The following is a 204097-nucleotide window of genomic DNA, read 5'->3' as shown; positions in this document are numbered from 1 at the left end:
CAATGCCCAGGCGTATCAAGGCCGTTATTACGGCCAGAGGTGGTACTGATTTCTCAGGATCTATGCACCCAAATTGTGTGAAAATATAATCACATGTCAGTTCTAGTATAATATATTTGTCCAATGAATACCCGTTTATCATCTGCATTTCTTCTTGGTGTAGCAATTTTAATGGCCAGTAGTGTATTTAATACATGTCGATTTCATATAACACAGTACTTAGCAAAAAATGTGATACTTACAATATTTTCCGATAAGTTCGTGTACTGTGAAGTAGTGCGAGAACGAATGGTGCCCGGCTCCGCGTAAAGCGCACAGCGCAAGAGGCCCAGACAGGAATCTAGTTCGCATGCTTTGCACGCAAAACCGGTCACGGCCGCGGCTTGCATGTTTTTCTCCTACACCTGCGAACAAGCACCGAGGCCGCATCGCTTCACTTGTCAGCGCAGGCGGCTCCGGCGGGGAGGAACCACGCCAAAGCGTTTTGGCCAGTGCTCCCTGTGTGACAACTGGACACGATACAGGAGGCGGCATCACCCGAAAACTGGTGGGGACTATAACACATCCGCGAACATTTGCTCATGTACGGCGAGAGGCATATTCACTGGGAAGACTCAGGGGTACTCAGGGGTCCTGCTCAAATGGAGGTCTCTGTTGGTAGTGTGACACACTCGTTCACCAGTTGGGGTACTCAAAGGTGTGTTCCTGGGTCTCACACCCTTTAGACTTCCATCTGTCTGGCCCCTTCAAGATGCACTTCGCGGGAAGCAGTACGTGGATGATGCGGAGGTCATCGATACAGCAAGACGTTGGCTCCGACGTCGGATAGTAGAGTAGTACCATGTGGGTATACAAGACTTCCCAGGAAGCTGGGGTAAGGCCGTCGCACTGAACATAGATTATGCTGAAAAATAGGGTTTTATAGTCAAAGATTAGGAAACGATGCGGCGTATTGAAATCCTCAATAAAGGCTACCTGCTTTCACAAAAAAAAAAAAAAAAAATGTTGCCTTACTTATGGAACGCTCCGCGTAGTTTCTCATCTGTTGAAATTCATGTTGCTCTCACGCGAGGTACGCCCAAAGGTCCTGTTCACTCTTTTCTTCATTTGCTAATATGAATTTGTCACCATGCCACACAACCTACCAGATGGTTCAGATGGCTCTGAGTACTATGCGACTTAACATCTTAGGTCATCAGTCCCCTAGAACTTAGAACTACTTAAACCTAAATAACCTAAGGAGATCACACACATCCATGCCCGAGGCAGGATTCGAACCTGCGACCGTAGCGGTCGCGCGGTTCCAGACTGAAGCGCCTAGAACCGCTCGGCCACACCGACCGGAACACAATCTACCAACACAGAGGTATTTGGTCATCGATAGCTTCAATGTTTGTGTAGAGTTCATCGTCAGTTATATTTTGTTCGTTATTGTCACTATATGGCCTTCAAAACAAAGATGAACTATAACAACAACACTCGGTGAAAGAAACTTGGTAAATTGCCACCGAACTGAAACTTCCTGACAGATTAAAACTGTGTGCCGGACCGAGACTCGAACTCGGAACCCATGCCCTTCGCTGGCGAGCAAAGCTGTGAGGAATGACCGTGAGTCGCGCTTGGGTAGCTCAAACGGCGCTGGCATGGTAGCTCAGCATGTTCGGTCAGAGAGCTGGCTGGCCTCCGTAATTAAAAAACAGAGTGAAGGGGTCAGCAACGAACTTCAACGGATGTCATCTGACGTCCGCTCCGGCCAAATACAACGAACAATTACGAAAAAAATTCAAAAAAGAGAGAGAGATTGTAGAGCACTTGCCCGCGAAAGGCAAAGCTCCCGAATTCGAGTCCCGGTCCGGCACACAGTTTTAATCCGCCAGCCAGTTTCACATCAGCACACACTCCGCTGCAGGGTGAATATATTATTCTGTCACAGAATTCATCAAGTGAGACTTCGTCACATATCTCGTTAGTCTGGCAGAGTTTAGATTCAAGCAACAGGCATTACGAAAATACTTGTTTCTCTAAACGGAGACAGAAAATAAAGGAGACATACGTACTCATTTTGTGAAAAGCGTATTCCACTGCGTGTTCCGATGTATTTGATAGTGACCCTTTGATCACCTTGAATGAGAGTGTCCTCACGTTCCAACATTGTAGGAATCACAGCTATGTGTGGCCCGCCGGCAAGCGAGAGATCAGACAGGTTTGCAAGACTTCCGCGGTAATGACCGACTCTTCGTCCAACGACTCACAGTGCACTTGTTCGCTACCAGGTCTCCATAGACATTCTGCAAGCGCATATGAATATCTGTGATGCACTACTTTCCCACCAAAAGAAACTTAATGACAGCTATCTGCTTGGAACGCGCCTCCGTAACAGACGCAGTTTTGAAGGCTATTCAAAGAAATAGTATCGGCAGCAACTGAGAGATCTATATCAAATAAATTAAAAAACGACGGAGCTGATCCTCGGTGGTACACAAAACAGGTTACAACACTGTTGCAGAAACAACAAAACAAACATGCCAAATTTAAACAGACGCAAAATCCCCAAAATTGACTATCTTTTACAAAAGATCGAACTTTAGCGCGGAATTGAATGCGAGATGCTTTAACAGTTTCCACAGCGAAATCTTGTCTCGAAAACTGGCAGAAAATCCAAAGAGATTCTGGTTGTACATGAAGTATGTTACCGGCAAGAAACAATCAATGTCTTCTCTGCTCGATAGCAATGGAGATACTATCGAAGACAGTGCTGCCAAAGCAAAGTTACTAAACACAGCCTTCCGAAATGCCTTCACAAAAGAAGACGAAGTAAATATCCCAGAATTCGAATCGAGAACAGCTGCCAACTTGAGTAACGTAGAAGTAAATATCCTCGGAGCAGTGAAGCAACTTAAATCACTTAATAAAAGCAAGTCTTCTAGTCCAGGTTCACCAATTAGGTTCCTATCGGAGTATGCTGATGCATTAGCTCCATACTTGGCAATCATATACAACCGTTCGCTCGACGAAAGATCCGTATCCAATGACTGGAAAGTTACACAGGTCACACCAATATTCAAGAAAGTTAGTAGGAATAACCCACTAAATTACAGGCCCATATCGTTAACGTCGATATGCAGCAGGATTTTGGAACATATACAGGGTGAGTCACCTAACATTACCGCTGGATATATTTCGTAAACCACATCAAATACTGACGAATCGATTCCACAGACCGAACGTGAGGAGAGGGGCTAGTGTAATTGGTTAATACAAACCATAAAAAATTCACGGAAGTATGTTTTTAACACAAACCTACGTACTTTTAAATGGAACCCCGTTAGTTTTGTTAGCACATCTGAACATATAAACAAATACGTAATCAGTGCCGTTTGTTGCACTGTAAAATGTTAATTACATCCGGAGATATTGTAACCTAAAGTTGGCGCTTGAGTAACACTCCTCCGCTGTTCGATCGTGTGTATCGGTGAGCACCGAATTACGTAGGGATCCAAAGGGAACGGTGATGGACCTTAGGTACAGAAGAGACTGGAACAACACATTACGTCCACATGCTAACACCTTTTTATTGGTCTTTTTCACTGACGCACATGTACATTACCATGAGGGGTGAGGTACACGTACACACGTGGTTTCTGTTTTGAATTACGGAGTGGAATAGAGTGTGTCACGACATGTCAGGCCAATAAATGTTCAATGTGGTGGCCATCATTTGCTGCACACAATTGCAATCTCTGGCGTAATGAATGTCGTACACGCCGCAGCACATCTGCTGTAATGTCACCGCAGGCTGCCACAATACGTTGTTTCATATCCTCTGGGGTTGTAGGCACATCACGGTACACATTCTCCTTTAACGTACCCCACAGAAAGAAGTCCAGAGGTGTAAGATCAGGAGAACGGGCTGGCCAATTTATGCGTCCTCCACGTCCTATGAAACGCCCGTCGAACATCCTGTCAAGGGTCAGCCTAGTGTTAATTGAGGAATGTGCAGGTGCACCATCATGCTGATACCACATACGTCGACGCGTTTCCAGTGGGACATTTTCGAGCAACGTTGGCAGATCATTCTGTAGAAACGCGATGTATGTTGCAACTGTTAGGGTCCCTGCAAAGAAGTGAGGACCAATGAGGTGGTCGTCAATGATTCCGCACCATACATTTACAGTCCACGGTCGCTGTCGCTCTACCTGTCTGAGCCAGCGAGGATTGTCCACGGACCAGTAATGCATGTTCCGTAGATTCACTGCCACGTGGTTTGTGAAACCCACTTCATCGGTAAACAGGTAGAACTGCAACACATTCTCTGTTAATGCCCATTGACAGAATTGCACTCGATGATTAAAGTCATCACCATGTAATTGCTGATATAGCGACACATGAAACGGGTAAAAGCGGTGACGATGCAGTATGCGCATGACACTACTTTGACTCAGTCCACCTGCTCTCGCAATGTCCCGTATACTCATGTATGGGTTCATGGCAACAGCAGCTAACACACCAACTGCACCCGCTTCTCCTGTGACGGGCCTGTTACGGACCCGTTTGCGTGCTACGACCATACCTGTTGCATACTGTTGGCGGTAGATGTTTTGCAATATGCGGCACGTTGGATGCTCTCTGTCCGGGTACCGTTCTGCATACACCCTGCAGGCTTCAGCTGCATTTCGTCGACACTCGCCATAGATGACTATCATCTCCGCCTTTTCAGAGTTCGAATACACCATGGTCACAGTTCCTACAACACTACACTATCACAGACGTCTGGTAACACGGTGTACCACAGTTGGTCTGCGTTCGGAGACGAATGCAGAATAACAATAGCAGCAAGCGCTACATGCGGACACTGCGACAGCTAGACCAAACCACAACAGTGCACTACAGCCACACTCGTAAACACGCTCGTCATCGTAAACATGTCCCTGCAGATGCTGCTCGCCGACCGTGGCCCGTGTTTGTTACAACACGCAACTGAACGTCGGAGGTTTCAAGCGTCAACTTTAGGTTACAATATCTCCGGATGTAATTAACATTTTACAATGCAACAAACGGCACTGATTACGTATTTGTTTATATGTTCAGATGTGCTAACAAAACTAACGTGGTTCCATTTAAAAAAACGTAGGTTTGTGTTAAAAACATACTTCCGTGCATTTTTGTATGGTTTGTATTAAAAAATTACACTAGCCCCTCTCCTCATGTTCGGTCTGTGGAATCGGTTCGTCAGTATTTGATGTGGTTTACGAAATATATCCAGCGGTAACGTTAGGTGACTCACCCTGTATATTGTGTCAAACATTATGAATTAACCTCGAAGAAACCTGTATAGTGACACACTGTCAACATGGGTTTAGAAAACATCGTTCATGTGAAACACAACTAACTCTTTATTCACGCGAAGTGTTGAGTGCTATTGAGAAGGGTTTTCAGATCGATTCCGTATTTCTAGATTTCCGGAAGGCTTTTGACACTGTACCACACAAGCGGGCCCCAGTGAAATTGCGTCCTTATGGAATATCGTCTCAGTTATGTGACTGGATTTGTGATTTCCTGTCAGAGAGGTCACAGTTCGTAGTAAAAGGTAGTGTTATAGGCCCTTTGCTGTTCTTTATCTATATAAACGATTTGGGAGACAATCTGAGCAGCCGTCTTCGGTTGTTTGCAGATGACGCTGTCGTTTATCGACTCATAAAGTCATCAGACGATCAAAACAAACTGCAAAACAATTTAGAAAAAATATCTGAATGGTGCGAAAAGTGGCAGTTGACCCTAAGTAACGAAACGTGTGAGGTCATCCACATAAGTACTAAAAGGAACTCGTTAAACTTCGGTTACACGATAAATCAGTCTAATCTAACAGCCGTAAATTCAACTAAATACCTTGGTATTACAATTACGAACAATTTAAATTGGAAGGAACTCATAGAAAATTTTAACCAAAGACTGCGTTTTATTGGCAGGACACTTGGAAAATATAACAGACCTACTAAGGAGACTGCCTACACTACGGTTGCCCATCCTCTTTTAGAATACTGCTGCGCGGTGTGGGATCCTTACCAGATAGCATTGTCGGAGAACACTGAAAAAGTTCAAAGAAGGGTAGCACGTTTTGTATTATCGGGAAATATGGGAGAGAGTCTCACAGAAATGATACAGGATTTGGGCTGGACATCATTAAAAGAAAGGCGTTTTTCGTTGCGACGGAATCTTCTCACGGAATCCCAATCACCAACATTCTCCTCCGAATGCGAAAATATTTTGTTGACAGCGACCTACATAGGCAGGAACGATCACCACGATAATATAAGGGAAATCAGAGTTTGTACGGAAAAATATAGGTGTTCATTCTTTCCGTGCGCTATACAAGATTGGAATAAAAGAGTATTGTGAAGGTGGTTCGATGAACCCTCTGCCAGGCACTTAAATATGATTTGCAGAGTATCCATTTAGATGCACATGTAGATGTAGATGCTACGTGTAGAGCCGCCACCTATCGGAGTTTCATTAAACTATAACGATTGACGCAGGAATATTCACGATTTCCCCTAACAAATTCGGCATTTTTTGGCCAAAATTATCGGCGAAAGATGTTGCAATACTTTTTGAACGCCCCTCGTATAAAGAAGGATTTGCCGATTTTCTACCCCTTATCTTAAGAAAATTTTTATTTAACAACAATGGTAATGTCAAATATCCTTTATGTTAGATAGTACTTATGTAAGTTATGCGGAATATATAAGAATTAAGTAAGCTATACGAATATCCAAGCCAAGGCACGTTCCCGACTCCGTCTCCTCAAGCTCCTTTCCGGCCGAACGTGGGGTCTGGACCCCTCCACCATCCTCCACACCTATAAGTCCCTCATCCGCCCTATCCTCTGTTACGCCCATCCAGCCTGGATCTCCGCCCCCCCTTCCTTTTATAAATCCCTCCAAATCCTTGAACGCCATGCTCTCCGCCTTGCCTATCGCATCCGGCTCCCTTCCCCCACGCGGATCCTGTATGACCTTATCCCCTTCCCCCACCTCCTCCTCTTCCTCGAAAGGATACGAATCCTATACACCTCCCGTAAACTCGATCCTCCTCACCCGCTCGTCTCCCCGATCCTCTCCCACCCCCGCCCGCTGCCGCGCCTGTACTCCCATGTCCCACCCGGTCTCCATCTCTCCACCCTCCTTACCCTCTCCCAAGGTGGCTTCCGCCAGCTCCCCCTCCCTGATGATGTCCTCGTCCCCTCCATCTATCCCTCCTATCAACTTTGACCCTGCCCCGCCCCCCCACTTCCCGTGTCCTTTCCTTTCGGCACCCTCCCTCCCTTCTCTTCTCTTCCCTTCTTTTTCCATCTCCCTGTCCCCTCCCTTCCCCCTCTTCCCCCGGGCTTCCTCTCCCCCTTCCTCCCTCCCCCCTATCTCCCCTGCCCGTGGCTTCTCTGCTCTCCCCTCTCGCTCTCCCACTCCCCTTCCTCCTCCTCCTCTCTTGGCAGGTCCCCGGACTCGCACACGTCTAGTGAACTTTCGCGCGCCGGAGATCGTCGCCTTTTGTGTCTCGTGTGTGTGACGTCGTATAGTGTTTTTGGTGTCCGCCGTCCCACTCCTACGTTCACTTGTGTCGTCGGACTCATCAGTGTTTTGTGCGCCGTGCTAACGTGTTTTCAGTGTTGTTATCGTCACATGTGAACGACTCCGTGTTTTTATGTCTCTGTGACCTCTCTCTTTTGCCCGTCACTTTGTTCATTGTCATTCACCATGTTTTATACTCTTGTAAAACGCTATGGCTGAAGAGCGGCGTAGTGTGCCGCTGCCAGCCTACCTGAGTTGTACAGGTTTTAAAATAACAATAAAGTAAAAAAAAAAAAAAAGCTATACGAATAATAAATAAAACTAATTTAAAGAAACAATGGTGAAGTACCGGACTACAAATCCAAAGGTCTTGGTTTCGTTCCCCACTCAACGACGCGATATTTTTCTGCCACTTACCACGTCTTTCATCTCTGTCAGTGTCTGTTGCCGAGTTGCGCCGCGGTACTGAATCCACGTAAAACTGTAGGTCCTTTCTGTAACTGGCCGGGTAAGTCAGTTCAAAGGCCGGAGGAAGGTAACGGCATACCACATCCGACAGGACCATGCCTAGTAAAACACTGTCGTGTTCAAAACAATCTTCGGATTGACGACTACTTTACTTACTTTTAACACAAATGGCAACGCTTCATGTCCGACGTCCTCCAGGGCGAAAGACACTTGTAGCAGCTACTGTAGCCTCCCCTTCTTCAGTGCATAGAATCGGTATTTGGGTCCGGGGAGTTGCAGGATTTGGCTAAAATGTCCGACCATGGCTTTATTACGTTTCGATCTGTAATGACAACGCCATTATGCAGAATGATAATTTCTTATCGACTGACGAAACTGACCCAGTGCATTAAGATTTTATTTCTTGTCCTCCAAAAATGGTTTCGTTAGATTATTTAGATGTACCTCATAAGGACGTGGAATGTAAGTAGGATATGTTAACAATACATCAAAATGCTCCAAGAACCGGTGACAGAGTAAAAAGCGAGTAGTTTTGAAATGGCTATTTTTGTTGCTGTTGTGAGTCTGGTGACTGGTTATACGGGCGTCTCTCCACTAATCTACGTATATTGCGCAAAAATTTCCATTTGTGCCTATCTACTGTGCCCAGCATCCATTTGTACCTAATTGTTCCAATCAATCCTTGGTCCCACTCTGCATTTCTGTCCGTGTCATATTTGTGATATAAAGAATATCGAACCATATTAAAAATTTTTGCCAAAGGAAAGTCGCCAAATAGCCGTACGTTTCCAAAAGTTGTTGTTTTACTTAGATGACCAACTTTGGCATCTCACAAATGTCATATTCAGGGCTCTGCATGTTAAAAACAACGAATATACATGCAGTGCATATCCAGGCACACCACTATCTGACAGTACAGAGAAGGAAGCGTAATAGTAAAAGTCCTTAAAAAACTACAAAATCCAACGTGCAGTAGTAGGGGGGGGGGGGGGGGACCTGTGCACACAAACCACAACAAAGCAGAATATCTACACATACTAGTTACCATCGAAACTAAATAGTTCTACATAATAGAGTTATAATAGAACATTCCTGACATTGCAAATAAATAAATAAATAAATAGACAATATGCGAATTTGGACGCACAAACGAATGAAGCTGGATATTGCATTTTATAGGTTTTAAGAACTGTTATTATTAGGCTTCATTTTCTGTAATGTCAACTTATGGTATACCTTGGCACACGCTACATGTATACCCGTATACTCGTTGTTTTTGAGATGCAGGGCCCTTGATGAGCTACTGAAACTCACCGTGTAAATAAAGTAAAGCTTCTGAAAACACTCAGTTTGGTGTGACTTCATAGGCTTTCCCAGCGTAATAAGTTCTGAAAGTCTCTTCTGGTTTGCTGCTGGATCCTAAAATCAACTTGATTCGATGTTCAGCGATCCAACTGTTCACCATGTTCAGGAGAATGCTGCTTCTTCTGATGAGTCCCACTGAGAACTGACGCCAGGCTTTTATCCTCAAGACAGGGCTGGCAGCAGCCGAGTGGCTTTGCAAAAAATGTAAAAAAAAGGAACTCATACATAGAAAGGGCTAAAAAAGGGGGGTATAAAACCACAGTAAACGGAGATAATGTAAGTTATAATATACACTAACACAGGGACATTCACTAGGGGTCAGCTACAAAAGTCGACATAAAATTAAAAGAACACAACCGGCAATTTGTGGGGCACTTAAAATACACTGGAGTCACACACCACAAGTTAAGTCAGCCACAAAATAAAAACACACAGAGCGAGAGACACTTAAAAAACCACTGGAAACGACGGTGCACACTCCAGAATGACAACTGCTGGTAGGGACCTGCTGAGGCACGGGAGGCCTGAGAGGAGGGAAAAAGAGTGGAGGGAGGTGCAGACAGTGTGGAGCGGGGCGGGGTGGGGGGGGGGGGGCAAGGAAGAGGAGAAATGGGGGGCACGGGGCGCACCAAGTGGCTGGAGACGTGTGGGGCGGGAGATGAAGAGGGAAGACAAAGCAGCAGGGAGTGCACTGACACAAAAGGAGGGCATGGTTTCGGTGTACTACATGCGGAGTTAAGCTCATGACTATTGTACAAACATAGATAAATATTACTCTTGCAAAAAATGCATTTCCGATAAGAAGTAAATAATACACATTTATAACATTTTTGATCAATGCGTTGTAGCCTACCATTTGTGTAACAACATAGCCCCTTATGTGGTAAATTATTACAATTTGTGTGACTGTAAATAACGTCAAGTCAATGATATTTACAATAGCTGAATATAAAGTTAGAAATCCACATTGAATCTGTAATAGTACTACATTATAAGGCACTAAGTAAGAAACTCAGCATTTCCAACGCATTCAGTTTGCTAGTTTTCTATCAAAAAAGAAAACAATAAATGAACAGTGTTTGTAGTTTAATATCGAATAAATTACACTATTCGTGAAAACAGCTTTGAGGTTGTGAAGTAGTCGTACAAAGAAATATGCATAATGTACAAAAATGTATAAGTTCAGCTGGTTCACGTGTGTACATTGCCATTTTCTAAATGTCTCTATGACAATGCCTACTGTTTTTGCCGGCAGCCATTTGCGCTTTGCATTTCAAAGCCGTCAAAAGCGCTGCCAGCTGAGTCGACTGTAGGAGTTTCCTAATAGTAAAGAATAAATCGATACATCCATGACGCGGCATTTTTTTCACGCTTCTCAGCGTTCATGACGTCATATCTCTTGAACTGTGTCTCATACATTCATACACACCGAGGTGACAAGACTTGGGATAACGATTTGCACTTATACAGGTGGCGATAGTATCGCATTCACAAGTTTAAAAAGGCAGTCCATTGGCGTAAGTGTCATATGTTTTCAGGAAATTCATGTGAAAAGTTTGCCGATGTGATCATGGTAGGACGACGGAAATTAACAGACTTTGAACGCGGAATGGTAGCTGGAGCTGGATGCATGGGACATTTCAGCTCGGAAATCAGAGATCCACAGTGTCGAGAGCATGCTGAGAATACCAGGTATCAGGCATTGCCTCTCACCACGGACGACGCATAGGCCAATGGACTTCGCTTAACGACCAAGAGCAGCGGCGTTTGTTTAGGCATGTCAGGTCTAACAGATAAGCAATACTGCGTGAAATAACCGCAGAAATCAATGTGGAACGTACGACGAACGTATCCATTAAGACGGCACGGGAACTTTGGCGTTATTGGGCTATGGCAGCAGACGACCGACACTAGTGTCTTTGACAATAGCACGAAATCGCCTGCTGCGCCTCTCCTGGGTTCGTGACCGTATCGGTTGGACCCTAAACAACAGGAACACCGTAGCCTGGTCAGATGGTTTCCGATTTCATTTGGTGAGAGCTGATGGTAGGGTTCGATTGTGGCGCAGACCCTACGAAGCCATGGATCAAGTTTGAAGAAGGCACTGTGCAAACTGATGGTAGCTCCAAAATGGTGTGAATCGTATTTATATTGAATGGACGGGGTCCTCTGGTGGAAATGGTGACGTTCCGCTGCTCGTGGACCATATGCAGCCATTCATGGACTTTATGTTCCCAAAAAATGCTGGATTTTTTTTGAATGGCAATGCGCCCTATCACCGGGCCACAATTGTTCGCGACTGGTTTGAAGAACATACTGGACAATTTGAGTGAATGGTTTAGCGACCCAGGTGGCCCGAGATCAATACTATCGAACATTTGTGGGACATAAGCGAGAGGACAGTTCGTGTAGAAAATCCTGCAATGGTAACGCTTAGCTGCATATATGGGTAGTGCCTGCGAAATATGTTGCGAATAGAGTTAGCAGCAAGGAAGGAATAAATTTACAAGTCATGTACAATGCGGCAGTTTTTCAACCGTCTCACTGTTTATGACGTCACATCTCCTAAAATATGTGTGGTACTATGATGTAATTTCGTAGGTGCGTTTAGTGGCATATGTGGATACTGTCTGCAGTACGTGTTGCGAAGATAGTATCAACGGAGTAATAAATTTAAGCGTTATGCAGTATGCGACAATTTTCACGCACCTCATGGTTTATGGCTGCATATCTCCTGAACTATGATAGGTAGGTAGTTCTTACCCTCACAAGTATTGTTGTCTGACAGTTAGGGATATGTGTACCAAGTTTGTTTGAAATAGGTCTAGTGGTTTAGGAGGAGATGTGGAACATCGCACTATACACTCGCACACATTGACCCATTTTTATAATATATATAGATTTTGCATAAAATACCCCTAAAACCTAACTGTACAGAAAATGTTGACAAAATTCTAACAATTATCTCCTGTCTCCCCTACCTTATCAGGAAATGGGATGTTTAAGAAAGACGTGTATCCACAAGCACAGTGCGACAATCGTTGATTGATCTTGGGGAGGGGACTAAACGGCGAGGTCATTGGTCCCATCGGATGAGGGAAGGAAGGGGAAGGAAGTTACCATGCCCTTCCAAAGGAACCACTCTGGCATTTGCCTGAAGTGATTTACAGAAATCACGAAAAACCTAAATCAAGATGGCCGGACGCAGGTTTAAACCGGCGTCCTCCCGAAAGCGAGTTCAGTGTGCTAACCACTGCGCCACTTCGCTCGGTGAGCGATAATGCTCGGAGCTCCACAGACTATCAGCACACCGACTAGAACTGTTACCACTTGCCTTGTCACGGGGGGAGAGAGAAGCGTGAAGACAATGTTGCGCTCAACGAAAATTCTGGACACAAGAGATGTAATTATGTCATCTTTCCATACGTGTCCTGGTTTGACATTTAACATCGTGATGCACGGTGGAGGCTCTGAGGAAAAGTAAGTTTGCCACGCTGCGTTTGTCGTCGTCATAAGATACCAACATCTGGTGTGATGGCACAGTGTGGCGTTGGGCACGCAAACATGATCACATTTCTCCTTTTAACTATCAATGCCTTGCCCAAGTTTTCTTTTATATCGGGTTAAAACATCGCAATAATATGTTATTAATGACCGATTTCGAATTCGTGTTGAAGTCATCTTCAGAAAACGAGCTCTGTGAGAACAAGAACAGCAGAGTTACAGAAAGTTTGATGAGTATGGCGTCAGGGGAAAGTATCTCGGATGCTCACGCGGCAACTCGATCGTAAACTGCTGACCGATGGCTGAAGAAAATTTGCAGATTTGTGGTAAGGTCTTATGGGACCAAACTGCTGAGGTTATCGGTCCCTAAGCCTATACGCTACTTAATCTAACTTACACTAAATTACGCTATGGACAATACACACACCCGTGCCCGAGGGCGGACTCGAACCTCTGACGGGGGGAGCCGCACGGACCGTGACAAGGCGCCCTTGACCGAGCTGCTACCCCGCTAAGGGTTAAACTGTGAGCAAATTTCGCTCTGAAAATGGATTAAGTCAGCCACATCCAATGGTAAATGCCTCATAAAATGTGAGATATTGACGTTATCTGAAATTTACTAAAGAAGTTACCGTAAACTAAATGTGGATATATAAAGAGATAATAGCTACTTGTCATCAGACACTTAGCCTCTTTTATGTTAAGATAAGTGAGCTTACAGCCTGAGAGAAGATAAAGCAGGATCTAGTGGCACTTTACAAAGACGTCGTTCTTACTGCTTTCAATTCGATAACCAAAAGAACAAAGCAAAAGTTTTTGTTTTTTATGTACGTGCCGGCATAACGTTACAACCAAAAGCAGTTAACTGCCTTAAGTGATGAAAAAACTAAAAAGTATAAGTATTGCCGTGTAACTGCTAAGTAATACGCTCTAGTGTGTACTCGAAGTGATGCCGTTGTCACAGTAATGTAGAAACTAAGATAGCAGCTAAGAAATCACGGAAGTACACATAGTGACGCCGACTGTAGACGTGGTAACGGTACAAGTCGATGCCTTTAAACACCCTTTACGTGGAAGACCCATGAGACAGGCTGCTGAAAAACTGAAAAACATCATTACCACGTGGTGGCGGTCTATAGTCGTAAAATAGTAGATATAAGCAGAATGTCTTTAGGTACTGGCATTTCATTACAATGACAGACCAAGTACTAAAAAAAGCAAAAAGATATTAAAAGATGGATGTGTATGTATTACACAGTACCTTCTAGCTATACTAGTAAATACTAGAGTAGACGCTGTTGCCATCCTGACCAAAATGGTAGCTAGGAAATCAGGGAGATGAATATGAGGTCGCCGACTGTGACCACGGTAACTATGAATAAATAGTTGATATATTTAAAGAACTTTGCTAGTTTCCTAGCAATATGGGTAGCTAGGTTCAAATGGTTCAAATGGCCCTGAGCACTATGGGACTTAACATCTATGGTCATCAGTCCCCTAGAACTTAGAACTACTTAAAAAGCTAACTAACGTAAGGACATCACACAACACCCAGTCATCACGAGGCAGAGGGGTAGCTAGGAAACTAAACCAGCTTGTGTACGATGTTACCATATGACGGCGTATAGCTAGTAAACAATAAATATTGACAGACAGTGTAATGTTAATAAAAATACGCCATCTTGGTCTTAATAGCAGATACATATATCAAAACTACAAAACATTGGTGTTACATCGTGCTAAATGTAAAGCAAACGAAGTTCTAAGGGAAAAGATATTAGAAGATGGATATATAACTGTCATACAATACCCCTAGTGGTACTGATACGTATTAGAGGAGACGCCGCTGGCGTTTGGTAACCCAAATGGCTGCTGTACATCAAAGAAGTATACTAATAAGACGCCCAGAGTTGTCACAGACACGCTATATCGATACCTACAGCAATCCACGAGTGGACGACATGTGAATAAAATTGCAGTAATAATGACAACGTATCATTAGCATACAATAGAGACAGCCTAACAATTACTGAAGATCAAACGTAACAATGAATAAAATAATTTTTATGGTAATTATACACATCAAAATAAAAACTGAGTTAAAGCTAATAAATTAAGGATAATGCTGATACATGGTGAAAAAATGCTCTGGTTGGTGGTTTGCGGGTTTAAATCACCTTGGGGTATGACCAAGCGGTGCATTTGACCTGCGGTCGTCGCACGGTGGCGCTGGCAGCAGTCCACATACGCAGAGGTCTGTTGGTGCATGTCACAGTACGGTGCAGCGGGTAAGCGTGCAGACGCTTTCAGACGTGCTAATGGTGACTGTGGTTTGAAAATGGCTCAAAGAACACATATTGATGACGTTATGAGGGGTAGAATACTAGGGCGACTGGAGGCTGGTCAAACACATCAGGTCGTAGCATGGGCCCTCCGTGTACCACAAAGTGTGTCTCACGATTATGGAAATGATTCCAGCAGACAGGAAACGTGTCCAGGCGCTGCAGTACGGGACGTCCACAGTGTACAACACCACAAGAAGACCGAGATCTCATCATCAGTGCCTGCAGACAGCCACGGAGTACTGCAGGTAGCCTTGCTCGGGACCTTACCGCAGCCACTGGAACAGTTGTCTCCAGACACACAGTCTACAGACAACTTAAAAGACATGGTTTATTGGCCCGGAGACCTGCAAGATGCATTCCACTGAACCCTGGTCAGAGGAGAGCTCGTAAAGCCTGGTGTCAAGAACACAGTACATGATCATTGGAACAGTGGTCCCAGGTTATGTTTCTCTGCCTCGTGATGACTGGGTGTTGTGTGATGTCCTTAGGTTGGTTAGGTTTCAGTAGTTCTAAGTTCTAGGGGACTGATGACCACAGGTGTTAAGTCCCATAGTGCTCAGAGCCATCAGCCATCCCAGGTTATGTTCACGGACGAGTCTAGGTATAGTCTAAACAGTAATTCTCGCCGGGTTTTCATCTGGCGTGAACTAGGAACCAGATACCAACCCCATAATGTCCTTGAAAGGGATCTGTATGGAGGTCGTGGTTTGATGGTGTGGGGTGGGATTATGACTGGTGCACGTACACCCCTGCATGTCTCTGACAGGGGAACTGTAACAGGTCAGGTGTATCGGGACGTCATTTTGCACCAGTATGTCCGCCTTTTCAGGGGTGGAGTGGGTCCCACCTTCCTCCTGACGGATGATAACGCACGGCCCCACCGAGCTACCATCGTTGAGGAGTACCGTAGAACAGAAGATATCAGGCGAATGGAGTGACCTGCCTGTTCTCCAGACCTAAACCCCATCGAGCACGTGTCGGATGCTCTCGGTTGACGTATCGCTGCACGTCTTCAAACCCCTACGACACTTCAGGAGCTCCGACAGGCACTGGCGCAAGAATGGGAGGCTATACCCCAGCAGCTGCTTGATCACCTGATCTAGAGTATGCCAACCCGTTGTGCGGCCTGGGTACGGGTGCAGGGTGATCGTATTCCATATTGAAGTCGGGGTACATGCGCAGGAAACAGAGGCGTTTTGTAGGACGTCTGTTTCGGGACGGATTTCTCAACTTATCACCAATACCGTGCGCTTACAGATCTGTGTCGTGTTAGTGTTCCCTACGTGCCTATGCTATAAGCGCCAGTTTTGTGTAGTGCCACGTTATGTGGCACCACATTCTGCAATTATCCTTAATTTATGAGCATGAGTGTATTATAACGATAAGTGTAAGGACCACTACATATTAACAGATTTATGTAATAGAAAACTCGTTTACAAAGTACCATGGTGCTAAAAATGGCAGTACAATTTGGTTTTCATGCAATAAAATCGAAATATGAGAGAAACGAAGAGTTTTCAGTTTTTTTATACGTATTCAACGATATTTGTAATGGTTACACAGACATCGATAGTTGAGAAGCACTTCTTCCTTCTCTATTTTACTATAGTGCGTCTCATAATTTTGAATACAAAAAAGAAGAAGTCAGGAAAATTAGGGCTTAATGTCCCTCCAACTTGTGTCATCTGAGACAGAACACAAGCTCGGATTATTTCGAGTATAGAGAAGTAAATCGGCCGTACCCTTTCAAAGGGGACCATCCAGCAGTTTCCTGAAACAATTAGAGCAATTACAGTAAATCTAAATCAGGATGGCCGGACGTGGATTTGAACCATTGCCTTGGCGAATGTGAGTCCAGTTTGCTAACCGCTGCACCACCTCACACGGTATGACTCGGAGTACACAAAAATATTGGAAATCCAGCAACCTACTGGTCCGCTATATACATAACTGCTGAACGAACTCAGCAACAGGAATTAAAATTAAAAAAAAAAAATTCCGACAGTATCAAGCTAATGTTTGGAGCCGACACATACGTCAAGTCAAGGTAGACAACTTTTCTCCTGTAGGTCAACACAGGCGCGCTAAATGACTTGAGATCGGCCACATACAGCTATTATGACATGTTTGTAGACTATACTTAAAGTCCGAAAACCGATTTACATTTACATCTCAAACCCTCCCATTGGTTTCAGTTCCAATTATATAAGTGTTACTAACAACTGTTTCTGGGAAGTTTTGAAGTTGCAAGACTGACGGAGTGGGAAATCATTCAAAACAGCCGCCCGCGGTGGCCGAGCGGTTCTAGGTACTTCAGTCCGCGTGACTGCTGGGGTCCCAGGTTCGAATGCTGCCTCGGGCATGGAAGTGTGTGATGTCCTTAGGTTAGTTAGGTTTAAGTAGTTCTAAGTTCTAGGGGATTGATGACCTCAGATGTTAAGTGCCATAGTGCTCAGAGCCATTTGAACCATTTGAACCATTCACAAACAGCCTGGTTCTGATTCACGTCCGACCATCCCAAAACAGCAAATTCCCTCGCCGTCTTTTTGCTCCACTCCTTCTTTAAATAGACTTATGTCTCTAATTAACTTAGCTGAAAACGAGCTTTTGTTCTGCCAGGAAGCTGTTTTCACAATTAAGAAATATCACACGATTCCGATCTCAAACGTACCTGTCTCATCATATAATTTCCCGTACTGAGCCCTCTGCCCCCCCCCCCCCCCCCATCACACACACACTTCCAGCCAAACCCACGCACACAGAGAACAGTAAAAAACAAGTGAGGCGTTACATAAAGAGTTCCAACATTACAGAATAGACGAACGGTCACACAAAGACAAAGAGAACAACTACAATGGGCGAAGGCTTCTTCCAGAGGACAGAGAACAGCTGGTAACTGACGATGTAATTTAGAAACCATTTGAAATAAAAACAGGTATAAGGTGATGACATTGCTCTTCAACTGCATTTTGGAAAATATAATAAGAGAATGGTATCTTAACCTTCAATAAAAAGGAATCTAGGAGATCAAATTCAGTTGTAAAATGTCGAATGTCAAGCAACTGGCTACCCTTTGCAGACGATTTAGCAATATTTTCCGAAAACATCGATACAGCATCTGAACAAACCAACCTTTTGAAAGAGATGGCGGAAGAGACTGGATTACGAGTTTCTTTCGAGAATAATAGAATTTGTAACGAGCAATGATGATACTCTAAAATCCCTAATTAGGAGATATGATACAACCAGTAAAATGGACAGATTTATGTACTTAGGGAAAATAATACATCCGGGCGGTGCAGATAAAGAAGCAATAAATAAATAAATAAATAAAATACAGCCCGTAAAGTGGAAGTGACTTATCAATTAACGAAGGACGTTTCCAATAAAAAATTCAGTCTCACCGAAAACAAAAATTCACTGTTACAACACTGTCATGAAACTCGATCCTAGAAAAGTTGGCAATAAGTAGTAACGAAGAAATATACTCCTAGACTGAAAAACTATGTGATGTTCTCAGGAAAATAGTGCAGTGAACGGAGGGAAATTAGGAGTAAAATTGTATAGTAACAAATTTTTGTACAGTGGTAGGGGAGCTTATCATGAACAACAAACTAAAAAATTCCCACCGATGGGATGCGAGCCTGGTGCTCTCAAAGATCGCTACGTTATGTTTCCCTTGAATGACTGGAAAAGTGAAAATTTTTCCCAGTACAAAATTAAACTACATTATGTTTACTGCAAAAAATGTCCTACTAAATTTTCTCTGGGACTAATAATTTCCTCCTCGCAGGGAATGGGACAACCACAGATTATTAAAAATACTTTTTAAATGGTGTAAAATTGACGTTTACCTTCAAATGAAGTGAGTTACGATCAAATGAAAAATGCGGGTAACACGTTTAAGTGTAGTAGAGCGGTATTAAGGGATAAATTGTGTTCTGGTAGCATATCAGGGTGGAGAGACAGGGGTTGAAGGTAGAAGCGTGTGAGAAGGTAAGTCACCGGATTGTGGGCATGTGATTCCCTCCTTTATAGGTCTGCAAACTGAAGAGGGAATAGATGATTCCCCACTCTACCCCAATACGTCACAAGAAGCAACTATAGGGTGTTTCTTAAAGTTATACCAAACCTTCGCAATGCGTCTTCTGAATCACTGCCAAAAGTGGGCAGAAATGAGGAGAGGTAATTATTTTCCATGAATTGAATTGAGAATGCATGAAATAGAGATACGAGTTTCTAATAATACTAGCCGCAAAACGCTTATGACTTCTTAGTGATTTTTTACGGTAGCTGCAGCGTTATTTCGGGAAAGACAACTTCCCCCACCAGAAGGGCTCCTCGCGTTTCGTTTTGTAGACAGACTACATCTCTCCTGTACTTCCTGACCATTTGTGTGTCGTGAGTAGGCAAAATAAATTCGCTGTTTCTTCCCCCGATTCGACATTTTTTTTATCTTCGTTGGCTGGGCCAAAAGGCGAATTTCGTTGGATTGATCTAATAAACCCAAAAAGTCTTTTAAAAAGGTACTTGGCTGTTACGACAAAAATCTCAAAATGAGAATCAGCTGGTTCATGGAAGTGAAAAAAAGTATTATCAGAAATCGCAGTTACGAAAGCACAAATTCTAAGCGGACTAACTTTTCGAAATAATATTGTGAAGTTCGGTAGTTTTCAGGAAAGGGTCGGAAAACGCATCAGTGTATGGACAGGCGAAGGAAAAGAATAACTCAGTGGAGAATGAAGAAATACGGGGAAGATGGAAAATCAGGAAAGACGACAACATAAGTAGGAAGTTACTTCATGTGGTCCATAGAGGCCGAAATCGAAGAAAAAAGAAGAATAATTCAAGTAGCAACAAACGCTCACGACAAATAAAACTTAAACAACAAAAAAAGACAGTACGCCTAACCTGTTTTCAACTCGTGACTATTAGAAATGAAAATATCCCTGCTCGTAATTTGGAATACACTTCTGTTTACTTTGGTTCAAAAATGGTTCAAATGGCTCTGAGCACTATGGGACTTAACTTCTGAGGTCATCAGTTCCCTAGAACTTAGAACTACTTAAACCTAACTAACCTAAGGACATCACAAACATCCATGCCCGAGGCAGGATTCGAACCTGCGACCGTAACGGTACGCGGTTCCAGACTGTAGCGCCTAGAACCGCTCGGCCACTCCGGCCGGCTGTTTACTTTGGAATCCACCTCAAAGATATGACATGCCTAGGAAAATACGTTTGAGATGTTAATAACCCGCAAAATTAAATTGAAAAGATGGCTATGCATTAGAAAAAAATTCCGTCCGCAGAACAGGAAAACACTAGTGTCGAAACTGAGATGTGCATCCATATCAGTATGGCAGCCATCATTGGTCAGTGGTGCCGCCGCGGAGGTTGACATCTCTTAATGTGTTTGCACGCTGAAGGTTGCGGCCGACCTGCGAGATGTTATCCCACCTGACGAGTGGGAAACTTTCCTCCTGGTGATTACGCGGTCGCCGTGTACCACCGCCGCAGCAAATACACGTGAAAACGTTTTGTATTTCACACATAGATTAAATAACGTTAGAGACAACCACTGTCTGTAGCGACAAGAATCTGTCACTCGGTAAGATTGGATCTACAGCCAATAATGTGCAAGTAACTAATTGAATGCATAACGCATGTCGTATGTTTTGAGAGTGACTCATCCAAATTTTTTGTAACACGTTTTGGTACTACCTACACTTCTCCGTGTCCTACCAGAATCACTGTATAAATACTCGTAGATAGGACGTTGGCTGCATTAGTAATGCAGAGATTAAGACGCTTGCAGAGAATAGACTGACTTGGCGAGTGCATCAAACCAACTTTCGGGCTGAAGATTACAACATCTACAAAGAGTTTTCACACGTTTTAGATCCCAAATTTTAATTATGCATCTGTGACTGATGCTGTCTGGGCGTCCAAACTCCTCACGAAAGACACGTATTTGGTAAACCATCACATCACCGAAGCGAATACTCAAAGGTAATATGCTTGGTGCTGTAACGATTGTCGAAACGTTGTGGATTTTCATCGCTACCGCCTTGCTGGGAAATGGAGAATTAGCTGGGTTCAAGAGCGGGATTAAAATTTGTCGTGAAATGCTGCAAGAATAAATTTCGCTGATGTCGTTGCTGCTCTGAGTGAATGTGAAAAAGAATTATAAGATTTCTTGAATGGAATGAACAGTCTAATAAGCGCAGACAATGTATTGATAGTAAACCGGAAAAAGAGAAAAGTAATGAGAAGCAGCAGAAATGAAAATTGCGAGAAGTTTAACATCAAAATTGATAATGACGAAGCACACGAAGTTAAGGAATAGTGCTAAAACATGTCACTGAGGTCATCAGTCCCCTAGAACTTAGAACTACTTAAACCTAACTAACCTAAGGACATCAGACACATCCATGCCTGAGGCAGGATTCGAACCTGCGACCGTAGCAGCAGCGCGGTTCCGTACTGAAGCGCCTAGCACCGCTTGGCCATAGCGGCCGGCCAATAATGCTACCTTGGAAGCAAAATAACCGTTGAAGGTTAACATAAAAAGACAAGCCGACTAGTATCAAACAAAAGTCTTAATCTGAGGAATAAATTTATGAGAACCCACGTTGAAGAACAGCATTGTGTGGCTGCGAATCATGGACAGTGGGGAAACCGGAACAGAAGAGAATCGAAGCGTTAGCGACGAACCACAGGAGAATCGTGAAAATAAAGTGGACTCATAAGGAATGTGGAGGATCTCCGCAGAATCGGGGAAGAAAGGAGGATATAGAAAACAGTGACGAACAGACAGGATAGAATGATGTGATACATTTTAAGACATCGGGGAATAACTTCCATAGTACTAGAGGAAACAGTAGAGGCTAAAAGCTGAAGGGAAAGACGGACATTGGAATACGTCCAACAAATAAATTAGGATGTAGGATTCAAGTGCTACTCTGGGATGAAGAGGTTAGCGCGGGACGGGAATTTGTGATGGACCGGTTCAAACCAATCAGAAGACAAGTACCTAAAAAAAAAGTGGCGGGTAGATGTACGTACGCACTACCTGTCCTATATTCTAACTTGTTACTTCTTCTCTCAGAGCGAGCCTTGGACTGTCTGAAAGTTACTAGACGGAACGTGTTAAATGTTCGCGAACATTCGACAAAAGTCATGATGTTCTGTAACCATAAGAGATAATAAACTGATTTGTGGAGTTACGCCATGTATTTACAGGATGTTTTTACCAACGGTATTTCGAACACTGCCACTCTTTTTAATATGATTTTTCTACCGCATCAACACTGGGGTAACTGCTGACATTGAAGACTACAACCTGGGGATAAATGGACGGAGCTACAGATTCCCTGATACGCCACAGCTCTCGTTACAGTATCGAGTGTGTTCGAACAATCACTTGGCATTTGACTCGGGCGGTACGAGGGAAAGGGATTTGCGAGAAACTACGAACTAGCCACAATAAGTTAAGGCTTTACATAATCTGACTATATCGGGAAACTCATAAGGAAATAGCATTAAATATTGCCATTGCGCGAACGCACGTTGTTTTGAACAAATTTGCGATGACAGTTCTTATACAGGATTGGTATGTATGGATATACAAACATTTATGCCAGTTTTAAGATAAAGGTAACAGGCAAAGGCGAATAATTACATTGCTGAACCCATTAAAATTTTTTATTTTGTTGTGAGAGAATAATAATTTACAAAGTGGATTGGAAAATAGCATTTCAATCCCTGCTTCAGTATTGGAATAAGTTACTAGATTATAATCAGTTTGGAAACAAGATGTCAACATGCAGATGAAATACAAAAGAAATTTAATCAAAAATTAACTTTCTAACTAACCAAATACATCGTGATAAACTGGATCTAATTGCTATCTCAGGACTAAATTACACCATCAGATGTTACTAGATCGTGGGACAAGTGAAAGCGCGAGAATTAGACTTAATCACGAGTGTAGTACCATCATCATCATCATCGTCTTCAAGGATTAGGACTTTTGGCCTATTCTACTTCAGAATTTTTCACACTAAGCGTATAAGCGACGAATGGACGTCCAACGTTCCTCTTGCCGATTGCGTTGTGTTGTACCGTCGCTTTAGTTGTTCTATGATTAGACATACATTGGACGTGATCTTTCCAGTTCAGTCGGCGTTTTGAATTATATTTATAATATCTTCAGCATTTATTCTTGTCTAACGTCGGTATTCATTTCATAACCCAAAAATGAAAATCCCACAACATAGAGGAGGAATTTCATTTCTGACGATTCGATTGGTCGAAACGGATCAGATGTTGGGCTCCAACATTCGAGACTATGCAGTAGCGAAGGTAACGATATTACTTTGTAGAGTTTAATCAATGTTTCTTTCCTTGCAAGCCGGGCGGTGTGGCCGTGTGGTTCTAGGCGCTTCAGTCTGGAACCGCGTAACCGCTACGGTCGCAGGTTCGAATCCTGCCTCGGGCATGGATGTGTGTGATGTCCTTAGGTTAGTTAGGTTTAAGTAGTTCTAAGTTGTAAGGGACTGATGACCTCAGATGTTAAGTCCCATAGTGCTCACAACCATTTTTTTTCCTTGCAATACCATCTTTATTTAATAGATGCTGTTGTTGCATATGACCTACGCCATAGAAGATATTTTGGTCCTTGTTTCAGTTATTTTTATTATTAAAATCCATATTGAATTAAAAACGCTAAGAGAGGCCGTGGAAAAAGCACCAACAACGGTTGCTAAACTATTGGAAAGGTCGAACAGAACGCGATATTTCCCGAACTGTGATATAAACTGTTCGAACAGTTCGAGTCGTGTTCAAACACAGCCCCAGTTTATCTGCAGTGGTCGAGGGAAAGTACGGATCGTCGACGTGCCACTTGCTGGATCAGTTGTGGAACTTGGTGTGGGTACGGAGAACAGAGCAGGTGAGACCGTACAGGAGGTGGGGCATAGGATGTTGACGGCGGTAGCGAGTTTGGCGAACTTGAGGCAGTGGGGCAGTTCGCGACGGTCCGATCGCAGGTCGAGGACGGCAGCCGCGTCGGCCTTGGCTGGCTGTCGGTGTTACTGCAGCAGCCGCCGCCATCGCCGCCGCCGCAAGTGTTCAGACAGTTCCTCCGGGCGGGTTCCGCGAGACACACGTAAGGTAGGTCGCGTCGCCGGCCACCATGGCTGCCATAGAATAGCGCAAACGATAGGCTGCTGAAAACATTTTCTGTGAACACCTTCAGTGTCTTTACGGTACAGCATCACGGAGCCCCAAAAGGCTGCTGTAATGAATATTTAGTGGCAGACAGTTTCGGTCAAGCCACTCTTCAGGTCACGTATTGATACTACATCTAGTTTAAGGAAGGCTTCTTGGCGTCAAATACGCTATTGTTTCTAATTGTAGAATCTGTCTGTTCAAAGTCGTATCATAAACTGTCAGTCGGTCAGTTTATAGCATCATTCTGGTTTAACACTGTAGTGGACTGTCCATTGTAGCGGTTACTGTCCTCTGGAAAATGCATGAAATAACAGACGCATCTGTCCGTATGTGACTGATGCCCCAATGACATACAACAATATATCTGATGCCAAAGGACATTCTTTAAACGTTATGTGATATTCATGTGTGACCTGAACATGTCGCTTGACCGAAACGCCTATGAGTAAATGTTAATGAAAGCAGCTGCTGCAGGTTTAATGAAGTCATTCTTTAATTTGTGCGTGTATGTAGCGCTGTAAGTGCGGATCGGTTGGAGAGGGCAGTTACTCAGCGCACATGTTGTGGACGATCCACGGTAATGTCCAACGAGTTGAGGCACCGGAAAAACTGCAACGTGTGATGACTTTTATATTACAGTGTCTCATTCATATTCTCTAAACACGTTAGGTGCACAATCGCCGCTGCCCAAAGACAGCAGAAATTATGGAAGCTAGGGGAGAGTTGCCTAAATTGTACCACTTTTGAGGTTTTATTTATTATAGGCTAGAAAGTAAGTCACCGAATTAGTTAATCAATGACATCGTCAACTGCGGTGTGTTGTTCTTGGTGTCAGATCCTAAGAATGGAAATTATAAGAAAAATAAACAAAGCTATAATTACTACATAAACGTCTGAAAGTGATAGAAATTTAGGAATCTGGTTTTATAATATGTATCACTATGTGCATAAATTGTACCACCATTATAAGTTATGTCTCTAAGGTTAAAAGAACGTCCTAAAATACGTTTAAGGTAATGTACCACATTTTCTTTCTTACATAATTGTTTGCAGGTTTTGGGTAGTTTTAATTTCAGTTAGTTTCATGTTCCATGGATCAATTTGTACGATAAATGGTAATGCTGTGGGGCAAGTAATTTTACACTAACATCGCAAATTAATTTGTATGTATGGCTACACGCTAAACACTTATAAGGGGTTTCTATTTTTAATTTTTTTGTGTATCCAAATGTGAGTTAATAATTCCTACCTACCTTCTTTTACACTCTACAATAACAGAAATTCTTCTACAGAATAAGAATTTTCAAGTAGAAACTTTTTCAGGTTTTTTCAAATTTTACTTCGTTGTCTGTAACACATTTTATATCACCAGGTGATCAAAAATTTTTGTTGCAGCTTTATGCATCCCTCTTTGTGCTAATGATGAGCGTAATGTGGAGTAATGAACACCATTTTTCTTTCCGGTATTATTATTACATACATCATTGTTTTTTGTTTGAGCTGTAGTGCTTACTTGCTATAAACGTCATGAGGGATTAAATATACTACGAAGAAGTAGACGGAATGGCCAATTTCTTAAACAGATGTTTGCAAGATGATCGTGTGTGAACATCATATATTATTTTTCTAGCACGTTTCTGAGCAACGAAGACTTTCTTTCTTAAAGATGAATTACCACAGAACATTATTCCATGTAACATTATTGAATGAAAATATGCAGCGTATGTTAGCTTACTGATTTGTCTCTCCCCAAGATTTGCAATGCAAATGTGGTTGAATTAAATTGTTTTAGGAGTTTCAAAACGTTTTATTTTTTCAGTTTAGATTCTCATGAATATGGACACGTAAAAATTATGAGCTTTCCAATCTATTTATTTCCTCACCATTTGTCACGCTTGTCATTGATGTAATACCCCTAGATGTGCAGAACTGAATGTGTTGTCTTTTTAAAATTTAGGGTGAAACCATTCGCAGAAAAACAATCAACGGAATTTTTAAGAACATTATTTGCCATTTCTTCTGTTTCTGTATGTATGTTTAGATTGATTTCAATACTAGTTTCGTCCACAAAAAGAACTAATTCGTCTTGTTATGTGTTAAATGTAAGATCGTTTACGTATATAACAATAGTGGACATAAGATAGAACACTGGAGAACCCCATACGTGATTTCTTCCCAGTCATAATTGCGTCCACAGCCTATATTTCTTTAATTACTAATTACAACTTTCTGTTTTCTTTTGGTTAGGTATGACATTATTCATCGGTTGACTGTATCATCAGTCCCATAAAACTGAATACTGTGATTCACACAGTCAGATGCCTTAGATAGCTCACAGGTAATAGCAACCGGTGCTATTTTACTCGTATTAAAATATGTAGCCTACATTCCCGTACTGTTTGTTAGAATACAATGTAAAATTAGAAGTAAACTGGTCAAGTTACAAATGTAATGTATTGCGAATACATAGAAAGAAGGATCCTTTATTGTATGATTATATGATAGAGGAACAAACACTGGTAGCAGTTACTTCTGTAAAATATCTGGGTATATGCGTACGGAACGATTTGAAGTGGAATGATCATATAAAATTAATTGTTGGTAAGGCGAGTGCCAGGTTGAGATTCATTGGGAGAGTCCTTAGAAAATGTAGTCCATCAACAAAGGAGGTGGCTTACAAAACACTCGTTCGACCTATACTTTAGTATTGCTCATCAGTGTGGGATCAGTACCAGATCGGATTGACGGAGGAGATAGAGAAGATCCAAAGAAGAGCGGCGCGTTTCGTCACAGGGTTATGTGGTAAGCGTGATAGCGTTACGGAGCTGTTTAGCAAACTCAAGTGGCAGACTCTGCAAGAGAGGCGCTCTGCATCGCGGTGTAGCTTGCTCGCCAGGTTTCGAGAGGGTGCGTTTCTGGATGAGGTATCGAATATATTGCTTCCCCCCTACTTATACCTCCCGAGGAGATCACGAATGTAAAATTAGAGAGATTAGAGCGCGCACGGAGGCTTTCAGACAGTCGTTTTTCCCGCGAACCATACGCGACTGGAACAGGAAAGTGAGGTAATGACAGTGGCACATAAAGTGCCCTCCGCCACACACCGTTGGGTGGCTTGCGGAGTTGGTAGTTATTGACGTCTCCCTTACAATCTTGATTAAAAAGGGGGTTTAACAACAGCATATTTCAGTCTCTCTGGAAAAATGTCTTGAGTTAGTGATATATTACATATGTCAGATAGGACAGGGGCTTATTATATGGGAACAAATCTTTAGAAGTGTATTGGAAACATCAAAATCAGGTGAACTTTTATTTTTTCAGAGATTGTATAATTCTCTTAAATTTGGAAGGAGAAGCTGGTGATACAGCCAAATGACTGAATTTTATGAGTTACATTTTCAACCTACTGCTGTGATTTTTCTCTTGATCTGTTTGTCGCCATGTTTTGTACCATATTTAAGAAAGGTTTATTAAATACATTTGCTATCTCTGGCTCATCAATTATAGCCCCTCCATTCAGTTGAATAGTGATGTTAACCTGTTATGTGGCTGGTTGTCCCATCTCTCGTTTCACTACATTCCTTATGGCCTAAAGTCTGTTGTCGGAATTACTGATCTCACGTTATGTGTGTGTTATTGATTTTTTTAAATATCCTTTCTTATTAATTTTGAGTAGTTTTTATAGGGTGTATCTACCGCAAGATCTCTTATTGTTCTTGCCAAAAGATGCATTTCCCTTTTCCTTTCACAAGATATTTTAATCCTTCTAGCGATATATGATTCTTCATATGTCTGTTTAATGTCCTTTCAGATTAGCTTAGATAGAAAGCTATTTTGAAATAAGGGTATGAATTTATTATATTAGCATGTGGTTCATTATATACATCATCCCAGGTCATCTCTTATAAACTATTCTTAAAAATATTTATCCTGGAAACATTAATTATAGTGAGTGAATGCAGCTGTGGGGTATTCATGTTGTAAGGCACTATGTTATTTATTGTAACTAACAGTGCATCATGATCAGATAGAGCATTTATTACTGGGTAAACAGTTATTTTCTTACAGTGAGCTTCACCAAAGGAAACATCAGTTGGTGTCCTACTGTCTTTAGTCACCTGTGTTGGAAAGTTAATTACTAAGATCAAGTTGAAGGATCCAAATAAGGTTTCAAATCATTTTGTCCTACCAGAATCCCTTAGAAAATCTACACGAAGTCACCACAGACTATTGTCTGTTAGCTTCTGTCTGACAGATGGGACAGTAAGGAAACAATATTTCTCACAAAACAGTTCAAAATTTATCAGTGGTGATCTGTAAGCAGAGAATTATTTTTCGGTATTAATTCACAAATAACACCTCTATGTACTAATTAGTACAAAATCTACTTGTCTCAATGTTTTCCAACATGTGTTCTATTTTAATATACGAGGGGCGTCCAGTAAATAATGTAACACACTTTTTTTCCCCTGAAAGTGGGTTGGTTTTATTCAGTACACCATACTGTCCCGCACCCTTTGGTCTTTAAACATGGTTTCCAATTAAATGCGACGGCCTTAAACCATCTTACTGGGAGCACCTGTGTGCCCACATGGCACCACTCTACTTGTGGACGTCGGAGCTGACTCAGTAACATCCCCATCATCCACGTACCGCTTCGTGGACGAGGAAGAACAGTCGGATGAAGTTTTGTGAGCTTCTCTTGAGTGTGCAGACTTGTGCGAGACCTTGCGTTGGAGAAGTTCGTTGTGGCGACGAACACGCTGAAGTCCAACATAAGGGTAGCATGAGTCACAGCCTGTGCGACCGCCAGTACGTGCAAGATGGGACCGGTTTGTGCGACCTTGTTGCGTTAATGATAGACGCTTTGCCCAACGACCCACCGAGTTTTTGATCACTGCCAGGTCTCCGTGGACATTCTGCAGTTGCTTTTTTTATTTTATTTGCCAAATGAAACAACGATAGCTCTGTGCTTGGAACGCCATTTTGATCTGCGTATAGTGCCGTAGTGCCGCCGTCTACAGGAGCTTCACGGAACTACATGGGCTGAAGCGGGAATATTCCACGATGTCCCACAGCAGATTCGGCGTTTTTTCAACCGAAATTGGCCGAGAGATAAGATATATGTTGCATTACTTACTGAACACCCCTCGTATATAAAACCCCCTCCTTTTCAAACATTAGTTCTGCACGAGTAAGCTGCTGAAGTGTAATCTTTTACGAGTAACTTATCTAACCTTGTGGTTACGTGGTTCTCAGATAGGAACAGGATGCCTATCTCTTCAAAGTTCTCTGAATTTTCCAAACGGACAATAAGCTCTTCTGCTTTATTACTCAGTCCTCTAATACTCTGATGCAATAAACTAACCTTACTTTTCCGTCGATTCTTAAGCATTTTATGGTGCTCTTCTGTTATTTTGACTTCTTTCAAAACAGAGTGCCTGAAACTTGATTCTAACCTAACACAGGGATCTTGCTTTGTGTACAGGTGGAGCTCCATATATTACCTGCAAGAAGCTCAGCCAACCTGTCTCTCCCTCTCCTATTCAGGTGTAGGCCACATCTAGTATATCACAATCTGCCAATTGAAGCAACGGTAAGTGCAACGATCTGAGATGTCATTTCAATCGGCAGTAGCCCGATCAACTCAGTGTTCACACGGCTCACAGCACTTTTAAGTCAGGCTTGTCATGGCGCTGCAAGACCTGCAAAATATTACGTTTGTGTATGTAGTTCTTACTCCTACTTCATCCAGGTCACCCCTAATGATGTGATTACAGTCCTTAGCCGGGCAGTTCCCTGGTTCAGCACCTACGGTCACCTGATCCTTCTTTCCAAAACCTTTGTACAAATTCCGTTTGTCCTTGACACCTGGCTAGGGTTAGCACTTGGCTTCATGATACTTGTGACTTGGTACCCCGTTCCTGATTTGTCTTGTACCCACTGAACTACACCCCTCCTATGGCTACTGCCTATCACCAAGACTCTTTCCTTTGCATGGCCCGTCCCGCCGGAGGTTCAAGTCCTCCCTCGGGCATGTGTGTGTGTTGTTGTTGTTAGTTAGTTTAAGGAGTGTGTAAGTCTAGGGACCGATGACCTCAGCTGTTTGGTCCCTTAGGAATTCACACACATTTGAACAAGGCTCTTTCCTTCCTTTGCTGCACCCTGCTATGACCTGCAGCTGGATGAGGCTCTTGTCCTCCAGCTTCAGGTAACACCTCAGATATATTCGCTACTGTAAGCACAAACGTAAATGAAGTTGAAGAGCTCTTCCCCTTTCGCCCATTGCTTGTTACGTTTACCCAGTTCCCAACCCTCCCCCCCCGCTCCCTTGTTGCAGCCTAGCTGTCTGAAATTTGGCTTCTTCTAAATTAGCCTGTAAGACACAAATCTTCCCCTCCTGCTGAGCTGTTCTTTTTATAGAGCCTACAGTTCCAAGGGAAACCTCGATCATTTCCCCATTAGGTTCACCACTACACAGCCTACAAACGCCATTCGATCTTTGACTACCCCGCGGCAATATCCGCACTTATCACGCATTACAACAGAGATTACACGCTTAAAAATAGAATTAAATCTCTTAATACACTTTACGCTACACTAATTTTCGTTATTTACGAGAATGTAACTTTTAATGTAACTTCAATGTACACAAAACTGTACGTAAACAAACTACTAGTGCGAAAGTCTCTAAAGCAAACAACTTCAGGTTTACGTAACTACGTGAAAATATGAGCTTAATAATGAATGGACACGCTCTAGTTAAATTGTTGGAAAGAAAAACAGAACAATTAACTGGATTTTCGAAACTAAAACATAAAGAAAAACGATTGGAACCCTACGACTGGACCTTACCATCTTTTCGAGTTATGTGGACCATTACGCAAACAAAAGCTTAAAGATTCAATAACAAACGTATTTAATGATTAATTACAATCTAAATAAATTATGCTCAAAAACTCAGACGTCTTGTCTGGATCATGGCTGGCAACCTTTCTTTTCCTGTTTTGTAGAAACGAACCACATCGAATACAGATTCATTATTGAAAACCAAGATTATTTCATTTATAGTCACCCATAAATAGAACATTATTTTGCTACCTTTCCCATAGCAGTAATTCTCCTCGCCATTCACGCAAAAAGTTAGATGAAAAGTCCGAAAACGACAGGTCCGAAAGTCCGCCCGAAAGAACGGACACAATTTAGCTCCAGCAGCCATTGTGATTTAAGAAGCAACAGCCAATGTCTGAAATTCCTTTGTTTCTTAATTCGTAATAGCTGCTGGATCAAATTGCTGTTTGTTCTTTCGGTCATCATCCCTTCAGTGTAGATGCGCACCAGTTTCGAACACTTGCGGGAATCGGCGCAATTCCGCGAGTAATAAGGATAATGGGCGAGAGGCCCTACGTTAGTAATGTGTGGATAGGTTGAGGATTTGGGTCTGACGGGAGGCGCCGGCCACTGTGGCCGAGCAGTTCTAGGCGCTTCAGTCCTGAACCGCGCTGCTGCTACGGTTGCAGGTTCGAATCCTGCCTCGAGCATGGACGTGTGTGATGTCCTTAGGTTGGTTAGGTTTAAGTAGTTCTAAGCCTGGGGGTCTGATGACCTCAGATGTTAAGTCCCATAGTGCTCAGTGCAATTTGAATCGTTTGAACGGAGGCCTGCTAGAGTAGTCCGGGTAGTTGTAATGACCACTGTGGCCCTATGGCTTAGTGGTCTGAGCATCTGACTAGTGAGCAGGGGTCCCGGATTCGAATACAGGTCCCCCACAAATGTTCGACTTTTCCCGTTGATTTCAGTCAATGCCTCCTCCCTGCCAGTGTCTAAAATTTCCTTGTTTCTTAGATGAAAATTACAGAAACTCGACGTTGTCTTCAGTCTGTTCCTCGACGCACAGAACTAATAGCAGACAATATGGCTGTAAGAAGCAAGTATTTCACAAAACATGGCATAGTACAAGACGTACGAATTTTATGATAGTGGTACAGATTAAGAGCCAATACAATATAGGAAGAGAGAAAACAAAATTAATATGAAGTTAAGGTGCAAAATGAGACGAAACGCATTCTACACTACTGGTTCAAATGGCTCTGAGCACTATGGGACTTAACTGCTGAGGTCATCAGTCTCCTAGAACTTAGAACTACTTAAACCTAACTAACCTAAGGACATCACAAACATCCATGCCCGAGGCAGGATTCGAACCTGCGACCGTAGCGGTCCCGCGGTTCCAGACTGTTGCGCCTAGAACCGCTCGGCTACTCCGGTCGGCTACACTACTGGCCACTAAAATTGCTACACCACGAAGACGACGTGCTACAGAGGCGAAATTTAACCGACAGGAAGAAGATGCTGTGATATGCAAATGATTAGCTTTTCAGAGCATTCACACAAGGTTGGCGCCGGTGGCGACACCTGCAACGTGCTGACATGAAGAAAGTTTCCAACCGATTTCTCATACACAAACAGCAGTTGACCGGCGATGTCTGGTGAAACGTTGTTGTGATGCCTCGTGTAAGGAGGAGAAATACGTACCATCACGTTTCCGACTTTGATAAAGGTCGGAATGTAGCCTATCGCGATTGCGCTTTATCGTATCGCGACATTGCTGCTCGCGTTGGTCGAGATCCAATGACTGTTAGCGGAATATGGAATCGGTGGGTTCAGGAGGGTAATACGGAACGCCGTGCTGGATCCCAACGGCCTCTTATCACTAGCAGTCGAAATGACAGGCATCTTATCTGCATGGCTGTAACGGATCGTGCAGCCACGTCTCGACCCTGAGTCAACACATGGGGACGTTTGCAAGACAACAACCATCTGCACGAACAGTTCGACGACTTTTGCATCAGCATGGACTATCAGCTCGGAGACCATGGGTGCGGTTACCCTTGACGCTGCATCACAGACAGGAGCGCCTGTGGTGGTGTACTCAACGACGAACCTGGGTTCACGAATGGCAAAACTTCATTTTTTCGGATGAATCCAGGTTCTGTTTACAGCATCATGATGACCGCATCCGTGTTTGGCGACATCGTGGTGAACGCACATTGGAGGCGTGTATTCGTCATCGCCATACTGGCGTATCATCCGGCGTGATGGTATGGGATGACTTCTCGGTCAACTCTTGTTCGCATTGACGGCACTTTGAACAGTGGACGTTACATTTCAGATGTTTTACGACCCGTAGCTCTACCCTTCATTCGATCCCTGCGAAACCCTAAATTTCAGCAGGTTAATGCACGACCGCATTTTGCAGGTCCTGTACGGGCTTTTCTGGATACAGAAAATGTTCGACTGCTGCCCTGGCCAGCACATTCTCCAGATCTCTCACCAATTCAAAACGTCTGGTCAATGGTGGCCGAGCAACTGGATCGTCACAATATGCCAGTCACTACTTTTGATGAACTGTGGTATCGCGTCGAAGCTGCATGGGCAGTTGTACCTGTACACGCCATCCAAGCTCTGTTTAACTCATTGCCCAGGCGTATCAAGGCCGTTATTACGGCCAGAGGTGGTTGTTCTGGGTACTGATTTCTCAGTATCTATGCAGGGTCTATGGAAGCGCTATTAGTTCGTGGGCTGTTCCTGAGAAAATCTGCAAAAAGAGTCCCTCCCTATTTTTTCACCGTCAGCAGCGGATATCTAGACAACTAACCGCAGCAAATTTCTCAAATTTTCACGGTAAATCCTCTAGGCATTTACCTAAAAGTGTCATCCTTCTCAATAATATTTGTCCGTTACTGAAAAACATTCAAAAAGTGTAGCCCCGGATTCAAAGACGGCTATGCAAAGCAAGTATCTTAACGTTACATTCCTAAGATCCCGATCAATAAAGAACTTGAAAATTTTCTTGACGTCTTTATCCATTTCCGAGCTACAATGGTTTTACATTTAAAATACACAAAGTCGACTGTCAGGCGGAAACCTAGTTCATAAAGTGACGTAGCGTGGAGAAAAATGTTGAATATTTTGCAAAGTGACCCTGTTATCATTAGAAGGGTTCTGGAATCCCGACATTGTAGTACTGAAGCACATGCAAAACTTTTGTGTACGTAATATTTGGTCTGAGGCGTAAAATGAATTTAACATTACTTCTGTGAAACTGAAACACTAACATAATCACCTTTTCTGTGCTTTGACGGTAGAAGGTTTCCGCTGGTTTACATATATATATACCGCAAGTCACTGGCGGAGTGTACGTTGTATTGATACTATAAATGTCTTTCCTCGTATTGAGCTAGGATATAATGACCGTATATTTACTTCTGTTCGTGCCTGATTCTCTCGTCTTATTCCCATGATTCCTACGTGATACATGGGGTGTTGGTAGCATAACGGTAGCTCAGTCTTCTTCGAGTGCAGGTTTTCTTCCAAGGATTTCCATTTTTTCCTAAATATTTTTCTTACACGTCCATGTTCTTCACACTTTATGATGCAGTTAATAAGTAAACTTTCTGGATGGTCCATTGTCAAACTGAAGATGATAATTTATTGTACAGGAGGAGAACACATTTCATAACGTTTTTCTGGATGTTTTGAAGATGCTTAAAATTAATGAAAAAAATACACATAGCGTGCAAAACAATTTTAATACCCTTTCACTCTATACCCATACAGTCAACTCATTAAAAAAATCTTAGATGACACGTAATCCAAACCCAGAGTCATTTCTACAGCTAAATATAAAATGGCAACTTGCTATTGCTGTTACTGATACCACTTGACGTATCACAAAGAAAACCAACGCTTAAACCTGAAGGGACACTCAAACCTGCGACCTCGCCTTTATGAGGTAGTTGCGCTGAGCCCAGACAGCAGTTGCCAACTGAATTCTCAGCCAGCGCACATTTTTGCCCTCTAAGCTTCAGTCCATTACCACGAAAGTTGTTCGTTGATGTTTTAAAACATGTCCTATAATCCTGTCCTCCTTTTAATCAGTATTTATCAAATATTCCTGTATCAATGATTCTGCGGTGGACCTCCTTATTTTTTATCAGTCAATTTCCAGCATTCTTCTGTAACACATTCCTACAAATTCCTCGATTCTGTTCTACTGCTCTGCCACAACAATTGCATATATTACTCTTACTTCATCCATGACGCACTGATCTGCTTAGGACGTACGGGAATTCCTTCATGTGCTAGATCGTTCCCAAATTTAAAATTTATCGCTATTCTGATTTCTGCTGCTCCTTATTACTATACCAAATAGTTCGACTCACCCAAGCAGAGCGTGTTCACGTGAGCATGTGGAAATGACGAGTTCCTCTTTGTTCACACCCATGTGGGGCCTCGCAAACCGATTTTTTGTTCGAACCAGTACTATTGGCAGGCTTTTTGTTTCTTTTTTTCCCACTCCCTCGTCTGACGGAGGGCAGGCTTTTCTAGGGCTTGCTGTATGCCCTTTCCAGCCGTAGGATTTTACAGCTTATTTTTATTACATTTATTTATTTTTCAAGCAATTCAGTCCATATTTCATTTTGCTATTACAATAGTGTCTTTCATTTTGATACTGCGATTTGTGTTATACATTCTTTTATGGTTACACTGATATTGTTCCTTCTAATATAAGTTTTCCGTAATCATAATTCCATAATGTTAATTAAACGTATTGTTCCTTTTAACATAATATATATTTATTATGATTCCAGTACAATAATGTTACATTATAAATAATATGTTAAATGGTAGTATAGAGAGAAGAGAGAAAATAGGAGGAGAGTAGGGTGGGGTAAGCTTATGCCTAGTGGATGAGGAGTGACAGAGTCTTAATCACTATTTACAATTACTATTTACAATGTTCAGTTACTTGGGGCTAGTTGGAGCACCATTATCCGTTCTCTCGTCTAGGTGAATTTGGTTGTGGTGTTAGCTATGAGTGGTTCCAAGATGGGGTCAGGTCTGGGTAAGATTTGGCAGTGTTCTGGGCCATTGTGCTGGAAGGGGTGATGTAGTTGAATTTGAGTTTTCGTCGGATCCTGAGGTTGGTGGAGATGAGTTCTTACATATCAGGCCTTTTGTTAAATGTTTGTCTGCAGTGTCGTGCTCGTAGCTTGACCATTCTCGTTTGGAGTGGCTGTACCTTGGCATTGCTTGGTGTGATGTAGGGGAGTTTAGCAATGCTGCGCGGGAGTCTCCTCTCAATACTTTATATTCTGCTAGTTTTTTGGGCACGTATGCCTCCCAGAAGGGGCTGGGGGGGGGGGGGCTGCTGCGTACTCTCCAGTTCCGGTCGTACTAAGGTTTTGTACGTGTGTACTGCAGTTTGTGTGCTGCAGCCATGGATGCGACTTTGTATCGAGCGGATTAGGTTCTGTCATACTCGGGTTTTGTTTAGGAAGTACGTCAGGTAGGTCTTCCATTTAAAGTGTCTGTCCAGAAAGACACCGAGGTACTTGGCTATGTCATCGAGTCTTAAGGGGGTGTCCTATAGTGTAAGTCTGATGTCGTCCTCGTTTTGTTGTCATGTTTGTGTAAGATGTCTATGTCTGAAAAGAACTGTCTGAGTCTTAGTTGGAGGTACGAGTGTGTCTTACGCTGTATGGTTGTTGTTCGTAGCTCAGTGACTCAGTAGACTGTGTCATCTGCTTACAGTCATGCCGTTTCGTTTTGTGTCGTTACGATATGTACGTCAGCTGTTTATAGGATGTACAGGAGGGGGAACTAAATGCCTAAATGCCATCCTGAGGGAGCCAGCTTGTGTGGTGAACGCTTCAGAAGACTGGTTAACTACATGCTCTCTGCAATTACGCTCCATGTTGTAGGCTTTTATCAGTCTGACCATTTTAGCTGGGATATCCTTGTTAACCAATCTAAGCAACAAGCCCTAATGCTAATGTTTGTCGAATGCTCATACGATGTCCAGGAACACTGCAAGTGTGCATTGTCCCTGATTGAATCCTATGGTTATACTATCAGTCAATTTGAAGAGTGGGTCGCTTGTTGAATGGTTGTGTCTGAAGCCTGTCTGCGTTAGGGGGAGTAGTTCTCGGTTTTAGATGTATGTTCTTAAGCGACTGGTTAGTATCCGTTCGTAAGTCTTGCCAATTACGTCGCGCCGGCTAGTCTCAGAGTTTCAGTGGTTCGCTTAAGATGTGACTTTGTAGTTCCCACCAAAGATGAAGCTAATCTGCCAAACGGAAGAGTGACTGCATGTTCTTTGAGACATGTAAGTGCTTATCGGTGCTTGCATACATAGTATAAAAGACGTCTATAGCAGACGACTTTAAACCTTATGTCAGTTACGTTGTTGCTACTTAGCAGAAGGGAAATCACCGATTCTCCGTTTTTTAAATGTAGTCTTGAGCTGGACTTCAATGCCAAAACAGTTGCTCTAGTCTTATAACGGAAGGTGATTCTTATTATCCACTATGACTTTCTAATATTAACTTCCTGTAATAGTGTATGATTTTTTCCCTAAAATGTTTTCGATGTTGCAGAGCCACAGTCATACAGTAGTTTTTGAAATAATACACCGCCATTCGACTGTACATTTCTGCATGTTCCCTGTGTACAATCTAGATTTCAGCTCTCGCGCCATTATCGATTACATTCATCTTAGACTATTAACGTATTTCGCTGTGTACTGTGCAGGAGGACATGTTATTTCACGCCATTATCGAGTACAATATTCTGAGATCAGGCTTTGGACTGGTTTCCCGAGATACGATGCGCTTTTACGGTAATGTGCTGCATTCCTACAAGACGTTAATTTTGTATCACTTACATCACGACCAGAAAATGTGTTGAACTGTGTACAAGTCATCCTGCGAAGTACACAGCAAAATGGTGTTAATGGTCTAAGAACATAGGACTCGATAATGGCATGAAATAGTGTGTCATCCTGCACAGTACACAGGAAAATATATTAATGATCTAAGACCATTGTACTTAATAACGGAGTGAAGGCCGAAATTTAGATCGTGCACAGGAAATGTACAAACAATCAAATGGCAATGTATTCCTTAAAAAAAGCTATTCCCTTGGTTTGATGTTGGTTATTTAACGACCCGTCGGTTTCTGCAGGATATGGTTATTTGTGTAAGGTAGTTAACAGTTCAACATCAACTATGTTACTGCTTCAGTACTTATGTTACATTTATCGATTTTATTTAGGTGAACGAACGATGAATTTTCCGAAATCACATTCCGTTCTTACCTTCAATTTTTGTTGGCTTATTTTGCTTCTTAGGTTTACAAGTGAGCAGACTGCGTAACATTTCAGCATACTGGTAATGTGCTTTGCAGTGACGTAAGTCTTATCCTCGGAAATACTTCAACTGATTAGCACCCTAGTATACACACGCTTGGAGGTCATGAAAAGTCGTCAGGGGCAGTAAAATAGCTGCCAACGGCCTCTGAAACTCACGAGAGGGGAAATGTTTGTGGAAAGTTCACTATGAAACTTAGTCTTTCAAGAGTGAGACTTTCGGTGGTTCGTCAAATCCCAGCCCAACGTGCTCATTATTTGATAAACGTTTATACTTATCGCATTAATTTATCCAACAGCGTAGCTCTGGAAGCAGGGTTGCAAAATCTTACAGTTTCCTTGGTGCCATACACTTGGAAGTAGGTACGATTGTTTGCCCACTTCATAGAAGAGAAGAAAAAAACGTATTTAAATACGTGGAATACACACCTTGTTAATTATGACGTAAGATCGAACGATTATTGATAGGTAATTAAAAAAGTGTGGAATTACAGTTTTCAGTCTTAGAGACAGAATACGATTGCTCCTCTTCTAGCAAAGCCACGGGCAAATGCAGTCGTTTCATAAGAACCTGAAGATATCTCAATTCAGTAGGGGACATACCTGTATGTTGTCCAGGAATCTAACACCTATTGCAAGAAAACTACAACTACACTTGTACCTGTACTACCCAAACTTACTTTAAGTGGGTAGTGAAGGGTACGCTGCCATATTTATTTCCCCCTTCTCCTATTCTATGCACGAAAAGTCCATGTAAAGCTCCGTATAAGCTTCAATTTCTCTCATTTTTCCCATCGTGGTCATTTCACCAGACTTATGTCGGTGTAGTGGTACGTTATCTGACTCTCTTTGGAACGTACGCTTTCGGAATTTCAAAATAAAATTTTCCGTGATACACAACGCCTCTGCTGTATCGGCTGCCACTGGAGTTTGTTGAGAATACACGTACTGCACTTCCTAGATGAAACCCTGACGAAAAGCGCCGTTCTTTTTTCATCTTGTCTGTCTGTTCTGCTAATCTTATCTCTTACGAATCACAGATTGATGCAGAACGTTCCTAAACCAGTCGAACGAGGGTTTTGTAAGCTACATGTTTCATCGGTGAACTGCACTGTCTTAAGCTTCTCACAATGAAATTCAGCCTGACGATTTTTTTCCTCCAACTAATTTTATGTGGTCATTCAACTTTAGGTCGCGTTGGTCGAACACTCCTAGATATTTTACTATTATTTCATCTTCCAGGGATCTTTCACCAATCGTTCATCGATTAAAAAAAATTGGCTTTTCGTCTATTTAAGAGCGACACGTTACACCTATTTAAATTTAGGGTCAACTAAGCAACAACAAAGCAGTGATCCTCTGCAGTTCTTTATGTTTTTTGTTGTGTTTTGGCACTGCGAGTACCATGTATACATTTATAATTCGCGAACTGTCTGTCTGAACTTTGGTTTTAATTTTTTTGTTGTTTTCAGGGGAAACCATTTTCATCAGATACAACAACTTCACCTAATGAAATAAAAAGGACATTTATTTTACTTCATTATAAAATATAGAACACAAAGTCTTAGAAATACACAAGTTTATGCGGTTAGACGAACAATTATATGAGATAATTAGTCTACAAAGTATATTGTCTGACTGAAGCTACAAATTATTAATCCTTTATTCCTTTTCGGTGCCCTGTTTCGAGCCAATATTTTAATGCTTCTGCCAGAATAGTGTAGTGGTAGTGTAAATTTATACTTAGAAATGTCGAAGGTACTTTTCTACATGTGTAATTTTGTCCTACTTTATACTTCTGCCCTACTTTACAGCTGTTAGTCTTCGGCTTATTGCCATATCAAACTTCGTTTCAGTAGCACTAAGAATTGAACATTAGTTAATTTGAATTATGTTTTGGAAGGTGTTGCCAACTGTTGAATTTTATTACATACTGATATGCGTATATATTGTGACATGAGTGATCCTTTTGTGTGTGTGTGTGTGTGTGTGTGTGTTAGAGATAGAGGGGGAGTTGTTACGGTATGAACCGGTACTTGACTGGCAGTCAGAACGCTCTGGTTCGATTTTTTTTTTAAATCATCATTCCATTCCTGTGCTAACCTCTTCTCATACTGACACCCTGCGTCTTCACTTACTCGTATTTGCTGGACGTATTGCAACCTCTGTGTTCCCAACAGTTTTTACACTCTGTATCTCCCTCTAAACATGAAAGTTTTTCCCCATGAGGTCTTAACACATATCCTATCATCCTTTCCCTTCCTCTTATCACTGTTTCGCCATGTCGGGTCAGTGAAAAAAAAAACAGGAAATTTACTTTTTTAAAAAAGTCGCTTATTCTATAGCTCGATTTAGACAGATCTTAGGCATCTGTTCAGAGGCTAAAACTGAAAAGAAAAAGCCAAGTGGCTCCAGAGACATTAGCATTCAGTGTTTTGCTGCAACGCAAAAGAACCAGATAAGTCAATTTCTCTGGCGAAAGAAGCAGACAAGTCAGAGGTCACTCATCCGACTACGAGAGGGCAGAGGAAACGGAATTCTTGAGCAGTCGCTCCCATCAGTAAACGGGAGGCACGGGAAAGCAAAAACTTCGAAAAAAATATCCGTGTCGAATATAATAACTTCAAGCGGCGATTTTCTATGTATTCGTTCAGTGTCTATGTTCTTCAACCAGTGAATCCTTTTGTTTTGTTTTGTTCTGAATGCATTGTGAAAAATGACGAAAATGAAATGAGACCATTCCTTTTTCACACTGAAGAGTTCTATGCAGGGAGTCTCAGGAGGGATGGTCAATATTCACCGATATGATCATTAGAAGCAAAAATGTCCCAAAATTTGGGCTTTAAAATACACACATTCAGAACTATGAGCATTTTTTATTATAAGAAATTTGTTTCACATAACGAAGATGAACAACTGCCCGTAGCTCTTAACAGCCCTTGTTTACTGTTTGTTCTTTTTCTGATCCATACTTCGGCGCTGCCGGCCGCGGTGGTCTAGCGGTTCTGGCGCTGCAGTCCGGAACCGCGGGACTGCTACGGTCGCAGGTTCGAATCCTGCCTCGGGCATGGGCTGTGTGATGTCCTTAGGTTAGTTAGGTTTAAGTAATTCTAAGTTCTAGGGGACTTATGACCTAAGATGTTGAGTCCCATAGTGCTCAGAGCCATTTGAACCATACTTCGCCGCCCAGAATATGGGAAGCAAAAAGCCTGCAATTATGTTTCACAGTATGGATGATGCTCTTGATGTATGTGCTTTAGAGCCCATATTTACTAACTTTTTACTTTGAATGATCGTTCCTGTCATATCCCTGAATATTGATTAATCCTCCTGGGACACCCTATATACTTTGTGATTCTGCTGGTGGTCAAAATAAAAAGTTTCCCATATTCCCCTTTATTCATTATGTAACTGTCAATCAAATTCGTGGCTTGGAAAAGGTAAAAATTAAATTCCCTCTACGTTGCTAAGGTTATTGGAGCGAGATATAAATGCTGGATTATGGAACCGGGAAGATTTCAAGGATGTTATCGAACATCCGGATGTAAGCCATCTCCTTTGACTGTGGTGAGTGTTTATCAAGAAACGAGAAACACTGTTAGACTCAAATTACACTGCAAAATACCATTTCAAAACTCAGTCTATTAAGGTAATGTATCTGAATGCAGCCACTGCTGTATGCTGGAATAGCAAACAACTTATCACGGACGAATGCAAACTGACGTCATAAGGACTCCATTACGTTGTCAACCGATGGATGGTCTGTTTGAAATGCCCACGTCTGTTTATAATGGTGTGATTAACTTCAGAATTTCTTGCTTGTCTAGTGCGCAATAGCTTCACATTTACCTTCTGTTCACTGTAATTTAACTTGTACAATTCCCTTCCTTATTGTAGGTCTCCTACCAGTTTCGCGGCTAGAATATAACAAATTGCAAAGCCAAATTAAGTTTTTCCGTCCTGATAGTGTGAAGGTTTTTATTCAGCTGACCCACGGATAAATACAAGCGACATGAGTGCTATCGCTCTATCATTACAACCAGAAATTCATTTATTCGTGATTATTGTGGAATTATTGCATCTGTTTCGCTTGACTTACTTGCGTCCTTGCTCCTACAAAGTCATGTTTCATGGCATTCTAGTGAATTACTCGTACTTCATTCTGGGAACACTGTCGATGCCAACAGCGCTAGTTTCATGTTCAATGTTCCCAAGACCTTTAATTTATGAAATAGAGTATTTTATATCCTTATATTTTGACGTAATCACAGGTTGAACTTTAAAATTTATTTCTCGTAAGTTTTATAAAAAATGACTTGCCTGGTATTTTCTCCTGACCCTTCATACGTTCCTCCCTTCGCCGATTCTGCTGGGAACTCCTTACCATGTCAGTCCATCAAATTTTCAACGTTCTTATGTAGCAGCACATGCCAAACGCTTTGACTCTCTTGTGTTCAGACTTTCCCACTGTGCATGAATCACTACCTTACAAGGCTGTGCTCCAAACACGCGGTCCTGGAAACTTCCTCATATGAAGGCCTGTTCCTGTTGGTTCGTCCGTCACTGCGTGATCACCGATTCTGATGCTAAGTTACTCGATATTCTCATTTCTTTATCTATTCATTACTTCTGTCTTTCTCCGGTATACTCTCAATCACTGTTCTATACTAATTAGACAGTTCATTCCATCGAACAGATCGTGCAATTCTTTTTCACTTTACTGAGAATAGTAGTCTTAACATTAGCATCTTTCCGCTCTGAATTTCAATCCCGACACTTGTACTTTTCAGAATGAGATTTTCACTCTGCAGCGGAGTGTGCGCTGATATGAAACTTCCCTGGCAGATTAAAACTGTGGGCCCGACCGAGACTCGAACTCGGGACCTTTGCCTTTCGCGGGCAAGTGCTCTACCAACTGAGCTACCGAAGCACGACTCACGGCCGGTACTCACAGACGAGTACCGGCCGTGAGTCGTGCTTCGGTAGGTCAGTTGGTAGAGCACTTGCCCGCGAAAGGCAAAGGTCCCGAGTTCGAGTCTTGGTCGGGCCCACAGTTTTAATCTGCCAGGAAGTTTCACTTGTACTTTTCTTTTATTTCAGCCAGTCCTTCTTCCACGTATAAATTGAACAGTAGAATCAGAGAATTTCGTTCTTGGTTTTCCGGTCTTATTGTTCCTTTTTGGATCTTGTGTATGTTATACATTAGCCGTCTGTCCCTGTAACTTTCTTCTATTTTTCTCAGAATTTCGAGCATCTTGTACCATTTTACACTAACTTTTTTTACGGGTCGAGGTAATTCCACAGGATATATTGCCTGCAACTGAAAACTGTTACGATGATCTCTCCTTTGGCAAAAGATTCCGGATGAGTCCTTCATATCTCCAGGACGGGCTGCCAGCGGGGAGGTGACCTTGAGAAAAAGATGGGAATAACGAACGAAGGTGTAACATTCTACGAACCGGAATGTAAAATGTCAGCAATTTGAACGCAGCAGGGAAGATATGAAATCTGAAAAAGTGAAATTCAGAGGTTGAGTCTAGAAGTAGTGAGGATGAAATGAAAAGAAGATAAGGATTTCTGGTTAGACTAGTATATGGTAGTTAACCAGGGGCAGAAAATGGTATAAAGGGAGTAGAATTCGTTATGAATAGCAAATTAGAATAGACAGTGTTACTGATAGCGTAGTTCGTATCAGAATTATCGTCAAATCAATGCCGATAACAATATTTTAGGTATACAAACTGACGTCGCAAGCAGAAGATGAAAAACTGGAAAAAATGTATGAGGGTTCCGAATGGGTAATTGAGTACGTAAAGTAAGATGAAAATCTAATGATCATAGAGGATGGTACGCGACTTTAGGGGAAAGAACAGGAAAAAGGGCTACGAGAGAAGATGGTCTTGGTAGCCTACTAGAAATGAGAGCGGAGAAAGAGTAATTCAGTTGTGCGATAAATTCTAAGTACTAATAGCGAATACTGTGTTCAAGAATCACAAGAGGTGGAGATATACTTGGAAAAGGCCTGGAGACACGGAGAGATTCCAGCTTGATTACATTATGATCAGACAGAGATTCCAAAATCTGTTTTTGGATCGTAAAGGGAACGCAGGAGCTGATGGAGACTCGGATCACTATTTAGTAATGATGAAGAGTAAATTGAAGTACAGAAGAATATTCCGGAAAGAACCATTTTGGAAGGGAGTACTGCTGAGGAGTGATGAGACGCGTTTGAAGCTTGCTAATGATATGAATACTGCGGTAAGTAATAATACAGTATGCATTTCAGTTAAAGAAAATGGACATCTCCAAAAATTGCATCCATGGATGTTGGACAGATAAACGTATATATAAAGAAGGTAATTGCGAACAAACTTTGGGTAACAGAAGAATTATTTTGTCCACGAAAGAAGTAAGTACAAAAATGTTCAGGGAAAGACAGGAATACGGAAATATGACTCACTTAGGAATGACATAAACAGCAAGTGCAGGAAAGGCAAGGCGAAAAGGCTGTAAGGAAAATTTGAAGAAATCGAAAAAGTAATGATCGTTGGTAATAATGACTTGCACATGGAAAAGTCAAAACAACTTTCGGTGAAATTAAAAGTAAGTGTTGTAATATGAATAGTGCAGTGTGATTTCCACTGTTGAATACAGAGGAGTAAGCGAATAGATGGAAAGGGTAGTTGGAAGGCCTCCATGAGGGGAAGGACATGTCTGATGACGTGATAGAAAAAGAAACAGGAGTCGATATGGAAGAAACAGGGGATCCAGTACACGAGTTAGATATTAAAAGAGCTCTGGGGGACTTGAGATCAAATAAGGCAGAAGGGGTGGATAACATTTCATTCAAATTTCTAAAATCATTATGGGGACTGGCAACTATTCCGCTTGGTATGTAGGATGTTTGCTCCTGGTGGCATACAAACACTTTCCAAACAATATCATCCACGCAATTACGCAAATAGCAAGAAGAGATAAGTGCGAGAACTAACACACAGTCAGCGTAACAGGTCTTGCAGCCTAGTTGCTGATAAGAACAATACACGGAAGAACGGGAAAGGAACTTGAAGATGTGCTAGATGACGATTAGTTCCGCTTTAGTAAAAGAAGAGGCACCAGAGGGGCAGTCTGACGTCTCGCACGACAAAAGTGCAAGACTAAAGGAAAATCAAAATATATTCATAAGATTTGTCGACTTCGATAAAACGTTTATAGTGCAAAATGGCGCAAGGTGATAGAAATTCTCAGAAAAATGGTAGTAATTTATAGGGGAAGACGGGTAATACACAGTAAGTAAAAGAAACAAGAGGGAACAAGAAAATTGCAAGATCAAGCACAAAGTTCTGGAAGCAAAAAAGGACAGACCTGCAGGATTCATGGTGTCAGTTCCCTCCATCACTACTTCAGACATTAGTAGAGTCCAGGCCACGTCATGTTGCGGCACTTCTGTGTGCTGCTCACAGGAGCCCAAGCACGATATTAAGCAAGAGTACTAGATTCTTTGGCTCTTCAATGTATTAATGTGCAGTTCTGGGCCATAGAGGTCGACAGACGAAAGGAATTCGTGCCCGGCTGAATCAAACCAGTGAGAAGACTGATGGAAAAGAAAGTTACGTGCAGATCATGTGTCTGTGTGTGTGTGTGTGTGTGTGTGTGTGTGTGTGTGTGTGTGTGTGTGTGTGCGTGTGGGCGTTCACGCGCGCGCGTGCGTGCGTGTGTGTTTGAAAGTGAGAGAAAGAGTGAGTCATTCATTCTTTCTGTCTCTCTTTCTCTTCTCACTCACTCACTCACAAGCACACACACACACACACACACACACACACACACACACAAGAAGAGGTGACTAATATCAGAAACACACATTCTACACTTGGCAATAATATTCAACAGTTAACAACACTATGCAAAACATAACAGTAAGATAAAGTTTTTGCAATGTGAAAATGAAATTTCGTATGGCAATAAGCAGAAGAAGTGCAGATGTAGACAAGCATTTACACAATTGTAAACAGAAATTTTTATTATCACTTCATCTTAGATAAGTAGAAAGTGTCAGAGATGTTCATAATGTATAGAGTCCAAGAAATAAAATAAAACAGTTTAAGCCCATATATGTAGATATACTAAGCCACTTAAGATTCCATGCGAATAATAAAGGCGAGACGACTATTGGAGGAAAAATTTGTTTTATTCAGTTGTGACTGAACGGATCCAAAGTAAAATTTAGAAACTATATATGTTGTGCTGCTCTAACAGAGGTATGTATCAGTCATGACAAAAGTCAGAAAGGAAATAAGTTCATGCCTTTTAAAGCAAGATATTTAGTTGGAAGAGGTTGGTTGGAGGATTTGATTTATAAAGTGACTTTCTGACTCACATTGCACAGTGTATTTGGAGTGTCAGAAGACTTCAACTTTCAGCATTTGCCTTAAAAAAAAAAAAAAAAAAAAAGCCTGAAACCCTTGTTCGCAGACACGACCACTTCCGACGACCAAGGACATTTTGCAGTTGTTACATGTCTATATGGTCGTCTGTCGTCGTGAGAGTACACAGACTGTTTCCCACGACGATAAACATATAACAACTGGAAAATGAGCTTGGTGGCTGGAACTGGTCGTGATAACCAAAAGTAAAAATATAAGTGCGACAGATGCTATCATTTGATTGCAGACAACGAGGCTTTTTAAGACAAATAGGGCGAAATAAATGCTTATTGCCAGCACGTGCTTTTCTCACATTATGGAATATTCTGTGTTACTCTATTTTCAGTACAGTGTTATAAAGCTATTAGAAAAAGTTCTATCAAAAACAGAAAATTGCAGAATCGTATTGATTCGAATTTCAGTTGCGTTGCCTCAAGAATACAGTGCAATAGCGCAGAATGCCCATTACATAGTATATGAAATGGCACGTACGTACAGCGGCAATTTACCTCACGGAAGAATAATCGGCTAATTTTCCTGTTGCGTCAAGCAGAACAGGTTTCTGGCCGGTTGTGCGGCTAAGTGCAGTAGGTCAAGGTGCCCCGGTTGCGGAGCCTCGCGACGTCAGATTGCCTCGCGGAGAATCCCTGAAACGCTGGAGAACGTTATTCGAAGGAAAGAAAGGAAGGAAAGTTAGAATTTAATGTCCCATCGACAATGATACCATTACGGACGGGGAACAAGCTCTGGTCCTCTGGTTAGGAAAGGATGGGGAAGGATCTCCTTAAGCGATTTAGGGAAATTGCCGAAAACCTAAATGTGGGTGCCAGGTTGGGGATTCCAACTGTCGTCCTCCCGAATGCGAGTGTGTGATGTTCGATGCCATTCAGCTCGCGGGAGCCGTCCGCAAACATCTGCTGTACACCACACAGTTAACAGGTGGCGAGGGGAAGGGGGGGAGGAGGATGGATAAGCCACACAGGGGGGGGGGGGGGATGGATAAGCCACACAATTCAACCAGACATGCTTGGCTGCCACAGGTACCCACTCTTCTGCAAAATAAAAAGAGCCGAAAATGCTGCTTTGGCTCAAAAACACCTCCTTCTTACCAACAAGCCTTCATTGTCTCATCTGGTTTTGTCTTACAGCAACAGGGGGTCCTGTTGTATGCTCAGACTGGGTCAGTCTGGGGATCATTTCGTTGGCGAGTCAAGTGGATTCTCCTATTTCCTAGCCCTATAATTTAAAAGAAATTGGCACCTCATTGGCCTCATGCAGTCCCATCAGGATAACTGGAAACCTATTGGAAGCAGCAACAATTGCTTCGCTGTTGACCTAAATGACATAAAATAAAATATAAATGTACCATACAGTGGGACATTTGTTTCTGTGACTAGTCAATATGGCGCACAATCGGACGCACTGGACTTACTTCAGGTTAAAATCCACCGTAGTAAAGTGGGAGGTTCGGGCCGACTAAATGGAACTCCGTGCAGTTAGGCACCGGCGCTGGTCGGACGACTACCTGGCAGAATCTGAAAAAAAAACACATCTTGCTATATTCTCAAGCTACTGATAAAAATCCGTATACTATACGGCTTTCTTATTATGCTTATATCAATCTTTGAACAATAAATTATTCCATTAACAAAAGCGAGATGCTCTCAAGTTGGAAAACAACATAAATTGTGAGCTAAATGAAACTTTTTTGCAATGAATCTTCCATTTGTTATTTGATTGTTGAGAAGGCGTTCGGCAAGGAACTCCTCCAGGAGAGTTCCATGGCGCTGCGCAAGGCGTTACAAACTCCGAGGAAGCACTGTACATAACCCAACCACGTCGTAGGGAGACCCCCTGTCGCCGCACGATGCTCCACGAGTACCCCATACATAGAAATTCCCACAAAACGAAAAAAAAAACTCACGCTAATATGTCGCCCAACAAACGATAATTATATGTTGACCGAATATAGTTCAAAATATCCGCGCGTTCTCAGTTATAATGCGTGCTGCGGGTACACATGCTATCCAGAAGTTGGTGCATGTTTTTTAAAAAAATCCACCTGTTCCCTCACATATGCCGCCCCCTATGATTACGTATGACTGAGTAACCATGGGTAAGACTAAACTAACGTCTCCTATTGGTCTGTTTTGTATGCATATAGTTCGTTTCAGCTAATCATTTGCGTTAATTGTGGAATTTACATCACAAATACAATGGCTTTTTTTTAAAGCAGTATTGTTAAGCTCGTATGTAGTAATTATGGAAAATCCATCAAATAGTGATTTTTGTAACATTCGAGTTTTAGTAATACATCAGAGTTCAATTGTTAAATATTATGACTTTCCTTTTTTTGTGATTTTAACTTATTGTGTGTAAATTAGCATCTTCATTATCTTTCTTGAAACACTGTTTCACATCCTTTAAGAACCACTACATTACATCAGTTCACTGCAGTGCACAATGTCAACTTCAACTATGTTTGTAAGTGTCTAATTACTCCCTTTTGTTATGGTATCTGACGATAACGAAATACTTACATGTGTTTTCCCATATAGGAAAGTGTCTTGTACTCTACAATTACGCTTCAATTGTCAATACCAGAGAATGGTTTCTTCCCTTTGTAGGAGGGACTATCTCGTTTTACCATGAATTACATCCCAAGATCTAACTTATATTAAACTGATCAGGAGTATCGCAAGGCTCCCACTGCCTCTGACAGTAGCATTATTTGAGTGAAAACCATTCCATCTTACTAGTGTCTTGTAAATATCTATAAATTATTCTTCCTTACTGATCACAATTGAAATCAAGAACCAAATAGTATACTCATAATAATTTCTCCCTAGCAAACAATACAAATCCACACTCAAACATTATACCCGCAAGAAAGATAGGAACTTCTTACCTCATAAAAAGGATTACTTATTACTAAATAAATAACGATCATATATTATTTATCTATGTGTCATTATTACAGTTTTGTTTCAAAGTGCGGCACAGTTTTGAAAGCTGCTTGGTAGTTAGAGGGCAAATATGTCATTCACGGATGTCCCTTACAGTGCAACCGAAGTTAGAAACTCAGAATTGTAACTATTAATAAGCTCAATAATTCCATAGAAGAACACTAAATATGGAAGAGAAAATTTTTATTTTACTGAGTAGTTTTGTACTCATAACGTAAAGTAAAAATAAAATAATTCTCTTATACAACAGTCATTGCACAAATAGTACTTATTATGCACTGTTGTTGTTGTTGTTGTTGTTGTTGTTGTGGTCTTCAGTCCGGAGAGTGGTTTGATGCAGCTATTCATGCAACTCTATCCCTTGCAAGCTTCTTCATCTCCCAGTACCTACTACAACCCACATCCTTCTAAATCTGCTAAGTATATTCATCTCTTGGGCTCCCTCTACGATTTTTACCGTCCAAGCTGCCCTCCAAAACTAAATTGGTGATCCCTTGACGCCTCAGAACATGTCCTACCATCCGATCCCTTCTTCGAGTCAAGTTGTGCCACAAATTTCTCTTCTCCCCAATTCTATTCAATACCTTCTCATTAGTTATGTGATTTACCCATCTAGTCTTCAGCATTCTTCTGTAGCACCACATTTCGAAAGACTCTATTCTCTTCTTGTCCAAACTATTTATCGTCCATGTTTCACTTCCATACATGGCTACACTCCATGCAAATACTTTCAGAAACGACTCCCTGACACTTAAATCTATTCTCGATGTTAACAAATTTCTCTTCTTCAGAAGCGCTTTCCTTGCCATTGCCAGTCTACATTTTATATCCTCTCTAATTAGACCATCATGAGTTATTTTGTTCCCCAAATAGCAAAACTCATTTACTACTTTAAGCGTCTCATTTCCTAATCTAATACCCTCAGCATCACCCGACTTAATTCGACTACGCTCCATTATTCTCGTTTTGCTTTTGTTGATGTTCATCTTATATCCCCCCTTCAAGACACTGTCCATTCCGTTCAGCTGCTCTTCCAGGTCCTTTGCTGTCTCTGACAGAATTACAATCGCATCGGCGAACCTCAAAGTTTTTATTTCTTCTCCGTCGATTTTTATTCCTACTACGATTTTTTCTTTTGTTTCCTTTACTGCTTGTTCAATATACAGATTGAATAACATCGGGGATAGGCTACAACAATGTCTCACTCCCTTCTCAACGTGACTCTTACAACTGCCATCTGGTTTCTGTACAAATCGTAAATAGCCTTCCGTTCCCTGTATTTTACCCCTGCCACCTTTAGAATTTGAAAGAGAGTATTCCAGTCAACACTGTCAAAAGCGTTCTCTAAGTCTATAAATGCTAGAAACGTAGGTTTGCCTTTCTTTAATCTATTTTCTAAGATAAGTCGTAGGGTCAGTATTGCCTCAAGTGTTCGAAAATTTCTACGCAATCCAAACTTATCTTCCCCGAGGTCGGCTTCTACGAGTCTTTCCATTCGTCTGTAAAGAATTCGTGTTAGTATTTTGCAGACGTAGCTTATTAAACTGATAGTTCGATAATTTTCACATCTGTCAACACCTGCTTTTTTGGGATTGGAATTATTATATTCTTCTTGAATTCTGAGGGTATTTAGCCTATCTCACACGTATTGCTCACCAGATGGTAGAGTTCTGTCACGGCTGGTTCTCCTATGAGCATCAGTAGTTCAAATGGAATGTTGTCTACTCTGGGGGCCTTGTTTCGACTTAGGTCTTTCATTGCTCTGTCAGACTCTTCACGCAGTATCACATCTCCCATTTCATCTTCATCTACCTCCTCTTCCATTTCTATAATATTGTCCTCAAGAACATCGCCCTTGTATAGACCCTCTATATACTCCTTCCACCTTTCTGCTTTCCCTTCTTTGCTTAAAACTGTGTTTCCATGTGAGCTCTTGATATTCATACAAGTGGTTCTCTTTTCTCCAAAGGTCTCTTTAATTTTCCTGTAGGCAGTATTTATCTTACCCCTAGTGAGATAAGCCTCTACATCCCTACATATGTCCTCTAGCTATCCCTGCTTTGCCATTTTGCACTTCCTGTCGATCTCATTTTTGAGACGTTTGTATTCCTTTTTGCCTGCTTCATTTACTGCGTTTTTATATTTTCTCCTTTCATCAATTAAATTCAATATTTCTTCTGTTGCCCAAGGATTTCTACTAACCCCAGTCTTTTTACCTACTTGATCCTCTGCTGCCTTCACTACTTTATCCCTCTGAGCTACCCATTCTTCTTCTACTGTATTTCTTTCCCCCATTCTTGTCAATCGTTTCCTAATGCTCTCCCTGAAACTCTCTACAACCTCTGGTTCTGTCAGTTTGTCCAGGTTCCATCTCCTTAAATTCCCACCTTTTTGCAGTTTATTCTGTTTTAATCTACAGTTCATAACCAATCGATTGTGGTCAGAGTCCACACCTTCCGCTGGAAATGTCTTACAATTTAAAACCTGGTCCCGAAATCTCTGTCTTACCATTATATAACTATGTGAAACATTCCAGTACCTACAGGCCTCTTCCATGTATACAACCTTCTTTCATGATTCTTGAACCAAGTGTTAGCTATGATTAAGTTACACTCTGTGCAAAATTCTACCAGGCTGCACTGCTATAACCGTATTCAATTACTTTATCAATTACTTTATCGTGTCCCATGAATTCCTACAGAGACCGCCTCCTGCATCAACCTCACACTTTGTCCTCATGACCTCCTTTCTTACTGGGTCTTATTTTGCCTGCTGTCCTTCAGCTTACGCACCTGAGTCCTCAGACCCTAAAACCCATTATATACTGTCACTACCGTCCAATCACCATTGCTTACCTATAAGATATATGAAAGTTATCAGAATTTTCAATTCATTTGGATGTCTTCGTTTGAGTGTGTTTTTGTGTACATTTGTGTGCATATGTGTCTGCGTGTGTGCATTTGTCAGTGGGAGTGCCTTCCAGTCTCCCAACCACAAGCTGTGGACCAATGTGGTTCACTTTGAGTACTGACAATATAAGTACACAGTAATAATTTGTTATGAAAGGTCATGTGCCTTGAGTATTATACATACCTTTCTCCGGTTTTGTAGCTGAGTCGGTCAATGTTGTTGCTTTAGCGTGTTGCATTTTTGTAATTAAAAAAGTCCTTCATACAATCAGCTTCTCACTCTTAGAACTATGTATTTGGATTACCACAAAAACCAAGTCCCTTCTCCTTTAGAATGTGAGAGTCCCTTTTTCCCTCCTCTTTTTCCTCTTTTCTTTTTCTTTAATTGATAAGGCCTTCATATCATCTCACGTCACACTCTCTGAGGCTTCATTTACTTTGGATCATTCTATATATTTCAACATAGATCCTCTTCGTATTCGTCCCCCACTACTTCTATTGGACCTAGTTAGTTCACATGTAGTTCTATCAGCCATATTTCTTTGTGGGTGATACCTGGAAATTAATATATAATTTACCACCTCCTCAGCCAGACGTTCTTTAGATCGCAGCTTCAACACACTACAGTTGGTTGTCGCTCTTCACAATGGATACTTTGATCAACATTCAACCACAACCAAGATGTACACCGTTCCTACCCACAGTGAAGGTAGTGGACCACGGAAGTCCAAGGCCACTAAATCCCACAATGCTTGTGGTGTTATGGTGTAGAGCAAGGTGTGCATCCTGGAAGTTTGTGTTTTGACTTTCTGACATGTACTGCATGGCTTCAGCATCCTTCTAACATGCCTGTACATATTTTTAAAATAATAACACTTACTCAAGTGCATCACGCACTTCTTCAGTCTGAAATAAACGTACTCTAAATGAATATACCAGGTTCTTAAATCTATTTTATTCGTAGACATACATAGTAACCAATGGTTAATATTTTTATTTTTATGGAAAAGTATTCCTTTGTGGGGCTTCCAGTCCCTACTGTGGTCATTTGGATTTTGTTCTAATTAATGAATGTAGTTACACAACACATCATTTCATTGTTCCATTGCTAAAGCTTTACCTAGTAATTCAATGTCTTGTTTGTATCTGTTTGCTTTTAGGAAATAAATCGTAAAATTACCTTTTTCCTTTACGTTTTTTGTAGGTTTTAATCCTACCATAAATTTTGACAGTGCACCTGGCACAATTTTTTAGTCTGCACCATTTACACAGTGCATCGAAAAATTAAATTCTTGAAGGAATAACGCCCAACATGGTAACTAGTTTCTGCAAAAGCATACTTTTTAGTAGAAAGCTCAATGCGCTATGGTCGGTGTGCACTACTGTCCCACTAATAAGTATTTAAACTTTGTGAATTATCAAACCACTGCCATGGTCTCCTCTTCCGTAATACGATAATTACTCTCATGAGATGTTAACCTCCTATTAGCGAACACAGTTGAGCAATTTTTCGTTCCAGTATTAGTACATATTTATTGATGCAGGTGGGATCCAGTGCCATATTCTATGGCATTGGTAGCCAGATGAAGAGGTTCTTTAAAAATGAAATGTTCCAGTAGAGGTGCTTGTACTAAACTAGTTTTCATTCTGTTAAACTCTGACCTACATTCTTTTGTCCACAGCCAAGGGGTGTTCTGCTTTGTACTAAACTAGTTTTCATTCTGTTAAACTCTGACCTACATTCTTTTGTCCACAGACAAGGGGTGTTCTGCTTTATAACATTACTTAATGAGGTGCACTCAATACCTCCCACGGTAGAAACTTCCTGTAATACAATTTGTTTCTTATTGCATGGTTATGGACATTTTCTTATACACTGACGCACCAAAGAAACTGGTATAGTCACGTGTTTCAAAGACAGAGATATATAAGGAGGCAGAATACGGCGCTGCGGTCGGCAACGCCTGTGTAAGACAAGAAGTGTCTGGCGCACTTGTTAGATCGGTTATTGATTTTACAATGGCAGGTTATCAAGATTTAAGTGAGTCTGAACGTAGTGTTATAGTCGGGGCACGAGCGATAGAACACAGCACTTCCCAGGTAGCGATGTGGCAGTTTTCCCCTTACGACCATTTCACGAGTGTACCATGAATATCAGGAATCCGGTAAAACATCAAATCTCCGACGTCGCTGCGGCTGGAGAAAGATCGTGCAAGAACGGGACCAACGACGACTGAAGAGATCCGTTCAACGTGACAGAATTGCAACCTTTCCGAAAATTGCTTCAGATTTCAGTGATTGGCCATCAATAAGTGTCAGGGTGTGAACCATTCAACGAAACATAATCAATGTGGGTTTTCAGAGTCGAAGTCCCACTTGTGTACCCTTGATGACTGCACGAAACAAAGCTTTACGCCTCGCGTGGGCCCTCCAACGCCAACGCTGGACCGTTGATGACTGGAAACGTGTTGCCTTCTAGGACGAGTTTCGTTTCAAATTCTATCAAGCGGATGGAAGTGTACGGGTATGGAAACAACCTCATGAATCCATGGATCCTGCATGTCACCAGGGGAATGTTCAAGCTTGTAGAGGCTCTATAATGGTGTGGGGCGTGTGCAGTTGTAGTGATATGGGACCCTGACACGTCTAGATACGACTCTGACAGGTGACACGCACTTTGTCATCCTGTCTGATCAACCGCATATATCCATTGTGAACTCCGACGGACTTGGGCAATTTCAGCAGGACAATGCGACACCCTACACGTCCAGAATTGCTGCAGAGTAGCTCTAAGGAACACTCTTCTGTGTTTAAACACTTCTGATGACCACCAAAATTCACAGACATGAACGGTATTGAACATATCTTATGCCTTGCAACGTGCTGTTCAGAAGAGATCTCCACCCCCTTGTACTCTTACTGATTTATGGACCACCCTGCAGGATTCATGATGTCAGTTCTCGCCAGCACTACTTCAGACATTAGGCGAGTCCATGCCATTTCGTGCTATGGCACTTCCGTGTGCTCTGGCGGCCCTACACTATAAAAGGCAGGTGTACCAGTTTCTTTGGCTCTTCAGTGTAGCATCTAATGTATGTTGGTCTGGTTTTATACCTTCAGTATTTACAATATGACCTAAGAATTTAACTTGACTACGACAGAACTGCGATTTTGAAAGATTAATAGTTTTTTCTTGTAAATACAGTTTATAAAATGTAGGTTTAACATTTGAAGGTGTTCAATCCAGTTTCTGAAAGTGACTACAATTTCGTCCACGTAGAACTCTTCACACAATTCCTCACCTGTTGTTTTATCCAAACCTCAATTAAATATGAATAGTGAGATATTGAGCCCTAATGGTAGTATTTTGAAGTGATAGGTTCTATCTCCGAGAAGAAACGCTGAGTATTTTCTGGACTTTGGAGGGTAACTTCATGTACCAGTAGCACAAGTCACATCCAGCTTTCTTACATACTTTTCTGCTGTAAAGCTTCATTGATGGGAGGCGTATCGCATTCTCATTCTATGCTTTTGTTAACTGTCCTTGCATTAGTACTAACCATACCGACTCATCTGGTTTTCGGACAGCAACTAGTGGTCTGTTATAACAATTATTTCAGTTCTCTGTATTACTAAGCATAACTGCAGAGCCATTGCACCAAAATGTAATGTTACTCTTGTCTTATCTGTCCCATAAGGAAACGTTAGTAAACACTCTCAATAAAATATGATATCACTCTTTGTTCCGATAACCAGATTGTTCCTATAAGTATCGATACATTTTATCTCGGTACTAAAAGCACTAGTTATTCACAGGCATTATCTTGGAGAGTAAATTTCATCAGTACATCTGTAGACATTTCTTTACCTGTTGATCCTGTAAGTCTCACTATATATACCCTTTTTTGAGTAGTTTAGAGAACATGTACAACGTACTGTACTGTTCTAGTAAGTACTGATCCTTAACACAACTTATACAACTAAAATTCGCAGTAGTGGTCACTGGAATTGTATCAACCATTCCATCCAATTTCGGTTGTAAATTTCTTCTCGTATCTTGCTCCTTACCTTGTAATAATTCTTCTGATATACCCTTCCTGATATCAAATTAGGATGCAAGAGCTACGGCTCGTTTTCAACAGCTTCTGAGGACTGAGCCCCTCCCCGCAAGCTCCCTAGTTTCCCCCTTCCGTATTATTATAGCTAGTACTGCTGGATGTTGTAAGCCGGAATTCTCTCTGATTGTTGGTGTCATTGTGATTCAAGGCATTACCTCTCCACTACTGTCTGCATCACGTATTTCTCTGTTCGTTATTTCAGCTCTTACATTTGTTGGTCTTCAGTTATTGTTATAATTTTGATTCCCATTACTAGATTTGCGTACATTACTATTAGTATGCCACGGCTCAGATTGAGTTTCTATAGTGTCTAATTGTTCAAGGTGGTCTAAAAGTCTATTAACTTTTCCCCAATATCTGCCAAGGAGCTCCCTTAATCGCCAAGGTAAGCGACTTATAATTACCTACAGCAAATATTCTTCCGTAACAGCGTCGTCTAGATACTTAACTTTATTTAACTGGTGCTCGACAGAGTCTCAGCAGCCTTTACAGTTACTACTCTTATACTGCCTGAACCCTAATAACCCTAAACGTAATTTCTTCTGAGCTCTGTCGCTCCAATACTTCGATTTAAATTCGCTTTGAATGTCGCCCTAGGCTCTCAACTCATCTAATTTGAGCATATGCGATTGTGCCGCGTTTCTTACTAAATGACCGACGATAAATGGTATTTCCTCGTTTCGGGTAATATTCATTTGGACGCTTTTTTAAAAAAAATCACCAGGTATATATCACCAGATGGGGAAAACATCGGAAACTTATGGATTAATCCCCTACTCAACACAGCGAAAAAACCTTCATGTATGTTAAACTGAGACACCTTTATTTAAATCAACAACACTGTTGTTTCTTTACTCTTGATGTACATAATTAGAATTCAGTTTGCCGATACTTGCGTTATTTCTGTGTTGCTATTTGTCTCTTCCGAGTTGGGCGAGATCGCTTAAATTCCCGTAAGTAACATATTAAAAGGTGGATCTGCTGAAGCTTTTGTACTGCCAATAGGATTAGTACGCGTGCTATTAATCGCAAGTTTACTTTTAAATTCTAACTTCTGTATTCTGGGTTGTATTTGTGTGTTAATTTGTTACTTTCTGTAAATTATTTTTTCTATCTTCTTACTCCAAGCTATTTTCCCTCTTAAGCAGATCATCCTGTGTGGCGTTCGTTGCATGTACACTCCTGGAAATGGAAAAAAGAACACATTGACATCGGTGTGTCAGACCCACCATACTTGCTCCGGACACTGCGAGAGGCCTGTACAAGCAATGATCACACGCACGGCACAGCAGACACACCAGGAACCGCGGTGTTGGCCGTCGAATGGCGCTAGCTGCGCAGCATTTGTGCACCGCCGCCGTCAGTGTCAGCCAGTTTGCCGTGGCATACGGAGCTCCATCGCAGTCTTTAACACTGGTAGCATGCCGCGACAGCGTGGACGTGAACCGTATGTGCAGTTGACGGACTTTGAGCGAGGGCGTATAGTGGGCATGCGGGAGGCCGGGTGGACGTACCGCCGAATTGCTCAACACGTGGGGCGTGAGGTCTCCACAGTACATCGACGTTGTCGCCAGTGGTCGGCGGAAGGTGCACGTGCCCGTCGACCTGGGACCGGACCGCAGCGACGCACGGATGCACGTCAAGACCGTAGGATCCTACACAGTGCCGTAGGGGACCGCACCGCCACTTCCCAGCAAATTAGGGACACTGTTGCTCCTGGGGTATCGGCGAGGACCATTCGCAACCGTCTCCATGAAGCTGGGCTACGGTCCCGCACACCGTTAGGTCGTCTTCCGCTCACGCCCCAACATCGTGCAGCCCGCCTCCAGTGGTGTCGCGACAGGCGTGAATGGAGGGACGAATGGAGACGTGTCGTCTTCAGCGATGAGAGTCGCTTCTGCCTTGGTGCCAATGATGGTCGTATGCGTGTTTGGCGCCGTGCAGGTGAGCGCCACAATCAGGACTGCATACGACCGAGGCACACAGGGCCAACACCCGGCATCATGGTGTGGGGAGCGATCTCCTACACTGGCCGTACACCACTGGTGATCGTCGAGGGGACACTGAATAGTGCACGGTACATCGAAACCGTCATCGAACCCATCGTTCTACCATTCCTAGACCGGCAAGGGAACTTGCTGTTCCAACAGGACAATGCACGTCCGCATGTATCCCGTGCCACCCAACGTGCTCTAGAAGGTGTAAGTCAACTACCCTGGCCAGCAAGATCTCCGGATCTGTCCCCCATTGAGCATGTTTGGGACTGGATGAAGCGTCGTCTCACGCGGTCTGCACGTCCAGCACGAACGCTGGTCCAACTGAGGCGCCAGGTGGAAATGGCATGGCAAGCCGTTCCACAGGACTACATCCAGCATCTCTACGATCGTCTCCATGGGAGAATAGCAGCCTGCATTGCTGCGAAAGGTGGATATACACTGCACTAGTGCCGACATTGTGCATGCTCTGTTGCCTATGTCTATGTGCCTGTGGTTCTGTCAGTGTGATCATGTGATGTATCTGACCCCAGGAATGTGTCAATAAAGTTTCCCCTTCCTGGGACAATGAATTCACGGTGTTCTTATTTCAATTTCCAGGAGTGTATATAGCTCAATTTTCTGTCAAACGTACTATCTCCAGCCGTTCATCTACCTCTGGTACGTGATTAAAACCCACATCTTATTTTCGTTTTAAACGATCCTTCCTCCCATTTATTTGCGATATAAATTCGAACATATCCCTTCCATGGTTAAAAATCTATCTTTTATTCGACCTTCATGTTCGTGACTTATCCTTGTGTGTGTGTGTGTGCTTGTTTTCATATAGTATAAAACGTTCATGTATTTTGTGGTCAAGTTGCGTAAACCTGCGTAGTTCTAATACCGCGTGCGTAAATCCATCCATCATCATATCTTTCTCCGGAAGTGACATGATTGTTTCTTTGTTCGCTAGCGCTACGTAACTGCAGACGTTAACACAGATAGTAATATGTACTCAACGTTATGATACACTTGTTTCTCACACTGGTCCTTCCTGTACTTAACCGTTGAATATGTAGTAGACGATGGTCTAAGCTACAAAAATATTTTAAATGGCACGTCGAACTCACTGGATAGTTATTAATTACTGACGGTGGCCCGTGTGCGTACAGGCGAGCACTGCTTCTCGGAGTGCCAACATATTTGTACTGCCGTTGGGCACACCGCCAATTGGCAGCTGCCAACTGCCGTAAGAAAGTGCCACGTTTCACCGTAACGCTTTGTAATTCTTTTTAAGTCACTAACGGTCGACCTTCGTCCTGTACTGCGACCATTTTGAATCATGTGTACCACTTTATTCGGTTGTGCACGCAGACGTCTGGTAGCGCCGCTATGAGCGCGCCATCCGAGAAAATTTCATCGTAACTAGTTCAGATTCTTGACACTGTTTGCACACAGCAAATTCCCATACCCGAATAGCGGTTGCCACTTGCTTGTCTGTCGCCAAACCAGTTCTTATTTTCTTTCAGTTGTAATTTAAGTTGAGTAATCGGGCTTTTATGATATCATAACTTGACTCTTGGTAGGATCTTACGGCTGGATCGCATCTTGCGAGGGTTCGTGGTGACGAACTGCAGCTTCTTGCAGCTAGGCCCCGTCGCTGGTCGGACGACTATCCTACAGGATCTCGAAAACTCTCCTTGCGATGTTTCCAAACTGCTGATAGAAAATATGTCTAAGCTAGTGATAGAAGATCCGTATATTTTATATACATGTACAGTGAAGTGACAAAAGTCAAAGAATACCTCCTAGTATCATTCCAGACCTCCTCTTGTACGGCGTAGTGCAGAAATCTCGACGTGGATTGGACTCAAGTCATTGTAAGTTCCGTGCCGAAATATTAAGCTATCAGGGAACTGAAGAACAACGACGAAATTGTGATATTAACAGCAGACAAAGGCAATGCTACTGTCATCTTAGACACCTTGCAGTACTAAGACAAGATGAAAGTATTATTAAATGATCTCATCTACAAAGAACTAAGGGTGGACCCTACGGCGAAGATATTTCGAAAGACGCAGGCCGCGATTAAGGACTCGAGAATTGACGCTGTCACAGCCAAGGGTCTTATTCTCAGAGTACCAGTCTCTCCTAGAATTTACGGTGTTCCAAACACACATAAGGAAAGTTGTCCTTTGAGGCAAATAGGGAATGGGATCAATCCGTCTACTTACAATTTGACAAAGTACGTAGCCCGCAAACTAAGATGTCTAGTTGGCAAGACGGACTCTTACGTGAAGAGGAACAATTTTACCTACGGACATCATGGTCAGCTTTGACGTGAAATCACTATTTACGAACGTGCCAGTAGATGAAACTCTCCGCATCCTTCAGGAGCATGTCCCGCCAGACATATGGGACCTGGTTGAGTTGTGCCTGACTTCAACGTACTTCAAATGGCAAGGAAAATACTACGAGCAGACAGACGACGTAGCAATGGTGTTTTCCCTATCTCCGCTGGCAGCCTACATATTCATGGAAGCCTTTGAAGCAACGGCTCCTTTACGCCCACGTTGCTGGTTCAGATACGTGGACGACACGTTCGCTATATGGCCTCATGGTGAAACGGAGCTACACAAGTTTCACGAATATTTGAACAATATGCACGGAAAGATACAGTTCACGCTGGAAGTAGAAAAGAATGATGCTATACCATTTATAGACGTCGAAGTGTACACGAGAACGGAGGGCACACTGGGGCACAGAGTATATCGCAAGCCTACACGTACAGACAGGTATGTACATGCCCAGTCCTACCACCACCAAGCGCAGAAGAACTCTGTCATCCGCTCTTTGGCAATCCGTGCGCAGCGCCTAAGTGATGCTCAAAACATCACACCTGAGCTTAAAAGGTTACGCATAACGTTTCTAGCCAATGGCTACAGCCATAAGTCGATAAACACAGCCTTGTCGACGAAAACAAGCAAGAAAGATAAGCAGGAAATAGACAAACTGCAGCCAACAGTGTGCTTACCCTATGTGAAAAACGTCACTGACCGAATAGGCAAACACCTTCTCCGCGCTGGGGTGCAGCCTGTCTTCTATAGTGGTCGTAGGATCCAGGACGTGCTAGGCTCCACTAAGGTCAAGGTGGATGCATTACACACTGCAGGCGTTTACAAGGTGAAATGCTAACGTAGAGAGGCATGCATCGGCGAGACTGGTAGGCCAATAGCAACGCGCATTCGGGAACACGAGCGTTATATTCGTCTAGGGCAACACAACAAATCCGCAGTGGCAGAACATCACCAAGACTGCGGAAAACATAAAATGCAGCGCAGCCTGTGTGTTGGCCAAGCAGCCAATTATGACGAAACGCAAAATCAGACAGGCCATACTGAAACACCCTAACAACATGAACAGGGAGGATGGACTCAGGCTTGCCCCATCTTGGCTGCCAGAAATCAAAGCCCAACAGACCGCACTGTCAACCCCAGGCACAAGCACTATCGGCGGGTAACTGCCGCCGCGCGGTCGACGTCCAGCAGTTGGTAAACAGCAGCAAACTTCTTATTCGACGGTGACCACCAATCGTGGCACATAAGACAAGAGCCAATAGACAACAGAGGTCACGTTCTCCCTCCACCTCAATAACCTATGAAAATAAAGTTCCCTCTCGTTCTTCCTTAAGTGACCAATGATACTAACTACCTTTTCAAAATTCTGACGTAATGGCATGCGCAGTGAACACTAACAACAAAATATAAAGGACACTGCATAGCTAGAACGCACCATTAGACCAAGAAGAAGGCCGCTGCAATCGTGGCCGAAACATTGGTTTTTCTCCAGCAGCAGTAGGTTTTACATTATGACGCGGTACCAAACGCAGAAAACTTTTATGTCGACTGACTCTGGCCGCGGAAGCCTACACAATTATACCTACCATCAGTTCTTACCAACAGAAATCTGGACTCATCTGACCAGGCCACGGTTTTTAAGTCGTCTACGGCGCATTCGATATGGTCACATGTCCAGGAGAGACTCTGCAGGTGGCGTTGTGCTGTTAGCAAAGACTTTCGCGTTGGTTGTCTTCTGCCATATCCTATTAACTCCAAATTTAGGAGCACTGGCCTTAGGGATACGTTTGTCGTACGTACCCCAGTGATTTCTACGGTTATTTCAAGCAGTTTTCTTCTCTGTTAGCACTGACATACCTGCGTAAACGGCGCTGTCCTCGGTCGAGATAAAACCGAATTAGGCAGAAGATAGACGAAAAGTAACCCAGGAAAGAGGGCTTACAACGTTTCAAATGGTTCAAATGGCTCTGAGCACTATGCGACTCAACTTCTGAGGTCATCAATCGCCTAGAACTTAGAACTAATTAAACGTAACTAACCTAAGGACATCACACACATCCATGCCCGAGGCAGGATTCGAACCTGCGACCGTAGCGGTCGCTCGGTTCCAGACTGTAGCGCCTAGAAACGCACGGCCACTCCGGCCGGCTACAACGTTTCAAAAACTAGGTTTAAGTGAGTGTGCTATGAATTTGAAATTTGAGGCGCGTCTTTCTTACTGTCTCGCCCAGAAGACGTCGAAGGTGCTGCTCTGGCTCGAATGCTTAAAGAGGGCGCTTTTGACGGCGCGTGTGCAACAGGTACCACCCCTCAGAGTTGACCTGGGGCGGCGCCGGACGCAAGGAAGTCAGTGGGCTAAACGCTAACCAATAACGGGTGCCCTGACCACAGGACAGCAGTCACGAAACCTCCGGCGCCGCAGATGGTCAACGCAGGGCGTTGTCCGAGTTAGAGGCGACGGCCGAGGTTTCTGAAGTGGTGAAGTGTACTTGGAGGTTCGGACAGCGGACAGCAAAGCACGAGATGCGGCGACAAGAAGGTGGGTCTCCGCCAGTAACAGTAATACCAAGGGCTGAAAAGTCATCGCCAAGTACCGGACCAAATATGGGACATGCCGAAGGCACTGTCGGGGCTGCAGCAGTTGCAAAACTGGCAATTGATTCTGCACTAGACCCCCCATTCGCATCAGTAGCAGGGACTGCCAAGAGGTATGTGACCATGAGAGAAAGATGGAATAATGAACTACGGGATAACACTCTACGAGTCGGAGCATGGAATGTCAGAAGTTTTAACGTAATAGGAGAGATAGAAAATCTAAAAAGGGAAATGAAGAGACTTGTCTGATTACATTGGGCATCAGGAAAGTGAAATGTGAAGAATATAGGGTGATCTTTCTTCTTCAGGGCCAGCAACATTATACATGTCACATAATGATATGATTATTAGAAAGATGCATCAGAATAGCTACTTATAATAACTAATCTTTATTCTTGACGCGCTGTTTCGGCATATATCGCCATTGTCAACTACCTGAGAATGCAATCTTGGTGGGAACGTATACTAATATGAATGTCATCACGTCTAGATTCATGTGACGTCCATATTACGTCGTTAGTGCTATGTCTTATAACTGCCACGGTTTTGATGAGATGGTAAATGACGTAAATGTATTGAAAATACGTTAATTATGGTTTGACAGCAGTCTAACAGTTCAACTCATACGACGTTAGATGTTTACGAAGATTATGCAGATAAACAGCGATATTATTTTATTAATTAAATTACTTCACGTTCGTTTTGGATGTTGCGTATGTTGCTTCTGGTTTATCCTTTATCGTGTTCTAAAAGTCTAAACTCTGTACTGTCGTTTACTGTTCCTTGTGAGTATTTTCTAGTGTTTATATAGATTTCCTGTTCTTCAAGAACGTTCATTGCAAAACCTTTTGATATGCTGTGCAGAATCTGGAGTGTATTTTCGATTTCATTAGCAGTATGGTTTTGAATTTCGAAATGTGAAAAGAAACTCGATTGTATTTTCGAGGCCGGTCGCTGTGGCCGAGCGGTTCTAGACGTTTCAGTCCGGAACCGCGCTGCCGCTACGGTCGCAGGTTCGAATCCTGCCTCGGACATGGTTGTGTGTGATGTCCTTAGGTTAGTTAGGTTTAAGTAGTTCTAAGTTCTAGGGGATTGATGACCTCAGTCTCATAGTGCTTAGAGCCATTTTTGTATTTTCGATTTTACCATCAGTGTGGTTTCGATTTTTCAAATGAAGCTCGACTGATTGTTCTCGCTGTCTCTAAATGTTTTCCTTATATCTGACATAAAAATTTCTGTTTGGCCAATGTAAAAGCTATTATAGTTGCTACGTGTGAATTTATGTATACCTAGGTTACCGTATTCGGACGTTCTGATAAAATTATAAATGCCAATTCCAGTCGTCCAGTATCTCGCATAAACTGGCATTTATACATACAGTGATTAATATATTAAAGAATCTACCACTAGAAAAACCAGAAATTCAAAAAGAACTTAACACAATTCGTTATATAGCCTGTACAAATGACTTTAATCGGAACATAATCAGAAAATTACATAACAAGTGTAGAACAGCAAAGCTCAGCACAGTACACACCGAGATATGCCCAACTCGAAAAACATCATCTAAACAAAAAATAAGATACGTACCAACAAATTCAAAGCACTTTTAAAGCCACAAATATTCAACAAGCTTTTAGAACCAACAACAACCTTTCAATAAAATTATGTTCGCCACTACGAAAACATCCGAATACGATGAACCAGTCATTTGGCATCTTATCAAAAGAGTGACACTCATAAGACATCCATTAAAGACGTAATATGAACATCACATCATTCTAGGCGCGAGTATAATACAGGTACTTTAATATAACTAACATTCACATTTATACACGGTGTCACGAAAATTGTATTCGCAGAACCTGACAATGGGGATAAATGCCGAAACACTCTCCCGCGAATAAAGATTAGTTGTTATAAGCATCTATTCTGGTACATTTTCCTAATAATTATGAATATAGGGTAGTACCAACAGCAGCAGAAAATGGTAAACCGCGATTAACGCGGAAAGTAAGTCAGAGAGTGAAAGAGTTCTGTGATAGGGTTGTTCTCCTCAGACTCGACAGCAAACAAAAGCCGACGACGATAGTCCATGTATAAATGGCAACGTCTCCAGCAGAAGCTAAAGAGATAGAGGAAATGTATAAGGATATTGAAAGAGTAATTCAGGGATATGAAGACCTAATAACCATGGGCGACTGGAACGCCGTTCTGGGAAAACGAATAGAAGAAAGGGTCACCGGGAAATACGGGCTAGGTAGTTGGAAAAAGATAGAAGAAAATCTAATTGAGTTCAGACTAAGTATCTGATGGTAATAGCGAAGGCCGTCTTCAAGAATCGTACGAGGAGGACATATACTAGAAACAGACTGCAGCCGAATTACATCATGACCAGACAGAGATTCCAAAATATGAAAGTGAGTTGAAAGGCGTACCCAGGAGCAGATATACGCTGAGATCACAATTTAGTAATGATGAAGAACAGAACGACAGATTCATCAGTATGGAAGGAATTGGGATACTCAAGAACTGAGGGAATTTGAGACACATTTGAATATCTCTAAGGATTTGGTTCAAATGGCTCTGAGCACGATCGGACTTAACAGCTGAGGTCGTCAGTCCTGTAGAACTTAGAACTACTTAAATCTAACTAACCTAAGGACATCACACACATCCATGCCCTAGGCAGGATTGGAACCTGTGACCGTAGCGGCCGCGCGGTGCCACACTGAAGCGCCTAGAACCGCTCGGCCACTCCTGCCGGCTGCTAAGGATTTTGGTATTGCGATAAGGAATACCACAGTAGGCCGTTTAGTTATATAGTGAGCACCTCCACAAAATGTAAGCACGGATGGTAGACAGAGAAACGTAAGTACAAGGAAAGTGGCTGCGAAGAAACGTTGCGTAACAGAAGAAATATTTCAGTTGATCAACGATAGAAGGAAGTACAAAAGTGTACGGAGAAAGACTGGAATACTGCAATATAAATCACTTACGAATTAAATACATAAGGAGTGCCGGGCAGCCATAGCGAATAGGCTGCAGGAAAGATTTGAGGAATCGAAAAAGAAATGGTGGGAGGAGAACTGACGCAGCATATAGAAAAGTCAAAACAACGTCGGGTGAAGTTAAAAGGCGTACGAATTCCACTGTTAAACACAGAGGATAGACCGTACAGATGGAAGGAGTAGATTGAAGGCCTCTATGAGGGGAGGATTAATCTGATGACGCGAGCGATGAAATTGGAACCGATAAGTAAGATGTAGGGGATCTAGTAAACAGGATTAAAAGAGTTCAGGAAGACTTGTGATGAAATAAGGCAGAAGAGATAGATAACATTCCATCTGAATTTCTAAAATCATTAAGGGGAAGCGGCAACCAAACTACTATTCACATTAGTGAGTAGAATCTATGACACTGGGGAAGCGCAGATAAGAGCGAGAACTAAGGCACAATCAGTTTAACAGCTCGTGCATCTAAGCTGCAGATGAATGGAAAAGAAAATTGAGGGTCTGTCAAATGATGAGCAGTTTCGCTTTAATAGAGGTAAAAGCACCAAGGAGGCCGTTCTTGATAATGGATGAAGACACGTTCATTGGATCTGTCGATCTCGAAATCCAAGACGGAACAGTAACGAAGCGCTAGGATTAAGAAACGTGTAAGGTGGAGATATAGTCTTTCGCCTTTACTGTTCAGTCTAAACATAGGAAGAGCAAAGACGGCAATAAAAGAAATGTTCAAGAGTGGGATTAAAATTCACTCTGAAAGGAAATCAATGATATCATTCGCTCAGGACATTGTTATCATCAGTGGAAGTGAAGAATTGTAGGATCTGTTGGATGGAATGACCAGTGTAATGAGTACGGAATGTGGATCGAATGTAAACTGGAAAAAGACAAAACAAAAAAGATAAAGCAGGTATGAGGATTGCGAGAAACTTAAGATTAAAATTAGTGATCACGAAGTAGAGAAACTGAGGAATTCTGCTACCTTGGAAGCAAAGCAACCCTTGACGGACGGAGCAAGAAGGACATAAAAAACAGACTAACACTGGCAAAAAGGACATTCCTAGTGAAGAGAAATCTACTAGTATCAAACATTGGCTTTAATTTGAGGAAGAAGCTTCTGCGAGTGTGAGTTCGGAGCACAGAATTGTATGGTAGTGAAACAAGGGCAGTGAGGAAACCAGAACAGAAGAGAATCGAAGCATTTGAGATGTGGTGCTACAAAAGAATGTTACAAATTAGGTGGGGTGTTAAGATGAGGAATGATGTTCTCCGCATAATCGGCGAAGAAGGAACACATGGATAGCACTGACAAGAAGAAGTGGCAGGATGATCAGGGAACAACCTCCATGATATTAGACGGTGCTACAGAGGGTAAAAATGCTACAGAGGGTAAAAACTGTAGGAGAAGACAGAGATAGGAATACACAAAACAAATAATTGAGGATGTATGTTACAAGTGGTACTCTGTGATGAAGAGGTACCAGCAGGAGCGGAATTCGTGGCGGGCCGCATCAAACAATTAGAAAATTGACGAAAAAATCAGTAAATAAATATAAATATTGAAAAAAAATGTGTACCAGTGTTTCGTCTAGTGGAGGCAATCCTTTGCAGCTCAAGTAACATTTCGTTTTCTATAACGGACACATCTGTAGTTAGGAGAAGTACACGGCACAACATCGAGACACAAGGTGGCCCCACCCATTCCAGGATTTGCCATGGTAGAGATGCTATGCAGTAGCTTGGTCTCTAATTGTGTCGCTCAGAGTGAAATCTTCGAGAAGAGGCTCCAGGACTCCTAAGTCGCTATGTTGGTCTCTTGTTTGTCCGGGTTGTCATGTCATATTGGCAGTGTCACTGTCTGCTCTATAGAAATAGTCACTGAACGTTCTCTAAAATGGTTCTCTCCTCAAGCGTACCAGCTTGAAAATATAATACGAATATTAGAGACGAAACGTATTAAAATGAGGGGCTCCACACTATACTGCATCCTTAGAGATCATAAGAAGTACCGGGAATCATGGACAGATACAAGCGTCATTTACTACATGATGTGCTTTATTACGCGATCTAGATTTCAGCCTTGGGACATTTTCAATTGTTACGAAGTCAGAAATCATCTGACTTTGATCGTTTATATAAACCTGACATTTCGTAACTAAAAGTGAGTGGCAGCACTTTACAGCCATTTTTATGCTAAAGTCCACCTCAGTATGGAATAATGAACTTTGTTTTTGACCTCTTGGTATTGTAACATTGTGCATATTTTTTTTAGTATATTATCTGTAATATGTCATGAAGGAATACATATATTGTGCAAAGGTGAGCGGAATGTCAAGTCCTTAAATGTCGATTTGCCTACATGACGATTCTGGTGAGCATCACATATTATTCATGCAGCACGTTTTTGAGTAATGAAAACTCTTTCCCTTAAAGATGGATTAAACCTTGAGAATTATTGCATGGGACATTATTGAATGACTATACGAAAAATATGTTAACTTAATGATTTATCTCTCCTCTATATTTATTATTATGCACAAATGATTTACCTCTCCTCAAGATTTGTTATTATCTTACGTACAATGTGGCTCAACTGTGTTGTTTTACGACTTCAAATGTATGTTTTCCAGTTTAAATCCTGCTGTATGTGGATAACTATTTTTTAAGTATAGGCTCTAGTTGTTATTTTCTCACTGTGTGTAACATTTGTCACTGGCGTAGTACGGTTAGATGTACAACACTGAATATGTTGTCTTTTTAAATTTGAAATTGAGATCATTTGCAGAAAACCACTCAATAACACCTTTAAGCCTGCTATTTACCATTTCTTCTGTTACTGTAGGTATGATTTTTTGATTACAACACAATCTTGAAGAAGAACTCATTCTGCCTGCTGTATGTTAGGTGAAATATAGTTACATAATCTTTAACTAGAACTAATTCTGCCTCCCACATGTTAGGTGGAAGATAGTTCAGATATATGAGATATGGTGGGCCTGAGGTTGAACCTTGTGGAACCCTTTGTGTTCTCTCCTCAGTCAGAAGAATCTCCCCTGCTTACATTGGTTGAATTTTTAAGTTCACCTTCCTGCATTCGTTTGGCTAGATACATTTTCCAATGTTTGTTTCCTTACTTTATTTAGGAGGGTAACGTGAATCACACAGTCAAATGTCTCGTGTAGATGACAGAAATACTCAGTTGTTATTTATGGCTTGCAAAATTTGGTGAATGTATGTATGAATGGCGTTCCCCAGTTTTTCAGATATTATTAAATCCTGTGATTTACTTAAGATACTATTGTTGACCAGGTAAGATATTTTCTACACTTATTTGTTTATTTATTTAGCGTATTGTATTTAAGTACATTTCAGTATTGGATCATGTTATTCTACGTTACATAAAATTATATATATTCCCAGACAAACATCAAGTCCTTGTATATATACGATGGATTTTTGGGATGCCACGGGGAATTCTTCAAATTCCCCATTGAACACTCTAGCACTGCATTCTTCTCTGATGTGTTGGATGGTATGCTTACGCGCGCCGCAGTCACATGCTGGCGAAGACAGCAGTCCCCATTTGAAGAGTGAGTCAGCACATCTTCCATGCCCAGTCCTTGCGCGGCTGATCAAACCCAGTAACTGCCTCGGTCATACAAGGCGTTAGGTGGCAAGTTGTTGGGGCATTCTGGAGCCATTCTCTTCTTCAAGAGTTGATGTCAGACCCAGTGAGGTTGTCGAGAGCAAGCGGAGGATGTCTTGAACGAAGCCTTTTGGTACTCAGATCAGGTATATCGATGTGTACCGGTAGTTCAGGGTTTGCTTCGATCTTGTTGTATTCCCTGACCAAGGCTGCTTCTCGTCGTATTTTTGGGGGTGGTATATGACTCAAGACAGGTATCCGTATGTTAGGGGTAGTCCTAACGGTTCCTGAAATAATGCGCATCGTATTGTTCAGTTCGACATCGATTTTGTTCACATGACTACTGTTTAGCCGTACTGGTGCACAGTACTCCGCCGCCGAGTATACGAGGCTCAGTGCAGATGTCCTCAGAGTTGTTGCAGTTGATCCCCAGGTGGTTCCGCAGAGTTTATGGATGAGGTTGTTTCTTGTTATAACCTTGACAGCTGATTTTGTAAGGTGTGATTTAAACGACAAGGTTCTGTCTGACGTGACGCCTAGGTACCTTGACTCCTTGTTGTGGTTGAGGCGCGTGAGGTCAAGGTATACTTCCAGAGCTCTGTCGGCTTCTCTGTTATTGAGGTGGAAGCAAGTTACTTCTGAATTCGTGGCGTTAAGCCTAAGCCTCCATTTACGGAAGTATGCTGCCAGGGCAGACAGATGGGATGACACGGTTTCTTACATTGTACCAAAATCGGTGTGCCTTGTTGCAATAGCCCACTCATCAGCGTAGCCAAATTTCATACAAGCTGTTTCTGGCATGTCAGCAATGTATAGGCTCAAAAGCAGTGGTGCTAGTACCGAGCCTTGAGGTAAGCCATTTTGAAGGAATTTCTGGCTACTGACTGTTTCCCATGAGGACCTGGAATCCTCTGTTACCACTCATGTTACCAATAAGCTTTGTCACTTTTTGACAGGGAATTAGTTTCATCAGTCTATAGAGTAGGCGTTGTCTCCAGGCGGTATCATAGGGTTCTGACAAGTCAATGAAGGCCACAGATGTTTTTAATTTCTTTTGGAATCCTACTTCAATATGTGTTGTAAGGACCAGGACTTGGTCTGCACAGTTTCAGTTGGGCTCGAAAGCCAGCTTGTTCTACTGGGATGGCCGTGAGTACTGTCTAACCGATCCTGTTAGGTAGTACTCGTTCCAGACGTTTGTACACCAGGCTGAGAGCAGTGCAATGGGCCGGTAGTTTTGCGGAAGGTTTCCCGGTTTACCTGGCTTTAGGAGGGCAATTATCTTGGCACGTTTAAGTTCTTGGGGTATGTTTCCTCCCTGCAATAGTGATGTGAAGAACTTTGCTAACCATATTTCGGTATATTTGCCAGACTTGATAAGAAACTCTGGGAGGATTCTACACTATACCACGTTATCAAAAATAGTGGAAAATGTGATAACTGTGAAATGGGTCGGTACGTATGGACGTTTCCCGCATAACTTTTCTTACAGATGACTTGACAAGGGCGTATTTCAGTATCTCTTCAGAATGTTTAAGTTATCCTAAATATTAGTGTGTGTAGTTTCCATGTCGCGACCATGTTTCAGTCGAGAATGTAAACCGGGAAGCCGCGCGGAGTGGCAGAGCGGTCAGAGGCGCCATGCCACGGACTGCGCGGCTGGTCCCACCGGAGGTTCGAGTCCTCCATCGGGCATGAGTGTGTGTGTTGTCGTTAGCATAAGTTAGTTTAAGTAGTGTGTAAGTCTAGGGACCGATGACCTCAGCAGTTTGGTCCCTCAGAAATTCACACACACACACACACACACACACACACACACACACACACACACAAACGGGGCAGGTGGGTGGGTGAGGTGTCGCTACAGCAGGTGAAGCTAGTGTGTCCTCCACAGGATGCGACTGGCAACGCCGCTGGTGGTGCTGCTGTGCTGCACGGCGACCGCCGTAGGACAACAACAGAAGCAACAGCAACAGCAGGGGCAACAGAGCAGCGCGGCGAGGCAGCGCGCCCTGGCGGAAGTCTGGCTGTACGAGCGCTTCCGCGAGATCAGCACTCGGCTGCTGGCGCCTAGCAACCGAGCCAGGAACTTCGAGCGCGTCCGGCGTCTCAACGTAAGCATGGCGCAGCTGCGTGGTCCCTCTGTCTGCACGCTAAATATCGTATTTAATTAAGCCTGCTCACAGGGCTGCTAAGTGTAAGTACTGTTGACAGTTACACACGAATTATTTGTTTTGAGCTGCTAACGGACATATGAATTATTTCGTTTAACTGAATCCGTTTCTGTACTCTTCGACCGTGTTTTGCTCATCATCGGACGTTCTATACAGCCGACAAGTGAAACCACATTCACTAAAACAATCTCACATTAACTATTTGATAATTTTCAATGTGTGTGTAATCTTGACGTTGTCGCATTTTAGCGGAAAACGAGAGGGAGCACGCCCACAGTGGTTTGGTTTTGCAGTTAAACATGCCCGTAACATATCGCAGTCGATTAAATTAAGGCAAAATAAATAATGAGACTGGTACCATTTGAAAACAAGTAATTTACTGTATATTAGTTTGCATTATCTCTTGATAATTCAATGATACCGGGAAAGCAACAAATCGAAAAAAAGAAAGAGATTGCGAAAGCCTAAAGAGGTTCGACGATTGTTACAGGAACTGTCAGTTGACCATTAGGTTCAAAACATGCAATGTATTACAAATAAATATGTGGAGAGGTAATTTTTCCTTTTGTCTGTTTTTCCGCTCACACCTCTGATTGGTTACTGGTTACAAACAGCTCGATAAGAAATGCTCTCCTCTTGTGATGCCGCACCCTCCATAGACGACGAATTATCATCTACATCTACATGGGTACTCTGCAAATCACATTCAAGTGTCTAGCAGAGGGTTCACCGAACCACCTTCACAATCCTCTATTATTCCAATCCCGTATCGCGCGGAAAGAATAAACACCTATATCTTTCCGTACGAGCTCTGATTTCCCTTATTTTATCATGGTGATCGCTCCTCCCTACATAGGTCGGTGTCAACAAAATATTTTTGCATTCGGAGGAGAAAGCTGGTGATTGGAATTTCGTGATAAGATTCCGCTGCAACGAAAACAGCCTTCTTTTAATAATTTCCAGCCTAATTCCTGTATCATTTCTGTGACACTCTCTCCCATATTTCGCGATAATACAAAACGTGCTGCCTTTCTTTGAGCCTTCTCGATGTACTGCGTCAGTCCTATCTGTTAAGGATCCCACACCGAGCAGCAGTATCCTAAAAGAGGACGGACAAGCGTAGTGTAGGCAGTCTGATTAGTAGGTCTGTTACATTTCCTAAGTGTCCTGCCAATAAAACGCAGTCTTTGGTTACCCTTCCCCGCAATATTTTCTATGGGATCTTTCCAATTTAAGTTGTTCGTAATTGTAATACCTAGGTATTTAGTTGATTTTACGGCTTGTAGATTAGACTGATTTATCGTGTAACCGACGTTTAACGAGTTCCTTTTAGCATTCATGTGGATGACCTCACACTTTTCGTTATTTAGGGTCAACTGTCACCTTTCGCAAAATTCAGATATCTTTTCTAAATCGTTTTGCAGTTTGTTTTGATCTTCTGATGACTTTATTAGTCGGAAAACGACAGCGTCATCTGCAAACAACCGAAGACGGCTGCTCAGATTGTCTCGAAAATTGTTTATATAGATAAGGAACAGCAAAGCGCCTATAACACTACCTTGGAGAACGCCAGAAATCATTTCTGTTTTACTCGATGACCTTCCGTCAATTACTACGGACTGCGACCTGTCTGACAGGAAATCACAAATCCAGTCGCATAACTGAGACGATATTCCATAAGCACGCAATTTCACTACGAGCCGCTTGTGTGGTACAGTGTCCAAAGCGTTCCGGAAATCCAGAAATACGGAATCGATCTGAAATCCCTAGTCAATGGAACTCCACACTTCATGTGAATAAAGAGCTAGTTGTGTTTTACAGGAACGATGTTTTCTAAACTCATGTTGACTGTGTGTCCTCAGGCCGTCTTCTTCGAGGTAATCGAAAGGTCAGAATGAGGATAATTATCAAAAAGCCTCTGGTGCTAGAAATGTATTTGTTAAATTTGACTAAGTTGACCAGTCGGCAGCATCGCCGTAGTTGTAACGCCGATTCCCGTTGTATGACCGAAGTTAAGCATTGTCGAACTTGGCTGGCACGTAGATGGCTGACTGTCTGGGTCTGCCGTGCGGTGTTCGCAAGCGGGGTTCACTCAGTCCAGAGCAGTTGAGGAGCTACTTGACTGAGAAGTATATATTCCATTCTCTGTCTTCTCTTAAAATTTTTGTCTTCTACTGCTCTCCGTAACACAGTGGATGACATATTCGATTTTATGCCTCCTCCTAGACGTTTTGCCCTCCAACGTTCCCCTCCTCTGCCATTCCCAAGAGTTTTGCCCTCTACTACTCCCTGTGGCGCAATGGAAGGTATATTCCTTTCTCTACATTCCCCTAGAATTTTTGTCCTCTACTGCTTCCCGTAACACAATTCTATGCCCTATTTGTGTTACTACGGTTCTTACAATCGTCTTGTTTCTTTCTTCATGCATTATTTTGCTCCCTAGATTGTAGTAGGGTTTTACAACATATACTGTATTCGAACATTATGAAGCACCTCGAAGAAAACGATTCATTGACATATAGTCAGCACGGATTCAGAAAATATCGCTCTAGTGAAACACAACTAGCTCTTTATACTCATGAGGTAATAGGTGCTATCGACAGGGGATGTCAAATTGATTCGATATTTTTAGATTTCCAGAAGGCTTTCGACACCGTTCCTCACAAGCGTCTTCTAACCACTCTGCGTGCCTACGGAGTATCGCCTCAGTTGTGCGACTGGATTCGTGATTTCCTGTCAGAAAGGTCACAGTTCGTAGTAATAGACGGAAAGTCATCGAGTAAAACAGAAGTAATATCTGACGTTCCCCAAGGAAGTGTTATAGGCCCTCTATTGTTCCAGATCTATATTAACGGCACAGGGGACAATCTGAGTTGCCGTCATAGATTGTTTGCTGATGATGCTGTCATTTACCGTCTCGTAAAGTCATCAAATGATCAAAACGACTTGCAAAATGATTTAGATAAGATATCTGTATGTTGCGAAAAGTGCCAATTGACCCTGAATAAAGAAAAGTGTGAAGTTATTCACGTGAGTGCCAAAGGAAATCAGCTAAATTTCGATTACGCGATAAGTCACACAAATCTGAGGGCTGTAAATTCAACTAAATACTTAGGGATTACAATTACAAATAACGATTACATAGATAATATTGTGGGTAGAGCAAACCAAAGACTGTGATTCATTGGCAGAACACTTAGTAGGTGCAACAGGTCTACCAAAGAGACTGCTTACACTACGCTTATCCGCCCTATTCTGGAGTATTGCTCTGCGGTGTGGGATCCGCGTCAGTTGGGACTGACGGATGACATCGAAAAAGTACAAAGAAGGGAGGCTCGTTTTGTATCATCGTGAAATAGGGGAGATAGTGCCACAGACATGATACGTGAGTGGCAATCATTAAAACAAAGGCATTTTTTGTTGCGACGGGATCTTCTCATGGAATTTCAATCACCAGTTGTCTCCTCCTATTGCGAAAACATTCTGTTGGTACGCACCTACATAGGGAGAAATGATCATCACGATAAAATAAGAGAAATCAGGGCTCGCACGGAAAAATTCAAATGCTCGTTTTTCCCGCGTGCCGTTCGAGAAAGGAACGGTAGAGAGTCAGCATGAAGGTGGTTCATTGAACCCTCTGCCAGACACTTTATTGTAAATAGCAGAGTAATCACGTAGATGTAGATGTAGAGGTAGAGGTGCTTTCGGCAACGCAAATGGGAATCACTGGAGGGAAGGTGACGTTCTTTTCGAAAACAATGTTGAGAAATTTAGAGAACCGGCATCTACATCTACATCTACATCCATACTCCGCAAGCCACCTGACGGTGTGTGGCGGAGGGTACCTTCAGTACCTCTATCGGTTCTCCCTTCTATTCCAGTCTCGTATTGTTCGTGGAAAGAAGGATTGTCGGTATGCCTCTGTGTGGGCTCTAATCTCTCTGATTTTATCCTCATGGTCTCTTCGCGAGATATACGTAGGTGGGAGCAATATACTGCTTGACTCTTCGGTGAAGGTATGTTCTCGAAACTTTGACAAAAGCCCGTACCGAGCTACTGAGCGTCTCTCCTGCAGAGTCTTCCACTGGAGTTTATCTATCATCTCCGTAACGCTTTCGCGATTACTAAATGATCCTGTAACGAAGCGTGCTGCTCTCCGTTGGATCTTCTCTATGTCTTGTATCAACCCTATCTGGTACGGATCCCACAGTGCTGAGCAGTATTCAAGCAGTGGGCGAACAAGCGTACTGTAACCTACTTCCTTTGTTTTCGGATTGCATTTCCTTAGGATTCTTCCAATGAATCTCAGTCTGGCATCTGCTTTACCGACAATCAACATTATATGATCGTTCCATTTTAAATCATTCCTAATGCGTACTCCCAGATAATTTATGGTATTAACTGCTTCCAGTTGCTGACCTGCTATTTTGTAGCTAAATGATAAAGGATCTATCTTTCTGTGTATTCGCAGCACATTACACTTGTCTACATTGAGATTCAGTTGCCATTCCCTGCACCATGCGTCAATTCGCTGCAGATCCTCCTGCATTTCAGTACAATTTTCCATTGTTACAACCTCTCGATACACCACAGCATCATCTGCAAAAAGCCTCAGTGAACTTCCGATGTCATCCACCAGGTCATTTATGTATATTGTGAATAGCAACGGTCCTATGACACTCCCCTGCGGCACACCTGAAATTACTCTTACTTCGGAAGACTTCTCTCCATTGAGAATAACATGCTGCGTCCTGTTATCTAGGAACTCCTCAATCCAATCACACAATTGGTCTGATAGTCCATATGCTCTTACTTTGTTCAATAAACGACTGTGGGGAACTGTATCGAACGCCTTGCGGAAGTCAAGAAACACGGCATCTACCTGTGAACCCGTAACTGCCAAACAATTCTACTGCCGCCAACGTACATTGTGCTGAAGTACCACGAAGATAACATACGAGAAATCAGGCTCAGACGGAGGCATATAGATGGCCTTTTTCCCTCCCTCTACCTGCGAGTGGAACACGAAGGGAAATGGTTAGTAGCGGTACTGGATACTCACCGCGATGTGGAGTAACTATGTAGGTGTCGATAGCGTGTCGGTATACATTTGGAAGGCAATGCAGCAGCTATTCTGGGTGGAGTGGCTTCGGAAAGTCCATGATAGTTTTCGGAAGGAATGTAGCATCAGATGTCTAAGCACAGGTCACTCAAGATCGTACATTGCTGGCTGGTGGCTTATGAACGTTGACCTGGCGCCTCATAGCGTGCCAGTTGTGCTCAGTCGGGTTCGGATCAGGCGAATCTGGTGATCAAGGCGTCAAGTGCATTCGGTGACATGCTCCTCAAACTGCTGTAGCATGATTCTACCCTTGTGACATGGGCAGTTATTCTGCTGGAAGGTACTATAGCCGTCGGAGAAGGCATCAGGCATGAATAGATGCGATGGTCGGCAATAATGTTCGTGTAGTCGACGGCTGACATGGTGCCTTGTATTATTCCCACAGCTACCATGCAAGCGCACCTGACTGTCCTCCATACCGTAATGACGCTTCCATAGCCCTTCGTTTGCGGTGCAGTGGACGTGTCGAGCAGCCATTCGCGTGGATGACGATGTAGTCGGACACCGCCATCGACTTAATGTTACAATAAAAGTGACTGGTTGGACCATGCGAGAGGTGATCATTGCAGTCGCAACTGACTGAGGTCTATGCAAAGGTCAAGCAATTCCCGCAAATTATGGGATGGTGGTTTAAGGGCACACAGCTCGCGTCCCATATGTGTTCCAGTGGGTACAGATTAGGTACAACTGCTGGCCAAGACATCAATGTGAGTTCTCTATAATGCCTCTCAAACTACTGTAGCACGACTCTGACCTCGCAACACGTACAGTTATTCTGTTGGAAGATGCCGTCGCCAGGGACAGTTCAAACACGAAGGGGTGGAGGTGGTCCGCAGTAATGTTCACGTAGTTCACCGCTGTCATGATTCCTTCGATTACCACCACAGATGCCGTAGGCATCCAACTCAATGTACCCTATAGCATAATTCTGTTCTCACCGGCGGCACCTGCGGCGAGGTGCATATTTTGTGCCGCCATTCGCCGGGATGATGGCGTGTAAGGAACCAACCATCGACCCCGTGTAAACAAGAAACGCGATTCATTCGACGGGCGGCGTTTCTGTCAATACACGGTGAAAACTCGGTGATGCTGTGCCCACTGCAGTCACAACTGATGATGTCGTTGTAGTGATGCGGAGCTCCATGTTTAACAATTGCCTTTGAACGGTGTGTTCCGAAACACTTGTGTCTGTACCAGCAATATACTCTGTCGTCAGATCTGCCACAGATCGCTGCGTATCCTGGATTACACAGTGGGGGACCTCCGACCTCTACGTTTTGTGATGAGGCTTGGTCGTCCAGTACCGTATTGCCTGCTCGTCGTTTCACCATCCCTCATCCACTTTCCATATATGCTCGCTGTAGTAATATGCCAATTGGCGACCAGTTTCCCCGTTCGAGACAATCTCGTTTCCAGCTGTAGCGACACAATAATGTGCCGTTTGTTAATACCGCTTATATCGGTGGATTTCCTCATTTGCGGCCCTCATCCTTGCTATAATGACTGACCATTCGTCTCACTTCCGCTTACGTTCTTTCCTTATTGCGTCACGTTCCCGCAACACTACCAGGAAGGGTTCAATCTCGCGATGGGCAGCGCTCATAATGTTTCGGCCCATCAATATGATTTCGAAAAAATGGCTCTGAGCACTATGGGACTTAACATCTATGGTCATCAGTCCCCTAGAACTTAGAACTACTTAAACCTAACTAACCTAAGGACAGCACACAACACCCAGCCATCACGAGGCAGAGAAAATCCCTGACCCCGCCGGGAATCGAACCCGGGAACCCGGGCGTGGGAAGCGAGAACGCTACCGCACGACCACGAGATGCGGGCAATGTGATTTCGGATTCCCCTTTTTGCGGCCTGTATCGTCGCTAGAATGGTACACCATTTATTTATGCTCCAGTTATATACTATACTTACCGCGTCACGTGGTCACAACGTCACCAGGTGGCATTTAATGTTGCTGTGGGTATACTTTTTTAGCTAATCAGTGTGTTGCAAGGAAGATAACTGGGAAGAAAGCCTGAGTAAAAGACGAAATCATGCAACTGGGCCATGAAAGAAAGTTACGGAACGGTAAAGGATATACAGCAATTATGTCACTTTGGAATGAAATCAACATAAAGTGCAGCGAAGCTAAATCAATGCGAGCGTGGAAAAAATATGAGGGCATCCGCAAACAACATTTTCGTCAGAACGACAGATTCAAGATATATGAAAGTCAAAATGTCTTTCGCTGAAATTAAAGCAAACCCGTCAATAATAAATGATGACGATTTCAGGGGAGAGAAATGATGAGTATATCAAAGCTCTCTAAAAGACGAAGGAACCATCTGTTGATGTTACGGAAAAACGGCATAGGGTATCCAGTATTACAGTCGGGGCACAAAAAGAGTTTGTATTTAAACTAGCCAGGAGGTATAGAAAACATTCCTTCGAAATTTCTAAAACATTCCTTCGATATTTCTAAAACTGAGAGAATGCTCCTCCTCGCAGAACATAATTAGAAAAGGTTAATATGATATCAGTAAACTTGAAAAGCATGATAAGATCCAACAGTTAGCATCATTTATCAAATGTTCTAGTGCCTAGATAATAATAGGAAGAGGAAGTTGGTTGAAACCGGAAATGAACATCAACTGAATCCTAAATTCAGTCTGGAGTACTTACTGTAAAGGTAGGTTAGATGCCAACGGTGAAGGCGTATTTATTGGAGCAAGAAGTTATTATCGTATCTCGTAAGGTTTTACGGATTCTGATTGCTAATTAATGTGAGTGAAGTTAAGCATGACAGCTGGATGAAGGATGATAATCGAATCCTTTTACTGATCGTCCGCATCAGGAGTTGCAGTGCTATGGCACTTCTGAGGGGACTTACCGAATTACCTGTATTAGTTTTCTGATCATTCCCTGCAGGAAGTAGTGCTCGGAATGTCTCTTTCCATTATCTTTTATAGCCGGTTTTTACCCTGGTGCTTTTGGTACGAATTAGACATAGACAACCCTCTCCTCTGTGCTGTAGTATGGGTTGCCGGCCCTCAGGGGCTACCTTATCTCCGGCGTAACAGAATCAGTTGATGTAGAGGAGGTATCAGTGACCATAAAGTTATGATAGCGTTAATGAATATGTGTCTGAATACGAGTCTGAATACGGGTCTGAATATTGGTGCTTAGCGAGAGTGACAGTATACATATTGCTGAGTAATTGTGTAGTCAACATGAAATATTCAGTACTGAGGACGAAACTGTGGAGCACAACTGGAAAAAAAATCAAAAGCAACCATCAATATGCCTTAAAAAAGCATCAGTACAACGAAAAACCAATCCAAAGTTGCAGTTTTCACTTTTTTTATTCATTCGTTGACTAGTTTCGGGCCGAGACCCAGTTTTAGAACATCGTAACATCGTCAAAAACAGTGTTTCCGAAAACGTGAAATCCGGATCAAAAATGTGCAACGAACAGTTACAGCGCATAGAGATAACAGTATATTTTTGACATGTTTTCACATTTTCGGGAATACCGTTTTGACTATGTGTATGGTGATTTGATTTGAAAACGGATCTCGGCCCGAAACTAGTAATCGAGCGAATAAAAAAAGTGAAAATCGCCACTACGGACTGGGTTTTCATTTCACTGACTAACAGAAATTGCCGATCCACAGCTACTCCAGCATGCTGGAAGTTCGTTAGAAAATTATGTTGCGTGCAAGGAATGGGAAAGACCCACAGTGGTTTAACAGTCGTATTAAAAACTGCTCCGTAAACAAAGAGAAATTCATCACACATTTAAAAGAAGTCAAAACGTTGGTGACAAGTAAAAGCTGAACGAAGAGAAAATGAGCGTAAGGAGATTCAATGTGAGACGCGTTCAGTGACTTTGAAAGTAAAATTGTGACAACCGATCTGACTAAAGATCCTGAGAGGTTTTGATCTTACGTAAAATTAGTAAGCGGTTCGAAATTATTTACTCACATAGTGATCATACTTACGCTGAAACAGAAAGCGACAGAGGGAAAGCCGAAATACTGGATTCGGGCTTCCGAAATTGTTTCAGCGCTGAACATCGTGGTACTGTCACTCTTTTCAATCATCGTACGAATGCGGAAATGGCAGATTTGGTCCCGGAATAGAAAAGCAAGTACAGTAGCTTAATAGTGGAGAGGCGTATGTACCAGATTATGTGAAAGAAATTGCTGCCCTTCTAGAAGTAGTCTCTACTACGCCTCTGGAGCAGAGAGGGGAGCTAAGCGACTTGATGTGGAATGACCACATGAAACATATGGTGAGAAAAGTAGATGCCAAACTGAGACTCATAGAAAAATCTTAAGGAAATGTAACTTATCTATGAAAGAAGTAACTTGCAATTGCTCAACCGATTCTTGTATATTGCCTTTTAGTCGGGGACCGTTATCAGGTGGAATTTATAGAAGAGACACAGAGAAGATCCAACTAAGACCTGCGTGTTTAGTCACGGGATCGGTTAGTCAGCACGAGAGTGTTACGGCAATGGTCAACAATTTCCAAAGGCAGACACCACAAGAGAGGTATATTGTATTTGAATGTTTCATGGAAATCGTCTTACGTGGTTAATTATATCATTTCATGCTCATAACATTCTTTTTTCCCTCTTGAATTCCATTATTCCTTTATAAAAACGAAAATGAAATTGACATAATTTGAAAGCCCACTAAAACGCTCCATTCGAGCCATGTGATGCCTGTAACGTCACTGGCTAGCTTGCTGCTCCTGCTGTTATAAAGCTAATTAACAGTGAGGATGTCAAATTAAACACCTTCCATCCGTCAAACTTCCAACCTTATTTTCTTTGGCAACCAGTTTCAGCGTTTTACTACGCCATATTCAGGCCCCTGACCGACGTGTAAGAAGAATCTACCTCGGTTGTGATCAGAACCGGGGCCAGCAATACTGGTATTAGTAGTATTTGGTACAGTGATCACTTCAATCATCACCGGCCGACTGATCACACACGTCGGTCAGGGCCCTGAAGATGCCATAGTAAAATGCTGAAACTGGTTGCCAAATAAAATAAGACTGGAAATTTGATGGTTGAAAGGTGTGACATCCTCTTTGAAAGGTGTGTCATCCTGTATAGAGCAGCCGAGTCCCGCAACCATCACTAGAAAGATGGACTAAAGATATAATTAACAGTGATGTCTTGTTTTGGAGTTAACATTTCGGAAAATGGATTACAAATTTTGTGTAGTACTACATTGTACAATATATATCCACAAAAACTCTTGACAAATTGTTTTTGAATGTTCCAAAGAACGAGAAGGTGCGCTAAAAGAGGTTGACTGTACCGACAAAATACCACCACGTCGATGCCCAAGTTTCCTTACTTGACTAAAAATGTCTTGCACGCTGAAGCTGACATTAATTTACCTCCGAGATACGCCTTCCCACCATTATAAAGAAGGACAGTGTCAATCAACGAACTTAAACTCTTAGTAAAAATTATCGTTGCAGGCGCATCGTTGCGAATCTCCGTTGCTAGAGTGCTGGACAATCGAATATTTTAATATGCTATCCATAGATCGCTGGTTCTAATCCAGTTTGCAACAATATTTTAACTTATTTGTTATACAAATCAACAGTTCTTTCGTATGGAAACCAAATTACAATTACAAAACTTCACTACATTGATTAGAAACAGAGTATTATTGTGTTTTCCTTGGCATTTACATGCGCCTACATTTGCAGTAACTGTACACACACGTCATGTTCAGAAAGATATTTTCTAGTTTTTACGGCCACACACGTTTTACTTTATGAGAAACAATTTTATCTTCGTACTATCCAGTTAGAATCCTTATTGTTGAAGCTTTTGATATTTCATCGTCTTACATAAGATGATGTTAAGTCTGCTTCAGACCCTGACTTTAGTCTACACGCACAAACAGCGGAGGCCTTACGTTTGTGTTACCTGCATGTCGTACATGCCCTGTATCTCTCCGTATACAAACGCTCATCGTTCTACACCTCGTTGTACTGTGGGTGTATGATATCTTCACTACTAGCAATACTTTCCAAGCAAGTAAGCAAAGTAAATGCACTTAAACCCAGGTGTCCATTTCTCAGAGTAAGATAATTTTGAAGCTATGTATAATACATTCCACCACTGAAACTACAGCTAAATGAGTTCTTGCTAACGCTATTTTCGTATTTCGTGTAAAATTTTTACAATATATATATCCCTTCCACGATTGGAACCTGTTTCCTGTTCATCCGAAGTTACATTTCTGTCCGTTGCGCCACGGAGTCCGTGGTACAGGCGGTACATCGGCTAAATACCTTTTATAGCGGACATCAGTTCTAAGATTTGACAAGAATAATTTAATTGCGCTTTCGGCCGTAGTTCATGGCTGATAGTCGACAATCTAGATATAAGATACGATTCTATTTGCAAAAGTTCTACAATTCCTTAGTTTTGAATGAGTTTAATAATGCTGCAGGGAGTAAGGAAAAGAATGTCTGTCCTTGCACATATCGCCGCTCGAAATGAGTGGAGCATAAACGCATGCTTTCGTAAGGTTTCTACTATCAGCGCTCACAAAATTCCTTTCTATTGTTACTTAAAAGTTGTAAATGCGTTTTCCATCACCAAATAGGTAAACTATTTGCAGAAAAAGTACTTAAAAACCTAGTAACTTCGGCTAACATTCCTATAACATACGTATAGCTTCGTCTTACTTCTAGTCTGCGACGTCATGAGAGCTTCAGCCAATAATAGAACGTTTTCTATCACGTGACCAAGTCTTGATATTTAATGATTTTTAAGCTTTAATTATATAAAGTAACATACATTTAGTGAGAATATTGCTCGTAAATGCGATCTGAATGTTATAATCACTCAGGAGACCAACAATCCGAATCCCATTTTTAACACAGGAAAATAGACTATTGTACATCACACCGAGGTTTAGTACTGAAATTTAGAGGGAATACTTTCCGGGAAGAGTCAGACAAGGTATTAATTCTTCCAACATACGTCTCACGAAATGATCGTAACGAGGGAAATGGAGGAACTTGAGCTAATACGTAAGTTTACCAACAATCAGTCTTCCCAGACGCCATGCGCGAATGGAACAGGGAAGGGGGATCAGTTAGTGATACTAAAAGTTACGCTTCGTCACACATCGTCAGGCATCTTGCGGAGCTCTGATGTATATGTATCTTTAAATCTAGCGATTGTTCAAAATTAGCGTACAGAACCTACGAGACAGGAAACATACCGTTTGATTTCGAGAGAAATGTTTCCGTAGCAGCCGACGCGCCTAGTGTTTATGTAACTAAAACGCGCTTGCAGCTGTGCAAGTAGCAGAGAGTGTAGGCGAAGCAAGAAACGCTCATTGTGTCAAGATTTCCTGTACGACTAAATTGAAGCGTAGATGCTTTAATTTTACTTACTACAGACGGCGGTGGCAAAAGAATGTTTTTCAATCAATTTCACTTATCTTTTGTGTTATTAAATCTCTACCTGTACTTTTTAGTTTAGTGACTAACTAAGTCCTTTTCACCAATCTACAGCAGAATTCCGATTGCATACTCAGACAATCTGATGTATGGGTTTCATTCGAGTGGGCCATTATGATAAATTTTATTTTATAGGGACGGATCCAATATTCCGCACAAGTGCATTTTCGTAAACGCATCGTACTTAAACTGACGGCACAGTTCTACCAGAGACAGTTTCTACCATCTGCATCTACATCTACAAGGCTACTCTGCAGATCACACTTGAGTGCCTGGCAGAGGGTTCATCGAACCACCTTCGCAGTAATTCTGTATTATTTCACTCTCGAACAGGGCACAGAGAAAATGAAGACGTATATCTTTCCGTGCGAGCTCTGATTTTCCATATTTTATTATGATGATCGTTTCTTCCTAAGCATGTCGCCGCATCGAGAAACGTCTGTTTTAAGGATGTTTACCCCAAATCCTGTATCATGTCCATGACACTCTCCCCCCTATCTTTCAATAAAGAAAACGTGGTGCCCTTCTTAGAACTTTCTCGAGGTACTCCGTTAATCCTATGTGGTAAGGATTCCATACCGCGCAGCAGTACTCCAAAAGAGAACGGATAAGTGTATTGTAGGCAGTCTAGTAGATCTCTTGCATCTTCTAAGTGTTCTGCCAATAAATTACAGTATTTGGTTCGCCTTTCCCACATCAATTTCTATGTGTTCTTTTCAATTTAAGTTATTCGTAATTGTAATTTCCAGGTATTTAGTTGAATTTACGGCCTTTACATTTGATTTATTTATATTGTAATCGTAGTTTAATAGTTTCCTTTTGGTACTCATGTACATGAATCCACACTTTTCATTATCTGGGGTGAACTGCCAATTTTAGAACCTTGTGGATATCTTTTCTAAATAGTTTTGCTATTTATTTTAATCTTCTGATGACTTTCCTAGTCGATAAACGACAGCATCATAAGCAAACATTCTAAGACGGCGGCTCGGGTTGCTTCCTGAATCGTTTTTATAGTTAAGGAACAGCAGAGGGGAGCGCCAGAAATCACTTCTATTTTGTTTGATGACTTCCCGTCAGCTACTAAGTACTGTGAGCTCTTTTTCAGGAAATCACAAAGCCAGCCGCATAACTGGGACAATATTCCATAAGAACGCAATTTGGTTACAAGCCGCTTGTGAGGTACGGTCTAAAAAGCTTTCTGGAAATCTGTTGCAACTAAATGTAAATTAACAGTCGCCTGTTTTTTAGAAAATTATTCAGCTTGCTCTTTGAGGTCATTATTACTCCTTTTTACTGAGTTTACAGTTGTTAGCTACGGAAGTCAAAGATTATAAGGTAGATACTTAAGAGACGTAACTCTGACTAAATTATATGTTCCTTATGTGAAAATTGCACGTAAAAAAGCGACACGTCAACGCTAATCTCTAAATTACAGCTGCGTTATACCGTCATGCTAACATAGTATGCAGTCTGCGTGCTGTTTTTAGTTAAGACGAGAATGTTAACTCTTGTGCTAGATTTGTGCCGTGATTCCATCACATTCGAGTTGGTCCTAATTCCAGGTACGGTGAATAAATAGATTTCCATTCGTACTTAAATATGTAATGTTTTTAAAAAAGCAACTAGAAAACCAGTTTTATTTTACAGACCATTTGACTTTTGCCTCTAAGAACAATAACTTATCTTTACCAGTCTTTCGTTACTTGAAATTATACTAGTTGGTTTGCATCATGTTATTTCATTTCATACTAGAAACCAGTTGCGAAAATTTCACCAAGATGTGATTGAGATAGTTAGTCACTCTAGAGTTGTCTTTCTTTCACTTTTATTTTTTAAAAACCTATTCATTATTCCTACTTCATGTAAAACATGAAACAAAAACAATGAAGTTTTTGAGATAAAGGGTGTGTAGTTTGGCCATCGACCAGAGTGACGTATAGGATATAGCGATATAATTTGGGCACTACTCACGAATTTTCTGAATTATTCTGATCGGGAAGATAATTTGGTTCTGCATGTGCTTTCCACTAGAGCTACACGTCCACCAAGCGGGGATGTATAAAGGAGTAGCGGAATTCAAATGCATGTCCAACCATTGGTGTTTAGTTTGTCCGCCTTTTGCTCCAATCACTTCAGCTGAATATAGGGATCCGCTGCAGCACCAGGTGTACCTCTCTCCTGTGCCTTTGTGACAGTATAATTTTTGATTGTGACATCTGATGTCCATTTATATTTGTTTTATATTTATTTATCGTTAGTGATGATGTAACACTGATGTACTTCGATTACTGTTTAAAATTATCTGTCTAAGAGTAAATTTGACAGTTTATTTACGGAATGGAATTTATATCTGTTCATATGATGTAATCTGACTGAAATGAAATGTTATTTAATTTTGATGTATGAATATCATAGTTTTCATCTAGAAAGTGTGCTGCGATGCATCTTTTACGTTTAAAGAAGTAGTAAACTTGGTATTAGTATAAAACTCTTTACCAACAAGCCAGTGGTGAGCTCAGGTTGAGTTCGTCGATCTTTCTGGGTACTGAATCGTAGGAAAATAATTTAATCAACGAAGACACCTATTATCTTTTAATTTACAACTTATTTCTTGACCAAATGTAAAAATACATGGTTATCAGCGATTGCACCACATTTTTTGACGGTGTTCAACACTTTGTCACATAAAACTTTTCCGTCGTTATTTCACTTGCTACAGTCACCCTTATCTTGTGCTACCGACGGTCACTTGCGGCGGCTAGCTCTCCCTCCGTTGAACTGAGGCACTGTCCTCGCCTCTCTCACGCAGGTTAACGTCCCTGCCTTAGACTCTATAATTAAGCAAACCTTCCAAAGGGGATGACTCGAAAGAACACACATCCGCGCATGCAGTGTTTTTATGAACAATCTTTTTTTTTTTTACTGGAGCCCGCTGTAAACACTGTAGGTTGTTGTTGGGCATCCCTTTGTGCTTAAGTTCAGTTTACTTATTGAGATCACTGTGTGAATGCAACTTGCATTGCATGCTTTCCAACTCTTCCAGAAAGTTGCCGCCGGCCGGTCTGGCCGAGCGGTTCTAGGCGTTTCAGTCTGGAACCGCGCGACCTCTACGGTGGCAGGTTCGAATCCTGCCTCGGGCATGGATGTGTGTGATGTCCTTAGGTTGGTTAGGTTTAAGTAGTTCTAAGTTCTAGGGGACTGATGACCTCAGCTGTTAAGTCCCATAGTGCTCAGAGCCATTTGAACCAGAAAGTTGCATGAAAAATTTCTACATCTTCTTTAATGTTACACAGGCTGAGTTTGTTGCGTACCAAATATACCGCTAACACTGACTGAGGATTGCGCGTGGCACCATGTTGTCTGAATCTAGGTGGGGAACTTCTCCCTGTCTGCTCAGTATATCTACACTCTCACTCTGAGACTTTAATTGCATAAATACCAGTAACACCTTAAGGACAAAACATACATTCCTCGTGATGAAGCCGTCGTTGCCCTTTATTTTTAGGTATGGAAAGAGCGGGATAATACAAACAGCTCTCCGCCATCTACCTAATTAATTGGATATAGGATCTAAATAAAGGATTCTCAATAATTCTTATTGACTCGCACTTCATAGCCTAGCCTATTGAGGGTACTATATTTTCCCTTAATCCTCCTTTTTTTGGATAATTTTATAAGCAACTACATTAACTGAAGACATTCTGCTTAATGGACTCTAATTCTTTTGAGGAGCACTAGGACTCAACGGGATTTGAAACATCTTCTGCAGCAATGACGTGAAAGCTGCTAATTTATATGACTTCGCGTGAGTAAAACGACCGCTGGGTGCGTGATGCATTACTACGATGCAGCTGCCTCTCTGACCTCCATTAATTAAAACTCACATGTTCCAGTGAATATAAGGAAGCGGATAATGAAGAAACCAGTTAAGAACAGTTATCATTAGCAGATCTCGAACTTTACGGTTTATTACTGAAAACACTAGTCACACCAAACACTTTTAAATATGCAGAGTTTAACAACATTCTGCATGCCACCATTCGACACTGATCCTTCCACACTGAAACCCTAAAGCGGACAAACACGGCGCGGATATCATATTACAAACGAATTATCGATTCCATCCGAAAAGTGCCTGTCTCCGTATCGTCTCAAACCAACCGCTAAACTCGTACTTTATTCTGTGACGCCAACTGCTCGTGCCCAGCAACAACAATGAGACATTACTCAAAAACTGACAGCAGGCAGCGACTACTTTGGAACTGTGCTTCGGCTAACACAGAGCTAGCTGCAACATGGACACTTCGATTAAGCAGATAGATAAATTTACTCAAGAATGTTGCACATAATGACAAATATCTTGACACGTCATGACATAGGATCTTCGATGAATTATGAATTACTGTATCAGCTGGCTCTAGTAAAGTAGGCTTTTAAATACGCGTGTTTGCGGGTAAGCATTATGTGTTGTATCGCTTTTTTCCCTAACGATACTTCGTCATCAAACTCCTACATGAAAGTGGGTCTGCATTCGTAGCAAATTTAAATACTAATTAACATATACAATTTTCAATTAGTTACCGGTTAATAAAAATGCAGGCGGAGAGTAGAAATTTCCAACGATATGGTCACCTTACACTGGTAAGTCAATGAACCGTTTCCTAAATTACATCAGGAAATAAATTTCACAAAACATACTCATTTTACTGTTATTCACTATATTATTCTGTTGGTGCACAAGTCCGTAGCGTTTTTCCATAAGTTTAATTAACACAACAGATACACATAACTGAGAGTTTAGTTATCAATAATGTATTGTCAACGCTGGGGTAATCACATGGTTTTAAGATGAGGACCTCGTTGTCCGAAGCGCATTATCATCTGGAACGGAAGTTACTTGCAGATCGCTCGATAGAGAGCGGAAAAGGTGAAATATCTTAGAACACAAAATCAGGCGAATAAGCTGGATGCGGATTGAGTTCCCTACCCAAATTCTCTTTGATGTTTTTTGTCACTCTAGCAGAATGCCAGTGGTCATTATCGTGGAGTAGCATCATTTCACGCAGTTTTCTTGGACGTTGTTCTTGGATTGCGTCAGCAAGACGTCGCAGTTGTTGACAATAAATGTCAGCAGTGGGGGTTACACCTCGGAGAAGGAATTCGTGGTACACCACATCGTCGCTGTTCCATCAGATGCACATTATTCTTTGTGGATGCGCTCAGATGTTTGTGCGGGGAGTTGCTGCTTTATTTGAGCTCAACAACTCCTCCTTTGCCCTATGTTAGCTTAATAATACCATTTTGCGTCACTTGTATTGATACAGGATGGGAATGGTTGGTGTTGTTCACGATCCAATTGATAATGAGCAAGCAGAGATGGACATACGGCCACCCAGTGATTTTTGTGATTTTGGCTTAGATGGATGGATGGGTGGAAAGGGTAGTGTGGGCGCACGACGGCAAGGTCTTCAGCGCCCGCTCAGATTGAGACGGGTGTCAAGGAAAGACTCAGAACAGTAAGATTAAACAGAAAGTAAAACAACAGGTAACAAGCTTGGAAAATATGGGCCTACCCACACCGAAGCGTGGGACGAAGCAGCATGTCGCCAGCAGTAAAACATGGACAACACAGGAAGAAAGTGGTAGAGGGAGCTAAAACAATATAGCAGATGGAAGTGGCTGGCTGACTGCAAGGAAAAAGGGAGGAGCCAGCCACTGTGCAATACACTAAAACCTCCAGCCTAGAAGTTTAGGCCAGAGTCCAGACACATCACAAAACTTTAAAACCCTAGACACACACGTCTCATCATTAGCTAAAACACAGGGCAGATCCCCATCAACTTGTGGTTCTGCCCTTGCATCACGGTATAAAATGCAGTCTGTTAAAATGTGGCAGACAGAGATGTGCACGCCACAAGCATCACAAAACGGGGGATCCTCCCACCGTAATAGAAAGCTAAGTGTGAGAGGACAGTGCCCAAGCCGAAGACGCGTGAAGGTCACTTCTTCCCGCCTGAGCAACCGGCAGGAGGAACGCCACGGCCGAGTTGTTGACTTCACCAACCGCAGTGTATTGGCCGTCACCGCCAGCCATTCTTCCTCCCACAACTCCATGCACTTCTTGTGGAGTGCAGAAATGACAGATTGCAAGAGAATAGGACCCTGGACCACATCCTGCTCTCTGCAGGCTTCCTTGGCAGCCCGATCGGCCTGTTCATTGCCCCATTCCTACATGACCAGGCACCCAGCAAGAGGACACCTCCTTACCCCGCCGTTTGACTTAGAGCATGCGGCACCCGTAAGCCTGATTTTTTAACCTTTCCCATTGCGTGCAAATGTTGGACGATGCTGGAACGATCAAAGCCCATCACATTTGCCAGTTCTCGAGTACACAGACATGGATCATTGTGGATTAATGTACTTAAACGATCCTCATCAAACTCGGAAGGTGAAGAGACACTAATGTCAAAACAATTCTTCTTAAAAAAAATGACAACCATTTTCTTTCTGTGCTTTGTCCAGTGGCGTTAGCCTCATACACGGCGCAAATATTTATGGTTGCCTCCGCTCCTGTCACCCCTCTATTGAACTCCAAGACAAGAATATGTCACAAATGTTCTGACTTCTCCACTCTGTACTCCATATTCTAGCGTCCAATCAATACACACTCTCTCCAAATGACGAAATGACAATATGTAAACTCAAATAGTAACAGTGAACTAAAAAAAATCGATAAATAAACCCCTAACAACCATAATACCAACATGTGAAACCAAAATGCTACCAACGTATGCACCAACCTATTATCTAGTAGTGAACGTGTTCCCTGACGACTAAGAATCGTTTCGGCAGTGTGCATTACTGTACACTTGTTTATTTCAAGAATTAACCACTACGAGTTACCTACCACTAATTTATAAACATATAAACCTCCACATATCGTGTATTGTTTCATTTCATTGACTAATTTTGATCTTCAGGTATTCATTGTTTAGGTGGCAACACGTCTGATTTTTAAAACACAACTCTGTACCGTCATCTGATGAATGAAATCCGCAAAAAAGTAAAGAAACCAATACGTGACCTATTGGCAGTTTGTCTATACATTAATTTAACGACAGCGGTGATGCCTGGGATCATCCATTAAAACTAACGTCCACCTAAAGTAAAAAAAAATCTAATAACAATGATAAATGGGTATTAATAACAGAAAAAAATGAGGAAGAGGAAAGAATAGAAAAAATAGTGAGAAAAATCATCTTCTTTTGCATCAAGGGGGGACATTCAGGTATTATGGAATAGCCGGGTAATAAGGGCTAACGACGTTTCTTCTCTGTTAGGCACTACAGACTTGTGGTAATATCGTAGACTACTTCTGTGGTCACATACGATGCTCTGTAGTGAATATCGGCCGGTTGTCAGCAGTATTTTCTTCGCTATTCAAGAATTTGTTTCAGTTTTGTGAAGTTTCTAAGGACATGGACAAAACAAATTGCATCAATTATTAGATGTGTACCTTTGACACTGAGATTAAGTGTAATATACATTCAAACATTATTAGTTTATTATACACCGACTGGTTGGCGACTTTTTCTTCAATGAGCAATTGGATACTTTTCCTGCATGACCTGTCGGGTTGTATGGGGTATCTAAGAGTTCTAACGTTATTGCTCTTTGTTGTTCTGAATGTTGTTATGCACCATCTCATTGTTCACCAAAAACTGTGGTTCTTCTCTTGAAGATGTCACCACACCAGAAAGGAAGACGTCCAATATGGACAAAAGCTGAGACATCACCTGTACTGAACTATACACCACACAAACATCTATTAGACATCTAACCAAGAGCTAGGCAACGGCCCAAAGGCAACAAAGTTTCTAAGGGCGAAAACTTGCGTACCGAGAACGAGAACAAGAAACCGACCAACAAAAGCAACAAACTCTTGAATGAAATACAATTTACTTGATTGTTAATCTTTCCACTGAACCGGAAGACAGCTACGCTGAAAGTCTCTTCAGCGACACAAGACTTCGCGACCATGCACCGTTCGCCTCGCTCTGTGTGGGTCCAACTCAGCTGTGCTGGCGCAGAAAAGGAAGATGACGTTTGTAATTTTCCCAAATAAATAAGCTAAGCTGCCTTACTAAACTTCAAAACAGTCCAGTGAGTTGTATTACGTAAGTTAATTACATATTGTTTTTTGCCAAATGCAGTTTGTTGCCTATATTTTCAACCCTCTATTCGGTATTGTCCGAACATTTCATGTGATCATCCATCTGGCACACTTTTTATTTTAGTTCTCTTTAATAATAAGACTGTGTGTAAATTATTTTTTCACATGCCGTAACTTACCAAAATAAGTTCCACTCTATTCGTCTTGATTTTGGGCATCATTCCGGTAGTAAACTACGCTTATAAATGTAAATGGTATTCCATAATACATGAATCTGCTCCATTAGGTTTTGCCCTTCGCATCTAATAACACAAACTATGCCAAGTTCTTCCATCTGCTTTGGGTCTCCCTGTGGTTCTCCGTCCTCAAAATTCGCATTTTTTTAAAGTTTGTGGTAGTTTGTCGTCATCTGTCCTAATGATGATGCAATGTTTCCGTTTTCTTCTATATCCCATTTTTAATTTAGCGACGTTATTTCTCTTTCTATCCTGTGTACTCTGATACAGGCCTGAGATATTTCAGTTTCGCTGTCTAGGTTCTCTGTGTTAACAACGTTTCCGTTCTATACGTTACAGCTGGGAATGACAGGTTTCATTGGTGTTACTTTCCTTACTTTACAAAGTTAGTCTAATGGTACCATTCGCTATGCTAAATTTACGTTGAAAATCAGTTTCGTATGATACATTGCATCCTAAATATTTGAAATTTACATTGAGCCAATTTAATAACACTTGATACAATTCATGTGTTTCAAGAGACAATGTTCTCATCATCAGGATGTTGATACTCAGTTTGTGGAGTTCATCAAATAAAATAACAAAAAAGCGCATTGGAATATGGATCCCCGTCTTAGATAAAATCTTCCACTTCGCACAGCGTCAATGCACAGCACGCAGTGTCCTGTTCTTCAGCTACCCTTTTTAGAGTCCTTTTGTTTTGTTTTATATTCCATTATTTTCTTTCGTTAGATGAACGCCATAAAGGGAGTATCAACAACTTGATGGAGCCATGTCTCTTGAAAGGAGTAGTTGATTTGTACCAAGTGCTACTGAAGTGGTTGAATGTTAATAATTATTTGCGATAAAGTATAACAACGCTACCTCGTATCTAAAAAGTGTCCGCTCCCTTAGCTGAGTGATCAGTGCGTCTAACTACCTTGCAGCGGACTCGGGTTCGGTTCCCAGCCGGATCGTAAATTTCGACACGCAAGTTGCTCATTGTGGCGTCGACTGAAAATATTTGCAACCGGGCGGCCGAATTTCCTCATGTGTGGCCTCTCGGCCATCAATGCCACACGATCATTTAATTTCATCCGAGAAGTGGATAGTATTACATTTACGACTTATTACTACAGAAACCTGGAAATAAGAAAGATATTTGTCGTAATTACAAACATAAGTGAGTGAGACAAGTGCCATATCAGTTTTCGAATGAAGTTATGTTATGCCAGCGCCTGTGGTACTCCGTGTCGGGCTACTACTTCGCAGCAGATTTAAGTGTCTCGTGGACTGTGTACTTGTCTTAGCAATATCTACACTCGAAACTGCTTTGACGACGTGGCTATGTGGACTGGTTGTTACGGCCTAACGGTTCACGTGGGAGTTGAATGTAGATGTACACTTCAGACACAGATCGCAAAAGTTTTGTTAACCCATAATGCGTATTGTAACAGCTGAGTGCCTCTCGCAGAATATTTCGCATTGTCATAGGTCCGTTGGTTACACCAGTAGTGACTGTAATGAGGCTCGAGGATTCTCTACGTCTGCTGAATGTTTTTACGGGAGGACACAATAATTTGATACCCTGGAGAAATGTAGACCACATGATTTCGTCACAGTCGTAATGAAAAGATTAAATATGAATTGAAAGTCCGCTGTTGCACTAGATACTTGTCGCAGCGACAAACTGCCAGGAATCAAGAGACAAACTCAGCTCTAAAGTAACGCCACGAATCTGATGTCCAACTGTCATGGGTATCTTTTCTCCATTCAGCAAACAGAGCCCAGAGAAAGTAACGCTTCTTTTGGAGAAATACCCAATATGTTTTTCCCTTTTTCTAATAATTTCCGGGTATGCAGACGGATCCCGTCGACACTCTGTCACGATATTTCGGCCGGTGCTTGTGTTGACATGCGACTCATTGCTCTACAGTACTAGCATCAAGTACATCAGTACGTAGCATCAACAGGCTAGTGTTCATCACGAACGTGGTTTTGCAGTAAGTGCAATGTTTTCAAATGCTTAGTTGGCAGATGCCCATTTGATGTATGTATTAGCACGGGGAAATAGCCGTGGCGCGGTACGTTTGTATCGAGACAGATTTCCAGAACGAAGGTGTCCCAACAGGACGACGTTCGAAGCAATTGATCGGCGTCTTAGGGAGCACGGAACATTCCAGCCTATGACTCGCGACTGGGGAAGACCTAGAACGACGAGGAGACCTGCAATGGGCGAGGCAATTCTTCGTGCAGTTGACGATAACCCTAACGTCAGCGTCAGAGAAGTTGCTGCTGTACAAGGTAACGTTGACCACGTCACTGTATGGAGAGTGCTACGGGAGAACCAGTAGTTTCCGTACCATGTACAGCATGTGCAGGCACTATCAGCAGCTGATTGGCCTCCACAGGTACACTTCTGCGAATGGTTCATCCAACAACATGTCAATCCTCACGTTCTGTTGCTGTGTGTTTCCATTCTGTGATTAATGTCATTTGAAGAGAAGTAATAAAATGAGCTCTAACATGGAAAGTAAGCGTTTCCGGCCACATGTCCACATAACATATTTTCTTTCGTTGTGTGTGAGGAATGTTTCCTGAAAGTTTGGCCGTACCTTTTTGTAACACCCTGTATAAATGTCGTTTCTGCTGGGTCTTGAAGACCTGTAAGCGACTGCCACATGACAGTATGGTGCTGAATGCGCAGGGGCTGCAGCCGGAGGTGCCCTCGGACCGGCCCTTCCCGTGCGACACCCGCCTCGGCCGCTCGCCCTCCCCACCGGACTCTGTCCACCGCCTGCGGCCCGGAGACATCGACGTCGTCGCCGCACTGGGCGACAGCCTCACCGCTGGCAACGGCAACGCGGCCTCCAACCTGCTGCACGTAGCTGTGGAAAACAAAGGACTCTCCTGGACCATAGGTAACGGACCAGTTCTTGCAAAAAAGAAAAAAAAAAGGTTCAATTGGCTCTGAGCACTATGGGACTCAACATCTGAGGTCATCATTCCCCTAGAATTTAGAACTACCTAAACTTAACTAACCTAAGGACATCACACACATCCACGCCCGAGGCAGGATTCGAAACTGTGACCGTAGCGGTCGCGCGGTTCCAAACTGAAGCGCCTAGAACCACTCGGTCACACCGGCCGGCCCAGTTCTTGCAGTAGAGAGCTGGGTTCACAACTTCGTTGGGTGTGAAAATTGCAAGACCAAGAACGGTAAATGAGAATGCAGTTAGGTGCATGAAAATACACAAGTGGATAGTGTTACACAACTACCGGGCAGGGTAGCCGAGCGGGCGCTAGAGTCTGGAACCGCGCGACCGCTACGGTCGCAGGTTCGAATCTTGCCTCGGGCATGGATGTGTGTGATGTCCTTAGGTTAGTTAGGTTTAGGTAGTTCTAAGTTCTAGGGGACTGATGATCTCAGATGTTAAGTCCCATAGTGCTCAGAGCCATTTGAACCATTTGTTACACAACTATGCATGATATCTGACTTCGAGAATTCAATATGGGCTGAAGCTTCCACGTGCTGCAAGCATCGCAACTGAATTAGGGCTGTTGACAAAATATCCATTTGTCGATGTATCGGTATTTCTTCCAAAATGTATCCATGCATATAGCCGAAAGATTTCTCCACCTACACATCATATATTGGTATCAAAAGGGCAATATCGAGTGCCGATATTTTTATTTCGTATTACATTTTTCACAATATTCAGTAAATATTTGAAGTTTTACTTTTGAAATTCTAGATGAACATAATGCTACTTTCACCGTGTGAAGGAGTCTTACTAAAGTATATGTGCCACAAAAGCAGTCCGTTTGCACTTTTTTTTTTGGGGGGGGGGTTCAACATGGTTCAAATGGCTCTAAGCACTATGCGATTTAACATCTGAGGTCATCAGTCCCCTAGACTTAGAACTACTTAAACCTAACTGATCACACACACCCATGTCCGAGGCAGGATTCGAACCTGCGACCGTAACAGTAGCACGGTTCCGGACTGAAGCGCCTAGAACCGCTCTGCCACAGCGGCCGGCGGAGGGAGGGTGTGAATGGAATAACAAGATTGCCAAAGTGAAGAAATAGGACAGCAGCTGCGTTAAAAACCGACCTTAACGCTACTAGTAAGCTATTTCTTCACATCGGCCGTCTTCAAAAACAGACGATGGAAATGAGGAACAAAAATCTAAATGACTTGCTTGGTCTTTACTGTGGACGGAGACGTGTAGGGGAAATGCTGACGAAATCGGCGTTTCCAATAGAAACGGCAGTTTTTAGTGTCACCTAGCAGTCTCCTAGTTCACTGGCGTTGGCAGAAATGGAATAACAGGGAAGCCGACGCGAAGTGTTCCGAACAAATCCGATCTGTGACGAAACCGAACGACGGACCTATCAGACACCTTTTATTGAGCCACTTACAGGTCTATTACAAATGATTGAAGCGATTTCATAAATTCACTGTAGCTCCATTCATTGACATATGGTCACGACACACTACAGATACGTAGAAAAACTCATAAAGTTTTGTTCGGCTGAAGCCGCACTTCAGGTTTCTGCCGTCAGAGCGCTCGAGAGCGCAGTGAGACAAAATGGTGACAGGAGCCGACAAAGCGTATGTCGTGCTTGAAATGCACTCACATCAGTCAGTCATAACAGTGCACTTCATAACAGTGAACTTCAGGACGAAGTTCAACAAAGATCCACCAACTGCTAACTCCATTCGGCGATGGTATGCGCAGTTTAAAGCTTCTGGATGCCTCCGTAAGGGGAAATCAACGGGTCGGCCTGCAGTGAGCGAAGAAACGGTTGAACGCGTGCTGGCAAGTTTCACGCGTAGCCCGCGGAAAATTGGCTCATGCCACAACTAGAGACCGACAGCGCCGACTTCATCTTTCAACAGGATGGTGCTCCACCGCACTTCCATCATGATGTTCGGCATTTCTTAAACAGGAGATTGGAAAAGCGATGGATCGGTCGTGGTGGCGATCATGATCAGCAATTCATGTCATGGCCTCCACGCTCTCCCGACTTAACCGCATGCGATTTCTTTCTGTGGGATTATGTGAAAGATTCAGTGTTTAAACCTCCTCTACCAAGAAACGTGCCAGAACTGCGAGCTCGCATCAACGATGCTTTCGAACTCATTGATGGGGACATGCTGCGCCGGGTGTGGGAGGAACTTGATTATCGGCTTGATGTCTGCCGAATCACCAAAGGGGCACATATCGAACATTTGTGAATGCCTAAAAAAACGTTTTGAGTTTTTGTATGTGTGTGCAAAGCATTTTGAAAATATCTCAAATAATAAAGTTATTGTAGAGCTGTGAAATCGCTTCAATCATTTGTAATAACCCTGTACATGCAGATCCGTTGTTCGCAAAGTGGTTATCGCCAAGCGTGAACGTACATCGTTTTCCTTTCAGTTCTTGCTCTAAGAGTGGTAGGCAGGCTGCTAGCTTGCTAATGTACGGAATATTTAATAATAAATCAATACTTAAACATGTAACTGTAAAACCTACAGGATGTTTACAATGTGTAGCCGAAATTTATATAGAGAGGTAAACCTACGATTTTTCCGTCGATACATCGACACCTTCTCCTCGCTATATCGTAGCCGACAACGATATTTTTAAAATATCGATATATGAGATTTCGATATTTTTAAAAATTTCAGCAGTCTTAATCTAAACGTTGTGGTATGGATTCAAGGTGTTCTTTGGTAACTGCCCGCACAGCTGTTTGTATGCGAGTCTGCCACGCGTAATAGTGCCTGACAGACTCGTTGCGGACTTGTCCGGTTCGTGACATGTCAGATGAGAAGGCAAGCTTGAGAAGTCGTACTACCGGTCCTCATTAAATAGAGCTTGCAAAATTAGCTACTCGTCAAATACGTTCAGGCATTGCTGCTATAGAAATATGGGAAGTTGATATGACTGAAGCAGAGGCTCTTCTAGGTCAAAAGCATTTCTGAGGAGCACTTGCAGTTCACATTTCTCTTAGCACGACGGAATAGAGTCCCCCTGTTGCATTCAGTGACGTTCAAGTCAGCGCTGACAGAAAGTACTTTCAGAAAATTCCTAGTACTTAACATTTATGTTAGATGTTAACATCACAGACCACTAGACAAAAAATTATTTTTCTAAAATACAAAGCGACCAAATAAGGAGAAGACATGATAGCAGGGCTTACAAGGTTCCTCGACCATATTCAAATAATTAAAATTTACATTAACAAATAAAGACCGTTGACATCTGAAACGCTAGTATAAAGTTTATAGAACTTAAAAGAGCAATAAGGTTGTAGAAAGAGAGCTTCTTTTAATTAACAAACGGAATGACTCAGGGTTGTTTTAAAATTTCAGCTTAACTTTAAATAGAAGCATTATACGCCACGGCTGCGCTTCTAAGAAATAGCACTGCAGAAGACGGACAGCGCAAGCTTTCGCTGCCCAAGATTTGTGCACAAAAAATGGTTCAAATGGCTCTGAGAACTATGGGACTCAACTGCTGTGGTCATAAGTCCCCTAGAACTTAGAACTACTTAAACCTAACTAACCTAAAGACATCACACACATCCATGCCCGAGGCAGGATTCGAACCTGCGACCGTAGCGGTCGCGCGGTTCCAGACTGTTTCGCCCAGAACCGCTCGGCCACTCCGGCCGGCATTTGTGCACAGAATCGCATAAATAGGCGTCTGTGTAAGCCGACTGGACCCAGAATGAGTGAGTCTGGCGAGGATCGGTAAACAGCTACGATGCCAGAGCACATGCCATTTTAAACAAATTCCCTGCAGCACAAATAAATTTCAGTATGTGCAAGGTCAAGTCACAGCCAAGCTTATAATAAATAATGATTACGCTCTCAGTTGTTAATCCAATTTCTTACTCAGCGATACTCGAAATTTAACGGTCTTCTAAGAAGTCAGCGGAAAACTGAAGACACCACTTGCATTTCGCTTAAGGAAATTTCGGAATTCAGTAGTTATACCAAACCCTGCTGGAGAAAAACTGCGAGCCAATTGCCTCAGATTCTATGCCTCCTCTGGATGAACACAGTCCAGACAAGCACATAACGTACAATGTGTCCTAAAACAAACTAAAATTTCCATATAACCCACTTAAATAAAACCAACACTCGATATACACGACCTGAAACAAAATAAATAGTACATTAGATTCAATGAATAAGACACAGTGAAGTCGCCGGCCGAAGTGGCCGTGCGGTTCTAGGCGCTGCAGTCTGGAACCGCGAGACCGCTACGGTCGCAGGTTCGAATCCTGCCTCGGGCATGGATGTGTGTGATGTCCTTAGGTTAGTTAGGTTTAACTAGTTCTAAGTTCTAGGGGACTAATCACCTCAGAAGTTGAGTCCCATAGTGCTCGGAGCCATTTTGTCCAGAAATATGATTAATGTTCCGCCAAACGGCAACTACAAATTGATCACAGCATTTATTCCCAATGTTCAAATTAAACATAAGTCACACTGTTTTTACCACTGTTAACATTCGCGCAGCACGGAAGTCCACTTTCACACCAGGAATACACAACCTGAAGATAGCCAGAAGACACTGCTCCGAAATATCGTGACTGCAAGTTGTAGACATCCGGAAGTTCACCCAAAATTTTGTGAAACAATCTGTGATAATGTTAAGCATCGACATATACCGTACGCCGGTACTAATATGAGCGGATAGATGTTTGTCTCAAGGAAGGCGAGAATTAAAAAGAGGCAGGTAAAAGCACTTACACATAAATGCTACTGCCAACGAATTTCACAAGCTTCCTTGTAGGGTGGGGCATTAATCGAAATTAAAGGCTCCACAGACACTTAAAATTCACAGATCAAATTTCCAATAAGTTGCAATGTACAAAGATCTAATTAAAATATTTAAAAGACCCTTTTAACACACAAATTTTTACTCATACAATTCAGCCTGCAAATTCCGTGGAGATACTGGCTACAGTACCAATAAAGAGAACCGGAGCAGTTCGGCGGGTTTTTAGTAATCAACTCCTGAGGTACCTCGGCACTGCAAGCCAGACACAGCTGAACAGCACCCCCGCATATCCCTCCCAGTAAACCTCAACACAGAGATAGGTGAGTGGCGACAAAAAGGCCTCCTTTCCCCTTTTTTGCTCCTCTGATACTCCCCGCATCATGCTAACTGTCAGACTGCTCTTGCGGGCTCAGCAAGCCGGCACTACAGGCTACGCCAGAGGGAGCTGCTCTCACTGTGAGACATCTTAGACCCAGAGATAAGAGCATATCGATCGATATCGATACGATACGACAAGCCGTCACGGCTCAGCTGCCTCCCTCAGGACACTCGGCGCTTCAGTTTATCGCCTGGGGAATAGTTGCTTCGGTGTACTCCTTGTCTAATTGGATGGGCTAGTGACGCTGGTAGAAAAGTGATATAATGAAGCAACCATTTCTCAGTTAACTGGTGTTTGCCCTGAGGAAGGTGGTTGCAACAAGGGTGAAACGTCGGTTATTTTAGCATTTTATAAAATAACATAGCCGTACACCAAGGAAGAATTCAATGAGACTGACTCCGACCACGTAAGCCTGCGTATTTACTTCATACTTCTGTTTTTTTCGGAAATGATTTTCTTTCTACTGTCAACTTGCATTTTATCCTCTTTATTTCGGTTATTGTATTTAGTTCTGTCGCCGCCCAAACAGAAAAACTCATCTACTGCTCATTTCTAATATACACTCCTGGAAATGGAAAAAAGAACACATTGACACCGGTGTGTCAGACCCACCATACTTGCTCCGGACACTGCGAGAGGGCTGTACAAGCAATGATCACACGCACGGCACAGCGGACACACCAGGAACCGCGGTGTTGGCCGTCGAATGGCGCTAGCTGCGCAGCATTTGTGCACCGCCGCCGTCAGTGTCAGCCAGTTTGCCGTGGCATACGGAGCTCCATCGCAGTCTTTAACACTGGTAGCATGCCGCGACAGCGTGGACGTGAACCGTATGTGCAGTTGACGGACTTTGAGCGAGGGCGTATAGTGGGCATGCGGGAGGCCGGGTGGACGTACCGCCGAATTGCTCAACACGTGGGGCGTGAGGTCTCCACAGTACATCGATGTTGTCGCCAGTGGTCGGCGGAAGGTGCACGTGCCCGTCGACCTGGGACCGGACCGCAGCGACGCACGGATGCACGCCAAGACCGTAGGATCCTACGCAGTGCCGTAGGGGACCGCACCGCCACTTCCCAGCAAATTAGGGACACTGTTGCTCCTGGGGTATCGGCGAGGACCATTCGCAACCGTCTCCATGAAGCTGGGCTACGGTCCCGCACACCGTTAGGCCGTCTTCCGCTCACGCCCCAACATCGTGCAGCCCGCCTCCAGTGGTGTCGCGACAGGCGTGAATGGAGCGACGAATGGAGACGTGTCGTCTTCAGCGATGAGAGTCGCTTCTGCCTTGGTGCCAATGATGGTCGTATGCGTGTTTGGCGCCGTGCAGGTGAGCGCCACAATCAGGACTGCATACGACCGAGGCACACAGGGCCAACACCCGGCATCATGGTGTGGGGAGCGATCTCCTACACTGACCGTACACCACTGGTGATCGTCGAGGGGACACTGAATAGTGCACGGTACATCCAAACCGTCATCGAACCCATCGTTCTACCATTCCTAGACCGGCCAGGGAACTTGCTGTTCCAACAGGACAATGCACGTCCGCATGTATCCCGTGCCACCCAACGTGCTCTAGAAGGTGTAAGTCAACTACCCTGGCCAGCAAGATCTCCGGATCTGTCCCCCATTGAGCATGTTTGGGACTGGATGAAGCGTCGTCTCACGCGGTCTGCACGTCCAGCACGAGCGCTGGTCCAACTGAGGCGCCAGGTGGAAATGGCATGGCAAGCCATTCCACAGGACTACATCCAGCGTCTCTACGATCGTCTCCATGGGAGAATAGCAGCCTGCATTGCTGCGAAAGGTGGATATACACTGTACTAGTGCCGACATTGTGCATGCTCTGTTGCCTGTGTCTATGTGCCTGTGGTTCTGTCAGTGTGATCATGTGATGTATCTGACACCAGGAATGTGTCAATAAAGTTTCCCCTTCCTGGGACAATGAATTCACGGTGTTCTTATTTCAGTTTCCAGGAGTGTAGTTGCCTCAGCACCCCCTGATATGATATGAATAGACTACCGTATCTTAATTATACTTTTGTTGCTGTTCATCATATAATATTTGTTCTAAGGCCTATCGAATCAGTTCAGCTGATCTTCGAAGTAACGAAGTTACAGTGTCATCGCTAAACCTCGTACTTTGTCTTCCTTATCTTAGAATTTTAATTTCTAATCAAATTTTGCCGCAATCTTCCTTACTGATATGTACAGATTGAACAAGAAACCTCAAAGCTGACCATTCATCTCCTCTTGGAATTCTTTCATCTGTTTCCGTCATTACCTAATGTTCCTTTCGAAACACAGAGCCGCGCGGGATTAGCCGAGCGGTCTTAAGCACTGCAGTCATGGACTGTTCGGCTGATCCCGGCGGACGTTAGAGTCCTCCCTCGGGCATCGGTGTGTGTGTTTGTCCTTAGGATAATTTAGGTTAAGTAGTATGTAAGCTTAGGGACTGATGACCTTAGCAGTTAAGTAGTCCCATAAGATTTAACACACATTTGAACATTTCTGAAACTCAGACAGGTCTGCTTCACTTCCAGTCTGTCTGCCATTGCTTCCAGTCTATCTGCCACTGGTGAATGTCATGACTAACAAATTATGATCCAAGTCCTCATCTGCTTCCGGAAGTGGTTTGAAACTTAAATTATGTTTCTGTATCTTTTTCTTACCTTTATAAAACCTATGTGAAGCCTTCTAATTGCTCAGGTCCCTTCCTGGTACACAGCTTTCTTTCACGTTTCTTAAACAAAGTGTGAAAGTGATTATACTGTACTCTGTGCGTAATTCTACCAAGCGATTCTCCCTAACATTTCTTTCTCTCAGTGCTCCCAATATCTTTCCTTCTCCTTATTTTCCTACTATTGAATTCCAGTCCCACACAAGAATTAAATTCTCTTTTCCTTTTAACAGCTTAGTAATTTATTTCGTCTTCTCATATTTTTTCAGTCTGTTCGTCATCTGCAGGGACAGTGGACATACAGCACGTAACTAAATTCCCTTTACAGACTTTCAGGAGTTGTGGTGGGGACCAAGATGGTTATGTACCGGAAATGTACCGGTTTCCCCCTTCACGTAAAATACCACAACACACATTTCTCTCTGTCTCCTGCTACTTCTCGTCTTGGTCCACTTAGAAGCAGGGATCGATGTGACGATCACTGACGTCAGCGCAGCTAAAGTGCCTTCGTACCACGTTCCGGTACTCACCATCACCAATCTCTGGTCCTCCAGCATCCTCCACAGCCATAACTCGTGGCAGTAGGTCTTCCTCGGATGCCACAGGGGTCTCGTAAATCAAGGATTCCGTGTGACCCGTCGGGAGAATGTGGAGGCGAAGCAACCGGACCACCACGACCTACCGACCATTGTCCAATCATTGGTCCAGACGGTCTCGGACCGCACATGAAAAATGAGTTGGTGTGCCATCGTCCTAGACCCACACATTTTGACACATTTGCAGTGAACATTTCCCAGAGGCCATGCAGGACGTCGTCAAGGAATTGTAAGTACGCGCCACTTGTAAGATGCAGTGGAAGAAGGTATTGCCCAATGACACGGTCATCCAGAAACTCTGCCCAGATGTGCAGGCCATACCGTTCCTGAAACCAGAGGGGGGGGAGGGGAAATCAGGAGGGGGCGAAGTTTGCTGCATGTGGGTTTTTTATCAGCCCACACATGACTGTTGTAGAAATCGAGGATACTTTCTTAGGCGAACTTCACGCATAAAAGAGATCCGCCGAGATAAGTCGGTGCAAGAACCACCTGCAGAAGTGGGCTCGTGATGTAAAAACCTACAGCTGCATTGCCAGTGCAGGTGTAGCTGCTACTCTTGCAGAACACGCTATACACATTCAGTCTACCAGCTGTGTTTCTGGTTTTCGTTGATAAGGGTTGGTATCATCCTGTATCCACTTGTACTACTGTCGTGGATCGTTGTTTCGTGTCTACCTTCACATATATATCGGCGTTCATGGACTTCGAAGATCATACGCGACTTTACAATGTTCCTCCATAGATGGCGATCTTATGCACATTGGATCCAGATCCAGTTGTCACGGACACCCAGCTGCTGAAGACCTTCCCACCATCTCTTTGGTCGTCCGGTTGGACGAGTTCCATTAGGTTTTTCCGTAAGCACAGTCTTGGCCTGGAACTTTTCTGGCCCCCTAGCAATGTGCCCAGCCAGGCTTATTCTCTGCGCTTTCATTTTCTGCACAATGTTCGAGTGTTTCATTAGATCGTGCAGTTCCTGATCCTTTCTACGTCACCATCTGTTCTCTTCACGGTTTGGTCCAATGATCTTTCTCATAATTTTCCGTTCAAAAATCAGCAGTTTCTCTTCATGCTTAAGGTTTCTGTTCCTCATAAGTTTGATCTTAACTGACAGATTTTTGGATGCCATTATCTGCTTCAGATCAAGGTAAGTTTTAGACCCATTGACAATACGTTGACAAATTTCTTCCTTTAGGTTGTTTTGCCTTTTTAAACCAGGTTGCAAGGTGAAACTTCCTGGCAGATTAAAACTGTGTGCCCGACCGAGACTCGAACTCGGGACCTTTGCCTTTCGCGGGCAAGTGCTCTACCATCTGAGCTACCGAAGCACGACTCACGCCCGGTACTCACAGCTTTACTTCTGCCAGTATCTGGTCTCCTACCTTCCAAACTTTACAGAAGCTCTCCTGCGAATCATGCAGAACTAGCACTCCTGAAAGAAAGGATACTGCGGAGACATGGCTTAGCCACAGCCTGGGGGATCTTTCCAGAATGAGATTTTCACTCTGCAGCGGAGTGTGCGCTGATATGAAACTTCCTGGCAGATTAAAACTGTGTGCCCGACCGAGACTCGAACGCGGGACCTTTGCCTTTCGCGGGCAAGTGCTCTACCATCTGAGCTACCGAAGCACGACTCACGCCCGGTACTCAGGTTACAAGGTATTTAAAAACTTTCGCTCTCGTTATGTTTCATATTATAGCCTTTAACGTGGCATTATTAGGGGCTTCTCTGGATACATTAACATTTCAGTCATCACCATTTTAATCCTCAGTCCAATCTTACTGGATCTCTGTGCTAAGCCCTCTACGGTTCCTGCAGTCTCTTCCCCTGAATCCGCCATGGCTGCAATGTCCTCATCATATCCCAATAGCTGTGTTCTTCCATTCAGCGTCACCCCTTTGCCTTCACTTTCCATTTCTCGAATTACACTGTCCAGGACCATACTGAAAAGCAATGTTGAAATGGCATCACCTCAGCTCATACCAGTTCCAATGCTGAATTCCGTAGATAGCTTCCTCTAGTATACTACTTTGGCTTTTGTCTCTGCTGTACACACGTTCACCAGAGTAATTAACTTCCTTGGTATGCCAAGCAGCCTTTGGGAAATCTACAGATGTTACTAGGAATCGATGGCTGCATTACCAGCACATCTCCCATATTTGTTTCTTGGTAAAAATTTCTTCTACGGCTGATCATCTTGCCTGATAACGTACCTGGACCTCTCCAACAATACATTTAGCAAATGGCTTCGGCTCTTAAAGAGTTATTAACGAAAACACTTAGTGGTGGAATACCTACATAACTATAATACCGTTCCTTTTGTTGTTCTGTTTGTGAATTGGAAAAATAGTAGCTGTCTTCCACTCTTTCGGGCTCTCTTCCTTCCTCCATTTCTCGCTTACGACATTGTACACTGAGGTGAGAAAATAAATGGGATAGCGATATGAACATACGAGGGCTGTCCAGAAAGTAAGTTACGATTGATCGCGAAATGAAAATCACAGTGAAAATCAGAAATGTTTCATTTTTAACAGTTAGCTACACCTTTCAGCTACTTCTCTACGTAGTCGCCGTTCTGACTCAGATATTCGTCGTAGCGTTGTACCAACTTTCCAATACCCTCATCATAGAAGGCAGCCGCCAGTGCTTTCCGCCAATTCTCTACGCTGGCCTAAAGCTTGTTGTCTGTGCCAAAATGTTGTCTTAATAGCCAGCGGTTCGTTTGAGCAGAGATGAAACTCAGTGGAAGACAATTACGGGCTGTATTGTGGGTAACCAAACATTTCCAATTGAAACGATGCAGGAACATCTTCATTGCCCCTGCATAATGAGGCTGAGAATTATCTTGAAGAAGAAACCGCACGACAGTTATGTAATGTTGGTTGCATAGCTTCAGGGGAAAATTCTCACCAGGCCCTCGTACTTGGCGGGAGACACTATTTTCTATAACATCTTTACGCGCTCACTAAGAGCTCAGGAATGAAAAGAGCGACATAATTCTATCTAGAGTCATACTAGAGACACTGCCCAACACATCTTTGCAAAGCTTTATCGGATTTTCATAGTCGTTTCCATTTCGCGACCGATCGAAACTTACTTTCTGGACAGCCCTCGTATAATGATGGAAGTGTATGGGCGGAGCTGTCATTTGTACTCAGCTGATTCATGTGAAAAGGTTTCCAATGTGATTATTGCTGCACAGCGGGAATTAAAAGACTTTGAAAGCGGAATGGTTGTTGGAGTTAGCTGCATGGGAATTTCCACTTCTAAATCGTCAGAAAGTCAAGATTCCGAGGTAGATCGTGACGAGGATGTGCCAAAAATGTCAAGTTTCAGACAGAACCGCTCGCGTAGTGGCCGACAGTCTTCACTTAACGACCAACAGCAGCGGTGTTTTCGTAGAGTTGTCAGAGCTAATAAACAGGCAACGTTACAGGAAATAACCACAGAAGTCAGTGTGAGAGGTAGTATCCGTTAGGACAGCGGGGAGAAAGTTGGCGTTAGTGGGTTACGGCAGCAGACGACCGACTCGAGTGCCTTCGCTAACAGTACGACATCGCCTGCAGTGCCTCTCCTGGGCTCGTGACCGTATCAGTTGGACCGAAGAGGATGGGAAAATCGTGTCCTGGTCTGCTGAGCTCAGGTATCAGTTTTTAACAGCTGATGGTAGTGTTGCAGTTTGGCGCAGATCTCACGAAGCCATGGACCCAGGTCGTCAACATGGCACTGTGCAAGCTGGTGGTGGCTCTATAATGGTGGGGGCTGTGTTTACGCGGAATGGACCGAGTCCTCTGGTCCAACTGAACCGATAATTGATTGTAAATGGTTACGTTCGGCTGCTTGGAGACCATCTTCAGACGTTCATAGACTTCATGTTACTGAACGACCATGAAAAGAAACTTTAGAGGACTTTTACTCTATGTGAAATAGCGTTTCGTAGTTTTGTTATAAACCATACATGTTTCAGAAATTTATGTGTGATCTTCAACGAGAATTTTGTTTATTCTCTTTCTGAAAAATTTCTGTTATGTGTTAACCACTTGTGTAGAGTATATTAATTTTTGTCTCAAAAGTATTTACATCTGACGAAGAAAGTGGTTAATAGGTGTCAAATTTTACATTAGCTTACATTTGGTATACAGTTGAGAAATATATCACTGGGCTGAGACATTATACAGGATGTAACAGGTACCGCATATGTGCAGGTATTTTTATGTGTGGTACCTTAGCAACCACACACATCAATGCACTGGTTGTTGTTTCTCTATGTCAAACAGTCTTCACACAGATACATCACAAAGTTTACGACTTGATGGCTTCTGCATGGTCGTAATTGCACCAGTAAGTGGACTTCGCGTGTCAGTATAGACTAACCATGTGGCGTTCACATCCAAACTTCAGCATCTGACCTACTGCCCAGGGGGAACTAACCCTTAATGGTTTGCTTTTGCCACATATACTTGGAGGTACCTCTTAACCCATAACTGCAGTGGCTATAATTGCAGTAGCTATAATTATTAGTCTGCAACTGACGTAGATCCTGATCTAATGTTGTTCAGTACACTGTCCTCAGTCACCAGCAGATATCTGCACTTAAACCTCACACGAAGCTTTTAGTTGTAATATGCCAGTAGTTTCGTATCTACCATACATTCTAGAGCTTGTCATCTGCAAACAATGAAACTTTTTCTAGTTTTCTGTTTATTATGTGCTGAAATCTCTCTAATTTATAACAAAGCTATCTAACGTATCTTCCATAATGTGGGGTGCCTCTCGAGGTTTCTATGTTTCTGTTTGATAGTGAGCACACAAGTAGTGTGCGGTGTTCACTCAATCGACCACACAGGAATGGTGGACTTCATACCAACCAAACAGATGGAAGAAAGTGCTGCCCAGCAGCCTGCAAATAGGACGTTGTCCATTAACGCACGGTTTGCTTCACTGGCAGGAGTGTCCATCACTCTGTGAAGATTGTAGGGGTCCACTTTTGCTTCAACATAGTTTAGTTGAAATAGTGGAACTGCTAGCGGTTTGGCTGGATATCACCCCTCCACCCCCACTGACGCTGACGCAAGGGTACCATAGATTTTATAATTCTGTTAACTGCTGTACCACATCCCTAAGCTGCTGCGAAGGCGAGGTGAGCGTACCCTGAATGGATAACTTGCCCTGGCACTTAAGCATTTTTATTAATCGATTTTCAGTGTCATTGTTCAGTGTATCAAGAAGGTGGATTTTTATAATTGATAGGTTGACTTTTGCATTATAAGGAACTCCGCCTTTGGATGAAGCCTTCCTCCTCCTCTCCACGACAATAGCATGCTGACACTTTGTAACAGCGCTGATGCTCGTATTGTTGAGTGTTCATCATCCAACGTCGTCGTCATTATCGTCCTCATAACCATCATGAATAGATGTTCCTACCCTTTGGTTTGTCTCCACGATTCTGTGAACATAGCCTGAATAAATCACAAAGAACAAGAAGAAGAAAACACTGATATTGCTTCTCAGAGTACAAACGTGCTTTGCACTGCGAAGTAGTTAAAGACGAGATGTATAATGTCGATGGTAATAACTGAAAGTGCGGGAGTTATTGCCACACATCTCCCAGTCATGCAAAGAAAGGTGGACGTCAAATTGCGAGAGGTCAGTATGACTATAGAGCCAAAAGTGGTGCTCCCAACAACATGACGCAGTCGAAGGAACGGGAAGAAACAGTGTTTTTCAATCAGCGAGCAGCCACAGTGCTCTGTGGTGGTTGTATTCAAGAACATGTCACAAAGACAACATTTGGATGACTTCGCAATGGGAAGACTAGAAGGTAAAGTGGCAGGTCGAAGTGTGAGGACTGTAGCCCATGAGTGTGGTACTGCTCAGAGCATTGTTTGACGTGCTTGGCGAGCTGCCCAGAGGAGAGGAGGTCGTCGATAATGATCAAGTACAGCTACAGATGGTCGGTACATTGTACAACAGGGACGAAGCGTCCCACGTCAGACACTGGGTGAAGTTGAAACCACATTTTAACAGATCTGCAAGGGATGGAATCTCACGCTCCACAGTGGCACAGCAATTGCAATGGGGTGGTCTCTCGCCTGACGACCAGAGCGCTGTGCTCTATTGTCACATGCAAATCAGTGGCACTGCCATGTTGCCAGAGTATAATCGAGGCCAACGTAGAATGAGGCCAATTGCCCTTCTCGGATTAGAGCATATTCAGTCTCGGTAGTGATTCTGGAAGTATCCTCGACGGCGAATGGTGAGACCATGTAGTGCTCCCAGGAACATGATCGCTTTGGTGGTCCAGGTGTTAAGGTGTGCATAATGCTGCATGGGCGTACTGATCTCCAAATATTAGAACACTGTATAGCCGCTGGTTAATGCTATTGTGACACTGTATTTGTTCCCCTTGTGCGTTTTTTCAGGAATGCATTTCGTTCTGGTTTCATTTCTATTGATAAGCATGGCATTCGGTGCTGTCTTCATTTCTGTTGATAAGTACGTGCGACGTCACCTAACAGTGCAGGAGCTCTCTGGACGGGATGATATTCGGCGAATGGACTGGGCTGCCTGCTGCCCGACTTAAATCCCATCGAGCAGGTGTGGGATGCATTGTTGAAAACGCACTGCAGCACGTCGACATGTACCAACGACCATCCAGCAGCTATCAACCGTGATGGTGGAGGAATGGAAAGCCCTAGCACAAGAACTCATTACCAACTTTGTGACCATCATCAATGCTCATTGGAGATAATGAATGTCCCTCAATGGTGATCACACACCCTATTAATAACGACCTTTCGACTCTTCTAGTGTCAAGGAGGCAATTATAACTCGCGCTGGTTTCGTTGTTATTATTGCTTACGAATAAAAGTGTCATTTCTATTCTTTCAGTTACTATACGTCCGCCCCCAGTAGCTGAGTGGTCAGCTCAACAGAATGTCAATCGTAAGGGCTTGGTTTCTATTCCCGACTGGGTCAGAGATTTTCTTCGCTCAGGGACTGGGTGTTGTGTTGTCCTAATCATCACCATTTGGTCCCCATCGACGCGCAGGTCGCCGAAGTGTCATCAGATCGAAAGACTTGCACTCGGCGAACGGTCTCCCCTACGGGAGGCCCTAGTCACACGTCATTTACATTTAGTTGCTATACAATTGCAGATATTTCTGTGTATAGTCCACGTTTCACTGAGCTATGTTACTTAGCAGTGACACATCATGCGAAAATTACTTTTGTCCTTCAGTTTTGCACACCAGTGTAGTTGTGAAAATAGGGTTCTAGAGCAGAACGGGGATGTTGCAGGAGGCGAGGGCAGCTGGCGCCGCTTCCTGACGCTGCCCAACATCCTGAGGGAGTTCAACCCGCGGCTGGTGGGTTTCTCGCTGCACGACGCGCTCTCGCACCAGCGGGCGTCGCAGTTCAACGTGGCCGAGGCCGGCGCCATGAGCCGCGACGTGCCCTTCCAGGCCAGGCTGCTCGTCCGGCGCATGCGCGCGCACCCTGCCGTCGACTTCGACAGGCACTGGAAGGCGCGTACACTGCCCCACTCCACAAGCGTCTGTGACTACACAAGTCGCGTAGCTTTATTAGTATACATTAAACGTAGTCTGAGTGATGAACGTACCCCCCTTATTTGACTCCACAAATACTTGGCAAGTTACTTGATATCCTTTATCAAAACTAGTTAAAACATCAAGCTTTAGACGATTACGACCGTATTCGTCAGGAGCGGTTACTCCTGACGAAATTGATGGTGGTAATGGTCGAAAGCTTGAGATTTTACCCAGAACTAAATGGAAATAAGTCCAAGAAAATTTTATATGGTAGTGCCGATGCGGAAAACTTAGTTCTTATAGATGACGTAGACCATATGTTCTGCACAGATTTTTATTTTTATTTTCTTTAATCGAAGTATTCTGTTGCTCACAAATCGCAATATCTTTTAAACTTTCACGCTAATTAAGGTCATAGAAGTAAGGTCTTTTCCGAATATATTTCTGACCAAAAAGTGATTCTGGTAACATGAGTCGGAGGTCTTTCTTAATCCTGCGCTTTGAGCTCTTGTAGTGATATTTGTCTAGAAACTTCCAGCCCGTAACACATATTATTTAGAAGTCAAATACCAATTTTACTAGATTTAGTTTTGAAAACGCTTCAACGTAAAGGAATATTTTCGTAAAAATTGCATTCCCTGAATGAGATTTTCACTCGGCACTGAAAGGCAAAAGTCCCGAGTTCGAGTCTCGGTCCTGCACACAGTTTTAATCTGCCAGGAAATTTCATTGCATTCCGTATTTAACTCTATTACAGATTGAATGTCCAAAAAGCAATGAAACACGCACATCTTTTGTTTATAACTGAGAAGCCAAATACAAATTTTCTGAAATTTAGTTTAAAAATGGTTTTGTAATAAAATATTTGCATAAAAACTTCCGTCTTCTATTTAACCCCCTTAATGGTCGAATTTCCAAAACCAATGAAATATGCAGTTTTTGTATTTCTAACCGAGAAGCTGAAAACAAACTTTCTTATACTTACTTAAAAAATGCTTTCTTCTTCTTCTTCTTCTTCTTCTTCTTCTTCTTCTTCTGCTTTTACGGCCTCATTGGACCACTTCAGTCAATCATTTCTGGTCCTCTTCTTTGGTATTTTCCCCTTTCCGAGTGGCCCAGTATCTCTTCATTCGTTCCGATGCTTTTCGTCGTTCCTCATCTGTAAATACCCTTTTCATTGTATGTCGTTTGTCAATTTTTGGTTTAAATCTTATTTCTGTGTCCCTCAACTTCTTTAAATTTGTTGTTTTGTTCTGCAAATCATCCAGAGTTATTTCCAGTTCTTCCATATCCTCTCTTATTTCCTTAAGCCATCCTCCTTGTTGTTTCAAATTCTAGAGTTTCTCAATAATTTTCCTTGATAATCTGGTTTCTGGTGTCCTCAGAATGTGACCACAAAAAGAGATCCTTTTCTTTCGTATAGTATCGGTGATGGGCTCCAGTTCTCTGTATACCACTTCATTTGGAACTATCCGCCATTGCCCAGCTTTTTGATATTTCTTATTTATGCATGTTCTAGCAATTCTTCTCTCTACTTTTAAAATTTTGTCAATTCTGTTTTTCTGGGTGACTTTAAAAAGAGTTTCACTTCCGTATGTAACCTCTGGTTGAACCACCGTCTTGTAATGTTTTAATTTTGTTTTTAATTGATAGACATTTTTTATTGTACGTATACCATGTTAGTTTTTGAGCTTTTATCATTTTATTAGTTCTTGCTCGCCATGCAGGTTTCTCGTCCAATTTATGTGTTATAATTTCACCCAGGTATTTAAATTGTTTCACTATTTTAATTTCCCTATTGTTCACTGTGATGTGATCTATTACAAGTGGATCCGTTACCATTATTTCAGTCTTTTCAAATGATATCTGGAGTCCTAATTTTTGTGCTATATTTTGTAAGCATGTTATTTGTTTCGTGGCTTCCTGAATATTATTAGCTAGTAATGCTAGGTCATCAGCAAATCCCAAGCAATTTAGGTTTATTTTATCTTTCTTAGTTCCAATTTTAATATTCATAGGATTTTCCTTGTACCATTCTCTCATTACATATTCAAGAGCACAATTGAATAGCAATGGTGATAAACAATCTCCCTGTCTCAACCCTGTTTTAATCGTAAATGGTTCAGATATTTCTCCTCTAAATTTTACTTTGGATTTGGTGTTTGTTAAGGTTAACTGTATCATTTTTATTAATTTAGGATGAAGTCCAAAATTCCTTAATATTTTCATCATTGAAGATCTATGGATGCAATCATACGCCTTTTTGAAATCTACAAAGGTTATGACTAGTTGTTTTTGCCTTCTTTTGTAGATATCCATAACTAACTTCAAGGTGATTATCTGTTCTGGGCAGCTTCTCCAGGATCTAAATCCTCCTTGATATTCTCCCAGTTCCAGTTCTAGTTGATGTTTACAGCGGTTGTATAGTATTCTTGCCATGATCTTATACGCGCAGTCCAAAAGGGAAATTCTTCTATAGTTGTCTGGATTTGATTTTTCTCCTTTCTTATGTAATTGATGTATTATAGCAGTAGTCCAGTTTTCTGGTAATTTCTCTTCATTCCAGATTTTTACTATGCATTGGTGTAATGCTATATTTACTGGTTCTGCTGCATATTTCCAAAGTTCAGCAAACGTTTGATCTTCTCCACTTGCTTTGTAGTTTTTGAGTTCTTTCAAGGCTCTGTAGACCTCATTAATTGTAGGTGGATTTATATTTTCTGCTGGTGTTTTAATTGGGGTTTCTGTGTTTATCTGAAGAAGTTCTGGGGGATCTTCACAATTTAGTAACTTGTTAAATGTTTCTGCTAGAATTTCTGTATTTTTACTATTGCTATGGGCTAAAGAAATATTTGTCTAAAAATTTTCGTCATCTAATTCACTAACTTAGAGGTTGAATTTCCGAAAAAAAATGAAACAAGTATTTATTTTAATTTCTAACCGAGAAGTCAAATAAAGATTTTCACCTTTATTAGTACTTTAATAATGATTCATTAAAAATAATTTCATCTACTATTTTAGTCTCTTAGTGTTTCAATTTCCAAAAATGTTGAAGCATAGATTAAAGCAATACATATTCTCAGACAGACTTTCATCCCCTACTTCACTCCCTTAGGATTTTAATTTCGATCATGCCCTTATTAAACGATGCCTACAGTATGAGATTAACAGCCTCTACAAATTCCAGGTTTCTATCCTTAAGGTTTGGGCTTGTCGAGGCATTTCCTTGTATATGTGTCGTCAGTTAGCAGCTGTGCACAACGTATTATGTTTTGGGCTAACTCCGTGTGCTCTAAAACGCCCCTTTTCGTCCACCCTCGGAGTTTCCGTGGCATCGCATGAAGTCACATCCCAACTCGCGGCCAGAATTCATACCCTATTAGCGATGTGCGGCTCGCGCTTCAAACTACGTGATGTACTGCCCAGCTGGTTTGATTGGAAGCAATATGACGGAGCCGGGTTAATTCCTTGCACTATGTACTATCAGTGTAAATAAGACTTGCCAGTCTTTGTCCCTCTGCCGCAAAGTTAAAGTAGTCAGTACTCCTACAGCACTAAACAGCACCTTGTACCAGTCCCACTACTTCGAAAATATTCTGAGATCCGACCACTGGGTTGGAAAACGAGTACCGCAAATATTCAGAATACCGTGTGATTTCTTTTATCCGCCCTACGAGATGTTTAAACAACGGGAATGCATCCGGGTGACGTCTTCGACAACTGACGATACATCGACAGGTGAACATCCTATCATTTTCAGAGAACAAATGAAACTAGTGAACGCTGTGCAAAGAAATTTAAATCCTCGGCAGGAGAATCTATGGCAATCAACAGTGTGGTATTTGCGGAAAGAAAACGCCGCTCAGTAAACAATTAGCGTCACCACACGACCAACCATGAAGAAGGTCAGAAGTTGTAGTGAGTATTAATCACCAAAGAGTGCGCAGTCAGCATTATATTCGACCTTTTTTTTTTTTTTTTTCAACAGGGAGAGAGTAGGATTTCAAACAGAAGTTAATCAAAAATCTCAGTTTCTATTCATAACTCTATCCTAAATATGCCTCAAAAGGCCCAATGGTACCGACCGACCTCTGTGTCATCCTTAGCCGATACGCATACTGAGTATGGATTTACATCTACATCTACATGCATACTCCGCAATCCACCATACGGTACGTGGCGGAGGCTACCTCGTACCACAACTAGCATCTTCTCTCCCTGTTCCACTCCCAAACAGAACGAGGGGAAAATGACTGCCTGTATGCCTCTGTACAAGCCCTAATCTCTCTTATCTTATCTTTGTGGTCTTTCCGTGAAATGTAAGTTGGCGGCAATAAAATTGTACTGCAGTCAGGTTCAAATGCTGGTTCTCTAAATTTCCTCAGTAGCGATTCACGAAAAGAACGCCTCCTTTCCTCTAGAGACTCCCACCCGAGTTCCTGAAGCATTTCCGTAACACTCGCGTGATGATAAAACCTACCAGTAACAATTCTAGCAGCCCGCCTCTGAATTGCTTCTATGTCCTCCCTCAATCCGACCTGATAGGGATCCCAAACGCTCGAGCAGTACTCAAAAATAGGACGTATTAGTGTTTTATAAGCAGTCTCCTTTACAGGTGAACCACATCTTTCCAAAATTCTACCAATGAACCGAAGATGACAATCCGCCTTCCCCACAACTGCCCTTACATGCTTGTCCCACTTCATATCGCTCTACAATGTTACGCCCAAATATTTAATCGACATGACTGTGTCAAGCGCTACACTACTACTGGAGTATTCAAACATTACAGGATTCTTTTCCCTAATCATCTGCATATATTTACATTTATCTATATCCAGAGTTAGCTGCCATTCTTTACACCAATCACAAATCTTGTATCCTCCTACAGTCACTGAACGACGACACCATCCCGTACACCACAGCATCATCGGCAAACAGCATTGCTATCCACCCTATCCAAAAAATCATTTATGTAGATGGAAAACAACAGCGGACCTAACACACTTCCCTGAGGCACTCCAGATGATACCCTCACCTCCGATGAACACTCGCCATCGAGGACAACGTACTGGGTTCTACTACTTAAGGAGTCTTCGAGCCACTCACATACTTGGGAACCAATCACATATGCTCTACCTTAGTTAGGAGTCTGCAGTGGAGCACCGAGTCAAACGCTTTCCGGAAGTCAAGGAATATGGCATCCGTCTGATACCCTTCATCCATGGTTCGCAAGATATAATATGAAAAAAGGGCGAGTTGCGTTTCGCAGGAGCGATGCTTTCTAAAGCCATGCTGATGCATGGACAGCAACTTCTCTGTCTCAAGGAAACTCATTGTATTCGAACTGAGAATATGTTCGAGAATCCTGCAACAAACTGATGTTAAGGATATTGGTCTGTAATTTTGAGGATCCGTCCTTCTACCCTTCATTTAGAGGGGCACACCGCTCTCCCGACTGCTATTTCTCAATCAAGTAGCTCGTCAATTGGCCTCAGAAGGGTTGAGTACATCCCGCTTGCCAAAAGCGCTCGGCAGACCCGTAAGGTCATCCACCCAAGTGGTATCCAAATCCGAAAGAACTTCGATGATCTGACAGGAACATGTGTTATCACCCTGGCAAGCCCAGTGGCCTCTATCTATAACGCCACTTGCTAATTTAATCTCGAATCATTCCTTAATCAGTCCATCTTAATAGATGGAAGTGAACGTCAGAAGCTCATATTACATAGGATGAGCAATTAGGCACTGTTATGCAATAGCAGATTTTATCTGCTGCTGTACATGTGCGTGTCGCTTATGCTCTGACACAGTCCTGATGGTCTAACTAATGAGTGACACGCCACAACCACATAGGCCACGGTAAACACACACCTTACTCAAACCAGCATCTTCCTTTACGGACCATAAAGGGGCCCTGATCTGAGATGGCTGTCGTATTATGCGGCAAAATGGAATATAGTCTGTTTTCTGACCACCAGGCTGCATCACTGTAAGTTGTCTGAACATTCACAATACGTTTCCAGATTACTTTCTAGTCTCTCCCACAAGTAACTGCCTCCATAAAGAAAGTAGAATAACAAACATAAGCCAAACGGAGAAGGACATGAAATGGAGTACCACACTTAAAATTCACATTGGAACAAAAGCGCAATTTATTATTTCCTAATAAATTTCGTCCAGCTGGCGTCGCTAAACTCCATGTTAATCATTTTGTGCCATGATGTGCGATCTCTCATGCAGAGTACTTGTACGTCCGTTAGAGAGCAACACTCGCCTTAAAAACTGTAAATGACTAATTCTAGGTCGGTTCCCACAGTCCTGTCACATTTATGTGACCACCTGTCAAAAGCCAGAATAACCACGTTTTGGAGCCCAGGGGTGCGGAAAGAGAGATAATGACGTTCTGAGCGGTACTGACAGGTATGTGGAGCCTTGCCGACTCAAGCGCCGCGACCAGCTGTTCTAGTTTACTCGGTTGAGGAACGATGTCGCGAGCCTGCCCGATAGAAGAGGTCCCATAGGTTCTCGATTGTGTTTAAATTATGGGAGTTTGGTGTCCAGGGGAGTACGGTAAACTCTTTCTGGTGCTCTTAGAACTGCACACGTACACTGCGGGCTGTGTGACACTTTCAATTGTCCTGCTAGTAAGGGCTATCGTGCCGAGAAGAAAACAAAATATATGTAGGAGTGGAAAAGGTCCTCAAAGCTACGTGCATACTTGTCTTGATCTACTGTGCTTTCAAGTAAGGTGAGATCACCAGGGGAATGCCAATAAAATATTACTGACCAACGCTCCCACCTCTGGCATCGAGCCTTCCGACGATGTTGTTGTGGTCTTAAGTCCTGAGATTGGTTTAATGCAGCTCTCCATGCTACTCTATCCTGTGCAAGCTTCTTCATCTCCCAGTACCTACTGCAACCTACATCCTTCTGAATCTGCTTGGTGTATTTATCTCTTGGTCTCCCTCTACCATTTTTACCCTCCACGCTGCCCTCCAATATTAAATTGGAGGGCAGCGTGGAGGGTAAAAATGGGGCCTTGATGCCTCAGAACATATCCTACCAACCGATCCCTTCTCCTAGTCAAGTTGTGCCACAAACTCCTCTTCTCCCCAATCCTATTCAATGCCTCCTCATTAGTTACGTGATCTACCCATCTAATCTTCAGCATTCTTCGGTAGCACCACATTTCGAAAGCGTCTATTCTCTTCTTGTCTAAACTATTTATCGTCCACGTTTAACTTCTATACATGGCTACACTCCATACAAATAGTTTCAGAAACGACGTCCTGACACTTGAATCTATACTCGATGTTAACAAATTTCTCTTCTTCAGAAACGCTTTCCTTGCCAATGCCAGTCTGCATTTTATGTCCTCTCTACTTGGACCATTATCAGTTATTTTGCTCCCCAAATAGCTAAACTCCTTTACTACTTTAAGTGTCTTATTTCCTAATCTAATTCCTTCAGCATCACCCAACTTAATTCCACTACATTCCATTATTCTCGTTTTGCTTTTGTTGATGTTTATCTTATGTCCTCCTTTCAAGACACTATCCATTCTGTTCAACTGCTCTTCCGAGTCCTTTGCTGTCTCTGACAGAATTACAATGTCATCGGCGAACCTCAAAGTTTTTATTTATTCTCCATGGATTTTAATACCTACTCCGAATTTTTCTTTTGTTTTCTTTACTGCTCGCTCAATATACAGATTGAATAACATCGGGGAGAGGCTACAACCCTGTCTTAAACTTCCCAACCACTGCTTCCATTTCATGTCCCTTGACTCTTATAACTGCCATCTGGTTTCTGTACAAATTGTAAATAGCCTTTCGCTCCCTGTATTTTACCTCTGCCACCTTCGGAATTTGAAAGAGGGTATTCCAGTCAACACTGTCAAAAGCTTTCTCTAAGTCTACAAATGCTAGAAACGTACGTTTGCCTTTCCTTAATCTATTTTCTAAGATAAGTCGTAGGGTCAGTATTGCCTCACGTGTTCCAACATTTCTAGGGAATCCAAACTGATCCTCCCTGTGGTCGACTTCTACTAGCTTCACCATTCGTCTGTAAAGAATTCGCGTTAGTATTTTGCAGCCGTGACTTATTAAACTGATAGTGCGGTAATTTTCATATCTGTTAACACCTGCTTTCTTTGAGATTGGAATTATTATATTTTTCTTGAAGTCTCAGGGTATTCCGCCTGTATCATACATTTTGCTCACGAGATGGTACAGTTTTGTCAAGGCTGCCTTTCCCAAGGCTATTAGTAGTTCTATTCGAACGTTGTCTTCTCCTGGGGCCTTGTTTCGGCTTAGGTCTTTCAGTGCTCTGTCGAACTCTTCACGCAGTATCGTATCTCCCATTTCATTTTCATCTACATTCTGTTCCATTTCCATAATATTGTCCTCAAGTGCATCACCCTCGTACAGACCCTCTAGATACTCCTTTCCAGCTTTCTGCTTCTCTTCTTTGCTTAGAACTGGGTTTCCATCTGAGCTCTTGATATTCATACAAGTGGTTCTCTTTTCTCCAAAAGTCTCTTTAATTTTCCTGTAGGCAGTATCTATCTTACCCCTACATCCTTACACTTGTCCTTTAGCCGTCCCTACTTAGCCATTTTGCACTTCCTGTCGATCTCATTTTTGAGACGTTTGTATTCCTTTTTGCCTGCTTCATTTACTGCATTTTTATGTTTTCTCCTTTCATCAATTAAATTCAATATTTCTTCTGTTACGCAAGGATGTCTACGATGTACATGAAACATACTCACATTTGCGAATATGGACAACCATCAGGTGCATCATGAAAACTTGTGCCAGACTGAGACTCGAACCCGGATTTCCCGCTTACGCGAGCTGTCGCATTACCATTCGGTTCTTCTCACGGCGAGAAGCAAGATGTCGTCAACCATATGTCTACAACCTGAACTCATAAACCCATTATGTGTATTCCCATACAGGGAAAATAGTTAAACTGAATGGCGCTTGTCCGGTGTCGGTGGATAAATACGATATTGCAGTGAAGAAATGGCCCTCTAAATGCAGAAACACACTAGAGCAGCGCCACAAATAGCTAACGCAAAAGTTTGCTCGGTAAATCGATACTGATTACAGGATATTTTTGCTAAATATTACAAAGACCAATTCACGTTTTAAAGAAAATCAAACTGTATATATAAATGAAAGTGCAGTTTAATACACAACTTTCAGCTTTTAGTAGAACTTAAAAAGAATGCGCGGTAAGCGGCAAACATTCAAATCCAAGTTGAAAGGTTTTCTTGTTGGAAACCCTTACTATGTTCATGGGTTCCACATAGTAGTTGAGAATTTTACCTGCTCTGTGTTATTTATCCGTATATCAAATTTTTATTTGTTAATAAATTTTCAAATAATCATTCTGTAACCTATGTACTACTGGCTCGTTCCACGACCTGGCAGCTTTGGCTTACGTGGTCCCAAAGAATCTGAGAAATAAATAAGTAAATAAGAGTAAAATGCGACGTCGTCTTTGTAGTGTTCACGGACCACCATTGGATGGAGCCATTGAGATGTGACATTGCTTTAAAATATCTCACTTGTAAGTTATTCAGTTCGGCAGATTTCAATTTAAACACCGCTTTTCTCCGTGCATAAAACTTATGAAAACAGACACAATGTACTGAAGGTGAAGAATTTCGTGATTCTGTGGAATAATTTAGACGACACCGGTTTTGTGTAATAGTAATGCTGAAATGCGTGATTCAGATTCCTAGACGCTGACAGGCTGTCAGCTATAAGTGACAGCTGCCAACATATTAACACTTACGGCCATTTTTTAAAACTGTTTCACATTAATGATACATATAAGATAGGAAGCCTACCAGCGATAAGGTAATACAGTCACGCTCATAAATTAAGGATAATTGCAGAATGTGGTGCCACACAACGTGGCACTACACAAAACTGGCGCTAATATCATAGGCACATAGGGAACACACACGACACAGATCTGTAAATCCGCGGTATTGGTGATAAGTTGAGAAAAACGTCCCGAAACACATGTGCTACAAAACTCCACTGTTTCCTGCGCCTGTACCCTCACTTCAATATACTCTGGATCAGGTGGTCGAGCAGCTGCTGGGGTATAGCCTCCCATTCTTTTACCAGTGCCTGTTGCAGCTCCTGAAGTGTCGTAGGGGTTTGAAGACGTGCAGCGATGCGTCGATCGAGAACAGTCCAGACGTGCTCTATGGTGTTTAGGTCTGGAGAGCAGGCAGGTCACTTCATTCGTCTCATATCTTCTGTTTCAAGGTATTCCTGCACGTCGGCAGCTCGGTGGGGCCATCCGTTATCATCCATCAGGAGCAAGGTGGGACCCATTGCACCCTGGTGCAAAATGACGTCCCAATACACTTGACCTGTTACATTTCCTCTGTCAAAGACATGTAGGGGTGTACGTGCACCAATCATAATCCCACCCCACACCATCAAATCACGACCTCCATACAGATCCTTTTCAAGGACATTAAGGGGTTGGTATCTGGTTCCTGGTTCACGCCAGATGAAAATCCGGCTAGAATCACTGTTCAGACTATACCTGGACTCATCCGTGAACATAACCTGGGATCACAGTTCCAATGACCATGTACTGTGTTCTTGACACCACGCTTTACGGGCTCTCCTGTGCCTAGGTGGAATTCACCTTGCCGGTCTCCAGGCGCATAAACCATGTCTGTTCAGTCGTCTGTAGACTGTGTGTCTGGAGACAACTGTTCCAGTGGCTGCGGTAAGGTCACGAGCAAGGCTACCTGCAGTACTCCGTGGTCGGCTGTGGGCACTAATGGTGAGATATCGGTCTTCTTGTGGTGTTGTTCACTGTGGACGTCCCGTACTGTAGCGCCCGGACACGTTTCCTATCTGCTGGAATCGTTGCCACAATCCTGAGATCACACTTTGTGGCACATGGAGGGCCCGTGTTACGACTTGCTGTGTTTGACCAGTCTCCAGTCGCCCTAGTATTCTACTCCTCATAACGTCATCAATATGTGTCCTTTGAGCCATTTTCAACGCACAGTTACCATTATCACGTCTGAAAACGTATGTACACTTACTCGCTGCACCGTACTGGATATGCACCAACACACCTCTGCGTATGTGGACTGCTGCCAGCGCCACCGTGTGACGACCGCAGTTCAAATGCAGCGCATGGTCATACCCCGAGGTGATTTAAACCCGCAAACCTGCCACCAGAGCGTTGTTTTACCATGTATCAGCATTATCCCTAATTTATGAGCCGCAGTGTAGTTCTTGTTTCAAAGTAGGTCCAAGGATTTATGTACAAATTCGATTTCTTCATGGCAGAGCCGGCAACTACCGTGATGAATATGAAAAACCGTTTTCCCTTCCAAAATGTGCTCGTTTTTTCATAATTAAAATTATTTTGGTTCACACTGTAATCGAGTAGCAAAACCATTGTTTTTCATCATCTTGTGTGTTAATAATCCGCCTTAGCACTATTTATTCCCTCATTATTAGATTACTGCCGGTTGCCTGGAATTAAAAACCACATATTCAGATGAACATGTAAGTAAAATATGAGTGCCATGTATGTTCACCGAAAATGTACCTTTTAGTGACACGAAACCGGTAGTAATCTAATAGCAAAAGAACTAAATACAGCTGAAGCGGGTTATTAATGCCCAAGATAACTACTCATAGTTGTGGTTGCCCTACCTAGAAGGTTGCCTGCATTTTTTAAAGTGTGGTTTCATGAATATGTCTCAAAATTAATGTGTTCATTAATGTAAACACTAATCATCTTCATCGTTTTTCTGCTGTATTAGCAGGTCCTTCGCAACTCCATTTCCTGCAATCCATCGCTTCCTCCTTAATGCCAGTTTATGTGCTGCGTCGTTGTTGTTATTTGGCACATTAAAATGTTTCATTGTTTTTCCCACTGAATCGTCACAACCAGTAGTTGGTTGTCGTAATCATCATCCTCATCATCTTTTCTTCTTCTTCGTCTTATATTTAGGGCCTGGTCATAACTTTTAGTCTAGACTGCAAGCAGGGGGAAACGTGTCCCGAACGTTCCTTAGCGATTATAGCATTTCACCTCGATTCCATGGATGACTGTGATTGGAGGAATTACCTTGCTGTAAGTTCTTAAATGAAGCGATAGGTATTTAACGAAAGACAAAACGTATTGTAAGCAGAATGACCAGCTGTCACTCACTCCGCTTACTATCAGACACACTGTTTATATATGATCTGGCGTAATGTTAGTGCCCCACATAGCTAGTCCCTGACCCATTGTTAAGTATCACGATGAACATGTTACGACCCGTGATCAATTGCATTTACTTGCACCATGTGACGTCGTCTCGCCCACAAATAATGTTCGTGTTGTCCTTCCCAGCCGCTGTGGCCGTACACTGCAATAAAACGGACACATACAGAGTAGGACTGAGCATACACACGAGGTAAAGTTAGGAACCTCAGATTAAAAGCAAACTGATGAATTGCTTGAATAAACACAGTTATGTACCTATCTGCTCATATTTAAATATATGGTTGCTGTTATTAAAAGTTATTAAGAGCTCTCTGTGCGCAACGTTCGCTGAACTGTCAGCGCTTCGTGTAATTTAGGAAAATGTTTCGAAACACCAGATCTTTACTAAGATTCAGACTTTTACTAAACACTGGTTTTGTCACTTTACAGTAAATTTACTGTCCATTCTAGCATTAATCCCGTTATTTCGGCTCACATAATGACTTGGTTGTCTGCTACAGGTCGTCAGGTTGTGTAGTAGCTGACAAACCCAGCAATGTTCGGGTATTAATTTTGCTACTTTTCTCATAGAAAATAAATAACTATGTTTTCCATCTATTCATAAAAGCACCTTTGAAATTATGAAACAGTCATACAGAGAAATAAGCATAATGTGCATATGTATAAATACAGTATCCAAATTAAGCAACATGTTACCTGACAGTTTCCGTACTCTGGGCGGAGCTGCTTCGCGTGCCTACAACGCGATTTTTTAAATGTCTCTGTGGAAACGCCGCTTCATGGCTCAATGGACAACTATTGTTTCCGCCTACAGCCGTTCGCACTTCACAGTTGGAATCCGTCAGAAGCGCTGCCGGGCTGCAGAGATTTCTTTCAGTTTACTCGACTGTAGGAGTGTCTTAGTAGCAAAGAATAAATCTATTAAAAATTCACGCATGAAGCGTCATTTTCTCACGAATCTCTGTTTATGACGTCATATCTTTTGAACTATGATAAGTAGCCTGTTCCTACTCCCACAGCAATTGTTGCCTTACACAAAGGGACATGAGTACCAACTTTGGTTGAAATCGATCAATTTGGTTTAGGAGATGTGGAACATACAGAGATACATTCATCCTTTTTTATAATATATGCTGATTAAACACCAACTGGTAAACATATAGTTGGATAACACCTCACAGATACAAACAAAAATGAAACTCTAATTCCTGTTTCTATGTTTTTACGTATCACTTGATACAAAACAGACGCAGATAATAACCGTTTAAACGTTATACTTTGACGGTCGATGTACATGGTTACTTCATAAAGGCACCAGCTACTACTTACTTGACTCCATCCACATTCCAAAGCTACTTGCATGGAGGCCTCTCGGCTCACTGTGGAAGGGGTTATCGATACAAAACAACTGCAGTATTTAGTAAATGATGTTTTAACAAATAGTATTTTATAGAGCATCAGTAAAGCAGTTCCTATATAATAATGAAAGCTTGCAGTTAGAAACGTATTTCGATTTACATGTCACTACGTGAGCTATAAGTCACTAGCATAGTGCAAATATTCTATGCACTACTCTCGTACGATAGGTCACATCTTAGGCTGCATAATGAAAACATATCTGCACGGTGTACTTTGAACATGGAGCCGTACTGATTAATAACGCGTAGCGACCACCAACAGTTAACATAGTTCTATTTGTTACTTTCAGACGCTTGTGTCTTGTCTTTTGCCGAGATGTTAACTAAGAAGCACGAACATTCTAGAAATGAATGTTTAGCGCATTGCTTACTAGCTTGCTTTGGCGTAATACAATGTTACACGATTTTTCAGTTCTGAAGATGTGTTACTTTCTGACCAAGGTTGGATTTGTTCTTTGTTCATTGTTCATGGATAAATATTGGTCTTTCATTAAATCATGCTTGGGTATGGTCATGGTTCACGTTATTTGTCCATCCATTTAATAACATCAAGGGGATCTGAGAATATGTGGGACTATTTTGTTATGTTTTTGATAATGCGAGGTATTGTATTCTTAAGTGGTCTCTCCTTAGAGGACATGTGTCACACTCTCATTGAATTTTCATATTTATTCCTTGAAAAAATAACATGAATTCATTTCTATATTCTCCTTAATTATTTCATCCTAAAGTGACTTATAAAATTTTGTGTTTGTCACGCTCAGTTACCACTGTAACGTCCCCTTTGAAAAATTGTGAAAGACTGTGCTGGTAAACTTCTACGTTATTTGATTTTCAAGCAGCTGAGCAGAACTCAATGTAATCAAACAGTTTTATCTTTACTTATTCTGATCATCACTAAACTGACACACAACATTTTTAGCGCAACGCAATCTGACTTTCAAAAATCCCTACAAAAGAATGGCCCTGACTAACAATAACCTATACTTTTCATGAATCACTTACCCCACAAAAATAAAAAAAAAAATCTTCGTTACTCGAACTTCTGCAACACAGCGAGCGCCAATATTGCCAGCTAAATAAAAGATTCTAACTACTGAAGGCACTAACTACAGATAGGCATAGTTAGCAAATGAAAGATTTTGATAGAGAACAAACAATGTATTTACCTTAATAGTGTTGAAAAGTCACTAGCATGGTGCATATATATATATATATCAGTTCATGACTTTCATCTTCACAAATTTCCTTTTTTTTGTCGGACACAAGTCCAGATCGTCCGCTTATAGCAACCTCTCAAAACTCTGGCATCTTTCTTCCATATCCACCACTGCTAGAGGCACACCTCCAACTGCCCAACGCTACGCGCTGTTCACATCCAACCGCCCAACACTACACAAGCGAATATTCCAACAATGAGTCCAACAGCCACAGACTACATACAGCGCAGTCAGTGATTTTCACACACAGCGCTACGTGGCGTTACCAACATAAAAACCTAAACAGCCTACTTACACCACAAGCACAATTATCAGTTGTCTACGTTCGTAGATGACGCGAGCTCAACCACCGAATACGTCTTACCTTGCAAAAAATACTGTCACAATAAACGGCCATTAGCAGACAACAGTTTCCTTTCTTTGCATGCGTATTACAGCTAGCATTAGAAAGGTTTGTAGCGCAAAGGAATTTGAGACACGTGCTGAGAGTAGCAGTTCTGATTCACGTTTCTAGCAAACAGTTGTTAGGGAATAGGAAGTGCGACCTACATCTGTATCGCATGGGTTTCAAATGATTGGTTCAAATGGCTCTGAGCACTATGCGACTTAACTTCTGGAGTCATCAGTCGCCTAGAACTTAGAACTAATTAAACCTAACTAACCTAAGGACATCACACATATCCATGCCCGAGGCAGGATTTGAACCTGCGACCGTAGCAGCAGGGCGGTTCCAGACTGTAGCGCCCAGAACCGCACGGCCACTCGGGCCGGTTCGCATGGGTTTCGTTTATAAGAGAAAACACACATGCTTTGAGATTGTGTTAGAGTGATTGAAGGTCTCGGGCGTAATATTGCATTACTTAAACACATGTTAAAGACCCTTTTATACTTTCCATTGCGCTATCGAAGTTTTAACTACTACCGAATATTACATTAATATCGGTCAGATATCGCCGTAGTTCAATCAAGAGACAAAATCTTGTATAATAAGTGGAATAATTTCGTGAATAAATACTTAGGTTATACTAGCTATGTACCCCAGTTAATTTCAAAGTAAGAAGTGGGTTCCAATATTGTTGTGTTCCGACGGAAATTCCAGTAATTTTACAATGTCAGTCTCAGGAATTAATATCTTTACTGCAAATTTTTAAATGATCTTATGAATATGACGCCTTTTTTACCTTTCACAGCTAGTGACAGTGATGGTGGGGGACAACGACTTCTGCCTGGACATCTGCTATGGAGACACTGCGAAGAAAGCTGCGGAAAACCATCGGAAAGATCTGATAGACACGCTGGACTACTTGCGTCAGAACCTGCCACGCACCCTCGTCAGCGTCGTCGTCACTCCACGCAAGTATAACATACGTCTGCCCTCCTTGTTAGAACTGATAATGAATCCACTTTCCTGGTAGAAACTTGTGACTCCTACCGGGTGAGTAGCATTGGAAGTTAATTTCAAATAATACCGTAACTGTTGAACACTTATTTTTCTGTGCTACAACTACTTTGCTGAAAAAATAAGAAAAAAATTACAACCACCAGTTCCGAATATATTAAAAATACGTGAGGTCTACCAGTTTCGACGAATGTTTCACTTGGGCATAAGACAAATATCAGGACTGGATATCCCAACTGGGTACACCTTTGCTCACCTCCCAGATCTCTGAAGTTTTGCTGAAGCAGCTGATATCTACAAGTGTCTGATTTGCCTCTTTGGGTTACTTATTTATGCAGTGACTTTATGATAACTACATTAAAGACCAGGTCATTCTGCGTGGACCCTCTATCGAACAGCCGTCTTGGTGAAATCAAACGACGAGACCTAACTTCACCTGTGTCTGTTGTACGTCCCGTCTACTGTTTCAGTTTTATTTTTCACCTTTCCAACGGTACAGTGCTGTTTAACCAGCTTTGACGCCTACGCGTGGAGAAAAAGGGGTTATTAAGATCTATTAAGGGCACATAATTCCAGTTACATAAACTGTGGTTGTTTCGGTACCTCGGTAAATGAAAAACTTAAAAACGTTGAGAATACAGCAAAATACCCACAACTCACCACAATAACACTCGTTCCGTAGCACGTTTCGGTATCAGTAACGGTAATGTAAATATTAAATGTTAACAACATCTCCAACTGATTTTACATACTATATCTGACCACGCTGACAGAGCGTACTCTCCCAAATGTCATTTACAGTCTGCGACAAGTTTTTCCTACGTCAGGTGAAAAGAAAAGAAGTGTCAGTATGAATCTAAACTTGCTCGTTCTGCTTTCCTTGTCGTTTTTCAGTGAATGGTCGTTACAATTTAATTTCCGTTATTTCTATTGAACAAAACAGAATGATGTAGTTGGTGATGTGTTCCGTTAGCTATGTTTATTATGAAAATGATGTGAGCTGGATGCCAGTTGCAGCTATTTCTTACAAAAATACCTTTGAATGGTTACAAGGTGGTAATGTCTCAAGTAAATCATTTATGGGCTTGCAATTAACTACTTATTTCTGTTGAAAAATAACTGTACATTGCAGTAGGTACAGTTACGAAGAAACACTTGTATTAGGCATTTCACAGTATTATCTCTTAGACAACATATTTTCGCTCATAGATTATAACAAGTTTTTAAAGACAAGTAGTACATCCATTTTTGTTCAAAAGTTAGATTCGTTAAGGGGAAAGTAAATACGCTAGAGTACTTCGAATCATTTCAACTTTTAGTATTATATTGTGAATATGGCTATCGTTCATAAAAACGAATACATTGTTCAAAACATGTCTGCACGAATTCCATGAAATTTATACCGAAAAAAAAGGAAAAAAGGGAAAAAGGCAGATGTAGGGTCTACATTTGTCTTTCAGCTTCACAGGAACAAATAATCATTACGTAAAAGGGATATTTATTTTCTGTGCAAAAAGAAACTGAGAACTTTTAAGGGGTGATACGAAACTGACGTCCTATCACGAGTGGGTGGGTAGAGCCCTAATGTCTGAAGCTATGCTTAAAATATGAATGTTAATGACTTCATATTCAATTGGAAACCTGACCTGACCGCAAGTAATTAAAGATATCGTCACAGCAACATACAAACTTACGTAAATATGTGAAACGGTAAATAAATTAGCTTAGCCATGTAGCTGAAAACCAATAGTAGGTAAATACTCAAAAAACCTTACCCAAAAATCACACACTATCTTATATTCAAGAATAATGAGTGGCTTAGAGAGAGCAAATAACTAATAGGATTATAGTTACAGCATATAACTAATAGGAATATAGTTACTGCACTGCACTCATGCTGTGCAAACCGATAAAAAAACCATCTACATTCTCAGTACATGTAACATAAGTTCCAGTCAAAAGCATGAAATTACAGGTTCTCTTAATGAGTCTTGCAGAAAGACAATAAGGTTTTTATAATGTACGGGAGAATGATAAGGTCGAACACAGCGGGTTGAATAGATATTACTCGGTGTCGTAAATCAACACCTAGTTTACGAAAACGAGCGAGCCGAATCTTCGTGAAGACACGTGCATGAATACCAGTTTGCATTACAACCCACTACAAGTTCTGCGCTTGGAATAAATAATCGTTGGACTATTTAAATCACATGACCTGCATGTGCCCTATTAACCACCTTGGCGAAGTAACTGGAAAGACCACCCAAAATCTTAAACGTTGCAGACCTCCGAACCGCTTCGCGTCGGCTCCGAACATACAGCACAGTGGACCCGTCCACAACATTGGAATCTGGCTGTCTTATACTATGACATACCGCCTTTTAGCGGTGTTTTGTTGTGACGGACAACGAATGTTGGGTAAAAAGGTTCCGAGCTTCTCCGCTGTAATGTTTTAGTCAAATGGTCACCTGAAAATGTGGCTCTTAGTGCCACGAAACCGGTAGTGATCCAATAATGAAGGACTAAATACAGCTGAAGCGGTTACTAATACCCAAGATGACAGTGGAATGGAAAGCTTAATTCAGATATTCACCATACGAGTGCCAGAGACTCCCATTTCCTGAGGTCCTGTGCAGATCTCAAAGATGCAAAGACGCTCCTGTGGTGTCACAAGGCAACTTTCAGAATCGGTTCTTCTCGACAAAAAATATATCGAAATTTAGACGAAATGCCATTAAAAACAACAGAGGGAAGCTACAGTTTCTTAAATCCTCTCTGAGAGTGATGGAGCGGAGCTTAAGGTATTGGGAGCATTCGGGAGAACGTGTAAATTGCATAAAATAAATACTGGAATGATTCATTTGAGAGTTACTACGTTTATAGTGTAAAACAGTGTTTCATTGCAAATCGTCCATCGATGCTTACGATAAATATGTGAGTACTCATTACGTATTCGATATCACTGCCCTAGTACTGCATTGTAATGTCCTTCGTAAGGGCATTAAACAAGCTGAAATAATACCAAAGTCATTCTGTGACTCCAGTAGTCCAGTCTTACGAAAATTCTTATCATAAATATTTACATGGAGCTGATGTGGAGTTAAGATACTATGATGATATACGACGCTCTACAGCGTTTCATTCTTTTGCAGACATGGACATCATCAGGAACTTCACGACGCGGTCTTTATTGTGTGAGCTGGTTAATGACGCAGAGTGCCCCTGCATGTTCGGTCTGCGCTTCGGTAACAGACGGCAGGAATTAACTCGCGTCATGGACGACTGGCAGAAGGTGGATGAGCAGGTGGTAAGTGAGTTTTGCAAATAGTCACACAGTGGTTCACGTACCCTACCTGTTGCTGTCTGATACACACTGATCAAGGGAAATACACAGATCAACCAAAAAACTATGACCGCCTGTTTAATAACTTGTTTGTCCCTCTCTGGAACGAATACATCACTGATTCTGCGTATCAGGGATCCGACAGTTGTTGGTAGGTTTGTCGAGGTATATGACATTAGACGTCTACGCACAGGTCAGGTAATACGCGTAAGTGATGGGTCGCTGATTCGCGTACGCAGTGATGGTGCCTAATAACGACCCAGATGGATTTCATAGGACGTACATCAGGCGAATTTGCTCGCCGTGACATCAACCGCGAGTTCACTATTCTCAAACCACTGTAACACGGACAATTATATGGCTGAAAGATGACATCACCGTCGGGGAAGACATCAAACGCGAAGAGATGCAAGTGGTTCGCAAGTGTCAGCATGTCTTCGATTACTACCACAGGTCCCACGAAAGCGCAGTAAAACGTCTCTCACAGCATAATACCGCTCCCACGGCCCCGCATCCATGGCGCGCTTCAAGTTCCGAGCCGCCATTCACCTCGATGACGGCGTTTGTGGAGATGGCCATCAACCTAGTGTAGCAACAATGTGAAGCACCCGAAGAGCCACCATTCACCTCGATGATCATCGACCTAGTGTAGCAATAATATGAAGCACGCGAAGAACCGACACGACTCCATTGACCAACGGTCGAATCACGATGGTCCTGTGCCCACTGCAATCGTAACTGATGACTTCTTGTGTCAGCATGTGACACGAAGGGATAGTCTGCGGAGGAGCTCCACGTTCAACAATGTACGATGAATGGTGAGCTCCGAAACACTTGTGCATGCACCAGATCACCATCTATCCGACTTTATAGAGCAGGCAAGCCACTAAACCCCACGTTGCGTGAAGAATCGTTGACTTCCAACCATCTAGCGTCTATGGTACAGTACTGGCCATTAAAAGTGCTACACCAAGAAGAAGTGCAGATGATAACCGGGTATTCATTGGACAAATATATTATACTAGAACTGACATGTGATTACATTTTCGCGCAATTTGGGTGCATAGATCCTGAGAAATTAGTGCCCAGAACAATCACCTCTGGCCGTAATAACGGCCTTGATACGCCTGGGCATTGAGTTAAACAGAGCTTGGATGGCATGTGCAGCCTCAACACCATACCACAGTTCATCAAGAGTAGTGACTGGCGTATTGTGACGAGCCAGTTCCTCGGCTACCATTGTCCAGACGTTTTCAATTGGTGAGAGATCTGGAGAATGTGCTGGCCAGGGCAGCAGTCTAACATTTTCTATATCCAGAAAGGACCGTACAGGATCTGCAACATGCGGTCGTGCGATATCCTGCTGAAATGTAGGATTGCGCAGGGATCGAATGAAGGGTAGCGCCACGGGTCGTAACACATCTGAAATGCAGCGTCCACTGTTCAAAGTGCCGTCAATGCGAACAAGAGGTGACCGAGACGTTTTGCCATTCGTGCACCCAGGTTCGTAGTTGAGTACACCATCGCAGGCGCTGCTGTCTGTGATGCAGCGTCAAGGGTAACCGCAGCCACGGTCTCCGAGCTGATAGTCCATGCTGCTGCAAACGTCGTCACACTGTTCGTGCAGATGGTTGTTGTCTTGCAAACGTCCCCATCTGTTGACTCAGGGATCGAGACGTGGCTGTACGATCCGTTACAGCCATGCGGAGAAGATGCCTGTCATCTCGACTGCTAGTGGTACGAGGCCATTGGGATCTAGCACGGCGTTCCGTATTACCCTCCTGAACCTACCGATTCCACATTCTGCTAACAGTCATTGGATCTCGACCAACGCGAGCAGCAGTGTCGCGATGCGATAAACCGCAATCGCGACAGGCTACAATCCGTAATGGCTGCCAAATAACTGTTCTCTTTCGCACATAGGTGCCGCTAGCGTCGTCAAAGGGCACCAAAGTGGAGTAGCACTGGCTCTTTGCACTGTCACTGATCGGACGAGTATATACAGTGTCATAAGTTCTTTGACGTACACATCCCACAGCTAGCGTGACGTCACTCAATCCAAATTAAGTTAAACAGTTCACACTACAAATTAATTATACGGCACTTCTTATCCGAAAATTGCAAATCCTGAATACACGTCGCCATGTAACACGCCCGGGAGTACGAATGGGTGGGGTGGTACCTTTTAAACTGTTGTCGTTTCGTGACCGTGCGCCCTGTCCACACCACGTACCTGATAATCCCACGGCGGTCGTACTGTTCTGCTCCACACTGCTGCTGGCTTGCCTGAAATTATCTATCGAATTATGCAAGCGGGTTTAGGGGAGCCACTCAACGTTAAGACACAACACTGTTCGACGTCTGGTATGAACAACTATATTCTGAGACGAATAAAGGAAATCACAGGTTGCACTGTTTACATTCTAATTCATAAGTGTTATCCCAATTAATGGATGATTAACAGTCCACAATATCATTCGGACGAGCGTACGCGTAACCGACACGACGCGGGTGATTGTTGATGATGCGGAAGACGAATGATCGCACGAAAGTTCTTACGCTCGTCACGCATGTACAGATATTTGGTACGAGTCCTCCTTGACACTAGTAATGATATGGCACTGTTCGTAAAGTTAAATTTTCAGTTCTCACTTGTACGAGCGCGCGCGTAACCGTCGCGGCGCGGCTGATTGTTGATAATGCGGAAACTCGATGATCGAACGCACGTTCTTACGCTCGCTACAAGACACTGGCACTTGATTGCACTCTTTTATTACGGTACGACACGCAACGAGAGGTAACACAAATACGTTATCAGCGGCATTGATCATTTTTCAATTACTTCCTGACGCACTTTCCCCTGTATCATTTCCATATTTCATCGCTTCACTGTAATAGAACTTGTAGCAACACTCCAACTTCTATACTAACAATGCCTCTCACATGCAGAGGTACACACTACACAACATAACAGTTCCGTTTCCCGCGCTCGACACGAGAGACGCGCTGCCCGCAAAGATACTCCGCAACCAAGCCAGCGATATGGCAGTACGGTTGGTTGGTTTGGGGAAGGAGACCAGACAGCGTGGTCATCGGTCTCATCGGATTAGGGAAGGAAGTCGGCCGTGCCCTTTCAGAGGAACCATCCCGGCATTTGCCTGCAGTGATTTAGGGAAATCACGGAAAACCTAAATCAGGATGGCCGGACGCGGGATTGAACTGTCGTCCTCCCGAATGCGAGTCCAGTGTCTAACCACTGCGCCACCCCGCTCGGTCTATGGCAGTACGCTTACAACATACACTCTAAGACAAAACGACGCACCACGAAGGAATTATCCAAATGGGACGGAAATCAGTGGGCCCGCATCTCGTGGTCGTGCGGTAGCGTTCTCGCTTCCCACGCCCGTGTTCCCGGGTTCGATTCCCGGCGGGGTCAGGGATTTTCTCTGCCTCGTGATGGCTGGGTGTTGTGTGCTGTCCTTAGGTTAGTTAGGTTTAAGTAGTTCTAAGTTCTAGGGGACTTATGGCCACAGCAGTTGAGTCCCATAGTGCTCAGAGCCATTTGGAAATCAGTGGAGGTGATTTACGTCTACAGACAAACAAATGATTACGAGGTTTACTTTCGTGCTGAGTCACAGTCACACAGCACTTTTGAAATAATATACTGCCATCTTACTGTGTATTACTGCATATTTCTTCTGCACAATCTAGACTTCGGCTTTCACGCCATTATCGAGTACAATGTTCTTAGACCTTTAACATAAATTTGCTGTTTACTGTGATCGATGACAAACGCTCAGTTCAACACATTTGATTGATGTCAATGTTAAGCATATGTGTTGAACAGTGTATTTATCACCCTGCACAGTATACAGCAAAATGATGTTAATTGTCTAAGAGCACTTGTAAGTAGGCTGTTTATGTTTTTATGTTGGTAACTCCACGTAGTGCTCTGTATGAAAATCGCTGACTGTGCTGTGTGCAGTCTGTGGTTGGTTGGACTCGCTGGAATATTCGCTGGGCAGTTGGATGGGAACAGCACGTAGTGTTGGGCAGTTGGAGGTGAGCTGCCAGCAGTGGTGGATGTGGGGAGAGAGATGCCAGAGTTTTGAGAGGTTATTATGAGCGGACGATTTGGGCGTGTGTCCGTCAGAAAAAGGAAATTTGTAAGACTGGATGTCATGAACCGATATTTATACATTATGACTTCTGAACACTATTAAGGTAAATACCTTGTTTGTTCTCTGTCAAAATCTTTCATTTGCTAACTATGGCTATCAGTAGTTAGTGCCTTCAGTAGATAGAATCTTTTATTTAGCTGGCAATATTGGCGTTCTCTGTATTGCAGTAGTTCTAGCAACGAACATTTTTGTGAGGTAAGTGATTCATGAAAGGTATAGGTTATTGTTAATCAGGGCCATTCTTTCGTAGGGGTTATTGAAAGTCAGATTACGTTGTGCCATAATATTGTTAGTGTAGTGATGATCAGAATAAGTAAAGAGAAAACTGTCTGACTACGTTGAGTTTTGCTCAGCTGTTTGGAAATCAAATAACGTAAGAGTTTTTCCAGCTCTGTTATTTTTTACACGCAAAGGGGAAGTTTCACTGTACTCGATAATGGCGTGAAAGCCAAAATCTAGAGTTTACAGGAGAAAAATACAGTAATGTACAGTCAAATAGTGGTGCATTCTTTAAAAAAGTGATTACAGCATGAGAAAAATTCGGCTTCAAAAACTGAGCAAATCAGTAACACGTTGGTTCCCCTCTGACCCTTACGTAAGCAGTTATTCGTTTTGGCATTTACCCGTCTGTGGATGTTGAACGGTTAATAATATTGTTTATGGTGACCATTCCCAATGCAATCATGTATGTTTCTGGTTTACCTTCCTTACGCTTTTCTTTCTTTTTTTTTTTTTTAAAAAAAACGCCTTCTTACAATAAGATTCCCCCTGACTTGTGGAGGTTCGCGGGCCGCAGTGGCCGAGCGGTTCTAGGCGCTTCAGTCTGGAACCGCTCGACCGCTGCAGTCGCAGGTTCGAATCCAGCCTCGGGCATGGATGTGTGTGATGTTCTTATGTTAGTTAGTTTTAGATAGTTCTAAGTTCTAGGGGACTGATGACCTCATATGTTAAGTCCCGTAGTGCTCAGAGCCATTTGAACCATTTTTTTTTTGTGAACACAACGGCGTCAGGAGTACAATTCAGTCTAAGACAAACAAAAACAGCGACCGCAAAGAAATTAACCGAATGAGACGGAAATCGGAGATGTGATGTACGTATATAGACAAACAAATGATAACAATATCAGTAATACTGAGCAAGTCAATAATGCGCTGTTTCACATCTGCCATATATGCAAGCAGTTTCTCGGCTTGGCATTGATTGATAGTGTTGCTGTATGTTCTCCTGACGAATATCGTGCCTAATTCTGTCCTATAGGGGTGTTAGATCCTCAAAATCCCAAGCTGATTGGTGTTATGCCCATAATGCTACCAGCGTTCTCAACTGGGGAGAGATCCGGCGACATTCCTGGTAAAGACAGATTTTGGCAAACATAAAGACAAGCGCTAGAAAATCTCTCCGTTGGCAGGCGTGCATGATCTTGTGAAACGTTAGTCCAGGATGGCTTTCCATGATGGGCATCAAAACGAGGCGTATAATATCGAGGTACTACTGTGCTGTAAGGGAGCCGCGGTTGACAACCAAAGGGGCTCCAGATCATCACTCTTGTTTGTCGGACCGTATTGGGGGCCACAGTCAAATTGGTATCCTACCGTATCCAGGACTTCTCCAGGCACGTCCTTGCCTTGAAATCTCCTTGACTGGCGTAGAACTGTCTTCTGTGATGAGTGTCGCTACGAACCGATTCATGATGACGAGCGAAGAAGGATGTGGAGACGCTCCGGACAGCGGTTTGTTGCCCCTCATGGGCAGCTATCCTAAGCTTACATTTCAGCAGGATAATCCGCGCCCACACACGGTGAAAGTTTCTACTGCTTATCTTTATGCTTGCCAAAATCTACCTTTGCCAGCAGTGTCGCCGAATTTCTCCCCAGTTTAGAACATTTGGAGCATTATGGGCATGGCCCCAATCAGCTCATGATTTTGGGGATCTAAGGAACTCAGTAAATCAATGCCAAACCGAGAAACTGCTTACATATGGACCAGAGCTGGAACAACATGTTATTGACATGCTCAATTCGTGTAGTTCTTCCTCTTGAATGAATCATCCAATTTTTCTGATAACGTAATCACATGTTTGTCTGCATAACTACATCACATCTACCAATTTCAGCTCCATTCGGATAATTCCTTCGTGATGAGTTGTTATCGTTAGTCCTAGAATGAATTATGCTGCTGGCGCCATTGTGTTGGATTCTTCTGCAGTGAAGTTAACCTTCACTAAACAGGGGGAATCTTATTGTAAGAAGGCGGTTTCTTTAAATAAGCATATGGAAGGTAAATCAGGAACATAAATGATCTCACTGGAAATGTTCAAGATAGCAAATATTATTATCCGTTCGTCATCAACTGATAGGTAAATTCCTCTTAGATACGCTGTCAGGTATACCCCGCTTGTTTTGCACGTGCTAGTTGTCAAGCCGTGTCTCCAACTGCCAAAATACACTTAAAGAAAGTATGTTCGTTAGCAGGAAGGGTATTTTACAAAAACGCTACTTAGCTGATAGCTACCATCATAATAAAAAGTATCATCTCCCACAGAGGAAACGACGTCACGGGACAAAAAGTAAAATACGCGCAGTTGATACAACATGTAGCGATACTTTTCGGCTACCCGTTGCTAAGGGAATACATCTAAAATCCACCTGAGTATCCAAAGTAGCATTAAGAAACAACATGTTAATTTCAATACAATTATCACCGATGTAACAAAAATATACATGTAAACAACAATTCTTGAACCATTTTTTCCTATTTGGAAACTAAAACGATGTCTGGATGCTACATTCGGCGAATACGGACGCCAAAGACAGTGAATAGAGTGCCGTAAATCCCATTATCACCAATATACTGCGGATTCATGGGATTAGTGAGAACTGTGCTTTGTTTCCGAGTGCTACTATTTTTCAATACGACAGTAACACCAGTCTTATATGGCTACAATTTGTCATTGGATAAGATTTTCTTTATTGTAGTCCTTAATTCGAATAATCTGAACGATTATATTTGACACGTGTAGCGAGATCACACACAATCGTAAAAAAATTTAATCTGAATGGCGACTATGAAATTCTGTCCTCCCAGATAAGACCACTAAACTGCACATGAAATTAGATACCTTTTAAAAAATTATCAACTTTCTCTATTAAATAAGTCAGTCATTGGATAAGTAAATAATTAACACGAATGGTTTATAACAATTACCTATGGCTTTCTTCACAGCCAACTTACGCCATATTAGGATGTATTCCGCATAGCTACGTCGTAAAGATGAATTAAACTATTAACTTCAAACAGATTTACAGAACATGATAAATTTAATGCGATCATTACAATAAGTTCTAATACTGAAGTAGGCCCTAAGTGAAATCTATTGCAGAAGTGAGCTTTAACAGAAGTTTACTCTAAAGCAGAAGTGAGCTTTAACTCTAAAGCAGAAGTGAGATGTAATATTTTCTAACAGCCATTGAGTAGAACGCAAATGGCAACAGCGATGTCTGAATTACACACAGCAGAAACGTCTCTGAAATGTAACTCGACCAACAGACAAAGATACGGAAAATGAGTAAAAATAATTCACAGTAAAATGATATGTTATAGATGGTTTGTGACAACGATGTGAGTCCTATGAGTGCATGCAATAGCTATATAAACCCATACGAAAAATTCTCTTGGATGAAGCAGGTATCATCAATTCCACTAATAATTTTATATTAGCACAATAATTGTAATACTTGTCACCAATGGTAAATACAAACTGCCTGGATTTACGCAGTGACCTTTTAACATTTCTGAATTATATGGTACACAATAGTAGGGACTAAGTTGCACAAGTTGTACACTGAGTAGTATTGAAGAGCGATGTTGGCATCTTAACGGGAGACGCAACCCTATTGGGTATTGAGACTGTTCATCGTTGCTCGGATCACTAAAATGCGAATGTGTTTTTCACTTCAGATACACTCGTACTTCGATTGTAAAATCTGGACGTCTTGCAAAACGCACTTGATGTCAGTCGTCTGGGGCAGTAGTTAAAGTGATTACTTATGTTTTCCGGTACTCATAGGGAAAGTTCCAAAAGTACTCATGGGAAGCAGAACCTTGCAGAAGCGTTATTATCGCGAACAGAAAAAGGCCAGTGAAACTGCCTGTGAGTCTGATTGACTGAAGGGCCTAAATGTTAGATAATTTCGTGGAGCGGTTTGGAGTGGTAATTAGTGGCCCTCTGGGGCGGGATTTGTATTTTAACGTAGTTCTGGAGTTAGTGATCCTGTGCGATTAATGAATTTACGGAAAGCCGGCAAAATATTCGAATGGCGTTCCTGTACCCAGGCATCGAAATGTGCTTTAGCTCTTTCCTGCTTTTTTGAGGGAGATACGTCTTCGGTTAGGGAAGGATCAGAGGTCGGCGTTCGGCTTTCACCTTGAGGAAGGCAGGCTGTATAAAACTGATGAACTTGACTGCGGTTAACTGCTACCCATCTAGGTCCATTTCCGCCTTCCCCCTCTCTGCCTGTTCATCTCCTCCTTCCTTCTTCTCTCTCCGCGTTGTCACCCCCAACCCAATAGCAGGTTGCTGGTTCTTACCCACAGTATTTCTTTCCCGATAGAAAATCGTACGTCTACCAAGTTTGCTTAAGAACGATCCAGGGTTCTAGGAGCTTTTTAATTGTGGCTCATGTCATATATATTGAACATATTTCATACGTATTTGTAACCTGCTTCAACTGCATTCCTAGGAAATTTCACCTTGTAGTTCTGTTTTCACGCAGCTCATTGTTCATGATGTATCTCCTAAAAGATGTGTCGTATAATGATATAATTTTGTAGCTACGTTCACTAGTGACAACAGACTTGACGCTGTGTTCACATCGATCCTCGACCGATCACCGCTGTTGAGCGCTGTCGATCTTGGCTGATACTTGAATGGGTGACCAGCCGGATCTGCCTAGTGCTGTTGGCAAGTGGTGTGCATTTAGCCCTTGTAAGGCCAATTTGGGAGCTACTTGATTGAGACGTAGCGCTCGGAAGAGCGGTGTACTGACCACATTCCCCCCACATCCACTGACGCTTATCGGCTGAGGATGATACGGCGTTTTCGAAGGCCTATTCGGATGGTGCGTTTTACACCAGTAGTATACAGGGTGACTGACTAACTATTGTAACCTGGAATAACTTCGAAAGTATGATAGTAGCTGAAAAGTTTGTGGGGCAAACGTTGCATGGGACAACGGGAGCCATAACATGACGTTGGTTTTTTGTTGCTAGGTGGGGTCGCGTCAGAGATATGAAGGTCAATTTTTTGTTAATGGGATACTATAGTTTGGTACTTATTTTATGATAGCGGCTATCGAGACGAATCCATTGATGTGTAACAGTAAGGTCTTTGATGGTCAACGAAGGTCACAAAGGTGCCATGAACGTCCATTTAGAGGTGTTCCATGTGGTGACCATTGGTATCAATGCAGTGCTGCAATCTTCTTATCATGGATTGAGTGGTATTCCTTATCACTGCAGCACTTATCGAAGCACATGCTCTGACAATTCTCATTTGCCGAATACGGCGTATCCATCTAATGTGCCATTGACATGTAAGCACCATTCGACGGTTTCGCAATACAACACTAATAGGAACGGTAAGAATAGTGTCGTCGAATCAAGCAAATGTGAATGATGTATTCCATCGAAGAACAAGTCGATATGCTTCTCGTTTACGGAGAATTCCAACGAAATACAGTGAGACCTAGAGACTTATACGTTGAAACATATCCTCAACGTACTCACCTTAGACGTTGTACTTTTAAATATGTGTATGATAAATTGAGAACAACTGTATCCTTAACGCATCGGAAACATTTCCGGCAAAGGAAAGTTACTAACGAGGAAACGGAAACTGATACTCATGCCACTGCGGTTCGAGATCCTTGTGTTCGTTCAAGTCAAATCGCAAGGAAATCTGGCATGAGCCAGAGTAGTGTTGTTCCTGTTCTGTATCGCCATAAATATCACCCTTACCATATCAGCCTCCAAAAAAGAATTAACTGGTACGGATTGTAAGGTCGCATAGAATTCTGCCCATGGGCTCAACTTCAGATTCAGAGGGATGACACATTTATTAATTTGATTTCATTTATTGACGAGGCTACATTCACGAAATATAGTTGGCGAATGTATGGTGTAAGATTCTGGAGAACAGAATTATAGCCCCTGTTTCATCGAAGGAAATCTTAATGGTAGGAAGTACACCATATTCCTGCAAGAAACATTAATTCTGTTATTGCAAGAAATACCTTTAGGAACACGGAACAGAATGTGGTATCAATACAGTGGATGTCCTGAACATTTTTCGCTGATTGCTAGAAATGAGTTGCAGAGACAATTCCCAAATCGTTGGGTTGGGCGCGGAGATCTGTCGTGGCCGGCTCGTTCGCCAGACTTGACGCCTCTGGATTTTTTCTTGTGGGGATTCGTAAAAGACATTGTTTATAAAGACGTTCCAACTACACCTGAAGATACGCGAGAGAGAATTGTCAGAGCATGTGCTTCCATAAGTACCGCTGTGATGAGAAATGCCACTCAATCCATGATAAGAAGATTGCAGCACTGCATTGATACCAATGGTCATCACTTGGAACACCTTCTGTAAATGGACGTTCATGCCACCTTTGTGACCTTCGTTGACCTTCAAATACCTTACTGTTACACCTCATTGGGCTCGTCTCGATAGCCGCTGTCAGAAATTAAGTACTAAACTATAACATCCTATTTCAAAAACAACAAAGTTGACCTTCATATCTCTGAAGCGACCCCACCTAGCAACAAAAAGCCAACATTGTATTATGGCCCTCGTTGTCCCATGCAACTTTTGTCCCACAAACTTTTGAACTCCTATCATATTTTCGGAATTATTCTTCGTGGCAATAGTTAGTGACTAACCCTGTATATGGATAGCGTCTGCGAAATGTGTTGCGAATAGAGTTGGTAGAGAGAAATAATAAATTAAAACGTCATCTCTGATTCGGCAGTTTTTCACGTATCTCAGTGTTTATGACGTGATGTCTCCTGAACTCTGCGTCCTACAATGTCTTATATTTACAAGTAGATTCAGTGACCTATCTAAATGCTGTACGCAAAATGTAGATAGTGTTAGCAGTAAGGAAGTAATCAAGTAAAAGTTAATGTTTGATGCGACAGTTTTACGGTATGTACAGTGAAAATGTAGTAAGTGGTACATTTCTTTCCTTTCATCATTTTGTCAGCGACATGTCTCGTAAACGTTTGAAATTATGTATAAAACTGGTTGAAAGTTAGCAAGTGCTCTTATTTTCAAATGCTGGATGAATGATCAAACATGTGACAGCTGATTGCTGAGGGAATTTGTTACAGATTACTTTCTTCTCTCCCCAGTCTTTGCCAATCTTGTAAACAAAAACTATGTTATCAGTTTGACCAACATCAATCATCTAGGAATCAGGAGAAAATGCTATGCCTTTTACAACATAGCTTTTTTTCTCATACTTTGAGTCAACTGGTTTTGTTGACAATCTGTCACGTTTCACACCCTTCTGATCAAATACATGGATGAGGTGATCTGACATACAACAAGCAAATTTGCTGTTGTTTGGTGCCCATGCAATGTCCAGGACCTTTAATGCACAGTTCTCTGCCTCTGTTACTGTTTGTAAGTGCTTCAGCTGCATGATTCCTCAAATAAGCTTGACAGTTTCCAGTAAAATCTCTACATCTCTTACTTCTACAGCGACTTTTGAACCTGCAAAAAATCAAACTTGCAAATCTATGCGACCTTTAAGGTCTATTGAGCGTCTCGCGCTACGCTCCATTTGCATCCCCGCTCCTACTCCTTTGGTCGGTAGGTGGTTCCTACCACCACAGCGAATCTTCCCAGACAGTAAGTGAAATGTACACCAAGTTTTGTTGAAATTTGTCCAGTGGTTTAGAGAGAGATATGGAACATAAATACATACACATATACCGGGTGATCAAAAAGTCAGTATAAATTTGAAAACTGAATAAATCACGGAATAATGTAGATAGAGAGGTACAAATTGACACACATGCTTGGAATGACATGGGGTTTTATTAGAACCAAAAAAAAAATACAAAAGTTCATAAAATGTCTACCAGATGGCGTTTCATCTGATCAGAATGGCAATAATTAGCATAACAAAGTAAGACAAAGCAAAGATGATGTTCTTTACAGGAAATGCTCAATATGTCCACCATCATCCCTCAACAATAGCTGTAGTCGAGGAATAATGTGAACAGCACTGTAAAGCATGTCTTTCAGCATCCCTAGAGATGTCGGTCGATCACGATACACTTGCGATTTCAGGTAACTCCAAAGCCAATAATCGCACGGACTGAGGTCTGGGGACCTGGGAGGCCAAGTATAACGAAAGTGGCGGCTGAGCACACGATCATCACCAAACGACGCGCGCAAGAGATCTTTCACACGTCTAGCAATACTTGGTTGATTTTTTTTTTTTTTGGTTCTAATAAAACCCCATGTCATTCCAAGCATGTGTGTCAATTTTTACCTCTCTATCTACATTATTTCGTGGTTTATTAAGTTTTCAAATTTATACTGACTTTTTGATCACCCGGTATATGCATATCTACATACAGATACTTTTATAATACGTACGGAAATTGGTGATAGAGCAGTGCAAAAAAGTAATCAGAGCTCGCCAGTAAACGTTTCCGATTAAATCCGCTTAGCAGTACGTCGCGTTAATTTGTTTCGTGCACCGCACGTGGCTAAGAGCGCATGGCTTCTGACCTCGGTGCGAATTTGACTTGGTGCGACGTTACGCCAGCTGCGAGGCACGGACGAAAAGAAACGTTGCAACTATCCTAACTGACAACATCAATAGTATTTCGAAGAGACTATCTTTAATTCCACATAATATTTTGTTATTTCATTGGAACAGACACGTATCGGTATAGCATCCTCTGACACTGAAATATTTAGGAAATTGGTTTAAATTAACTACTACAATTCACTAAAAATTGCAGGAAAAGACTGATTGCTTCTTACCATAAAAAGACACGTCAGGTTGCAGACAATATCAATTAAAAGACACTCAAATAAAGCTTTCACCCACTGCCTTCATCAGTAAAAGACGACCGCCAATCGCAACATCTCGGGCCCTAAATGCTGGAGTTGGCGGTCGCGTGTGCGTGAGGTGTGCTAGCTTGTGTGTGTGAATGGTGTGCGCGCGCGCACCTGTTGTGCGTGTGTGTGTGTGTGTGTGTGTGTGTGTGTGTGTGTCTTACTGACGAAGGCTGTGTCCGAAAGCTGTATGTGAGGGTGTTTTATTTGTGCCTATCTGCAACTTGACGTATCTTCTCTACGCGTAAGTAGCAACATGTTGTTTCGTACATTGTTGATATTCATATCTGGAGTTGCCATTGTTTGATTTAAAAATTGTGATTTTTATTTCGTCCACAGTCTGCCGACAGTCGCTATGCGGGTCTGACAGATTTTGCTGTGGTGACGCAGCCGTTCACCAAGTCGCTCATCTTTCCTAACATTACGACGGAAGCCGGCCATCGTACAGATTACTCCTTTCTCTCGCAGGACTGCTTCCACTTCAGTCAGAAGGGTATGGCGAGAGGTAAGGTTAAGATAAACAAACTCATTGATACTAATATATCTGTCTAGATCTCTGTTTCCACTATCCCATGTTGATATCTGCATAGTGACACACACACACACACACACACACACACACACAAACACACAAAAGAGACCATACAATCTTTTTTCTTTTCAACGCTGGCAGAAAGAATGCAACGCCCCCAAGGACATGGCCATTTTATTGATAAGTGATGTTGAAATGTGGGTGAATTCGTAAGGGACCAAACTGCTGAGATCATCGGTCCCTAGAATTACACACTACTTAAACTAACTTACGCTAAGAACAACACACACATCCATGCCCAAGGGAGGGCTCGAGCCTCCCGCGGGAGGGGCAGCGCAGTCTGTGACATAACACAGACCGCGCGGCTACTCCGCCTGGTATTGATAAATGATGTGATAAGTACTTAGTCATTATCGGAGTATACGACAACAAATTCAGGGCAAAAGGAAACAGACATGACATGGTAAAGGGTACCCAAACAGTCACATCAATACACAATGTACCTTCCTCTGGCGGGAACGCAGAAGTGTTATTCTCTCAAGCAAACGATCGTCAAGATGCCGAACTGCATCCTGCAATAGTCTGTCCCAAGCACTTTTGTTGCAGTTACGCTGTGGTTCTTTTAGACTCTGGAGAATGGGTAAGTTTTCGCTTCGCCAGATCCAATAGGTGTTTAATTGGCGATAGGTCTGGTGATCTTAGTGGTCACAGCAGTTGTTGTACAGCACGAAGAGCACTTTTTGTGGCACCAGCTGTATGTGGACGTGCATTGTTTTGCTGCCGAAGAAATGGCAGTAGCACGGGGACAAAAACTTGTACAGTGAAGTTGCTCTGGTTACTTAACCCCTGCACAAACACCAAACATATAGCGCAAGCTGTAATTGATGGCCCCCCACACCATGAAGGCTGGGCTGGTACCTGTGTGTCGTGGACGAACACACCTGTAATAGGCCGCTTACCAGATCCACCCCTACACGTGCACGTCTATCACTCGCATACAGACAGAACTTGCTCTCCTCACTGAAGACAACAGTGTTGTTTCACTCTCCAGTCGACTCTTCCACGACACCAGAGCAGCCACTGTCGTGGCGTCAGTGACAACCTTGCCAGAGGCACACGTGGTCTTAGTCCTGCTTCAGGTTGACTGTTCCCAATGATTGTTGGTGACACATCAGGTGCAACACGTACCAGATATCTTCCTTGGATGATGTTCACGCGGCCACCGCTGCTCTCACAATACGTGGATCTTGATGTGGGCCTGTATTACACGAAAGTCCAGTACCTGATCTGCGAGTGCGGGAATGTTCCGCAGACCATTGCTGAGAGCAGCGAAACGCTACTGATACATTTACCGAAAATGTTCGACAGCATTATGTATTCGGCGGTGGGGCACAGTTGTTACCCTAGAGCGAATGTTGTCCACATTTTTCACCTCTAAACTTAGCACAATTACTGGAGTCGAAACAGAGTGTGCGTAGAGAGGCCAGGCTACCAGAGAGCCATCAGATCGCCTGCGACAGTTCCAAATGAATCACCAACACTAGAACCCCTCAGTATTTTCATATTATTCGCTGGTACCACCAAATACAACCGTTGAAGGCATTGAATTTTTTTTCCTGGCAGTATATCACACTACTGGCCATTAAAATTGCTACACCAAGAAGAAATGTAGATGATAAAACAGTTATTCATCGGACAAATATATTATACTAGAACTGACATGTGATTACATTTTCACGCAATTTGGGTGCATAGATCCTGAGAAATCAGTACCCAGAACAACCACCTCTGGCCATAATAACGGCCTTGATACGCCTGGGCATTGAGTCAAACACAGCTTGGATGGCGTGTACAGGTATAGCCGCCCATGCAGCTTCAACACGATACCACAGTTCATCAAGAATAGTGACTGGCGTATTGTGACGAGCCAGTTGCTCGGCCACCATTGACCAGACGTTTTCAATTGGTGAGAGATGTGGAGAATGTGCTGGCCAGGGCAGCAGTTGAACATTTTCTGTATCCAGAAAGGCCCGTAGAGGACCTGCAATATGCGGTCGTGCATTATCCTGCTGAAATGCAGGGTTTCGCAGGGATCGAATGAAGGGTAGAGCCACGGGTCGTAACACATCTGAGATGTAACGTCCACTGTTCAAAGTGCCGTCACTGCGAACAAGAGGTGACCGAGACGTGTAACCAATGGCACCCCATACCATCACGCCAGGTGATGCGGCAGTATGGCGATGACGAATACACGCTACCAATGTGCGTTTACCGCGATGTCGCCAAACACGGATGCGACCATCGTGATGCTGTAAACAGAACCTGGATTCATCCGAAAAAATGACGTTTTGCCATTCGTGCACCCAGGTTCGTCGTTGAGTATACCATCGAAGGCGCTCCTGTCTGTGATGCAGCGTCATGGGTAACCGCACCCATGGTCTCCGAGCTGATAGTCCATGCTGCTGCAAACGTCGTCGAACTGTTCGTGCAGATGGTTGTTGTCTTGCAAACGTCCCCATCTGTTGACTCAGGGATCGAGACGTGATTGCACGATCCGTTACAGCCATGCGGATAAGATGCCTGTCATTTCGACTGCTAGTGATACGAGGCCGTTGGGATCCAGCACGGCGTTCCGTACTACCCTCCTGAACCCACCGATTCCACATTCTGCTAACAGTCATTGGATCTCGACCAACGCGAGCAGCAGTGTCGTGATACGATAAACAGCAATCGCGATGTGCTACAATCACACATTTATCAAAGTCGGAAACGTGATGGTACGCATTTCTCCTCCTTACACGAGGCAACACAACAACGTTTCACCAGGCAACGCCGGTCAACTTCTCTTTTGTGTGTCAGATATTGGTTGGAGACTTTCCTCATCTCAGCACGTTGTAGGTGTCGCCACCGGCGCCAACCTTGTGTGAATGTTCTGAAAAGCTAATCATTTGCATATCACAGCATCTCTTTCCTGTCGGTTAAATTCCGTGTCTGTAGCACGTAATCTTCGTGGTGTAACAATGTTAATGGCCAGTAGTGCATTAAATGGGTCTGTCCGAAACAATCTTTCCAAACAATTCTCATTTTTTTTTCTACGGGCTCTTCTTTTCTGTGCAGATGTATATTCATCTGGTCATTAAACTGCTCCACAAGGACTGATATCATTTGACGAAGTTTTACTTTTTGTGTGTGTACACTACCACAGAAATAATACGTGACTGAATTTATAGGTGAGTTGTGTAGAGGGTGCGGAATTTAGGCTCAACTCGGATGAGCATCGAATCACACTGAGATTGGGTCACAGATAGTAGTACGCCATTCCATGTTACTTCAAACCTTTGCCAAAGTTCATCAATCGTAGTTGCTGGCGAGTAGTGGCGACAAGCCACGACCGAATTAATAACAGATCTCGAGAAGTTATGGTCCATGGCAGCGGTCGAAGGGCGTCTGTATCAGGACAGGTCAGGACAACAAAGGCTACCTGCGGTTTTATTTCCTTGAACGATAACATCAGGCTTTTAAGATGCGAGACACCTAAGACGGGCACACCCACGCCGTAATTTTAATTGCTCCTGTACAAATTAGCAACAGTGCGAGCCAGAGCTGATTGTATTGCGTACTCATGAGTCCCCATACCATCACGCCGGGTGCTGGTCCTCTATGATGATGAAGAATGCAGTCTGGCAATGTTTGTTGTTCTCGGGTCCTCCATGTATGGATATTTACACTGCGCTAATACAGGTGGAAAAGAGATTCGGTTGAAACGGCGAATGGTGCCATTCCCTAGCTCAGTATTCTACATCTACATCTACATCCATACTCCACAAGCCACCTGACGGTGTGTGGCGGAGGGTACGTTGAGGACCTCTATCGGTTCTCCCTTCTATTCCAGTCTCGTATTGTTTGTGGAAAGAAAGATTGTGTGGGCTCTAAACTCTCTGATTTTATCCTCATGGTCTCTTCGCGAAGATATACGTAGGAGGGAGCAATATACTGCTTGACTCCTCGGTGAAGGTATGTTCTCGAAACTTCAACAAAAGCCCGTATCGAGCTACTGAGTGTTCCACTGGAGTTTACCTATCATCTCCGTAACGCTTTCGCGATTACTAAATGATCCTGTAACGAAGCGCGCTGCTCTCCGTTGGATCTTCTCCATCTTCTCTTCTATCAACCCTATCTGGTACGGATCCCACACTGGTGAGCATTATGCAAGCAGTGGGCGAACAAGTGAACTGTAACCTAGTTCCTTTGTTTACGGATTGCATTTCCTTAGGATTCTTCCAATGAATCTCAGTCTGGCATCTGCTTTATCGACGATTAATTTTATATAGTTATTCCATTTTAAATCACTCCTATTGCCTACTCCCAGATAATTTGTGGAATTAACTGCTTCCAGTTGCTGACCTGCTATATTGCAGCTAAATGATAATGGATCTACCTTTCTATGTATTCGCAGCACATTACACTTGTTTACATTGAGATTCAATTGCCATTCCCTGCACCATGCGTCAATTCGTTGCAGATCCTCCTGCATTTCAGTACAACTTTCCGTTGTTACAACCTCTCGATACACCACAACATCACCTGCAAAAAGCCCTCAGTGAACTTCCGATGTTATCCACAAGGTCATTTATGTATACTGTGAATAGCAACGGTCCTACAACACTCCCCTGCGGCACACCTGAAATCACTCTTACTTCGGAAGACTTCTCTCCATTGAGAATGACACGCTGCGTTCTGTTACCTATGAACTCTTCAATCCAATCACACAATTGGTCTGATAGTCCATATGCTCTTACTTTGATCATTAAACGACTGTGGGGAACTGTAGCGAACACCTTGCGGAAGTCAAGAAACACGGCATCTACCTGGGAACCCGTGTCTATGGCCCTCTGAGTCTCGTGGAAGAGGAGCGCGAGCTGGGTTTCACACGATCGTCTTTTTCGAAACCCATGCTGATTCCTACAGAGTAGATTCATAGTCTCGTTGTTCGCACCACTGTCAACATGCCTCTCCCCTGTCGCCTCAAAGGACACCGCAACAGCGGTCGTATTCGTCCAAGTACCTCTGTGAGCATGTGTCTTTCCGCAAACAGGATAATTTCCTGACTGAAGCTACGTGATGTGGCTGTACTGCCGAACGCACAATGTCCTCTCGGGCACTAGTCATTAGAGGCCGCTAGATCCTGCATGGCCTCGAATAAGGCACTGCCGCAATCAAAGATTCCGCACCTGCATTACATTCGCGATATATCAACCAACGTGAGTAGCAACATGCTGGAACAATAAGTTGCAGTCTTGATAAGACGCAGTACTGCCATTGTCGAATTCCAACACGTGCTGGTATACGTTTTCCTTGTTACACAAGGTATAACACGACCTTCTCACAATCAATATTCAGATGCGATTTCTGAACGAGAAACCCTCTACATAATACACTCCTGGAAATTGAAATAAGAACACCGTGAATTCATTGTCCCAGGAAGGGGAAACTTTATTGACACATTCCTGGGGTCAGATACATCACATGATCACACTGACAGAACCACAGGCACATAGACACAGGCAACAGAGCATGCACAATGTCGGCACTAGTACAGTGTATATCCACCTTTCGCAGCAATGCAGGCTGCTATTCTCCCATGGAGACGATCGTAGAGATGCTGGATGTAGTCCTGTGGAACGGCTTCCCATGCCATTTCCACCTGGCGCCTCAGTTGGACCAGCGTTCGTGCTGGACGTGCAGACCGCGTGAGACGCCGCTTCATCCAGTCCCAAACATGCTCAGTGGGGGACAGATCCGGAGATCTTGCTGGCCAGGGTAGTTGACTTACACCTTCTACAGCACGTTGGGTGGCACGGGATACATGCGGACATGCATTGTCCTGTTAGAACAGCAAGTTCCCTTGCCGGTCTAGGAATGGTAGAACGATGGGTTCGATGACGGTTTGGATGTACCGTGCACTATTCAGTGTCCCCTCGACGATCACCAGTGGTGTACGGCCAGTGTAGGAGATCGCTCCCCACACCATGATGCCGGGTGTTGGCCCTGTGTGCCTCGGTCGTATGCAGTCCTGATTGTGGCGCTCACCTGCTTGGCGCCAAACACGCATACGACCATCATTGGCACCAAGGCAGAAGCGACTCTCATCGCTGAAGGCGACACGTCTCCATTCGTCCCTCCATTCACGCCTGTCGCGACACCTCTGGAGGCGGGCTGCACGATGTTGGGGCGTGAGCGGAAGACGGCCTAACGGTGTGCGGGACCGTAGCCCAGCTTCATGGAGACGGTTGCGAATGGTCCTCGCCGATACCCCAGGAGCAACAGTGTCCCTAATTTGCTGGGAAGTGGCGGTGCGGTCCCCTACGGCACTGCGTAGGATCCTACGGTCTTGGCGTGCATCCGTGCGTCGCTGCAGTCCGGTCCCAGGTCGACGGGCACGTGCATCTTCCGCCGACCACTGGCGACAACATCGATGTACTGTGGAGACCTCACGCCCCACGTGTTGAGCAATTCGGCGGTACGTCCACCCGGCCTCCCGCATGCTCACTATACGCCCTCGCTCAAAGTCCGTCAACTGCACATACGGTTCACGTCCACGCTGTCGCGGCATGCTACCAGTGTTAAAGACTGCGATGGAGCTCCGTATGCCACGGCAACCTGGCTGACACTGACGGCGGCGGTGCACAAATGCTGCGCAGCTAGCGCCATTCGACGGCCAACACCGTGGTTCCTGGTGTGTCCGCTGTGCTGTGCGTGTGATCATTGCTTGTACAGCCATCTCGCAGTGTCCGGAGCAAGTATGGTGGGTCTGACACACCGGTGTCAATGTGTTCTTTTTTCCATTTCCAGGAGTGTATCTTCTTATGTATACATTGTGTATGGCGTTGCTCCTACTCACTGATAAAGCACATATCCAAGTATGAAGTTGACTTCATGCAAATTCGACAATTATAGCAATTTTAATGGCCAGTAGTGTATACCAATATAGAACTTAAGATGTAAATCCGGTGACACTGAAAAGTCTCACACATCTGTGGTCAACTGAATCTATCATCATTAGCACATATTCGTGTACGTTTTTCACTTTTGTTTACTAGATTCGTCGACCTTCACACTGTAAATTATTTATCGTGGTATGTTATGTCAAAAATTAGAATTTTCTCTTGTTTGCTAGCTGTCTCCAAATAATATTAATTTAGTAAGGACAGTTCGAAACTTCCGTGTTCTTTAAATTTTATTTTTACGCTGAAGTATCACACCATTGTACTAGAAGCCTTATAAATATGGTAGCAACAGAGACATATGACGTGATTCGCATATTTATAAGTTAGCTGATACCAGGTAATATCAGCGAGAGGCAATGGATATTTCTCAAATCAGGTATCTTAATTTCAATTATAGTCAGTCTTAGGTAACATACTGAAAATGCTGCAGCGGGGTAGAATACACAGATAGTGCGTATTTCTCATATTCGGGCAAGTCTGAGCCACATGTGGACGCCTAAACACTCTCCAAAGCTTCAGTCTACCAGCGATTTTCCTCCAACATTTTATAAGTGCATGAGATTATAGTCAGTATGATCCATTAAGTTGATCAATGTGAACAAACTCTCATATAATGAGTAAAAAATTACCTGGAAATTGCTGATTACATGACACTTTTAACAGACTCACTTGAAAATTCACATGAACAAGTAACAGAACAGTATAATCAAACAGGAAAAGTAAGAGTACATATATGTTAAAAAAACACTGTTCGTGACAAATGTCAGTAAGGCACCTCAAAAACCTAAAATAAATAACAATACAATATCTAAAGCAGACTATTTTAAATATCTAGGAGGATATTTTTCAGACGTCATGAAGGAAAATACAGCAATAGAGACTAGAATACTTAAAATGGAGAGAGCCTTTCAAATAATAAGAAACATCTATACCAAAAAATCTTTATGCTGAAACACAAAACTGAAAGACTGTGAAATATTTCTAAGACCACAAGTAGTCTATATAGCTGAAATTCTTAAAATAGCTAGGAAGGGAGAGTTTCAAAAATGAGCGAAAACTGAAAGAAGAATGCGAAGAAAAATACTACGACCTAAAAGCAGCGGTGAATCGGAATACACATTAATATCTAATAGAGAATTATATCTAAAATCTGAAGAGCTAACAGATGTAATGAGAAAGAGGAGATTAAAATTCTATGGTTACATAAGCAGGATGAATAATGACAGAATAAGTAAACAAATCTTGGACCTACTGAACAATTAAAATCCAAAATGATATGGCTCAGAGAAGCAGGAAGCGATATGGAAGATGGTGGAGTCATCATGGACACAATAAAAAAAGGCTGCAATAGAAGAGGCAGCCTTTCACGACAGAAAAACACTAAGAACTGAAAGGAAGTGAACACAAGAATAGAAGAAACAACATTCTCGAAGAGTGGAAGAAGTATGATTCAAAGGAAACTATAGTTGAAAACAAAGACGCAAAAACAATGTTGTTTCAACGTATCCTCAAAAAGGGTTACTCGAAATGAAAAATAAATAAGAATTAATTATGTTTTCATAATCTTCAACGTGGGTTTGAAAAACACCGATACGCTGCTAAAAGTTTCATCTCCTATGATGTAGGACTTACACTCTTGACTGCTCTATTTCCGCAATTAGATACCGCTGTTCCTCTCAGACAAGGTCATGATCTCAACCGCAAATCTCAAAATCATGTAGAGCATTTTCCGGCAGAAGTAAAGGTCCCTAGTTAGAGTCTCGGTACGGCACACAGTTTTAATCTTGCAGGAAGTTTCAAATGAGCGTACAGTCCAACGCAGAGTGAAAATTTTATTCTCAACACTGTGTTTACTATTATTTCAATGTATGAAGCCCTAATCCCAAGCTTGTTGAGCACATGCTTGAAAGTAACTCTGTGAATTAGCATCACGAAAGTCCAGATTGCTCGCCTTTGTGTTCAAAACATTCCTTGTGCTTGAACAGAATTACCAAAAGATTAGGTACGAAACGACGTCAAGAAATGAAACTATTCAGTGGAAATAAATTCATGCATCCTAAACATAAAAGTATTTACATTCACCTTCAGGATCAGTTAGTGAATAAGTACCTTTTCGGGTTATTCGCCCATCTACCACCTGTTACGGAATTTTGCTGTCTTCTGGTTCAGAAATCGATTCACCAATTTGAGATGTTCCAATACGAACAGAATAATGCATAAGGACTATATCTGGGAAATAGCCTACTAAATGAGTGATTGGTTATTATTCACCAGTACAACCATGTATTCAGGTTCAAGCCTAAATACAGCTGGTAAACACCAGAAGTGCAGGAATCTCCAACTGCACAAAAGCTGAAAGTATCTTCCGACTCTATTAAGTAGTCTGGGGCTGTATGTATTCAGATTCACATTTTGAAAAAAATTATCTGTTTTGATGACAACTCATTAGTTCGAAGAAATAGTCAGCGTGTTAATTTTCTAAACAGAGAAAGAAACAAATATCACGCTTGCGTAGGTGACAACTTGATTTACATGTTCCAAATTTAAAAAAAAGTGAGGTAATCCAGGGATAACAGATGTAAGTCTTGTCCGTAAGAGAGTTCAGCCCTAATTGTCGCTCGGTTTGCAGTGATCCTACTAAAAACAGTATTTAGAAGTTAAGGAAAAATTCTACTGGTGGAAGTGAAGGTTTAAGAGCAGGTCATGAGTAGTGCCTTGGCGTGCGCAAGTGTTACGCTGCGGCTGCGTGCCTTGATGCGCTTGTTTACAGTGGAGCGCCCATTTGTGCCCAAGAAAAATATTTGTTGAACTGCAAGTAACATGTATCTTTCAACGAGAGATATCCTGATATTTAATTCTGAGAGAAATACAGAAAACTTTACCCCCATCGGTATTTGGAAATGGCTAATTAATGATGTCAAGTTGCTTGAGAAGGAAGTGTTAGGTACTGAAATTAACAACGCTACAAATTGTGTACATGATAAACGCACAAATAACGCTCATTGTGAGAGAAAAATCGGGAACACTAATTGGATTTTGTTTTTGTTGTGGTCTTCAGTCCGAAGACTGTTTTGATGTAGTCTCCATGCTACTCTATCTTTTACAAGCCTCTTCATCTCTGAATAACTACAGCAAATTACATCCTTCTGAGTCTGCTTACTATAATCATCTCTCGGTCTCCCTCTACGATTTTTACCTACCACACTTCCCTCCAATACTAAAATGGTGATCCCTTGATTCAGAATGTGTCCTATCAACCGATCCTTTCTTTTGATCAGGTTGTGGAACAAATTCCTTTTCTCCGCAGTTCTTTTCCGTACTTCCTCATTAATTAAGCGATCTACCCACCTAATCTTCAGCATTCTTCTGTAACACAACATTTCAAAAGCTCCTATTCTCTTCTTGTGTAAACTGTTTCTCGTCCATGTTGCACTTCTATACATGGCTACATTCCATGCGAATACATTCAGAAAATACTTTCTAACATTAAAATTGCCTGTATGTATTTTATATTCTTTCCACTTCAGCCATCACGAGTTATTTTGCTTGGGCAAATAAAAATCTCAATTACTACTTTAAGTGTCTCTAATTCCTTCCTCAGATTTTCCTTTGGTTTTCTTTACCGCTTGCTCATTGTACAGGTTGAATAACGTCTGGGACAGGTTAAAATACTGCCTCACTCACTTCTCAATCACTACCTCGTTTTCATACCTCTCTACTCTTATAACTGTACAAGTTGTAAACAGCCTTTCGCTTTTTGTAATTATCCCTGCTAACTTCAGATTTCAGAGAGAGTATTCCAGTCAACATTGTCAAAAGCTTCTCATAAGTCTACAGATGCTACTAACGTAGGTTTGCCTTTCCTAAACCTACCCTGTAAGATAACTAGTTGGGTCAGTATTGCCTCGCGTGTGCCAGCATTTCTCCGGAATCCAAACTAATCTTCCCGAAGGGCTACTTCTATCAGTTTTTCTATTCTTCTGGAAGAATTTATGTTAGTATTTTGCACCCATGACTTCTTAAATGTTAGGTCGGTAATATTCACACCTGTCAACACCAGCTTTCTTTGGAATTGGAGTTACTACATTATTCTCGAAATCTGAGGATATTTCTCCTGTGTCATAGATCTTGTACACCAGATGGAAGAGTTTGGTCATGGCTGACTCTCACAAGGCTACCAGATGTCTGTTGGAATACCTTCTTCTCCCGGGGCCTTGTTTCCACTTATGTCTTTCAGTGTTCTGCCAAATTCTTCTCGCAGTATTATGTCTCCCATCTCCTTTTCATCCACGTCCTGTTCTATTTCTATAATATTGGCTGTAAGTTCATCTCCCTTCTATAGACCTATACATTCCTTCCACTTCATTGTAGCAAAAAATTTAATCATAATGATGGTTCTGTTAGCACAGTGTTAATAACATACTCACGTCTTGGCTTTCGATCAGTGAAAGTCTGTAATTTACCGTTCAAAGTGCTGCTCGAAATGATCAGAGATGCGCTTAGCTTGCACTGGACTGTTTATGGTATCAGCAAAGAAGTGTGGTCTGAAACCTTTCGGAAAAGCAAATTTAATTGCAGTCGAATAGCCAAAGTATGAAGTCCGTTCAATAAGTAATACAACTTTTTTTCTAAAAGCAGTTCGGTTTTATTCAAGATTCTAATACACCATATTACTCTCCACTCTTTTGGCTACAAAACCCTATTTTGAACGTAATCTCCGTTCAGTACGACGGACGTATGCTAGCTTACTGGGGGCTGCAGGAGGGAGGACTCTAAGCGTGCATGGTGCTGCCTTACTTTCAAATGGCTCTGAGCACTATGGGACTTAACATCTGAGGTCATCAGTCACCTAGAACTTAGAACTACTTAAACTTAACTAACCTAAGGACGTTACATACATCCATGCGCGAGGCAGGGTTCGAACTTGCGACCGTAGCAGCAGCGCGGTTCCAGACGGAAGCGCCTAGAACCGCTCGGTCACAACGTCCGGCGCTGACTTACTGATCGACGTAGTAGCTACGTCTTTTTACATCAATGACCTTCTTATCATCCACGTACTGCCTCCCAAGGAGTGCATCCTTCATGGAGCTAAACGGATGGTGTTGTCAAAGATGAATTTCATCTTTGACAACACCAAGTACAAAAACATCTGTGAAATTTTGATAAACATGTCTGTGCAAATGTACATCCTGAATGAAGTGACATGTACTAAAACGACGAAGAAAAGAATGTTTGCTGGAACTAAAACATTGAAAATGCTCTCCTTAGATTATGTGGTAAGTTTATACTGTTAATTTTGCAGTATTTTCCACATATTTTCCGCGTTCAACTTACGAAATTCATAACCTAACATTAAACCTTTTCGTGGGCAGGAATAAGCATTTCACCTCATTCACGAGAAGACGTAAAACATGCATTAAGACAAATTGCACCTGACGATGGACCCAAAGAGTCCGAAATGCATCGTGTAATTAATAAAAGACGAGAAAGTTGTGACTGAAGCCGTTGTTTAATTCATGCCTCCAATGTTTTGAATACAGTCACGTTTTAAGCTGCAAAATATGGATAAAATTAATATGATTCATATGTTTTAACCTATTGTATGAAGTCTATATAAAAAGGTGAGATACAAGGCTCAGCCAACAAAGAGGAAGTTAATTATACATTTTCTTTTCTTTTAAATTGTTATCGCTTCAGAAGGTGTATCTGTCTTAACCTTTAAATCGCTACAGACGTTGTTTCAGCATCCCGTGTTGCGGGCGACGTTTGCTAAGGCTGCACTGCTCGCCAAATTCTGGTGCCTGGGTTGAGAGACGCTGAAATACTTGTCATCCAATTTTAAGAAAATAATCAGCTGAAAGACTCTGATTTTTGCACATTACGGTCTGATATCTTCACTCGATAAAGAACGGAATTTCTTTTGGTTATCTGTCATATTTACAATAAGTTAAACATAGCGCGAAATTATAAGGATTTTGCAGAGGTAAAAACGCATTGCGTAAACTTTACGTATGGTTGATTTTACCTTGTACATTGCTTTCAATGAAACGTAGGTAAGATATCGAAATTTTACTTAAAACTGAGAGCAGAATGATATCTCATTTCGTTCTCAAGTTATTGGGTTTTAATTTTTTCTCTCTAAGGACAAACTTGTAAATTTAACAAGAAGAAAGATTACAATTTTATCAGAATATATTGCATTTTATTTACTTAATGCAGAAGTACCCCTTGACTTTATTATTCCCGTGTCGAAAAGAGCACAGACAACTGAAAGGAAATGAATTGATAGCACATAGTGAAAGTGGTTTTGAAATTATAACGAAGAAACTCGTCGATGAAGGCATAACTAGAGAGCGAAAAGAAAAATGGAATAAAAGGTAGCTCAGCCGGTAGGGCACTTACCCCCAAGAGACATACATTCTGGGTTCTAGTCTCGGTCTGGCACACAGCATCAGTCCACCAGGAAACTTCAAATCTGAGCATCCTTCACTGCAGAATTAATATTAATTCTGCAAATAACAGTGTTGTCATTTATGAATGAAAAAGAATTTTAAAAATAAAATTAGTATCAACTGAAGGTCATCATAAGACGTAAATAAACATCTTACAGTATTTAATAATTTCAACTGCAGAACGCCAGTTTTTTTAGTTTGGAATTACTATTTTCACTATTTTTCATCTGAAAATTAAAATTAAAATTATGAAAATATTTCTTGGTGTATGTCTTCTGCTGCATTATGTGGTGAATGCCCATGATGTAACTGATGTTTGAATGTTACTATATGGATTAATTCCGTACCAATTAAAATATATATCCTGTACTGACATCAACTGATACGCTGTATCGTCTACACTAGTATACTCACTCTGATGTGTGGTGTAAACCCCATGATGCAATAAGACCCGAGCAAATCACTACATACCAGATGCGATGGATCACTTTAACGGAGTAGTCCCCTACGAAGCCTGTTATGTAGCACTGAACAACATGTACTCCTGCCTTTCAACAAATACTGGATGATCAAAAAGTATCGATCCATTTCCAAGAAATAATGAAAGAATTTACATAATACGAGGGCAGTTCAATAAGTAATGCAACACTTTTTTTTTCTCGGCCAATTTTGGTTGAAAAAACCGGAAATTTCTTGTGGAATATTTTCAAACATTCTCGCTTCGTCTCGTATAGTTTCATTGACTTCCGACAGGTGGCAGCGCTGTACGGAGCTGTTAAAATGGCGTCTGTAACGGATGTGCGTTGCAAACAACGGGCAGTGATCGAGTTTCTTTTGGCGGAAAACCAGGGCATCTCAGATATTCATAGGCGCTTGCAGAATGTCTACGGTGATCTGGCAGTGGACAAAAGCACGGTGAGTCGTTGGGCAAAGCGTGTGTCATCATCGCCGCAAGGTCAAGCAAGACTGTCTGATCTCCCGCGTGCGGGACGGCCGTGCACAGCTGTGACTCCTGCAATGGCGGAGCGTGCGAACACACTCGTTCGAGATGATCGACAGATCACCATCAAACAACTCAGTGCTCAACTTGACATCTCCGTTAGTAGTGCTGTCACAATTGTTCACCAGTTGGGATATTCAAAGGTTTGTTCCCGCTGGGTCCCTCGTTGTCTAACCGAACACTATAAAGAGCAAAGGAGGACCATCTGTGCGGAATTGCTTGCTCGTCATGTGGCTGAGGGTGACAATTTCTTGTCAAAGATTGTTACAGGCGATGAAACATGGGTTCATCACTTCGAACCTGAAACAAAACGGCAATCAATGGAGTGGCGCCACACCCACTCCCCTACCAAGAAAAAATTTAAGGCCATACCCTCAGCCGGTAAAGTCATGGTTACAGTCTTGAAGGGGTTATTCTGTTCGATGTCCTTCCCCATGGTCAAACGATCAACTCTGAAGTGTATTGTGCTACTCTTCAGTAATTGAAGAAACGACTTCAGCGTGTTCGTAGGCACAAAAATCTGAACGAACTTCTCCTTCTTCATGACAACGCAAGACCTCACACAAGTCTTCGCACCCGAGAGGAGCTCACAAAACTTCAGTGGACTGTTCTTCCTCATGCACCCTACAGCCCCGATCTCGCACCGTCGGATTTCCATATGTTTGGTCCAATGAAGGACGCAATCCGTGGGAGGCACTACGCGGATGATGAAGAAGTTATTGATGCAGTACGACGTTGGCTCCGACATCGACCAGTGGAATGGTACCGTGCAGGCATACAGGCCCTCATTTCAAGGTGGCGTAAGGCCGTAGCATTGAATGGAGATTACGTTGAAAAATAGTGTTGTGTAGCTAAAAGATTGAGGAATAACCTGGTGTATTTCAATGCTGAATAAAACAACCCCTGTTTCAGAAAAAAAATGTGTTGCATTACTTATTGAACTGCCCTCGTACATAATTATAATCCATTTCTGTTACAACTTGGGTGATGTTAGCCCGCGACCGCGCAGTTGATGTTATATAGATGTGCAGGTGTAGTTCACTAGGCAGTTTCACAAGACAACACCAGTAAGAAAAATCATCCCTTGTCAGTAAATTCCAAAGAACCGGGAACGTTGCCCTTGAATCACGCTCCGGGAGATCTGTACCATAAGAGACTGTTCAGCGAATCAGAGAAGCAATCGAAAGAATTTCGAATGCATCAATTCGTCGTTTAAGCAATGAGTTAGACGTACCAAAATCAACGATATTACGCTCAATAAAAGAGAGTATCACATTCAGTTACTTCACAAATTAGACCACGAAGGTTATTCAACTTGCCAGGCTCTGTGTTGCTATATGATAGACTGCTGCAAACAACGAACGCCTCTTGAATCACATTGTTTTGTTTTACTAATGAGGCCACATTCCACATTTGCGATCATTACTGCTACTTAACGAGCCACCTCAAGCTGCCAGTAAATGGCAAAGAGACACAAAAATGTGTTGGATTCATAAAGATTACAGTTTATGAGCTTTTCTTTGTTTGCAAAAGAGAAAACTGCAGGGAACATGTACCTTGATATGCTGGAACAATTCCTGGAACCAGAGAGTGAGCAAGAAGGCATTGTTGACATTGTTGTGTTCCAACAGCACTCAGAACCCCCTCGCTCTTCACTCACAGTAAGAGAATACCTAAATCAAAGGTTAGCCGACAGACGGATGGGCAGACGTTAAGCAAGTCTGTGGCCATCATGTTTAGCTGATTCGACACCCTTGAATTTCTTCGCTTTGCGGCACTCTGAGTCGAGGGTTCGCAAAACAAAGGAAACGGAACTTCAGGATCTAACAGCTGGAAGCAGTCCCGTCCATTTTTACAAGATATGCTTCAGAATGTATTCAGGTCAGCTCTACAACGACGGCAGCAACGCCTTAAAATGGACGCCATGTTGAATTGCGATTAAATTCATATTGGATTGCGATAAACATAAATGTGTATCAAGTAAATACATCAGTTATTTCGTGAAATTGATCGAGAGGTTATGACAACTCTGTATTGGGGTGATTTGCTGAGTACACAAAACGCAGAACGGAATATCTGAGATGGATTCACTCAGACATCCTCACGCCTAAATGTATTTGGTTTGTCTGGTAGAAACACCGTAGAAACGAACATCAAAGTCGCAACTATATCTTATGTACAGTCCACAAGTGCCTGAAATAATCTTTAAGTTTACATTATGAGCCAACGACTTTCCAATGCTTAGGAGTTAGTCATTATCTACCTGGTATAGAAACTTGATCATTTATGAATGAAAGTCAGCCTATGATTCGAATTTCGTAACAGTCTGAAGATTAATTCCTGTAATTTTTCTGTGTCAATAGCTGCCAATGCACTGTGGAACAACATGATGGAGCCGGTTGGCCGTAAATCCGAGGACTGGGATGATACATTCTCCCGCTTTCTGTGTCCCACTGAGGAACGGCCGTATATTTACACCTCTGGGAACAGCGGCGTCTGAATATTTCACCAGTGGTGCAACAGCTACAAATGTTCAAGACAGTTTAACAAACAGCACACGGTTACCTGCTTAGTTTGTATAAGGATGGAACCACAAGTACGAGTACAAAGTCAAGATACCTAAGATTACCTATGTATTCAACTTGAAACAGTATTATCGGAAGTAAATGTGTCTGCAGCTCAACAGATGTTCTCTCACCAGGCTTCCAAACAGAATGACCATTACATCACATCGCTGGAATCGTTATAGTCTTCCATCTCCGATGAAATCATTATTAATTACTTCAGTGGCAATGCGTTTGCGCGAGATTTCCAATGTCAGCACAACACAATGGCACGTTTTACTATGCCGAAACGTGCAATATTAGAAACAGTGCAGGTTTTATCTGTTGCACTTAAATAATGAGCGCAAATTTAATTACGATAATTTCTAATAAGCTCTATGTCATAGAAACAGCTAATATTTTCAAGCGAAAAGTGTAACATTTAGCAGCATAATCAAACTGTTGATGTTTCAATGGATTATGTGTCCACAAATATTAAAATTTGTTCATCAGTTTCCAGATTGCAGTTCTTGCAGTGTCAAAAATTTGCCCAGAACTTCATTCTACTGGCTGTACTGGTCAATGTACATAAGCACTTTTTGTGAATTTTTAACTACTTGATTCTAGTCATATGAGTCTACTGAAATCAGTTATTTTTGTACTTATCTGCTCTTTACGCTTTTCAGAAGTAAAAGAAAATAATGTAACATTACTGTATCTATCCGACGATCGATTTTGTTGTTTGTAAAATTTCTCTAAATATAAGTTTATCACTGTTGTCTTTAAATTACGTTGCTGGTATGATTACAGAATTGTGTCTGTTCATTGTTGTTTTGCTTTCCTAGATTAATAATATTGTTTCGCAATTTATGTACAGATTTCTACAGATGAAGATAAGCTTTGAATCTTCCCCGTTTGTAACTTCCTTGCTGTCCCGAATTTAAAGTCTTTGTACCTCACTATTTGCTCTTAGTGGTGTTAATCATATTTTCTCTACATCCATGACCGATTTAGTAGTTTGTATTTTGAGATGGTTGTAGTGGTACTCCTCAAGTAAGACTATCTTTGGCATAAGAGGTAAAAGCTGCTTCGCATGGTTGTGAAAGAATATGTATTTGTATTTGTATTTAGTGAAGCTATAACACGGCTTCATCTTCACGAATTAACTCTTAATAAATTTGCTTCTGAATTAGTACGTAAGAATGATACTCAGTGCCTCACCGAAAATCAGCAGAATACGAATGCGAGCAACGTTTATAGAAAGAAATACTCGGAGGCGAATGACGAACTGACTTGAAAGGAAAGTCAAAGTTATGTCTAATTATGCTCGAACTGGGAGTATAGAACCGTCACCCGAAGCTTTAGCACTAACTAAACCACAGTTACAAACGGCGAGAGTTGGGATGAGTGTAGGTTGCTGTATAAGCTAGAATTTAAATAACTTTTGTGGGATCTAATATTCCTTGACTTCTGCTAAGAGGTAAGCTGTAAATTCTGGTTGCGAAACATAATTGTTACAGCGTTTTTTTTTTTTTTTCATCAGTCTTCTGACTGGTCTGATGCGGCCCGCCACGAATTCCTCTCCTGTTCCAAGCTCTTCATCTCAGAGTAGCACTTGCAACCAACGTCCTCAATTATTTGCTGTATGTATTACAATCTCTGTCTTCCTCTACAGTTTTTGCCATCTACAGCTCCCTCTAGCACCTGGAAGTCAATCTCTCAGGTCTTAACAGCTGTCCTATCACCCTGTCCCTTCTCCTTACCAGTGCTTTACACATGTTCCTTTCCTCTACGATTCTATGCAGAACTTCCTCATTCCTTACCTTATCAGACCACCTAATTTTCAACATTCGCCTATAGCACCACATCTCAAATTCTTCAATTCTCTTCTGTTCTGGTTTCCCCACAGTCCATGTTTCCTTACCATACAATGCTGTACTGCAAACGTACAGCCTCAGAAATTTCTTCCTCAAATTAAGGACGATATTTGATATTAGTAGACTTCTGTTGGCGAGGAATGCCCTTTCTGCCACTGCTAGTCTGCTTTTGATGTCCTCATTGCTCCGTCCGTAATTAGTTATTTTGCTGCATAGGTAGCAGAATTACTTCATCTACTTCATGACCATCAAGTGAAGTTTCTTTGTTCTCATTTCTACTACTTCTCATTACCTTCGTCTTTCTTCGATTTACTCTCAATCCATACTCTGTACTCATTAGACTATTCATTCCGTTCAGCAGATCAAGTAATTCTTCCTCACTTTCACTCAGGGTAGCAATGTCATCAGCGAATCGTTTCATTGATATCCTTTCACCTTGAATTTTAATTCCACTTCCTTGTCTTACACCCTTTTTAATACGTGCACTTTGTTCTTGGTCGTACACTATTATTATTCCCTCCTGACTCTTGTACATTACCCATCTCTCCCTATAGCTTACCCTTACTTTTTTCAGAATTTCTAACATCTAGCACCATTTTAGGTTGTAGACCGCTTTTTCCAGGTCGAAAAATCCTATGAACGTGTCTTGATTTTTCTTTAGTCTTGCTTCGCTTATTAACCGCAACGTCAGTATTGCCTTTCTCGTACCTTCACATTTACTAAAGCCAAACTGGTCGTTATCTAACGCATCCTAAATTTTCTTTTCCATTCTTCTGTATATTATTATCAGCAACATGGATGCATGAGCTGTTAAGCTGATTGTGCGGTAATTCTCCCACTTGTCAGCTCTTGCCGTCTTCGGAATTGTATGGGTGATGCTTTTCCGAAAGTCAGATAGTATGTCGCCAGACTCATACATTCTACACACCAACGTGAATAGTCATTTTGTTGCCACTTTAAGAAATTCTGTTGGAATGTTAGCTATCCCTTTTGCCTTATTTTATCCAAAGCTCTTTTAAATTGTGATTCTAATACTGGATCCCAATCTCTCCTGCTTCTTCTGCTTCTTCTTCTGTCCCATCAGACAAATCTTCCCCCTCATAGAGGCATTCAATGTATTCTTTCCACATACCCGCTCACTCAGCGTAATTGATAATAATCATAACTTTGACAGCAACAATTTAGCAAAACAAGCACGTGTCGTAAAGTGCTGCTGTTTCTTCAAACACCTATATCTTCCTCTGCTAAGCTTAGTTGGAAATAATCGCTGACAGAAGAACAATACTGAAAAATATATTTGATAGTCGTATTCAGGATGGTCAGAAACAGTCTGAAAAGCTTGTGAGAGTGTTTCAGGCAAGCCTGTACTGAGAAATAACTGAGAAAAAAGTTCGATATATTGCACCGTTTTCGTGTTAGTTAACATTGAATTTGGCTGTTCGGTCCCCTGCGCACACAAATTCAAGTGGCCCACCAGATCCAATTAGAGTCAGATGGTCTTTTGGCGTACCTGTTAGCGCAAGGGACTGCTCAGCCTTTAGCTCAGGTTCGATCCTTTTTACTGCCCCATGTAGAATCGTTGTATCGGACTCTGGCTAGGTTTTAGATTGACAACACCGACTCTGGCGGGCCGCCTGAATTTGCAGGCGCAACGGCTTCACAGCTAACTTGAGTCCTAATTAATTCTGAAACAGAGCAACGTATCAGTTTCTTTGGTAACAGTTATTTCTCAGCGCGACTTACCACGCAACAGCCTTACAAACTTTTCAGATTGTTTCTGACCAACCTGTATAACAAATATCTTTCGTAACGCATTTATACACTTAATTAAATAAATTAATTAGAGAACACACGAGGCAGGAATTATTGGAATGGGACGGAAATCCGTGAATGTGCTGTACATTTACAGATAATCAAATGATTACAATTTCAGGAATATTGGACGATTTATTCAAGAGGAAGTGTTTCACAAATTGAGCAAGTCAGTCACGCGTTGGTCCGTCCCTGGTCCTATGCAAGCAATTGTTTAGCATGGCATTGAATGATGGCGTTGTAGGAGGTCCTATAGTGCAAATATATCTATATATTTGGACTATATTATGTTGCACTATATCTATAGTGCAAATTCTGTCCAATTGGCGCATTTTATCGTTACACTCTCGAGCAGCTGGTTGGAGGCCGCAGCCCATACTGCTTCAAAAATTCTCTGTTGGTGAGAGATTCGACGACCTTGATGGACAAGATAAGGTTTGGCAAGCGTGAAGATAAGCAGTAGACACTGTCGCAGTACCAGTGCGGGCATTATCGTGCTGAAATGTAAGCCCAGGATGAAGGGCAACAAGACGGGGCGATGACGTACCGCTGTGCTGTAAGGATGTGACAGATAAAAGCCAAAGGGGTCCTACTACGAAAAGAAATGACACCCGAGACCATATGTCACGGTTTTCGACCCCTTGCCGGGCGATGGACAGGTTGCTGTCACAGCGCTGTCTGGGGCGTCTCCAGACACATCGTGGCTTTATTCGAAGTCGGACGCATAACTGAAGACAATTCTACTCCAGTTAGTGAGACGTCCCGGGCAGCGTTGGGAACCAACCTGACAGTCGCCTGTCATACCGCCCGACAACCAGGAGTGATTGGATTGCCATTCCTTTTCACAGCAGGACCCTACTGTTCGTTGTCCGCAGCACCCTTGCGGCACAGCTTTACTTCGCCGATATTCTACGCCCCGCCTTCTTGTCCTTAATGGCAAGCCGTTTTGGGCCTGCAATTCACAAAATAATGTACAGCTGCACTTGGTGAGAGTTTCTGCTGCTCTCTTCTCATAAAGTATTAGTTAATTTTCGCACAATCAATCATGACACGTTTTCGGTCTTCAAAGGCTATCCTTAGATGCTACTGATGGCATCTGATGAACAACCCACCGTGTTACAACAACAAAGTTAGGAAACTACTGCGAAAGCAAAGAGAGCTTCACTCCAAGTTTAAACGCAGCCAAAACCTCTCAGACAAACAGAAGCTAAACGATGTCAAAGTTAGCGTAAGGAGGGCTATGCGAGAAGCGTTCAGTGAATTCGAAAGTAAAATTCTATGTACCGACTTGACAGAAAATCCTAGGAAGTTCCGGTCTTACGTTAAATCAGTAAGTGGCTCGAAACAGCATATCCAGACACTCCGGGATGATGAAGGCATTGAAACAGAGGATGACACGCGTAAAGCTGAAATACTAAACACCTTTTTCCAAAGCTGTTTCACAGAGGAAGACCGCACTGCAGTTCCTTCTCTAAATCCTCGCACAAACGAAAAAATGGCCGACATCGAAATAAGTGTCCAAGGAATAGAAAAGCAACTGGAATCACTCAACAGAGGAAAGTCCACTGGACCTGACGGGATACCAATTCGATTCTACACAGAGTACGCGAAAGAGCTTGTCCCCCTTCTATCAGCCGTGTACCGCAAGTCTCTAGAGGAACGTAAGGTTCCAAATGATTGGAAAAGAGCACAGGTAGTCCCAGTCTTCAAGAAGGGTCGTCGAGCAGATGCGCAAAACTATAGATCTATATCTCTGACGTCGTATCTGTTGTAGAGTTTTAGAACATGTTTTTTGCTCGAGTATCATGTCGTTTTTGGAAACCCAGAATCTACTTTGTAGGAATCAACATGGGTTCCGGAAACATCGATCGTGTGAGACCCAACTCGCTTTATTTGTTCATGAGACCCAGAAAATATTAGATACAGACTCCCAGGTAGATGCTATTTTTCTTGACTTCCGGAAAGCGTTCGATACAGTTCCGCACTGTCGCCTGATAAACAAAGTAAGAGCCTACGGAATATCAGACCAGCTGTGTGACTGGACTGAAGAGTTTTTAGCAAACAGAACACAGCATGTTGTTATCAATGGAGAGACGTCTACAGACGTTAGGCGCGTAATGGGGCCCCTTAGGGATATGGCAGCAAGGGAGGGGAAGAAAACCAAAGTGCACTCCGTGTGCATACCGGGGGGAGTCATTCCAGATGTGGAAAGGGTCCTTCCGGATGCCATGAAGGGCACAGGGTGCTCCCATCTGCAGGTGGTCGCTCATGTCGGCACCAATGATGTGTGTCGCTATGGATCGGAGGAAATCCTCTCTGGCTTCCGGCGGCTATCTGATTTGGTGAAGACTGCCAGTCTCGCTAGCGGGATGAAAGCAGAGCTCACCATCTGCAGCATCGTCGACAGGACTGACTGCGGACCTTTGGTACAGAGCCGAGTGGAGGGTCTGAATCAGAGGCTGAGACGGTTCTGCGACCGTGTGGGCTGCAGATTCCTCGACTTGCGCCATAGGGTGGTGGGGTTTCGGGTTCCGCTGGATAGGTCAGGAGTCCACTACACGCAACAAGCGGCTACACGGGTAGCAGGGGTTGTGTGGCGTGGGCTGGGCGGTTTTTTAGGTTAGATGGCCTCGGGCAAGTGCAGAAAGGGCAACAGCCTCAACGGGTGCGGGGCAAAGTCAGGACATGCGGGGACCAAGCAGCAATAGGTATTGTAATTGTAAACTGTCGAAGCTGCGTTGGTAAAGTACCGGAACTTCAAGCGCTGATAGAAAGCACCGAAGCTGAAATCGTTATAGGTACAGAAAGCTGGCTGAAGCCAGAGATAAATTCTGCCGAAATTTTTACAAAGGCACAGACGGTGTTTAGAAAGGATAGATTGCATGCAACCGGTGGTGGAGTGTTCGTCGCTGTTAGTAGTAGTTTATCCTGTAGTGAAGTAGAAGTGGATAGTTCCTGTGAATTATTATGGGTGGAGGTTACACTCAACAACCGAGCTAGGTTAATAATTGGCTCCTTTTACCGACCCCCCGACTCAGCAGCATTAGTGGCAGAACAACTGAGAGAAAATTTGGAATACATTTCGCATAAATTTTCTCAGCATGTTATGGTCTTAGGTGGAGATTTCAATTTACCAGATATAGACTGGGACACTCAGATGTTTAGGACGGGTGGTAGGGACAGAGCATCGAGTGACATTATACTGAGTGCACTATCCGAAAATTACCTCGAGCAATTAAACAGAGAACCGACTCGTGGAGATAACATCTTGGACCTACTGATAACAAACAGGCCCGAACTTTTCGACTCTGTAAGTGCAGAACAGGGAATCAGTGATCATAAGGCCGTTGCAGCATCCCTGAATATGGAAGTTAATAGGAATATAAAAAAAAGGGAGGAAGGTTTATCTGTTTAGCAAGAGTAATAGGAGGCAGATTTCAGACTACCTAACAGATCAAAACGAAAATTTCTGGTCCGACACTGACAATGTTGAGTGTTTATGGAAAAAGTTCAAGGCAATCGTAAAATGCGTTTTAGACAGGTACGTGCCGAGTAAAACTGTGAGGGACGGGAAAAACCCACCGTGGTACAACAACAAAGTTAGGAAACTACTGCGAAAGCAAAGAGAGCTTCACTCCAAGTTTAAACGCAGCCAAAACCTCTCAGACAAACAGAAGCTAAACGACGTCAAAGTTAGCGTAAGGAGGGCTATGCGTGAAGCGTTCAGTGAATTCGAAAGTAAAATACTAGGTACTGACTTGACAGAAAATCCTAGGAAGTTCTGGTCTTACGTTAAATCAGTAAGTGGCTCGAAACATCATGTCCAGACCCTCCGGGATGATGATGGCATTGAAACAGAGGATGACAAGCGTAAAGCTGAAATACTAAACACCTTTTTCCAAAGCTGTTTCACAGAGGAAGACCGCACTGCAGTTCCTTCTCTAAATCCTCGCACCAACGAAAAAATGGCTGACATCGAAATAAGTGTCCAAGGAATAGAAAAGCAACTGGAGTCACTCAACAGAGGAAAGTCCACTGGACCTGACGGGATACCAATTCGATTCTACACAGAGTACGCGAAAGAACTTGCCCCCCTTCTAACAGCCGTGTACCGCAAGTCTCTAGAGGAACGGAAGGTTCCAAATGATTGGAAAAGAGCACAGGTAGTCCCAGTCTTCAAGAAGGGGCGTCGAGCAGATGCGCAAAACTATAGACCTATATATCTGACGTCGATCTGTTGTAGAATTTTAGAACATGTGTTTTGCTCGAGTATCATGTCGTTTTTGGAAACTCAGAATCTACTATGTAGGAATCAACATGGATTCCGGAAACAGCGATCGTGTGAAACCCAACTCGCTTTATTTGTTCATGAGACCCAGAAAATATTAGATACAGGCTCCCAGGTAGATGCTATTTTTCTTGACTTCCGGAAGGCGTTCGATACAGTTCCGCACTGTCGCCTGATAAACAAAGTAAGAGCCTACGGAATATCAGACCAGCTGTGTGGCTGGATTGAAGAGTTTTTAGCAAACAGAACACAGCATGTTGTTATCAACGGAGAGACCTCTACAGACATTAAAGTAACCTCTGGCGTGCCACAGGGGAGTGTTACGGGACCATTTCTTTTCACAATATATATAAATGACCTAGTAGATAGTGTCGGAAGTTCCATGCGGCTTTTCGCGGATGATGCTGTAGTATACAGAGAAGTTGCAGCATTAGAAAATTGTAGCGAAATGCAGGAAGATCTGCAGCGGATAGGCACTTGGTGCAGGGAGTGGCAACTGACCCTTAACATAGACAAATGTAATCTATTGCGAATACATAGAAAGAAGGATCCTTTATTGTATGATTATATGATAGCGGAACAAACACTGGTAGCAGTTACTTCTGTAAAATATCTGGGAGTATGCGTGCGGAACGATTTGAAGTGGAATGATCATATAAAATTAATTGTTGGTAAGGCGGGTACCAGGTTGAGATTCATTGGGAGAGTCCTTAGAAAATGTAGTCCATCAACAAAGGAGGTGGCTTACAAAACACTCGTTCGACGTATACTTGCTTATCAGTGTGGGATCCGTACCAGATCGGGTTGACGGAGGAGATAGAGAAGATCCAAAGAAGAGCGGCGCGTTTCGTCACAGGGTTATTTGGTAACCGTGATAGCGTTACGGAGATGTTTAACAAGCTCAAGTGGCAGACTCTGCAAGAGAGGCGCTCTGCATCGCGGTGTAGCTTGCTTGCCAGGTTTCGAGAGGGTGCGTTTCTGGATGAGGTATCGAATATATTGCTTCCCCCTACTTATACCTCCCGAGGAGATCACGAATGTAAAATTAGAGAGATTAGAGCGCGCACAGAGGCTTTCAGACAGTCGTACTTCCCGCGAACCATACGCGACTGGAGCAGGAAAGGGAGATAATTGACAGTGGCACGTAAAGTGCCCTTCGCCACACACCGTTGGGTGGCTTGCGGAGTATAAATGTAGATGTAGTTGAAAGTAACCTCTGGCGTGCCACAGGGGAGTGTTATGGGACCATTGCTTTTCACAATATATATAAATGACCTAGTAGATAGTGTCGGAAGTTCCATGCGGCTTTTCGCGGATGATGCTGTAGTATACAGAGAAGTTGCAGCATTAGAAAATTGTAGCGAAATGCAGGAAGACCTGCAGCGGATAGGCACTTGGTGCAGGGAGTGGCAACTGACCCCTAACATAGACAAATGTAATGTATTGCGAATACATAGAAAGGAGGATCCTTTATTGTATGATTATATGATAGCGGAACAAACACTGGTAGCAGTTACTTCTGTAAAATATCTGGGAGTATGCGTGCGGAACGATTTGAAGTGGAATGATCATATAAAATTAATTGTTGGTAAGGTGGGTACCAGGTTGAGATTCATTGGGAAAGTCCTTAGAAAATGAAGTCCATCAACAAAGGAGGTGGCTTACAAAACACTCGTTCGACTTATACTTGAGTATTGCTCATCAGTGTGGGATCCGTACCAGATCGGGTTGACGGAGGAGATAGAGAAGATCCAAAGAAGAGCGGCGCGTTTTGTCACAGGGTTATTTGGTAACCGTGATAGCGTTACGGAGATGTTTAACAAACTCAAGTGGCAGACTCTGCAAGAGAGGCGCTCTGCATCGCGGTGTAGCTTGCTCGCCAGGTTTCGAGAGGGTGCGTTTCTGGATGAGGTATCGAATATATTGCTTCCCCCTACTTATACCTCCCGGGGAGATCACGAATGCAAAATTAGAGAGATTAGAGCGCGCACGGAGGCTTTCAGACAGTCGTTCTCCTCGCGAACCATACGCGACTGGAACAGGAAAGGGAGGTAATGACAGTGGCACGTAAAGTGCCCTCCGCCACACACCGTTGGGTGGCTTGTGGAGTATAAATGTAGATGTAGAACAAGTGCTGATGCGTTGTCAACTGTACACTTCTTCAAAAAATGGTTCAAATGGCTCTGAGCACTATGGGATTAACTTCTGGGGTCATCAGTCCCCTAGAACTTAGAACTACGTAAACCTAACTAACATAAGGACATCACACACATCCATGCCCAAAGCAGGATTGGATCCTGCGACCGGAGCGGTCGCGCGGTTCCAGACTGTAGTGCCTAGAATCGCTCGGCCACCCCGGCCGGAAACACTTCTTCATCAAATGCTGCCCATAGCACCTGAAGACGGCCTTTGAAGGTGGAAACCTGTTGTGATTGTATCATAAGTATGTGAGTGCGAATATATATATATAGGGTGGTCCACTGATCGTGACCGGGCCAAATATCTTACGAAATAAGCGTCAAACGGAAAAACTAAAAAAATCGATAATTGTCTAGCTTCAAGGGGGAAACCAGATAGAGCTATGGTTCGCTCGCTAGATGGGGCTGCCATAGGGCAAACGGATATCAACTGCGTTTTTTTTAAATAGGAACCCCCATTTTTTATTATATATTCGTTTAGTACGTAAAGAAATATGAGTGTTTTAGTTGGGCCACTTTTTTCGCTTTGTGGAGGATGGCGCTGTCACAAACATATGGCTCACAATTTTAGACGAACAGCTGGTAACAGGTAGGTTTTTCTAAATTAAACTACAGAACGTAGGTACGTATGAACATTTTATTTCGGTTGTTCCAATGTGATATATGTACCTTTGTGAACTTATTGTGTCTGAGAACGCATGCTGTTACAGCGTGATTACCTGTAAATACCACATTAATGCAATAAATGCTCAAAATGATGTCCGTCAACCTCAATGCATTTGGTAATACGTGTAACCACATTCCTCTAAACAGCGAGTAGTTCGCCTTCCGTAATGTTCGCACATGCATTGACAATGCGCTGACGCATGTTGTCAGGCGTTATCGGTGGATCACGATAGCAAATATCTTTCAACTTTCCCCACAGAAAGGAATCCGGGGACGTTAGATCCGGTGAACACGCGGGCCATGATATGGTGCTTCGACGACCAATCCACCTGTCATGACATATGCTATTCAATACCGCTCCAACCGCACGCGAGTTATGTGCCGGACATCCATTATGTTGGACGTACAGCGCCATTCTGTCATGCAGTGAATCATCTTGTAGTAACATCGGTAGAACATTACGTAGGAAGTCAGCATACATTGCACCACTTAGATTGCCATCAATAAAATGGGGGGGGGGGGGGGAATTATCCTTCCTCCCATAATGCCGCACCATACATTAACACACCAAGGTCGCTAATGTTCTACTTGTCGCAGCCATCGTGGATTTTCCGTTGCCCAATAGTGCATATTATGCCGGTTTACGTTACCGCTGTTGGTGAATGACGCTGCGTCGTTAAATAGAACGCGTGCAAAAAATCTGTCGTCATCCCGTAATTTCTCTTATGCCCAGTGGAAGAGCTGTACACGACGTTCAGAGTCGTTACCATGCAATTACTGGTGCATAGAAATATGGTACCGGTGCAATCGATGTTGATGTAACATTCTCAACACCGACGTTTTCGAGATTCCCGATTCTCGCGCAGTTTGTCTGCTACTGATGTGTGGATTAGCCGCGACAGCAGCTAAAACACCTGCTTGGGCATCATCATTTGTTGCAGGTCGTGATTGACGTTTCAGATGTGGCTGAACACTTCCGGTTTCCTTAAATAACGTAACTATCCGGCGAACGGTCTGGACACTTGGTTGATGTCCAGGATACCGAGCAGCATACATAGCACTCGCCCGTTGGGCGTTTTGATCGCAATAGCCATACATAAACACGATATCGATCTTTTCCGGAATTGGTAAACGGTCCATTTTAACACGGGTAATGTATCACGAAGCAAATGCCGTCCACACTGACGAAATGTTACGTGATACGACGCACTTATACGTTTGTGACTATTACAGCGCCATGTATCACAAAGCGAAAAAAGTGGTCCAACTAAAACATTCATATTTCTTTACGTACTACACGAATATGTAATAAAAATGGGGGTTCCTATTTAAAAAAAAACGCAGTTGATATCAGTTTGACCTATGGCAGCGCCATCTAGCGGGCCAGCCATAGCGCCATCTGGTTTCCCCCTTCAAGCTAGACGAGTTTCGTTCTTAGTAGTTTTTTCGTTTGATGCTTATTTCGTGAGATATTTGGCTCAGTCACTATCAATGGACCACCCTGTATTTATATATATACACACCTGTTTATAAGTCAGTCACAGTGTCTGCAAATAAAATGTAATTTTTTTTCCAAAAGCTTGTCTTCGTGCTTGCAAAACTCTACATCGGCCAGCGCGGCCTCGGCATCTCCCCCAGCTGAGAATGTTGTGAGCATTATGGGCAGTGCTCTTGGGATTTTGAATATCTAATGCGCCAGTTGGACAGAATTTGGTACTACATCCATCAGGAGAGCATCGAACAACTTTATAAATCAATGTCAAGCCGAATAACTGGTTTTAAAGGGCCAGAGCTGGACAGCTGGACGAACACTTTAGTGATTTGCTCAGTTTGTGAAAGTCTTTCTCTTGAAAAAAACAAACAAATCAACCAATTTTTCTGAAATTGTAATCATTTGCCTGTCTGTAGAGGTAAATCGCATCTACTGATTCCCGTCCGATTCTAATAATTCCTTCGTGGCGCATTCTTTTTTCCCCTGAAAATGTATATTAAAAGTATCCTTCCAGTAAATCTTTATTTTTAACACAACTAGTGTTGGAACTGACCTCTAAACGTGATGATAGGCAAGCCCGCCAATATAAAAGCTGGCGGGGAGTATTGTGTTGTCACTAGGGAAGTCGTAACATCAGAATGAGTTGGTCGGGAGAGCTGAGTCACTCTGAAATATCACCAGACACTGGATGTTACCTGCATAACAAATTCATCACGGAGATTTCAACCTTTCTAGAGCTACCAAAGTCGATATTGGGGATTAAGACTGTAAAGTGGAAATCGAAAGAAGGAACCACATCTAAACCAGGATCAAGCAGACCTCGTATACTGATGGACAGGGACTGTCTAGCATAGCGGAGGATCGCTGTAAAAATTCGAAAGAAATCAGTGGGAGAAATTACTTCTAAGTCAAAGTTCTACCAGCGACACAGGTAGCACAATGACTGTGCGTAGGGAGTTATAAAGAATGGGGTGTAATTGTTAAGTAACTCCTCATACAGTACGTATTTCTGTGGTCAGTTCCAAGAGATGCTTTAGGTGGTGCAGAAAATGACATCTCTTACCAGTGGACTACTGAAAACGAGTGATCTGGATGTTCACACTACACCTGTGGGAATCCGGAGGAAGTGTCTCGGATTGGTGAATGCCTGGGGATGTTACCTGCTATCAGGTGTAATGCCAGCGGTGGAGTATGGAGGAGGTGATGTTACGGGTGGATTTTTTTTCGTGGTTTGGGCGTGGTCCCGTTATTTCGCTTAATAAAGGAAGGATATGAACAAATTTTATGCCATTGTGTATGTATATATTAGAAAATCAGTTCGGTGAAAACGGATATTTGTATCAACATGAGAATGGCCCGTGTCACAAAGCACCATATGTAAGACGATGGTTCGTGGACGGTCCCCCCCATAGTCCCGACCAGAACCCAATGCTACACCTTTGGGATGAGTTGGTACGTCGACATTGAGACCACACCGTCCAGCATCACTATGTTGCCCATCACTTATTAATGTCCAATAATAGGTGTCCAGATACTTCTTATCAGATAGCGTGGTGAAAATTCACGAGTTACCTTTCTAAAATAACTCCTCAAGCATCAATTTCATCAGACATGGTTCCAAGTGATTCGTTTGCTATTCCCTAATGCAGAAAAGAATAGATGTGTAGGATGATTGATCTAAGAAAAACGTAGCCTGTGCAATAAGTGCCGTACAGTCGTATGTATGAAATGGAAAAGGAGGTGGAGAATGTGTTATGCAAAGATACGGCCAAAGGGCTTGCGTATATCTAGTACTTCAATTATGGAATAATGACAGGCATTTAAAGTGTGGTGTGAGGCAAGGAGTGCACTAACAACTGAGAACCTGATAAAGTAAACAGAAGATAAGCTTAACTGAATACAGGAAAACTGACGTACTGAAACAAGCGAATGTTACCACACGCTTACCTTATGCCATTATTCATAGCTAGGTCAAATCATATACAATATTCATTTTTTATACCGTGCTGAACTTCATCACAATAGGAATGATTTGGCAGAACTGAAGACAGGCCTAATTTTAGTTTGAAGTTGAACTATTTTTGTCCGTAAAAGAAATTGTAAATGGAAAAACAACTGGGACCGATAAAATAAGAGCAGAATTATAAAAATATGGAAGTATGATGCTAAAGAAAAGGTTCATAAACATATTCAACCACTGCTGGCAGAAAAGTGAAATACCTCAGTCGTGAAAACCAGCAGAAGTAATACCTATGTGCAAAAAATGTCAGTTTCATTGCAAAATAATGAAAAATTGACTTAACAACAATTTCGAAAATTTTCATTGCTGAAGAACAGACAGGATTTAGAAAAGATTGATCAAATGCAGACAATGTATTTACTCTCTAACAAGTAATAGAGAAAAGACGAGAACGTACAAAGGGACGTAGCATTTATAGGTTTGGTTAATGCAATTGACAATGTGAACAGAAACAAAATCAGAACTATAATGGAAATCAGACTACTAAAGGTTGTAAGAAGATTACACATAAATGAAAAATTATAACAAATGTGGGTGAAACAAAAGAAATTTTAGTAAATGAAGAGTACGACAAGGGTTCCTAAAAACACATAGTGTTTTTTATATTCATATGAATGACATTATCCTAAATTGGACAGAACACATACAAAAAGGCATTAAAACATCAAAAAATAACACGTTAAATGTTTTAATTTATGCAGATGCAAGAAAAGGAAGACTAGTTTCAACGTGCATTAAACCACTTAAATTCCGTTTCTAAAGAATACGATGTTGAGATTTTAAAACTGAGACTAAAATGATGACTTTCTGGGACAAAGGTGAGGTACGATTCAAAATAGTTGTGGATAACTGGACTGTAGAAAAAGTGACATCTTTCACTAATTCGACGTTTCTGATTGCCCAAGACAGTAACAAACATCTATACTTAAAACTGGCTAAATTTGGAAACGTACGAGAAATCATTCAAAATTTATTCACGAATGAAACCTGACAAGAAACTAGAGTAAAATTATACAAAACTGTATGTATCTTCCAGCTCTTCGTGATGGGAGTGAATGCAGGGTAGCTACGATAAGAACATCAGGTTTAAAACGAAGTGCATAAGTGAAATTTCTAAAAAGAAAAAAAACCTACAGAAGAACACACTATAAGTAAACGCTGTAAGAACTGAAAGTTGATCTGGTTGAAAGCAGTTTAACCAAATACAGCAATATCCGGTACGAACACGCACAAATACTGGACCGTAAACGGATTCTCAAAGCGACGTTAGCTTACAAACCAACAGGAAGAGGAAATGTTGGATGACCTGAGGAGAGATGGACAGACAGTTTGTGAAGACGGGAAAGGCTCACAGGCTAATCCACAAAGTGTAGTAGTAGAAGAAAATGTTTGCCTCAACTTTTGAGTTGCATGTAGGCAAGAGAAAGATTTTCTGCCTGCAGCAACCATTTCTTTTTCTCAATTTAGACGTCCGAGATTTTTTACTCTTTTTGATAGGGCACCTGTATATCACGAAAATATCTCTTGGTGAACTTTCGGTATGACAGGAGAATGGCATGTAACTTCTTAGCGTTTAGATTAAGACCTAGTTTTGAGTCCATCCGGATACAGGGCAAAAGTCGTCGCTCTTTCCTGAGACAGCAGCAGTAATATACAGACATGTTCATAAATTAAGGGTAATGCTGATACATAGTGAAACAACGCTCTGGAGGGCGGTTTCCTGGTTTAAAACACCTCAGGGTATGTCCATGCGGTGCATTTGACCTGCGGTCGTCGCACGGTCGTCCTGGCAGCAGTCCACATACGCAGAGGTGTGTGGTGCATGTCAGAGTAAGGTGCAGCGAGTAAGTGTGCAGACGTTTTCAGACGTGCTAATGGTGACTGTGTGTTGAAAATGGCTGAAAGAACACACACTGATGACGTTAAGAGGGATAGAATACTAGGGCGACTGGAGGCTGGTCAAACACATCGGGTCATAGCACGGGCCCTCTGTGTCCCACGAAGTGTGATCTCAAGATTATGGCAACGATTCCAGCAGACAGAAAACGTGTCCAGGCGCTACAGTACGGGACGTCCAGAGTGTACAACACCACAAGAAGACCGATATCTCACAATCAGTGCCCGCAGACGGCTACGGAGTACTGCAGGTAGCTCTGCTCGGGAACTTACCGCAGCCACTGGAACAGTTGGCTCCAGACACACAGTCTACAGACGACTGAACAGACATGGTCTTTTCGCCCAGAGTCCTGTAAGGTGCATTCCACTGACACCTAGACACAGGAGAGCCCGTAAAGCCTGGTGTCAAGAACACAGTACATGGTCATTGGAACAATAGTTCCAGGTTATGTTCACGGACGAGTCCAGGTATAGTCTGAACAGTGATTCTCGCCGGGTTTTATCTGGCGTGAACCAGGAACCAGATACCAACCCCTTAATGTCCTTGAAAAGGATCTGTATAGAGGTCGTGACTTGGTGGTGTGGGGTGGGATTATGATTGGTGCACGTTCACCCCTACATGTCTTTGACAGAGGAACTGTAACAGGTCAGGTGTATTGGGACGTCATTTTGCACCGATATGTACGCCTTTTCAGGGGTGCGGTGGGTCCCACCTTCCTCCTGATGGATGATAACGCACTGCCCCACCGAGCTGCCATCGTGGAGGAGTACCTTGAAACAGAAGATATCAGGCGAATGGAGTGGCCTGCCTGTTCTACAGACCTAAACCGCATCGAGCACGTCTGGTATGCTCTCGGTCGACGTATCGCTGCACGTCTTCAAACCACTAGGACACTTCAAGAACTCCGACAGGCACTGGTGCAAGATTGGGAGGCTATACCTCAGCAGCTGCTCGACCACTTGATCCAGAGTATGCCAACCCGTTGTGCGGCCTGTGTACGTGTGCATGGTGATCATATCCCATATTGATGTCGGGGTGCATGAGCAGGAAACAGTGGCGTTTTGTAGCACATGTGTTTAGGTACGGTTTTCTCAACTTATCACCAATACCGTGGACTTGCAGATCTGTGTCGTGTGTGTTCCCTATGTGCCTATGCTATTAGCGCTAGTTTTGTGTAGTGCCACGTTGTGGGGCACCACATTCAGCAATTATCCTTAATTTATGAGCATGAGTGTACTTCGGGCTGTTGCTGGTTCTTAGAAACGTCTGGTTATCCTCAGCATATATGTCGTTGTTAGGTTGCATGTATGAAACATGTATGAAATATCAATAATGAGTGTTGCTATAGACTGTCGTATGTGTTTGACGGCGGTCTTAAGTTTGAAATCTGCAGCATTTGTTTCTGAAAGGAAAAGCTCTCTTGTGTACGGCACTACTGCGATTAGTAGGCGGCTCTCGTTTGAACGGCGGAGATGCAGTAACAGAGGATAAGAGAGTGGCGAGAAAAACAGCACATTCGCCGGCGAAGGAGAAAGGTGAAAACACGGGACCGGGTGCTAGAAGTAGGACGCAGTTGCACGCCAGGAGCGGCCGGTCGGCGCAGAGCATCCGCGGGAGCCGGCGAGAGCGCTGCCAGACCGCCAGGTGAGTGACTGCACCGCTGCTGTACTCGTGAGGATCGCCGGTCGCCCTCCCTCTGGTGGTACACCTCGATTATAGGGGGAGCATCAACTTGTAAACGACCGTGCGGACATCTACATGATTACTCCGCGGTTCACAGTTAAGTCTTGAGCAAAATTTATTTATTACGGTGACCGGTTTCGACCACTACGGTGGTCATCTTCAGACCTACAATTCGTATACAAAGCTTTAATTAGAGGGCTACATACATTCAAGAAAATACATAAAGTTATAAAGTTATAAAACGATGAATTACCAATGAGTAAGGATCTCCTTCTGCTGGAGAATCACTACTGGAGAAACCAGTGCACGTCTTACTATATATATATATATAATGGAGGCTCCGCTCACTTCTGACGGAATGATGTCATTACTAACCAATGGGTTATAGGTCGAATAATAATGTAAAATTTCCTAGTTAAAAGAACATTGTCAAGAAAGGAAAATAAACACACACTAAACTTATTTTATTTAACAGCTATTGTCAATTAAGAAGCGTTAAAAATATTTATGCATACAGGATAAATGAACTTCGTTTTGACAGTATATGGGTTGCCCTCTCAAGGCCTATTAGTGAAACGTTTGGAACCACCGGTTGCCATGGTGAAGTTGGACGCCGTTCCAAAGATGTGGCAGCAGGCTTCTTTCCACTGAAGTTGTTGTAAAGTTCATAGTCAGACTAGTGGTTGCCACGGTGTGGATAAACGCCAGTGCAACATGTGGCAGCAGGCTTCTTTCTAACGAAGTTGTTGCGAAAGTGGAATGGCAAAAACTGTCACGTCAGACGATGTACTATTGAGCAGCAACATGTCTTTATTGAAAGGATTGTCAGTGAGTAGGCTGCAATAATCGTTAACTGACACGTATAGTACATGCTGCACAGATACGATTTACTGGTGTAATAAGAGACTGCCATGTACATAGATTACATAGTAATTCTTACAGATCAATACTAAGGGAAAAAATCGAGAGGGCACAGTAGTTGTGCATATTTATGAAATATTGTCTATGAAGTTCATATGTAGATTTCTTTTTCTTACATATGACAATTTTTAAAAGGCATTGTTATGTCTTATGTTGCATGCCAGTCTTATAAACAAATAAAAATAATGGAAATGGAAGGAATTAAAAATTATGATACTATGAACCGTAGTGTCAAAAATAAAGGGATGTGAATTAGCAATATGCAGTGTTAAATCATATAAGCAAACATTCTAAAAACAGATAGTCGGTCATAAAATATTGTTTGGCGACATAAAATTACAAAGTAAAGATAAAAATTTTCTAAAGGTCTTAATAATTCTAAAAACGAAGGACAGAAGAGTGAACATTCTAAAGCAGATCGTCGAAAAGCTCAAAGAAATGTTTTTCTTTGAATTCAAGTTGTTCGTTTAAAACAGATAACGGATTACTTTTGCGAAGTGAATAGATTTCAATTTCTTCTAAAGTATTTAGCAGTAATCCTTTTGGCACAGTATGTAATATTATCAAATTGTTAGAAATGCAGCCGTCAGAATGCTTGTATCCATCAAGATGTTGACCAAATATTGATTTGGTACTTGCAGTAACAGTAGTATGCTCCTTCAAACGTGTTAGGAAGTTACGGCCAATTTGGCCAATATGCTGTTTCTCACAGTCATTACATAGTATTTTGTAAATGCCAGACTTTTAGTATATATTTGATTCCTCAATTGTGTGTTTCAGTTTCATCTGTAGTGGGTTTGCTTATATGCATTAAGACTGCATATTGCCAATTCACATCCCTTTGTAACAATGTATTCATAAGTAATCACAGTTAAGTCATTGGCCCTTTCAGACTACAGAGGCTGACGGAAGTACTCAAATGTCACCTGTAGACAGCTAGAAGAGAACTTTTAACTACCAAACATACACAGTAAAATAAATAATATTCTTCTCTGCTTCTAACACATCTGCATTTCGTTTGTATTTACTTAAATTGAACATGACTTCAATTTCGTAATGAAAATCAGAAAATGTTTTTCTTACAGTTGGACGTGAGTATTCAAACACTCGAAACATTCTAATATTTGTATGTCATGCCTTTCCTACGAATAATTGCTGCCAAACTTCCTGGCACAGAATATGCGTGCTTGCTGGTTACGTCCGAGTCGGTATTACTGCATTCCTGCGGAATAATGACTATCAATCACGTTTTACTTGTGTTGTCGTGGTTCCTGATCCTATCTCCCATTTCATATCAGGTGTTCTCGATCGGGTTCAGGTCGGATGAATGAGGTGGCGTTGGTTTTGAGACCACGTAGTGTGTTTAGCCCATTCATAACCTAGCAGCTTCTAAGGTATGATAGGATCGTTGTCTTGTTGGAAATTATAATAATTTCCAACATTTAGCTTTTTGATCGCTTCTGTAGAAATGTTCTTGTACTATATTTTTTTTTCCATATTGCCATCAATAATAGCTAGCTCACCCGCACCAGTTGACTGCATAAACTAGCATACCACTACGCTGCCGCCACCTTGTTTGACCTTAACTTCCATATTTTTTGGATCCCATGCAGTATTCTTCTGGTTCCACACCTTTAATCGGCCATCACTTCGGTGTATATTGAACTTGCTTTCATATGACCATGATACACGATCCCAAAACTCATTTTTCTTCGTTACTTACTCACTGGAAAATACTAAACACTTGTCCTCCTTTACTTTATGTACATACGGCTTTCTTCATTGTCTTGGGGAATTGTACCGAGTACTATTCTTTCATTAACGACCTTACCAAAAATGGTTCAAATGGCTCTGAGCACTATGGGACTTTAACTGCTGAGGTCATCAGTCTCCTAGACCTTAGAATTACTTAAACCTAACTTACCTAAGGACAGCACACACATCCATGCCCGAGGCAGGATTCGAACCTGCGACCGTAGCGGTCGCGCGGTTCCAGACTGTAGCGCCTAGAACCGCTCGGCCACTAACGACGTTCCCAAGACGTTCTTTCAGAAGTGCTCGAATTTCTGCACTGTTATTCAGAGGCTGTGTTTCACCATTCTCAGTATTTGTCTATTATCCTTAGAAGTAAATTTTGGCGGAGCACTTGTCTTAGGGTGATTCACTAAGGTATTTCTCGTTTTATCGTGTTATGTGAACCCCACACAGTGGAGAGATTTCTGTGAACAGCTTCTCCAATGCCTTGACGTGTCTTATTTTGTTCATGCATGTGCAAGATGATTGTTCTCTCCCCTAGGGTCGTCTCTTTTCCTTTCCGTCCTGTGGACTGTGGCCACTTTTAGCTGAAGTTCCTTGTACACTGAATGACAGCACACACGAATGAGGAGTTGTTGCAGGAAACTGAACAATACCCAAGTACGCTTATCATTTATGTAATATCTCTGTTTCTGAAAGATAAGATAACGCGTCAATGGAATCACGAAATAATAAATAATTCCGCCTTCTGTGTCGAGTAAGTCAGTATTTATTGCTGTATATTTCGGTCCGCCTCTATATTTCTCTTTCGCTCCACTCTCGAATAACGTATAACGCAACCGTCGTAATTTACTATTTAATGATCGTGATTAGCTCAATGTTGGAACCTCGAGAGAGCCGGACTACCCAATGCTGTATTATAAAATGAAAATGCCGCAAGAATACACCAAAGGAAGAATCATACTTTTATGTGTGTGCAGAATTCTGAAATATGAATTTTTTAAAGAAAACGAAAAATTGATTCTTGCTGACGTGATAAATGGAAACTTGTACTACAAAACATAACAACGTGGAAATATATAATTACATGGCAAGTAATAATAATAATAATAATAATAATAATAATAATAAATTCATGCACACACGCATTCACTTTACACTACTAGTCATGTATAACACAACACTGCTGCTACGGAGAGAGGTACTGTGCAGCGGGCAAAGGATTTCTGTTTAATTGCAGTAGCTTTTACTGATATTCCTAGAAAAAAATACACTATGTGAACTAAGTAATGGACACCCCTGTAAAACAGCACCTCACAACAGTTACTTCTTTTCTCACAACAGGTTCTGAGAAGAAATGTTAGAAGAGGAACTCCATTTTCATCGGAATTACTTTTAAAGTCAAGATATGATATAAAAATCATAGGTGCGCTGCACTTTGCAACAAACTTCTTCGTAAATTATCAGGCCGATGCATAGTTGACAGACGTCGCGAATTTTGTGGCACCTTGGTGAATGTCTTATACGTCTCGTCGAAGAGGGCGACTAATTACTCCTTGCCTCCTCAATATATCATCACTGCAATTACGAAAAGCAATGCTTTTCTTCCACGTAACATGTTTGCATACCACTGAATTACAGGCATACACACCGCCACCTTTCCAGCCATCCAGCCACAGACTGGTATTACTCGATGCCGCCGCGGCCAGAGAATACCAAACATGGCAAAATGGCGGTAGCTGAACCCTGAGCCGGAGCAACTGTTGTGCACCACGGGCCATTGATGACACGGGTGACGCTCCTAGTGTTCTTGCGCGCTTCGAAGAGCACCAGGATGATCTTACCGTATTCTCCTGGCCACCAACATCACCGGATATAAACCCAGTCGACGGTTGGTTGATCGAGCTGCTTGCGCCATGGACCGTCAACCGAGAAACGTAGCACAGTTGCTCTAGACATTGGATTCAGCATGGCTTCCCAACCATGTCAGTAGCTTCCAGAAGGTCATTGTTTTTCTGCACGTCTCGCGCTGCTTAACGTGGTTATTCGGACTTCTAACAGGTGATCACATTAATATGACTGGACACTGTAATAACGCGTAGCCCACTCTATCAGAAACATATGCCGAAAGTGTCGAAAATAAATTTATTAAATTTACTCGTTTGAAACATGAATAAATTTCTGCTTGAAAAAAAAAAGTAACAAAAAGCTACATTTTGTAACCAATAATGAAGTGTTATAGAGTACATGAGGTCAAAACTAAGATACGTTACACCAAAGAGGTACGGTTAAGTATATCATATATCTTCGAAAACAGGCTTTTTAGAAGTTGAGCACTTACAACACTTGATTAAGTAAAAAGGTTTATTTGACATTTTATGGTCTATTTATTGAACTTACTTGATTAAAAATGAAAAGTACATGTTGACATATATCATGAATATTTGCAAGTGGCGTTCGAAAAGTCCGTGCAAAAATACACTCCTGGAAATGGAAAAAAGAACACATTGACACCGGTGTGTCAGACCCACCATACTTGCTCCGGACACTGCGAGATGGCTGTACAAGCAATGATCACACGCACGGTACAGCGGACACACCAGGAACCGCGGTGTCGGCCGTCGAATGGCGCTAGCTGCGCAGCATTTGTGCACGCCGCCGTCAGTGTCAGCCAGTTTGCCGTGGCATACGGAGCTCCATCGCAGTCTTTAACACTGGTAGCATGCCGCGACAGCGTGGACGTGAACCGTATGTGCAGTTGACGGACTTTGAGCGAGGGCGTATAGTGGGCATGCGGTGTTCTTATTTCAATTTCCAGGAGTGTAGAAACTACTTACGTGTTTGGGGTAAACATTTTTCATTTTTCGACATAGTCTCCTTTTAGACTTATACCCTTTGACCAACTCTGTTCTAATTTGTTGTTCCCTTCCGAATAATAGGAATTGTCCAAGCCTGCAAAATAGCTATTAGTTGCTGCAATCACCTCGTCGTTTGAATAAAATCTTTGTCCCGCCAGCCATTTCTTCAGGTTGGGGAACAAATAATAGTCCAAGGGAGTCAAGTCTGGAGAATAAGGGGGATGTGAAACGTGTTGGAATCCTATTTCCATTAATTTTGTGACTACAACTGCTGAGGTGTGTGCTAGTGCATTGTCGTGATGGAAAAGGACTTCTTTTGCTGTCCATTAGCCTGTGTTTTTCTTGCAGCTCGGTTTTCAAACGGTCCAATAACGACGAATAATATTCACCTGTAATTGTTTTACCATTTTCCAGATGGTTGATGAGGATTATCCCTTGCGAATCGCAAAAGACAGTCGCCATAACCTTTCCGGCCAAAAGAATGAATTTCGCCTTTTTTGGTGCAGATTCTCCCTTGGTAACCCAATGTTTAGATTGTTGTTTGGTCTCAGTTTATAGTAATGTATCCATGTTTCATCCACAGTGACGAAACGACGCTTAAAGTCCTGCAGATTCTTCCTGAACAGCTGCAACACTTCATATGATTCCGTTTTCGCTCAAGCGTGAGCAATCTCGGAACTCATCTTGCGGTTAGCTTTCTCATGTCCAAATGTTTATGCAAAATATTATGTACCCCTTCATTCGAGATGCCCACAGCACTAGCAGTCTCACGCACCTTAACTCTTTTGTCATCCATCACCATATCATGGATTTTATCAATGATTTCTGGAGTCGTAACCTCCACAGGGCGTTCAGCATCACTTGTGCCCATATGGCCACTCGGAAAATTTTGAAACCACTTATAAACTGTTCTAATCGAAGGTGCAGAGTCACCGTAATGTTTATCACGCTTCTCTTTAGTCTCCCGAGGCGTTTTGCCTTTCATAAACGAATGTTTACTCACCACACGAAATTCTTTCTTTTTCATTTTTTGACAATCACTCAACTTCCTTGGTTCCCACGAATGCCAAACACAAAGAAATAGACCAATACGGCTGAAACTTGGTGTGAGTTCTTTCAAATGATGCTACTAACTAAACATGACCTCGATACGCGCCGATGGTGCCATCTCTCGGACTTTGCACGGGCTTTACAAACGCCCCTCGTATGTATAACGCACTATAGCCTTATTCGTGAATTTCTAGGAAACAGTTTATTCTCTTGTTTAGGTACGTTACACTTAGTACACATGAATGCTGTCTGTACAATTCGGTCTTTTACATATTTTCCTTGTGTGTCTAACCCGAGGCCAGTGATGTACGGCAACAGCACTGGTAGAGGTCTCTGGAGCCGGCTTTTGTTAGACCCTGATGCTTCTTGCATAGTAGTTCTGCTTCTGTTCTGGCCTGTCTGTCTCATTATTCATCATGTCTTCTTTTGCTTGTAGAGTGTTCTGTCATTCCGGAGTTAAATTCTAGTGGATCATTTTGTTTATTATGGCGTACTTTGTAATGTGTGACTGTTCGTATGCGAGCTTTGAATGCTCCATTTGCATTTTGTAGAGCGTAAAACCGCAGGGATATATCGCTAGTGAAATAAATGCTTCGAAGTATTAATAATTCAGAAGAATCTCTACATCGCAATAATAGTGAAATAATATAATCACCAAAAACAGTTTTGAGGTTGAATGTTCATAAGAACTACTTGAAACTTGTACAAAAACTAATTTGTTACATCAAAATGTGATTTATGTCACCTCAAGGATAGTACAGAAGAAGAAAATAATTTTCAGAACTGAAATTACCTCTGTATTGTGCTGTAATTGTCCAAATAATGACGATAACTTTTAGTGCGTGAGTTGCGAACAAAGGCGCAAACAGGAAGTCGTTACAGAAATATCCGAACCGCTCAGGAGCCAGAAGCACATGTCAGAGACATTGGCACTTTCGTGTAGAATCTGCACCTATTGTCAGAGGTACTCAAAGATGATTCACCTTCCATTTGTTAGGGTCGTTTTGATATGATACGAATTTGTGACGCTCGGGATTAAGAGGGTGAAAGAAGTAACGCAAGAGGTGAAGAGGTGTAAAGTGTTAATGTTTATAGGCAGCTCTTCTAAATTGCACTATTGGTGTTATAAATCGTACCAATAAAATATTCCCAATTACAGCAAGAAACACAGAAATTTGGTATGACCAATATTTATTTTAATTTTTAAGACATTAGCAAGCAAATTTGGATCCTCAATACATGTTTACTGTATAAAATATTGGCTATTTCTGGACTTACACTGAACGGTTTCAACATCAGGTACTCATTCAGATTTGCGGCTATAACAATAGAATACATTTTTCTTCGCACTCAAGTTTCGTACACCTGGGTATGGAACAATACACAACGTGTGAAGAAATCAGTCATTTCTTCGTCCTGCTCAACTTCGCATTTCTTGCAGAATCAGCTTGAAGACGTGTTGCCAGTTTTAGTTTTGTTAGATGTACTTTAGTTTTTCTCAGATGATTTGTGAAGGAGGAGTCTGTTGCAAGGACTTCCGGTGATCTCAACAGCAGATGACGTTGCTCTGCTTCTTATTCTTATATGTAGGGCTGCAATAGGAGAGGTTCCTTGTGTTCCTATTGACTCACCCATACTAAAGATTTGTTTTGTGGAGTTGAAAGAGCCAGTAGAGCATACTTTCTATCAGTTTGTCTTGATTTTCCCGGGAGTTTTTGACTTGTCTGTTTTCTCATTTCCTCTCCCTCATTTCTACCTTCTGACTATGATTTGAATTTAATCACTTCGAAGTCTGATTTCTGATAAACGTGTGGACCCAATGGACAGATTCTAGTTTTGTAGAAGTCACTGATTGCATTCATACGGTCATAGCCCTGCCATATGACACTTCTAATAGTTAAACAATCCTTGTGTGGCTGGTATTGTTATCAGGGTTAGTGCGAAGGCATTTGGCGGCTGGCTGGTTGTAATAAGCTGCAAGTGACTTAAAAAAATGCAACGTCTAGTGGCTGTAGTTTATGAGTAGTGTGTGGAGTCCGGCAAAGCATGATTACAGCATTATCTCTAGCTTAAGTTACAGCAGTAAAACTATCAGATCAATTATTAGATCAAATCAGATATTAAAGTATGTATAATGAAAATTATGCCTAACTGTACTCGCACAACTTATGTGAAGGGTGGTGGTACAATTTATAACTATTTACTGCTCTGATGCTAGAGTGATTTTAAATTTTTATCCTAAATTATCACTGAGTAACTATAGTTACATGCTTGCTTCGCAGGCAGATATTTACTTCCTCCAAAGCACAAAATAAATTTGAACTACAGTAGGCAATAAATATCGACGGTCTGTCGAATGCCCTCGACAACAGATACGTACAACCCAATACACATTTTGGCTACTAAGCAGGTAGTTTGCTAGATATGTTAATAGTATAATTTAAAAATCGGTACAATTTCTAGTTTACCCTACTAGGAAGATACAGCGCCATGCCACTGGGAAATTAGGCAGGCTTCTCGCGCAGATATTCAGATTCTGGAAGCAGTGACGGACGACGCGGGATGAGAAGTGTGGGATCTTCAAAGCTGGCGTAGGGCTGATCTATGAGAACGCGCGCTCGTATATATGAGAGAATGATAAACTTTTTCACTTACGCAGACATGAAAGCGGTCGCTTGAAAATGACAGTACTTAAACAGAGATGAAAATCTTATAGTCATGGGGGATTGGAACGCGATTGTAAGGGAGGGAGTAGAAGGAGTAGAAGAAAGGGTTACAGGACAATGTGGGCTTCATAGTAGAAACGAGAGAGGAGAAAGACTAATTGAGTTCTGCAATAAATATAAGTAACAGAAATACTCTGTTCAAGAATCACAGGAGGAGTAAGTATACTTGGAAATGGCCAGGAGATTCGGGAAGATTTCCGATAGATTACATCGTGGTCAGGCAGAGGTTCCGAAATCAGATACTGGATTATTACGCACAGCCAGGAGCAATTATAGACTCAGAAATTAAGAGGTATGTTTGAAGTTCCCTGAGGCTACAGACACTGTGATGTTGAATAGCTCAATAGGCAGTACAGTTGAAGAGGAATGGGCACCTCTACAGAATGCAACCACAGAATTTGGAACGAAAACAGTAGGAACAAGGAAGATAATAGCGAAGAAACCATGGATAAGAGATGAAGTACTTCAGCTGACTGCTAAAAGAAGGAAGTACGAAAATTTTCAAGGAAATTCGGGAATACAGAAATACAAATCACTTAGAAACGAAATAAAAGTGCAGGAAAGCTAAGGCAAAAAAGACATCCTAAAAGAAATGATTGTCACAAGGACGGATTCATCATATAAGAAGTCAAAACAGCCTGCGGTGAACCTAAAAGCAAGAGCGGTAACTTTAAGAGTTCAGTGGGAATTCCACTGTTAAATGCATAGGAGAGAGCGGAGAGGTGGAAAGGGTACACAGAATACCTCTTTGAGGGGGAGCACTTATCTGATGCTTTGATACAAGACGAAACAAGAGCTGACAGGGGATCCACTATTAGAGTCAGAATTTAGAAGAACTTTGGAGAACTTCAGATTAAATAAGGCAGAAGGGTAGATAACATTTCATCACAATTTCTAACGTCGTTGGAGGAAGCTGCAACAAAACGAATATTCACGTTGGTGTGTCGAATGTATGAGACTGGCTGTATACTGTCAGAGTTCCGGAAAAACATCATCCACACATTTCCGAAGATAGAAAGAGCCGACAAGTGTAAGAATTATCGCACAATCAGCTTAACAGTTCGTGCGCGCAAATTGCCATCAAGAATAATATACAGAAGAACGGAAAAGGAAATTGAGGAAGTGTTAGATGACGATCAGTTTGTCTTTAGGAAAGGTAAAGGCACCAGGGAGGCGATTCTGACGTTATAGTTGATAATGGAAACAAGACTGAAGAAAAATCAAGACACATTCATTGGATTTATCGATCTGAAAAAAGCATTCGACGTTGTAAAATGGTGCAAGATATTCGAAATACTGAAAAAGACAGGGGTACGCTTTAGGGAAAGGTGGGTAATATTAAACATGTACGAGAACCAGGAGGGGGACAATAAGTCTGGAAGACCAAGAAAGAAGTGCTCGGATTAATAAGGACGCGGTCTTTCACCCTACTGTTCAATCTATGCGTCAAAGAAGCAATGAGAGTAATAAAAGAAGGGTTCAAGAATGGGATTAAAATTAATTTTGAAAGGATATCTATGGTAAGATTCGCTGATGACGTTGGTATCTTCACTGAAAGTTAAGAATAACTGCAGGATGTGCTGAACGGAGTGAACGGTCTAGTGACGACAGAATATGGATTGACAATAAATCGAATAAAGACCAAGATAACGAAAAGTGGCAGAAATGAGTAAATCGAAAAACTTAACATTACAGTTGGAGATCACGAAGAAGACGAAGATAAGGAATTCTGCTACCAAGGTAGCAAAATAACCTATTATGGATGGAGCAAGAGCAGACTAGCACTGGCGAAAAAGCATTGCTGGCCAAGAGAAGTCTGCTGGTATCAACCATAGGTGTTAACGTGAGAGAGAAAATTCTAAGATTGTACATTTGGAGTGCAGCATTGTACAGCAGTGAGACATGGACCGTAGGAAAACCAGAACAGAAGACAATCGAATACTTTGAAATGTGGTGCTTCAGACGAATGTTGAAAATTAGGTAGACCGGTAAGGTAAGGAATGAGAAGGCTCTCCGCAGAATCGTCCAGGAAAGGAACATATGGAAAACAATGACAAGAAGAAGCTACAAGGTGATAGGACATCTGATATGCCTTCGGGTGGGGGGGGGGGAGAGGGGCTAACTTCCATGGTTCTAGAGGGAGCTGTAGAGGGCAAAAGCTGTAGAGATAGACAGAGACTTGAATACATCCAGCAAATAATTGAGGACTTAGGGTGCATTTGCTACACTGAGATAAAAAGGTTGGCACAGGAGAGAAGTACATGGCGTGGCGGTAGGTATGTTCGTAAATACGTTTCCTGCTACCAGTAATGATTTTCATTTATTTTTATTTTACACGACAAATTGCGTGAATTAATTACTATTTTCAAGTATTTTTCTCTTTGTGCTATACCATTGTTACGTGAGGTTGTGCATTGTTTTGCTGACTGTGGTTACTTTATACGTTTTTATATATTACAGTAAAGTCAACAAAACAAAGCTGGACATCACACATCGAAAACTTTAAGTAAAAATGGCGTAGTCCAAAGAGAAAACACACATGAAAATGGGAATTATTTCCCGAAACACCTTGCGTAATATATGACTAAAAGAAAATCGTGACTGCTAGCATAGAAGGTATTTATGAACAAACGCATTATTTTCACTGTCGCAAGCTTTCCCAGAATAATTTATAATGGAGAAAATCACATTTCTAGTTTCCCTGCTACGTTCAGACTTCTGACATACCAAGCTAAGACATGTATAATGTTATCCCTTCGTTCGTCATTCAGTTTTTTTCTCATAGTCACTTCCCCCTTGGTAGACCCCTCCCCCCCCCCCCCTGAAGATCGGAATGGAAGTCTAACCTGGAATCTTTTGCCAATGGAGACATCATCATGACACTTCTCAACTATAAGTCACATGTCCTGTGAATACACATTATGAGTCTTCACTTCCTTCTGCATCCTCATGCCGTTGATTACTGCTGATTCTTTCGCCTTTTAGGAGCAATTTCCCACACCGAGGGCTAGAGAGTGCCCTGAACCTCTGTCAGCTCCTCCGCCTTCTTTAACAAGACCTTGGCACAACGAGGGTGACTTCTTATGCTGGAAGTCTTTGGACGCCATAGCTCATAATTTTTACTGAACAATTAAATTTTGGCTGGGATCGAGCCTGGTACAGAGATGTCTTAATTACAAGTCAAAGACGCTACCCCTAGAAAAACCCTTCAGTAATATATATCAAAATATAAATGGCTAGCTGAGAAACCCAAGTAGCTCCAGTATTTATTTACTCTAGTCTCCTATTAGTCCATCCCCTCCTGCCTGTTCTCTCTGTCCATCTTATCCTTCCACCTCTCTCTGTCCACCTTGTCTTCTCTCTCTCTGTCAGTCTCCTCCTTCCGTCTCTCTCTTTACAGATCCTCCTCGTCCCCTTCTTTCTACCCATCCCCTCTCTGTTTACCCAATTCTCTCCCCTCCTTTCTTCACCAACCCCCTCTCTCTGTCCTCCTCCTCTCCCCCCCCCCCACCCTCAGGCAATCTCCACCTGCTCCTCTTTCTGTGTATTTCTTCCTCCCGTCTTTCTGTCAATCTTCCCATCCTCCCTCTCTGTCCATCTGCTAACCCCCTCTCTTTGTCAATCTCCTCCTCCGCCCTCTCTGTCCATCTTCTCCTTCCCCTCTCATCTCCTCCCCTTCCCTATCTATCTCCTCTTATCCCCTCTTCCTGTTCTGCTCTTCCCTTTCTCTGTCCATTCCCTCCTCCATCTCTGTCTACTCATCTCTTCCTCCACCCATCTCTCTGCCTGGCTCTTTCTCCCCTTCTCTCACTGTCCACCTTTTCCTCTTTCCTTTCCCTGTCCACTTCTCCTCTCCCCTCTCTCTGTACATTACTGCCTCCCTATGTCTCTGCATCACCTCAGGCTCTCTTCTCTCTCTACGTTACCACATTCCACATTCACCGACAGGAGGCTGATAGTGCGAATACTGTTTGAAAAATGTGTCACAAATGCATTCTGTAGTAAACAAGTAATAAATTAAAACGCCATGCTTCATGTGACAGTTTCACAGCACTAACAGATAAAACGTAGTCAGCGACAGCCTTTAATCATTTTGTCGAGGTCATGGTCGTCTGAGAGAAAAAGTTTCGTAAAGTTAGTCGCAAATGCTCAGATTCTCAAATACTAGATAACTAACACATGGATATTTTCTCGGCTTGGGCTATACAGCTTTTTACCACCCAACCCTTTGATGGACGGTTGGTTCTTACCGTCACAGCGATTTTTTACAGACAGCAAACGATATGTGTATCAAGTTTGGTTAAAACCTGTCCAGTGCTTTAGAAGGAGGTGTGGAAGATACACACATACAAAGGTACATCCTTTTTCATTTGTATGGACATAACTGAGTTTAAATGGTAAATTATTTTGTATTTGGAAGAGCCGAGGTTTCGCGTTAAACTGCATGAAAATTAATTAGGGAGATTAAGATTTTGGCAGTCGGAAAGTTGGCGGCTTAAATTCCCTTTCGGACATCCAAGGTTTAGATTTCGTTTGATATCCCTAAAAGTTTCTTTGAGAACGGTGTGTCTTATCGCCCATCCTCTCCTCCACTTATAAGTTGTGCTCCATCTCTAATGGCCTTGTTGCCGATGGGACGTTAAAAACTGATCCAAAATGGCTTAAAAAATCTATTTGCACTCCGCAAGTCATTACGTGTTTATCAGAGGAAACACAACTTCTGCGGAAAGTGCGCGAGAACAACGAGTATTGTTATAATTACAGGCCCAATTTATGTGATTTTATCGTCGCGGTCATTACACAAGTCTTATATGAGAGAAAGTAGTACGTTTCCCGACTCGTCTCGGAATGCAAGCTCTTGGAATTTTAACAGATGACATTTCCGTGAGAGATGTAAGATTTCTTGTATCACCTTTCGCTCAAGCTTTTTCAGCACTTCCGTGATGTTCTCTCGCTAATAACGCAACTCTGCTGTGAGCGTTTTATCATCATCATCATTTCCTTCCTCTTCTTTTGCACTTCATGGATTAAGCGTCCTTCCCTGTTTCAGGTTCACAGTTGGTTGCAGCGTGGCCTGTGTTGTTCTTGGTCTCTTTTTCCCCGCGACATGGAATCCATCCCTGAATTGGCAATTTTCCAGTCTTTGTAGGTGATCGGTCCATCTTGGTCTATTATTTATTTATTTTTTTATGTGCAGATTCCGTATTTAGTTTTTCCTAAGCTCTTCATTTCGAATTCTACTCATCCTCGTATATCCTTTAACATTCCATAAGAAACTCATTTCTGTATCTACATCTACATCGTACTCCACCTGCCAGCTACCGCTGTCCGGCACCACTACCTGATGTCCCTTTGACTGTTCCACATGCGAATGGCGCAAAGGTCGTTTCGCGAGATATGTGTAGCGGAAAGTAATATGTTGTCCTAATCTTACCGGAAAATGCTCTCTCGAAATTTCGATAATGAACCTCTCCGTAATGCACAACGCCTCTCTTTTAACTCTTGTACCGTCTGCCACTGACGTTTTTTGGGCATCTCTGTAACGTTCTCGCGCCGACCAAAGAAACCCGTGACGAAACGCACCGCTCTTCTTTGGATTTTCTCTATCTATTTTATTAATCCTACTTCATAAAAGGGCTGTGGTCTTTCGCCCCTACTGTTCAATATGTACATCGAAGAAGCAATGATGGAAATAAAAATTGCTATCATGAGCGAAAGTGAAGAAGCATTACAAGATCTGCTGAACGAAATGAAAAATTTATTAAGTACAGAACATTCATTGAGAGTAAACCGAAGAAACACGAAAGTAATAAGAGGTAGCAGAAATGAGAACAGCGAAAAACTTAACATCAGGAATGATGGTCCCGAAGTAGATGAAGTTAAGGAATTCGGCTAAGTAGGCAGTAAAATAACCAATGATGGACGGAGCAAGGAGGAGCTCAAAATCAGACTAGCAATGACAAAAAGGGCATATCTGGCCAAGAGAAGTCTACTAATATCAAATATCGACCTTAATTTGAGAAAGAAATTTCTGAGAATGTACATCTGGAGTACAGCACTGTATGGTAATGAAACATAGACTGTGGGAAATCCGGAACGGAAGAGAATCGAAGCATTTGAGACGTGGTACTACAGGCGAATGTTTAAAATTAGGTGGACTGATAAAGTAAGGAATGAGGAGGTTCTGCGCAGATTCGGAGAGGAAACGAATGTGTGGAAAACAATGATAAGGAGAACGGACAGGATGATAGGACATCTGTTAAGACATGAGGGAAAGACTTCCTTGGTATAGAGTGAGTTGTAGAGAGCAAAAGCTATGGAGGAAGACAGGGATTGGAATATACCCAGCAAGGGCGTAGGTTGCAAGTGCTACTCTGAGATGAAGAGGTTGGCACAGGAAAGGAATTCGTGGCGGGCAGCATCACACCAGTCAGAAGATTGATGACCCAAAAAATAAAGCTTGATAAGTATCCCAGATTGAAGAAAAGTACTCACGAATCGGACGAACGAGCTCCTTGTAAGCCACTTTCTTCTTAGATGATTTATATGTTATATTTCCTTAAGATTCTTCCTACGATTCTCAGTCCGGTGTCTGCTGTAGCTACTACACTCCTGGAAATGGAAAAAAGAACACATTGACACCGGTGTGTCAGACCCACCATACTTGCTCCGGACACTGCGAGAGGGCTGTACAAGCAATGATCACACGCACGGCACAGCGGACACACCAGGAACCGCGGTGTTGGCCGTCGAATGGCGCTAGCTGCGCAGCATTTGTGCACCGCCGCCGTCAGTGTCAGCCAGTTTGCCGTGGCATACGGAGCTCCATCGCAGTCTTCAACACTGGTAGCATGCCGCGACAGCGTGGACGTGAACCGTATGTGCAGTTGACGGACTTTGAGCGAGGGCGTATAGTGGGCATGCGGGAGGCCGGGTGGACGTACCGCCGAATTGCTCAACACGTGGGGCGTGAGGTCTCCACAGTACATCGATGTTGTCGCCAGTGGTCGGCGGAAGGTGCACGTGCCCGTCGACCTGGGACCGGACCGCAGCGACGCACGGATGCACGCCAAGACCGTAGGATCCTACGCAGTGCCGTAGGGGACCGCACCGCCACTTCCCAGCAAATTAGGGACACTGTTGCTCCTGGGGTATCGGCGAGGACCATTCGCAACCGTCTCCATGAAGCTGGGCTACGGTCCCGCACACCGTTAGGCCGTCTTCCGCTCACGCCCCATCATCGTGCAGCCCGCCTCCAGTGGTGTCGCGACAGGCGTGAATGGAGGGACGAATGGAGACGTGTCGTCTTCAGCGATGAGAGTCGCTTCTGCCTTGGTGCCAATGATGGTCGTATGCGTGTTTGGCGCCGTGCAGGTGAGCGCCACAATCAGGACTGCATACGACCGAGGCACACAGGGCCAACACCCGGCATCATGGTGTGGGGAGCGATCTCCTACACTGGCCGTACACCACTGGTGATCGTCGAGGGGACACTGAATAGTGCACGGTACATCCAAACCGTCATCGAACCCATCGTTCTACCATTCCTAGACCGGCAAGGGAACTTGCTGTTCCAACAGGACAATGCACGTCCGCATGTATCCCGTGCCACCCAACGTGCTGTAGAAGGTGTAAGTCAACTACCCTGGCCAGCAAGATCTCCGGATCTGTCCCCCATTGAGCATGTTTGGGACTGGATGAAGCGTCGTCTCACGCGGTCTGCACGTCCAGCACGAACGCTGGTCCAACTGAGGCGCCAGGTGGAAATGGCATGGCAAGCCGTTCCACAGGACTACATCCAGCATCTCTACGATCGTCTCCATGGGAGAATAGCAGCCTGCATTGCTGCGAAAGGTGGATATACACTGTACTAGTGCCGACATTGTGCATGCTCTGTTGCCTGTGTCTATGTGCCTGTGGTTCTGTCAGTGTGATCATGTGATGTATCTGACCCCAGGAATGTGTCAATAAAGTTTCCCCTTCCTGGGACAATGAATTCACGGTGTTCTTATTTCAATTTCCAGGAGTGTATTTGTGTTATTTGGTTTTCCCTTTTAAGATCACTCTGGATAGGTACTCCTGGATATTTTACGGTAGACACTGTTTCCAGCAATTTGTCATCAATAGTATAGGTGTATAGAAGTGGATTTCCCTTCCTATGTACGCACAATACGTTACATTGATTCACGTTTAGGATCAAGTGCCAGAGCCTATAACATTCACCAGTCCTCTGCAGCTGGTTCTGCGAATCGATACTGTCTTCCGACGTTGCCAATTTCTTCTCTGCCGACAGTCTAAAGGTGCTTCCGACGCTTTCTACTAGACCATTTACATACACTGTAAACAGAACGGTTCTATCACACTTCCTTGAGCTAATCCGGAAATTACCTTTACATCTGTCGATTTTGTTCCTCTAAGAACGACAAGTTGAGTTCTATCTGCAAAAAGGCATTGAATCCAGTCGCAAATCTAATCCGATACGTGATAAGGTCGTACTTATTTCACTAAACTGCAGTGCCGTACGGTGTCAAATTCCATCCTGAAATCTAGTATCTCGGCATCAACCTGCGTGTCGTTATCTAAAGCACTATGGACTCCTGGAGCAACAGTCCGAGCTGAGTTTAGCAAGGTTTCTATTGCAGAAGAATCTACGTTGATTTTTATAAAGGAGATTTTCTTTCTCAAAAAACGTTATAATTCTTGAGCACAAAACATGTTCCGAAATAGTCCCCCATTCGGATCTCTGGGAGGGGACTGCCAAAGAGGAGGTTACCATGAGAAAAAGATTGAATAGTATACGAAAGGATAACGTCCTACGAGTCGGGGCATGGAATGTCAGAAGCTGGAACCTGATAGGGAAACTAGAATCTGAAAAGGGAAATGCAATCGCTCAATCTAGATGCAGTAGGGGTCAGTGAAGTTTAGTGGAAAGAAGACAAGTATTTCTGGTCAGACGAAAATGATCAAATGTGTGTGAATTCCTGAGAGACAAAACTGCTTAGGTATTTCAGTCCCTAGACTTACACACTACATAAACTAACTTAAGCTAAAAACAACACACACACACACACACACACACACACACACACACACACACACACACACACACACACACACACGCCTGAGTGAGGACTCGATCCTTCGGCGGGAGGGGCTCTGGTCAGACGAGTATGGGGTAATATCAACAGCAACAGAAAATGGTATAAAGGGAGTAGAATTCTTTATGAATAGGAAGGTAGGGAAGAGAGCGTGTTACTGTAAACAATTCAGTGACAGGGTTGTTCTTATCAGAATCGACAGTAAACCAACACCGAAAACGACAGTTCAGGTATGCATGCAAACGTCGCAAGCTGAAGATGAAGAGATAGAGAAAGTGTATGAGGATATTGAAAGGGTAATACAGTATGTAAAGGGGATGAAAATCTAATAGTCATGGGAGACTGGATTGCAGTTGTAGGGGAAGGAGTAGAAGAAAAAGTTACAGGAGAATATGGGCTTGGGGCAAGGAATGAGAGAGGAGAAAGGCTAATTGAGTTCTGTAACACGTTTCAGCTAGTAATACCGAGAGAACCACAAAAGGAGACGGTGTACTTGGAAAAGGCTGGGTGATAAGGAAAGATTTCAGCTAGATTACATCATGATCATACAAAGATTCCGAAACCAAATACTGAATTCTAAATCGTACCCAGGAGCAGATATAGACTCAGATCATAATATAGTAGTGATGAAGAGTAGGCTGAAGTTTGAGAGATTAGCCAGGAAGAATCAATACGCAAGGAAGTGGTATACGGAAGTACTAAGGAATGACGAGATGCAGTTGAAGTTCTCTAAGGCTATAGGTATGGCAATAAGGAATAGCTAAGTTGGAAATACAGTTGAAAAGAAATGGACATCTCTAGAAACGACCATCACAGAATTTGAGAAGGGAAACATAGGTACAAAGAAGGGAACTGCGAAAAAACCATGGGTAACCGGAGAGATACTTCATCTGATCTGAGGGATTTCGCCTGTCTCGTACGTCTTGCACAAAATGGAAGACTTTTATCATGTCTGGCTCTCCGAAGGCTGTCAGTAGTTCTAACGGAATGTCGACTACTCCCTTGTTTCGACATAGAACTTCAAGTGCGCTGTCAAATTCTTCCCTCTATATATCCCATATCATCTTCATCTACGTCCTCTTCCATATTATATTCAAGTATATCTCCTTTGTATAGACCCTCCATATCCTCCTTCTACCTTTCTGCTTTCCCTTCTTTGCTTAGGTGTGGTTTTCCATATAAACTCTTGATAATCACACAGCTAGTTCTCTTTTCTCCAAATGTCTGTTTAATTTTCCCTAATGAAATATGGTCCTATATCCTTATGGTTGTCCTCTAGCCATTCCTACTTAGCCATTTTCCACTTTATGTCAATTTTTAAGACGTTTGTATTCCCTTTCGCCTGCTTCATCTGCTGAATTTTTGTATTTTCTCCTTCCATCGGTTAAATTCAATACCTTCTGTGTATCCAACGATTTCTATTAGGATTTGTCTTTTCACCAATTTGATCTTCTGTGACCTTCATTATTCCATCTCTCAAAGGTATCCATTCGTCTTCTGTTGTATTCCTTTTAACTGTTCTAGTGAATCGTTGCCTAATGCTCTCTCTGAAACTCTCAACTGCCTCTGATTCTTTCAACCTACCCCTATCCCATCTTCTTAATTTTCTGCATCTTTGCAGTTTCTTTAATGGTAATCTACAGTTCACAATCAATAAATTGTGGTCAGAATTCACATCTGCCCCAAGAAATGTCTTACAATTTAAAATCTGGTTCTGAAATCTCTATCTCACCATTACATAATCAGTCTGAAACATTCCGGTCTCTCCAGGTCTGTCGTAAATATACAACTTTTTTTTTCATGATTCTTAAGTCAAGTGTTAGTTATGATTGAATTATGCTCTGTGAATAATTGTATCAGGCGGTTTCCTCTATCATTTATTTTTCCCTGTGCATATTCACTTACAATTTTTCCTTCTCTTCGTACTATCGGATTCCAGTCCTTCATCACAGTCAAATTTTGGTCTCCCTTAACTATCTGAATAATTTCTTTTGTCTCATCATATATTTCTTCAGTCTCTTCATCACGGCTGTGCGGGTTGGCCGTGCAATCTATGGCGTCTTGCCACGGTTCGCGCGGCTACCCCCATCGGAGGTTCGAGTCCTCCCTCGGGCATGAGTGTGTGTGTGTGTTGTCCTTATCGTAAGTTAGTTTAATTAGTGTGTAAGCCTAAGGACCTCAGCAGTTTGGTCCTGTAGTCCTTACCACAAATTTCCAATTTTTCTTCATCATTTGCGGAGCTACTTGGTATATAAACTTGTACTATTGTGGTAGGTGTTGGTTTTGGGTCTATCTTGGGTACAACAGTACGTTCACTATGCTGCTCATAGTACCTTACCTGCATTCCTATATTTTTATTCATTATTAAACCTACTCCAGCAATACCACTGCTTGATTTTGTGTATATAGTCCTGTATTCACCTGACCAGAAGTCATATTCCTCCTGCCACTGAACTTCATTAATTCTCACTATATGTAACGCCAATCTATTCATTTCCCTTCTTAAACTTTCTAACCTTCCTGTGCCATTAAGGAAGCTAACATTCCACGCTTCGATCCGTAGAACGCAATTTTGTTTTTCCTGATGACGACATCCACCTGGACAGTCCCCGCTCGGAGTTTCAAATGTGGGACTCTTTTACCTCCGAAATATTTTAGCCAAGACGGTGCCACCATCATTTAACCATAAAATAGAGCTGCGAGCCCTCGGGAGAAATTACGGCTGTAGTTTCCCCTTGCTTTCAGCCTTTCGAAGTACCAACTCAGCAAGATCGTTTTGGTTGATGATACAAGGCCAGGTCAGTTAATCATCCAGACTGCTGTCCCTGCACCTACTGAAGAGGCTGCTGCCCCTCTTCGGAAGCCATACACTTGTCCGGACTCTCAACAGATATCCTCCATTGTGAATCCACCTACGTTACAGCTATCTGCTTCGCTGAGGTACGCAAGCCTCCCCACCAACGGCAAGGACTGTGATTCATGGAGAACGGATTGAACCTCTAATTAGGTGAATTAGAGCCTGACTCATCCACTGACTCATCATTGTCTAGTCAAACCGATTAAGAATAGAAACTTGAAACTTGGAGGGGGCGTTGATGTTATATTGTCCGCAACGTTTAGTATGGGACTGCTCCAAATTCCACCCCTAAGGGGGTGAAGTATGGATTGAAAAGTTTTGTGAAAATATGTAACAATTAAGTCAGTTTTGAAGCTAGAACCAGAAAAATTGGTATTTGGTTTCTCTGCCGGAATTTAAAGTACGTGCTTCAGCATTTTTGGAAATTCAACCAGTATGGGTGTAAAGTGGTAGGTGCAAGTTTTTTTGGAAAATAAATCATTATTTCAGTCCTAATGAAAATGTTCAAACGTGTGTGAAATCTTATGGGACTTAACTGCTAAGGTCATCAGTCCCTAAGCTTACACACTACTTAACCTAAATTTTCCAAAGAACAAACACACACACCCATGGCCGAGGGAGAACTCGAACCTCCGCCGGGACCAGCCGCACAGTCCATGACTGCAGCGCCCAGACCGCTCGGCTAATCCCGCGCGGCTAAGTCCTAATAAAGCACTTTTAAAGCAAAATCTATGGAAACTGTTATTGGACTTCTCGATTAGAAATAAAGAAATACATATTTCAATGTTTTTGGAAAATCACCCCCCCCCCCCCCCCCCCCCGAGGGGATTAAATAGGGCATGAAAATTTGTATGAATATATTTCACTATGAAAATGTTTCTAGATAAATCTAAGAAAATTTGTATTTCACTTCTCAGTTAGAAAATAAAAAATATGCGTATTTCAATGCTTTTTGAAAAAAAGAGTGAAATGGGAAATGGAAGTTTTTATAGAAATAATTCATTACGAAAAAATTTTTGAAACTAAATTTTATGTGTCTTCTAGATTAGAATCAAAATCATACGTGTGACAGTATTTTTTGGAAATTCATCCCACTAAGGGGATGTGTATTGCGTATTGTGTGTATTGAACTAGGGACCTAGAATCGTCGGAGAGACTTCGTTCCGCCGTAGCCCTCAGTGGTTCACAACCCCACAACAGGCCACAGCGGTCCACCCGCCCCACCGCCGCCCCTCATCGAACACAGGGTTGTTGTGCGATTTGACCTCCACTGAAACCCCCGCCCCCTTCCCCCGGGGACTTCTCATACGACACGAGTGTAACCCGAAATGTTTGCGTGGCAGAGTAATTATCGTGTACGCGTACGTGGAAACAGTGTTTGCGCATCAATCGCGGACATAGTGTAACTGAGGAGGAATAAGAGTAACCAGCCGGTATTCGCGGAGGCAGATGTAAAAACGCCTTAAAAGCCATCCACAGGCTGACCGCGCGGCTAGCGGGACGGGCCTTAAGGGGGTGTAAT

The 204097-nt window shown here is 42.5% G+C and overlaps 1 protein-coding gene across 1 annotated transcript; it reads left to right on the top strand.

Moving 5' to 3' along the window:
- The first annotated feature begins 24362 nt into the window (after positions 1 to 24362).
- On the top strand, positions 24363 to 164441 carry LOC126091124 (phospholipase B1, membrane-associated-like). The gene is made up of 8 exons (XM_049907037.1): positions 24363 to 24423; positions 72591 to 72810; positions 96594 to 96807; positions 112626 to 112852; positions 128978 to 129140; positions 132339 to 132493; positions 146183 to 146348; positions 163198 to 164441. The coding sequence occupies exons 2-8, from the start codon at positions 72592 to 72594 to the stop codon at positions 163332 to 163334; spliced, it is 1281 nt and encodes a 426-aa protein (XP_049762994.1). The 5' UTR covers positions 24363 to 24423; position 72591; the 3' UTR covers positions 163335 to 164441.
- The last annotated feature ends 39656 nt before the right edge of the window (positions 164442 to 204097 follow it).

The sequence above is a fragment of the Schistocerca cancellata genome, chromosome 1 (genome assembly GCF_023864275.1).
Source record: "Schistocerca cancellata isolate TAMUIC-IGC-003103 chromosome 1, iqSchCanc2.1, whole genome shotgun sequence".
NCBI classification, from domain to species: Eukaryota; Metazoa; Arthropoda; class Insecta; order Orthoptera; family Acrididae; genus Schistocerca; species Schistocerca cancellata.
Note: the sequence above shows the minus strand (reverse complement) of the source record. Positions and strands in the feature narration are given on the sequence as shown.

Coding starts and splice junctions, on each gene's coding strand:
- LOC126091124 (XM_049907037.1), top strand. CDS start 72,592: ATGCGACTGGCAACGCCGCTGGTGGTGCTGCTGTGCTGCACGGCGACC. Junction 112,853..128,977: donor ACTTCGACAGGCACTGGAAG/GCGCGTACACTG, acceptor TACCTTTCACAG/CTAGTGACAGTGATGGTGGG. Junction 146,349..163,197: donor TCAGAAGGGTATGGCGAGAG/GTAAGGTTAAGA, acceptor CTGTGTCAATAG/CTGCCAATGCACTGTGGAAC.